The sequence below is a fragment of the Meles meles genome, chromosome 18 (assembly GCF_922984935.1).
Source record: "Meles meles chromosome 18, mMelMel3.1 paternal haplotype, whole genome shotgun sequence".
In the NCBI taxonomy this organism is placed as follows: domain Eukaryota; kingdom Metazoa; phylum Chordata; class Mammalia; order Carnivora; family Mustelidae; genus Meles; species Meles meles.
Window position 1 is genome coordinate 38,408,702 of NC_060083.1, and position 241,617 is coordinate 38,650,318.

Consider the following 241,617-nt stretch of genomic DNA (forward strand, 5'->3'; position numbering starts at 1 on the left):
TGTGTCCCCAGCTGCAAATGCACCACAGAAAGCTGTTGGGTGAGAACAGGAGACATCCTTGAAGTCCCAATGCACCAGAGGGAGGAGTAGGGTTCGGAATTCAGGTCAAGAGCACAAGGCCCGCACCCCCACCTGTCATTCCCTCCTTGCCCCCTCACCGTGGGCCATCTGTGCTCCCAGCGCCCACCCCCCACCCCCACCCCGGATGCAGGCTCAGCCATGTGGCATTTTGGCCAGTAGGATGCCAGCAGACAAGACAGGAGCAGGGAGCCTCGCCTTTCCTTCTGCTCGTGCCTCCGGCTGAGCGGGGCAAGCCTGCGGGATATGAGAGACCTGGGATCATGTGGGATAGAGCATTCTGGGCCAAGGGAACAGCCAATGCAAAGGTCCCCAAGGCAGGAGCTCACCCCATGTGTCTGAGAGAGCAAAGGCCAATGTGGCTGCAGCCCCGTGAGGAAGGGCACAGCTGCACGAGGTCGCGGGAGCCAGACCATGGAGCGCTTTGGAGACTCTCGGAAGACACAGGCTATTCCTCTGAGTGAGCTGAGAAGCCAAGCCAGTGTGATCTGACCTAGGGATCTGACTGGATTGCTTTAGTGCTGCTAGGAGGCAGGTTCAAGGTGACACAGAGCAGGGGAACCAGGGGCCCGGGGATGTCGCACAGAGACCAGGGTGTCTACCGTGGAGGTGGGGGGAAGAGACCGGATTCCAGGTGTGCTAGAAGCTCTGAGCTTAGAGGATTTGCAAAGGGACTGAAGGTGGAGGTGAGTCCGTGAGCGCGGCAGGAGTTCTGAGCTGAAGACAGCCGGGACACCCTGCCTTGCGGTTCCACCCAGAGGTTCTCCACTGGCCTTTTTTCCTTCTGCAAACACATTCAACTCTCCCCTGCCTCAGGACCTTGGCACTTACTGTTGCATCTTTCCCCTTGGTCTTTGCTTGGCTAAATCCCATCATGGGGTCAAAGCTTAAAAGCACTTCACAGAGACCTTCCTGGGAGCCCCATTCACCCCTTTTTATAGATTGTCTATCCTGTTACTCTTCCTCCCTTTCCGGTGCTCGTTGTAATAATATACATTAGCCCGTGCTTACTGGTTTGATGTCTGTCTCCACTGGACCACAGTGAGCATGGCCCCTTCCTAGCCAATCTCGAGAGACAGGCTGCCTGGATTCAAGTGTCTGTTTCTCCCATTTAAACCTGTGTGAATTTGCAAACGCTACTGAACCAACTGGCCTCAGTTTCCTCCTTGAAAACATGGCAACAACTTTAAGGGCGAGAACCAATGAGATCATTGACATAAAGCACTGAGCTCGGTGTCCAGGCCTTTGTTCCACAAATGTTAGTTATTCCGCTAGCCATGGAAAGGAGCCTAGTGTAAGAATTATCTAGAAGCACGCAGTCTTGTTTACATGATTTAACTGTATTTGGCAAGCTCTCTGCGTGGCATAAACAAACAGCACTCCAGGTACAGACTGCCTAGACGAGGCAGGTTTGAAACTGCCTCTTGGCAAATTCCCATTTGGGGAAATAAGAGAGGTGGATGTCTCTTGTTGTTTTCGGTTGCTTAGCATCCAAATGCCCATGTGGGGGGTGGGGCACGATCCCTAGAGGGGCGGGAGGCAGCGTTCCCCTACGGAAGCCCAGTGAGGCCAGACTCCCTCTCCCAGATTACTGCAGAGAGAGTGTGGGGCACTCAACCTGGGCTCATCCCACCCAGGACGTTGTCACTGACTGAGGGCCGTGGAGAAGCTCAGACCATTGAGATGTCACTCCTCTGGTGTCCGGGCACCAAGGGGCAGGGGGTGGCTGTCATTCTCATTAGTCCTTCCCTGTGCTTCTGCCTCCCAGCCTCCTGCGTTCCTGCCCAGATGATGAGCCTGGCTCTCCAGCCTGCCCTATGATTCGATGGGCCACCCATCATCCTTCCAGAGAATTCCTTTCAGGCCATCATTCACTTGAGTTGTTTTCTATTGTTGCAAGTAGGAACTCTGACTCGTCCCATCCACCCTCCCCAAAGGGGCTGAGCACCAACCCTCAGAAAATTTCCACCATCCCCCTGGACTCCACCCCATGCATTACCAGGAGCACAAGACTCCCCGGGAGGGCTCCAGGCCATGAGTCAGTCCGTACAGTACTCAGAGTCCCCAGAACACAGGGGAAGGGGTGTGGCAGGCTGATATTTGGAAATATGCATCAGACTTCTTTCCTGGTACATGAACCCACCCGGGCCGCTGCAGATGGTAGCAAGGATGTCTCCAGGGCAGGGCTGTTCCCAGGAGACGTAGAGAGAAGCGCAAGCAGCTAGGTCTTGAACCTCGAGCTTCAAAACCAAGGTCCTGGCCTCAGGAACAATAGCAACCCTGCAAGAGGGTTCTCTCCCCAACCTCACTCCATCCTGTCCTCCAGGCCAGAGTGGGGGCACACAGAACTCAGGCAGGAGAGGGGCCTGCTGCCTGGGTGAGGGCGTAGCCGTGTCACCCTCTTCGAATGCCCGACATGTATTTACAAGTAAAGCAGACGTGGTAGCATGGCTTGCCTGGGCAGAGAGGGCCCGAGGCGGCCCCCTCCCGTTTCCCACAGAAGTGGCTGAGAGAGGGTTCTGGGGCCAGAAGAGGCCGGAGTCTGCAGGATAGGATGACAAAGGAGGCTGAATGCAGCACGGGTCTTCTAGGTGAATGCTGGCAGCTGTGGGCACCAACGGGGGTGGACACCAGCCCGGACAGACGCCAGCTCGTACAGGCCAGTGGGGCCAAAGCCCAAGCGGTTAAACCATCCACTCTTGGTTTTGGCTCAGGTCGTGATATCAGGGTCCTGGGATGGAGCCTGGCTTGGGGTTCAGACCACCCACGATGATGGGGGGGGGGGTCTGCTGGAGATTTTCTCTCTTCCTCTGCCCCTCGCCCTCCTCGTGCATGCTCTCTTTCTCTCAAATAAATAACTAAAATCTTAAAAATAAATAAATAAAGTCAGTTATGGGAAATAAAAGTGTCCACACATCTGACTGCAAAGTCCCCCCACATGGAAACTCACCACAGTCACTGCCCACAAGAACAAAGGGAGGACAGATCTTTCCGTGGGCTATTTAAGGGGAGCTGTGGAGAGACATTCGAGGGACTTTGAAGCCTTGATATAAAGACCTTGCTTTTATTAAGCCCTTACTGTGTGCCAGGCACCATGCTAAGACTGTCCATGTTATTTCTGAACAAGGTGGGAAATCATTCCCATGCCACAGGTGAGAAAACCATTGGCACACAGGTATGGCATGAGAGAGCCAGGATGCAGCGGGCTCATCTCCCACAGGACGTTTTTCATCGTGGCAGCTGCAAAAATGGGCTCCGGGGGTAACCGGGAAAACTGCTCTGGGGCTTTAAACCCGAAGGTGTTGCTGGGAGATGGGAGGCCTGGGAGGGACGAGGTAAATCACAGCGCAGGTTCTTGGAAGGAACTCTGGCAGGAGCGGGGCGGCCCCTGGTGGACGTGATGAGAACAGCAGCCTGGTGGCTCTGACCGCGCCCAGGGCGCTGAGCGGGGGAGTAGAGGGGCGGCTTGGAAGTGGCCCGGAGACAGGCCACATGTTGGGTGCTTGTGGGGTCTGGACTTAGTGGCTACTCCAGGGGGGCCCGGTCTGGGGAAGGGCATTCTCTGAGGGCAGACAGGCGGAAGGAAAACCACCTTCACTGAGCACTGACCGAAGCCTTCCATACACAGGCACAAGCGAACCAGAGGAACACCAAGGTCACGACCTGAAGATCGAAGTTGAATTCAACTCAGAAAGAATTACATGCGACAAATCAGATCTCTTTACAATGCTGAGGGGTGGACAAGACCCCAGAGGATGCACTGTGCACCAAATAACATAACATAAAAACGTACGTCCATCAAGATAGCAAAAGCCAACCCACAGGATGGGAGAAAATATTTGCAAATCATATACCTGGATAAGGGACTTGTGTTCATGACGCATCCAGAAATCTCTCAAGATCCAACCATGGAAGGACAACCCAATTTAAAAATGAGCGAAGGATTTGGATGGCCATTTCTCCCAAGAAGATATACGATGGCCAAGAACGCGAAACGATGCTCAAAGTCATTCGTCATTAGAGAAAAGCCAAACCACAAAGAGGACAACCACTTCACACCCACTAGGATGGCTCAGACAGGTATGCACAGGTATGAGCGAGGATGTTGTTAGTAGCCGTGCAAGATGGAGCGGACACTGGGAGAACAGGCTGGAAGGTCCTCAAAATGTTAAACATACAGTGATCTAATGACTGGGCACTTCCACTGCTGTATATACACTCAAGAGAGATTTTTTTTTGACAGACAGAGATCAGAAGTAGGCAGAGAGGCAGGCTGTGGGGGGTGGGGTTTGCGGGAAGCAGGCTCCCTGCTGAGCAGAGAGCCCGATGCAGGGCTCCATCCCAGGAACCTGGAATCATGACCTGAGCCAAAGGCAGAGGCTTAATCCACTAAGAGAGATTTTTTTTTTTTCTTTTTCTGAGAGAGAGCGCATGCCCGTGAATGCACAGATGGAAGAGAGGGACAAGGAGAGAGAATCTCAAGCAGGCTCCATGCCCAGCGCAGGGCCCTGAGATCATGACCTGAGCCCAAATCAAGAGTTGGTGTTCAACGGACTGAGTCAGCAAGACGCCCTGTTTTTTGTTTTTTTTTTAATTAAAAAAATGTTGTGGGGGGTCACCTCAATGGCTCAGTCAGTTAGGCCTGCTAAGATTCTCTCCCTGACCCTCTGCCCCCCCCCCGCCCCATCTGCACGTGCACAAAGGCACTAAACAAACAAACAAATAAAACCTTTATTTATTTTTTTAATTAAAGATTTTATTTATTTATTTGACAGGCAGAGATCACAAGTAGGCAGAGAAGCAGGCAGAGAGGGAGAAGAGGAAGCAGGCTCCCTGCGGAGCAGAGAGCCCGATGCCAGGACCCTGGGATCATGACCTGAGCCGAAGGCAGAGGCTTTAACCCACGGAGCCACCCAGGCGCCCTAAAACCTTTTTTTAAAAATTAAAATAACACAAAATAAACACGTCCACCCAGAAGCTTGCGCAGGAACGTTCCCAGCAGCATTAATTCATAATAGCCGAAACCTCACAGACATCCGTGGTGCACTGGTGAGCACGACTGCCTTCTGCAACAGCCGAAAAGTGGCAACAACCCAAACGCCCATCAACTGATGAATAAAATGTGTCATCTCCACCCAATGCAGAATTACTCAGCAATAAAAAGGAAGGAAGGGCTGGTACATTCTATAATATGGATGAACTCTGAGAATGTTGTGCTAAGTGCAAGAGTCCAGACGCAAAACTCCACATATCTTGTGGCTCCACTGAAAAGAAATGTCCAGAACAGGTACAAACCTAGAGATAGATAGAAAGTAGCTTAGTGGTTGCTAGGGGTTGGGAGAGCGAGGAGCGACTGCCAATGGGTCCTGGGTCTCTTTTTGTAGGATGGAAATGCTCTGAAATAAGACTGTGGTGATCGCTGCACTACCTTGGGAATAAAAAAACACAAAAACAAAAACAAAACAAAACAAAAAACCCCCTGAATTATATACTTTGAAGTGGGTAAATATTATGGTGTGTGAATTATATTTTAATAAAGCTGTTACTAAAAAACATATGTGGGGCGCCTGGGTGGCTCAGTGGGTTAAAGCCTCTGCCTTCGGCTCAGGTCATGGTCTCAGGGTCTTGGGATCAAGCCTCGCATCGGGCTCTGCTCGGCGGGGAGCCTGCTTCTTTCTCTCCCTCTGTCTACTTGTGATCTCTCTCTCTCTCTGTCAAATAAATAAAATCTTTTTTAAAAATAGGCAAAGAAAAACTGTAGAAAAAGCATGGAAGAATTAACAAATGGAGACACCTCTCAGCCCTTGACAGATCGGGTATTTGAAAAACAAAGAAAAGAACCATGCTTCTCAGAAGTTATATGTTGCAAAACCCATCCACTCTTTTTTTTTTTTTAAGTTTATTTCTTAGTAATACAACCAACCAATTACTTAGTAATACAACCAATTACTAAGAAATACAACTAAGTTGTACAACTTAGTAATACAACCCAATGTGGGGCTCAAACTCACAACTCCGAGATCAAGGGTCGCCCATTCTTCCGACTGAGCTGGCCAGGCATCCCTCATCCAGTACTTTATTCAAAAAACTTATACTGAGCATCGATCAGGTACCAGGTACCATTCAAAGCCCTGGGGATACGGCTATGGGGGGCAGTGTGGGGGCGAGGAGGGGGGTCACTGCTCTGGCGTCGCTTACATTCCAGAGATATAATATTTATAAACATTTAGAAAAATTACTTGGGCTGCAAAGGAAATCTCAGTTGATTCCAGAAGAAATAGTAGAGACATGCCCCATTGTTTATCGCTGCAAGTGAGTACATGAGGAATAAATAATCACAGTAGAAATAAAATCCTTCAACTGCTTAGAAACGTTAATGCTCTCTTGTAAACAACCTTATGTTCAAAGAGAACATTAAGACCCCATTACAGAGCACTTGGAAAATGAGTTTATATAAAGAACATGCACATACATATCTGTGGCATAACAGTTTTTCTAAGGACACGGCCAACATCAGAGCCAAAAGGGAGCTCCTGGTGATCGCTGCTCTTAACATTTTCCTGGAAGGAACGAGCCATACGATTCTACAAGAGAATCAAATCAGAAGGGCTGTGGCTCACAAGCAGCATCAGACTGGCAAAGACTGGAAAGCTGAATCCCACTGCTGCCGAGCACAGAGTGAAGTGAGCTCCAGCTCTGGAAAGGGCACAGTTCCCTGCAAGCGTGCCCCGGCTTCAGCTCAGCAATCCCACTTCTGAAAAGCTTCCTGCAGAAACACTCAAGTTCAGGTGGGCCTCTTGCAAGGGACTGAAAACAACTCAGCAGTGCTGACAAATCAGCCAAAAAATTCCACAGCCCCACTCTAGAAGACTCCGAGATCCAGCCAAGAAAAGAAGTAGGTCTATAAATCTGCTGTTCTCTGGTGGCGGCAATTTTGCCCACCAGGGGACATCTGATAACACCTGGAAGCCTTTATTATTATCAGATAGTGGAAGGTGTGGTTCTCCCGTCTTGTGGGCGGAAACCAGGGATGCTGCTCTCCCTGGGGAGCACAGGACTGCCCTCCACAAGGACTTACTCGACCCTGAATATCCATAGGGCCAAAACTGAGAAAGCCTGATATAAAGTCACAGGGAGAAATACCCACAAGGAATTGTTTCAATTTTTTTTTTTAAAGGTCAGAACCACACTTCTACCATGATCCCATATTTTTTCTAAGTATATTATGCAGGTAAGCACATGGAAAGAATATTGGAAAATTCATCCCAAACTTCTCATTCATTCATAGTTCTGTCATTCATTCAACAAACATTGGGCACCGAGGGGGTCCCAGGCATGGGTCTGTCCTATGGCCTGGGCACGCATCAGGGAATAAGGCAGAGGAAATGTTTTCATGCAAACCCCGGGGTTTCTGGGAGGTGCCCGGGAGGACTGAATTTTCTACTTTCCAGGATTTTGAAGTTTTGACTTTTTTTTTTTAAACCAGGAGCATTATATTACTTTGTCAGTGAAAAAGAACAAATACTATAGCAACCAGCACACACACAGATGCATAGGGGAAGATGGGAGTCGGGCAGCGCGAGTCCTAAATTCAGAACAGCAGGTAGGCTGGGCAGGTGCGGGGATGCTCACCCCAGCTCTTCAGGCTGCCTATCCGAACCTCCTGGGGGGAGGAAGACACCCATGAGCCAAGAGAAATGCAGCTGGGGCCACGCCATGGGGAGAAGCCCGCAGAGGGTCTGGAGTTCTCTTCTGACCCGCTTAAAAGTTGTCTTGTGCTGGTGCTCATCGAAAATCCCGCCACCCCAATGAACTAAGCTCTTGGACTGGCCCTTGTTCCCTTCGCCCTAAAATCAAATCCCCATGTCCTGCAACCCCCCGCCCCCCAATGTCTCCACCTACCCTTGGGGTTCAAGCACTGCAAGGTAGTTAAATAGCCCGCGTGTCTGTCCCATATGAAGTCAGCTTCTTTCTCCACGAGGCTTCTTGCTGATTCCAAGACCAAAGAAAAAAACCTATACGGCCTCAACAGTGCCCCTTTTCCCCCAAGAAGACAAAACCAAAGAGCTGAGGGGAGGTGGGGCCTGCAGGTTAAGGGTTGTTGGAAACAAACGGGTCCCTGGACAAACGAAGGCCCCTGTGGCCTCCTGTCCGCTGGTGGGTACCCAAGGCCTTCACAGGAATTGGCTTAGGGCCACCAGGACTCCAGCCAGCGGTGACAATAGACAACGACAGGTATGGAAAGTATTTTTGCATATTCTATCCTTGAGTTGTCCCTACAAGCAAAAACAGATGGAACCATGATTGATGCCCATGGTATAAATGAAGAAACTGAGGCTCGGGGAGAAGTTAATCGTCTATGGCCCGCCCATTCCCAAGTAACGATGACTCCTCCTCCCACCGCCCCCTTGGCCCTCCCTTCCCAGTGCCCACGCCCTTTTTTAGAGAGCCCAAATGAATTTTTAGCTGGGTCTCCAATCCTACTATCCTGCATGGATTTTTCCTCGTTGATCTGACAGATGCTTATGAGGGCCTACTAAGGGCCAAGTGCTACTTAGTGGGGCCACAGTCTTATCTGCCGGGAGCAGGCATGTCCTGGAGCCAGCAGCCGAGGGCCAGCGGCCTGGGTCCTGGATCGGTGAGCACAGAACGGGGGCGCGCTTCCAGCCTCCCGCTGCCTTGCAGCCTCCGGTCTGTGCAGGTCCGGGGGTGACCTGGGTCTTCTGGGGGTCCCGGGAGCCCCCCACTGTCTTCTCCATGGCACACAGGTGTGTGGGGGGCGGGGAGAAGCCGCATGAGGCTGCCTTCTGCAATGACTACCTCCATACCTTCCTCAGCCATTAAATGTCTTTCTTTTTGTTTTTCAAAGTAATATCCACAAATATTAATAATAATAGAAACAGCTTACAAAGGAGGATCTCCAACCTCAGGAAACCAGAATTTTTTACAGTAGCCCTACCTGACCTCTGCCGCCAAAGGCGTCATTACCTTTATTATACTGGGCAGTAAAGAAACCCGCCCTTTGCTCTGGAGAGGCCCTGTGCCTGCCTTCCAAGATCCTTCCCTATACAAACAGCCTTGAAAGAGTCCAAAGGCAGCCCACATCTGTGCTCTACTCACAGCATGCAAGAGGGCTGTGAAGTCTCTCCAACAGTGAGAAAGGCCTAGAAAATGATAATGCCCAGACAATAGAAGAATGCAGGCTTGGCAGGGTAGGAAGCTCCCACACTCGGGGACACTCTCCACCTGCCCTAATCAACCCTGGGCTGGGGAGCAGATAATCAGGCCGCCCCACCCTCCACCCCGGAGCCCAGTGAAATACTAGCCAGTCCTAAACCTGTTAGCCTTTACTTCCCATGTAGTAAAGGCTCTTGTCTACATTTCCCGCTCACCACTCACCACCTCTGCCCCCCGACCCTGGTGCTCCTCTGTGTGGCTCCTTTGGCGCATCCTGCCCCTCCCCTTCCGCTTGGGAACTCTTAGTAACCCCGTCCTTCCGGTGTTAGTGGTCTCCTGATCTCTTGGCCACCCCTCAATAATCATAAAACCTACGTCCCAAGAGTTCATCTCTCACTGTCCGATTGGCAGAAGGTGCAAAGCTGGACAGCACCGTTTGGGAGGCCCTGGGGAAGCAAGTGCTCGTACAGGTGGCTGGGGGAATGCGAAAGGGTTAAGTATTAGTCGGGGAATATGTGGTCGTGTCTAACAAAAGTACGTGTGCATTTACTTTTTGACCCACCAATCCTGCTTCTGGGAATCTAATCAGAATATATACCTTCACCAATAAAACATACATAGGCAGATTACTAATTATGGCGTTGGTGGTAATTACAAAATATTGGACGTAAGCTAAATACCTGTATCTAGAGAATTTGCATTACAGACTACAGAATACCCACCCACAGAGGGGGATCTCTATGAGCTGATATCAAATGCTTTCTGGGGGCGCCAGTCCAGCTCAGTCAGAAGAGCACGTGACCCTTGGTCTCGGGGTTGAGTTCGGGCCCCATGTTGGGTGGGTGTAGATTACTTGAGAATGAAATATTTAAAAATAAACAGATGGGGGCGCCTGGGTGGTTCAATTGGTTAATCGTCTGCCTTCAGCTCAGGGTCCTGGGATTGAGCCCCGCATCGGGCTCCCTGTTCAGCAGGGAGCCTGCTTCTCCCTCTCCTTCCCCTTGTGCTCTCTCTCTCGCTCACTCTCTCTCTCTCACTCAAGTAAATAAATAAAATCTTAAAGAATAAAAATAAACAAATAAATAATTTCCAGATGGATTGTTTAGTGAATGAAAAGCAAAGTAAAATTAAAAACACAATAAAATAATTTTAAAAAATATTTTATTTATTTATTTGACAGAGAGATCACAAGTAGGCAGAGAGGCAGGCAGAGAGAGGGGGAATCGGGCTCCCTCCCGATGCGGGGCTTGATCCCAGGACCCCGAGATCATGACCTGAGCCGAAGGCAGAGGCTTTAACCCACTGAGCCACCCAGGCACCCCAATAAAATAATTTATTTAAAAAAGCAAAGTAGAAAAGAATATATGCGCTACCTTTTCTGCAAGAAAAAGAAATAGTAATAAAATAGACATCCATCTGGTTAATTCTGCAAAAAGAAACCGAGAAAGGATAGCTCAGAAACTAAGGAGATTCGTTTCCTACAGGAAATAGATGAGAGCAAAATGGAAGGAGTGTGGGACTGTTGGATGACACTTCTATGAATATAAATTTCTGCATAATTTTAACTCTTAGAGCCATGTCCATGGTGGGTTTTTTTTTTAAGCTTTTATTTATTTTATTTTAAAGAGAGGGAGGAAGAGCCGGAGTAAGGGCAGAGAGAGGGAGAATCCCAAGCAGATGCCCCACTAAATGCGGAATGCAACATGGGGCTCCATCTCACAACCCTGAGATCACGACCTGAGCCAAAACCAAGAGTCAGATGCTAAACCCACTGAGCCACCCAGGCGCCCTGAACTATGTTCAAATTTTACACACTCAAAAAGTCTAAATGAGGATTGGGAAGAACTCTTAAGACGCACACACAAACAATGAACCTGTGTTTCAAATGAGTGGTGCTGGGACCGTTTTCTGCGTACCATAGGATTAGCAGAGGAGTAAATATTTGTGAGGGGTCAGGAGCCAGATCTCCCACTGTTGAAGAGAGTTGTCATATGGAACTGAAGAAAGCTGAGAAAGCCCTGTGGTTGGGGTAGAGAGCTGGAAGTCTCAGTCATGAACTTGTGGTTTGTGATATACAGATGTCTGTGCATCTGCGTGTATGTGCGGTTCCAGTTCTGATCCCTCGAAGGGCTCTGAAGCATTCTTCTTGGCCTCCCCGTAGGAATGAGAACACCTCTTCCCGGGACTAGAAGGAACCTGGCTCCTCAGAGAAGTGGCGGATGTCAGGACTGGGATGGGGAAAGTGACGAGTTGAGCCCAGAACGTCTGGATGTGCCAAAAATTAAGAAAATGCCCATAAAAGAATGGAGATAAGTCACAGGCTATGGGAAACAGCAGGAAGCACATACTCTATGAAGTTGGATCATTTGAACATCAAAATAAATAATGAGAGGGTGCCTAGCCAGCTCAGTCAGTGGAGTGTGCAACGCTTGATCTCCGGTTGGGAGTTCAAACCCCACATTGGGTGTAGAAATTATTTAATAAAATCTCCACTCACTTGGATATATCAGTTGGTTAAGCATCTGATTCTTTCTTTTCTTTTTAAAGATTTTATTTACTTATTTGACAGAGAGAGAGACAGCAAGAGAGGGAATACAAACAGGGGGAGTGGGAGAGGGAGAAGCAGGCTTCCCACTGAGCAGGGAGCCCGATGCGGGGCTCGATCCCAGGGTCCTAGGATCATGACCTGAGCCAAAGGCAGCCGCTTAACGAATGAGCCACCCAGGCGTCCCTAAGCCTCTGATTCTTGATTTCAATTCAGGTCCTGATCTCAGGATCATGAGACCAATCACTGAGTCGGGTTCTACAACCAGCACTTAAGATTCTCTCTCTCGGGGCTCCTGGGTGGCTCTGTGTCTTTCTCTGTCAAATAAATAAATAAAATCTTTGAAAAATAAAATAAACTAGACCATGTAATACTTTGGTTTAAAAAAAAAAGGTTAAGGGGCGCCTGGGTTTCTCAGTGCGTTAAAGCCTCTGCCTTCGGCTCGGGTCATGATCCCGGGGTCCTGGGATGGAGCCCCACGTCGGGCTCTCTGCTCGGCAGGGAGCTTGCTTCCCTTCCTCTCTCTCTGCCTGCCTCTCTGCCTCCTTGTGATCTCTGTCTGCCAAACAAATGGATAAAATCTTTAAAAAAATTAATTAAAATAAAATAAAATAAAAATAAATAAAAGGTTAAAAAGTAAAAGGGGCGGGGCTTGCCCCACTGGTGAGCCCAGCCCAGTCAGTATCAGTCTCGCAGTTACAGATTTGAACTCCACATTGGATGCAGAGACAACTTAAAAAGTTAAAATCTTTTAAAATAAATTAATTAAATGAAAAGGGTGTGAAAAAAGAAGAGAGAGAGACCCCAAAATGAGAAGAAAACATGAGTGTCGTTGAGGGGCTCCGTGAATGAATGAATCCGTGAATGGGCGATGAGTGAGTGAATGGGCAGAGAGGTGAGTGAGTGGAAATGGACAGAGCCCTCTGTCCATCTCCGGTCCCGCCCATGCAGGTAAGGAGGGGCTTGTTGGCTCTTTCCATGGCTGACCACACCCGGGCCAAAGTGCATTTTCCTCCCCATTCGCAGGATCTGAGGCCAGGCGGAGTGTTTCGGCTTCCTCCTCTGCGACAGCACCACCTTCCTCCATTCCTGGCAGAAAGAGCACCAGGGAGGCAGCGGCAGGCTGGCGACCTGGGGGCCCCAGGTCTGCGGCAGCCCAGGAACCCATTGGTGAGCATTTCCCTTCCTTGGCTCAGTTCCGTTTACTCATCTGCCCTTAAGCAGTTTGGCCAAAATTGGTAGTTCTTAACTTGGGCCACACATTTGAATCAGGTGGGGACCTTTTAAAATTCCAGGGCCCAGACAGCACCCCAAACCAACTATGTGGTACCCAGGCACCCATGGCTTTTAGCGTTTCCCAAGTGGTTCCAATGCACTAAAGTTTGAGAACCTATGAGTATGACCTCCTGGGCCCCCTCCACTTTTCTGATGCTCTGTCCATTTGTCCTGTCTTCTGTCACTGGAGGGTTAAATGAAATGTGAGAGTCCTCCCCAGACCTGTGGGTTCCTAACCTCGACACCCCCTGGAGGCAGCGGCAGCCCTTTCCTGGGCTTTGCCCAGACCCATGCACTCTTCACCTAACCCCCTGTTCCAGCGCCCCCAACTCCCGCCGTCTCCGTTTTTATGTTTGAAATCAAGGGATCTGGGATCATGGGCAAGGCAGAGTCTCCCAGGTATGGGCTGGGGTCTTCCTGTTTTCTTGGCACTCACAGCTGTGAGAAAGGGCCTGGAGAAAAGGGAAAGAGAACTGGGGAGGACAGAGAGCCTGCTCCATCCAAGAACCTAAGTGTTTGGCTTTTCCTATTCCTACTAACCTTTTCTAAGGAAACGTCTATCTGGACACCAGTGGCTGAGCCTCCTGTGGGTGCGTTCCCTTGGGTAAGCATTCTTAGCCACCAGGGTCACCTGCTGGAAACAGCCTGAGAAGGGAGGAGGGAGCCCCAAGAGTCTTACTTTGCTCATCTATAAAATAGGCACCCCTGCCCCATCTCACAGGGCCAGTGACCACATCGTTGTTTCACTGCATGCAGATGCCACGGAGCTTTCAGAGGTGTTTCCTACGTGGTTGGAGCTTTGTGTCCATTTGAAAGGGAGTACTGATCTGACGAACAACAGAGCTGACCCATGGCTGAACCCCAACAGGACAGGAAGGAGGAGCCGGCAGGTGAGTCAGGGAGACCTGTTTTCCACATGGTCCTCAAGGATTTGGGTAGGTACCCGAGGAAGGTATGGGGGGATGCTCCCGTGGGTAGGGGCAGTGGCCCTTCCCAGCTCTGCCACCCGTGAAGTCAGGACAGAGCGAGTAGACCGAATGTCCTTGGGGGGAAGCAAGTATCAGCACCTGGGCTAACAGTAGTGGCCAGTCAGTACCAGTGCTCACTTTTTTTTTTTTTTAAAGATTTATTTTTTTGACAGATAGAGATTACAAGTAGGCAGAGAGGCAGGCAGAGAGAGAGAGAGAGAGAGGAGGAAGCAGGCAGGCTCCCAGCCAAGCAGAGAGCCCGATGCGGGGCTCGATCCCAGGACCCTGGGATCATGACCTGAGCCGAAGGCAGAGGCTTTAACCCGCTGAGCCACCCAGGCGCCCCCCAGTGCTCACTTCTTTGCTTCTTAATACCTTGCGAGGCAGAGATTATTAATCCCATTTTCCAGATCGGAAAACAAGCTCAGAGAGCTTAAGTAGCTTGTCTGCTACTGTGGCAGAGAACTTCAGACCCAAATCGGCCTGACTTCAAAGGGCGTGCTTTCTGACCTCTCCAAGACCTAGTCCACACACAGGGGATCTTAATCCAAAAGGTTCATCCAAGAAGAAAATGCTATTATCTGTGCCAGGCCAGAGGGGGGGAGGGTCCTGTGCTGTCTGTGTGGGGTGAATGGTGGAGGGGTGGGGAAGGCATCATTTCAGGTTGGGTACCAGAGACTCTGAGGGGCCTCCAGGGAGAGGGGCTTGCTCCGTGGCCCAGGGCGCAGGGCGAAGAGGGGACTGCAGATCCCGCCGCCTTGGGAGGGGCTAGGGAGGGACTGGGCAGTGTGGAGAGAGTACTCAAGCCAGAAGCAAGGCTGGCTTCTTGGGCCTGTCATCCCAGCAGCTGTGGAGAACCCCACATTCAGAAAAGGTCCCACACTTGGGATTAAATGCTCTGTGGTCGCTGGCTTGACTTTTAAATAATTTAAGATTTTATTTATTTGAAGTCAGTCAGAGAAAGACAATTATCACATGATCTCCCTGATATAAGAAAGTGGAGAGGCAACGTGGGGGGTTTGGGGGGTAGGAAAAGAATAAATGAAACAAGATGGGATCGGGAGGGAGATAAACCATAAGAGACTCTTAATCTCACAAAACAAACTGAGGGTTGCGGGGGGCGGGGGGAGAGGGTTGTGGGGGTTATGGACATTGGGGAGGGTATGTGCTATGGTGAGCGCTGTGAAGTGTGTAAACCTGGCGATTCACAGACCTGTACCCCTGGGGCTAATAATACATTGTATGTTAATAAAAAATTAAAAATATATTTTTTATTTATTTGAGAGAGAGAGAGCACACATGAGCAGGAGGGAGGGGCAGAAGGAGAGGGAGACGCAGACTCCCTGCTAAGCAGGGAGCCCAGTGAGGGGCTCGATCCCAGGACCCCAGGATAATGACCTGAGCCAAAGGCAGATGCCTAACTGACTGAGCCACCCAGGCGTCCCCATTTTAAGTAAATTTATCTTGGAGTCTGTTTTGTAAGTGAAGTCAGCCAGGACGATGGAGCATGTGCTGGGGAGAGCCTTGAGCCCCGTGTGTGCATGGCCCCACTCCCAGCCCACCGCCCCTTCCCCACCAGAGTTCCGCTGTCCCCTTCTGCCCCTGGCTGGGACTCAAGAAAGAGTTGGGAGTTGAGGGAGGCAAGGCAGGGGATGTTCCGAGGGCGACAGACAGGGAAGAGGCAGGAAGCTCTCCCTGCCCCCATCCAGGTACAGATGGATGCAGGTGGGAGGTTATGATTCCTGGGGGGGTCACCCATCTGCCGTGGGTTAGGGGTGCGGCTTGGGGAAGACCTTGTGCACACCCTCCTTTTGCTCTGGGCTCCACTGATGGAGCTGGCTCCCGTCCCATCCCAGTCCTGCCATTTACTCATGCGGCAAGCTCAAGCAAGTTACTTCACCTTTCAGCCTCAATTTTCTTGTCTGAAAATGGGAATGTCAACATCCCATGGATTTTTTGGAGAACAGTGAGGTTTCTTTTTTTTTTTCCCCCAAAATGCAAATCTGATTGTGACAGCCTGGGGCCAAGATCTGTCTAAGGCTTGGTGTTGTTCTAGAATAAAAACCAAAACCTTTCACCTGGGCCAGCCCTTTCCAATAAAAATACTGGATTTTTAAAACCACATATTTAAAAATTTCCTCAGGATGCCTGGGTGGCTCAGTCTGTTGGGCGTCTGCCTTCGGCTCAAGTCATGATACCAGAGTCCTGGGACTCAATCCCAGGACTCAATCACTGTTCAGTGGGGAAACTGCTTCTCCCTCTGCCTTCCGCTTTCCCTGCTTGTGTGTGCTCTCTGACAAATAAAATATTTTAAAAAATAAATAAATAAAAAATAAAAATGTCCCAGCCACATTTAAAAAAGACATGTGAAAATAATTTTAATATATTTACTTCGCTCAATATATCAAAATTATTCCAACGTACAACCAATATCAAAAAACTAAATTCAAACTTTTTTCCTGCCTTTGAAATTATATTTTATGTATTTTTATGAAATGAGTGTATCTCATTTCACATGACTGGTGGCTACCGAATTGGCCGTCAGAGGCTGCGCATGTCCCTAATCCCATCATCTGACGGCTGCCTGACCCACCTCATGCCATCCCTCCATGCTCTCTGCCCAGCAGCCATGTTGGATGGTTGCCTTTCCTTCCTCAGAAGCTCCGCTCCATCCATGTTGGATGGTTGCCTTTCCTTCCTCAGAAGCTCTGCTCCATCCACACACAGGTTCCTTTTGCTATTTCTAGCCCTGGGAACCTCATCTTCCTCTTTTCCCCCTGGATCGGGTTAAGCCTACTCAGCCTTGCCTTCAGAATTTGACCCCCATTATGTGTCTGGCCCTCGCCAGCCCCACGATTTAACTTCACATTTTCTTGAGGTCCTTTGGTTAGGATCTCTCGCTCCTCTAGCTTGCCAGCTCTAGGGCAGCGACCACTCTGGGTTTTAGTGGTGGTGGCTTGAACCGTGTCCCCAGGGCTTAGCAAGGTGCCTGGTGTAGAGCAGGGTCTCAGGGAACAGGGCCTGTGAGACTGGGAAGGGCCTGGCCCCCAGAAAGGACGCTAATACCTTCTCTCGTCTCCCTTCCCTCTGGTGGAGAAAATTCCTTATAAAGGACTCTCCTGGAGAATTGGGGACACGAAGCCCTCGGTGCCCAAAATATTGAAGTTGAAACTTGAGTTAAGCACGCAGATTATAAATATTTCTTCCCCAGATTACATACCGCTTAAAAATAGCGTCCTGGCTCCTTTTCATGATTTGGGCCGTGACGAGGGAAAATGACACTTCAAGTCTGAACATAAGTACTGCCCTTTTCGTGACTTGGCTTTTCCCTTGAGGAGGCGGAACTGGGGAGCAGGAAGTGGAGAGGGGGCATCATTGTCCCTGTTCAACCGGCAGATCTGGAAGAGAGACCAACGCTGAGGTGCTGCCATTTCTCCCTTTTTATGATTTGAGAAAGAGAGAGAGTGCGCTGAGAGAGCATGAGTGGGGAGGGGCAGAGGGAGAGAGAAGCAGACTCCCCACTGAGCAGGGAGCCTGATGCGGGGATCCATCCTAGGACCCTGGGATCATGACCTGAGCCAAAGGTAGATGCTTAACCCACTGAGCCACCCAGGCACCCCAATGCTTTCTAATTCTTTCCCAGGTGAATGTAAACAAGGCTCCAGTCCACAGATGCCAGCTGACCCAGGGGATGCCAAACCTGAGGACACCCGTGTAGGTGAGGACTCAGCCCCGAGGCCCAGTGGCAAAGCCAAACACACCACTTGGGTTCTTCTCCCTTCAGTCAATACCCCTCCTTCTCAGGACAGTGTGAAGACTCACTCCCCACCACTGCCCCCCTCCCCACCATGCAAAAGACAGTACAATTATCCTGATTCTCAGGGCCTATCACCTTGAAGTCCTGGGGAGGGATGCAGTAGGAATCACAGAATCATCTGCACGTCTACACAACAGTTTCCCGAGGACACAGAGCCCCAGGGCTCAACAGTTCCCTGAAGCTTTTCAAATAAGTTCCAACACCTACCAGGTACTGCTTGAGGGTGATATATTTAAATATTTATTTTTTCGATCCTAGTCCGGCTTCAAACTGCAAGCTTTTGGGTGAGTATAATGGGATTTACATCGCAGAGCGTACAAGCACCCCAAGAAAAGCCTCAGATAATTTGAAGTCCCTATACCCGTAACAACTGCTGCGTGTCTATTACATGGTTCTGTGCTGTGAGAATGGATGACGCCGATCGAAAGGCTTTAAATCGGGTACTGTCTCTTTTACAAATGAACTTGCAGGTGATCTAGAGCTGGTGCTTAAAGTCAGAATTAAAAGTCCCAGAGAAAATGACTTCATTGAGGTTGAACTGAACAGAGGAGAGCTGAGTTACCAGAATCTCCTGAAAGTCAGTTGCTGTGAACTGGGGATTGAGCCGGAGCAAGTGAGGGCGATCAGAAAGCTGCCAAACACACTGCTCAGAAAGGTAGGGTCTGCAAAGGGTCTAAATGCAGACGGGGTTCTAAGTGGGCAAAATTAATGTTCTATGAAGCTAATCATTTAGCCCTTGCATTTTTTTTTTAAGATTTTTATTTATTTATGACAGAGAGAGATCACAAGTAGGCAGAGAGGCAGGCAGAGAGAGTGAGAGGGAAGCAGGCTCCCTGCCGAGCAGAGAGCCCGATGCGGGACTCGATCCCAGGACCCTGAGATCATGACCCGAGCCGAAGGCAGCGGCCCAAACCACTGAGCCACCAAGACGCCCAGCCCTTGCATTTCTAAGGTGAAAACAAATTTAAGCCACTGGGAAACAGCCAGGGTAGCTAGGTAATTTTCAATCTGGTGCTTTTACTGACTTGCACACCTAAATTCATGAACCCTTTAAAACGGTCTGAAATACAACTAAGGGCCAGGTAGAAGACTCAGTTCAATGCATGTGGCCCCTTCCACCTCCGCAGACTGGCTGGTTCACAGGTGGCATGCTGCCCGGGGAAGGGAAAGACTCATTCACCTTCATTTGCTTGCCACAGCTCAGCCTTTGTTATCTCATGAAGCAAAACTGTTTTGCATTTGTATAGATATTCCAGATTCAAATACAGTTCTCTAATTTCAGAAGAAAAATCTCATTTCTTCGGATATTACTATTTTAAAAGCTTTCAAAACGCCTTTACCAATTCTCACTCGTGTCATGGCTAATATATTCTTTGTAAAGGAATGGCAGGATGATCGTTATTTTCTGGACTTATGCCCTTTTCTGGATTTGAAATAATGTATATACAATCATTGGTGCATGATAATTTCTTTTTTTTTTTTTTTTTTAAGATTTTATTTATTTATTTGACAGAGAGAAATCACAACTAGGCAGAGAGGCAGGCAGAGAGAGAGGAGGAAGCAGGCTCCCCGTGGAGCAGAGAGCCCGATGCGGGGCTCGATCCCAGGACCCTGAGATCATGACCCGAGCCGAAGGCAGAGGCTTTAACCCACTGAGCCACCCAGGCGCCCCGCATGATAATTTCTTTTTTTTTTTTTTTTTTAAAGATTTTATTTATTTATTTGACAGAGAGAGAGCACAAGTAGACAGAGAGGCAGGCAGAGAGAGAGAGGAAAGCAGGCTTGCCGCTGAGCAGAGAGCCCGATGCGGGACTCGATCCCAGGACCCCGAGATCATGACCTGAGCCGAAGGCAGCGGCCCAACCCACTGAGCCACCCAGGTGCTTAATGAGAGTTATAATTATTTTTTTTAAGATTTTATTTATTTATTTGACAGATAGAGATCACAAGTAGGGAGAGAGGCAGGCAGAGAGAGAGAGAGGAGGAAGCAGGCTCCCTGCCAAGCAGAGAGCCTAATGTGGGGCTCGATCCCAGGACCCTGGGATCATGACCTGAGCCGAAGGCAGAGGCTTTAACCCACTGAGCCACCCAGGCGCCCCAATTTATTACTTTTTTTTAAAAAAGCCCTTTTCTTCACTAGTATTGGTGTGGGACTATAGTCAGTCTCCTTAGGAACCTACAACAGAGACCAAAAAAAGAAAAAAAAAGTCTCAACTGCTACTTTAGCGTACCACGACAGAGAAACCAATACAGAAATACCCTGAATTTAGGCGAGAACCAAAGATGCTGGCCATTAAGATTTTTCATCTTAATAATCTCTCATGCTATCTATCAACCACCCTATAATTTCTTTTACATATTAAGGACAAAGACATTCAAAGACTACGGGACTTCCAGGAAGTAGAACTCATCTTGGTGAAAAACGGAAGCTCTGAATTCGTTGAACACACAACATCCCTGACAGAGAAGGCCTGCTACAACAGCAATGCTGCCAAACTGACCTATTAGAAAACTCCAGAAATGAAACCCCCAGCATCAATGTTTTGTAAATAACCAAGTCGGAATGCATGTACTGGTTTGCCGACTTCACGTGTGTACTTTGCAAAATTGTTCCCTCATCTCAAACTTCTCTGGGCAGGGAGAAATTGTCACATCATTTCCTATTTACACTTTGAAACTTGCCTATAAAATGGCATGACCTAATATGACTTGCGTTACTGTTGAGCCATTTTTAACAAACTACTTGCCGAATAGCCAAGGCACAGCCCACAGCACTCAGCTCTGCTAATCAGATGGAAACAACGACGAAGTTGACACTCTTACCAACAACTAGCTCAAAGCTAGACTCCTCCTATCCCACTACCTAAAACTCTTCTGGGTCAACTCACCCAAATTCTTAGGTAAGATCTTCTGGTACTTTGGAAGCACTCTGGGTGCTGGACCCCATTTACCCACTTAACTCTGTCCACGGTCACTTCTCTTCACAGCCATTACTCCTGGACTTGAATTCATGGAACTGAGCTCTGAAATACCGGTGCTCCTTCTGGCTAAGCAGGATCTTGTCTCCCCCAGCACATAACAGGGCCACCACGCTGCCTCTGCAAATGCTCAGCACCTCAGCTTTGATGAAGGGTGGGGGGACACGCAAACACTACACTAACATTTACCTAGCCCAACTGTCCAAAGAGCAAGGTTTTAAATAGTGTGGGTACAGATGTACAGACCATCCCACTCAAAAATGTGAAGGGTGAGGGGCGCCTGGGTGGCTCAGTGGGTTAAGCCGCTGCCTTCGGCTCAGGTCATGATCTCAGGGTCCTGGGATCGAGTCCCGCATCGGGCTCTCTGCTCAGCGGCGAGCCTGCTTCCCTCTCTCTCTGCCTGCCTCGCTGCCTACTTGTGATCTCTCTCTGTCAAATAAATAAATAAAATCTTAAAAAAAAAAAATGTGAAGGGTGAGTGGGTGACTCAGGCAACTCAACGTCTGACTTTTGGTTTCGGCTCAGGTCATCTCAGGGTCAAGGTGGAGGCCTGCGTCTGCTTGTCCTTCTCCCTCTGCTCCCTGCCACCTCCTCACTGGCCTCTGGCACATGCTCTCAAATAAATAAAATCTTTAAAAAAAAAATGGGATGAGTACATGAGACTTGAACCTGCAGTTTGCTTAGTAGCCATGGGCCTCTTTGGACGGAAGCACTCGTGCTGGAAATGTAAGCTCCGCATCCACATCACAGGTCCTTGAGAGACAGGACAGCCCGCTGGCAGGCCAGTTCCACGCAGTGCCGTTGCAGCGCCACAAGGGCCAATTCCCTAAGGTATTCTCAATTTTGTTTTGAATAAGGAAAACTTGGGGCAAGAGCTGAGGACGGGCTATTAATGGCCCCAAAGCACCCTTTGTGAGGAAGTGGAGTTTTAGGTGGTATTTTTAGGTGAATATGGTAGAATAAATTTGAAAAAAATGATGGGAGGAAACCTTACACTATGACAGTAATAGAACCTATAGTGTTGCCTCATGATCATTTACAGTAATTGAATGAGGGCAGCAATTTATCACCAGGCTGTTGAGCAAATTCTGTATCCGTTCAAATAAACATAGTATGCACCTTTGAAGTAATTATAAAAACATATTTCCTGTAACATGAATAGTCTTAAGGCTGAAGATTAAGATTAAAAATTGAAGCTTCGGGGGGCGCCTGGGTGGCTCAGTGGGTTAAAGCCTCTGCCTTTCGCTCAGGTCATGATCCCAGGGTCCTGGGATCGAGCCCCGCATCGGGCTCTCTGCTCCGCAGGGAGCCTGCTTCCTCCTCTCTCTCTGCCTGCCTCTCTGCCTAGTTGTGATTTCTCTCTGTCAAATAAATAAAATATTAAAAAAAAATAAAAAAAAATTGAAGCTTCAAGAGTAATTTTCATTGTAATTTATACTTCATGCAGACACTGTGGAAACTAATTTCTGAGGAAGGTGCAATTCCACTGACTTTTATGCTAACTTAATGTCATTTTAAGATTAAGTGGTTGAGGGATGCCTGGGTGGCTCAGTGGGTTAAGCCGCTGCCTTCAGCTCGGGTCATGATCCCAGGGTCCTGGGATCGAGTCCCGCATGGTCTCCTTGCTCGGCAGGGAGCCTGCTTCTCTCTCCACCTCTGCCTGCCTGTGTGCTCACTCTCTCTCCTTCTCTCTGATAAATAAAATATTAAAAAAAAAAAAAAGATTAAGTGGTTGAACTGAATCAGGTACTAGGACGCTAATCCCGAAAGGTTCCAGAACACATGTAGGTTAAAACAAAAAGGTGGAATGATCTAGAATTCTCAGTCATTCACAATCTAACATTCATTTAGAGGGAGGGGACTGGTAACAGCAGCAGGGCCCCTTCTACCCTCAGAGCGGAAGTCCTTCACCGCTCACAGGCCTGACAGACTCCACCAGGAGGCAGCGGCGTTCCGATTTTGCTCACTGACCTATCCCATGTTATCAGAACAGCAGCTGGCACACCAGCACTCAGGGCTGCAAGGAAAGCAGGCAGGGGGAAGCCCTAAGCTCCCACTGGGGGCCACACTTGGAGATAAGAGGTCCATTGCAGAGAGAGGTGAATTTTATGTACTTGCAGGCAGATTTCTACTTCCAATCACCTCCCTTTTAAAAAGAGTGAGTATCTAATGCTTCATGGTGTCCCTCATTAAGAGCAGAGCAAGACCAAAATGGAACAGCCCCTCTGATCTGACAACCTAATTTGAACAGAGGTAGGATGTGCTGACCACCCGCCAGGAGTAGTGCTCTTCTCATCCAGCAGTTCCCTTCCTGGAAGGGTGTGAATCTCCGAGAAACAGAGCAGAATAAAAGCAGCAGCTCCCTGGCTGACACCCAAATCCCAAATGAAAAGTATGTAAAGATAAAAATAAGTAATATCACAGGGCACCTGGGTGGCTCAGTGGGTTGAGCCGCTGCCTTCGGCTCAGGTCATGATCTCAGGGTCCTGGGATCGAGTCCCGCATCCGGCTCTCTGCTCAGCAAGGAGCCTGCTTCCCTCTCTCTCTCTGCCTGCCTCTCTGCCTACTTGTGATCTCTGTCAAATAAATAAATAAAATCTTTAAAAAAAAAGAAAGAAAGAAACCATACCGTTTACACCTGCCAGTCACTCTAAGAGGGTAAATTTTTTAAATACGGGTATGCTTATATTTCTATTAGTTACTACCTACACCAAGACCTTTTCCCATTTTTTAAATTTAAATTTTATTAAGAAATATCATACATACAAAAGCACATGAACATACAGTTTAAAAAAGAAACCGCCCATCCAGCTTTAGCAACAAAGCATCGTCAGCAGTTCCTCTGAAGGCTGTTCATGACCGCCACCGTCTCCTCTCCCTCCGTCCCTCCGATGCAAGAGGTAACACTGAATTTCATGTTATCATTCCCTTGCTTTTCTTTCATTTACCACAGATTTAACAGCTGGACTCTGACCTTCACAGAAATGGAACCACAGCGGATGTATTCTTCTGCAACTTGCTTTTCTGACCACCAAGATCCATCCATGTTCACACGTGCAGCTGCAGCTCAGTCTGACTTCCATGCAATTCCACTGTAGGAATGGGCCACGGAATCTATCCAGTGGACTGCTCAAGGACAGGCAGGGTCTTTCCAGTTTGTTTTTGTTTCCCTTTTCTTCCTATTACAAAGTGTTGTTATGACATTTTCACATCCACGTCCTGACACACACGTGTAAGAGTTTCGCTAGGGTATGTATCTAGGAGTGGAATAGCCACAGAGAGGTTAGGGCACAGCCACTTAAGCCAAACTACTTCCCAAAGCTGTTGTTCTAAAAGTTCTTCAATCTGCTGCTGTTGACAACTGAGCTACTTGGGAGGGCTGAGAAGAAACAGATCAACTATGACTCTCAAACTGCATTTTCAAAGTAGGAAATTTAAAAATCTGATACAACAATGAATAACACATTGACTTCTCTGCTTTGGTTTACTTGAAATGTATTTTTAAAAACTACATGTTAAAACTTAAAAGGGCGGTCTCCTAAATCTCAAATGTTTCTAAATATATGGAGTGAAAACAGCAAGATTCAGAACATATGGTGTACTTCATATATAAAAAAAGGTCTATACAATTATGCTTATATCCCCCACCACCCACCTCCCTCCAGGAAGAGTAACTGTTAACAGTAGCTTCTGGAGATAAAGAACAGAGGGACAGGAAAAAGAGATCACTTGACACTTCTACTGTTGTTTTTTGAACATGTACAAGCATTACAATTTTAACATAAAATTCTTTAAAAGTAGTCACCTGGGGTTCTTTCATAAACAACCAAAAATCAGTCTGAACTCACACGTGAAAATCAGCTCTGAACGAAGTCCCATCCCACAGAAAATATACACAATAAATTCTCAAGTGGTTTCCTTGTTTCATGCACTTTAATGTTTAAAAATATCCACACAGCCCATCTAAGATGCATTTTTAAAAGCATGGCATGAAGGCAAGCTCAAAAAACTCCGACCCTAAATTGTTCCGTCGTAACATCTCTAGAGGTGGCTAACAACCTGTATGTAGTCCAAGTTTTCTCAGACCTTGGAAACAGGGTGGTTTGTCCTCTGTGGACTAACTATATATATATATATATATATACACATATAGAGAGAGAAGAAACCAGACCGACTGCCTGCAAGCGTAATGTGTAAAGGAGAGGAGATAAATACCTAAGCTGAAATACTAGCTTATAACCTGAAGGCAAGAGATGGATTTTAATCCAAAATGAAAAATACAGCAGACCCCTGAACATGAATTTGAACTGCATAGGTCCATTTATATATGGATTTTCTACAGCCGAGTACTATAAATGTATTCTCTCTTCCTTACGGTTTTAACACTTTCTCTAGCTTACTTTACTGTAAGCATGCATTATGTAATACACATACAAAATACGTATTAGTCAACTATGTTATATAGGTAAGGCGTCTGGTCGACAGTATGCTATTCGTTTTGGGAAAGTCAAGTACATGTGGATTTGACTGAATGGGGTGGGGGAGGTGGCACTCCTAACCTCCCTCGTTCCAGGGTCAACTGTAAATATACTGTGATCTGTTTGAAGGAAAAATGTCTTAAAATGGGAGGCAATGCTACAGTCTTCCTATACTGCAGAGGGGAGGATGCCAGAGCAGCAGATGCATTACTTGGTCCCCTTGAAACATACAATGGCAAGTAAGCTACCAGACCAGTACTACAGTTGAGAACTCTGGCCAATTAGAAGTTTATCCCATTTATTTTTGTTAATGAGCTTGTTTAATTTCTTAACTTTTAAAAATACATGCTGAAATATTTACAGACTAAACAGTATGTCTGAGACTTGCTTGAAAATGACAGGAGGCAGGGGATACATACACACATGCACATACACATATAAAGTAAGACTGCCCATTGAGTCTTACTAGTGGTGAGTTTTAATAGAGGCTAATTATACTGTTCTACTTATATGTAAGTCTTAAGTTTTCCAAAATAAAAACTGAAAAAAAAAAAAACCTGATTGCTCGGATCCCATTCCACTCTAAGTGATCTTCTAAGTAACAGAATCTGGTGCCCCTGAAAGGCTTATCACAGAGAAAATACACAGACCATCTGACAACTGTTTGGCCCTCAAGGTAGAAATGTATACTTCTCATAGTAAATTCAATTAGCACATAGCCTCTATATTGGGTTCTTATGAATTAGGTAGGAATCATTTCCTCTTGAGCCTGAATGAATTCTGGGTGTTGATCCAACTTGATCTCCAACTAAAACCAGACCTTAGTCATGGCCACACTAAGAGCCAGGCCTCTCGCTCAAACCCTACAGAACTTCAATCATGAAATACATCTAAGTGTCCACAGAATCATGAAGATGATGACTTTACATGAACTCATTTACTTTACCTCAGTGAAATAAGTTAGCTACTGATTCTAGATGAGGCAGAACAAATCTGGCATTTTAATTCCTTAACAATTTAGTGCCTTAATAGTTTAGCAAATTGTTTTCTGTTCTTGATACTGAGTAACAGAATATAGTAAACTAGCACTTTAAATCCTTTACTCTTAAAACCACAAACTTGTCAAACTACACAAAGCCATGCCTGATCGTTTCGCATTTCATCTTAACCCTGACAAAGCGAGAATAACCCATTCCACTCCTGCTGCAATCTCCAGGACCAGCTAGTAAGCCAGGAGGGCTCTGTGCTCCAAGAATGATCACACAATAGAGCACCTCTGAGGTGGTGGTTTCATCACTTTCCAAAGCTTGGTGGAGGGTATTGTAGTAAATTCTGTGACAGTTCGCCATGCCCATTAGGATGAGTACAGTGGCATAGTCGTGAGGCACTGGACCAAGAGGCAGAGACCCAGGTTCCACGGGCTAGCTCTTTAGCAACATGAAGCCATGTGACCTTGCATAAATCATTTAACCCAATGAACTTGGTTTCGCTACCTACAAACAGACAGCAAGATTTGAAAACTATAAACCACAAAGAATTGCTATGATACATGTAGCTGGAGATAATACTTTTTTACACAGTCGCCAAAGCTAGCCATACAGAGAAACATGCTGCCAAATTAGCTGTGGGGGGGGTGGGGGCGGGGGGATATCACCTGCTTAAGGATCCGTTTTAAAAATAAATCCTTATTATATGTATTACATACCCCGCACACAAAAATGAACACATTTATAATCTGACAAGACCAGGTTAAAAGAAATCTTGATACAGGATTTAAAACAAAGACCAAAAACTAGTTAGAAGTTCCTGAATGTTCTTCTACATCATTATTTCATAGCTAGAGGAGAGTGTTCATCAGAAGGATATTTTGAATTTTCTACTAGTAAAGGAATCTCAGGGATGTAAAAATATATTCTAGTTCACTGTACATCTTTGCTATTAAAAGCAGAATCCAAATTTATTCATAACCACCCAAAATTGAAGCACCATTATTTAAAACATTTAAACTGCGAAAATTCTATAAAAATTAGTCTTAAACAGAACAATCAGATAAAACTGTACACCAACACCTCTAGTAACAGTGCACCTCATATTTAAAACAAGGGACTAGTTCAGAGTCAATAGCTTTATTAGAAAAAGATTAATACTAAAACTTTTCAATGACAGAGACAATCAAATTTGTAACAGAAAGTCAGAGATACTTTATTTTCACTTCTAAATCCAAAGGCTAGGTATAGCAGTTGTAAAAATGGAATCCCACTTAGTCTGATTCACACAAATACTAACGTTTAATCTGTTTTCAAAGTCCAAGAATGAAAACTTGCAATTAAACACTGAGCAAGCCACATGTTTAGGTAATATTTCTTAAAAAGTCTTAAAGAAAAAAATATGATACAGGACCTAAGTTTTCAGTGGCATATATATACTATCAACACATGTTTCTGAAATCTGGTAAGGTCACATCAGTCCTGAATTAATTTTTAATTAAAAAAAAACAAAAAAGAAAACAAAACAAAAAAACAACTAACTGAGCTTTATACTTTTTCTATGCCACTATAGTTTTCTTTCACCTCATTTTAATGTCGATCTTCACTTTATGCTGTTTTCAGTTTTCTTCCAAAAATCTTCGAACAGTAGTCCTACAATGCAAAATTTGGGGGAAAATGATAATTAGGCAACATGTAAAAGGCAAATTTTTATGACTAAGTGTTGGCCCAGTCACTAACTGCTAATTACTATATGTATATGGAATGTTTGTATTCTTTTTAATTCTCAAGGTATCAGTGTGAACTTAGAGCCTTTGCCTGTGTATGCTTGCCTATATGTGGATGGCTCACACACGGAACACTATATGGCTGTCCTAAAGGAAGAAAGCCATTGACAAACCAACTAATTGGTACTCCCTTTCATGTACTGATTTTATCCCAAGCCACTAGACTAGCCCAAAGAATGAATAGTTTATAGGTTTTAAGAACTCTTATAAAACCTGACTTTTAATCGTTCTTAAAAAACCCAAATTCACTCTATATGATTCATCAGTTCTTTGTGTTTCAGAGACTGAAGGTGTCTGTCTTTGCTACTCACTGCTGCTTTATATGTTATCAGCCAGTGACTACGCCTACGTACCTATGGCTGACTGCAAATGCTCCTACGCCGTAGGAAATATTAAACACATACCTCTTAAAGACTTGAGAATTGCATTGAATGTAACAAGGCGAATAATATGAAGTGTTTATTGTATTTAAAATTCTTTAAAGATATCTAATTCTGGGCACCACTGCATCCCTACATACAGTTGAAAAAAAATTCCATTCTGTTAACATTTGATTTATAAGTTTTCACGCAATACACAAAAAACCCCTCTGTGCTTCTTGTAAAGAACAAAAAAGATACACAACAGTTAAGCGTAAAGATCACAGGCAATAGCATTCAAACATGGATGTGGGTAGAGAAAGGAGTACCTGGCATGAGTACCTGCTTAGTTTGACTGAATCCTTGATTTTTAATTTGGCTTTTCATGGGCCGCTCACAACACCAACGCTGTGTGAGGTATGGTAGTCAGCTGCAATAATTCATAAACCCTACACTTCCATCAATCCAATGCTACTGGCTCTCGAGTTACAGAACAAACTGCATTAGAATGCAAGGCAATAAAGCAAAAAACTAGAAACATCCTTGACAAAGAAATACTAGCAGTTTAATTAAAACAAAGTCGTCCAACATGTGCCTCCGAAATATTTAAGTTTTTAAAGCATATGTCTCTGCCAATGTATCAACACAAGATGGACTTAATACCAAAAAGAAAAAAAAAACAGTTCAACCTTTTTATTAAAAAAAAGAAAAAAAAAAGAAATGACAGCAAAATCCCTAAAAAAAGGATAATTAACTTTTCAATGGAGACTATATTACAAACGTGGGCAATAATTTCCAAAGAGGCACACTAATGGGGGCACGAGTCTGCTACAAAATAGCTGAGACAAAACAATGTACCTCAAAATGTTTTGCAGGACTACACTGTCTTTTCCTTCAGAAGATGCTTTTGTATGTCTTCTTACTCGGCTTAGCTCCATCTTCATCTGTGCATACTTACGCTGCACTGTCAAACAGTAACAAAAAGCCCTAATCAAAGTGAGAAACAATACACTTACCTCTGTCTGATCTGAGGTCTTATCAGATCAGTTTTAATTGGACTGAGTGTCACCTTCAGATTTAATGTCTTCACTGGTCCCATTGACCTCATTCTTAGTATCACTTTCCTTTGATTCAGTGTTTGTGTCTTCACTCTGTTTTTCTCGACTACTGGACTTCACACTACTTTTTTTATCATCAGATCCCCTCTTTTCTGCCATAAAAGAAGACATTGATCGTCGATTTTAAAGTAAAATACAATACATACATGACATTTTGAAAAGTGAAACAACTGAGAGATGAAAAAACAATTATTTCCCACAGACTGCAAGTAACACAGTTTGGTGAAATCTACTAAAGGTATAAAATTTGTCATTTATGAGGGCGGGGGAGGGCCGTACTGGGAATCAGGAGAAAGCAAACAGTAAAACAGAAGCCAGTTCTCTCCAACTGCTGAGAAGCTACTAAGTATGGGCAACTCCAAATCCTGCAGGATCTAAGACTCAAATCTGATTTTGAGGAAGAAACATCAGAAAGCAATGGGTAAGGTAGGAAGGTAACTGTGTTCACATGAAGTAAATTATGCAGGTAAAAAGTAAAAACAGTAACTGCAAAAGGTGAAAAAAAGGTGAACACTTAACAGGCGTGTTTCTCCAGCTATAGCTTTTTTAATGCAAAAGCTTACTCACGCAGGTATGTATCTGAGTACCTACAAGGAACAAGCCCAGTGAAAGAAAGCAGATCTCGGATCTCAGATCTCAAACCAAGTACTGAACTTTGGTGCTTTGCTAAGAAAATATATATGTAATCTCAAGACCTGTTTCTCCAAAAGGAGAAAATTAAAATTCAACTCAACTATGCAGAAAAATGGAAAAAGTAAATCTCAACCTTTTCTCCTGTTTTCCCTGGAATGGTAAACCTCAGACTAGGGGCAGAAAGTGGTAAAGGGACCAAGTGTATTCCAGCTTTTTTAGTTCCAAGTATTGCCTAACAAAAAACTTCTACAGAAAATGTTAATACAAACTAAAAACTCTGTGGAAAAATTATTTTTCCCCATAAAACTATGTTAAGAATAACTCGTCTAGCAGAGTGGTTCATAAGACAGACATTTTAAGAGAAGCACAACCCTCTATAGATTCTGGACGAAGTTAAGACACAACAGCAAGTAAGTGGAAGAGGGATGGTAATGAAAACAAAATATGGCAGGGGCACTCATTCAAATGGAAGAACTGAAGACTGTATGTGAAGGAGCATATTCAGTCCATAAGACTTGCAAAATGCACACGAAGCAACGTCCAAGTAGCTGACTGCGGGCTTGCGCCAGGTCTGTCCGTCGACTTAAGAGAACTGGGCCAGTACAGTGCGCTCTAACTGACCTTGTGGGAAAGTCCTCCCTTTGTGCCTTATGGGCTTCGCCGGTGCACAGGTAGCTTCAATGAAGAAGAGTCGTCTTGTTGCCCCGCAGAGGACTAGTAGTCAGTCCAATAATCTTATCTTCTGCCCTATGTAAATATGGTAGATCTTAAATAGTCCTAAGGACATCCACAAAGTGTGGAGGATTTCAGGGCTATGGATTAAAAAAGGAAACTCTCTTGACAAAGAGAGAAACCTAAATGGGTTGGTGTTAAGAACTACAGGTCCTTCCACTGCGGAGCTGGATTATTTCCACGGTAGCATGTGGCGCAGTAAACTCCTTACTCGCGCCATTATCAAAAGCTATTCCTGCTCAGAGTTTAGGCCTTCAGTCATCTACATACCTAGGACTGCCTGAATGGCTACGTGGCATTTTCAAAAGCCATTTCACTTCTAAAAGAGATCCCTAAGCTTAAGAAAAATCTGTAATGCATTCTCCATCTTTCAAGACGGGACTGATGCAGAGCTTTATCCAAAAACGAATCTTCTCTCCTTCCTCCATCCATACTTCACTAGGAAAATCCTGTTTGTCCATAATCCAAACACAACGCAGCTTATTTACTTAAGCAAAAGCTTTATTAAATTCTATGATGTCATTATCACAACTAGGATTTTTTTTTTTTAATAGTTAAGCAATTCAGGGCATCTTTTTGCTCTACCCAGAAATTACACAAACGTGTTTTTATAGTCAGGCCATTGTTCAATTGATGCCAGACAGTTAGGAAGGCTAGCTAGCTTTTATCCCAAGAACCAATCCAACTGGGTGCCTGGGTGGCTCAGTGGGTTAAAGCCTCTGCCTTCGGCTCAGGTCATGGTCTGAGGGTCCTGGGATCGAGCCCCGTATCGGGCTCTGTGCTCAGCAGGGAGCCTGCTTCCTCCTTTCTGCCTGCCTCTCTGCCTCCTGTGATCTGTCAAATAAATAAATAAAATCTTAAAAAAAAAGAACCAATCCAACTATTTGAAGTGACATGAAGTATAATACAGGAAAGAGCTTTAATTCTTAAAGAGAAGTATTAATTTGATCTCTGACATCCATTATCTGGCTCTTAAGATTGGACCCATCCCCCAAAAGATACATTCCACAAAAAGTCTTACAAAAAATGCTGGGTGAAACTTTAAAACTAATGTAAAATCAGGTATAATACTTTGTAGCAACTGCCTGTTGAATCACAAAGTAATTTCTGAACTTAAAGCTTTGTGACAGTAAATTTAAAAAACTGTCCTTGTTTCCTACTTTTTAACATTTGCTCCATGTTGTAGGAAAAAAAACAATGTATGTAAATATTTTTTAGAAGAAAAGGTACACCTGTTTGAGGAAAAATGAAAGCATAAGGCTAAAAAAATATGTCCGCTGTTTGCGCTGCTAGTTCTCTAACTCAGTGTAACAAAAACCTGTGTCTGGCCCCCAGAAAACCCACAAAAAACAAATACCATAGAATAGTTCCAAAAAACAAATGAAGAAATGAATATCACACAGAAGTCCAGTTTAATAAACTCAAACACAACAGCACACATGTCAGGTGATCAAACATGGACACAGACAGGCAGAACAGGATGGAACAAGCAGAGCCAAGAAAATGAGAAACAGGCCCTTGCTCTCATTCCCAAAACCCATGCAAAGCAGAACAGCCCAGTCAATACAAAATGAAAGATGCTCAAAGAATCTAAAGAAAATACAGAAAGGAGACCCTGATGATTTAAAAGAATTATCTTTCGATGAAGACTAAGCTAAAAGATGAGAATATACACATGAAAACATGCCAAAGACAAAATGAAATTAAGTCCATTAATAGTGCAGTGAATAGTGCATTCCAGCCACTGGAATGCCACAGGAAATCAAAGGGAAAAGTACAAAGGAAAATGCATGTTGTTTCAACAGAAAACATGGTTAAGACTTAGGTAAGGTATTCAACTTCCACAAACTTAGAACTTCATTACACAGGTAAATGAAGGCTGCACATGAGGACCAATGCAGCAACACAACACACTGACTCTGCAAGACATACTATGGAACACGCAGCAGATTTAAAAAAAAAAAAAAAAAAAAAAAAAAGTGTTGCCAATAAATAAGCTAATAAATTCTCCAGCCTAATAACCCTGAAAGGTAATGCAATACTTGGAAGAATCGAGATGACAAACCTTTAGATGAACAACTGAAGGATGTGATTTTAACATGTTCTAAGAAAACACCAGGTCAACTGTCTTTCTCACAAACCAGACAAGGGGAAAACACTGCCCCCATCTCCTACTGAATGCTGCTGGAGGTAAGTAAAAAAAAGAACAGAGCTTAAAATGGAACTCTGTCTATGTCCAAAGAAATGTGAGTGGGGAGAAGAGACTGAAAATAGTCTTCTATTAATGAATTAAATTCTCACATAAACTAACCTTTCTCCCTGGATTTTCTATCTTGTTCTCTGTCCCGACTTTTGCTCCTGTGCTTATAGGACTTTCGATCCCGGCTTTTTGATCTTCTTCGATCCCGACTACGAGATCTATGCTTTCTTTCTGATCTATCATGGCTTCTGCTTCTTCGTCGATCTCTACTTCTTCACAGTGGGAAACAAAAGGAAAGCAACTTCAGCCGACATTACAATGAGAAAAAACCTTACACAGATTATACACTGTTCAATAATTAACAAGTTAAGCAAAACTTACCCTTAAAAGGCAAATGAGTAGAAGCCACTACTAATACATATCTACAGTAGAAAACTTAAGAATTGGAAATTATTGAACATCTAACTTTGGGGTGCCTGGATGGCTCAGTCATTAAGCGTCTGCCTTCAGCAGGTCATGATCTCAGAGTCCTGGGATCAAGCCTCCCATAAGGCTCCCTGCTCGGTGGGGAGCCTGCTTCTCCCTCTCCCAGTCTCCCTGCTTGTGTTCCCTATCTTGTTTGTCTGTCAAATGAATAAAAATCTTAAAAGAAGAAAAAAAATCTAACTTCAATTTTTCAAATAATGCTAAGATAATCACCATCATGCCTTTTTTTTTTTGAGAGAGGACGGGTGAGCAAAAACAGGGTTAGGGGGTGGCGGGTATTATGCAGGCTCCACACCCAGCATAGAACCCACTGCAGGGCTCAATCTCGTGCCCCTGAGCTCATGACCTGAGCTGAAATCAAGATTCAGATGCTTAACCGATTGAGCCATTCATGTGCCCCATCACCACATTCTTTAAGACTCTTCAATCCCAACTTTAAAACAGTAAAACGGGGGGGGCATTGAGGGCGTGGGCTGGGTGGCTTAGTGGGTTAAGCTCTGTCTTTGGCTCAGGTCATGATCTCAGGGTCCTGGATCAAGTCCTGCATCGGGCTCTCTGTTCAGCGGGAGCCTGCTTCCCCCTCTCCCTCTGCCTGCTGCTCTGCCTACTTGTGATCGCTGTCAAATAAATAAATAAACAAACAAACAAACAAACCGTAAAATGGATTTCATTTTTCGCATTTTTAAAGAATTGGTTATAAAGCACTTTAGTTCTTATATTCTGTGTGATGTCATCCAAAGCAAAAGTAGGTAATTTTACCAAAATAACTTATAATTTAAATGCCTTCTTAGATCAGTGAGAAGAGATGCGCTTAAAGAGACCATATGGTAACACGTACTTCCTAGAAGAGTGCATCAAACCTCCTTAGACTGGTGGAAAATAGCAGAGGTTGCCTTGAAGGTGGCCTGGCTCACTGATTCCTCTCTCATAATCCATCCTAGTGCCTGACAATACTTAAGGGCTTCCCAAGGACCAAGAAAAGAACACGTATGCTAGCAACCGCTACTGCATACTGCACACTCACTACGTGCAAGGCATCGCCTCGTCTGTTCCACGTACCTGCTTCGCCTTCTTTCTCTACTTCGTGATCTTTTGTGGTCCCGAGACCTGCTGCATCTTCGGTCTGAGGTTCGGCTTGAATGCCGACTCCGTGAACGACTTCTCTTTCTTCTTTCTCTGTCTCTAGCCCTTTCTTTCTCTCTTTCTTCCTCTTCTCTCCGTCTTTTCCTTTCTCTTTCTTCTCTTTCTCTCTCCCGTTCTTTTTCTCTTTCTTCCCGTTCTTGCTTCTCCTTTTTTAAACGCTCATCACGATCAGGTTCTTCAGTTCTTTTCCTTAACTTTTCCTAAAACAAATCAAGTTAGATTTTTATAGAACTACACTCAAAGACACTAGCAAACAATGATTACCAAATGCAAAGCATGTGTAGATCAATGTACGGAACTTGATGCCCTGAAAGAAAAATGCAGAAATTCCAAAACCATGTCTGTATGTAAGATAATGTTACTTGGCTAAGCCCTCAGGGATAGTGTTTCTCCCAAATTCCTGGCACAAAAAAAGTGAAGAAAATAAAGCCCTATGATAATCTGATGAACAGCAAAATTTTATAGGGATTATCATACTTTCAAATAACACAAACAAGCAAAGTATCAACAAGAGGCTTATGTGTCTATGTGATCAATTTCTGGCCATACTAAAATGAGAGTATTAGCCGTGGCTAAAGTGCATGCTTGCAAGCAGCTTACTTTTAATTCTTCTACAGTAGCTTTAATTTTGGCATAGCCCATGTGCTGCTTTCCCATCAAATGGTCATCTACGCGGGACTGGGCATCTCCTACTATCAAAAAGGCTCCACACACTTCACAAACTTCCATTTGTTTTTCTTGGGCAGCAAAACTTTCAATTGTCTGAAATGATAAATCAGTTATTATAAGAGTATTTGAGAAAAAAAGCAGAAACAAAATCCAACAAAGTACTTACAATCTAAAATAGTTTTCAAATTTTGTGAATTTCCCCAAAGCCCTAAGAAGCAACTGGTAAACTTTTAGAGCAGGGAAACAAAGGCAACAGCAACAAATTTTCCGTATCCCAAGGAAGGACTGAGATCCCATCACTCAACTATAATCAATGAAATGTACACACCACCTTGAAAAATGTTAACTACCTTTCAGAAAGCTACCTATTCTAGTCCCAATTCATTTCTTAGTTTCAACAGACTAAAAGTGTGGCCTCCACATTAAAAATATTTTTCAAGGCATGCCTAGCTAGCGAGTCAGTAGAGCATGTAACTCTTGATCTCGGTTTTAAGTTCAAGCCTAAAATGGGAACAGAACTTACTTTAAAAAAATTCTGTCTGGGGGACCTGGGTGGCTCAGTCAGTTAAGCGTCTGCCTTCGGCTCAGGCCATGATCCCAGGGTCCTGGGACTGAGTCCTGCATCAGGCTCCCTGCTCAGCGGGAAGCCTGCTTCTTCCTCTCTCACCCCCCAACCCCCGCTTGTGCTCCCTCTCTCAGTGTCTCTGTCAAATAAATAAATAAAATCTATAAAAAAAATTTTTTTTTGTTTAACCCTAAAATGCTTAGGGAACAGAACTTACTGAGCATAATCTGTATATATCCTATTCAATATCTGGGAACCAATGGCCAATTACATTCTACCATCAATATCCAAAACCTGAGTATTACATTCTCTAATTAATATAAAAAAGTCGAAGAGTATACCAATTTTGAGCTAAGGGCTTAAAATTAAGCTAATGGGCTAATTTATCATAATAAAAAGTTAAGGGGTACCTAGGTGGCTCAGTCAGTCGTGTCATTTCCATGATCTCAGGGTCATGGGATTGAGCCACAAACTGGGCTCCCCACTCCCAGGGTATCTGCTTCTCTCCCTCTTTCCCCACTTACACCCATGTTCTCTCTCTAAAAACAAATAAATCTAGGGGCGCCCGGGTGGCTCAGTCAGTTAAGTGTCTGTCTCCGGCTCAGGTCATGATCCCAGGGTCCTAGGAGAGCCACATGTTGAGCTCCCTGCTCAGCAGAGAATCTGCTTCTCCCTCTCCCTCTGCCCCTCTCTCCATTCATGTTCTCTCTCCCTCTCAAGTAATAAAAAATTTAAAAAATAAGAAAGGAAGAGAGAAAGGAGAAAGCGAGAGAGAGAGAGAGATGAACTGACCAACCCAGGCCCCAGTGAATACTCATGTTCTTAGGCATGGGTTGGCATGCAGCAGCTAGAAGCTTGTTTTTGTAAATAAAGTTTTATTGGAACACAGCCATATCCTTTTGTTTATGCATTATCGAAAGCTGCGGGGCGCCTGGGTGGCTCAGTGGGTTAAAGCCTCTGCCTTCCGCTCAGGTCATGATCCCAGGGTTCTGGGATCGAGCCCCGCATCGGGCTCTCTGCTCTGCGGGCAGCCTGCTTCCTCCTCTCTCTCTCTCTCTGCCTGCCTCTCTGCCTACTTGTGGTCTCTGTCTGTCAAATAAATAAATAAAATCTTTAAAAAAAAAAAAAAAAAAAAGCTGCTTTCGTAATATAAAGGCAGAGCTTGGAATCGGCCAGGGACCTTGTGGCCTACAAACCTTAAGTATTTACTGCGTATCCTTTAAGATAGTTTGCAAACTCTTGATTTAGGACATTAGAAAACTGTTCACTAGAACTCTCAACTAGGAATAGGTCCTAGTATTCACAGTGAACAGCCTGGATAAATCAAAATGAGGCTGCTACTCACCGAGGTTGTGGACCTAAGCAATTCCCTCTCTTCTTTTAGCTGTTCAACTAATTTCATCATCCCCTGGGCTTCTTCTACTTTTCCTTCAGATCCTAATTCTTCAATCTAAGGCAGATTAAAAAAAAAAAAGAAAAAAAAAAAAGGAGGCAAAGCAGTCAAGACTCCTTTTTAACCAAACCATTCTTCTGTTCTTCCCCAAGCTTCATTACCATTTCATGGTTGTTTTGGGTCTTTTGGTTTTGTTTATTGAAGCCTCTTTGTGTTAAATGTACCCTTTTGATTTTCTTAAAACATTAAGAAAGTAGATCTGACATGCAATGAACTGCATATTTTTAAGGTTTAAAATCTGAGGAAGTTTTGACAACCACGAAACTAACACCCTCATCCAGATAACACATCCATTACCCCAAATTTCCTTCGTAGTACCTCTGCCCAGATCATGGATCTGCTCTCCCTACAGATCAGTTTACATTTTCTAGGACTCTATATAAACGGCATTATGTACTTATTTTAGTCTGGCTTCTTTCATTCAGCCTAATTATCTTAAGATTCACCCACAGTGATCCATGTTGTTGATTCATTTTATTACTGAGCAGTACTCTACTGCACGGATACATCACAGCATTTATCCATTCACTTAACTGATAGATGTTTGAGCTGGTTCCAATTTAGGGATTTTGCCAACTACGAACAAAGCCGTTATGAACACTGGTAATACAACTCTGTAAACATATGCTTTTGTTTCTCTTGGGTCACTATCTAGGACTGCAGTGACTCTTGGTGGATCTTTTTTTAACTTTTTAAGAAACCTATGGTGCGCCTGGGTGGCTCAGTGCGTTAAAGCCTCTGCCTTTGGCTCAGGTCATGATAGCAAGATCTTGGAATCGAGCCCAGTGCCCCTCACTCGCATGGGCCTCTCTGCTCAGTAGGGAGCCTGCTTCCCCCTCCCCCTCTGCCTGCCTCTCTACCTACTTGTGATCGGTCAAATAAATAAATAAAATCTTAAAAAAAAAAAAAAAAAAAAGACACTTGTCTTTGTACTGGGGCACCTAGGTGGCTCAGTGGGTTAAGCCTCTGCCTTCAGCTTGGGTCATGATCTCTGGGGCCTGGGACCAAGCCCTGCATCAGGCTCCCTACAGGGAGCCTACTTCCACCTCTCCTACCCCCCACTTGTGATTTCTGTCAAATAAATAAATAAAATCTTAATTAAAAAAAAGAAAAAAGAAACCTACAATTTTCCAAAGTGGTTATACCATTTTATTTTCCACCAGCAGTGTAGGTTAGTTCCAGTTTGCCCACATCTTCATTAACACTTGGTATGTGGTCTTTTTAATTGTAGCCATTCTGACAGACATACATAAGTATCTCATTGTGGTTTTAACTTGTGTTTCCCTAAATGACTAATGATTGTGAGCACCTTTACATATACAAATTTACCACCTTTTATCTTTGGTTAAGTGTCCATGCCAAATATCTTGTTATTAATGTACACAACTCTTACCTGCTGTAGAAGTACATCAATTTTATCTGTCAGAACCTGAATTTTTTCTTCATTTTTGCCTGTTGGGCCAGCCGCCTATTAAGAGATAACAAAATGTATTATCAGTGGGGCGCCTGGGTGGCTGAGTGGGTGGGGCCTCTGCCTTCCACTCAGGTCATGACCCTGGGGTCCTGTCGTGCCCCCCATTGGGCTCTCTGCTCAGCGGGGGGCCTGCTTCCCCCTCCCCTTCTTCCAACCTCTCTGCCTACTTGTGATCTGTCAAATAAATTAAATTAATTAATTAAATAAAATGTATTATGAGTAAGTAAAAAATATTCAAGCTCTCACATACCATACATAAGATCTGTATTTAATAGTTAAAATATTGAGTCACAAGAATAATTACCTTCAATTTCTGCTACTCAATTACATATTTTGTCCATTATGGATAATGAGAAAAATCTTAACGAGTAGCAAAATGAATACTATTAATAAAGACTGAAAAAGGGACGCCTGGGTGGCTCAGTGGGTTAAAGCCTCTGCCTTCAGCTCAGGTCATGATCCCAGGGTCCTGGGATCGAACCCTGCATCTGGCTCTCTGCTCGGTGGGGAGCCTGCTTCCTCCTCTCTCTCCCTGCCTCTCTGCCTACTTGTGATCTCTGTCTGTCAAATAAATAAAATCTTAATTTAAAAAAAAAGGCTATAAATTAATGAACTTGACCACAAGTTTCAATACTAGGGAGGTCTGTGGGTGTCAAGAGTAAGGACACCTTACAAAGACTACAAATTAATTTCATACGCACCCCAGAGGACTGCTGGTTTTGAGATAATGCCAAACGAGCATGGCCTCGTCTAATTCTACGTTCTACTTCCGCAAGTAAGCTCTGTAGGTATCGCAGAAAATCTCTCTCATAGCCAACCTTCATAAAACGAGAACTCTTCTCATACCTGGTTAAGAATAAAAATTAATAAGCATTACTTTCTTTCCAAATCTTTAGCCATTATAAGTCACATATTCTGTCTTAACTAATCTTATAAACTGCTGCATTCACTCTGAAGAGTAAACCCATACGTAAGAAGTCAATTTCTAGGGGCACCTGGGTGGCTCAGTGGTTAAGCATCTACCTTTAGCTCAGGTCATGATCCCAGGGTCCGGGGATCAAGCCCCACACCAGGCTCTCTGCTCTGTGGAAAGCCTGCTTCTCCCCTTCCTGCTCCCCCTGCTTGTGCTCCCTCTCCTGCTGTGTTTCTATCAAATAAATAAATAAAATCTTAAAAAAAAAAAAAAAGAAAGAAAGAAAAAGTCAATTTCTAGTCTCTCATCCTGGTGAAGAGAAGACAAGTACTTAGCATTATGTCTGGTTAACAGCATGGACTTTACAATAAGGCAAAGCTAGGTGCTTCAACACCAGTTCTATCACAATACTGGATCTGTGATCCTGGCCCCAGGACAAGTCTCATTTATAAAATCAGGACTATGAGGAGAAAAAAAAATAAAACATGATACAGAAAAAAGCTTAGGATACAGTAGTACTTAAGCATAAAATATGCACTTATAAGGTAGCTAATCATATCATTTTTGAAGCTATGACTTTCTACCATCCCAACTAATGAACAGAACCTCGGCAAGACATTCATTTTATATTAATTTCAATACTTCTTCAATCCTTGTCCCCTAAACCAAAGAATGACAAAGAAGTTCAGGGAAATGACCAAAAAAGATAACTTACTGTTTTCGAAGATTTTCATCATGAATTTTTTCACATGGACCTGAAAAAAAAGATGAAAAATATGAATGTATAAATTACTGGTGATGTTAACCATCTTTTCTCTCGCCAAAACTAAAGGAAGTTCTTAAAAAAAAGGAAAACAAGACCCATTTCATCACAAAATAGTCTGTACACACCTAAACTGAGCCTAATGAATCACAAAGTAATGTGCCCAAGTAAACACATGAAAATTGTTCTCCTTAATCTTCAAGATCAGTATAACAGAGAGCAACTATATAGTAAGGAAAGAGAAGAAAAAAGAAGAGGAAGTTGAAAAAAGAGAAACTGTATCCTCTGCCACCCAATGAAACTGTGAGGAAGGTGAACCACTCATCTTTTACTAATCTGGGGTATCTGCAAATGAAGCCAAATAGTACAAGAATGCTCAAGGACCTACTCCTTCCTAACTCCAGAAGGCAACCAATTGTCACCTATGCCTTCTGGAATTTATTTTCATATTTCTAAACTAGTTTGCTTTTTCTTAATTTATCTTAGACATCAAAATTTCTTAGGTTAAATAAACACTTTACATTTTGACTATGCAAGTATTGTTACCCGCTGAGCCAAACAAAAGGGCCATTATGATGACTTAAGATATATTTCACATTTCTGTTGGAATTCTTTTCATTTGTTTAGATTTCTGTATTTCTGAACTCTTCTCCAACACTTTTAGTCAGCTACAGAAATTCTCTCAAGATTGCAAATCTATCAGATAGTCAGCTTCAGTTTTGCCCCTGAGCTTTCTTTCTGCTTCAATCTAGGCTACTGGTTTTCTAAGCTCACTAATAATGGTTGTCATTCTGAGAGGTCCCTTTTCTGGTCTGTATTGAATGCAGTTTACTGGATCTCTTGTTTTTCTCCTTGGTTTTATACCCATGTGTTGGTAGCATTTCCAGAGAAAAGAATCATGGGAGATAAATTTTTTGAGATCTTACATGTCTGAAAATGTCTTTTTTCACTCTCATACTTTGGAGTTTGGTTATAAAGCTAACCTAGGAAAATTATTTTTTCACTCAGAATCCTGAGGGTTTATCTCCCAAAGTCTTCAAGCTTCTGGTGGTGTTACTGACAAATCTGAGGCCATTCTGATTCATAATCCTGTGTGTCCCGACTCCACTCCCACCATTCTGAAACTTCGGTAGTTTTTTAATGGTGCCTTTGAACGGATCTTTTTTCATCCAGTGTGCTGTGAGCATTTGAAGGACCCACTCAATCTATGGACTACCACCCCTCAGTATTGCAAAATCTTTATTTTCCTCCCTTCTGCCTTCTCTAGAACTCCTAATTAATGTTGTACTGATGTAATTTTTTCAAATTTTAATCTTTTCTGTTTGATCACCCAACATTCCAGCAAATTTCCTTGATTTTATTCTCAAACCTTTACACCGATTTTTATTTCACATTTCTTCAGTCCTAATTTCCAAGAGCTCTTTTTGGTTTTTCGAAAGCTCCCTTTTTATACAGCATCCTATTCCTTATATCCGCTCTTATTTCTCTGAGGATACTAAATTTAGTTAAGACTTTTAGTATTTTAGGGCACCGGGCTGGCTCAGTCAATAAAACATGTAACTCCTGATCTCAGGGTTGTGAATTCCCCTATTGGGTATAAAGCTTACTTGAAACAACAACAACAAAGTATCTTTTCTTCTGCTTTTCCCATTATCTCTAATTCCACTAAACTCCCCCCATCCCAGTTGGTTTCCTTAATCTGTTGTGTTGAAGGTTTTCTTTGTGTCTAACTGGTATTCCTTGGCTGGCAAATACTTCCAAAATCTAACTGGAAGTTGGTATGCATAGGCAGGGTATGGCAACTAATGGGCTTCACCACAGGAAAATCAGGCAGCAAAATTCTTTTAGGAGATTCCCCAAGGGTCAGTACCTTAGATCATTTCTCTGGAACTGTTCACTTTCTCTAAAGAATCCTCTTCTCTTCTGCCTGGGGAAAAACATCTGGCTGTATCCTTCTAGGAACAGGGCAGAGGAAGGGAATGGGAAAACCCCACTATTAAGAATATAGACTTAACTCTCTTAATAAGTCTCATTTTTACTCATTACTGCCCTGTGCTGTGTCTGGAATCCCAACAGCTAGATTCGTCCAGCCCTAATGTGCTTCTAAGGCTCTAGGGCAAGCACTGTGCTTAAAATAATTAACTTCTCTTTTATGTTTCTAGAATGATACTAATTATGTACCATCCTTAGGAGAAGAAAGTCACTGGTTTTTGTTTTGTTTTGCATTCTGTGGTTCAGATCGAACTACAGTCTTACAGGTCCAATTTCTCCAGAAAAGAACCCCCTCGTGTCTTCTGGGGTGCGGGGGGCGGGAGGGACGACAGAAAATTACCAGATGCACAAGTTTTAAGAGTTCCTCCAGGGACACATGGCAATGTCTTTTTAGGTGAAGATGTTTTAGCTGTCACAGTTGAAGGGTGCCACTGGCATCTAGTGGGTAGAGGCCAGGAATACTACTAAACGTTCTACAATACAAAGGATAGCCCCCTAAAACAAAAATATCCAGCTCAAAATATCAAATGTCACAGGTGAGAGACCCTAACTAGACTAATCTTTCATTTTTAGCCCATGACTCAACTCTGCTATGATACCTGGTACCTCCAAATGCTGAACCTGTCCAGGGTTCTGCTGATCAAACATTTCCTTTTAATATCCCATTCTGCAGGCTTTTAGGGTAGAGGCTGTTCTGCTCTGTTGAGTTTGCTGCTACTCTTCCATCCACTTGTCATCTTCCAAAACTTCAGTTGATATCGCTAATTGTTATCTCCTCTTCTGTTTACACCTTTTTTGTTTTTAAATTTTCATTTTAGTGGAGCGTTTTCGGAGGGAGTAGAAATAGACATGTATGTTCACTTAAGCCACCATGTTTAACTACACTGGCATTTATTAAAATATGTTCAAAAATCTAAGCCAAGAAAGAAATTATTTTATCAACAAACCTTATTTAAGAGAAAACTTTTTGGAATTTATAAAGTACCAGTTTTTATTTTAAATCATAATTTGATAAAAGCTACAAAGAAAATTCACTTACCTAGATCAGAACGAGTGTTTGTGAATAATTCCGCAGGACAAAAACCACAGAGATAATATTTACAAACCTAGTGAAGAAAAACAAAGGTACTTAACTTTTAAAAATTGTTCAGCTTTAAAACTGTATTGGAAAAGGGTGCCAAACTACTATTTTTTCATTTCTTAACCTTCATCTTTCAACCAAATAAGAACAATTTTTTTTGTTAAACCACATTAGTTATATTAATGACCTTCCAACTCCCAGAGTTCAGTAAAAAATGCAGGACAGAGGCACCAGTATTTCCTAGTACTACTTTTAATCATCACTCTCCCCACTTAGCAAAGAGAACCAGAAGAACAAATTTTACTACTGTGCATCTTTTTTGTTTTTAACAGAATTTTTCATTTATCATCTTTTTTTTTTTTAAGATTTTATTTATTTATTTGACAGAGAGAGATATCACAAGTAGGCAGAGAGGCAGGCAGAGAGAGACAGGAGGAAGCAGGCTCCCTGCTGAGCAGAGAGCCCGATGCGGGTCTCAATCCCAGGACCCTGAGATCAGGACCTGAGCCGAAGGTAGAGGCCCAACCCACTGAGCCACCCAGGCGCCCCTCTATTTATCATCTTAACTAATAAAACATAAGACTACTATTCTTTGTTTAAACTGAGTCAATCTCTATGATCCTCAAAAAAGGCTCATCATTAAAACAAAGTAGGGGCGCCTGGCTGGCTCCGTCTGTAACTCCGTCATGCAACTCTTGATCTCGGGGTTTTGAGTTCCAATCCCATATTGGCTGCAGACGTTACTTAAAGAAAAATAAAATAAAATCTTTAAAAAAACAAGAGGGACGCCTGGGTGCCAGGCTCAGTTGTTAGGCATCTGCCTTTGGCTTAGGTCATGAGTCCAGGGTCCTGGGATCAAGCCCTACAGCGGGCTCTCTGCTCAGCAGGAGGCCTGTTTCTCCCCCCATACACTCTTCCTGCTTGTGGATAAAATCTTAAAAAGATAAAATATAAAAAATTTTAAAAATTAAATAAAATAACAAAAAGAGCAAACACCTCCATGGTCCCTCTCCTGACTCTAAAATATAAGCCAATACAAACTTTTTCTAGGAAGGAAATCATATAATTCTTTTGGAATTCATATAATTCTTAAAATTATCAGTATAGTACTTATTGAAGCTTGGTTTTAATAATATTTTTCACTGAAATCAAACTGACCAGATCTGAGTTTGCACTTTACCATATGTGTGGTTTTTCTCTAACACTTGTGATTACTACTAGCTACAAGATTTGTCATAAACTGGTATTTGTTTTCTTAAATTTAAAATTTTTAAATTTTAAAAACTAAAATACTTGTGATTTCCCACAGCTATGTAGTTTTACTATAAAACTTAAGCCTTATTCATACAAATAAGACTTTCTAAAAAAAAAACCCAGCAGATTCTGAGGGGCACCTGCCTGACTCAGTTGGTGGAGCATGGGACTCCTTATTTCAGGACCATGAGTTCAAGCCCCACGTTAAAAAATAGACAAACGTAGATTCTAACTGGTCAAAACTTCAAATGTACTGTCAGTTTTTAAATTAAATTTCAAAAAAAAAATAAAATGAACACACTCTCAAATCTAGTAAGTACCGCATATGATTTTAATTTAAAGTGGCCCTTAGGAGAGGCCTGGGTGGCTCAGTCAGTTAAGCATCTGCCTTGGACTCAGGTCATGATCTCAGGGTCCTGGGACGGAGTCCTGAATGGGGCTCCCTGCTCAGCGGGGAGTCGGCTTCTCCCTCTCCCTCTGCCCCTCCCCCTTGCTCATTCTCTCTCTAGTAAATAAAAAATATCTTAAGTAATAAATATAGAGAGAGAAAGAGTGGCACTTATGGGCACCTGGTTGGCTCAGTCCACGGAGCATGCAACTGTTTCTTGATCTTGCCGTGGTGAATTTGAGCCCCACACTGGGTGTAGTGATTAAATGAATTTTTAAAACAACCTTAAAAAATAAAGTGGCATTTAATTTTAAGTGACATTTTAATTTTAAAAGGTAGAAAATGGCACTTCAACAATCACTTAACACTATGTGCTAAGAACAGTGCAGGAAATCCAAGACTGAGAAAAATCAACTTCTCAAGAAGACCACAGTCTAACAGAAGTCAAGAACAAAAAACAAGAGTGTTAGAATACACATCCAGGGGCGCCTGGGTGGCTCATTGGGTTGGGGCCTCTGCCTTCGGCTCGGGTCATGATCCCAGGGTGCTGGGATCGAGCCCCACATCGGGCTCTCTGCTCCGCAGGGAGCCTGCTTCCTCCTCTCTCTCTCTGCCTACTTGTGATCTCTGTCTGTCAAATAAATAAATAAAATCTTGAAAAAAAAAAAAAAAAAAAGAATACACATCCAACACTAGATACAGAAGTGATTTTAGTCAGGAATGCCAGGTCATCACAGGTGATGAGGCTTGAACTGGTTCTTAAATTCAGAAGTAGAAAGACTGCAAAACATTCTAGGCATAAGGAAAACATGTGAAAAAGACCTAACCCAGTATGAAATGGCCAAGTGTAAAACAAGGTATGCTTGGAGAGACAACACAGCGCAGAGTTTGAATCTTGGCTGACACCCACTGTGAACTACAGACTTTAACTGCCTGGTTTTCCGTGTATAAAAAAAAAAAAAAAGATAGTATTTCACAGTGAGATTTTAACACTTAAATTATGTTTATTACACTGGGAGAGAGGGGAAAATTTGTCTGATTTTTACACCACTACTCAAGCTACTTTTTAAAAAATGGTTTTAGGTAGTATATACACCAAGTAAGACATGACTGCCCATGGGCAAAACATGTGCTTCTTAAAATTTGGTCCAATCACCCCATGTGAGATAAGGGAGAACAAATGACCTGCCCCAAGGATATCTAGCTATTTACGGAATCCAGATTAGAACCCCCCTTTCTCAATCTGGATCTATATCCCCTTTCCACTCTTCAACTCTCCTTAAAATACTACTGTAACACAATGGCACACCAAAATATTACTCTACCCATTAAACTCTAGCTACTTAGACTGCTTCTTTAACCCTCCCCAGGGACTAAGGATCTTTTAAACTGTCTTTTAGGGGCGCCTGGGTGGCTCTGCCCTCTGCCTACCTGTGATCTCTCTGTCAAAGAAATAAATAAAATCTTTAAAAAAAATAAACACTACTGTCTTACTCAGCAAGTCTTCACCAAATAGCCATCATGGAGTTAACAGTCTGATAACCAAAGGTGGGAGGGGCAGATACCTAGGGAGTGGGGTAGGGCCCGAATTCCTGAGATTTATCCTCTTGATAAATCTAAGGCAACACTACTGACAAGAGTTCCATCTCAATAGCATCCTTTAGTGAATCCACTACCAGAGAAGAGAAAGCAGAAATACAATCAATCTTAGAAATCTGACTCAAAATTTTAGCAGCAAATTACTACCATATTAAACAAAGCCAATTTGTCAAAAATTAAAACAATTATCTGGCCTGTGAAACAGTACCCGGAAAATGGCATTCTAAACAATACTAGAGGGCTGTGGGACAATTTGGCAGCATCATCAAAATGTAAAAAGTGCATTCACCTTAGCCATTACCCTTCTAGGAACCCATCCTACAAGTGACTCAGCTTTATGTACCAGAATGTTCACTGCAGCCTGGCTGGTAATGGAAAAAGAATGAAATATACTCTATATATCCCCTAGAGAACAAAATGTTTAAAAAACTAAAGTAGATTTATTATCTTTTATGTTTTTTTATTTTTTAGACTTTATTTACTTGAGAGAGCAAGCACAAGCACACAGGTTGGGGGAGGGGCAGGCAAAGGAGGAGAGAGAAGCAGCCTCCCTGCTGAGCAGGGAGCTTGATGCAGGGCTCCAACCTGGGACCCTGGGGTTATGACGCACCCGATGGCAGATGCTTAACAGACTGAGCCACCCAGACGCCCCCCATTTTAATTTTTTTATTGTTAGGGCCTGGATGGCCCAGTGGGTTAAGCCTCTGCCTTCAGTTCACGTCATGGTCTCAGGGTCCTGGGATCCAGCCCTGCATCCAGCTCTCTGCTTGGCAGGGAGCCTGCTCCCGCCCCCTTCTCTGCCTGTCTCTCTGCCTACTTGTGATCTGTCAAATAATAAATAAAATCTTCCAAAAAAATTTATTTTTAAGTAATCTCTATACCCAACGTGGAGCTCGAACTCACAACCCAAGATCAAGAGTCACATGCTCTACCAACTGAGGTCGATTTATATGCACCAACAAGGAAAGATGCCACAATAGGAAATGAAAGTTGTTAAATATACATTTATGTATATTATTACATTAAGCTACCTATAACTTTCACTTAACGTGTATATGCATAAGTTTTTAGGAACAGAGGAATTTGGCAATGAGGAGGGGAGGCAAGAACAGACTTACTGTTTTGTTTTGTTTTTAATTTTTTTTTTAAGATTCTATTTATTTGACAGACCGATCACAAGTAGGAAGAGAGGCAGGCAGAGAGAGAGGGCAGGCTCCCTGCTGAGCAGAGAGCCTGATGTGGGGCTCGATCCCAGGACCCTGAGATCATGACCCGAGCAGAGGGCAGAGGCTTAACCCCCTGAGCCACCCAGGTGCCCCTTACTGTTTATTTCTAAGTTAAATTTTAATTTTTTACAGCAAGCATGTCTCCTTTGGGAAAAAAATAATTTTAATGGTGTTAAACTCAGAGGGAAAACAAATCAATTTCCAATATATTAATGGAGTCAATCTTTAGTATATGTGCTGCCGAAGCGAGCACTGGAGTCAATCTTTAAAGGAAAGAACATTATTTAATGCAAAGAAGACTTAACACACAAGCTGGGAGACTTAAGCAAGTGTAAGTATTTTAACTCAAAATATGCTGAGACATCCACCTTAATAAAAACAATCCTTTTTTTTAGTATTTAACATTCACTTCTTCAAGGCACAATCAAATCAACTCTGTTCATCCATTTAGACCACTTCTGATCACAAAAGTACCTTAAGAATACCTGATTTTTTTTCTACACCCGCTTGAATCAAACAGTAAGAGAATTCTGGGGCGCCTGGGTGGCTCAGTGGATTAAGCCACTGCCTTCGGCTCAGGTCATGGTCTCAGGGTCCTGGGATCGAGCCCCGCATCGGGCTCTCTGCTCCGCAGGGAGCCTGCTTCCCTTCCTCTCTCTCTGCCTGCCTCTCTGCCTACTTGTGATCTCTGTCAAATGAATAAATAAAAATCTTTAAAAAAAAAAAAAAAACAGTAAGAGAATTCTTCCTTGAGCTAATCAAATATTTTCAAAGCCATCTGCATTATTTTTGAACTGCTTTTCCTAAGTCAGCTGAATTCCTAGTTGTTTCTCACCCCAACAGGCCAGCTAGTTATTATTTACAAATAAAGCCTTCAAGTTATTAATGGACATGTAAATGTCTTTATAGACAACTATGAGTTTCTTTGGTATTCTAAGTTACTAACAACCTTGGATACATTTTTTTGTTCCACAAGTAAGTCCATTTTATAAACAAATCATAAAAAGAATTTATTCAATTTCTATTTCTGGTCATCTAAATATTGGAATTTAAAATTCATCATGTTGGCAACAGTCCATCTGATACTCGATCTGCTTAGAAACCTTCAATTGTTTCCCAATGTAATTTTAGTCCCAATCTTTTTTTAAATTTTTTTTTAAAGATTCTATTTGTCAGAGAGCATGAGCAGGAGAGCACAAGCAGGGGGAGTGGCAGGTAGAGGGCAAAGCAGGCTCCCAACTGAGCAAGGAGCAAGTCATGGCACTGGATCCCAGGACCTGGAATCATGACCTGAGAGCCTAAGGTAGGCAATTAATGGACTGAGCCACCCAGGCGTCCCAAGTCCCAACTTTTAACAAGGCTTATAAAAACCATTCAAAACCAGATTCCTGCCCATTTATCAACATGTTCCCTTCCTCAACAAAAAATGAACATGAGGGTGCCTGGGTGGCTCAGTGGGTTAAAGCCTCTGCCTTCGGCTCAGGTCATGATCCCGGGGTCCTGGGATCGAGTCCCGCATCGGGCTCTCTGCTCCATGGGGAGCCTGCTTCCTCCTCTCTCTCTGCCTGCCTCTCTGCCTACTTGTGATCTCTGTCTGTCAAATAAATAAAATATTAAAAAAAAAAAAAAATGAACATGAGGGGCACCTGGGTGGCCCAGTGGGTTAAGCCCCTGTCTTCGGCTCAGGTCACGATCTCAGGGTCCTGGGATCGAGCCCCGCATCCGGCTCTCTGCTCAGCGAGGAGCCTGCTTCCCCCTCTCTCTCTGCCTGCCTCTCTGCCTACTTGTGATCTCTGTCAAATAAATAAAATCTTAAAACACACACACACAAAAAAAAACAAAAAATGAACACAGGCTCCAGCTATAATACTATTCACAATTTTTCAGGCCTAAGATTTTTTTCCAGCCCCTGGTAACTAACATCTGTCTTCTCTCCCACTCCCTGAGGCCAATTCCTATTAATCCTTCAGGTCCCAGTATTGAAGGGCCACTTTAAGAGGCCTTTCCCAAGTACCCCAGTCTAGCTTATTAGATGTCCCTCTCATGTGTTCTTTTCTAGACCCTACACATGTCCTACTATGGCATGTACCAAATTATGTTACAAAAGCATGTTTAGTCCTTTACATTTGCCACCAGACTAATGGTTCTCTCTGGCCAACTGCCATATCCATACTATTACATTGCTACATTTTTGTTGAATAAATGAATACATGAAATTCCCCCAAGTTACAAATAAGAAATGAGAAAACTGGGGCACCTGGATGATTACATCCAGTTACATAGCTGACTCTTGGTTTCCACTCAGGTGGTGATCTCAGGGTCATGAGATGGAGCCCAGTGCTGTGCTCAGCATGGGGTCTGCTTTAAGACTCTCTCCCTCTCCCCAAAATAAATAAATCCCTTTTTAAAAAGGAGAGAGAAAAGATGAGAAAATTAAGCATATTTCATAAAACAATGAAGCACTATTACTAATTTAAAATACTTTCTCCCCTTGTGAAGAAATCAACTCTAATGATACATCTTTCCTAAAGTGATCAAATAAATATTAAATAAATACCTTAATATTTTCAATGTGATGGTAATATTGTGGTTATGCTTTCTTGAAGTTCTTATATTTTAAAGATACATAATAATGTACCTAAAGCTTAAATGATAGAACTGCTTCAAAATAAAGGAAAGGATAGGGAATATAGAAATAATAACACTGGCAACGTTTTGGTAACGTTGCATTAGGTGTGAGTACATAGAGAATTCATTCTACTTCTGCATATATTTTGGGAAGAAAAAGGAAACAGCAGTTATGTACACATACAAACACACAGAATGCTGCTTGGAGAAGCCCAACACTTACCACGTACTGTGGAGTAGGACCAGAAATGCCTACATTCTGTCAGAAAGAACATTTGGGTGACTCTAAACTAAAACTATCCAATAAAATACCTAGATTAGTACTATAATTACTAATTTTTGTTTCCCAAGTTTACAAGTAAAAGTGTGGCCAGAGCTTTAACTTTTCTTTTCCAAAAAGCTTTCAGTGTCAGTGAAAATACCTGTTAACATTCTGAAGATTTTAGAAAAGAACATTTAGTTCAATTCCCTCCATAAATTATTAAACCTTCACTGAACAGGTGGCATACTTGAATTTGATAAATTATGAAAGAAATCCCATTTTGGATATTATTAGAATCAGTTAAATAATCTCATTTCTGGGTTCAGATCTACATGTAAAAACCTCAATCTGAACTATAAAATTCCTGTTATATAATATAAAAGATAATGAAAACTCTAGACCAAACTTTAAAATCTCCCACAAAGAAGTTTAAAGAACAGGGGGCACCTGCGTGGCTTAGTTAGTTAAGCATCAGGCTGCTGATGTTAGCACAGGCCATGCTCTTAGGGTTCTGAGATGGAGTTCTGCGCTGTGTTCAATGCCGGCCTCTGCGTGGGAGTGGAAAGTGTTTAAGATTTTCTCTGTTGGCCCCTCCCCCTCTCTTAACTAAATAAATTGGGGGAGGGGTATCCCTCACAATCTAAACTATTTAGATAAGGAGAGGCTATTCATGCCTTCTCTAGGAAATACTGAAATCTCCCCATGTGGACACTAACTGAAAGGTGCTCATGCTAGGAAGTTAAAAATCAGGTGCTTTCCTAGTTACTGTGGTTGTTTAGAATTAACAGCAGAGCAAACAAACTGCTTAATGCAAAATACTAACCTCAAGAAATTGTAAAATATTAATAGGCGAGGCAATAGGATGTATGAATGAATCCTTGAGATGGTATTAAAACTAATCTGACTTTAGCTGAAAACTACTCTCTCTCACATCAAGATAACAATCTACAAAAGTTGGAAATGCTGTAAAACCCCAGTGCAGCACTTTCCAAGATTCACCGGGGATAGTGATGACATAAAATCCACTACAAACAAAAGAAAGGTCAGTAATTTACATCACTGATGCATACTTCACTTAAAAATGAGCTTTAAGGGCTATGAGCTCACAATTAAAAATCCAAGACTAATCAGGTGGGTCAGGAAGCTACAGTACACAAGCTTTAGAATGTGTAAGAGGCCATTTAAAGAAAACCCAGATTTCCGGGGCCGTCCCTCAGGCCTACAGACTGGAAGCTCTTCAGGCAAAGAGGAGAAATCTGCATTTAAAACAAATCCCACAGGTTGGTCAAACACAGACAACCAAGAACTACCTTTACCACTAACGGTAAAGTTTCCATTTCAATTGTTAAACAAAAGGACCCCACCCAGCTGAAATAGCTTTTCCCATCCAGTGCGAAGGTAGCAAAGAAAAATTTCCAGATAGAACAGGAATGTAAAAATATTTGAAATATCAGGTTCAATGATCCTGAAACCTTTACAGTATATGTTGGGGTTGTCCATTTTTTCCCAGGATTTTACCACTACCAACCAACAGCCTAAGAATATGCAAATAACCCGGAAGTGATGTCACGAGCTTCCACAGCTTTATTTTACCCCGGAGTAATTCAGTCTTATTTAGAAGAGGCCATGTGCTTTGTTCCAGGTCAACATCAACCTTCTTCCCCGACCCCAGCAGATATGAATCTGAAATAGCAGTAATTTGACTTTTTCAAATCCCCGGATCAGGAATGAAGTAAATCTGTCATTCAGGCATAAAGAATCTTGGTGACAAGTGCCGAGAATTTAAAATCAATGAGAAACACCTTAAGCCAAAGATTAGGGCTGAGATGACAGAAGACTTAAGCTGCAATTCCCAGAGTCCCACTGCCAACTATAAACCCATGGTATAGAAAGCAATGTGGCAATATAATACTGTCAGGAAAACAAAGTTTCTTCACAACATATGTTCAAAACCAAGGAGGCACAGATTTTAGACTGTTCCAGTTGATAAGCAGGCAGCCAAAAGCAATTTTCTTTTTAACCCCAAACACATTATGTCCAAAATGTCCTATCTGCACATCAACTAAATCGTAATGTTCTTTGTTTTGCAAGACAAGATGGAAAGTTCCGTAAGTAGTAAAAGAAAAACGGACTTGGGGCGCCTGGGTGGCTCAGTGGATTAAGCCGCTGCCTTCGGCTCGGGTCGTGATCTCGGGGTCCGGGATCGAGCCCCGCATCGGGCTCTCTGCCCCGCAGGGAGCCTGCTTCCTCCTCTCTCTCTGCCTGCCTCTCTGCCTACTTACGATCTCTCTCTCTCACTGTCAAATAAATAAAATAAAATCTTTAAAAAGAAAAACGGACTTCACAGTGACAAATGCCTAGGAAAAAAAAAAGGATCAAAACAAGCAAGTTACTCAGCTTCCTATTTAACAAGCAGGGGAAAAACCCCAATGTCAGAAAAGAAAGAAGAGGGGGGAAGGCTTTCAAAAAGCTTCCCCTCTCTTGAAGTCAACAACAAACTTGTGAATTTGACCCCACACAATAAATTCTACCATTACCCTTCATACTACTTTGGAATCAAGCAACAACCCAATACAGCTTAGGCACTTATTTAAGATAATGAAAGGACTCATCTAGTACCGCTCATTTTCCTGAATTACAAAAGAGAAATTTTACTCTGACCAAAACCTACATTAAAAAAAAAAAAAACAACTTTTTTAGAAAACCTACTGTCCAACTATACCTATTTTGATTAGCAACTGCCTTTAAATTACCACGTTGTTTGACTGTAACTGCAAGCTACGTATAATTAGAATCTACATCTCTTCTTTAGGTTAAGACCTAACATAAACCTAACACTGCATGTTCAAAACACTTGAAATGCACGGGTATCTGCAGAGACCGTCAGTCTGACAGAATTGTGGTGAGTGAACAGGACTACAAAGATTAGGTTTAGTTTTGCCGCTTAACTTGCCAAGAGACCTTGGGTAGCCTCTCAAGTCTTATCTGTGAAACTGGGGTTATAGTTACCCTTTACTCATAAGGTAAAAAGGACCAAACGAGTTTTGTTTCATTCAAATATAATTGTCTTATTAGTTTCAGGTGTACAATATGATTCAACAATTCTACACGTTTCTCAGGGCTCACCAAGGTACCTGTACTCTTATCAAAGGAGTCTTGTAGTGAAAAACAAACAAACAAACATGACAACCATCTACAAGAGCTAGCTTAACTAAAACGTGCTGCTATCAAACGGTATCTGTAAATCATCACGGGAAACCCTACCAAGTTATGACCTCTTGAAATTTTATTTCCTCACGTAAGCGTCGAAATGGACCCTTTCTTGAAGTAATACAGTGCCACGATTTTTACCACTAACCCTCTCCAGAAATTTCGGTCTACGACGCTCAACCCAAATAACGGAAGAATTTGCCTTCTTCTCTATCTCATAATAAGGTTTAAAAACTCCAAAGCCGCTAGATATAATAAAATCTTTTTCCGCGTTTCCCTGCCTTTTTAAGGTGCTTTTCAATTCTGCCAAGGGCCCTCTCAGACTTCCTCGATACTAAAACAACAACAAAAACAAATCATTCCTCATCCCCGGACCCCGGCGGGCTCCTCCCTCCCGCCACAGGATCAGACACGCGACCCCGCACGGCCCGCGCCCCAAATCGCGCCGACAGCCGGACGGGCCCCAGCCTGCGCCGCTCCCCTCCCCCACGGCGCCCGGGCACAGACCCAAGGCCCGCGGGACTTACGCTCTCGTGGTCCCACCGCACGTTGCTGCGCTTCTCGTCCGGGGCGAGGTTTCGGTCCCGGCCCATTAACTCATCCAACAATTGCGCGGCCGAAATCATGGTGCTTTTCTCGGGCGGCTGCTCCCACCTGCCCTGGCACCCGCCAAAGAAAACGCCGGCGACAGAGTCGCCAAGCCCTTTGGCCCTCTCGCAGGCCGAAAAGCCGCCTCTAAAGAGGAGCCGATAAGACAAAATGGCCGCCGCGCGGGCGCCTTCCCAGCATGCCGTGCGCGCGCGTGCGCCCGCGGGGACACGCCCAGATCTGGGAGGTGAGGACGGGTCCGCTTCCGCCGCTCCGGGGGCGGGGCTTGCCGAGACCTGGCTGGGATTCCGCCCCTGCCGGTGGCACCGCCCTACTCCGCGCTCAGCGGAACGAAGGGCCACGCGGTTCCTTAGCGCTGCATGCGTGCCTCCCCAGGCGCGGGTCTTCCCGGAGCTCTTTCACTGGGAGCCTCCGTGTGGGAACCTTGGACTCTGCTCGGAAAATGAACCCTTCGCACCACGGGGTGCAGTCGGTACCATCTTCCAGTGGAGGAGGCTGAAGATCTGCCCTCCCAATTCCCTGTTCCTAGTCACTTGCGCTCGCCTCCTCCTCTACCCGGCTGTCCTCCCACCCCAGTTCCCCTGATTCACTGGGTGGGAAATCAGGCAGGAAGAGGGAGAGATAACACGGTTTCTACAAGGTCAGCCAGAGTGAGGCGATTTTTGTTTTTGTTTTTTTTTTTAATTATTCGAATTAGTCGAATTTTTTTTTAAACGCGTCTATTCAACAACTGAGTATTTACCGTGTGCCTGGTAAGCCCTTGAGGTTTGACGGTCACTAAAGAAATAAAATGAAATCTGTCAACATGAATTGTGTAAAGTTCTCCATCACAGTTAAGGGGATGGAGTCTAAAGCCAGATCAACCTGGTTTGGTAATCCTGGCTCTGCCACCCTGTGCCTTATTTTTCCCCATCCGAAAAATGGGATTTATGGTAACGGTCCTGTTAAAAAGAGTTAACAGGCCTCAAATTAGAGTCACTGTTGATAGATAAACCCCACTAAGACTTAATATGTGACCTAATTGCAGTTTTAGCCTCTAAAGTAATTAGAATTTAAACCAATAAATCTGAAATTTTCTGATCAGCTCTAGTGAGGTCATCTGCATGATGAGACCCCTGTCCTCCCCTATGGGAAGGTAACTTTGCCTGAAACGATCCACTCTTACCTTCCTTGTCCAGGGTCCTTCTACCTATAAAATCCTTCCATTCTGTACAGCTCTTCAGAGCTCCTGTCTACTTTCCGGATAGGATGCTGCCCATTCATGAATCCTTGTCATACAGCCAATTAGATCTTTAAATTTTTTAGTTAAATATTGGGGTTTTTTTTTATAGTCCCCTATACACAGGACATTATTGTGAACGTTAAATGGATTGATACAACGCAAGACATGTAGAACAGGCCCAACACATTTTAAGTTCCTTGAATCATTAGCTGTTATAATGATAAGGGGGAAAAGGAGGTATGGGTCAAGGAATGCTTTTTTAACATGGGAAGTTAGGATATGTTTAACATCAGAGTAAGAGGTGGGAGATAAAGTTGTAAGTTCTGTTTTGTTTGTTTGTTTTATTTTTATTTAAGGAATCTCTACACCCAGTGTGGGGCTTGAACACACAACCCTAAGATCAAGAGTCACATGTTTTTCCCACTGAGCCAGCCAGGGGCCTCAAAAGTTCGTAAGTTCTTATGAAGGTGGTAGTGGACTTCGTCTCTGTCAGCCAGATGGGATGCTGCCCAATTCATGAATCATTTAATACAGCCGATTAGATCTTCAAAATTAAAAAAGAAGGATGTGAGGGTGATCTGACAGTGACATCTGTCACCCCATTGAGTGCCAGGGTTGATTCAGCTGATCTGGCTGGCTAAGCGGATGTCCCCTACCACCCTTACCACTCCATGGGCACCCCCCTCCCCCAACCCTGAAGTTAGGTATTTGGTTCAAGATGACAACCTTCCCTGATAGAGAAGGACCTTCCTTTGGTTAAGGTTATACAAGTAGCTGTGCTCCCCTGTTAGAACCTCCAAACAAGCTCCCAAGGTCCATTTGCAGGAGAACATAGGGTAACCAAGCTTTAGTATTATAATTATTTAAGATTTTATTTATTTGAGAGCGAGAGGAAGAGAGTATGAGCAGACGATCGGGGGAGCAGCAGAGGGAGAGGGGGAAGCAGACTCCTTACAGAGCAGGGATCCCGATTTGGGGCGCGATCCCAGGACCCCGAGATCATGGGCTGAGCCGAAGGCAGACACTTAACCGACTGAGCCATCCAGGCGCCCCAAGCTTTATGTTTTAAAGAAGCAAAAATTTAAAAAGAAGAGGAAGAAGAAGATAATGGTAGTACAGGCTTCAGGACATAGTTGTAGCTATTGCCTTTGCTACAAGAAAGGACCTCTCTCCACTGAAAGGAGAAAGAGAAAAAGACATATCAGTTTGTTGATGGAGCAGCGAGATGGAGGAGTTCCCAGCTGATGGCTAGGCTACTCTTTGCTCAATGAAGCATTTTTTTAAAGGTTCACCAATGCCACTATACTACTAAAAAGGGAAAAAATTATAGGTCTTGAACCACCAAGCGTTGTAAAAGCTGAATGCAAAGTTACAGCTCCTACTCACTTAAACTTTTAAATCTAATTCCCTCATTCATTCCACAAACTTTACTGGTATCACGTGCTCCATGCCAGGCTCTGTGCTCTGGGCCAGAACTGGATTAGTGGCTGGGAATGCTCAGACAGTTGTGTAAGACCCTTTCCCAGGGAACTCCTGCTCAAGGGAAGACAGACAAAAGGGAACAGTGACTTGAAATGAAATGTAAATGAAAATACTAAATGCCTTTGGATCTTATCCAGTCACACCCTCAGTAAGTCTTAACATTACAACTCTCCTTTCCCTAGACTCTAAGAGCGGACACAATTCCATGTGTCTTACAAGTGCAGATAACGGATTCATTCATCTTTCCTACATTAATTCAGTGAGCACCAATATCATCTGTTTCGCACTCTGCTGGACATCAGAGACTCAAATAAAAGTAGTCTTTATTAACATCATAATATCCAATTAACTGTTAACACAGGTTATATGAATTTGTTGTTTCCCGATGATGAGAAGGGAAGCAACTTAATCTTATCAGGCAGTGGTCTCCAGACCCCATTCTTTAAATGTTACTAATGGAAAATATTAATGGACTGAATTGTGTCCCCTCCCCCTTCAAATTCCTATGTTGGAATTCTGATCCCCATATCTCAGAATGTGACTATATTTGGAGATAGGGCCTTTAAAAGAAGTGATTAATTACCTCTGTGTCTCAGTTGGTTAAGCATCCAATTCTTGGTTTCAGCTCAGATCTTGATCTCAAGTCTAATCTGGGTGTAGAGCCTACTTAAAAAAAAATCGGCTTCCTCCTCTCTTTCTCTGCCTGCTTCTCTGCCTACTTGTGATCTTTGCCTGTCAAATAAATAAATAAAATCTTTTAAAATAAATAAATAAATAAATAAAATCTTTAAAAATAAATAAATAGCGGCGCCTGGGTGGCTCAGTTGGTTGAGCATCTGCCTTTGGCTCAGGCCATGAGCCCAGCGTCCCGGGATCGAGTCCCATGTTGGGCTCCCTGCTTGGCTGGGAGCTTGCTTCTTGCTCTCCCTCTGTCCCTCCCACTGTTTGTTCTCTCTCTCTAATTAAAAAAATTTTTTTTAATAAATAAAATGAAAGTTCTTTTCCGTCATATGCCATTTCTTATTCATCCCTGTACTCCCAGATTCCCACACAGTATATTAATACACAGGAAGTGGTTCGTATTCTCTCCTAACCCCAGGACAGTCTGGCCGCCATCGCTATAGCTCCACAGCAACTTCCTTCTCCAAAGTCACCAGCACCACCACCTTGGGACTATATCCATTCTACACTTTTCAATCCTTTCTTGCCCTTTCTGCAGCATTTGACTCTGTGTGTCCTTCTCTTTTCTCCAAACTTTCCCATTCCTTTGCTTTTCCTCGTACTATTCCAGCGGCTCCCCTTCAATCTCATTTGTGGATTTCTCTTCTGTCCATCATTAAAACATTGGGTGTTTTGAGGGTTCCATATTTGGCTGTCTTCTCTCAACACTCAACACACTCGGTTGGGGCCATCCCTGCTATTCCCATGACTTCAGCTAGCACCTTTTACTGACGACTACCAAATCCCAGTCACCAGCTCAGAACTCCTTTCTAAATGCCACACCCATATACACAACTCTTTGCGGGCATCTCTTCTTCCATGAAAATCAGAAAAGAAAGCACGGGCTCGGGAGTCAAGCTGCCTGAGTTCAAAGCCTTTCTCTATCATTGACTAATCTATATGATGTTGGGCAAGTTACTTACCTCTCTGTGCCTCAGATAGTAATGACGGTTTTACCTTATGGGTTTGCTGTGAGAATCAAATGGGATCATCCAGGGACAGCACTCAGGGTAGTGCCTGGAAATGAATAAATGTTGGTAGAAGCAGTAATGAGAGTTCTTCTGAAGGCTCAACTCGGCAAATTCAGAAGTCAATCATCCCCATACCTGAAAACTTTTCTTTCTTCTTTGACTCGAATCCCAGTAAAGGGCACCACTTTTTTTCCCCAGCCGGAAACACCTGGGTGTTACCCTTTCCTGACCACCGCTGCCTTCCTGTCCTATCAGGGGCTCATCCTTGACTCGACTTTGCCGCCACGTACCTAGGATCTCCTGAGCCTTTCCAATGTCCAGACTTTAGACATTCATCCAGTCCGTAGAACAGTCCTGCAAAGTAGGTGCTATTATTACCCCCTCTGTTTCGCAGATGCAGAATTTGAGGCACAGAAAGGTTAAGTAACTCATCTAAGATAATACGAGTGGCAAAGGCTGGGACGCAAATCCATGCAGTCTGCTTTTAACCTTCATGCTCACAAACCGGGAGCCAGGTGCCCACCTGCTTCTATTGTAAGACTTACCACATTCCCTGGTTGGTCTCATCTCCCCTGCCAGACTCTGTTCTTTGAAATCAGGGTTTCTTGATTTGTTCGCAGCATCACCTTAGGTGACCAGAATAGCGCCTGGCAAACAATGCACGCTTAATCCACCCAGTGAGTTAGAGACAAAGTATAAACAGGGAGAAGTGAAGGAAGAGCCATAAGGTGGCATTTGGTTATGGCCAGAGGTTTTTGTTTGTGGACTAAGTTGTTTTTTCCTTCTCTCTCTCTCTCTCTTTTAATGTGAGGAGAACAAGGAGAATATTGAAGTCAAAGATGAGCAGAGGTTGATGTTAAGAAGATATTAATAGCCACGGATTTAACAGTTGTTGTAGGGCACGTGCTATAATCCTTTAAAGGAAGGATTCCCAGACTGTGGCACAGTCACTACCCATTTTTTAAAACTGCTTTAAAAAAAAAAAAAGAGGCCACTACCTACGCTCATGTCACTCAAATGATGTTTAAAGGACCCGATTTGGGGCGCTTGGGTGGCTCAGTGGGTTAAGCCTCCGCCTTGGGCTCAGGTCATGGTCTCAGGGTCCTGCGATTGAGCCCCCAGCATGGGAAGCCTGCTTCCTCCTCTCTCTCTCTGCCTGCTTCTATGCCTACTTGTGATCTCTCTCTGTCAAATAAATAAATATTTCTTAAAAGAACCTAATTCCAGTGCTGTGCACGTCAGCTTCAGATGGAGTATCATGCTGGATCTGAGAATTAAAATTTAAATTGGGGGACAAATAAAAAATGTAAGCTCAAGCTGGGCTCCAATTTGCTCAGGGGGTCAATTGAAGTGAGCAGTCAGTTTATAATCAGCAACGCCTGGTGTGCACTGAGTGCTGTGTGAATTACTGTGTCATAATAAGCAGACAGACATGGCTTTTCCTCAAACAGTAGCAAGAAAAATGCTTGCTGTGCAGACCCTGGGCAGCCCCAAGAGAGGGAAATGAAAACTCCGTGCCTACATTTGTCTCTTCCGGTTTCATCTCCTCTCTTTGTTCAGGCCTTTCTCCTTTCCACCCCAGGGTTATTTCCTTAATCTTCCTGACCCCATTTGCTCGGTTCGGACCCGTGCCGCTTTGGAAGATCTCTCCGAGGCACCTGGGCTTAGCAAAACCATGTTCTGTGTTTCTCCCACTGGGTAGTAAACCAGTGCCAACCCAGGCTCTGAGCCTCGTTGCATTGATCAGGCAGGAGTCAGGCAAAATGCTTCGCGGATACACACCCCAGCTCTCCCCAGAGATCCCCGCATCAGGGCCAGGATAAAAAAGAGAGCCTTCCTCGCTCTCATTTATCCTTACATGGCCTTCATGGAGAGTAATTAATCATGATTTATAAGCGGTAATAAATTACAGTTTAGAGACTCCGGGCACAATATAAATATTTTCCCTGCAAGCCAAGTTAGAACAAATCTCTGTCTAAAACAAGATGGAAAACAGCAGCGATTGAAAGAAATAGTCGAACCGGATGGTCCCAAGCACTGTCAGGAGAAGAAAGAAGAGCGTAATCTACGTCTGCAATTATGGGCCTATAATAGTAGGATCGTTTTCAGCCCGTTTCCACGTCCTGCTGGGCAGGCGTTGGCTCAGATAAGGAAAAAGAGCCAAACAGACCTGGGGGGTGGTGGCGAAGAAACACCAATTATTTTTGATGCCTGGTAAACAGCCTGCGCCAGAGGATAAGGCTTTTCTGGCTCTCAGCTATGCTCTCTTCCCTTTCCCTGTGTCTGTCCTCCTCCCCTGAAGCTGCGGGGCGGGGAGGTCTAAAAATAGTCCATGAATCACGGCGGGTAATGTTGTGCAGCGGTTACATAAACAGCCAGCCGGGCGCCCGGGCCGAGGGTAGGAACGGAAATTATCTGGGTCAGGGTTGTCACTCCGAATAGGGTCCCCCGCAGTCGGCCCGCGGGAGGTGCGGCCGGGGCGGAGGCTGGGGCCTGTGGCCGGCCGGGAGCAGCCCGGGGAGCGGCGGGCGGCGGCGGGCGGGAGCAGAACCCCCGGGCCGGGCGCGAGCAGAGCGGGCGAGCTCCGCGCTCTTCCCATGGCGGGGAGTGGGCCGCGGCGGCGGCGGCGCTGACGGGCCCGGGGCGGGGCGGGCGGGGGCCTGGGCCCGAGAGGGAAGATGAGCGCTCTCCTAGAGCAGAAGGAGCAGCAGGAGAGGCTGCGGGAGGCCGCGGCCTTGGGGGACATTCGGGAGGTGCAGAAACTGGTGGAGAGCGGGGTGGATGTGAACTCCCAAAATGAGGTCAACGGCTGGTAAGTGGGGAGCGGGGGAGGCCTAGGTCCGAGCAGCCGGCCGGGGCCCGGAGCGCTGGGCGGGCGACCGAGACCCGGCGCTGCCCGCGGATGCCCATCAAGGCGTGGCCCGGCGCCGGGGCCACTGAGGCCGGGCGCTCGCGAGGCCGGCCTGGGCCCCCCGACCTGCGCCGTCCGGTAGGGAGCGCGGCCTGCCCCAATCCACGCCCACGTGGTCCTCCCGGGGCAGCGCCCACCCGAGCCCTGTCCGCCCCCCCCCCCCCCGCCCCGCCGAGCCCCGCACCCCACCCGCGCTCCCCTGGCTCTCTGGGCTGGAACGCTGGCGGCCAGGATTCCAATGATTCATTCGCACGCTCCTATGGAGCTCACCCCGGTTCGAGTGTTGAATTATTTTGCCCTAGGAGTTTCTGGAGAACACACCTGTACAGAGCAAAACGCATAAGCAACCGAGCAAACATGAGTCTTATAAACTAGCACGATTTCTTTTCCCAAGACCGGAAAAAAACAAAAACAAAAACCCCAATCACTTGCATCACTATTCTGTGTCTCTGTTGTCTCACTGCACCAGTGGTTTGCTGCTGCCTGCGGCTGCCTGTTGAGGAAAGACCTACTCCTTTATCCCAGGGAGTGTTTAGCTTTATTTAATTACAATCTTAAATAGAGAATTTGAATCAAGACTCTAGATGGCTGCCTGTAGACTGAGTCCTTCCCAGTCTAAAAGGAGTGTCATTTTAGGATGTCCTGGTCAAATTTTTGCTGTTAAGTTCCCGAGTGTGGTGTCATTCTGTCCTCTTCACACTTAAATTTTAAATTTTTAATTGATCCAAGTATCACTTAACCAGCCTGTTTTGTTAGCTTAGAGTTAAAGTGAGCTTGGAAAGACTTTATTTTTTATATTATTTTTTTCTAAGATTTTATTTATTTATTTTGTATATGTCTGTGTGTATATATATATACACACACAGACAGATTACAAGCAGGCTGAGAGAGAGGTGGGAAAGCAGGCTCCCCGCTGAACGGAGAGCACGATGCTGGGGCTCCATCCCAGGACCCTGAGATCATGACCCCAGCCGGAGGCAGAGGCTTAACCCACTGAGCCACCCAGGCACCCCAAGGCTTTATTTTTTAAAGTGGAATCATACAGTTTGGAATTGAGAGGGACATTAGAGATGGGTGGTGAGTCCAACCGCAGAGAATCCCCTGCCCTAGTTCACACAGCTATTTATAAGATAGGGGGGACCACAACCATTGTCTCCTGACGCCCTCACAAAGTTACCTACCTCCTAAGGAGAACAGCCCGGATAGCCCACCAGAAGGCCAGGAAACAGTAGCTATTTTCATTGTGTTTTGTTTTCTTTAAAAGTGTTTGCAAACAAGCCTGCTGTTCTGTGTGTACCTTTTCTGTGGCTCTGTGGTTGGCAAGCTGTGACTCACTGTTTTGGCAGTGGGAGGCAGTGTTGTGTAGAAGAAGGAGCCTGGTCTTTCCCGCAGGTTCTTCTCCCTTTCCTGCTTTAGCTAATACAACCTTGCCTGAGTCACTTCATTTTCCAGCTGTCTGAGAAGAGTGTTGTGACCACTGAAGGGGAGGAAGCATCGTAGGAATCGCTAACATTTACTGAGTTTGTGACATAAACAAGGCTCTGAGAGCTTTGCCTCATTATCTCATTCACAACTACTCAAGAACATAGATGTTACTCTCTCCATTTTACAGATGAGGAAACTGAGGCCCAGCAAGATTAAGTAATTTCCCCCAAGGTCATAGAATTTACTGGAAAAGAAGCCAGCATCTGACTCCAGGCCCTACTTTCCTAATCATGATGCCTGCCCCATAGGAGGTGCTCAGTATATATAAGCTGAATCTGAAGACGCTCCTCATCCATCCCGGAAGATGTCTTTTAGACACCTCATGTTGGAGGTTCAAGGTTGCATTCCTGATCTCCCCTCTGCCCCCTACTACCCCAGGCCTCCTCCTCGAGTCCTACTCATCTTGGTGTCTGAGGTGCTCGGGCCAGAGCCCTCGGTGCCCTTCTTGCCTCCTGTCTTTCCCTCATATTCCACATCCGGCCAGTCGGCTGATTGTGCCAGCTTTACCTACGGCTGCGGTCAGAATTGACCGCTTCTCACTAGCTCTGCCTCTGCACCTCTGGTACACGGCCACTATCATCCTGTTGCCCGGATTCTCGCGGCCGCCCCCCAACTCCTTTCCTTGCTTCTACCCTTAATACCCTGCAGTCTTTTCTCAGCACAGCAGCCAGAGGGAGCCTGACGTAAAACCTAAGTTGTAAGTCGGATTGTTTCCCTCTGCTCAGAACCCTCTCATGGCTGCAGTCCTAGAGTTTCCACCTCCTGTCTGCACCGTCCTCCCTCCTTACCTCTATGCCTCATCTCTGGATTTGACCCTTGCTTCCCTCATTCTGCTCCCCTGCCCCCCCCCCCCCGCCCGGCTTTTACCAAAACACCAGGCATGGCCTTGATTCAAGGCTTTTGTGGTTTTTCTTCCCTCTAAGTCTAAAATGCTTTTGTTCCCTCATCTCCGGGTAGCAGCGTAGATGTCACCTTGGTGAGCCTCTCCTTGGCCCTTGATTTAAAATGGCACGGTCCCCCTCCCCTGCCTCTGGCACTCCCTAGTCCCTTCCTTTGTTTTATCATCGCTGTAAAGCTTGATCACCACCTAGGGTACGGTTCGGTTCCCTTATTTGCTGACTACCTCTGTTTCCTCTTCTGGAAAATGAGGGAAATGTTGGTAACAGCACTTAACTCAGAGGTTGTTCAGAGATCGAATGAGTTAATAGATGTAAAGCCTTTAGAACAGTGTCCTCCATGTAAAAAGCAGTATATCTGTGTTAGCTGTTTTCTTCTTATTTTTTTTTAAAGATTTTATTTATTTATTTGACAGACAGATCACAAGTAGGCAGAGAGGCAGGCAGAGAGAGAGAGAGAGGAGGAAGCAGGCTCCCCGCTGAGCAGAGAGCCAGACGTGGGGCTCGATCCCAGGACCCTGGGATCACGACCCGAGCCGAAGGCAGAGGTTTAACCCACTGAGCCACCCAGGTGCCCCTGTTTTCTTCTTATTAAGCAGTGTTCTGAGTAATGGGATATAAAGGTTACCCTCAAAAAACATAGCCTCTAGCATAGAAAAGCAGAATGGTAACTGCTTTCAATTTGTAGTTGCTCAATAACCACAATTTCAGCACCGATGAATGATGGCCAGTGCCTCTGGTCTGAAATACTTCCCCCGGACTGACCGGATAGTCTGACTGCAAATTTAAAGCCAAAAGAGTTGAAGTTCAGAGAGAGGGTTCCCACAGCAGTTGTAATTCAAGGGTGTGCATACCCCCTTGGCTTAAGGAACAAGTATAATGGCTCCTGAAAAAGTTGAAAGTGCTCCCTGGCTGAGTTATGGCTGCCCAGAGCCATGCAAGTCTGGGCTGTAAATGATGATCACTCAGGGCATGGGGTTGTGGGGAATCATGCCACATTGACTTAACCCCACTTTACATGGTGATGCTTTAGTTAGTTGGTTTTCCCAGAGGATCTTAGACCCACTGGCAGTAAATTAGCTTCTTCAGTCTCAAGCTTGTCATGGACAAGTGATTTACTACCAGCAAGTGAGTAGTTTATTTCCAAAAAGGAATGTATTTTTCTCATCATGCTCCATTCATTTTTGAATGGTCGCTTATTATCATTATTCACTCTTCAAGCCTGTGCCACAGATACACACGCACACACACACACACACACTCACTCAGCTGCAGTTTGCCCACAATCAAGGATGTATTGGCTCCTTCAACTCGGAGCAATGTCCACCTTGTTCTTGGTTCATGTGTTCAGTGGTGGCGTACCTGTATGAACAAGCAGACACTTTCTTGTCTTCATGAGCCCATATTTCAGAAGCTGAAATCAAGCCTCTTCCCTTATTTCTCCCAAATGGCAATCTTTTCTTCATAGAGTATATCTTAAAGGTACCCAGATAATCTAATTCTAACAAATAATAGTGCAGGATATTACTCTGAAATATCAGTGGAGTGGCTCGCTTTCTGTAAGAAATGTTTAGGAGGCCAGGGCAAATCAATGTCTCCCTGGAACCCAAGGAACTGTTTGGATAGTTAAACTTCCAGGTTAGTGACCTGCCCCTCACTACTGAACATATTGTTCTGTTCTTTACCATATTGGCTTATTTGGCTCTAAGCTCTGAAGATATTTACCTCTTCAATTAGAGAATTGGTGAGTGAGGACATTTCAGAACAGAGGGGAAAAATATTTTCCTTCTTTAATATCATTCAGCTTTTGGCAACTGGGGATGAATTTAGTAACTTTGAATCCTTTCATTTCTGTTAAGATGGAGTTTATAACTGGCATGCTAATTATATTTCTATGCAGTGTTAAAATAGCCCTTCAGAGTATGCATAATCCCTTCCTATGTGTACAATAGTAAATAATTAGTTTTATTTAAATGAGTCTAATATGTTAGAAGAGTTTGTTCTTTTTTCTTTTCTTTTTTTAAAATATTTTATTTATTTATTTGACAGACAGATCACAAGTAGGCAGAGAGGCAGGCAGAGAGAGAGGAGGAAGCGGCCTCCCCACTGAGCAGAGAGCCTGATGCAGGGCTCGACCCAGGACCCTGAGATCATGACCTGAGCTGAAGGCAGAGGCTTAATCCACTGAGCCACCCAGGTGCCCCAGAAGAGTTTGTTCTTCAAAATTTTGGTCGTTGATGTACATTTTTTAAATGCCGTAGGAAGTAAAGTCTGAGTGCAGTGCTGTACGTTTAAGCAGATGAGCCTTCTGGAGAGAACTAGAGAAGCCAACTTTTTCAGAAATGGAAATTTCAAAACGGGGTGTGTGTGTGTGTGTGTGTGTGTGTGTGTGTGTGTGTGTGTGAAGGAAAGAAAAGGAAAAGAGTGAGCAACTGAGATTCAGCCGGGAATATCTACGGCAGCAATAATAACTGTAGCAGCAGAGCAAGCTGTAGATGATTATTAGCCTGATAATTTTTTTTTTTAAAGATTTTATTTATTCATTTGACAGAGAGAGAGATCACAAGTAGGCAGAGAGGCAGGCAGAGAGAGAGGAGGAAGCAGGCTCCCTGCGGAGCAGAGAGCCCGATGCGGGGCTCGATCCCAGGACCCCGAGATCATGACCTGAGCTGAAGGCAGCGGCTTAATCCACTGAGCCACCCAGGCGCCCCTAGCCTGATAATATTTAATCTTCGTGTGTCATTTGGTGCATATGAAGCAAGTTGCCATTTTCCCTTAAAAGCAATGTGGCCCTGTAAAAACACTGTAAAGAGACTGGGACAGTTTAATGAGCGTCACTGATGGAAGACCACTCCGCAATACCATCAGAGTTCGCCGGCCAGCCAGCCTCGTGGAAGCCATTGACATGAAAGCTCCTAGGATAAATTGGATTTTCCCAAGGGCCCAGAATGAAATTTAGAAATAAATTTCAAGCACCTGCTTTCTGGAAAGAAAAGTTGAGGTTGCCAGCCTAGTTTCCTGGTTCTATCTGAACTCTTTCTTCGGCTTGCATATATTTCTTGACTAGCACATGGGATTTGAAATCCTGAATCACCTCTCGCCTTTTAACTCACTCTTTTTTCCCTTTCCTTGGGACAGGACCTGTTTACACTGGGCATGTAAGCGCAATCACGGTCAGGTGGTCTCTTACTTATTACAATCAGGAGCTGACAAAGAGATTCTTACGACAAAAGGAGAAATGCCAGTGCAATTGACATCAAGGAGAGAAATCAGGAAGATCATGGGAGGTGAGTCTGTGTTGGGGGCAACCTCTGATTTTGTCAAACTAATTTAAGACTCACAGTGTTGTTGGCTGCGATCCTGATGCCACTCAAACCACAAATCTGTTTTTAAAAGCAAAGGTAATATTACCGTGCCAAGATAGCAATTCCTTGTGGTTTCCAGACAAGTCGGCGCTACCAGGTTTTATTTTTTTAATCTGTAAAATTTAAGGTGATAAAAATGACGATCATAAACCTGATGAAACGCTTTTTTTCTCTTCTGATTTGAAGAGGCGGTAAACATTGAACAAAATATGTCACATACCACTAGCTTTCACAAGACACTCCTTCCCTGGTGATTTTTAAAGGGCTGTGTAAATGTTACGCATTTTCTTCTTTGTAAGTGGAAGAAGATGATGGTGCTGACAGCCTCCCCCAGCTGAAGAAGGAGTCAGAACTGCCCTTTGTTCCCAACTATTTGGCCAACCCAGCCTTCCCTTTCATCTACACCCCTGCGCCAGAGGATCCAGGCCAGCTACAAAACGGGGGTCCCTCCACACCGCCGGCATCGCCCGCTGCAGATGGCTCTCCTCCATTGCTCCCCACGGGGGAGCCTCCCCTGGCAGGGGCCTTTCCACGGGACCACACCTCTTTGGCACTGGTTCAGAACCGGGACGTGTCTGCCCCCTCTGCCATACTCAGAACACCAGAAAGCACAAAACCGGGTCCTGTCTGTCAGCCACCAGTGAGTCAGAGCCGCTCGCTGTTCTCTTCTGTCCCGTCCAAGCCACCAGTGTCTCTGGAGCCTCAAAATGGGACATATGCAGGCCCGACGCCAGCATTCCAGCCGTTCTTCTTCACGGGGGCATTTCCATTTAATATGCAAGGTAAGCCTGCGGTGGGAAACAGCCGTCGGCTACGGGCCAGCCTGTGTCCAGAGGTCTAGTGATGCACTTCTTGCTTGGGGGCAGGGGGGTGGAAGGGGCGGTAGGGGGTGAGATTTATGTAGGTATTGAGAATCTAATCGCAGAGTTACAGAAATTTTGCAAGACTAGTTTAAGGAGCTCTCTTACACAAATTGTTTATCTTGAAATAGTTGTATTGAAAAAGTATGTATTTTCCAAGAACAAGGGTAGTCTCTTACATAAGCACCGTCCAGTAATCGAGTTCAGGAAATGTAACCTTGCTACATTACCATTCTCTGATCCAGGCTGGATTCAGATGTTGTCAGTTATCTCCATGGTGCCCTCTGCGGCTCTGTGCTCTCTCTCCACCTCTGCCCCTGCCCCCTGCCCGGAGTCACCCGTTGCATTTAGTTATCCTGTTGCTCCATTTTCCTTTCACCTAGAAGCTTCCTCAGCCTTTCTCTGTCATTTTGGACCTCAGTATTTTTGACGAATCCAGGCCCAGTATTGTGTAATATGATCCCCTATCATCTTTCTCTACATACTAGTCGCTGTTCTACTGTAAAGAAGGACCTTCCTTTCACCTCCATATTTTATATCAGTGTGAACTCGTAGTTTCTTTACATTAGGTTATAATTCATTACTAGCATTATCTTGATGTTCAGAGGACACCAAATCTGTCCAGAGGGAGCCCCTTCAAGCCAGTTCTCGTGTCGCATGAACCTGTCCCATCATTCTTGGAGTGTATCCTTTCTGTGTGTGGCAGGAAGGTCCAGGCTTCCAGTGTAACTTTCCCCACCCCAGCCCCAGAGGCAGCCCTGGTTCCTTCTGGCGGAGAGTGGTGTTCAGACACAAGGCTGCGCGCTGGGTGCACTTGGACTCCAGCTGTGTCATGCCTTCTAGGTCTGCATGGAGGACAGAGCGAGGAAGGAAGTATATTCAGGTGCTGATAGCCGTGGCCTAGGGCTGCCATGAGGGATTCATACGTAAAGAGCAAAGCAGAACCCACAGACCCATGTTGGTGCTTGGCGTGGGCCATCTTGGCAGCTAGGCTCAGAATTTAGGGACAGATGGCTTAGATCCCAGACCCTTGAATAATAGTGCTTATTTACACCAAAGCCCAGATTCTTTCTATGCTGAGGTATACTGCAATCACATCACAGTTAGACTTTCTTATTAGTAGCTTATCTTTCCGCTATCTTACTGCGTTTGTTGCAAGGAATGTCATCATTCATAGATACCTTTATATTCACAGGTATTAAGTCCTTTTAGAGTCACTCCTCTGCCATACCCTGCGTGTGCCTTCCTTTCAGCTCTCTTCCCCTGCCCTGCTCCTGTGTGGTTTGATACCCACACATATCCTGTGTGGTTTGATACCCAAAGCCATCTCTACACCTTCACCTCCTATGCTCCAGCAGCAAAAGTAAATTGTCCTTCTGCACACTGGATGGTTGTCTCCCCCCGCAACCCTCCCCCCTTTTGCTCTGTGAACTGCAGTCTTCCGTGTAGGGCAGGCAGCGCAGGAGAGTGGCAGCGGAGCCGGAAGTGGGGCTGAGCCAACCCTGCCAGTGGGGCTGGCTTCTCTCATGGGGTGGTGCAGGCCTTTGGCACGGGACATGGTTATGGAGAGCCGTCTTCTGGGGAAGATCTTAAATTACATCGGCTGATGGTGCGGGCCCCATCCGCGAACATTTCTCTCTTTTTTTTAGAGCTGGTACTCAAGGTGAGGATTCAGAACCCATCTCTTCGAGAAAATGATTTCATTGAAATTGAACTGGACCGACAGGAGCTCACCTATCAAGAATTGCTCAGAGTGAGTTGCTGTGAGCTGGGTGTTAATCCAGATCAGGTGGAGAAGATCAGAAAGTTACCCAATACTCTGGTAAGAAAGGTAAGGAACGTCTGTTAAGCATGAGTGGTTGATGGCTTTTTGCATTTGGAAAATACCCAGCTTCCTCCTTGGCTGTGTGAATCATAGTTGAGAACTGAAGAGACTAGACAAGGAGCAAAGGGTGGTTTTCCGGCCGCTGTCATTGAGCTTGCTTTCCCTCTACTGTGTCTACAGGGACGTGACATTTTTGAAAGTTGTAGGATACCAGAGAGAATGTTCTGAATTACGATTCCCATGTACCTATTTTTGGTTGGTTGTGGAGTGATAGGTGAGGGTCACTCTACTGCGCTATCAGATACGGACTGTGTTAAGAACCAGGTTAGATGATAACGCAAACCCCTATGGACACATGTGTGGTCCTCCCAGCATCCATGGCATCTCAGGGCACCTGGGGAGAACAGATCTGAATGGCCTTTCGCTTCAGGGGGTGCTTATCCTGGAGCAGCTGCTGGTAAGGGCTTCCGCCTCCATGCCAACCCAGCTCATACCCCCAGGGACTCTCCTGCACTGTCACCCACAGCCTGCCACTGGGATCTTCCTCTTTTCCTTCCCCTCTTTCTCCTCCTCCCACTCCTCCTTGTCCTGATCCTCCTCCTCTTCTTCCTCCTCTTCTTTCTCTTCTTCCTCCTCCTCCCCCCCACTCCTCCTCTTCCCAAGCCTCCTCCTCCCCCTCTTCTCCTCCTTCTCCTGCTTCTCCGCCTCCTCCTTTTTTCCCCTGACTTTAAAATGAGCGGAGAGCCCGGCTAGCTCAGTCGGTAGAGCATGAGACTCTTTTTTTTTTTTTTTTTTTTTATTTATTTGACAGAGAGAAATCACAACTAGGCAGAGAGGCAGGCAGAGAGAGAGGAGGAAGCAGGCTCCCCGCGGAGCAGAGAGCCCGATGTGGGGCTCGATCCCAGGACCCTGAGATCATGACCTGAGCCGAAGGCAGAGGCTTTAACCCACTGAGCCACCCAGGCGCCCCGAGCATGAGACTCTTAAAATGAACTGAGATACTGGTATTGACACAACACACCAAACATATAGAGGCAAGTGACTGCTCTTAACATGCCCAACCTATTTTGTTTTAGGATAAAGACGTTGCTCGACTCCAAGACTTCCAGGAGCTGGAACTGGTTCTAATGATAAGTGAGAACAATTTTCTGTTCAGAAATGCTGCATCCACACTGACTGAAAGACCTTGCTACAACAGGAGAGCTTCCAAACTGACTTACTAATGCAGCAGGGACTTTCCCCGCTGAGTATTGTGACAGTGCGCATCCCCTCTGGGCCAAGGACCAGCCATGGATGGAAATGCCTTGGGCGCCACTGTGTAGCTTACACTAACATCGTTCTGCCAAGGTAGGAAGCCCTGACCCCCCAGCAGCGGTGCCACTCTTCCAAGCCTCTTGGTGCACAATAAACCTATTGCTTGAAGCTGTGAACAGCTGAGAAGTGGTCTGGAGAGGCAGCAGCCGGCAGCCCCGAGCCCACAGTTTCGTGTGCCCTGTGGCAGCGAGCTGTCCATGCAGATGCCGAGAGAGCGTGGAGCCTGTTCGCAGGGGCGCCTGCAGGGCGGACATGCTCTCTTGGTGTCGCCTGCTCTCGCCTCTCTGCAAGGAGGAGCTGGCCACAGAGGAAACTGGGGAAAGCACAGGTACTGGGCAAAAGAATTTTAGTGTGACTAGTGGCTGTGAGGTTTCACATACCCTACTTATAAATGCTACTCAGGTTCAAAGTCTTTAAGAATTCAGTTTCCTAGTTGTAAGTATGCTGTTAACCAAAAGAGCTGCCCCTCCCCCGCCCCTCTTTTGTGAGCCCTCAAGACTGCTTCCCCATTTCTAGACCGCCATTGCCTGGACCGCCCTCGCTGCATTAACTCTGCGGCCGCTAGAGGGCTCTCTGATGCTTTCCAAATCAGCGACCACTTTTTTTTTCTCCCCCTCTCATCCCTTTTCAACCTCTAAAGCGGTTCCTGTCCTCCCCGTGTTTAATTGCACCGTCAGAGAAGAGCACAAACATGGCCGGCCCGTGTTCTCCACTTCCATTTCCCACTAGAAATGAAAAAGCAATTTTTGAAACTGAATCTGTTGCTATTTTAAAAGGTTACTGTGGGAAACTGAGCTAAAGGAGTTAGCATCTTTATTTTTGTATCAAAGATAAAGGTTATTTTGAAATTATTAGGATTTTTACACAACTCTGAAACCTGTTGCTTTTTGTAAACAAATTGTTTGCTCTTAGGGCTCCCCCACTACCACCACCAGTCCACTTACAAAGCCAGTCGAGAGCTTCCTGGGCTTTGTTCTGGAAGGCACCTGATTAAACTCTGGAGCATGGCATACGAATGTTTTTTTAAACGAGCACACTCAAGAATTCTTTTCCTCTCCTTCAGTGTCATTAATGGTAAAAGAGCCACTGTCTTGTTGAGACAAACAGCTTAACTTTAGGAGCAAGAACGAGCACACTTGGACAAACAGGAGGGCAGGGGTTCGAAGCCAGCTGAAGAGCATCCCTGCTGTCTTAAGAAGCTTTTTCCCCATAGTGCCTATAGTTTCCAAAGAAACTGAACTTCCTAACTGTGTTAATTTCATTGGAACACTGCGACTAATTGAGCGAGAACATGCAGAAGATGTCAATGGAAGAGAATGTTGTGCTAAGCAAATGGCCTCCCGCTGCTGCCTCAGGGCCGAGCTGAGGCCGAGGTGTTTTCAAGGCCAGCTTCACGGAGTCACTGTGTCCGGTGACTTAGCCGTATTCTACTAGTTACTGGTGTGACTTAATCACCCTTGTACAGTGTTTGCATCACTGAGTAAAGGTTACTTATTATCCCTTCTCTGAAGTGCTTTAAAGAAGAAACCTCCCTTGTGTTTCAACCAATCAGAAGCTAGTTTACCTAGACCTACTAACCTTTTTTCCTTCCCGTTGGGAAAAGTTACAATTTACTGATAACAGGAAGGCTAGTTCTGTCTCAGAGGAAATAAGTCCAGTATTAATTTATGTCTAAATCACTGGGGCAAAAACTCTTCTAGCCATCTAGATCAGTTAGAGACTCAGAGGCAGTGGAGGTCCCTGGCCGGAGGTGGCCCCTACGGAGGAGTCTCTCCAGGGGCATTTCCCCTGAAACGGAGGTTAGAGACTGAGGAGAAGGTGAGGGAGGGGCTTGGCATCTCAGGGGAGGGCTGAGCTCTCCCCTGGCCTCCCTTCTCCTTTCTCAAGTGTTCTGTAGTCAGCTGACTCCTGCGTCTGGCGGTGGGATGAGACTGCACGGTTGATGGTAGGTGAGTTTAAAGTCTTAATCTATGCATTCAGAGAAATATTTTTATATGCTTTGTGTAATTTATAACAAGGACTTTTTTTTTTAGCTTTGTTAACTGTGAATTCACCCCTCCTCCACCGCATATTTAAAGCATGTGTTCACACTATGTGTAAACATTCACTGAAAACTTTTTTCTTTGTGCATTGCCGACTGTTCAAACATAACAAGTATTATTAAAATCAAATATTAATGGACTGAGCCCATCTTCTTTCATTTCGGCCTCCTAAACAGCACGGCACTTCTCAGCCCAGGGGGGTTCAAATTCCTGGACAGCCCCAGGGGCACGACGCTCTGGAGGAAAAATAGAGGGGAGTGGTCCCTCCACCTGAGCCGCCTCCCTCCCTCCCTCCCGCGGCTGGCTGCTGTGGTGCTCATGGCCTGTCAGTGGCAGCTGGAGACTGGTGTTTTGTGCAGCGCCCTTCCTCCCAGTTCACAGCAGTGAGCTCCATTTCCCTGGAGTGGCTGAGCTAGATAGATGGAGGTCATCCTCTGTTAACCACAGGTTTTGATTATGCTATTTACTTTATACAACTGAGCCTCTCCTCTGGGCTGTCAGCACCTGTCAGGACCTCCATGAGCTCAGAAGCAAACTCCCAAGGCAGGAGAGGAAATACAGCCTTATACCTTCAGAGCCTCAGCCGAGCCCGCTGCCCGAGTGAATCCGTGTTCCTGTTGGTTTAGGGCGGCTGGAGCCTCACAAAGCAGACGTCATGCCAAATTGGCCTAATAAATCTGGGAACACAGCAGAGACCTTTTCTTAGCACCAAGGAGAGGCGGAATAATTTGGGCATTTGTGCTTTCATACTCGCTTCATCACAAGGATGGAAGTCTTCTTCCGTACACTCATAAACATCCTGGGCAGAAACTGGCTGCCAAAAAAAATGTGATTAACCTTTAACAAATAGTCCCGCAGCACAGGCCGACCCGAAAGGTAGAGGAGAACCAGATCAAAGGAGCCATCTCTGCACCTACCGCAAACCATTTAGGGAAGAAAGATAAACCATCACCTCCAACCGGTCCGCCAGACAGCAGAAAGGTCAAAGGAGTGAGAGAGTCAGAGAAAACTCTGTAAGGTAACAAAGAAGAGAGATCCATTCCAAATAGAAGGCTTTATGCCAGATGGACTCTGACCTGCAGAAAATGAGTCCTCTGTTGGCTTGCTCGGACCAAATTTAATTTACCCCCTCAAGATGTATTTACCAGCCTGGGATTGGGGGGGGTGTGTGTGTGTGTGTGATGTGGCCCCCAGGCTGCTATTTGCTCCCATATTCAGCTTTGGCCAGACAGAGGAAGAGGAGTGGCTTGGAGGCCTCGCTGCTTATGGGGACCTGTCTGGAACATTTTAAAGGAGCAAGGAAATGAAGCCCCATACCCATCTCAGCCCCTAAGAGGAGCAGGCTTGGAGGTCTGAGGGATGACATAAACGTGAAGGTGTTCACGGCAGCCTTCCCAGGAGGCCTTGGGTCAGATTTCAGGGGCTTTATTTCTTGCCTTTTTACAGTATCTGCACAGCAGAGCAGGAATTCCTGGCAATTACCCCGTGAATTTTGGCTGTGAAGACGATATTTCTAGCCAAAAGCTCTCGAGTCTGAAGTTTTCAGATAATTCCAGCCATGTGAATGTGTGTAAAGTCTACCTCGACCGCCTCTCCCCGCTGCCTCCCCCAAAGGTCCTAAGTCCCAAACCTTGTGAACAGGCAGAGGAAGGCAATGTCAGGGCATACGTATTGTTGACCACGTAGCTTTATTTCATCAGTGCCCCGGTTTTAATGGATTCAGGCCAGCACCCCAGAGTACAGGACTCCATTCCTGAGGACGGCCTGACCCGGCAGTCTGGTGTTCCAGGAGGAAAAAGCTTTACTTAAAAAAAAAAACCAAAAAAAAAAAAAAAACAAAACTACTTCAGAGTAGAAAATATGAAAAATCATACAGAGCAGAGAGGTCATTCCATGAGATGATTGAGAACAGCACAGTGTGGAAATAATACCAGCTTGGGAATCAGGAGACCCGGGCACCCATCTGGGCTCTGCCTTCAGCCAGCTGTGACCTCAGGCACGTCAGTCACCTCCAGGGCCCTGCTTTCTGCATTTAAAGCATTTAAGCACAATTATTCTGGGAGGCACCCGACAGGGCAAAACTCCCAATGGATGCCCCCAGCCTCTGCTGTCAAGTCCATCCTGCAGACATATTTGGAAAACCAGGAATGGTCAGGAGGAGGTCCTGGGAATGTATTCTAAGCAAGTCCAGCATCTCTGGCCATCCCGTAGAAGATGCCTCTGGCTGCAATGAGGTTGGCCGGAGAGTCAAATTCTGCTATCATCCCTTTGTCCAGGACCAGGACCCTAGCCAAAGAGAAGAAGTGGTCAGAGCTCCATTAGCCTAGGCTTGGCCGTCGTGTCCACCCCACCCTATCTGGGGACCACCCAGGCCCTGCAGTGACAGGCCAAGCCTCCTGCTTTAGGCGACCCACACAACACAGCCACGAAGCCACACGTGCACGTTTGCAAGGCTGGTTATTTTAGCCGCTCCCTTTGCTCTCCTGGCAGATGAGGCGGTTTCTGGGATCAAACATGAGGTTGCTATTCATCTCTGCTAGTCGGGGCTCCGAAAAGCTTCCTTAATGAGCCCTTCCCTCACCGGGGTCGCAGGACCATGCTCAGGGAGCCACGGGCCTGTGTGCTGGGCCCTGCGCAGTTCCATCTGCTTTGTGCCAAGTCACAAAGGCACACGGCAGGGGACCAGGCTGTGCTGAGGCCTGACCCTGGAATCTGGGACTTTGGCTGCAAATCTGGTTGCTGCTGATGGGTGATCTATACATGCGCATGCGCGCGCGCGCACACACACACACACACACACACACACACACAGTGAGGCCTGGCCCTGGGATTCCAATCCCCTGCCAAGGAAGCACAGGGTGCACCTGGGGTGGGATCAGCAGTCTGGCTCCCAGGGAGAGGCAGGAGCAGAAAGGGCTCTCTTGAGCCCCAGGGAGATGCCCCTCGCTGGGAGGGGATGGCCATACTCTGCTTCCTTGCCTACAGGGCTCCCGGAAACTTGTTCTGGAAGGAGTGTGTCTGAGCACATCTCTGCCTGGCCACTGCCTGAGCTAGAGCCTGAAGACTGCCCCTCCTCCCTTCAGTGGTTTCTCACTGTTCTTAGGGTAAGGACAGATGGCTTTACCACAGTTCCCGAAGTGTGGCCTAGTGGGGCCTGTCCCTCTCACCTCCTCTGCTTGGTTCTAGTGCCCCCTTCACCCTGCACGCTCCAGCCTCATGTGCCTTCCTACCCCAGGGCCTTTGCATGTGTTGTATCCTTTGCCTGACATTTGTGTCCATACCCCATTTCACCCACTCCCCAACTCTTACTCATCCTTTGGGGCCTAGCGGACACTTCCTCTTCTTAGGAAAGTTAGTGTTCTGGCCGCCTTGCAGACTGGCTTCCTCCCATCTACACACATGGAACCCTACTTCCTTCCTCCGAGCTCTAGTTATACATTCAATAGCATGATTGTCGGATTCATTTCCATCGGTCCCAACAGAATGAACTCCCAACCTCCCAGGTTGGTTTGAGCTACCTACCCTCAAGGCTGCTGGTGAGCACCATTTTCAGTTAGGCCTGGGGACAGACTCTCTCAGCCCCTCCTGTCCCTTGTCTGGACCTAGGGCCTAGCACCTCCTATCTACCCTTTCCTCTCTGGGGTGCCGGACGAGAGTGGGGGAGGGATGGAACAGACGGATGGCAGCATCGGGCATTCTCAGCTTGGTTCTCAAGCCCCTGAGGGCTGTGTGGGGACACATCCGAGACAGGGACAAGGTCCGCCCCATCATCCAGTCTGTGGCGTTTCCCCGTGTCCCCCTGCTGTGGGGGTTTATGTTGTGAATGGACACCTGTGGCTGTGCTCCCCCACCACACTGCTTCAACAAAGAGCGGCTGCAGCTTCCTCCCCTTCATCCCTCGGAGCTCCCATGTCTCCGAGGTGGCCAGTCTGCCAGGCCAGCGCCAGGTCACTTCCCTGACACTTCTGACCCCTCAGCCCCTCATACTGTCCTCCAGCAGCGAACCTTAGCTCTGGACACAATGAGGGAATAGGTTTTCCTTTCCCAGGTTTTCCTTTTGGCTGAGCGGCTGCCTCCCCTGGGAAGGCGTAAGATCCAGAGGGCAAGGCCCCATCCCTAATCCTTAGATGCCCTGGTGCCAGGGAGGGTTAAAGAAAGGGGGAAAGGGGCTCATTGACTTCCTACAACAACCCCGAGACAGAGAGAGAGAAAGAGAGAGAGAGAGAGGTTGGTTTGGCCCCTTGGCCAAGGTCACAGGGGCCCAGCAGCTGCAGGGGCTGGAACTCAGTCCCCCGTCCCACCCCGCTCCCCGCGCTCTCAGCACAGAGCGTCTGCCTCTCACAGCGCTGTCGGGTCCAGCCCCTCAAGGCAGGGACCCGAGCATCGTGCACTTCTCTCAGTGGCTTCCTCATCTGTATGCCCAACTCAGACTGCGGGAGTGAGGTACGAGTGAGCGGGCCCTAAACCCTGGGGCCCAGGGAGTGAGAGTGTGGTCAGGAAGGAGCCAGCCCTGCCTCACGGCGTTCACAGAAGGCTGGAGGGAGGTGGCCTGGGCACAATTTGGAATGCCTAGGGAGCCCCAGTGTGCCCCTTCCTTGCACGCTGGGAAACTGAAAGTGTCCCGACTCAGAAAACGTCCCTGGGCCCCCAAGTGCCGATGACTCCACTCTGTCCTGCCCCTTACCCATAACTTCGGAAGCCCTGCCTTTCCCCTCTCCCTACTCCCGGGCCCTAGACAATCCCACGAGCTCTCCCGTGTCCAGACCACCTTCATCTGCCTTCCCAGTGGACCAGATGACTCCACCAGACTCCCCTCCGGCTGGGTTCTGGTGTCCCACCTGGTGTAGTCCATGATGGTGTTGAGCCGGTGGGCGATGGTCAGCACCGTGCAGCTCTCAAACTGGGTGCGGATGATGGCCTGGATGAAGTCGTCCGTCTCCAGGTCGATGGCTGCCGTGGCCTCGTCTAAAACCAGGATTCGGCTCTTGCGGAGCAGGGCTCGGGCCAGGCACACAAGCTGGCGCTGGCCCACGCTGGCAATGGAGAAGGCAGGCATCTTGAGCCCGACGCCCCCACCTGCCCCCACCCCACCCAGGCCTCGATCCCTGAACTGCTTCCGTCTCTCTTCCTTCCCAGTGGCCCGGGACCTGCTTTCTGTCTAACCCCTCCCATTTCTGCCTCAGCCCAGTCCTCCTGGAACATGGAGTCATCGGGGTCTGGACCCCACAGGGATGATGAGGGGTCTGGGGTAGAGCCAGTGCTCGACAACGTTGTGAACTCCAGTCTGTCTCCGGCACTCTTGGCTTCCTCTCTCTGTGCCTTTCTCCCCTGTCCTCACTCCTCAGCTAGTTCCAAGATTTTTCTTTGCTTTATTCTATCAGTCGTTCACACTCTAGACAGAATACACTGAAATGGCGCTTCCTGGATATGTGCACATCATGCCATCTTGCTGAGCTTAATGTCACACAATTTGGACCGTCATCTCCCGGCCCCATGGGGGAATGCAGGCCAGGGCTCTGTTGTGGGAACAGGAAGGGGCAGGGGAGGACATGGGGACTCCTGGGTCTGGTCACTGGGGAGATGGAGGAGAGGAGGGACGCATACCTTCCACCTCTTGCCTTGGAAGCCAGAGCCAGCGAACAAAGCAAGGCTGTGTTCCCAACCACAGAGGCGGCTGTGCCCCCATACCCAAGGACAAATACCTCAGCCTTTCCCAAAGGGGTGAGTCACCACAGCACAAGTGAAGGCCAGGCTCTCTCCCTGGCCCATTCCCGCAGCTAATGAAGGTTCTGGCAGCGGAGGGAGCCTCTAGCTAGAACTCAGGGCTGATTTATGGTAGGACTGGCATAGGATGCAGGTTATGCTTATTAAAGTGGCTCCAAGGGGTGCCTGGGTGGCTCAGTTATTAAGCATCTACCTTCGGCTAAGGTCATGATCCTGGGGTCCTGGGATCGAGCCCCACATCAGGCTCCCTGCTGAGCAGGGAGTCTGCTTCTCCCTCTCCCACTCCCCCTGCTTGTGTTCCCTCTTTCACTGTGTCTCTCTCTGTCAAATAAATAAATAAAATCTTTAAAAAAATTATTAAAGTGGCTCCCAGCTCAGGGAGGGAAGAGGGGACCGACCCGGCTCAGACCCTGGCCTCTATGGCAATGGAGGAAATGTTCTCCCAGAGGTGTGGCTAGCAAGCAGGGGTAGGAAAATGGAGCAAAACCGGCTATGGAGTGCGGGGTCTGGAAGCTCGTGCATGTCCACCAGCCACCCCCACTCAGCTGTGGAAGGGAAATCCAGTTGAAGGGCATACGCAGGACTGCCTAAGGTAGGGAGGGACGGTGGTGGTTTGGCAGGCGTCCCACCCAAGTCTGTGATGCAGCAATGAAGGGTTTAGGGCAAAATCCCCTGCTCCCCTGAGCCCCTGCCCCTCCCATTGCCAGCTGAGCAGCTTTGGACAATAATTTTATATTTTGGAGCCTCCTTTCTGGCCCACAGGACTGCAGGAAAGATTAAACAAGATCACGGATACCAAAGTGCTTTGAACACTATAAAGTGCTGAGCAAATGTAAAGGTTTTGTTTTTGTTTCTGAGGTCTGGAGAGAGTCCATGGGTGTGGACCGAGCAGAATAATACGAATATGAATAAGAATAGCTAAATACCGCAGGAGCCCAGTCCAGGCCTAGCGCTCTCTATTTCATCACAATGACCTAAAGACTGTCCTGTCCAAATGCTAGCCACTGGCCACATGTGGCTACTGAACACTTGAAATACGGCTAGTCTAAATCGGGAAGTACTGTAAATGTGAAAATACACACGGGACTTCAAATTTAGTATGAAAAAACTTGCAAAATATCTCTAATAATTTTTGTATCAACTACTTATAGAAATAATACTATCTCAGGTATATTGGGATAAATAAAATATACTATTCAAGTTGATTTCACTTGTTTTTCTTTTTTTAATGTGGCTCCTGGAAAAAACTTAAACTTTAATTATATACGTGTGGCTCCCGTTGTATTTTTAGTGGGCAGCATGGTGCAAAGAGGTAGAGGACTGTTATTGCTCCCATTTTAAAGTGAAGGCAGAGTAGAACAGAGAGGTTAAGCAACTTGCCCCAAGTCACACAGCTAACACAGGTAGCAGAATCTCAAGCACTTAGACTTAGTAAGAAGTGACTTCTGGGCCTCCCTGTTGCACAGCCGAGTGACTGGGGATATAACATGGGGGCTAGAAGAAAGCAAAGAAGGGCCTGGAGCAGGACTTGGGCCAGGCACATGAGCTGGAGTGCTTTGCTCAGTCCTAAGCTACAGGGGAGACTGCAGCACCATCTTGGGAAATACCTGTGATCTCCCTAATGCACAGTAGACTTCCTTTTACCTGATCCACAGGCTTAGTACTGATCCCCCACCCCAGGCCAAGCCCAGCACTGACAATCTCACAGGACAGGATGGAATCGGACTTTGGAATCTCCCCGATGGCTCAAATCCCAGGCATGCCTTCGCCCAGCTAGGTGACTTTGGCTCTGCCTCAGTTTTCTCATCTGCAAAGTAGGGCCATCACCACATCTGGGGCTTACGCGAGGAGTCACCGTGACAGTGCACCACGCCTGGCACACAGTGTATGTTCAGTATGAAACGACATGCCCTAAGCACACCCAGGCTGAGATGGGAGTTCGGAGGCCCGGAGGGCACTGGCCCAGACTCTCTGTCATCTGAGGCCAGATTGTCTGGCTCCTCAAGGTGCTGTTCCTGACCCACCTAATCCCAGCCATTACCTGAGGTTCTCCCCTCCCTCGGAGCACTGGAATTCCAGGCCTGCTGGCTGTGAGCTCACGAACGTGTGCAGGTGGGACAGCTCCAAGGCTCGCCATATATCTTCCTCGGAGTAGTGCCCAAAGGGGTCCAGGTTCGTACGCAGGGATGCGGAGAACAGGATGGGGTCCTGGGGACAGGACAAGGCCTCAGAGGAGGGCAACTCAGGCCCCATGAGGAGCCATGGGCCCCAGGGCCAGGGAAAAAGCTGGGGATTAGGTAGCAGCACTCCCATTTGTCCCTGGCCCTCCAGGCGGGAGGCCATGGGCTGACACATGCCTGTGGGGAAGTGATAAACCTCGGCTTTGCCAATCACAAAATCCTCCACCAAAGCAGAAAGCGGAGCTACTAATCTGACTCCAAAGGGCCCAGTCAGCAGGGGGGGAAAAAAAGCCTTCCAGAAGAGGCAGAAAGAGTGATATGTGATTCCCTGCCGTAGAACAGGGAGACCAGGGCAGCGCCTCTCAGAGGGTGGAGTGCTTGAAGGGTCCTGCGATCCTGGTCTCAACTGGAGGCCCAGGGGGTCAGAGGGCAGAGGCGGACCGGCCCAGAACGCGTTGGACACTTTCGGATCCATGACAGGGCCTCTCTGTGGCTCTGCACCTGCTGGGGGTCAGGGATCCCAGGCCTGGACCCCAAGCTACAGGCAGGGTGGGGCCTGTCCCCCCCACTCCTAGGAGTGTGGGCCAGCCTCGGTCCATAACAGGCTTGGACCTGGGGAATGATGGTCAGCTGAGAACGCAGGTCATGGAGGCCGATGTCTGCCACGTTGAGGCCGTCGATGCGGATTTCACCCTCCGCCGCCTCCAGGATGCGGAATAGGCACAGGGTCATGGATGATTTGCCGGCCCCCGTGCGGCCCACGATCCCCACCTGGAGGAAGTGAGGGGGCCCGTCAGGGGGTGGGGAGGAGTCTGCAGGGGCATCGCACCTGCTCTCCCATAGGTTCCGACCACGTGCCGTGCACACCCCCGGCCCACACGCACCTTCTCGCCGCCGCGCACGCGCAGACTCAGGTTCTTCAGCACCAGCTCCAGGCCGGGCCGGTAGCGCACGGAGTAATTGCAGAACTCCACCTCGCCCTTCGGGGGCCAGCCCGTGGGAGGACGGCTGCCGTCCACCACCCAAGGGGCCTGGTCGGGAGGGGAAAACAGGTCTGCATTAGGGTGGCCCCTTCTCCCCAGCCTGGCCCTCTCCCTCTTCAGTCTGCCTCTCTCATGAGGCCCCCTCCATCCTCCCCCATCAGGGTCCCTGGGGGAGAGTGCCCGGTGTCCCCTGGGGCCAACCATGTGGTCCAACGAATCCTTTATCTCTCTGCCTTTATTCTGTGCAGAGCTCCAAAACCTTCCCACTGAGTGGCTACTGGAATCACAGTGGTGAACGAGACAAAGTCTTTGCCTCCTTGTGAGGCTTACATTTAGTATTGGGAGGGTGTGTGCCTACCATCAACAAAAAAGCAAATGTACCTAATGTAGGAAAGTGATAAGTGCTGAGAAATGCTTGGTGGTGTAGCATTACAGGGTGGTCAGTGAAGGCTTCCTGGAGGAGGCAATACTTAAATAAAGACCGGAAGGCGGTGAGGCAACAAGCCAAGTAAATGCCTGGGGGGAACAGCATGCCAGGCAGAAGGAACAGAAACTGCAAATGCCCGCATAGGTGTGTTCTGGAGCATGGGGACAAAGGTGAGAGGCAGGAGAGAGATAGTGGGTGGCCCCATCACAAAGGGCTTTGCAGGCCATTTTAAGGACTATGGTTTTTTTACTCTAAGATGCGGAGCCCTCAGAGGGCCGTGCACAGAGCAATGATATGGTTTGGTGTGTTTTTAAAGGATTCCTCTGGCTGCTAAGAGAAGGGAGAGAGGATGGTGGGAAATAGGGAAGCTAGTGAGGAGGTTCTTATAATAAATTGGGCATAAGATGATGGTGGCTTTGAGACAGGACGAGCTACCATTTGGGAGGCCCTGTACAAGATGGAAAGGTGGGGATTCTTGTTCAGTAATTATGAAGAATGTCCAAGCAGTGACAGCAGAACATTAAACCAAATGTAAGGTCCTTCTAAGTACGGGGATCTATGTGACTGTGCGGTTCGGGGAAGGCAGCCCTGCTTTGTGACAGGGGAAGGCAGACTGCCAACAGTCAAAAAGCAAAACAGCCAGTATAGACCGTTCTCTCGAGAGGTGTCAAAAGAATGGGCAGGAGGGTTCGGGGCAGAACTTCTCAGGCTGTGGAGACAAGATCATGGGTATGGATGGGGGAAATGGGAATGCTAGATGCAAAGAGGGAGAATTTGAAGATCCCAGACAGTGGGGGATGAGGGGGGTGGTGACAGGAGATGCCTGGGGAAGGCCAGGGGAGGGAGGGGAGCTAGACTGGGAGGAACAGGCAGGCCAGGGGCTCAATGGAGACTGACAGAGCGAGAGCCCGGGTCACAGAAGCCAGGAAGGAGAGCCTTCCAAGAAGAAGGCAGGGGTCAGTGTGTCTGAATGTCGCTGAGAGGCTGAATCAGATGAGAACAGAAATGTGTCCCCTGGGTTTCGAACCAGGCAGGTCATCAGTGGAATGACAGGGCCAGAAACAAGACTGTGGGAGGCAGATGTGATAAAGGGTGATAGGGAAGCGGTGAGAGCGTGTGGGTTTTAAAACAAGCTTCATGACAAAGGAGAGCAGAGAAGCATAGGGGGAAGGGAGGTTGGTTTGTGTGTCTAGGATGGAAGCTACAAGAGCTTATGTTTGCCCGTGGATGGGAGTCATCTAACACAAGGAGCAGGCTGTAGGAGCAGGAGGGTGTAATTAGGGAGGCGAAGTCTGAAGGCGTGGATTTTGATCGGAGGAGGGACGCTTCCTGCTAAAAGAGGAAGGAAGAAGGTGAACAGGCCACAAGCATGATGTAAAGTCTGGGGGCAGGAAGGTTGAGGGAGTTCATATCTCATACTGTTTTCTCACTGGCAAGTCATGCAAGGTCCATGGCTAAGCAAAGGGGAGGAGATGGGGGGTTGGAGGAAAGAAGGTTCACAACAGATCTTTCTGGAAGTGGGAACACAGGCTTCTTGGGGAAGCAAAATGGGAATACACAGCAGTGGTGTCTGGTCATAAGCTTGAAGTAAAATCAGTGATTTTTCTCCAGGAATGTCTTAGCTGCTGAGTGCTAGCATGTAGAAGGCAGACAGAGGGGCCCAACCAGGGAGGGGTTTTGTAGGTGAGGACCCCTGAGAAAGGGGAGGACAAGGGAGGTACGGGCTGGTACCTATGGAGCAAGGAATCCAGGCTAGATGAGCTAGTGGACAGAGGGACAAAGGTAGGTCATAGGACTGGGAGTCCCAACAAGGACAAAGTTCTGAGTCAGCAGAGGGTTTGGGGCAAGAGAGCTAGGAGGGCTGGAAAGGGTGGTCTAAAAGCTTGACTTAAGATCTCAGAGATGGTGCAGCTTCTGAGCTTGAAGAGGTCTGGAGTGTGGCCATGGGAAGAAGTAAGTGGACAAAAGTCTGCACCCCCCAAGTAGGGGACACTCCCTTTCCCCAACAAAGGGCATGCTACTCCGCCCCTGCTCCTTCAACTAGACTGATCTCTGGCTGGGAATTCTCACCCTCCAGCTGACCACCTCCAGCTGAATGATTCTCCCATCTGCTTTCTTTGGGTGCATCACCCCAGAGCTCCTGTCTTCCAGGGCAGAGCCCTGTCCTACTTTGCCCATGACATCAGAATCTGCTTGAGGAAAGACCCTGTCTTGCTCAACTCTGGACCCTCCATACCTGCTGGGACCTCTGGCTGATGCTCAATAGGCCATGAGTGGATGAATGAATGAATGAATGAATGAATGAAGAGCCCCCCAATTGAAGAGCTGGCCTTGAAATGTAGGGATGATGGGTCACCGAGCACCCCTCCCCAGCTATTCCAGAATCCCCCTGCCCCAGGCTCATCCCAGTACCCACCTCGGTCTCCGTCTTGGAATACTCCTTGACTCTCTCTACGGCCACAATGTTAGCCTCCAAGTCGGACATCATTCGGATCATCCAATTCAGAGTCAATGTTATCTGGCCAAAGGGACTGGGTCATGGATACGGTAATCTTCCCTTCCCCCACAACAGCTGTGGGAGGAGTTCTGACTCCCTGATGATGCTCCTTGCCTTTACAAAGTAGGTAGGCCTGGGCAACCCCATAGGTGGGCCACCTGGGGCTCTAATCACAACTGTATCTCAGGCAGTGACCTTGCAGACTTGACCCAAGGTCCCCTAGCCCCCATGTGTCTCAAATGTTGGTATATTTAAGATAGACTTCCCAGGGAATCTTGTTAAAATGTGGCTTCTGATTCAGTAGGTCTGCAGTGGGACTTGAGATTCGGCATCATTTAATTTTTTTATTTTTATTTTTTTGATTCTGCAGCTTTTAAGACAGATTTTATTTGTCAGAGAGACAGAAAGAGAGAGAGTGTAAGCAGGGAGAATGGCAGGCAGAAGGAGAAGCAGGCTCTCCGCTAAGCAAGGACCCTGATGTGGGGCTCGATCCCAGGACCCTGGGATCATGACCGGAGCTGAAGGCAGATGCTTAACCGACAGAACCACCCAGATATCCTGGAGATTCTGCACTTTCAACAAACTTCCAGGTGATGTTGATGTAACCAGTCCCCAGACCACACTGTGTCCCAAGGGGTCTTGGTAGACATGCAGAACTCTGTGCCCCATCATAGCCCTGCCATATCAGAAACCACATTTTCACAAGATCTCCAGCTGACTCAACAGCATGGGAAAGTTTGAGAAGACTCATTTGTCTAGATTGTCTTTTGTTCCAAAGCATTCAAGGCTTGAGCTCTCTGTGGCCTTGAAAATGCGATCTGAGTCACAAAAATGCCATGTGTAGTTATTTAAGCCTCTGACAATATAGGCTGATATCGGGGTGACAGCCTGCCCTCCAGCCCTGTCTTCTTTCTCCACAGGCCTGAGAAATGGGGTATACTCCGGCCCTACACATCCCTGGCCCAGAACCACTGGTAGAGCGGACCCTCTCAATCCTGCGCACAGGCAGGACAAGTTCTGTTTGTCTTTTGGGGCCAAGGACCAAGATAATTTCTCCAGCACCAAAACCCAAGGTAGAAACTCTCTTCCGGGTTCTCACCATGTTTGGGTCCTTCTTCTGCAATGACCTATTCACCCTGCATTACAGTCCCCTGTTGCTGGGACTGTCGTCTCTGTGCTCCACTGAGCTCACAATCCTGGGGAGCAGAACCTGTGGCCGGTCCCCATACTGGGCAGAGCAAAGGCCCAGGAGATGCTTGCGACACCCGGGTGGCCTCTGCCTCAGTGTGGCCTTGCCTTGCGGCCCTGACCCTTGCGTACCTGTAGGGCGTAGGACACGGATAGGCCCACCAGCCCCGGACTCAGGCTGTTTCTGCCAATGACAGCAAAGAGTGCAGCAAAGAACACAACACAGTTGCCCACGAACTCCACTTGGACTCCCAGCCACCTGTGGGGACAAGATGAGCAGGAGGTAGGGCGGTGGAGGAAGGAGGCCATTTCCTGTATGGGGGAAGGCGGAAGTGGGACCCAGAACTTCAAGGTCTCTCCCGCAGGGATCCTGGTGGGGACTCCCGGAGGGGTAGGGGGTGAGGCAGGAGGCTTCTGACCTGTTGGAGGCAATGTGGGCATAGCAGCTCCTCTGGTTGGCGTCCACCTTAGCGTCATTGATAGCCTGGAAGTCCTGGCTGCGGCCATAGGCCCGAATGACGCTGGAGCCGGTCACCGTCTCCGAAAAGTGGGAGTAAATGGGCGAGCGGCTGATGGACTCCAGCCTCTTCAGCTGCCGCGACGTCGCCACATAGAAGCGCTGGCAGAGGATGGAGAAAGAGCTTGAGGTCAGCACCGTGAGGCCCCCTAACTTAGTCCTGCATGCCCTCTGAACCCATCTGGGCTTCCTCTCAGCCAGCCCCACTCCCCAATAAGACTCTGCTTCCTTTCTCTACCTGATGTGTCTCCACGAACTCATTCCACTCTTTCCCCCGGTCCCCTCCTGCTAGGTCTTTCAGGCCACTTCCTCCATGAAGCCCTTCCTGATTCCCTCTCAGCTCCTGACCCCCTTGCCCCGTGTAGGGGGCTTGATTACAGGACCCACTTTGCTTGGCCTCCTCAATCAGTGACTATGTCTGGCTCCTCTGAAGTGCCCCAGCAATGTGCCTACATAGTCAGAATATCACAAACTTTGCAAAAATAAGATAATTTAGTATTCTTTTTCTTAAAGAGTCTCTCCCCACCTTACCCTGTTTTTTTGAACTTCAGCCCCACAAAAACACAGTTCTGTATCCAGCTTCCATCCTCTAGCCTGTAGGCCCCAACATGGCCAGGGCCTTAAAGGATGGGTATCTGAGAGCCCCTGTCCCTGCACAGAGCACAGCCCACATCACCTGAGCTTCCAGACACCTTGTGGGTTACCTTTAGCAACTGATTAAACTCATGGCAGGACAGGGGCTCAGCAACACAAGCATGGGGAATGGCAGATGCCCCGCTGAGCCTCTGACCTGTATCTGAACATTACCAAGTTATCTGTGTTAAAAACATAAATGCACATATATGTTTAGATATGTATAAAGGAGGGGGAGGATAATGTGTCTCACACTGGTAACAGCATTTTAGTTAAAAATAGGCAGCAAAGGGTGCCAGGGTGGCTCAGTCGGTTAAGCGTCTGCTTTCCGATCAGGTCATGATCCCAGGGGCCTGGAATCAATCCCTGCATCAGGCTCCCTGCTCAGCAGGAAGCCTGCTTCTCCTTTTCCCTCTGCCATTCCCCTGGCTTGTGCTCTCTGGCTCTCTCTATCTTTCTTTCAAATAAATAAATAGATAAAATCTTAAAAAAAAAATAGCAGCAAGAAGGAGTTCCAGGGTCAGCCACAATTTACAAGGATTTTATTTTATCCTAGCAACAACCCTACGAAGTAGGTTCTATGATTCTCTTTTACAGGTGAGGAGAATGAGTTTCAAAGATGTGAAGTAACTACTGTCCCTAACTGAACCCAGCTACGAACCGCAGTCTGACCTCCCTAAGTCCCAACCCAGGTTGACTGTTAGTTAACAGGGGAGCCCAGCCGGCATTAGTGCCTCGTCTACGGGGAGCCCCGCCCACACGGGAGCCCCGCCCACACGGAGCCCCAGCCCACACCAGCACCTGGCCCACCCACTGGCTGCGGACCTGCATCAAGACATAGAAGACCCCCAGGGGCAGGGTGACCACAGTGAAGAGCGGCGTGCTGGCCACGATGACCACGAGGGTGGCGAGGGAGTTGTAGAAGGAATTCAGCAGCATGAGGATAGTGGGGGCCAGAACCTCATCGATGACGTAGATATCTTTGGAGAAGCGGTTGAGGATGCGGCCGGAGGGCGTCGTGTCGAAAAAGGACTGTGGTGAGCGCATCTTGTTGTGCAGCAGCGCCTGGTGAAGCGAGCGTGCCGCGTGGACGCTGCCCACCGTCAGCGTGACGGCTGCCAGCATCACTAGGATTCCTGGTGGAGGAGGAGGAGGAGTGTTCACTGGGGCTGGTGTGGGACATGTAGGGCGTGGGGCGGGCAGGTAAGGAGATACAGGATGGCTGCCGTGGCCAGCAGGATCAGAGAGGTAGTGCCGCCTGATGAGCTCAAGATGCCCAGAGGCAGGTGGGCTGCTAGGGAGGCACTAGGCCAGGGCAATGGCCGTGATGATTGAGGAAGAGGCAAGGGCATGGTTTGGGGGATCCAGCGGCCCAGATGTGAGGAAAATACCTTCCAGCGATCTCTGCCGCTCACCTTGCAGAACTCCCAAGGCAGCATAGACACCCAGCCTCATGGAGGTGTTATTCTGTCGGCTGTCCACCACAGCCTCATTGGTCCAGGCGCTGAGCCATACGTTGGCCCCGATGGCAGCCGCAGTTTGACACGGGTATAGGACACAGATAGCCACTGTGGTATAGAGCCCCATGGCCTTGGCATAATCCCAGAACACACTCAGCTTCACCTGCATGGCACGGCAGTCAAAGGGCAGAGGACTCTCGTGAGCCCCGGGATGGCTGGGGACCTGCCCACCCTCTCCAGCCTCCTCCCTCCCTTGTCTGTCCTACTCACAGTGCCCATCGCCGCCTTCTCCTCCTGGATCAGCGCCCCCCTCGCCTTCGCCTCTGCTGTCTGCACTGCCTTCTCTGCTGAACCCAGGCGTCTCCGGGGCACAGGCCGGCCCTGGCCCTCGCCTTCCGAGGACATGACACTCAGCTGTCTGTGGAGGCAGCTGGTCAGGCCCAGGGAGGTGGTCTCTAACACACCCACAGGCCAGAGCCCCAGGGGGTTCAGGCTGTAGCTGGAGGCCCAGGCTGTGAGCGGCAGGGAGATTGCCCACCGGTGTTGTACCTGGCGGGGCTTAGGGACAGCGCCGGGAGCTCGGGAGGCCTCACCTCATAAACTGCTTCTGGACCTCATACAGGACCGGCTCGTTGTCTGTCAGGTCTGTGTGATTGCTCAGCGTGTCTTCAATCAGCAGCAGCTCCTCATCCTCTGTGTTCTCCAAGGCTGCAGCAGGGTGGGAGAAAGGAGAAGTGCCCGGCTAGCTCGCCCTGCAAGCCGCCGGTGTTCTCCGGTCCCCAGGCCAGAGAAGACGCCCCAGTGGACACGCGGGAGAGAACACAAGAGGCATGAAAGAACAGCAAGGACAAGGACAAAAATAAATGACCAATTTTGAGCTGGGGAAAGAAAAAAAGAGGCAGCAAGAAAGACTTAGGTTAGACAAGGAGAAAAACTTCCCATCGGGGACTGTGGAGAAGGTCTCAAATATAAGGGTCAGGAGCTTGGGCTCTAGGGGCACACTGGCTGAGCTCAAATGCCACTTTCTCCCCGCATGACTTTAGGCGGGCATGTAAAGTGGGGATAATAATAGTACCCGCTTCATGGTGTCATTGTCATTGTGAGGATTAAAGGAAAGAATGTGTGTCAAATGCTTAGCAAGGGGCGCAGCCCTTGGCGCATGTTCAACACATGATAACCGTCCATGCAGCAGTAGCAAGAAGACTCAGGAAGAGGTCTGGGAGGTTGAGGAGTCAGGACTGGACAAAAAGTGGAGGGGGGGGCTCTTAGGGGTCCAGAGACTTCAAAACACTCCATGAGGACACAGAATTTTCCATTTGTTCGCTGCCATCTCTCAGTGCCAAGAGTAGTGCTAGGACGTAGTAATCACTCAGTCAATCTTTGTTGATAAAGAAATGACCCTTCCAACCACTTGTCATTTCCTGAATGACTTATCTGTGAAACAGTCTTGCCTACAGACTGGGCCTGGGCCCTTGTGCCCTTTGGACACACAGGAAGTGTGGGGCCCCGAGGTCTGAGCTGCCCCATAAGGTCACACTTTTAGGGGGGAGGAGGGGGAGGCACTTGGTGATGCTGGACTCTCACACAGATGGCCCAAGTTCCTCGGACCTCCCTTGTAGGACACTGGGCCCATCCAGAGACACTCAGAGACCCCCAAGATAGGGGAGATGGTGGGAGGGCATGGGAATGCGGAGGGTCAGGGATGGCGGATACCGGTCCTGCTGTCCTCCTTCAGGCTCTCCTTGTCTTCTTCAGGCGCGTAGTTGCAGAGAAAGTTGGCAAAGGAGCCATTGCGTTCCAGCAGGTCTGGGTAGGAGCCCACCTCAGACACCTGCCCATCAGCCAGCACTATGATGATGTCCATCTGGGGCAGGAAGCTGATGCTGTGTGTTACCAGCACCCGTGTCTGGGGAGAGGACAGCAGGCTACCATTTCCACCATCCTCAGCACACACCCCTGGCACAAGTACAGGGCCATGGAGAGGGTGTGAGGTGCTCATATGCCAGGGAGCAAGGACAAGCACATCAGTGGCTTACCCCATGGTCACTGCCATGGGCTCAGTGCCTCCAGCGTGAGTCCCCTGCCACCCAACAAACATTCCTGCTTCTCAGGCCTCCTGTTCTCCCAGGTCTCCTCCAAACCCCTGGGCCTCCCACCAGATCTCTCCTAGGGTCCTAGATCTCACCTTAGGGACCTCCCCCCACAACCTCCTGGAGGCCTCACCTTGCCTGCCAGCACACCTTCTGGCCCGATGACTTGGTCAAAGATATGCTTGGCCACATGAGAGTCCACGGCTGACAGTGGGTCATCCAGCAAAAAAAGATCAGCTTCACTGTAAACAGCTCGGGCCAGACTGACCCGCTGTCGCTGGCCCCCAGACAGGTTAATGCCCTGGATGGAGGAGAGAAGTGGGAGGTGTGTATCGGCTAGAAGGGAATCAGACAGGTGGAAGGGGACAAGGGCCTTGTCACTGTCATTCAACAAGGCAGACCTCAACATTCGCATTTGATATGCCTGGTCTTGTCTCCGGGAAGGTCTGAGGCCACAGAGGAAGAGGTGGTGGTTCTCAAAAGTCCTCCCGGGGCAGGTGAGGACAACCTGCTCCCTTTGCCCCACTACACTGCCCAGCTGGTTTTCCTGCCTGCTGCCTTTATATTCTGAAAGGCTGGAAATCCCCAGGGGATCCGTAATAGGCCTTTTAATCTCCAATCGCCCAACCAGTTTGCAGATGACTTTCATAACACGGATCCCATTTGATTCTCACGTCAGTCCTTTCAGGGAGGTACCATCAGCCCCACTTTCTAGGTGAAGGAATCAGAGCCCAAGATGGTATGGCTTTGTCCAAGGTCCTGAACTATTCAGGGCAGAAGCAAGAACGGAAAGCCAGCTCCAATCCCAAAATTTGACCCTGAGATGGTTCAAGAGCTAAAGGAGAGGTAAGATCTCTCCTTAAACCCATCATGGGGAAACTGAGGCACCTCGCAGCAGGGCTGGGCCCAGATAGCAGACCCCAGAGATAGAGCCTGCTTTCCTACCTCCAGCTTTCCTCATTCCCTCTGGAAGAGGGCCCAGCTTTTTCAGGTACCCTGAGCAACCGAGCCTAGCATGGGGTGGGTGGGGGTAGCGAGTGTGGGATGGGAGAGGAGCCATTGGGGAGAAGCAGGGGTGGGTGTGCGTCTGTAGTGACTGAGGCACGTGAGTGTGTCTTCATCCAACCAACCAGTCTTCAGTGCCTACTATGTGCTGAGCACTAAACTCTGTTCAAATTGAGAGATACTCTACAAAATAGCTGGCCTGTACTTTTCCAAAGTGTCAAGGTCTTGAAAGACAAAGACTGAGGAATTATCCAGATTGACAGAGAATAAAGAACCGTGACAAGTAACTGCAACTCATGATCCCGGATTGGATCCTCACCCAGGAAAGAAAATAACAAAAAAAAAAAAGACATTTACTGGAACAAACAATGACGTGTAAATGCAAACAGTGAAGTAAATAATATTGTATCGATGTTAAATTTCCTGATTTTAATAATCTGACTATAGTCACACTAGAGAATGTTGGTCTTTTTTAAAAAAATATTTTATTTATTTGACAGAGAAAAATCACAACTAGGCAGAGAGGCAGGCAGAGAGAGAGGAGGAAGCAGGCTCACTGCAGAGCAGAGAGCCCGATGCGGGGCTCGATCCCAGGACCCTGGGATCATGACCTGAGCCGAAGGCAGAGGCTTTAACCCACTGAGCCACCCAGGTGCGCTGAGAATGCTGATCTTGAGGGAATATGCACCAAAGTCATTAGTATTTTTTTTTACAAAATTTTTTTAAGATTTTTTATTTATTTGTTTGACAGACAGAGATCACAGGTAGGCAGAGAGGCAGGCAAAGAGAGAGAGAAGGGGAAGCAGGCTCCCTGCTGAGCAGAGAGCCTGATGGGGGGTCAATCCCAGGACCCTGGGATCATGACCTGAGCCAAAGGCAGTGACTTTAAACCACTGAGCCACTCAGGCACCCACCAAAGTCATTAGTATTAAAAAAAACCCCAAATAATCCAAAGAGCTAAAACTATAAAATTCTTAGAAGAAAACACAGGGGGAAACTTTTCATCAGATTTGGCAATGATTTTTCAGATATGACATTAAATGCACAGGCAACAAAAGTAAAAAATAAAAAGATATACTGGATTACATCAAAATTGAAAGTGTTTTTTTTTAAGATTTTATTTTTGGGGTGCTTGGGTGGCTCAGTCGTTAAGTGTCTGCCTTCGGCTCCGATCATAATCCCAGGATCCTGGGATCGAGCCCCATGTTGGGCTCCCTGTTCTACGGGAAGCCTACTTCTCCCTCTCCCACTCCCCATGCTTGTGTTCCCACTCTTGATGTCTCTGTCAAATCAATTAAAAAAAACCAAACCTTTAAAAAATAAAGATTTTATTTTTAAGTGATCTCTACACCCAATATGGGGTTTGAACTCAAAACCCCGAGATCAAGAGTCACATGCTCTTCTGACTGAGCCAGCCAGGTGCCCCAAATTTGAAAACTTTTGTGCATCAAAGGACACTATCAACAGAGTGAAAAGGCAACCTTCAGAAGAGGAGCAAATATTTGCAACTTGCATATTTGATAAGGGGTTAATATCTGGGATATATAAGGAACGCCTATAAATCAACAACAAAAAACCAAACAGATTAAAAAATGAGCAAAGACTTGGCTAGACATTTCTCCAAAGAAAATACATAAATTGCCAATAAACCTAAGAAAAGATGCTCAGCATCATTTCTCATCAGGGAAATGCAAACCAAACCCTCAATGAAATATCACCTGACACCCACCAGAATGGTTGCTATCAAAACCCAAAGCCCCCTCCCCAAGAAAAGAACCATGTTGGCGAGGATGTGTAGACGGTGGGAGCCTTGTGCACTGTCAGTGGGAACTTAAAATGGTGCAGCCATGGGGTGCCTGGGTGGCTCAGTGGGTTAAGCCTCTGCCTTTGGATCAGGTCATGATCTCAGGGTCCTGGGATCGAGCCCCGCATCGGGCTCTCTGCTTGGCAGGGAGTCTGCTTCCCCCTCTCCCTCTGCCTGCCTCTCTGCCTACTTGTGATCTCTCTCTCTCTCTGTCAAATAAACAAATAATATCTTTTAAAAATATATTTTTAAAAATGGTGCAGCCATTATGGAAAAGAGCATAGCATTTCATAGCATGGCATTTCCTCAAAAAATAAAAAAAATTAAAAAAAATAGAATTACCATGGGATTGAGAAATTCTGTTTCTGAATATATGCTCAAAAGATATGAAAGTAGAGTGTTTTAGAGATATTTGCCCACCCATGTTCACCGCAGTCTTTTTTTTAATCTTTTTTTAAATTTATTTTTTATTAACATAAAATGTATTATTAGCCCCGGGAGTACAGGCCTGTGAATTGTCAGGCTTACACACTTCACAGCACTCACTATGGCACATACCTTCCCTAATGTCCATAACCCCACCACCTTCTCCCAGCTCCCTCCCCGGGCAACCCTCAGCACAGCAGTCTTTTTTTTTTTTTTTAAGATTTTATTTATTTATTTGAGAGACAGAGATCACAAGTAGGCAGAGAGGCAGGCAGAGAGAGAGAGGGAGAAAGCAGGCTCCCCGCAGAGCGGAGAGCCCGATGTGGGGCTCGATCCCAGGACCCTGGGATCATGACCTGAGCCGAAGGCAGAGGCTTTAACCCACTGAGCCACCCAGGCGCCCTCAGCACAGCAGTCTTATTCACAATAGCTAACATGTTGGAAACAACCCAAGTGTCCCCTGACAGGTGAGTGGATAAACAAAATGGGATCTACACACATAATAAAATATTATTCAACTTTAAAAAGGAAATTCTGACACATGCGAGAACATGGATGAACCTTGAAGATACGATACTAAGTGAAATGAGCCAGTCTCAAAATAACCCAGATACTGTCTGACTCCATTTATATGATGTACCTGGAGTAGGTCAACTTCCTAGAGACAGAAAAGAGAGTGGCAGTTGCTAGGGGGAGCGAAGGGGGGAATGGGGAGTTGTTCCATTGGGTATAGGGTTTCAGTTTTGCAGGATGAAAAGAGTTCTGGAGATTGGCCACACGACACTGTGAATATTCTTAACACTAATGACCGGTACAATTACAAATGGTCAAGGTGGTAAATTTTATGGCATGTGCTTTTGGCAACAGTTAAAAATAAGTTAATTTAAAAACAAAAACTTTCACTGACGCCCCACGGTTTTTAGGGCAAAGGCCAAAACTTTTTTTTTTTTTTAAGATTTTATTTATTTATTTAACAGACAGAGATCACAGGTAGGCAGAGAAGCAGGCAGAGAGAGAGGAGGAAACAGGCTCCCTGCTGAGCAGAGAGCCAGATTCGGGGCTTGATCCCAGGACCCTGGGATCATGACCTGAGCCAAAAGGCAGAGGCTTTAACCCATCCAGGCGCCCCCAAAGGCCAAAACTTTAACCAAGGTCTTGAAGGATCTGCTTTGCCCTGTACCCACCTCTTCCTAATCTCCAGTTACACCAAATTACACCAGAATGCTGATCCACTCACCATTCCTTGGCTCACACCTTCAAAGACTTTCCATCACTGGATGGAAGCTGAGTGATTCACACGGATGTGGGAAGGCAGGAAGGGAGGGAGGGGGTAAGGGTGGGGGGAAGGGGAGAAAGGAAGGGGCGCACATATAGACCTGAGCTGGGCTGAGCTGGGCAGCTGTATGGGCTGACCCCCTAGAGGATGGGAGACAGCCCTGTACCTTTTCTCCGATCTCTGTCTGGTCCCCGCCAGGCAGCATCTCCAGGTCAGCTAGCAAGGCACAGGCTTCCAGAGTCCGATGGTACCTCTTGGGGTCCAGGGCTCGGCCAAATAGTACGTTTTCCTGAAGCGTGCAATTCTGGATCCATGCCTGCTGGGGCACGTAGGCCACGGAGCCCTGGCCAGAGGAGAAGTTATCTCGGAGTCCACACGAGGCCTGGCCTAGCAGCCCTTGCCAGGAGTTCTGCCCCCTCTCACCTTCACACACACCGTGCCTTCCAGTTTCTCCATCTCTCCCAGCAGGGCAGACAGCAGGGAAGACTTCCCACAGCCCACGGGCCCCACCACGGCCACCAGTGCCCCTTTTGGCACCTGGATGTTTAGGCTGAGGGCAAGGAGGCCAGGAGCCCAGTTAGAGGTAGGGATCAGGATTTTGGTCTCCTGATATTCCACCTGGAGACCCAAGCCCTCCTCCCTTTCAGACACTACCCTGACAAGCGGAGGGTCTCCTTGCTTTCCAGCCCACAGATGGGGGCTGGAGGGATGTGGCGGGGGGTTACTGGGTTCTGCTACTGATCTGAACTTCGGCTCACTTCAGGTAGCTGGGAAGGGACAGGAGACGCTGGTACCTGTGCAGTGTGGGGGGCAGGTCCTGGGCCCAGGTGAAGGTGCCATTGTGTATGGTGATAGCATATCCTGGGAGGACCAAGATGTACAGGGCGAGGGTCAGGGGGTGCAGGGCAAGGTGGGGTGGATCCCTGGGGGGAGGGACTCAAGGGGAAGGGCAGAAAGTCCAGGGGCTGGGGAAGGGAGCCCTAGGAAAGGAAGAAAAGTGGGGGAGGCCCGGGGGAGGGATGAGGTAGACTGAGGAAGAGCCCAGAAGAGGGAGAAAGTGGAGCTGGTGGGAAAAGGGGAAGAGGAAATGGCAGTCACAAGAAACAAGTCAGAAGCTTAGAACGAAAGAGTTTCTGGAGCAGGGGCTGGGGCAAGGGCAGCCCAGGGAAAGGGTGTCTGGACCTGGGGTGATGGTCTTTCTTTCCACACACTGGGGGTCAAGTTCATCTTGGCTCAGGAAATGCTGGATCCGTTTCAGAGACACACTGGTCTGCAGGAGAGTGAGTCAGCCTTGGAAGCTGGCTCCTCCCCCGCCCCCCACTTCCTGTAGCCTCCCCCACCCCTCCCCGACTTCCTGGGAGAGGCAGGGCGTCCTAAGGGCCCAGATGGGGTGAGGGGCCCCTCCCATGACTGAGACTTCTCTGGTTCCCACTGCCAAAGTCAGGGTCCATGTTGGTAAGAGGATGTTGTCTTCAGAGCTTCAGGTTTCTGGGGACCTCACCTGTCCCCCTCTGACTCCCAATGACCCTTGATTCTGATGGCCTCATGCCAAATACCCACCCCCTCAGTTCCAGGAGTACTCCTTGATTATCTCCTGACCCTAACAACCTGCCCAAACTCCAGCAGAATGCCCGGCCCTGCACCGGCTCACCTGGATCAGGCTGCTGATTAACTGAGGCAACATGTTGAGGGGAATCTTTAAAATATTGAACAGGGACACAGACACAAAGGCCTTCTCAGCGTCTAGCACGTTGTTTGGGGATACAGACACATACACCCCAAGTGTGGTCAGGGTCACCTGGGAAGGGGGTGGAAGGTGGGTATCAGAATGGAGTCTGTTGGGCCCAGAGGGCTGGGCTGGCCAGGTAGCAGGTGGGAGACCCGCCCCGGGGGGAGAGCCTCACCAGGACAGGGGTGCAGACCCAGGTGAAGGTGGAGATGGCTTGGAGGTAGGCGGACTTGCGCAGCAGCCGGAGCTCGTCCTCCCGGATGCCTTCTACCTTCTCCAAGAAACTCGGCTCCCAGGCATACAGCTTTAGCACCTTGATGCCAGCCAGGATCTCACTCATCAGCTTGATGCGTGAGTCCTTGAACTTCATTTGCTCTGCCTGGGGAAAGAGTGGCAGTGGGGTGCCCTGCTCCCCTTCCCAGACCTCCTGCACTCACAATGCACAGCGGCCATTTGGACGGCTCCCATGACTCCTCCCTCCTCCCGCAGGGCCAGGGCTGTCCCTCAGCCCCTGGGTGCCCAGCCTCCCCTTCTCCTCTATGCACAGAGCCCAGCTCCAGCCTCGGTACCTCCATCCCTGACCTTCCCCCCACTGCCACCTTTCCTGGGTTTCTAAGCCATGTTGTTCTTTCCTATCATTCCCGTGGAGGTCTTTGTGCATGCGTGACTCCACCATTAGACTGGGAGCCTGCTGAGGGCACAGATTACTTCCTTCATTCTGTTTCCCCCAACCCTCACCCAGGGCACAGCACACCGAACTGATGATTCATTCAACCCGACTTAGGGAACGCCTACTATGTGCCAGGCCGTTATTGGGACACCCAGAAGATCAAACATGGCCCCAGCCAGCATGAAGCTGACAGTCTGATGGGGGAGGCAGATAGATAGCAGTTATCTGAGTAAATGCTTAATAAATCAGTGTGTGTATTCCTTTTTTTTTTTTTTTTAAGATTTATTTATTTGAGAGACTGTGTGCACACGGCAGGGGTGGGTGGTGGAGACAGAGGGAGAGGGAGAAGGAGAATTTCCAGCAGACTTCCTGCTGAGTGAGCAAGGGGCCCTATGGGGGGGGGGGCTCCATCCATGACCCTGAGATTCTGACCTGAGCTGAAATCAAGAATCAGACTCTTAGCCATGAGCCACCCAGGTGCCCCAGTAGGCACATTCTGAAGGGAAACAACAAGATTCTGTGAGAGAGTAATGGGATGGGGACTGGGAAGCCAGAGTTCATGCTGGGGAAGAAAGGGGTGGAGTGAGCAGGGAAGGAAGGGATGAGGTGTATCCCAGGAAACAGTGGGTGGGGTGGCCCAGAGATACACAGAGCTTGGTGCTTTGGAGAAAAGACAGAAGGCCAGAGTGGCTGCCACTGGGCCATTCCCCAGGGGGCGAGGGCGAGGGCTGGCAGCAAGCTGGGGCCTGGTGGGTGGTCAGAGGGCATTTGTCATTTATTCTACATGCACTGGAGACTCTGATAAATATTTGCAAATAAAGGACTGGATGACTGGCTCTTCACAATGGCCACAGCGTGGGAGACAGAAGGCTCTCATTAGACCCAAAGACCCAGGTTTGAGTCTCCACGGCCCTGATTCTGAGTCTTCTCTCTGGACTTTGACCGCTCAGCTACAAACTGAGAATGTTGCTAAGACCTTCTCAGGGTGCTGTGAGGACAGAGGGAGCTGAGGCTTGTGGAAGTGGCTTAAGGTCATCCCCCACTCAGTAAACAAGGTGACCAAGACCGAGGGGCCCCAGGCTAGTGAGGGTCTCCCCCCAGGCAGCGACCAGGGGCTCCGGGCAGGAGCCGTGGACCCACCAGAGCCCTTACCTGAAAAGCACGCATCTTCATGGCCACGGCTCCATTGAGTGGGATCAGCAAGATCATGAGAGCGACCCCAGCCAGGATGGAGGGACCCAGGTTCTGAGGAGGCACGGGCGGGTGGATAAGACAGATAACTAAAGTATACGCACGGAATCCCACAGACAAAACCCTATTGATCAGAGACATGGGGCTGGGCAGGAAGCAAGAGATGGCAGTCAGCCAAATGGGTAGCGAAAAGCAGATATACAGAGAGAGCCCAAATGCTGAGAACATGGGCAGAAGCTGCCAGCCATCAGATAATGACAGCAGACGGGGACAAAGAGGCAAACATAGAAGGGTGTCCGGACACACAGGAAGGCAAGTACAGACTGACCGACAACGACGGCCAGACTCTCACGCACCCCGCCTCCAAGTCCCTGTTCCCTCCCCTGGGATCTGTGAGAAGGCTAACCGCAGAGGCTGGAAAGGCTCAGTTGCAGACACCAGCATCCTCACCATCCTGTCCCTGACCCAAATAGCTAGGGAAGTCCTTGTGTCCATTATGCAGCCCTCCACTGACCCAGACTTGCCCTCTCTTGTCCTTTCTCAGCAGGGTCAAGGTCAGAGGAAGGGGGCGGAGGCGGGAGCTCAAGAGTCACCTGCCAGAGGAAGTACATTGCCAGGATGATCTGCAGGGGTACGGACACCACCAGGTTGAGGAAGGGAGCGAGGTCCATGAAGCGCTGGGCGTCTGTAGACATGAGGTTGACAATTTCTCCCACTGGGGACTCCCGTTTGGCTGAATTGCTGATAACCAGAGCCTGCAGGTAGACAGCAGGGTGATGGACTGGGCCCCAGGCCTCTCCAATGCTCCCAAGCTGGCCCCTGGAGCCCCGCCCCCCCGCTGCCCTGTCCCAGCTGACCTTCCTATAGATGACACCAATGATCACCAAACGAAGTTTCAGCGCCTTCACAAAGACGAAGTGATAAAACTGCTGTAAAATCAGGGTCTGCATCATGGAGCACGCAAACATCAGCCCGGCCACCAGGAAGCCCCACCAGGTGGGGGCCGTGGGGTTGGAGATAAAACTGATCAGGATGCTGTAGGGATGGGAGTGAGGCATGAGTGTGGGAGGCTCCCCAGGCTGCTCGGTCTATGGCCACCCTTCCCTTCCGCCCTCGGCCTCCACTCAGGGCTGCCTCTGAAACCTCCCAGGGAGGGGGGGGTGCTGCTGGGCCCCCCACACCCCCATCCAAACCATCCCTACAGCCAGACTCAGCCCTGGGCTGCCTCAAGACCATGACCCTCCAACTTTTCTCCCTTCTGTCCTCCCCACTTTCCCTACCTGCCACAGCTCAGCCGCCCGCCTCTTCCACCACGCTCACTGCCAGCCTACCCACCTGCCTTTCTTGCCTCTTGGACCACAGGCAGGAAGAAATGCCCTATGTCCACAGATTAGACTTTCCTGCATCTTCTCCTTGGCTGCTGAGGGCCCGAGAGCCTACCACGTGACCCTACAGGCTCTCCCTTCCAAATCCAAAATCCACCCTCTCCAACATCAGTGCCCCCCCAGTGCTGCCTAGTGACCTTCCCCAGGGCTCCAAGCCACCTCTTGTCCCCCAGCTCCCTTCACATCTGATCTCTTACCTTCTCCCTGCCCCCAATCCCCACCCTGCTCAGTAGCTACCCATTTATGTCTTGTCTCTTAACCACCCAATGAGAACTCCCTGCCAACAGCAGCCTTCCCTCGGAGCACTGGCTCTCTTTCTCCTCTGCCTCAGGACAGCAGGTGTCCCTCTGGCTTTCTGAGCCCTGTCCCGCTGAGCCCTGACCACCTGCCCAGGACCATGTTCCACCATTGTTTTCCTTTCTCCTGATTGCTGATATAACCATCTCTGCTGGTGACTCTGTACCTTCACCTATTGGTATGACCAAGTCTCTCCCGTGTTGGGAGGAACCTTCTCTCCACCCCTGGAGCTACTCCCGTAGCCACATGCCTCTCCTCCTGCTGTGCGTTGATTGCAAAAACTGCTAACTTCTAGCACCTGTGAATGTGACCTTATTTGAAGACAGGCTCTTTGCAGATGTAATCAAGTTAAAATGTGGTTATCCTGAGGGGGCACCTGGGTGGTTCAGCCTCTGCCTTTGGTTCAGGTCATAGTCTCAGGGTCCTGGGATTGAGTCCTGCCTTGGGCTCTCTGCTCAGCAGGGAGCCTGCTTCCCCCTCTCTCTCTGCCTACTTGTGATCTCTCTCTCTCTGTCAAATAAATAAATAAAATCTTTTAAAAAATTAATTAAAAAAATGCAGTTATCCTGGAGTAGGGTGAGCTCTTATCCAGGGACTAGTATCTTTATGAGAGAAGAAAGGGATTTGCACACAGAGACACAGATGGGAGTGAGCACACACGCACACGCACATGGGAGAATGCTGGAGGCAGAGATTGGAGTGATCTGTCTATAGGCCTAGGAATGCCAAGGATTGCCAGCAACCACCAGGAACTAGGATGCCTGGTACAGATTCTCATTCAGAACCTTCAGAAGGAGCCAACCTGTCAACAACTTGATTTCAGACTTGTGGTGTTCAGAACTGTGAAGGAATAAATTCCTGTTGTTTTAAACCCCGTAGTTTCTGGCAATTTGTTCTGGCAGCCACAGAAAATGAATACGTGTTCTTTACAGGAAGTTTCTAGATCTCCATGGTCCCTGCTCTCCAAGGCAGACCCCCTGCTCTAGGTGCTTCCCCTCTGTCTCAGCCTCCATTCTTGGTGCACACTGACAAATCCAGGTTGCCTGCCTCGGGCTCTGTTTTTCTGGTCAATGTGCTGTCCTGAAGGCCATACCTTGTCCCAGAAGCATTCTCTGCGCTCTGCGCCACGATCTGCTCTTTCCCGAGCTCTGGCCCTTCCAAGCCAGTTTTTTGCTCAACCCTTAACTGTCACAATTCCCTAGGACTCTGTCTGGGGCCCCCTACATGAGCCCTCTGGGAGAGCCCAGCCACAGGGCCCTAGGCTTCTACCCAATGGCCCTGAAAACATGGTCTCCAGCCAGCTGGGACTGTCCCCTTGCAACCCCCCCCCAACGCCCCCCGCACCTCGGCCCCAACGTAATCCGGATTCAACTCACCACACTGCCTGGTGCCCCTTCCTTCCAGGACATTCATCATCCCAGTGAAAGAGATTCATCGCCCTCCACTTATCCACAGCCCAGGTGGCGTCTGACCCCTCCCTCACCCCAAGACACTCCCACTCCCCAGCTGCACCTGAGTCCTAGGTCATTCCAGGCCTGAACCGACCAGTCCTCCTCTGACCTGATCAGCCCCCTTCCATCCATCCATCCCCCACGACTGGCAGGGAGATTCTTCTGAAACGCACACCAGATGCCCCTCCTGGGCATCAACTCTTCCAAGGATTTCTTTGGCTCTCCCTCTCTACCCCCTGCCTCTGGTCACCCTTTCCTCCAGAATTCAGAAATACCTGGAGCTCTTGAGTCATGCCGGTGGAGACCTTGGTGATTGGGCATAGGGGCTTGCCCTCTCCCCTCCTTCCTCACCTAGTCAACTAACACCTGCCTGTCCTTCCAAGCTTGATGACCTCTCCGGCTGGCAGGGACGCCCCTACTCCTGCTCTTCCCCAGGCTGGCTTCCCCAGGCTGGCTTCCCCACCCCTCCCGGGAACTTCCAGACACCTGACTACACCTCGGCCTGCACTCCACTCTAATGGGTTTACACGTTGGTTTCTCCTGCAAGACTTTGAGATCCTGTCTTATTTATCTCTGTATCCCTCGTGGCTGGCACCGTTCAGCTACACTGGGGGCTCAATAAAGATTTTTTGAGTGAGAACGCAGACATGCAGGAATGGAGGGAAAAGGTGTTGGGGGCTCAGCTGCTAGGCGGCTCTCCTTCTTACCCCCTCATTTGAGATCTCCTCCCAGTCCAAGCCACCCACGCAACAGACGACTGAGCCTATCAATGGGAAACAGCACCGCAGCTGGAGTTCAGAGCCCCAGACTCCAGTCCATCCTGACCAGCTGTGTGCCCTGGGGCCGGTTCGCCTGATTTTCTGCTTCCTCATGTGTTCGTTTTGCTTTGAGTTTTCCTGCTTCCTCTCTTGCAAAATGGGAAGAGGGCCACCTGTCCGTAGGATCGTTGGGGGGATTTAAAGACAGGTTTTTTTTTTTGTTTTTTTTTTTATGTGAATCGGGAAACTGCACTTGCCAAAGGTCACCCAGGGAGTGGGGATAGACCCTTTGGTCCTGCTCTAGGACTCCCGTCACTTCGTGTGGTCCCTCTGGGCTCAGTCCTCAGGGACATCCAGCCAGCCCCCACTACCCAGGGGAGGGCGGCCACCAGAGCATGTGTTGGTCAGACCTGAGCAGCTGTGGATTGACGAAGGAGAGCAGGTCCTGGGCCACCTTGAGGCATATGCTGATGAGGAAGCTGGAACGGAAGGTGACCAGCAGGGCCCACAGGAAGGAGGGCTGCTGGGGCCTGTGCCGGCCCCCCAGCAGCATCTCATCCTCACCGGACACTCTCTTCCCGGATGATGCTGCAGTCTGCTGTCTGGTTTTGGGAGGAAGGAGCCGTGGGTAGAAACGGGCACATGTGCCCCAGGAGCCAAGCACAGCTGGGGCTGGCGAGCAAAGCTGCCAGTGGGAGCTCCCTTCAGCCAGAGGGTCCTCTCCTCTAGCCCCTGCCTCCAAACAGGGGGAGGCAGGATTGAGAGGAGAGGCTGGCCTCAACCTTCTTCCCCTGGCCCCTTCCCCCTCCCAAGGGAAGTCCCTGGAAACCAGCTTTCAGGCCCGGCAGGGTATGCCCGGACACCTGGGTGTGAGGGCAGCTCTGCCACCAGCCACTAGGGGGCATGGGGGGGGGCACTGTCCTATCTTCATTCCTGCCCTCCCCATCTGTAACCTGGAGACAGCAGAGCATCCCCTGCAGGGCTATTGGAGGTTGGGCTCACCTACATTGGGCCCTCTGGAGTCAGTAGAGCTGGGGAGAGCTGAGTGTCCCAGCTCAGGATCCCCCTGCACCTGCTCTTCTCCCCACCCCGACCCCTGTGATCACCTCAGTCCCCTGTAAGAGACTTGGGGCATGCGTAGTGGAGTGGGGTGGGGGGATGTGGGGACCCCAGGGAGGGCCTCACCGCGCAGCGGTCTTCTGAAGCTTCTTCCAGGCCTCCAGCAGCCCGTGCACCACGTTCTGCGAACAGTCCTCCTCCTTCAGGGACCAGAGGTCCTTCTCCTCCAGCGGTCGCCGGTAGCCAAGGATGGCCATCCTGGGGCGGGCAGCAACCCCACACAGGGGCAGAGCTGAGCAGCCTCAAGCTGGGTACCAGGGTCTCCAGAGCCCCTGGGCCTTCAGAGGAGGGTATCCCTAAGGTGCTACAGCCAAGGGTGGTGTGTCCTTTATTCCCCCAGGGAGCAGGCTGGAGGTCACTGCCTCCCATGTCAGGTTCTGACCTCGGCCCCTTCCTCCCCTCCTCCCTAGATGCTCCGTTGACCCTGGGAGTCTGGTAATGAACTTCACGCTGACTGAGGCCCCGGGAGAGGACAAGGCCAGGTGGATGGAGTCCCAGACCCAGGTGTCTCCTCAGTGCGGTGTGGCTAATGAGCTGTCACCCAGGTCACAGACACAATTATCCTGCTCAAGCTGCTCGGAGGGGCGGCCAAGGAAATGACAGGCTGCAAGCTTATCCTGGACCCAAGAGCTGGGAACTGATTACAGGTCCTTCCCAGGCCCCTGGGCCTGTTCCTGTGATGTGACAGATGCAGGGCTGGCCTACGGCCTGGGATCAGAGCTGGGCCAGCCCGGTCTCCGCACTCAGCCCCCAGGCCAGACAGACAGGTTTCCCCACCCTCAGCTGCCCGCAGGGCCCTCTGGAGTCAGGGTTTGGGGTAGAGGAAAGAGCCTCAACTTCTGGCCCACTTCCCTTCCTCCCCACCTCCTGTCTCCTCCTCCCTCTGGCCCAGGCTGGAAGAACAGCCAACTCACTTTGTGAACCACCAGAAACACAGGCGGGAGAGGAAGCCAGCACTGAGTTCTGGGCAGGGATTCTAGAAGATGAGAAGGTAGGATGGGAAGAATCCTCTCAAACCAGAGCAGAGGGAGCAGGAACCCTGGTTCCTTCCTGCCCCCAGCCTCAGGGGTGCAGATGACATGGGGATGGGAAGAACTAGAAGGCACAGGGGCTGCTGGTAATGGGCTGGGCTGAGACGTGGGCCATGGAACCCCCACTACCACCCAGCCTCCATGGAAAACTCACAGGGTTGACATTCCTCGGGGAGAAAAATGGTGGCTTCTCCCTGAAGCAGGACAGGATGAGAGCAAAGAGCACCAGGGCGAAGTAGATGTAGAAGGTGGTGAAGCGGAAGGGGTCCGAGATCTTGCCCTAGGGGGAGAGTGCAGGGGGACCTCAGAGGCACGGGGAGCTCTGGGTCTCCAGTCCTGCCCCGAGGGGTCCTCTAGGGCATCAGGTGCCTCGGGGGTAGGAGGCAGCTCCCAGGAGGCCCCTGGGTCTCCCACCCAGAGAGTTCTGAGAGATGGGGAAAGGTCATGGGGGGACCACTGTTCAGTGAGGGCTTGCCAAGCACCTCATCTCCATCACCTTGTCCAACCATCCCTACGAGGTATAAAAATCTTACAATATCCTGTTTGCAGTCGAGGAAATGAGCCTCCAAAAGGCTGAGCAACTTGCCCAGGGTCACACAGACAGTAAGCGGAGCAGCCCGAGCCTGCCCTTTGACTGCCACATTTGACTGCCTCCCCTTGACATGGAGAAAAAGCTCACCCCATCACCGCAGTGAAGGTCAAGATGAAGCCCAGACCACGGAGGCAGAACGGAAGAAAGGCGAGAGCAGGATAACAGGACTTCCAGGTAGGACGAAACTACTCATGCATGTCTGCCCCCATGTGCTCCTTACCCAGACACTGGCGGACACCGTATCCCACACCGCACTCGGTGGTGGCGGTCGTGGCTGAGAACGGCGCCTTGCACGCCCGTGAACATCCCACAAGGGCTGTGTCCGGCCCCATTCCCCCGTGCTACATGGATGGGCCTCACCCTCAGGCCCCCAGCCTGCTTCCTGGCAGAGATGCAGCAAGTAGGGGACAACATGAACAGAAGGGGAGGTCCTGGGAGCAGGGGAGGGGCAGCCCAGGACCCAGCAGTGACCTTGAGCCCTGAGGCCATCCCCCAGACAGGGTTGCCCCTGGCAGGCTCCCCTCCTTCCCCTTACCTTTGCCATGGCCAACAAGATCCTGGAGCGGAAGGGGATGATGGCACAGACCACACACAGAAACCAGAAGATGATGAGGACCCCCGAGGACTGTACCCCCCGCAGCCGGTCATACTGGATTAGCAGGGTGGCCAGCAGCTGTGTAGGGAGGGCGAGGAAGGCTGGGCCAGAGCACATCCAGACCTGCCTCCGTCCTCCCCACCCCACATGGCCAGATGTTTTTGTGGTCACCCCATCCTCTTCCCACTGCTACGGTGTCTAGCCCTCTCCTGAGAGCCCACCGTTTCCCCAGCACAGCCCCACAACCCACTGGAGACCCCCCTGCATCCCCTTCCTGGGCCCCACACTGACCATGGTGATCCCCACCACCAAGGGGGTGACAAAGAAGATTGGGGCAGGGGCCCCGCCGTGAACCAAGCCATGGAAGGAGTAGAAGAGGTCAGCCCAGGAGACACACCACAGCAGGATACCCAAGACCTACAAACAGGGCACACATTGGGGACTCCATCTTCAAAAGGAGGACAGTTCCCCCCAGAGAACGGCCTTTTATTCTGAAACGGCCAGACCTGCCCTGGGTCCGGCCCCCGAAGCTAGGCTGGGCACTGGCCAGAAGCTTCCCCAAGTGTGCAGAGAACGTTGTCAGAGAACTTTCCTGAACTTCTGCAAACACAGACTATCTCATTTGACTGCAGACCCAGCTGGCAGGCTGCCATGGCCCTGAGCAGCTGGCTGGGCAGGTGTCTCTAGGAAACCCTGTCCAGCCACCCATGGTTGTTTGGCAGGGCGGAGAGGAGAACCTTGAAATAGAGAAACTTCCAGGTGCCAGCCCCGCCTCCCAGAGATCCCTGGGCCCCTGACCGTCTTGAGCCTGGAGAGGCGGGAGAGGACGATGTAGCCTCCACAGTGGTGTTCCCGATAGAGCAGGTAGCCGGGCAGGGCGGCCCACAAGTAGAAGCAGGGCGCCCAGGCCAGCAGAGAGTTCTGGAAGCAGGGAGTGAGGTCCGGGCTGTCAGTGTGCACGGACAGATTGGAGTCCTGGGGACAGAGAGAACAGGCCAGCGCTGCAGCAGCTCCAGGTGCAGAATGGGGCCCCTCCCTCAAGGAAGGGGATGGGGTCTGGGAGGCACTCCCCGAGCTCTGGGGGTCAGAAGGCGGGGGACGGTGATAGATGGTCAGTGTGCAAACGAGCAGGAGCTGGCGGCGTGCACACTTGCCCACGAGGCCCCGGATGTCCCTGTGTCCCCATTTTCCTCCCTTTCTGGTTGAGGTATAATTTAAGTACAATAAACTGCACCCGTGCAAAGGGCACGATCCGAGGGCTTTGGCGTTGTACGCGCTGCAAAGTCGCTGCCACAGGTCAGATACAGAATATTTCCATCATCCCACGAGGTACCTTGTAGCCCTCTGCAGTCTGTCCCTCCCAGGCGACCACTGCTCTGCTTTCTGTCATTCTAGATTTCCACTCTTTTTTTTCTTTTAAGTCGGTGTTTTATTTTATCCACGTAATCAATTGGTGAATATGGTTGAAGGGCCCACTTCCCTAAGCCTTTCCCAGGAAGGGATAGGGAGCTTCTCTGAGCTTTATTTGCTTCTCCTTTAAATTCAGGAAGGTCATCCATCACCCCACCTACCTCACCGGCTAGGCTAGGCTAGGCGTGAGCTCAAAGGAGCAAAGGTTAAAGGGAGAGCTTTGCAAATCAAAAAACCCCAGGTGACCAACCAACCACCCCACCTTTGGCACTGTCCTGGATTGAGCACGAAAGTCTCTTGTGCTGGGGAGCCCCTAAGTCCCCATAAGACCCCCTCCCATCTCTGAATATAACTACACCTACTGAACCTTTCAGAAGATGGGGGAATGCATCAAACACGCATTTTAGGGGCGCCTGGGTGGCTCAGTGGGTTAAGCCTCTGCCTTCGGCTCAGATCATGATCCTGGGGTTCTGGAATCGAGCCCCGATTCAGGCTCTCTGCTCAACGGGAAGCCTGCTTCCCCCTCTCTCTCTGCTGCCTCTCTGCCTACTTGTGATTTCTCTCTCTGTCAAATAAATAAATAACATCTTAAAAAAAAGTGGGTTGAGGCCTCTGCCTTCGGCTCGGGTCACGATCCCAGGGTCCTGGGATCGAGCCCCGCATCGGACTCTCTGCTCCGCGGGGAGCCTGCTTCCTTCTCTCTCTCTGCCTACTTGTGATCTCTCTCTCTGTCAAATAAATAAATAAAATCTTAAAAAAAAAAAAAAGAACAATTAAAAAAACACGCATTTTAGTGAGATTGTTTCTTCCAAGGCCACAAACAAACTGATCTTTCATTCCCCTCTTGCAAAGCATTAGCTGTACTTTCCAGAAAGCTCAGAAAATATAAGTAACAAAAAAACCCACCCACAATCTCATCTACACGGGACAACAGTTAACATGGGAAAGTATAAAACTCCCTACTTCCTCACTGGCAATTTAAATAATCACCATGTTTATTTTTGTCCACACTATATCTTCACATAACTTAACAAGTCAAACCATAAAACAGAGAACAGTAGCCTGCCTCATCACTCCCCACCCCAAGTTCATTTTCCAGCAGCAAATACATCCAACTTGCCAACTTTGTCCTGGCATCTACTTCCATAATTTAAAGCAATTTATTCTTACCATTTTTGTTGGATTTACTAATTGTTTGATAATGAAGCTGCATCTGTCTTGTGCTTTCCGTTGGAGTGTCATCCTTCCAGCATAGAAACACCACAGGTTTTTGTTAAACAAATATTCAGAGCTGACACTTTTTTTTTTAATTTAGCAGTTGTTGTTTTTTTTTTTAAGGTTTTATTTATTTGACAGACAGAGATCACAAGTAGGCAGAGAGGCAGGCAGAGAGAGAGAGAGAGAGGAGGAAGTAGGCTCCCCGCTGAGCGGAGAGCCCGACGCGGGACTCGATCCCAGGACCCTGGGATCATGACCTGAGCTGAAGACAGAGGCTTTAACCCACTGAGCCACCCAGGCGCCCCAAGAGCTGACACTTTTTTTGGACTCTGTCAATGTTTGCTACAACAAGCTCTATGTCTTTCAAGCTGGGCAACATGCTTTACCTTGCCTCTCTGGGCCTCAGTTTCTTTGAGAGTAACCTTGGGATGAGACCATCTCCCCCTTGGTCTCTCCGATCCAGCCGGCACGCTAGCCCCAGCCCTCACTTCTTCCTGAGCACTTTCCATGAAGTTCTAATCCCTTCCCTTCTGTGTCCTAGGAGCCCAGATCCTTGTCCACGCAAGGAATCTTTCCCTTTTTCCTGGCTGATCTGCTCTTGGCGTGAGAGTGTGCCAGGGTTGTTCCTCCCCCTTTCCCCTCTTCCTCCCATCAGCCATCCCATCCAGTCCCTTCCACATGCCAGTGACTCTCCTTACCTTCTCTGCTCTTTCTTTTCTCTATAGCACCCGGCACCTCTAACATGTGACATGAGTCACCGGCCTATTATGTTTTCTCTCATCTCTTCCTGCTAGCATGTAATCTTTCCTTCATTTATTGATGTGTCTTAGTACTTAGAACAAAGCCCAGCACGTAGCAGGTGCTCAGAACAAATTATGGTTAAATAAGTTAAACGAAATATTTGTTGAATAAATGAATGAACAAAAGGATATTCTTGTATTTTCCCCTTTCAGTGGTGCCCTAAAGCCTAGAAGACAAAGTCCGACCCTGTTACTATGGCTCTCGAGGCTCCCAGCTGGCCTTGACTCATCTGTCCACGTGAACTACTGAACTAACTAGGGGCTTCAGTTCTCCCACCTTAAGAAACTGTTCACAGGGTGTTCTGCACACCCTGCCTTCCCTTTCTCAGCTCCCCTTCTACTCTTGGGTTCCACCTGGGTCAGCCCTCTGAGCTCTGATGCCCTTGCTTATAGCCGAGAGAGGACTTTTCCTGAAAGGCTGCTTTGTGCCCCTTGCTTCATGCCCACGAACCTGCACTGCTTCCCACTGCTCACGGAACCAAGTCTGAGCACCCCACGGGCTTTTCTTCCTGACCCCCCTTTCTCCTGCTGCCAGCTCACTTGACTCTCCATCTGCTCCAAGGGGCCCACAACCACACCTTGGTTCAACCCCCTTTTCTCTCTCTCCCACCTGTCAAAATCCCAATAACTACAGGGAAGGGGTGGGGGGCCAGGCTTAGAAGTCTAACGGGAACCCCCTTCTTCTGAAGTCAGCCCGCAGGGAGGGACCCATGTTTCTGGACCATCAGTTTTCCACTCGTCGAGGCTTTGTCGAGAGTATACTATGAGTCAGACGCAGGGCTGGGCATGCCTGTGCGGACTGGTTCCTGCTTTTGGAGAACGTGAGGTCCAGGGACACACTGCCTGGGGGTATGACATTCAAGCCCCGGCCGACAAGTTCATCCCACAGACATCTTGTACTCTAGAGCCCTGTATTCCATAGGCCCTCAGGCCCCGTGAGCTAAGGACCCGCACACTCTTCCTGAGCAGCAGGGGAGCTGGTCCAGGGCTGGGCCCCCCGTTAGGCCTGGTCAGGTACTCCAGGGGATGGGGAGTCAAACACATCTAATCCATCCCTTTTCTCCTCTTAAAACACTTATTGGGGTGCCTCAGTGGCTCAGTCGTTTAAGGGTCCGACTCTTGATTTTGGCCCAGGTCATGATCTCAGGGTCTGGAGATCCTGCCCTGCATTCAGGCTCTGTGCTCAGCAGGAAGTCTGCTTCTCTCCCTGCTTCTCTCCCTCTGCCCCCTCCCCTGCTTGTGTGCGCACATGCTCGCTCGCTCTCAAATAAATACATCTTTAGAGCACTTGTTCAGGGACGCCTGGGTGGCTCGGTCGGTTAGGCATCTGCCTTCGGCTCAGGTCATGATCCCAGAGTCCTGGGATCGGGTCCTGCATCGGGCTCTCTGCTCCGCGGGGAGCCTGCTTCTCCCTCTGCCTGCAGCGCTCTCTCTCCAACAAATAAGTAAATAAAATCTTAAAAAAAAAATACTTATTCAACTTACAGAACACTCATTACAAAATTACAGAAAAGTGCACGCATTTTAAGTATGTACTTCGATGGAGTTTCATACACGGAACACACCTGGGCAACCAGCACCCAAATCAAGGAACAAGACATCGCTGGCACCGAGCAGCCCCCTCCTTGGCCTCCCTTCCGGCCGCGGCTGTCGCCAGGGGAATGCTGTCCTGGCTTCTAACAACATGGACTGCTTTTGCCCACTTGGGGTCGTCCTGTACAGGAAATGATACAGTATGGACCTTTCACGTCTAGCTTCACTGTGAGTGTCAGTCTTGGGGAGGAGCGTGAGTTGGGGCTCTCCCTCCTCATCTCTGCCTGGTGGTCCGTTCATACGATGGATTTATCCATTTTGTGGCCCATGGGCAGCCCCACCCTGTTTTAAACTTAGCAAGTCCTTTAAACCCCTCCGATCAGTCATCATCCAGACAGCCTGCCCCTCGCTCAGGCCGATGGGTTTCCGGGCCTGGAGCGCGGTTCCCACCTGGCTGGGTCCAGCCTGAGCTTCCCCTCCTCCAGGAAGGCTTTCAGGGGCATGCCTGCCTCTGACAAGGTGTTCCCTTGCTGTCTTTTGCATGGGCTTAGCACCCAGGTGAGTGAGTATTACCTGAGAGAGACAAAGGCCCCTTATGTCCCAGCAGCTTTTTATTACAGCCCTTACACGGCCCTTATCTGATCGTTGTTTCAGAACAACTTCCAGAAGAGAGAGGAGGAACAATACTGGGGCCAGCTCACAAAAGAGAAAGCAGGCTTCACCTGTTCTTGCGACAGGTCCAAGGACCTGGCAATTGAGAGCTGGGACAGACATCCAGGTTTCATGACTCCCAGCCTGGGTTTCCCCTGACCTCAGTCATCTGCACTGTGAACACATCCCATCTTCTATTCTTCTCCTTGCTGGCCCCGGTCTCTCCGGCCCCCAGCACAAGGCTGGGTATCCAGGAGCAGCCAGGATCTGGGCTGGGTGGCGACTAACCAGGGAGTGTGTATGTAGCCAGGATGGAGCTCAAGTTCAAAGCCACGACAGGGAATCACCATAGGAATGTGCAAGTGGTGGGGCGCCTGGGTGGCTCAGTGGGTTAAGCCTCTGCCTTTGGCTCGGGTCATGATCTCACGGTCCTGGGATCGAGCCCCACGTCAGGCTCTCTGCTCAGCGGGGCGCCTGCTTCCCCCTCTCTTGTCTATGCCTGCCTCTCTGCCTACTTGTGATCTCTGTCTGTCAAAGAAATAAATAAAATCTTAAAAAAAAAATAGGAATGTGCAAGTGGGTGACCTGGCCTCCCAAGGCAGGAGGGGAGAGGCCGCCAACTCGGATGCAGAGGACCAGGTATGAGTTGCTTCTCCTGAGCCATGGAAGCGAGGACGGGCTCCTTCATCTCTCCGGAGCTCAGCCTCAGCGTGAGTGCTGGGAGTGACAACCGCGTCTCAGCCGGCTCCCCACAGAGGGGGAAGAAGGAACAGCTGATTGCCCTGTTCCTCACAGGTGCTGGAGGAAGAGGCTGTTGGGACCTTGTTTGGGCTTCACAGACAAGCGGCACCGTGGCGATGATAATGATGGAGAGATCTCGGGGGCGTGAAGCCCCAGAGGGCTGCTCTGACCCCCCAGGAGATCCAGCCTGAGCTCCTGCCCCTTTTTCCCACCTTGGCAGAGCCCTCTCCAGGGTCAGCAGGCATCTTTCATGCCCATGTCCCTAGACCATTCAACCCAGAGCCCTTTCCAGGACATCAAAGGGTCCAGAATTGAACTCCTGCCCGTCCCCTCCTTGGCAGCCTGCCAGCCCTGATGGATGGCCACTCCTTCCCTCTCCCAGGTCGAAACCCTTGGGGTCCTCCTTGATTCTTCTCTTCCCCTCACACCCCACACCCTTGAACAAATCCTGTCCACTCCGCCTTCAATCACTAGGCTGAACTAGATGGAAATGCTCTATTCAATTGTTCCTAGTTACAAAACGGCAGCTTCATTTGGCTCCCCCTAATAGGTCCAGAATCCAACCACTTGTCTCCACCCCACTCTCTCTCGTCTCGATTATTGTCTTAGCCCCTCTCTGGTCATCCTGCTCCCACCCCCGCCACCTGCCCCGGCAGAATTTTCCAGAAATCCAAGTCAGACCATGCTACCAAGTCACTCTCACAGTGCAACCCTGCCGAAGGCTCTCCATTTCCCTCAGAGTGAAAGCCAGAGTCCTACGTGGCCCTCAGGACCCTCTTGTCTGCTTCCCCATGTCTCTGACTTCCTGTCCCCCACTGCCCTCTGTCACTCTGCCCTCAAGGTGGCAGTCCAATGCCTCATGCTCTCAACACTGGTGAGCACTCCTTCTCATGGAGGTCCACCCTGACCTTCCCAAGGAGGGCTGGAACTCACCCCCATCCCTACACTGTCCCCACACCTCATCCCTCTTAGCCCATCCCACTTCCCCCGTAGCCCTGATCTCCGTCCAGCATACTCTAGAAGAGAGTGATCTATCGTGTCTATTGCTTCTCTGTCTTCTCCCCCTGGAACACGGACTCCACGAGGACCAGGGTGTCCCCACAGCCCGGAACAGTGCTTGGCACATAGAAGGCACTTGTACGCCTTTGGTGAACACGAGAATGAGCGAGCGGACAAAAGAATGAAGGGCGTCCTCTGAAGTCAGATGCTGCTGCTGAGTGCCCAGGAGGACTGTCCTCTCTCTCCCTGGCACCAAGGCCACAGCTCTTGGCACCCAAACAAAGTCAAGTGCAAAGGACAGGGTCGGGGGGGCCATTCCTGGACTCCATGGATGACCCCCTCTCGAACCACTACCACTTGGCCATTCCCTTTGGGAAGATGAGCACTGGCTGGGCTGGGCTGGGCTGGGCTGGGCTGGGCTGGGAGCACAGCCCCACCGCCCCTCCCTCACTGTCACCACACAGTTTCCACGGTGACAATAGCTTCCTTAATAATGCGATGCAACAGCTGGATGGGGCTGATAAGGTCTGACACCCGGAATGGACCGCACAGGGGAAGGCCTCTCCATGGGCACAGTGGCTGAAATCCCTAAAGACCCAAGCAGGGGACAGGTGGGAGGGAGGATGGCCTCAGCTGGGTCACAGCGCTGTCAGGGACTTTCCAGCACACCACCCTCCCGCCCCATCCCCCACACCCCCACCTCGGGGCCCCAGTCTTGCTGACAGTCTCCGTGGTGGGAAGAGTAATTACTTCCTTAATCCCGTGCAGGAGGGAGAAGTGGAGGAGAAGGGATCAACTGACAAGTTCATTTATCTCCGTGGAAATGGAGGTGCGGAAGGGGCAAGGGCCTGTTCTGATCCCGGTTCTCAATCACTGTCCTACTGCGGCTGCAAAGGAGGCTTTGCAAGGACCTCGGGGTGGGGGTGAAGCCCGCCACGGGGGGATGGGGGGGCCCAGGCCCTGCCGCTGCTGAAGGGGGGGGTCGTGGCTGTCACCGGCGACTTTGGTTATTTGAGCGCCCCTGTGCCCGGGGATTATGTTCACAACAGCTGTGGCCCACGGCTGGCGGGGGAGTGACCGCGCCGGTTCCCACGGGCTGGCCCCAGTGCTTGGACTCGGGCAGCCCAGCTCTAGAGTCCTTGTCCCAACTCTATGGTGGTTCATCTACACCCTCTAGGGCTCTGACATGACATCCCACAGGCATCCAGATCCGCTGGAACGTTAAAAATCTCCTTTCTGCTCGTGCAGCCCCAAGTCACCCCCAAGTCACCCCCCAAGTCACCTCCTTGCTGCGGTTCTTCTCACCAAGCTGAGGGGGAGGGGCTGCGGTTCTGGGAACCAGTGGGCTGGAAACCTGAACGCCCAGTGAGGAGAGGGATCCAATCCAAGGGTTGGGCCCTTCCTAGCACCCCCAGTACCACATCCTGGCTCTGGGAACATGAAGAGCTCCGGACAGGGCAGGGAGAGACCCAGCCCTCCAGCAGGGGCACACATAAGTGTCACCACCACCCCCTGAGGGATCCTGCTCCACCTGCTGTCCCAGGACAGCCCCAGCAGGGAGATAAGACCCAGGCACTCTGATGCTGTCTCCTGCGTGGGTTGGCTGGCAGCCCTTCTCTCCCTGGGGAGGCTAGCCCTGGGCCCTAAGGCCATTTCTCAGACTGACAGGCATCAGACAGAGGGGCAAAGTGCCCTCCCAAATGTTACCTCTGACTCAGTTCTTTCCCTAAATCTCTGGCCCTCAAGACCCAGGTCCAGGGGCTGTCGGGGAATAGCAGGGCTGGGAAGAGGCCAACCTAGGGTCACAAGGGACCACAGATCCTCCCACAGAAGCCAGGAGCTCAGGGGCTCAAAATGCTGCCCTGCAGCTGGGATGGAGGAAGGGGAGTCTAGAGGCCCTCACCTGGCAGGGAGGACTGGGTTCTTTTTTTTTTTTTTTTTAGATTTTATTTATTTATTTATTTGACAGACAGAGTTCCCAAGTAGGCAGAGAGGCAGGCAGAGAGAGAGGAGGAAACAGGCTCCCTGCTGAGTGGAGAGCCCCATGCAGGGCTCCATTCCAGGACCCTGGGATCATGACCTGAGGCTTTAACCCACTGAGGCTTTAACCCACTGAGCCACCCAGGCACTCTGACGACTGGGTTCTTAAGGGGAAATGCTGGTGCTCAGTAGGCTGGGGGCGGGGGGGGGGTGCCCACCCCCCACCCACCTGCCTGCCTCCCAGCTTTGCAAGTCACTACCTTCATTTGAGAGTCAAAGTACATTGAAACCAGAGTCCATTTCTCCTGTGCTCTGCTAATCACCTACTCTGCTAGGCAAAGACCCAAGAAGAAGCTGGAGATTCTAATACCCTAATGTTTGAAGGGCTCTAATCCTGGCCACGGCCCTGAGCCCAAGGGTCAGCCTCCCAGAATCAGCATTGGGAAACTGGACCTGAAGGGGCCCTGGATGGAGCTCAGATGGAGTCCAGAGAGGGCGAGCGACTTGCCAAAAGTCACAGAGCTAGTGAGCGGGAGAATGGGAGTAGCCGGACCAGCAGCTGGCAGGAGACACAGGGAGCTGAGCCTCCATAGGATGAACGCTTTGCCTCTTCCTCGGGTGGGCAGACAGCCAAGGGAGCAGTGAAGGTGCCGGTGCCTGACCAGTGGCAGACTCACAGGTCTTTGCCGAGAGCTGCTGCTATGCAAACTCCATGTCCGAAGCAGAGAGACAGCCAGAGAAAGAGACGTCAGGAAATCTCAGAGAAGGAACCCATGAATCCTCACCAGCCACATCGTCCCTCGTCCTAGTTGGTCACAGAAATTCAGGGTGGGACCCCAACTCCTTCCTTGGCTTGAATCCTCTCTCCAGCATCCCTACCAAAGTGGTCACTCACCATGTGCTTGTATACTTTCAGTGCTGGGGAGCTCACTACTTTTCAGACCATCAGTGCCACCTTTGGGCTGTTCTTATGGTCAGGACCTTCAGATTCCTGAGCCCACATCAGCCTCCCCAGAGCTTCCAGGGACATCAGATCAAGGCTAATTCTGCACACAGGTCAAGACCTCCCAAGGCACTTGTACTCTCTTTATCACTTAAGTGCCCCTCTGTATCCATTGCTCATCACAGAAGGTAATTCTCAATGGGCCAGCAAAGAAAGGGACACTACCCCCTCTTTATTCTAGAGGCATCTTTGCTTTGGCCTCATTAGCTCTGGGCTCTGTGGTTGTAGTTCATTCATATGGAATTTATTTCCACAAAAACTCCCAAGGCACGCTCAGAGATCTGATGCTCTACCCCAACGTGGCAGACGCGAGAGTGAAAGAGAGAGATCGTTCACCTAGTGAATTCGGTGTGTGAGCACCTGGGTCTCTGGGCACAAGTCCAGGGGCTCACGGACCCGCGGGGGGCCTCCTGCCCTCTGACTTAGCTGAGGGGCTGAGGCTGATGGATTTTGCCACAAGATCCCCAGCAAAGAGCTGAAACAGGACCCCTCACTCCTCAGCCCTGTCAGCCCCTCTTGTCCAGGCCTTCCCAGACCGAACTCCCACTTCGAACCTCCTTTCCCTTTGCTTCCCTCATTTCCAGGAATATCAGGACCTGTCAGTCACCCACAGAAAGTTTGGTCGTTCACCAAATTGTCTCACCTTCCCTACTTCTGTGACATCCACAGCATTCTTGGGAGGCGCTTAGGAGATGGGTTAGTCCCCCATTTCACAGGTGGAGTAACTGAGGCTGTGCGGGTAAACTCAGCAAACAAACAGCCCCTCGGGCCTGAACCATGCCGGGTCCCTCCACCTCCACCTCAGGGACTGCCCGGCTTCCCACAGGGTGGGTCACCCCCAGGCTCTTGAGAGAAAAGATTCAGGGACAAGTCTACCCAAATAATATACAATCGAAATGAGATGCAAACTGGCCCACCATGAATGATGGCATCTAGAACTCCGGGCCTCAGGCCCTCCCTCGTCTCAATGCTGCAAACTTCCCGCAGAGGGGCTGGGGGCCTTCCTGCCTTCTCCCTACCCCACCTTCTGACTCCAAGCACATTGGGTTGGGTGCAGCCTGGCACGACTTTCAGGAGCCAGAAGGTCATGTGGAAGATGGAAGCTGTTTAGATGGGGAGGAGGAAGAGGAGTGATTTCCTTGTCCTTTGAGGTATCCAAGCAGAGACCACAAGGGGTTCATCCCTTAGACCTAAAATAGATAAACTGACTCCCATGGACCCTGAGGTCCTCAGAAGAAGTTCATATGAGCCGTGAGGAATCTTGGGACAAGGGGCCTAGAAGCCCAAGGACATCCAGTCAGACAGTGGCCACGTTGGAACCATATCTCAGGGGTCCCGCTTCCCAGTCCAGCACTCGGCCGCTTCCTGTTGTGTGACCTTGACAAGTCCATTCCCTCCCTGGCTCTCAGCTTCCCAAGCTCTGCAGTAAGGGGCTGGGCTGGCTGCTTCAAGCCCCAAGTTCTGGGGAATCTCTTAGATTCTGCGATATCACAGAAAGGTAGAGCCAAAGGACCTCTAAGCGTGCAACAAGAAGGGAGTTAGGACTTCCTCACCCCCACTTCCTCAAAGCCTGCCCCTGGGCGGTCCTAGGCTCTGGGGATGTACTGTCCACCCAGGCACAGGGTGGCTTTGCACTTGAGGCTTGGGCCTATTGGCCCCTTTGACCTGCATGTACTCTGCCTGTCTCTAACTGAGACATCCCGACCTTGCTGTGGCCATGCCAGCCAGGCTCCAGTGAGTTATGAAACAAAGCAGACTCCCGAGCCACAGGCACAACCTCTGGACTTGGCAATCAGTGATGAGTCCAAGCTAGAGGACGGATGGGCATGTCCGTGCGGGTGGGTGAGGTGGTGCTACCATCTTTGACTAGTGACCCAAAGGGAGAAAGAGATCCTCAAAAATACTATTTTAGAGGGACTCCATTTTACACGTCCCCAGTTTCAAACAGCCCGAGAACGGGGTTCCTAGGGGCTACACACACTGTGTACACACACAGGCACGTGCACCCACCCAGAGCACACCCATGGATCATACCCACTGGGCACACAAACATGGGGCATATAGGTACAGATACTTGAAATGGAAAAAAGATTTAGAGATTGGAAAATCAGAGGCCCACAGGGCACCTGGGTGGCTCAGTTGGTTAAGTGTCTGCCTTCAGCTCAGGTTGTGATCCCTGGTGTCCTGGGATTGAGCCCCACATTGGGCTCCCTGCTCAGCTGGGAACCTGCTTCTTCCTCTCCCTCTGCCCCTCCCCCACCCGCCCACTCTCTTGTGTTCTCTCTCTGATAAACAAAATCTTAAAAAAAAAAAAAAAAAAAATCAGAGGCCCTGGATTTGAGGTCAGCCTAGGCTGGGCGTCCTTTGCTTGACCATGGACAAGCCCCTTGAATCTGAGACCATCTGTTTTCTGAGCTCAGTTTTCTTCTAACTGGGTGACTTTGAGCAAGTCTCTTCCTCTCTCTGGGCCTCCCTTTCCCCGTCTATAAAAGGAGAGCATTGGAGACCCAGGTGGCTCAGCAGGTTAGGCATCAGCTTTCCTGCTCAGGTCATGGTCCCAGGGTCCTGGGGTCCAGTCCTGCATGGGATTCCCAGCTCAGCGGGAAGTCTGCTCCTCCCTCTGCCCCCCCCCCCCCACTCTTTTACTTTCTCTCCCTCTCTTTCTCTCTCAAATAAATAACATCCTAAAAAAAAAAAAAAAAAAAAAAAAAAAAGGAGGGCTGGAGGGGGACTCCCTGATTCCTAGCAGCTCTCAACACCAGAGAAAAGAAGGTGGCAGGATTGCTTTCCAGAAGAGCAGAGCCAGCTTCCCAAACTACCGGCCTGGTTGAACTGGTTGAACCGGCAGGCACTCTGGCTGCTGGGGAGAGGAAGGGGACAGGTGTAAAGGTGGACAACAGAGCCCTAGTCCATGTGGGGGCATCTTCTGATTCGTGCCCGGCTTTTCCAGGCACTTTCTGTGTCGGGGAGGGCAGGACAGGTCCCGGAGGTCCCCAGGACCCCGGCTCAGGGCGACTATGGCCAGACCTCCTCCCGGCGTCGCGTGGCGTCGCCCCCTCCCCAGGGCCCTCGCAGGGGACTCGCCGGCGCGCGCGCTCAGTCCCGGGACACCTCCTTACCCAGAACTTAGAGCCGCACAGGGCGTCCATGGGGCCGAGGCGCGGCGGCCAGGAAGGCGAGTGTGGCAGCTTGCCCGCCCAGGCGGGAGCCACAGCGCCCGGAGCCGCCTCCGCCCCCAATCCCCCACAACACCGCCCCCCGCGCTCCGCCCCCCCCTCCGCCCCGCCCGCCGCGCCGGGCCCAGCTTCTGGCTCTTTGGGTGGAATCTTAAGTCTTGGCGAATTGCGACAGAGCCTCCCCGGACTGCGGCTCGCCGGGAGGGACTCTGGGTCAGGGGGGTGGCGAGCCATTGATACAGTGACAACTCCGTCGAGTGGCCAGTGGGCTGCGCCAGAGAGATGCCCCTCCAGATACTGAGGCCGATGAGGTTGGAGCAGGGTCTGTGTCCAAGGGGCATAACTCCGCTGGGCCGGTAAGTCATAGAGACGTTGAAAGTGACTTAGCAAGACGTCCTCCGTGAATATATCCCCGATGAGGTCAAGGTCATCTCTGGACCTCAGTCTTCTCATCCGTGAAATGGGAACGCTTACATGCCCAGCAGATCAGGAAGTCTACCTCTCTGCCCTCCAGTTACCTGGGAACTGGCAGAAACCAGCACAGAAGGAGCTGGTGTGTGCGGGGTGCCTTAAATTGCGGACTTCCCGAGGTTCTGTGGCTCCCTGATCTTCTTTCTGCCTGTGGCCACCGTGCTGCTCTGTGCCTCTACTTCTGCTTCTGAACGACAGTAATAATCCTAGGTCCTAGGCTTACTACTCTGAGGAGTAACCAGCATCAACCGTGTTGGCTGGCACACTTCGGAGGCACCCCCCAAGGGTAAATTTCCTCTGCTCTGGTCCCATGGGGTAAGGGATGGGCAGGCGAGGCCCCAGAAAGAGCCCCATATTAGCACGCTGCTAAGGCTGAGTCGTCATATGCTCCATCTGTAAAATGGATTTGGGGTCAGTGGTCTTCCCCTGCTTGGGCCAGCTTGGCCAGGTTGTGTTCCCTCCCTCCTTTTATCTCTCACTCCCCTAACAGGATCACAGAAGCCAATTCACCGCCCCTTCTTGGGGCTGAGGAGGAATCCCCCCCCCCACCGCCCTGACCCTACTCCGCCCACCCTCCACCCCTGCCCCATCTCTCTCCTGCCCTCCACCTCCCCAACCCTGTGGTCTTGGTTCTGTCTTTTGGGTCTGCCAGGTTCACCCCGGTGATCCCTTCCCTGGTACTTATTCTCAAGAGGTGTTTTCTTCCTCGACCGCTTAGCAGCAGGCATGGGTGGGCCAGTAAGATAACACAGACATAGCCAGCCACCGCCTGTCCCTCTGGCAGGAAGTGACCAGAAGGAAGTCTATGTCACGAGTTATCAGAACAGAGATCTGAGCTGCGCTGGACGGAGCAGTGTGGACAAGTCTCCCCCTTCCCAGGCAGAGGAATGGGAGGGGGGGCATCCACAACCCTTCCATGGGGCAAGCCCTCTCTGCCTTTTGTCTTTCCCCTCCCCTCTACTGACCCAGTCACCCTCCACCCCTGCCCCCATCTCTGAGCCCAAGACTTTCCAGAACTCTCACATCTTGTCACAGAGTGCCTTGAGTTATATTTAGTTGTGAAGAGTCTGTCTTCCTTGCCAGTCTGAGAGGTCCCCGAGGGCAGGGATTGACTGAGTCACCCCCAACCCCCTCCCCGCCTCGGGCAGTAACTTTTGTATACCCTGTGACCTCAACAAGGCCCTTGAGGTCTCTGGGATGAGGTTTCTTGAACAACTTGGACAAAAGGCCATCTAAGGGCTTTTCCAGCCCTGCTGACCCCGGCTTCTGTGGTGAGCAACTGGGGCTCCTCCTCCAGCCCTTCCTCTAGCTCAGGTCCAGGACCTTTGGGACTGAAGCACTGGCCCTTTGGCACCGTCCCATCCTGCCATTGGAGAGCCCTTTCCGGGCTCATGGCATTGGGTGGGAGCCTCTGGGACCATGGGAGGGGATTTAGCAATCCTCCACCTCTCCCATCTCTCTTGAGGTAATCACTGGGGTTTTGCCGTTTCTGGCCCCCTTGGAATGTGATCCGTTTCCTACAACCCTTGAATAAAAACCACCAAACTCCTAGGACATGATTGTTTTGGCTCCAGCAGAGCAAGAAAATGGAGGCCCTGAGACATCTTATCCTGGCAAAGGTGGGAGTCTTCCGAGTGCTGGGCTGTTTCCAGGCGGCTGCTTTGGGCGGGACACATTTCTGGCATCCTGAGCTGTTGCATTCGTGGCCCCCCCCCCCCCCCCCCCGCCTTTGAGGTTGCTCAGCACAGCCCCCTCCCTACACCTCACCTCCCTTTCTGCACCTGGCAAACTCTACCCATCCTTGAAGATTTTGCTCAAGCCCCACAGCACCCCCAAAATCTTCCGTGAAACTCCCTTGCCCCTATCCTGGGCTAGGGACCCTTCCCCTGCACTATCTCCCTCCCCCACGTTGTACTCACTGGTTGCCTTGCTCACCTCCCCCAGGAGACCGTGCACACCTTCAGAATAGGGACGAAGCACACCTGTTTATTGCTGTGTCCTAAGCACCCGGGACAGTGCCTGGCAAAGTCGAGCCTCAGGAAATGTTTGCTGACTGACTAAAAAAATATCTCAAGTTCTTAGAAGAGGTTATTACTAGTGAGGCTACTGTGGTCTCACCTACAGTCCCAGCAGTGGGCACTGTCCACTCCACTTTCACCTGTCCAGAACCAAGATGTTTCCAGCCAGAGGCTTCCGAGAGCCGCCGGGCTGCCGCAGACAGGGGCTGCACACCGCTCCCCCCCGACCCCCTGCGAGCTTTGTGGTCCCAACCCCATCCTTCCCTCCAACTGACTGCAGCTCCAGGAGGGGTGGACCGAGTGTGTGCTGCACCTCCCCCACCTGTGAGCATCCCAGGGGAACCCAGCGGAGATTTCCTGGCAGGGAGATGGAAAGATAAGATAATTGCAAGGTACTGCTCAAGTGGGAATGACAACAGAGAGAAGAAAGCAGAGTAAGATGGGGACAGGGAGACCCAGGGACAGGAAATGCTGCAAATGGGGAGAGTCAGGTGGAGACTAGGGCAGGGAGGGGTGTGGAATAGCAAAGGCTATTCTGGTTTTCCCTTCACTCTCTGCCTGAGCCTTTGGAGCCCCCTGTGGCTCCTGGAACGCCTGGAGCACCCCCAAAGCAGATCCAGCTCCTCAACTCTAGCCTTGCCCTTCTCTCTTCCCAAGCGGTGGGTGGAAGCTGTTTTGTCCAGATTCCAGCCTGGTGCGGGCCTCACAGGGCCCCCTCGTGGCCTCCGCACCCCACACTTGATCTGATTTGGCTGCTGTGCCTGATGCAGGAGTTTTCAAAGCAAGATTTAATTAGCTCCGTGGGCCACAGTCAGCATCTCCCACACCTGGGCTGGGGCTCAGGCAGAGTTCTGAAGTTCTTCAGATTTCCCTCCCGGCTGGAGGGAGGGAAATCTGGAGCTGCTACCTCCTTGACCTGCCTTGCTGTGTCCTCAGAGTAGGGAGCCAGCCCACAACTAAACTGGCTCCTGGCAGCCACTGTCCTGATTAGTCCTGGGTCCCCTGGCCTTAGTCGGGATCACTGGGGAACCGTGGACGCAGCACTCCCATGGCTGGGATTCCCTGGGCGCAGGGACTAGGCCTGTGAGCGTGTTTCCTCTTTTGGAGGGCTACGCAGAGTATCCATCTGTGGAAGGTGTCCGTCAGTGTGGTGTCCTCTCCCTGGCTAGATCCCTCTGCAGAAGGGGCATGTGGGGGTGGGGGGTGGGGCGGGCAGGTGAAGCTGCTCTGTGCTGCCACCTGGTGTCTGAAGTTCTCACTGCACTACAGCGCCCAGCCTCCAGGTCCGCAGGCTCAGCTGGCCCAGGAAAGGGGAGGAGAGGAGGCGGTGTGGCACCAGGTTATGCCTGGGTGGGGACTAGCGGTGACAATGGAAGGAAAAGCTATTTGGAAAGTGGGAGAGGCCTGGGTGGGGCACGGGGAGAGTACAGGAAGGGGGTGGGGGTGGGGAACGGTGCTCTGTGGTTCAAGGGCAGCATTGGGCCAGAGAAAGGTGATACCTGGGAAACTGGGTGATTTGCAGAGACGGGCTTGGCCAGCTCTAGAACACGCACCTGGAGCTGAGGAACGCCTTCTCTTGTGGTTAAACGTCTCTCTTCACACAAGGTGAAGGACTGTAGGTTTCTTTAAGCTTCTTGGTATGCCGATTGGGGAGCCCATTTCTATGAACACGAAGCCAGCCGTTTTGTAACCAGGATTCCTTGCCCCATTCCCTCCACAATAAGAGGCCGAGTTGTCTGAAACCAGTGGGCTAGAGGTTGGCCAGACCTAGGATGAAATCCCAACTCTGCCATTTCCTGCCTATGTGATCTTGGGCAGGTCTCTAAACCTCTCTGAACCTGGGGGAAAAATGCAAGCCACAGTATCCTCCTCCTCTTCGGGGTGTTGTGAGGAGTAAGTGAGACATTGCAGGGGAGCCTCCGCCTCGTTTTTATTTTTATCTATTTATTTTAAAGATTTTATTTATTTATTTGACAGAGATCACAAGTTGGCAGAGAGGCAGGCAGAGAGAGAGAGGGGAAGCAGGCTCCCTGCTGAGCAGAGATCTGATGCGGGGGCTTGATCCCAGGATGCTGAGATCCCAGGACGCTGAGATCCCAGGACCCTGAGACCATGACCTGAGCCGAAGGCAGAGGCTTAACCCACTGAGCCACCAAGGCGCCCCCTCATTTTCGTTTTAGCACCAGCTCAGCTCTGTTCTCTTCCTAGTCCCCACCCCCCACCCCCAGGCAGACCTTTTCCAGGAGTCTTGGGATGGAGGAAGCAGAAGCAGACAAGCCGGAGGTGGGGGCTGGCCACTGTTGACACAATTTCCTCTGAACCCCCAAGGAGAAGGCTGAGAGCAGAGAACAGAAGTGCTAGGGTAGGTTCTTACCTCCCAAGAGCCCCCACTCCCCTGAAGCTCCTGGCTACTTACAACTCTGCCCCCCCAACCCCACCCCAGGCCTTAAACCAAGACCTGCTTTGCAGCCACCAGCCCCTCCCCATCGCAGCCTCCTTTGGGCTACTGTTAATAAAAATCAGCAGTGTTAAGATTTCCACTTTATTTTTTAAGATTCTAATTATTTTTATTTCTTTGTATTTTTTATTTTTTAAGATTCAGTGGTGGGAGAGAGAGAGACTTTGTGCGAGTGGAGAGGAGGGGCAGAGGGAGAGAGACTCTCAAGCGGATTCCCCGCTGAGCACAGAGCCGACCTGGTGCTTGATCCCAGGACCTGAGCGGAAACCAAGAGTGGGACGCTTAACCAACTGAGCCACCCGGGTGCCGCTATTTCCACTTTTAATGAGACACAACAGTTTCCATCATTGATAAAGATTTTACATTGTTGGGGGAGAGGCCACGATTCTGTCCCCTAAATATCTACTTTGACTCTGGGGGTTTCTTGGGGGACAGGTGTAGGGGGGGAGCCTGGGTTAGAGGAGAGGGGGTTATAGTTCTACTCTCTGCCTTCGCCTTGACCTAGAATCTTCCAACTAGAAGAAATCCTTCAATTAGAAGAAAAAAGACACCAGAGCCCCCTCCCCACCTCTCATACCCTCATTAGAGAATAGACAGCTATGAATTCTACAAAAATACAAAAGCTTAATCTGCAGACCCAGGTGGACAAAACTCTAGGAATTTTGTACAGTTTTGCTTTTTTTTAAACACAAAGCGGCTCCTACAAGCACCCCCATCTCTCTACCCAAGGAGGCCAGAGGAAAGAGTTCCACGCTGTTACACACTCCAAGCGGATAAAGCCAGGTGTTTGCTTCAAGGAGAAGTATATTTCTGTCCAGAAGAGCAATTAGAAAAACTTTCACCAGCTTAGAAAACAGGATGGGACCAAGCCTCCAGGTCCTTCTGCCCGGCAGCCTGGCACCGCACACAGAACCCCTCCCCCCCCCACCCCACCCCAGGGGCATCCCAGGCTCATCCCAAGTTCAGAGAAGGGCTGGGGGGTTGGGGGGGTGGTCACCAGCCCACTGGAGCCGCCTTTGAGGTTTCAAGAGTCCCCCCCCCCCCCCCCCCCCCCGTTTGAAGGTGCTGGGAATGAGGGGGTAGGGATGTTCAAGGGAGTGGGGTTGGGGTGGATGTTTGGGATGGCTGGCAGGGGAGAGGCTGGCTGAACCTGTGGTTGGTGCCTGGGGCACTGCCTCTGGGCACCAGGGTTTCAGAAAAGAGAGTATTGCCAAGGTAGCACCAGAAAGGAGGTTCTGGGCCATACCAATAGCCCCTCCTCCTCTCCCCCTCCTCCTTCTCACCCCCCTTCCGCCTTCACCCCCCTCACTCCTCCCCGGGCTCCCACTGGGCAGGCAGCAGCAGACCATGTAAACACCTTGATGGAGCTCATTCATCACTCCCCAGGGGGCCAGCTCCGCAGTCCGCAGCCTGGCCGCCCGGCCAGACCGACTCCACCGGGAGGTCGCCTTTGGACTCACGGCCCCCTCGGTCTCGGACGGGAGCAGCCCGTTCTGTTTGTGCAGCTTAATCCCGTGGCCAGCTTGACGGAGCAGTGTCCACAGTGCAGGTCAGCAGGATCCCCAAGACGGGAGGCCAAAGCCCAGCCGTCGCAGGTCACGGGGGCCGAGGGCCGGGGATGGAAAACTCAGAAGCGCTGGCCCCTCCCCCACCAACCCGCAGATCCCGTCCGCCGCAGCTGAGGCCGCCTCCCCCAGTCTCCGTCGGCCCCATTAACCAAAACAGCTTCATTATGCCAATTTCCAGCTTTCAGTGTGCGGCTGATAGCTGTCAGCAGAAATAAGAGTTAATCTGGAATTACTCACATTCACAAGGCTGCCTGGCGTGGAGGAAGTGAGAAAGCTTCGGCAGAAGCAGTAGCCCCTGCTTGCCTAGCCTTCTGGCCAGCGCAGGGGCTGGGGGTGGGGGGCTTCCCTCCGCCCTTCCCCCGCCAAGGCAGGGTGGTGGTGGTGGTGGTGAGGCTGCAAGGTGGCAGCCCCCCGAGAGAGGGTCAGGTTGTCTCTCCCCCAGACAGACAGACAGACGCGCACAAGCACACACTGATGCACACAGAGGCAGCGCCCACCCCCTCCCTGCGAGCTGCCCCCTCCTCAGCTCGGCGGGCCTTTCTCCAGGGCCCCCTGGAAATGCCTGACTCTGTCCCTTGCGCTTTTACTTCGGACCGGGATTAACTTTTTATTTTGGAAAATTACTTTATTATAGATATAGATATAGATAGGTATGTATGTATATATATATAAAAAGGTTCCATTTCATTTGTAAAATCTTAGTTTTCTCTTTTTTTTTTTTTTCCTACAGAAAACGATGGCGAGGTTAAAGGAGAAAATAAGTTACATTACAGTTTCCAAAGTGGTTCTCGCTCTCTGCTGAAGATGGGCCACCGGCAGGGCTGAAATGCACTCTCGGTCCCAGGTCGTACTTTGCAAGAAGAGGGAATATAACTAGCCTGCTTATTTTTGGTTAAAATAGCCAAGAGACAGACGCCTTCGCCTCAAAAATATTCTGAGACACATACAAGTAGAAGGAAACAAGTCTCTTCAGTCACAAAATGTCGTACATCCCGCATATACTAGATTCAATTAATTTAATAAAATAGAATATACATAGAGATTCTGCACAAACGTATTGCTTTCTCCCAGTAGCTCCTGGTGTTGGGAACCGCAGCTGCACTGGGCCTCTCTCTTTCTGCCTGGCCCCAGGGTGGCCAGGGCTGCTGCTCCGAACGAACGCTCTGGAAATTCTGCTTGTCGGTTCCCAGCCCCACTGAGGCGGGGAGGAGCGCCCCCTTGGAGTCCCCAAGGAACATTTTTCGGGAACACAGCCCGGGAGGAGCTAGGATTTGGCACCCAGTGGAGAAAGGGGAGTGGGGGAGTGGGCCGGGACTCAGGGCGCCAGGTCTGTTGGGTCAGAGGCTAAACCGGAGAGACTCAGCAAGTCTTTCTTTGGGGGGGGCGAGGCAGCCATGCTGTCAGGGGGGCCGGAGGCCGAGGGATCCTTGGAGTCGCTGGACGGAGCCCTCCGCCGGAGGCAGACGCCAGGGCTGGGTGGGGGCCGAGGGCCTTGATTCTCTGGGGGGTCTATGGAGATACTAGGTGGGCTGAGTTTTTTCTTGGGCCGGCTTCCAGGCCCCCCCAGAGGCTGGCCCCCGAGGCTAGAGGGGTCAGGGCCCAGGCTGGGTTGGGAGCCGCCGCTGTCCAGGCAGCTGACCGCGATGGAGTGCCTCCTCTGCTCATCCAGCCAGGACGCAGGCCTGCGCCGGCAGCTCTGGGCCTCCACGCTGTAACACTTCTTCAGGTCCCGTGGGGATGGGGGCTCCTCCGGGCTGCCCACCGTCAGGAGGTCTCCTGAAATCCAGCTCAGCTCCGTGTCCAGCTCTAAGCTGCTTCTGGTCTCCGGGGGGCCTTTGCTCCAGGTGGGTTCTGAGCCTGGGCAGGGGGCCGGCGGGGGCATGTGCTTCGAGATCTTGCTCTGTCGGCGGGGGGGCTGCTGTACCCGGGAGCCCAAGTGGCCCCAGAAGGAGGAGGCCCGGACCAGAGGCAGGGAGGGCCCACTCCCCTCGGACAGCAGGTCGTCCCGGCTGCCCAGGCCCTGTACGTCCAGGGAGTCAGTCCTTATTGCTGCCTGTGGGAGGTGGGGGGAGAGCTCAGCCCACGGGCTTCTGCTCCCCCAGGACCTGTCCTCTGTCTGCGTTCCCCCACCCACCCCCATCCTCACCCCGTCCTCCCCCTGCAGGCCCACCCCAAGCAGGAATGTCAGTATTTGGTCTTGTTGGGAGAGGGGGGCTGTGGGCAGCCTGACTCCCCGCCACACCCCGTCCTTCCCCCCACCCCGGCAGGAATGGCTCCCTGAAGCGCCCAGCCCCTGGGGCACAAAAAAGCACTGGGCCAGCTCTGCTCCCAGCCCTTTGCATAAGCTATTTCTTTGGGCCTTCTCGAATGACACCCTTCTAATGACAAGCGCCCCTTGATTTTATGGGCTCAGGTTCTCTGTGACACTGTGCCTGCACCCTCTATCCACAGGTTAAAATGAAACCCTCCCTCCCCTTTGCTCCCGGCCACTCCCTGCGCACGCATATCCCAGCAGCTGGGCCCCATGGCCTCAAAGGTGTGACGGCATTTGTGTCTCTGGTTAGCCTGTGAGCTCCAGAGGGCAGGGGCTGCGTCCCCTGTGCCTGGCACACAGAAGCGGCTCTGGGAATCTTTGTAAAATGGACGAGGAGCAGGCCTGCGTCCTTGAGTGTGCGGTGCTGAGCTGATTCTCACATGGCCCCCATCACATATGAGGGCACAACAGGACATGGGCTGTGGCCTGGTCACCGTGGGGGCAGACAAGCCTCCCCTGGCTGCCTGAGCCTCACCTCTGTGCCCCGGAAAGGGCCTTGACCAAAGGCAGAGGCCCCTAAAACATGCCTTGTGTCCCTTAGCTAAGACTAGAAGTACAGAGAAAAATTGGGAGGCACCTCTGGGCCGGGGAAAGGGAGGTCAGAGACATGGGTTCTCCGGCCAAGTCGCCCTGTGTCCCTGAGCAACTGTGGCCTGGTCTCCAGGCCTCCTCAGTGAAAGAAGGGGAGGGGGATATAAACACCAAAAAGGGCCCAGACCACTTCTCCTTTGCCCGGTACTGTGTCTCCAGTACCTAGAACTGACTCTGCCACGTGGTCAGTGCCCAGTACACATGCTTGCTGGAAGAACGGGCAGCCATGGGCATCATCACCAAGAGCCTAGGGTTCCCAGCAGAGATGGCCAGCGCCGGGCCCCAGTCACCTCTCCACACCTGCTCACCTGACGCCTGAGGGGCCTCTGAGCCAAAGGGGAGCGGCCTGGTGGGGGCAGTTTGGGGACGGTGCCCCAGGTGGGAGCGCTGTGGGGCTGGAGCAGGTGGGGCGTGTCTTTGGGAAGCTGCAGCACGTAGCTGGCATCTGCTGGCTGGGAGTGGACGGACAAGACCGAGCCTGTGGGCGGAGTGGGGAGGAGGAGACAGAAGAGCTGGAAGGTCAGTGGTCTGGCCCTCGTCCCTCTCCTCCACCCACCTCCCCCCCAACCGTGGGGCCTCTACCCTCCCCACAGACCTCTCGTCTTGGATTGAAAGTCACTCTCCGTGGGCTGGAGGTCCCTTGGAGGTCGGAGAGACCTCTCTTGCTGCCTTGGTGACCCCCCCCCCAGGTCAGGACTGGGCTGAGGCAAGGATGGGGTCTCTCTGTGTGAGCCGAGCAGGCCTGCCTGAGCCCTGCTACCTGACTGAGCTTTGGGGAGCCCCCAGCTTCTGTGACCTAGGGACCCCTCAGCCGTTCTTCCATCCCGGCACATGTAGCTGTCATTGGGCAGAGAGTGCGTCCGGCTGACCCCAGACTTCCGCACGGTCAGCAGGTCTGGTCCCAGGGTGAGGGGCATCCCCTCAGGGTGGGGCTCCATCTGCAAAAGGAACAGTGGAGGGAGGTGGGAAAAGGGGGGGCATCCGGTTTGGCTAACTGAGGCAGAGCTGGACAACGGAAACCAGAAGCCCCACCCCCCACCCCACCCCCGCCCCCAGGCTCTGGTCCCATTCCCCTCCCCCGACAGAGCGGTAATGGGATGAGTTAGTCGATGGGGGAAAAGGGGGCAGACACATGGATGAGCCCTCCAGCACAGCAAGGAAGCAGGTGGGAGGAGTCCCTGCCCCAGTAAAGCTATCCAATACTGCGTCACCTCCCGGAGCCTCCTGGTGGGGATGGTGACAGAATGAGAAGGTGTCCAAAAAAGGGAGAGCAGCCCCCAGGCCCAGCCCAGCAGGTCATTCAAGAGATGGTTCCCGGGGCCCCATTAAGAGGCTCTGAATCAGGGAGGAGGAAAAGCTAAAAGCAACCCCCTATCCCTGTGCTGGGGCTGGGGGGGTGGGGTGGGGAATGGGGAGGACCCAGCCAGTGAGCAGGGCCTGCCTACAGAGCAGAGGCTCTCTCACTACCTAGCGCCTTAAGACAGCCCCAGGACCCAGCACTGGGCATGAGCTGGGCTACTCTGGGCTCAGTGACAGGTGACCACTGACTCCCCCCTGCCTTTTGATTCTCAGTGACTCTGGCAGGTGGCAAATGGGAGGTGGGGGGCAAGGTCTGAATGCTTCGAATGCCATGGACTCAGGGCCTCCCTTACGGGACAGATTGGGGGTGGGAGCGAGTTTTTTTAATTTGTTTCAAAGAAAAGCAGCAATCAGCCTTTGACCTCAGCTGGAGGGAGACAAGGTTTGCTCCCACAAGAGCTCTCCACCTCCCTGTGACCCCCCTCCTCCTTGGGAATTCCTGTACCCTCCATCCTAGTTCTCAGAGAGGCTGGAGGGTCTGTGTCCCTGCACAGGCCCAGCCTATTAAGCGGCCCCTGTAGGGGCTGTTGGAAGAGTAGAGCCTGTGCTCCCCAAGTTCCACTTCTGCCAGCCACCCCAAGACCCCTAGAGGCCCCCAGCCTGTGGTCAAGGCCTTAATCCCAGCTGAGCCTTGCTGTGAGGAAGGGGCCCCTGTCTCTTAAGTCTGCAGAGGAGGGGGAAGGCAAGGCGGAGAGGGCTGCTCTCAGACTGGTACTGGGCAAGGGTAGAGAAGCTGTCCCAAACACAAAGACCCCACCCCCACCCCCAGCACCAGGACATGGGGACACACAGGGACAGTGACGGAGGAGACAGGGACAGCCCCCCCCCCCCCCAGGCAGAAGGGCACAGTGGTAGCAGCAAAGAGAGAGCTTTCACCCGCTACGTGGTGGAGGAGGGGGGAATGGCTCATGTGGCGAGGAGGTGGGAAGGAGGGGTGTGGGGAGGGGAAGGGCTGGCTTGCACAGGCTCCAAAAACAGAGACTGACTCCGCATCCAGGCAGGCCCCTTGTCAGCTGCCTGATGCCACCTCTGTTTTGGGCTGTGTTACTCCTGGATGTCTGGATTAACTCTATCACAGCCGCGCCCCTTGGCCCTTGAGGCCCCAATTCAATCTTGTCTAATTTCTTTGTCCGCAGTGGGCCACTGGAAAGACCTAGAGAAGCCTGGGGCACTGAGTGGCTGCTGGTGGGTGCCTCTGGGTGGGGCGTGGGGGGGGGATCTGGAGCCCTGCAGCCAGCCCAGCCCCTGGGGAGGCTGGGGGAGCAGTAAGGGGCCAGGTGTAAGTACATTGCTCTCCAGGACACTAAGTAAGAGTGTGTGAGTATCATCAGGCAAAGAGTCATCCGTCAGAGCTAGAGAGCAGGACGGTTCAGACACAATCTCTGACGTCAGAGACAGAGCCTCCATCTCAGCTAGAGGGATCTAGACAGGGAGAGAGATGATCAGGCATAAGAAACCAGGACAGCGCGTGTCCGCACACATGCACGCGCACACACACGCGTGCACACACACGCAGCCCCCCCTTTCCCCCTTTCCACGAAGCACGGCGGGGTTGGGGGGGAGGCCTCTCTTCTCTCTCCCCACCCCTCTCCCAAGTCAACTGCCGGCACCGCCCCCACCCCCTCCAAGCCCCTCCTCTGATCAGAGAGGCTGCGGCAGGCGCAGAAGAGCCAGAGCGAACAGAACAGAACAGAACGCCACCACGGACAAAGCAGGAGGAGCAGAAACTTATTCTAAAGATACCCCAGGCACCTGAACGGCCCCCTCCCACACTAGAACCACCCAGGGAGGGAGCCGGGAGCAGGGAGGGCTTTCGACTCTCAGAAAGATGAGACCAGAAAAAAAAAAAAAAATGAAGAAAGGCCAGCAAAGCGCCTCTCCGCACAGACAGAGCAGCGTGGGGGGCGCTGGGGACAAAGCCGCCAATCTGATGACTGTTTTCTGCCTATTCTCTCTGCTTCCAAAAGCCTGGCAGGACTTGGCCTGCCCCCAGATTCTGGCTTCTCCCCTCCTGGGCCCTCCTCCGCCTGCCGGCAGCTTGCCCGCCCTCTTTAGCTTGGGTTTAGCTTGGGTTCTGGGAGACGCTCTCCTCCTGCCGCCATTCTGAATTGAGTCCCCTGGGCGGGGGGGGGGGGGCAGCCTAGCAAACTGGCTGGCTCACCAGGGATCTGCGGGGGGGATTTCAGTGCCTACAGCACCCCGGGGGAGGGGAGGGCCATCTGCGTGATTGCCTCATCATGTCCTCTTCTCTCCCTGCACCTGCCCCCCACCCCCACCAGCCTCCTTCAGGATGGGAGGCTTTGGGAAGGAATGTGCTCTCTCATGGATCATTCCAGGTCATTGCCAGGCTGAAGTCCCTACAGCCCTCTGAGACTGAATGCCAAGAGGTGATTCAAGAGGTCAGGAACCCTCGAGGCAGGGTACCTTCCTATGTGAGGGTCACTGTTCCTTTGGATCAGGCTACAGGTATCCCAGGTACTGGGAAGCTGCCTTCCCTTTCCTCCACCCAACAGGGACTTTCCTCTCTCCCACTAACACCTGTTTCCTTGCCTCCACTCCAGGCCTCCTGGGTGCTTCCCTGCAGCACCACGCCTAGGCAGGGGGCCCTGCCAAACCGAGGGGGTCAAGTGTAGCCAGACAGGTCACAAGGAGGGGAGAGGTGGATAGGAGAACCCCAGAAAGCTGAAGAGCCGCATTTAGATGGGACTGGGGGAGAAAAACATGCAGAGCTGTGGAAAGGGACTGGGCTTACAGGGGACACTCCGCCACAGCGAGGTTCCCAGAATCTGCTCTCAGCTGGAACCTTCCATTCCCTCTCAAGACCAGGTCGGAAAGCACTGACTACTGAGAGCCCACATCATGTCTGATGGGCTTCACGGCTAAAAAAGCCACCAAACAGAGGCTTCGGGGATGAGTGCTGGACAGAGGGAAGAAGCTGACTATGGCCTAAGACGTATCCTTCCAGGGAACCCCTGCCCACCTGCACTATCCCCAAAAGCCCTTCTCCCCTGGATTTGGCACCACACTTCTTCCATCCACTAAGGTCCCACTGCCAACTTGTCTTCTCCCCCATCCTGTTCTTGTCCAGGCTCTTTCTGGCAAAAGCCCTCTATCAACCCCCCCTCCATTCATCCTTCTGCACTAGAAATCCAATCTCAGTGTCCCTACCTTCCAAGTATGTGTTCCAAGGGCTGATCTCAGCTTATAGGAACCCCCAGCTGCCTCCTGCCAAGCCCGAAGCTCAACTTGAGGCCCTGAGGCTGTTCCTGCTCCAGCTACCCAGCGGGCAGGAAACACCCCCCCCCCCCCCAGAAGCACGGCACCACATGGCACAGCCCGGCACAGCACGGGGGCACAGTAACCTGTGGGTCGGAGCCGCCCGGGCTGCGGGCGGGAGGGAAGGCAGAGGGCTGGCCCCCGGGGCCTGCCAGCTCGTCCATCAGCTTCAGCTCCCCTTCCAGGGAGCCCTGGATCAGCAGGGATATGGTGTCAAACAGCTGTCTGTCCTGGGAGGACCAGCCCAGGAGGGGAGCCAGAGAATCAGGGGAGCGGGGTTTAGAGGGGCAAAGAGGGGAAGTGTCACGGTGGCAGGGGATTGACAAAGAGACACAGAGGGAGAAAGACGAGGAGGTCATACGCACACACATAAGCACACGCGTGTACACACGCACACACATGCACACCAGCAGCAAAGAGACAGGAGAAGAAGGAGGGGACAGGACAGAGGAGAGAGAGGTGTGGGAGGGAGGAGAACAGGAGCAGGAGATGAGAAGAGCTCACAGGGAGAGAGGGAGAGGGAAAACGCAGGGAAGGAAAGGATTGAGAGATGGAACCAGGCAGGTCGGAGGGTGGGAAGGAAAGAGGTTTGGTAATCGGGCAAGGGTAAGAAAGAAACAGGAAGGAAACAGAAAACTTAGCCTTGAACCTGAGAGACGAGAAGGGGAGGCCAACTGGGCTGGAGGTGCAAGGCGTGGACGAACCCGCACACATGCCCGTGGCTCACTGGGGTGGCCCTGGGCTGCGAGGGCGGGCAGCCATCTCTGGGGATGGGCGGGGGACCGCTCACCCCTCAGCATCCGGGCAGAAGGGGCGGAAGGATCCAGGCGGGGCCCTGGGGTCTGCCACACTGCCCGCTCCCTGTACACCACCCACTGAGGCACTGGCCCCCCAGTCCCATGCCCCTCTCGGCAGGGGTGGCCATCTGCTCACCGTGGGGTGCTCCAAGGAGAAGCGCGAGGCCTCTCCAGCGTGGGCCGTGGTATGCGGGGCCCCAGGCTTGGGGCTGTCGGGGCTGTCGGGGCCCTCGACCCCCGGCCAGAGGAAGGGGCTGCCCAGCGGCGAGTGGGGCTGCGGGCTAAGTGTCTTCATCTCCAGCTCCAGCTCGGCCTCCAGCTCGGCCTCCTCTTTGGCCTCCTTGTTGCTTTCCTCCAAGTGCTTCATCAGCACGGCGATCACCACGTTGACCAGCACGAACTGGGCCGTCAGCACGAAGGACACGAAGTAGATGGGGGAGATGACCGTATTATAGCAGGTGGACTCCTGGTCACAGTCCCGGAGGGTGTCCTGTGAGCGGCAAAAGCATTACACACTGTCCTGGGGAGAGGGAGTTCTGGAGAGTTCCTGCATGGAGGAATCCCACGCGTTTATTCACAGCCACTCATCTTGCCAAGGAATCTGGGCTCAAGGAGTGGACCTGCCTCCCTGGAGCCAGGCCCAGCCCTGGGAGGGCTCCCACGGCCGGGGGCGCTCACCTTCATGATGCCGTTCCAGTTGTCCCCTGTAGAGACTCGGAAGAGGGTCAGGAAGGCCATGCCAAAGTTCCGGAAGGTGGCATGCCGGCCCAGGCCCTCGCAGGGGTGCGTCTCGTCACACTCTAGAGGAGGAGGGCAGGAGAGAGAGGCTGGAGTTAGTACGGGAGCCCCTGGGCCTCTAGCCCTGGCTCCTCTGCCCTCCCCACCCCGACTCACCCAGGTCTCCAAAGAGCTCCACACCCAAAGCTGCAAAGATGAAAAACAACAACATGAAGAGAAGTCCCAGGTTCCCCACCTGGAAGAGAGGAAAAGAAATGGGAAAGGTGCCACTGGGTCTCCCAGACAGCTTCCCGGAGCTCCCCCACGGCTTGTCCCTTTGGAAAGCACCCCCTTCTCCCCGAGAGGACCCCTCCCACCCACCCCCGCCTCCAGCTACCTGGGGCAGGGCCTGCATGACTGTGTCCAGCAGCGCCCGCATGCCTACAGCCATCTTCAACAGCTTCAGCACTACGGAACAGGACAGCGCGGTGAGCACCCCCCCCCACTCGCCCAGCTCCACCCCTGCCCTCCGCCCGCCACCACCCCCAACCCTCCCCTTTGGCAGAGCCTGGGGCAGGGAGAGAGACCCATGGGAACACACATACATGAAGTCCCTGGCCAGCCACAGAGCCGCCCCCCCCACCCCGCCATGTCCCCCTGTGCAGGGGTAGGGTGGGGTAGGCAAGCAGCCAGGCACCAACCTCGGGCAATGCGTAGCACCCTCATGATGCGGATGATGGTGGGATTGATGGGCAGTGAGGCATTGACCTCGATCTCCTCCAGCGTGATGCCCATGATGGACAGCAGCACGATGGCTAGGTCCAGCTGGTTCCACCTGAAAAGCCCAGCACACAGCTCCCTGAGTGGGGGAGGGGCAGGGTGGAGGAGGGGGCAGTCGTGGCAGTGCAAGTGACTACAGAATGGAGGGTGGAGGTCAGCCAGTCCCCCCTCTCCTCCCTGCAAAGAAGGCATGGCTTGACTCCAGTCACCAAGGCCCAGGTCTTCCAAGGCCTCTACTTTTCATTTGTATTCACCCCATTTTTTTTCTTTAATGTGGCACTTATATGCTGTTTCCTGGATGCTGAGCACTGCTTTAGGGACTTTACAAACAGGAACTCACAACCTTCACAGTATTATTTCTCCTTTTATAGATAAGGAAACCAACACACAGAGAAGTTAAGTAACTTACCCAAGGTCATCAGCTTCTAAGTGGTGGAACCAGGATCTTAATCTGGTCTACGCAGTCTGGCTCCAGGCTCTGTGCTCTTAAGCCCTAGTCTGGACCACACTGATTTCCAGCTGCCTGTGTCCTCCAGGTTCTGGATGCCCCCCAACTCCCCCTTGCCATCAGCCCTCAGTGGGTCCTGGAGTGGAGGCTGAACCTCAGGGGTCCGGAAAGCTTTCCAGGTATTTCCCTGGGAGACACGTTCCCCCAAATCCCTGCTCAGCCCACCCCTCTCTGTTACCTGTCTTGGAAGAACCGACGGAAGCCAAAGGCCACGAGTTTAAAAACTGACTCCAAGACAAAGATGACGGTGAAGATATAGTTGCAGATCTTCAAGGCTTCGTCCAGGATCTGGCAGGGATGGGGGGGCATCTATGCAGGGTTTCCTAAGGCCCAGGGGGTGCCCCCCTCCCCCTTCATCACACCCCCAGATCTGGGAGACGGGTGAGTCTAAGGGGACCTTCCTTTTCTGTCCCTGCCATGATGGTCAACCACTGGCCGCCACACCAGGATAGAAGAGGGTCCTCACGTATGATCCAGGCTTTGTGTTAAAGGGTCTCTCTCCTTGAGGGACGGGGAGGAGACCACATGAGAATGTGCTGGAAGGCACAGAAGGCTAGAGCCTGGAAAAGGGCCTTGTGCATTACTAATTCAACATCCCCATTTTATAGATGGGGAGCCTGAGGGCTGGAGGACCACTGACGGTGGCCGATCTCAGGAGTGGCAAGATCGTTGGTGAGTTGGGAGCTGGACATTCACTAGAATTGAAACACTGAAAGGGTAGACACTGGTCTTCACTGGTCTGCCTTCTTTACCCTCAAAGGGAAAAGAAACCCCTGGCGGGCACTCAATAAATATTTGTTGGGGGAAGAAGTCAGCTCTTCCACTTCCTAGCTGTAGGACCTTGGTCCAGTCGTGGAAGCTCTCTGAGCCTCGGTGTCCTTATCCATAAAGCCAAGATGATACCCGCTTCTAAGGGTCGAGGTAAGGTGTACAAAAGGAACTCCTGTCGGGGGCCCAGGACTTGCTCGAGGCACCCCAGCGGAGGGCTTGGCCTCCCCCTGCAGTCCCACGACTGGACGCAGGGCCCGGAGGCCCAGTCACTCGCTCCTACCTGGGGCTGCTGGTAGTGCTCCATGGCCATGGTGACCACGTTCAGCCCAATGACACCCGTGATGAAGAGGTCCAGGTAATGGCTGGTGCACAAGTGGTGGACGAGGAGCCGGAAGCGGGAGTAGTCCGAGTAGTAGGGTTTGCACTGGGCCTCTGGGGGGCGGGGGGGGGCAGAGCAGCCGTCGGGCCCCTGCCCACGGCGCCCCCGCCACCCGAGTCCCTCACGGCCGCCAGCCTCTAACGCCACAGCTGCAGCATTCCAGTGTCCTCCGCATCCTCACCCTCCGCACACTGCCTTTCTCGGGGGGGCGGGACCGGGGGGGCTCCCTCGGCGTCTGCCCTCCAAGCATCTGGTCTACGGGCTATAGTGGGGTGCAGAAGGGCTCAGGGCATGCAGAGTTCCCTGCCCACATTAGACACCAGGTGAGCCCCGTCCCCAAGGCAGCCTCCAAAATCCATCAGCCCCTCAGAAAGCCCCTGACTTGGTGTCCCGCAGTAAGGCCAGATCAATAAGATGGAAAACAGCCGGTCTTAGCAGGCTCAGAGGCAGCTCCATCAACAGAGAGGCGAAGGCCCTTGCTCCTTCACCACGCTCAGCCCCTCGGGGGGAGCAGAGTGGATTACTCAGAGCCGGGATTTGGGGATAACACCGGAGACTGAAAATCGGACATCTTCTTGGCTGGCCGCATGGACCCACCCGGAGGGCCTGGGGGGGGGGTCCCTCATGGTGGGGGGGCGGGGTGCAGAGGGGCGGCCACAGGGCTCTGCGCTTCCCAGATTCATCTGGGGTGGGGGGCTCCACCTGAAGGACTCACCCAGTTTCTAATGAGGCCATGCCCCGCCTGCTCCTGGGGGTCAGGGCGGCGTCACACTACAGGCTGGGCTGGAAGCACTGTCTGAGATCTGTCAGAGGCGTATTTCCCTTGTAATTAGTGAACCACTTAGTTATAAGATCATGGTGCCAGAAGGTTGGCCGGCTAAGCAGGCAGAATGAATCTGGGGGCAGGAGATGGCAGGGGGCCCCTCCTCCAGGTGCTGAGCAAAGGCCAGGCCAAGTTGGGGAGGGATGTCAAGTGGAGGCGGTTGACAGATGGGTCAAAGAAAGAAGAGGCTCCCCATGGGGAGGCTTGGGGCAGCCTCAGGTCCCAGACAGCCCTTCCCCCTCTGAAACTCTAGGGCGGAAGCCAGCCAGCAAGAGCTGCCGCCTCTGAGGCCCGTGCCAGGCAGAGCTGGCTGGCTCAGGGGCAGCAGGAAGCTCGGGGTCCAGGCCAGCTCAGATATAAGTGTCCTTCCCCATGCAGAGGACGATGGAACAGAGAGGTAAACTGAGGCAAGGAGTGGCCTGGGGGGGGACCCCCCACCAAAGGCCGAAGGAAGAAGAGCGCCCGAGAGCTCCATGTGCCATCTCACCGGATGCCACTCTCCAGCATCGGCCTTGAGGTGTGGATAACCAAGAGGCAGAAAGTCCCGAATGTTCTGGTGCCCCATACAGTGTGTGAGGCAATCAATTTTGTTTTCAGAGATGGGCCAGCCAGCTCTGGCTTCGTTAGCTCAGATGGCCCTCTGCTCCCCAGGGCGGGGGCAGGTCTAGAGGCGCGGGATGGGGGACAACATGAGGCCACGGGTCATCCACACTGCGATTGTGGAGGTGGACCATGTGAGCCGGGCCTCTTCCTTCCTTCCTTCAGTACCCACGAGAACCAGAGGGCGCTAGCCGCCCTGCGTTGCCTTAGCAGCTGGAACACTGTCTCAGCATTAATCTCCGTAAGTGCCGGGAGCACCCGATCCCATTATGCTAAAATATGAATGGAGAATTAACTAAAATGTTGGAATACAATTAGGTTAGAAAAAGTGGCTCCTTATTAGCCCCGTTATTAGCTGAGATAATGCAGAGGAAGAGGTGGGGAGAGTCTCCCCGCCCCCTGTTCCCCTAGTCTGACAGCATAGACAGCCCCAGGCCAGACAGAGCTGAGGCAGGACCTCTTGCTCAGTGACAGGTGCCGGGCCCTTGAGGTCTGCCCCTCCAGGCCCGGCCCCCACCCCAGACCAGCAGGTGCCGAGGCTGCCCGAAATCCCCCTTCAGAGCACAGGTCCAGAGAGTCCCAGGGCCAGTCTGATCAGCATGCCCTTGACCAACCCCTGGGTTTTACAGAGGGAGGGAACAAGGCCCCGCACAGGGGAGCTGTCCATACACTGAGAGGCCATGACAGAGCCAGGACCCGAACTCCCAGCCCGCATCTCCCGCCAGGTGCCTGGTGGTTTTAGACACAAGCCCTTGTGGCCTTGCCCCAGAGGGGCCCTTTGGAGAATTCGCCCAAAGGCTCTCACTGTTAAAGTTTGGATGATGCCACCTGCCGTGGCTCCCCAGGCCTGGGTTCTACAAGCAAGCACCTGAGCTCAGAGAAATAGAGACCTCCCAGAGCAGCACTGTGTGCAGGTCTGCCGCTCTGAGGGCTCCGGCTGTAGCCCATCTCCCTGCCCACCACCCCGTATAAGCTGCCTTGGAGAACTGGCAGAGCTGGTCAGTAGCGGGGGAAGGGCATCCCCAGGACTGCCCAGCCCCCAGCCAGGGGCAGAAGCCAGGAGAGGATGGGGGCAGCACGGCTGTGAGTGAGGGCAGCAGGTGTGGGGGGTTAGTAGAGCCCAAGGCACAGCCAGGGCAGAGAGCTTGCAAAGAAGAGTGACAGGCAGGAGGCAGAAGGCAGGGGTCACTCCCAGGGACGCAGGCCCTGATGGCAGAGGCCACACCTTCAGCTGCCGTAGCCAGGCCTGATCACGGGGTCCCAGTGAGTGGAAATAGGTGCCACAGGTGGCCAACAGGAATGCCCCCGATTGGCTGGTGACCCTGGTCCCTCCCTTAGCCCAGAGGCTGGGCTGGACCCAGGTGTCCTATAAGGCCCATTCTCCTGATAATCGGTGAGTCTTTCCTTCTGCCTTTCCCCAGGGTCTGGCTGGCCCCCTCCTCTGGGAGCGGCAGAGAGTGGGAGTGGAGCTGGCTGGGAGGTGTGGTGCACGGGGTTGGGGTGGTTCTTTTTAGCTGCCCCAGATTAGGGTGTGTGACTTTGTACCCATCACACAGCTGGGTAGACCACGCATCGTCATCGCCATCCCCTGGCAACGGGTTGGAAATGCAGATGATCTGTCCTCCCCTAGAGCACCACCGTGGGAATTTCTAGGGCGGGGCCAAGGTCTCTGTGTTTTAATCTGTTCTTCAGGTGATGCTTATGTGCCCAGCAGTTTGGAAAGCTCTACTAGAGACCACACAATAGCAGGTTTGGGAAAGAGGGCTCTGGGCTGGTCCGAGACCCTGAGAGGCGTCTCTGAGTCTTCATCACCAGCTGGAAAGGTAATAAAGCACACCGTTGTCATCAGGCGACGGGCCTATAAGTGCCAATGGGAGCGTGGTGGAATGCACCCAGCATGGGGTGCAGTGTGAGGGTAACAGATGCGGGGCGTTGATTGGGTGTCTTGGGAGGAGACCTTGGGGCCAAGAGAGCCTGAGTGTGTTCATTCCCGGTGGAGAAGCCTCTGCGGGCCAGCCCTATGCCAGGGCGGTACTGGGGGAAATGTGTACTCGTGGGTGTTCACTCTGCAGACCAGGTGACCCCATAAGGGAAGAGCTGAAGCTACTTCCTCCTGCCCTCCCCTCCCCCCAACACATCAGGAATTGGCAGTACAGCCTGACACAGAGACGTGGGACCCAGGCAATCCAGACACGAACCTGCCAGAGCCTCCCGGACCCCCAGACGTGTACACAGTTGCTCAATGCCAAACACCAGAACCTGGCACCAAGGGGACGGGAGACATCAATCCTCAGGGATGGCCTCCCAAATTGAGGCTCAGGGGTTCCCTGAGCCCCCATAGATCAGGCAGCCCAACATCTAGAGGGCAGCATCTGCCAGAGTCTGGCTTCTGGGGGAACGCAGAATAGTGGGGAAAGGCGCAGCCCAGTGGTCCCCAGCCTGAAGTCCCAAGTCCTCCGCAGCCCAAGAAGGCAGTTGTACGGGGGTCCTTAGGTTCTTTTCAATATTTCTAAGAGCTTAAAAGAAATCAGATCTAGGCCTACGTTAAGACCCAACAGACGGATCTGATGACAGAAGGGTCCTTCTTTGCTATCGTTCCGGGCGAAACCTTCTGCAGCGTGGAGCTCTGGGTAGCAATTAGATGTGCCTTTGATTAGCAAAAGCAGTGAAAAAAGTCATTACGGAGATGCGCCTAACTTCAAAAGCAGGCTCTCAGAACGCGGGTTCTGCTGGAGGAGGTGAAAAACGGTGTCCTTGGGGATGAACAGATTGGGAACCACTGGGCGAAGACATCGGAGGGTGGAACGAGGCCCCACAGCCCTGTCACAGGCTCTCTGAGCCTCTGACCTCCTGCCTGGTGCCTGGGGGCCGTGTCGGGGCAGCATCGGGGCAGCAGCAGCCTAAGGACCGGGGAAGGACAAGCAGGACCAGAGCCTTCCCAGGGACACGGCTCTCAAAGACAAGGACCCAACTTACTCCTGACCAGATCTCTGGCTTTTTTGGGAGGTGAGAGGGAGACGCTGGCGGCTAACTCAGGCCACGATTCCCAATCCTGCTGTTTGTAGCGATGACGTGGTCACCGCGATTACTTGACTATTAACGAGTCTGTTCAATTATTCACTGTTACATTTTTAAAACAAATCCTTTTCCCTCTCTGCTCCTCTCCTCCCGCTTGCTTGGATCAAAGTCTCCCCTTCAGACAAAAGGAGACGGGAGAGATTTGCAGCTCTAATAATCAAACGGTGTGACTGGGGGGAAGGAGCAGGAGTGGGAACGGGCAGCAGGGGGTAGGGCAGCTGGGCCCTTGGAAGCCCTGCGGGGAGAAGGAGGGTCCCCTCCTGGGGGTGTGGGAGGAAGGAGTGTGCAAGACCCTCACCTCCCAGTCCGGCGTAGCACAGGCCTAGAGGATGACTGACGCAGAGCCCGGTGCCCCAGGGACCCTCCGTCCCTCACCCCAAGAGGACGGAATCAATGAGCCAAGGACGGGGGAGCAAAGAGGACCTCGCGGCACGCGTGAGGCGGGCCTGGGGGCAGGTAGGGCCTGACCGCCCCCGGGCCTCGCCCTGGAACCCACAACCCCAGACGCAGTACCTGGCGCCGCGCTGGAGTTGCTGCCGGAAGCAATTACATCGTCCAGCATTAGATCTAAAAGAACGAAACACGACATCGGTCACTGGCTGGACCAGGCGGCCTGGCCGGGGCCCCCTCTAATCAGCACGCTCCCCCTTGCCTCCAGCCCTCACTCGGCCTATGAACGGGGTGCCCCGAGCACTAGCATGGGTGGCTGGTCCTAAGCGTTTGCTGGGCCCCAAACTCTGGCCCCAGCGCATTTGAGGGAGGCGAGCCACTGGGCCGGCTCCTCAGGGTCACAGGGGCAGGGGAAACAGAGGTGTGGGGAGGGGCAGGCCGCCTGTCATCAGAACAAATGTCCACTCCTACCCGCGCCTCAGCCGGGGCAGCACCTGAGAGAGCTCCAGACCCCAGAAGGGGAGCCAGCTGGTCAGGCAGGGCCAGAAGCGCCTCCTGCCAAAAACGTTCCATCTGGAGAGGCCTCGCTGCTGAGAAGGCAGACGGCAAGGAGGGGCGGGGCGGAGCAGGGGTGGGAGCGTGGCTGCTGGGGGTGGTGCCCCTGCTCAGCTTCAGACATCCACGGGGAGAGCCCAGGTGGGGTCCCTATCCCAGAGTCGAGCAGGGGGCATGGGGCACAGGCGTTGAGGATGTGGGACGTGGAGAACTGCACCACCCACCCCTGCCCAGAGGCCAGTATCTCCTCGCCATTGCCATGGGTCCTCCCACCCAAAGGGAGCTCTGGCCTGGTCCCTCCACCTCCCAGCCCTACCCCCTTCCCACTCCCTCCCCACGCTCCAGGTGCTCTAGGTGCCCCCCACCGGTAGCAGAAAATAGGGCCAGGGGCAGAGCGGAGGGAGGGCCACAGCAGCCCCAACCCCTTTGTCGGTACTCACATTTCAACAAACCAAAGGGAAAACTCAGAGCACTGCACACATCTTATTGGCGTGAGGAAGAAGGTTTATGACAGGGTGGAGGGAAGGAACCCCACAGACCAAACAGAGACAGACACAGAAAGTCTTAGAGAAACCCACACAGAAAGATACTCAGTGAGACGTGGGTTGTGACTGAGACAGAGTCACAGAGATGACTGAGTACGAGACAGGGACCCTGAAGACAGGGAGACAGGGGCACACACCCCTGAGAAACAAAGGGGTCCCGCGCCTGTTCCTTCTCTCGCATCCTTCCTGGAATCTGTGTCTTTTCCCTTAGTGTCGGCCCACCCCCGGTGTAAAAGCGTGTGCAGGGATGGGCAAGGGCCTCCTCCAACCAACACTGAGAGATGCTGGAGATCCCAGGTGAGGGGGCTGAGGGTTCTAAGGCCAGAGAGTCATGAGCTCAGAGTTCCTAAAACCTCACACCTGCCCTGAGAGATTTCCATGCCCCCCAACCCCTGGCTTGGGGGGAAAAAAAAAAGGACTGCCAGGAAGCTAGGGGCTTTTGCTGGAGATAGGGAGAGAGAGTGGGTCTGGGGTTCTCTCATGCATCGTCCATTTGTAAGTTCTGCTGAGGTCTTGCTCAGCAACTACAGACCCTAGGCAGGCACGGGTTCAAGGTGCTTGCTCCCCAAACCTGGGGCAGGCGAGTCTGGCACCTAAGCCAGTCCCTGGGTGTCTGGACACCGGCAGGCCCCAAAGCAGCAGGATTCTCAATCCCATGAGGCTCCTCTGCGAGGCGAGCTGGGAGGGGTCGTGCATCACCTTCTGCGCGGCATCCTCCGAAAAGTGTGATGCTGAGACCCGGGGAGCCCCGCAGGGTGGGGGGCGCTCCCCCTCCCCCATGGGGCCAGACTGGTCTGCTTCATGCGTGCTCTAAAGGCTGACATGCTCTTGAGGGGAAAGGAGGTGAGGAGGGGGGTGGGAGTGCCTTCTCCCGGCCTCCCCCCCTCCCCAGCCCCTGGTCCCCGGCGGTCACAAGGCCAAGGTCAAGCACGACTCAGAGAGATGTGGAAAGACTACCGACCAGCCATCTGCTTCTCCTTACTCCTTCTCTTTTTCTCCAGTCTCCGGAGACGCTTCTCCTCCCGCCGCCGAGCCTCCTCCTCCTCCTGGTGCTGCCGGCACTTGTGGAAGTTCTCCACCACCACGCCCACAAACATGTTCAGGACAAAGAAGGCCACAATGAGCAGGAACGAGATGAAGTACAGCAGCATCCAAGGGTTGTGGTTCATGACGGGCTGGTGGGGATCAGGAAGGACAGGTGGAGGCATCAGCCCGAGGAGGCGTCAGACCCGGCTGCCTCGGGTGCTTCCCCACAGCCTGGGCTCATTAAGACGTGCTCTGCAGACTTGGTTAGCAGAGTGATGTGGCTTTGGTGTTAAGCAGGAGGGAGGGGTGGGGACTGTGGCAAAGGAGCGGTAAAGGTATTCTATCAAAAGGGGCAGCTGCTTCCTTGTTCCTGTAACTCCTGCCCTGAAGGAATGCAAGCCCCATGTTCCCAGATCCTTAGACTAACCCTGAGCGGGCCCAGTTTTGGATTTGCACGTGAAATCCACTAATGTTTAGATGTTTGCCGCTATTCAAAAAGTGTAAACATGTAGCAATCCAACAAAACATGCCAGGATTTGGCCTGCAGGCTACCAGTCAAAAAGCCTCTGCTGTAAAGGGTGATGCCTCCTTGATGGCATTCTGTCAATCAGCCTCCCTCTTTCTGTCCAGGGCCTGCACCCCATCATGTCTAGAGTGGCCTGAACCCAAAGGTGGATCCTGCCTACCGTGGCCCTACCTGCTGGTCCACACCCACGGCATCCAGCCCGTCGTACATGATGTCCACCCAGCCGTCCTTCGAGGCCAGCACAAACAGGGACATCAGGGCCTTGGGGGAGGGGAGGAGGAGAAACCATCTGAAACCTAGGCTGTGTGGCCAAGCCACCTACCACCTGTCCCCAGAGCATCTCCTGGCAGCAGCTCAGGGAACCCTCGCCTTTCAGAGGTCAGGCTTGAGTCACACTGTGGGCCCCTCGAGAGCTCTCTGTCCCAGAGCTTTGTGGCTGGTGTGAAACCAGAGGAGCCCCGGGAGATGATCAAGGCCTCTGACCTTGGCCAGGTGGAGGAAGGGACACCAGAGCCCTGGAAATCCAGGAAGCAAAACGAGGCCGGGTCTGGGAAGCAAACCAGCAAACGTGAATGAGCAATTTCGTTTTCTACATGGCTCTGTTTTTGCTAACGTGGACGAGGAGGGAGTGCCTCGGCCGTATACATGTGTCCTGCCCCAGGCTAAGCAGACGCATACATCGTCTCGTCGCGCCCTTCCCACGAGCCTCCATGGAAATGCCAGGATGACCCACACATCCGCCAACGAGGCGGGGGCCCTGGCAAGTCAGCTGTCCCGCGCATCGTGACGCGCGGACTCGGGTTGTCTCCGGACGCCTGCGACCGCCACCCCCACCCCCACCTCGGAGCATGGAGCTCACCTGGCCGAGGTTGTCAAAGTTGTACTTGTGCCGGACCCACCGGTAACTGGCCTCAGCACAGTCGGATTTGTTGGTGATGTTCCTGGTGTCCTCACCTTGGCATACGAAGAACTTCCCTTTGAAGAGCTAGACACACACACACCACAGACACACACACACAACACACACACACCACACACACCACAGACACACACACACACCATACACACCACAGACACACACACCACACACACCACAGACACACACACACCACACACACACCACACACACCACAGACACACACACACCATACACACCACAGACACACACACACACCACAGACACACACACCACACACACCACAGACACACACACACACCATACACACCACAGACACACACACACCATAGACACACACATACACACACACACCACAGACACACACACACCACACACACATACCAGGAGATAGAGCTGAGTGAGCTGTGGCCACACGAAGCCCTGAGCTCCCCAGCCCCACCCCTCCCACACAAGCCCTGGGGCCCGAGAGCTCCCGCACACCCTGACTGAGGACCCGGTGGGCGGGCGAGTCAGGGGAACACCGACAGGAACCCTCCTGCAAGCACCCTTTCCTCTGGGCTCCTGGGAGCCGAGACTCTAGAGGAGAGAAGGTCAGTGGGGGAGGTGCTGGAGAAGGACAGAGGGAGGAAGGGGAACTGTCACTGGTTTTCTGCGAAGGGTGAAGCCTGCGGCTCTCCGGGTGGGGGTCCCTGGACCAGCAGCATTGGCATCATCTGGGAACATGCTAGAAATGCAAACTCTTGGGCTCACCCCACCCCCCCACCCCCGCTCTGGGGGCGGGGCCAAATGACGTGGTTTAATGGTGTGGCAGGCTAGGGATTATCGACTCCACTTTACAGATGAGAAAAACGGAGGCTCGGGGAAGTAAATTCACACTTAACTAAGGGTGAATAACCAGTAGGTGGCAGAAAGGGGCCTTGAATTCAGGTACTTCTGACTGGAAAGCTCCCCCTCCTTTTCTAACACACCAGGCTATGACTGTGGGTGGGGAAGGGAGTAGGGGGCTGGGAGGACAGGGACTCTTCGGCAAACAGCTGAGGATGGACCTAAGTCTACTGGAAAAGCCCAGGGCTGGGCTCCCAATGGCTACCTCTGCTCACTCAAGCCATTTGGACGTGAGGAAGGGGAAGGGGCACTGGCTATGCCAAGAGGCTCCACACAGGTTTGGCAAATGTACCCCAGCCTGGTCCCTGGGGCTGGAGAATTCTAGCAAACCAGGAACAGCCCTCTGCCCTGGGCAAAGAGGACACTCCGGGAAGCCAACGGACAGGAACGGGAGGGGCAGTAGCCACCCAGGAGCTACCCTGCCGCCCAGACAGCGGGCTGTCTGCCCTGAAGCCAAAACAGCTGCAGCCAGGGGGTTCTGGAAGGCTGGGGTGGAGGGGCTCCCCGGCTCCCGGGGGGGTGCTTGCTGAGTCCTGCAGGCAGCTCCTGATCTTTTCTCCCTCCCAAACCAGTTTCCTCCCTGGGCCAGAGGCCCAGTTTCCCCAGCAGCCCCCACTTCCTGCCTTGTCTGGGGTCTGCACCCTACTGCCCGCCAGCTTGCCGCTAACCTGGCCCAGCTGTCTGGGCCCTGGATCCCCAGCTCTGGCCTGCAGCCTGCTCAGCTCGAGCAGGGAGGGAGGGGAAGGGATCCCCGGGCCGGGGCCACTTCTGTCCTCCAGGGCACGGGGTAGGAGGGGGGCAGGAAGAACCGTCTGCAGCTGCCACCGGTCAGCAGCCTCTCTGAGGCCCTCGACCCCTTTGGGGACCTCTTCTAAGCTCTGAGTTTTCTGCAAAACGCTCAGGAGGTAAGGGGCACTGAGGCCTAGGGCCTCAAGGGAAGTGTCCCTGCTTATTCCTTTCTGGAGTCAAGACAGCAGCAGCAGCTGGAGCCTCAGCATCCAACCCAAGAAGAAAGCCACAAGTCGGGCTTTCACTGCCCCCCCCACCCCCAGGCCCCCACAAACCTGCACCCCCAGGATGCCAAAAATGATGAAGAAGGCACAACAGATGACCACGATGTTGCCGATGGGTTTCAGGGAGGACATCAGTGTTTCCACTACCAACTTCAGACCCTGGGCCCGGCTGATGACCCTGGGGAGGGACAGAGGGGAAAAAGAGGGCTTCTCTCAGCTCCGAAGCTCCCTGGTCCCTTGCCCTGCTGCCCTTACCACCCATCTGGGCTGACTGGTCCCCATCCTGGACTCTGGCTTTCAGGGCTCCCCGTGCAGGGTACTCCTGCCCCAATCTCTCCAAATCTCACCCCTACCTCCCCGACTACCCCCCTTCCACTCCCAGATGTCAAAGTATGGAATGGTGGGCTGGGGTGGGAAATCAGCTTGAGAGAGGTGGGACCCAGGGATGCAGTGTGTTGTGGGACAGGGAGGCTGACCTATGGGGGCATAGAGGGCGCAGGCAAGGAGGGGGTGGTGGTAGGAGGCGGTTGGCCTAGTCAGTTGGTATTGTCCTCATCCGTGGAAAGTTCTGACATGGGAGTGGGGGGTGGTGTGGTGGAGGGTGATTGTGGGACAGCGGATTCCCCGCTAGCAGAGTTAGCTGGCGGGTGGTCCCTGAGAGGTATGTGAGGGCAGGGAGAGGAGTCTATCACCTCCCCAGGGAGGACGGTCATCCCCCACTCCCAACAGTGACACCCAAAGGAGAGCTTCAGCTAAAGGCTAGGAGGGCCCTGCCTGCGGCCTCTTATATCGGGGTCTGCCCAAGGCCGGGGCATGGCAGCCTTGAGCAGACTGTCCTGTGAGGATGGTGACGGCGGGGGCATGCTCAAGGAGGGAAACCCCTGGGGCCACGGTTCAAGCCAAGCGATGCCAAGGTTCCCTGTGGGGGTCGCAGTCAGGAAGCAGGGGCTCCCGGGGATCTTGCTCCACTGCGGGCTTGTTGGAGCTGTCCCTAAGGAGGGGGCTTGGCCGGGGACGCACCTGAGTGGGCGCAGGGTTCGCAGCAGCCGTAGGACCCTCAACATGCCCAGGATCTTGGTGCCGCTGTCGGAGACCATGGACACCAGGATGTCGATGATGGAGATGAGCACCAGCAGCCCGTCGAGAACGTTCCAGCTGCTACGCAGGTACGCCTGCTCCCCGAAGCACCAGCCCAGCGCTACCACCTGGGGACGCCCGCGGCATCACTGTCGCCGCCGCCTCCCTGAAGTCCCCAGCCCGGTCCTCCTATTGGGATCAATCTCTCCAACCCTCTTCACCCCAGGAACCAGAGAGCCCCAAAGTAACACCGACCCCCTATTACCTTCACGGTCATCTCTGCCAGAAAGACTGCGGTAAAGATGTAATTGGAAAGGGTCAGGAAGATGCGTTCCTGCAAGAGACAGCAGGCACGTGTCACCCACTAGGACCCCCCCTTCGTAAGCCAGGGCTGCCCTGCAGACAGAACCCAGGAACCGCCTCCAACATTTGACTCAGGAAAATGACCCCCACCTTCCCCAACAAGGCAGGCGACCTCCTCTCCCCAGACCTCTCTGTCTCTCTCTCACACGCACAGCCAATGCCAGGCCCCCTGACTCACTTGCAGCTCTGTGGAGAGTCTGAACAGCGCTGCCTCCTGCCCCCCAAATGGCCTGGAGGAAGAATCGTTCCCCCAACCAGTGCTGTCATCTGAGTCCTGTATCTCGGAAATCCTCCGAACTGGAGCAGGGTTTACCTGGATCTCCGACCGCCCCCCTCTTCTCCTCCCTTCTCCCCGCACTTGCTTTCCTGCTGTGTGGCCCAGAAATGGAGCCACAGGGCCAGCAAGGAGCTTGCCTACAGCCTGGGCCTCCGTTGGCACCGTATTTATGGAGGCATGGGTGGGGGCAGGGCAGGAAAGAAGGTGACCCGGTCCCCTGAAGTCTGCAGGCGGAGTCCATCCCTCCGTGGCCAGGAGAGGGGTGGAGAGGACTGGAGAGGCAGCAGGCAGAGTGTGAGTGTCAAAGAGAGAAATGGGGGAAGGGAAAGAGAGATGCGGGTACGTGGCAGAGCGAGAGATAGAGGGGCCGAGGGGGAGATGGGGGGTGAGATGTGGTGACAGAGGCAGAGGGCTCTGCAGCAAAGCCTGGGGCAGGTGGCAGACACAGGGGCTGTGTGACCAGCCACCCTTGCTCCAACCCACAAAAGCTCCAGCGGTAGGGGTCCCTTCTCCCACCTATTTCCAGGCTGGTCCTCCATTCAAAAAGGTTCCTCCATCCCCACCCTGACCCAGTTGGAGCCCACCCTCTGGAGACTAGAAGCCCAGGAACCCAGAAATCTGAGGGGCCGTGTGGGGGTGCAGTGAGGAGGGGTGACACTCTGGGCAAGTGGGGCAAGATGCCGTAAGGGGCAAACACTGTCTGGGGTAGGGGCCTATGATGCCCAGCTGGGGAGACACAGCGCCCAGAACCAGCTGCGCCTGAAAACCTACTTGTTTGTGACCTGGCAGGATCAAGAGGAGCAAGGCGCGTCTCCCTCTCCCCAACTCTCCCTGGCCTGTGGGGTAGGCCAGGCAGGACGTCTCCCCCCATCAGCACAGAGGTCAAAGGTGAAACCCAGACCCTCTGCAAGGGAGCAGGGGAAACAAGACCACTCAGCCCCAGTGGGGCCTCTCTTGCTGTTTGTATCACTCCAACACTCACTGACCCACACCTGGGCCCCCAGGTCTCTGGATCCTGAGCACATGCTGTCTGAAAATTGCCCGGAGGCAATGGGGCTCACTTTTCACCCAGGTAAAGAGAAGGGCGCACCCCGCCCTCCCCAAGCTGGGCTGCTGTGGAACAGAAGGGAAACAGAGGCAGAGGCAGAAGATGGACACGGTGGACACGGGAGACAGCCCAGGGTGCCAGGTGCCAGGGAGGCCTACAGGAGACTCCTGGCTCCCTCCCTCCACGTCTCTCTGGGCCTCCCGGCCCCCGCCCCGCTGGCTCTCTGAGCGCTAACCCAGGAGGGGGCCGGCACCAAGCAGGCACTCCACAGCCCCCAGCTTTAGTCTTTGGTGACTCACAGCACTGTGGGGGTCGATCTTGGGACGCTCCATGGCAATGGTGATGCAGTTGAGGAAGATGATGACAAGGACCACATGGTCGAACATCTTGTGGGTGATGATTCGGTGACATAGGAGGCGGAACCTGCTGGAAGACAGGCGAATGCTAGGCAGGAGGTGAGCAAGATGGCGCTAAGAGGCCTTGCCCCGCAGCCCTTCCCCCTCCTGGGCCCTCCCAGCCCGGGGCCCCTCTCTCACTTGCCCCTAGGTCTGAGAATACTTCTGGCATCCCCGAGACGGGGTCACGGGCTCACCCCCCAGGAGGAGAGGTCAGGGACCCCCTGCTCACCTTGACTGAGGAGGGAAGATGTATGCCGACCAGGAGTCTCGCTCACGGCAGCAGGCAGGCAGCCGGGCTCGGATCCAGACTCTTATCCGCTCCCCTCTGCTCTGTAGAAGGATCACGGGACTTGTGTGCATGGCCGGGCCCCCAAGCTCCCCAAGCTTGCCCTGCTCGTCAGCAGTTCCACGGCACTCGCTGGCTGTCCAGCCTCTGCCATACTTTTCTTCCTTTTTTCCTAAGACCCCATCTCCCTCTCAGCCCCCTCTGGTCCCCTGAGCAGCACTCACTTTGGTAATCTCCCCCCCTTCCCCTGCACCCCCTCTCCCAGGCTCTCTGCTCTTATCCTCTCTGTCTCAAGCCCGGCCCCACCTGCCTGGGGCTTGGAAGCTGTGTCAATTATCAAACATTGTCCCCATCACAGCTTTCTGTTCAAAGACACACCTGGGACCAGGAGATGCTGGCCCCTTCTCCTCACGGGCTAACCCTGAGGTCCTAGGTCCCTGTGTCCCATCCCTGGGGTTAGAGGTGGTGGTGAGGGGCCCGAGGAGGGGGTGAATGGGTAAGGGCGGGTGTGAAGTCAAGGCTGGTGATGAGGTCAAGATAGGAGAGGGGAATGGGGAGGGCATGGGTTTGGAGAGATGAGTGATGGGTATTTCTGAGTCACAGGGGGAGGGCCATGAAAGATTCATACGCATCTGCCCGAAACCATCCATATCCACCAGCCCCGCAGATGATGAGGATCTGGGGCTCGGCAGGGCGGGCGTTGGGAGGGAAGGGGTTGCTTGGGCACTCAGCTTCAGGGCTGGCCCCTTTGAGATCCCTGGGGCGTGAGGGGGTATGGCGACAACTCCCTGAATGCCACAGAACAGGGACAGGCTTGTCCAGCTCCCCTCGCTCAAGGTCAGGGGTGAGAAGTCACTGTGCCCACGGGGGCCTCACCAGGTTGCCCTCGTCATCGCCATCGTCCCCGTCCAGTGGGGGGTCGTCGGGCCGCAGGGCCCGGGCCAGGCGCCCCGAGGCCGACTTGCCATTGCAGTCCTGGTGCTCGGAGGCTGAGCTGCGGCCGCTGGCTGTGCGATGCAGCGCGGGCACCCGCAGTGTGTCAGGCAGGTCAAAGGAGTTCTTGGCCTCCCGCTCCAGGGACCCCCCATGGCGCCGGTCACTGCCCGCCGGGCTGGTCCTCTCCTCTTCAGAGCTCTCCTCTTCGTCCTGGCTCTCTCGGCCCTCTCCCGACAACAGGGACCTCCGCTCCCCACTCGGGCTCCTCCGTTTCAGGCTGGGGGCGCGGCCCAAGCTATTCCGACTGGAGCGCCTGCTGGTCCAGCTGCTGGCTGCGCTCCAGGGGCTGTGTGGAGAGCTGCGGGCACTCGGCTGGTGGGGGGGGAGTCAAGAAGAGGGTAGTCACCACCAAGACCTCCGAGCCCTGCACCCCCTCCCATGCACGCTGTCTCCTGTGAACCTCCCTGGCATCACACCAGGTATCAAAGTGTAAGGAGGAGCCCTGGGTTCATATTACTTACTCCAACCAGCTGTGTGACCTTTGGCAAGTTACTAAACCTCTCTGTGCCTCCATTTCTCATCTGTACATGAGATATGACACTGAGGCCTAGTCCTCATTTAGCTGACTGGCAGTATAAAAAGGCAGCAGGAGCATGGGCCCTGACATCCTCTCCTGGATGAAAGGGCTGGCTGTCACCTGCTCACAGGACCCAGGGCATCCCACCAATCAGTTTGGCCATCTGAGACTCAGATTGCGTTTCTAAAATGGGGATAATGAAGATGCCTCCCTCATAGGCTTGTAATGAGGATTCAATGCATTTAGAATGTTTATGAGTGGCGTCTTAGAACAGTGCCTGGTCCAGGGCGCCTGACTGGCTCAGTCGTTAAGCATCTGCCTTTGGCTTAGGTCATGACCCCAGGGTCTTGGGATCGGGCTCCCTGCTTAGTAGGAAGCCTGTTTTTCCCTCTCGCATTCCCCCTGCTTGTATTTCCTCTCTCGCTGTCTTTGTCTGTCAAATAAATAAATTAAATCTGAAAAAAAAAAAAAAAAAAAAAAAAAAGAACAGGGCCTGGTCCAGAGTCAGTGGGGTTTGCTATTCTTACGATGGGGTATTAAGAAGATAAGGACCACTCTCCCTTTCCAAAACGGGACTCAGAGGCTGAGTCTCATACAGTCACTGAGTTAAGGGACAGAAGGGTAGGATTAGAACATGGCTCTTCTGCCCCCGGGGGCCAGCCCTACTGACCTCCCTGGGGGTTGTCCAGCCTGGGGCTCAGAGGCCATGCCCTCGGGCCCATCTGCTTCCCTCCTCTGTTCCCTCCTGATGTCTGCGCATCTCCCACTTCCCGGCATTCACAGGCACCCCTTACCGGTGACTTCACCTCGTGGGCTGCCCCGGGCTCAGCAGACCCGCTGCTGCTGGTGCGGCGGGAGGCGGGGCCTGGCACCTCCGCCAGGCCGGTGCTCGAACTCTTGGGGAGTGACATGGGCGTGGCAGCCGTGTGGATGATAAGAGGGGGCAGCAGGTTCCTCCGCAGCTCTGGGGGCTCCCCTAGGGACACCACTGCTGGGGGAGAGAGAGTGAGACCTGAGACCACCCGAGGCCGGCCCAGGGCCGGGGACCGCTCCCCCAGGATAAATACTCACAGGCCAAGCGCTTCTTCCTGTCTCCATTGCCATCCAGGCTGGGTGAGAAGAAGTCAGGCTCTGACTCGGACTTGGTGGCATCTCCCTAGGGTGGGGGAGCAGTGGGCCGTTAGGGCCCCGGCCGGGCAGGACTTAGTGGGAGGGACTCAGGTCTCCCTGTCTCCACACGCACACACCACATATAGGCTACGGGAACCAGCAACCACGGCACGAGACATGCACTGGCACAGGCCAGACCACGCAGGTATGGGGCCCAGAGCTCCCCAGGGCCCCCGACCCCCCTGCCTCCCACCAGCCACACCTCAGAGAAGGCCACGGCTCACCCCAGAGCCCGCGACATAACCAGCCTGGCTGGGACTGGCTCCAGGAAGGGCTGAGGGGAGAAGGGAGAGTGAGCCGGCAGGTGGGTGGCAGAGGCCAGAGGGAGCTGGGGACCTAAGTGAAATGGTCACTAGAGCCTAAATTCCAACTTGAGCCTCTGCTTTCCTTCCATGGCTGCCCTACCCTGGGCCTCCGACCTGAGGACCCCAGAAGGCGATTGAAGGACCCCAGACAGAGCAACTCAGCCCAAGGAGGTCACTGCAGGGCCTCTGCTTCGTCCCCTTGTCTTCCCCAAGACCCCACCCCTTCCCCTTGGCCCCATTTGTACCTCCATCCCTGTCTCTGGGGCAGTTTTTCCTTCTTAGCAGGTCAGTAGGTTCCCTCATAATTACGCACTTCTCCTTAAGAAGTTATTAAGAAATACTTGATTGCTACTTTTGATAAGGACATAAATATTGTGTAATTGGCATCTCAGGGGATCATTTTCATTAACTCGGTTTACATCCCTAACGAGGCCTTTAATTATCGAGCGGGATCTCCGGGGGGCTGCTCGGGATACACAGCACTGTGGGGTCCCGCAGGGATCCTGGCTCCAGCCCGCAGTTCCCGCGCCCATGCAGGAAACGGCGGAGCAAAGGCTCGGCATGGGCGCCAGAACGTGTCCGGGAACACCTGCCGGGCCTTCTAGGCAGTCAGGGGACCAGAGACTAGGAAGCGGGTTTAAAATTCTGGAACCTTCAGGCAAGAAGCACCTCCACCCTCACATCCTCCAAAGACTTGTCCTAAGCTGAGGCAGCTTGTGGGGGTCTCCAATAGGGGCTCAGGTCAAGAGGGAGGGGAGAGAGATGGGGGAACACGGTCTGTGGCCACGGATCCCGAGTCCACAGAGGCCCAAGGACGTGGACTCCTCAGGGACCTCAGCGTAGGCACACACACGCGGTGTCCCCCACACGTGCACACAGACGATTCTAAGTCCCTTCCTTCTCCCGCCCCTCCACCGGTCCAGCAGGGGACGGGAACGGTGCCCTTTGCAGGTTGATGGGGGCAGAGGCAAAGAGACTCCTCCTCTCAATGTCCTCTCAGGGAGGGGTGCAGGGGGAAGGGACTTAAAATCGAAGCAAACCTCACGACACCAATGACCACCACAGCTACCACAGTTGCACAGCAGCTGAGCGTGAACACGACCACAGAGACGCGGAGGCAGAGTGGAGGGGGCACAGGGCACGGGGAAGAGGGGCATGCCGACTCGTGATCGCGTACCTACCCCCTGGGAGTCGACAGGCAGCTGAATACAGCTTAACTGTCCACTCGCATCTTCCCGTTTGCTGATTTCCTACAGGGAGACGGGGAGGCAGGGGACGGGCGCTGGTCACAGGCGCTCAGGCTTTCAGACATCAGCAGTGTCGAAAGAGGATGAAGAAAAGGGTGGTGCAAACCAGGCGGGGGTGGGAGGGGGACGAGACACCAGGGGTAGGGGAGGAGGAGAAAGGGGACAGAAGGGCCTTCCAGAATTCAACCACAGGCCCTCGGGCCAGAATGAATCTGAAGGGTGAGGGCAGAGGCCAGGAGGATGAGGAAAAGGGCAGGGAAGGAGACTGAGCGCCCGCCCCCCACCCCGCCCGATAATCCTAATAATGACAGCTACTGCTCACTGAGGGCGTATCAGCCCTCCCAAAACTGCCTTATTAATGCCACCAGCTCGCCTCTCGAAAGGTGGGAAGGGAGTACCATCAATGTCCCTTTAGGGGAAACACCTGAGGTTTGGAGAAGCTAAGACAACTGCCCCAAGGCACGCAGAGAGTAAGAGGTACATCTGGGCCTTGCACCTGAATCTCCAGCTCGCCTTTTACTGGCCCCCCACTGGCAGGGGGCTTGGAAGATGGGCAGACAGGGTGGGAGGGAGGAGGGGACGGAGGCAGAGGCTGGGAGCTGGAACGGGCTTCTCCACTCCCACAGGCCCAGCCTGCGTCCCTCCAAATCAGACCGGGTCCAGCTGCTCCCACTGGGATGGGATGTGACAAGAACACTGGGATGACAGCTATGATGTTGTTTAATATCAATTAATGGCCTCACACAGGGCCTGCCGCCTGTTCATTTAATTAAGTGTGTGGATGATGAATATACAGGCATTCAGGGCACTGCCCCCTGCAAGTCGGGAAATCAGCGGAGCCAGCCCAGCCCCCTGGGGCTCCACCCTCTTACCTATTAGCCAGGTGGCAAGGCCAACTGGGGGCAATTCTTGAGCCCTCCTGCTAGCGATGCCCCACAAAACGGGGGCGGCCACTTCCTCCACCGAGGTGGGTTGCCTCATTTGTAAAAAAGCCGACCATCACAATAGCAAAAAAGCAGCCTCTCCTGCCAGATTGCGGGGCTGCCTCAACGTGACACGTTCAACCCCCTGAAACTCATACACGAGAGGCCAGGTGTTTCTGGAGGCATCCAGGTCACTGGCATTGAGTGACTGGGCCTCCTCTTCCCCATCCAGGTGCTGGCCTGCTGCATGCAGGACAGTGGGCAGGTGGGCCAGCCCCTCCTGTGGATACCCCAGGGCCATGGAACTGCTTCCCCCGACCCTCATCCCCCAGAGGAGGGTGGATCCGGACCTCCTTTCTCCATCCCACTCCAGACCTGAAGCACCAAGCCCTGAGTGGGACCCTCCCCTACAGACATCTCTGCTTGGCTGGTTGAGGAGGCTGTGGCCCCAGGCCCAACCCTGCTCCCCTCAGGCTGGGACAGCCACAGGCTCCCAGCAGGGCCAGAATGACCTGCCTGCATCCCCAGCAGCACTTTCACTGCTGCCTAGCAACCAGGCTGGCCCCTGGCTCCTCAGCACTCCATTTAACAAGGTGTTTGCTGAAAGGGGTGGCGGTGGGGAGGGGGCTCTCTGCTCAGGGCACCTCCAGGCCAGCAGAGAAGTAGGCTCAGGGTGTTTTCCATGTCCCTCTATGGAGTTCCTTAGGAATTTTCCTGAGGACATCTCAGCCATAAGGATTGATGGGTTGGAAGGGGCTGCAGGACCCCTGTCCCCTCTCGGCTCCTCTTGCCACAGGCTGAGGGCTGTGGCTGAGAGCGGGGGGCGTCCACAGAGATCCTGGTTCTTAGGGGAGCACGGTGGCACCCCTTAACTTTCCAGGCCCCAGGGAACCCCCAAGTGCATGCCTTGGGCCTCCCCACAAAGAGGCCCAGACATCTCCACAAGCAGGCTGCGCCTCCCCCCAGCTGTCCTCACCGCCACCCTACGGGAGGAAATGCCATCCCGGATCACTACAGAACCCGCGTGGCTGGCAGCAGGAGAGGGCCGGCATGGACCAGATGCGCCCGCGCCCCCCCAGCCCAGCCGGCCTACGGGGAGCGGCCCGCCCTCGCCAGGCTGGGAAAGAGTCGGAAAATAGATTTTTGTTTTTCCACCGTGTGCCGAGTATTTATAGACCAGGCCGCAGCGGGAGTTTCCATCCGGGTCACCCGGAGAGAACTGGACCAAGAGCTTTTCTACGCCCAACCTGGAGCATTTCTAGGTTGGGTCAACCTGCCTGGGAGAGATGCCCGGAGGCTGGGCTGGGCTGGCCCGGAGCTCAGGGGAAAGGGGCAGAGCCGAGGGACAGGAATGGCACGCCGCCCTTTGGGCAGAAGCTGAGCCCGGGCACAGCAAGGGCAGGATCAATGCAAATCAATATTAATTGATGACGCCGCCTGTGACGAAGGTGACGGAGCCTGGGCTGGAAATAGGACGCTCATCTCTGCCATGCCTGCAGCTAATTGGGCTCATTTCTCACCCTGGGCAGCTTAGCCCCGCCCGGGCCCTGGTGGCATCTTCATCAGCTCAGCTGGAGCTCAGATGACTTGCACGCACACTTCCCCCCACCCCTCGGCTCAGACAGATCCCCTCCGGATGTCCCTGAGAGCATCCATGCTTGGTATCCAGCCGCACCCTCCCGCCCAACTTCTCCAGCTCCCCAGGGAAGGGTCTAGTCAACTTTGATACTGAAGCCCAGCCGAAGTCAGCCGCTGACCTGGGCCCAGGGGGTCCCCCACAACCACCCTGTCTCCCTGGGGCCAAGGGGCTGCCCGAGACCTTGAACCTTCCGCCCTAGCTCCCCACCCCCACCCCAACGCCCAGCCCGATGGGCCTTTTCTGAGAGACCTCCCAGGCTCCCACAGCTGACTGCCTCGGGCAGGGGGTTACCTCCGCCTGGAAGCCCTCCACCAGAATGGCGACGAGCAGATTGAAGAGCACGTAGTTGCCGAAGGTCATGAGGGCAATGAAATAAAGGGCAGCCCAGGACGACGTGGAGGCCATGCCGTTGTAGAGCACCTTGTTCCAGTCCTCCTGGGTCAGGATCTGCAGGCAGGGGCTGGGGCTCAGTGCCCTTGCCTGGGAGCACCGCCCTGCCCCCAAACCCTGTCCAGCCCTGCCTGGTTACCCTGGCACCTGAAAGACAGTGACGATGGCCCAGAGCAGGGAGTCGAAATTCTTCCGGTCCGGCAGCGTGTCCCCGTCCCTCTCAGATGCAAACTTGCAGCCGAAGAGATGCATGCCCAGGATGCTGAAGACACAGGAGCCACAAGACAGGGGTCAGGGCAGCAGCGCCCCCTCCCCCCCGCCCCTCAGGCCCTCCCCGCCGCCAGCACGGGCACCGCACCTGTCCTCACCTGAAGATGAAGATGAAGAGCATGAGCAGCATGCAGAAGGTGGCCACGTTGTCCATGGTCTTCATGAGCACCACGAGCTGCCGCTGCAGCGCCGGCAGGAAGCGCACCAGCTTCAGCACCCGCATCAGGCGGAAGGTCCGCAGCACCGACAGGCCACCCCCCTGCTGGCCCACGATCTCCCACACACTGCAAGGAGGGCAGGGAGCCTGAGCCCCTGCATGCTCTCCCTTCCCCCTGCCCCTCCCTCAGAGAGGGCCTGGCAGCATTGGAGGGCCAAGACAGGCCCACACGGCATGAGCACAGGGGGGCACAGGTGGGCCCCCGGGCCTCCAGACAGGAGCCCCTGAGAGGGACAGAGGGGACGGTTCCAGCCCTCTCCACCCTCAGGCCCGAGATCACACACCCGGGCTGCTGAGAGCCCTTTCCCAAATTCCAGCCAAGGCTGCGGCGTCTGGTTACGGAATGTTGCTTTGTTCTCTCCTAATGAAATCAAAAGCCGATTCCAGAAAGCAATAAGGCAGCTCTCCTGACCCTTGGACCAAGGGGGACAGAGCACTTTCCCAGGGTCTTAGAAACCCTAAAGCAAGTGGCAGGAGTCTGAGATGGTTTCTAAGCACTTTGCAAGCAGGGACGGCTGGTCTGGCCTTACACCTCCTTCAACTCCTCTGCAAAGCCAACTCCCCAGTCCTCACTCACACCGGGCCTGCATGGGGTCAAGGGCAAGAAGTGGAGAGAGGAGAGTGGAGACCAGACAGGGGTCTGGTCAAAGGAGACATGAGGCCAAGTTCAGCCTGAGCAAGGTAGGGCCGAGAGAGGCTGGAGGGGATCACCCTCCACCGGGGGAGCGGCAGGGCCTGTGGGTTAGTGCGGGGGCGGGGGCTGACTCCAGACTCCCAGAAGCCATGCAGAGGAACAGGTTGCCCCACGGGCATTCCTCTAGGTGAGCGACAGTGGAGGGGCGGTCCTACCTGATGACAACAATGACACCATCGAAGATGTTGTAGGGGTTCTTGATGTAGCCAAAGGGACCGTACACCAGCAGCTTCAGCAGCATCTCCAGGGCAAAGAGGCTGGTGAAGACGATGTTGCTGATTTCCAGAGCGTTGGTCAACTCCTCGGGCTGCAGGGCAGGGTGGGGAATGAAGCAGCCAGCGCTCATCCCCGAGCCCCTCATCCCTGTTCTCCCTAGCACCGGGCGACTGGGAGAGGAGACGTAGGAGTAGCAAGCTGGGGCTGTGTGGGTGAGCAGAGGGGCCAAGGTAGTGGGGGACACTCAGGCTCCAGGGGAGGACCCTCCCCCAAAGGGTCCATGATGAAATGCATTCACGGGTGGCTGCCACACAAAATCCCAGGTCTGGGTCTCAGATCCCGGAACCATAGGGCTGAGCTGTAAGTCGTGCCCACCTCCCGCTAGGACCCCCGAGACCTGTCTTGTCCCATGCTGCCATGCCAGCCTGGCAGGCCAGGACCAGCAGCACAGTGACGCTGGCCAATGTCAGAGGGTGATTGCCAAGGCCCCACACGCCTACACAAACACACAGCCACACGCAAAGTCACGTGTGCTCTACGATTACTCTGTGGACTTGGCAGCCTTCTCCTGGACAACTGTTGGCTACGCTGCTTCCTTCCAGACACATGCATACACTGCACAGCCCCACATGGTCCACACACAAATACACGTGTGCTCACAAGCACGTGAACATGCAGGCACATGCACAAAGACGCACGCATGTGTGTGCAAACATGCTGATGGGCAGAAGGGAGACTCACAGGAGGGTTGTCATAGACAAGGAGGCACCGGGAGCTGCTACCTGAGACCTGGACGTCTGGTTAATTCCCAGCCTGTACCCTGTCCACTCACTGTGTGACCCCCAGCAAGATTTTCCACCTCTCCGGCCAAATGTAAAACACTGGTGGTCATCCCTTCTATGCTTCTACCCACGGTCTGATCTTGGGACCAGAGATGCATCCTAGAGCGCTCAACAGAAACGACACATGTCTGCTATTCCAGCTCACTAGTTACCTCGCCCCCCTCCTTCTGTTAATATGAAGTGCCTACTGTATGCCTAGCAGTGCCTCAGATATTAAAGGAACTGCAGAAACACGCCCACTGTGCTTCCTGCCTCCCGGAGCCCAGAGTCTCGCTGGAAACAGGTTGTGCGCAAAATAGCCGAATAACTACAAGTGGCCTGAGATTCTTAGATGCCAAAATAAATTATCCAGACTGTGAATCCAAGAGCCTAGGGGAGAGACGGTGAGGGAGGAACACGCTGGGAAAGCCGTGGTCAGGAGGCAGCGCTTGAAAGGGACTCTGAAGGGTACGTGGGGTGTCTCCAGGGAGAGGGGCGCAGAAGGCACCACACGGTGGAGCACAAGGAAGGAGCCATGTTTGGGGACAAAGAGAGGGGCAGGGCTGGGCTGAGGGCTGGAGATGCGAGAGACCTGGTTGGCTCAGTGGAGCCCACTGTCTACCTTATGGGTTGTCTGGATCCCCCAAAAGCCCAAGTTTCAAATCAGCTTAAGAAGTTCGAATAAAGGGGCCTGGGTGTCTCAGTGGGTTAAAGCCTCTGCCTTCGGCTCAGGTCATGATCCCAGGGTCCTGGGATTGAGCCCCACATCGGGCTTTCTGCTCTGAAGGGAGACTGCTTCCTCCTCTCTCTCTGCCTGCCTCTCTGCCTAGTTGTGATTGATCCCAGGGTCCTGGGATCGAGCCCCGCGTCGGGCTCTCTGCTCAGCAGGAAGCCTGTTTCCTCCTCTCTCTCTCTCTGCCTGCTTGTGATCTCTATCTGTCAGATAAAGAAATAAAATCTTTAAAAAAAAAATAAATTAAATAAATAAATAAATAAATAAATAAATAAATGAACAGGTCCATCGGCCACCTCTCCCTGCTGACCCAGCTGTCTCACCTGGTGGGCTGCCCAGGGAGGTCACCCAAGCATGGAGCCAGGCCAGGGAGCCACCAAATGTATCCTAATGGCCTGACTTTAGGGGACCAGCCTGGGTAGGGGATACCTGGTAGGAAGGGCTTTCTGAATGGCAGGTGAGGAGTGTTTGGGGGTCAGTAGCTACTCCGAAGTAGAGACGTTCTCAGCCTGTGCTTGGATTCTTTCCAGAGGCAGCCCTGGAGGGCAGAACCAGGGTCAGCAGGCAGGGCTGAGAGCCAGCAGCGGGGGCCAAGTGTGGCAAGGAGCCCATGGGTCTGGCAGATCTCGAGCCAATCCTTGTTCCCCAGACTGCAAGCGGGGCCTGGAGAGGGCACTGTCCCTTGACCTAGTGCGTGGGGCGCAGAGAAATAGGACCTTGGTTCCCCCCAGCACAGCACAGCGCGGGTGATGGGGAAGGGTCACAGTCAGGACAGCGGGAGCTCAGGGCTCAGACCCCTCCTGATGAAGCGGATTTCTGCTCTAGGCTGTCAAGTGCCATCTGCCAGGGGGCCATGGTCATCGAGCCTGCCTCCCCATCACTGTGCCACCTGCCCAACTGTCCATCCTTGCATTAGATAAAGGTGATAAGCACAGACCACACAGGTGCGACGCCAGCACTGGGCATGTAGAGGGGGTATTTCTGGCCTTTCCTGATATCATCCAAGGGGGTCACAATTGTCTGTGCCTGATGACTCTTGGCCCAAGGACACCTGCACACCGAGCAGGAACCTCATCAGAAAGATTAGCACAGGACTCCCCCAAGGCCTGCGTCTTCGGTCCCAGTTAAAGGGGCGGCCACAAAGGTTGGAGTCCCCACCGCAACCCTCCAGGCAGCTTTGGGACTGGAACAGCAGGGGGAAAGGAGAACCAGGCGCTGTCCCTCAGCCTGCCCTCCATCTCCTGCGCACGCTCCCTGCGCACACCTTAGGGCCATGCCCATTTCCTCCCAGGGCTCCGGTATCCCCTCATAATCCATGGGAAAAGGCTCTCCTCCCCGAGACAGGTCTGCCCAAGTTACTAAATTGGAGGCTGGGAATGTTCTGCAGATGCAGGACCAGGACACAGAGACACAATCTTAGCAACACGGTTGCCCCAGGGACCAGAGCCATGATCACAACCACTGCAGCAGCAAAGGGGAGGGGAGGGAGCAAACTTCTGCTAGTCCACTCCCAGGGCTCTGCACTGGCTGATCCCTCCCTCTCAGGATTTCATTTCCTCCTGGCCTTGAAGACAGCCGGGTAAACTGAGGCTCCGAGAGGTATGGTGACCTGATGGAGCTGGCTTAGGAAGGTACAGAGCAAGGGATGCTGGCACGTTCCCCTGCATCTTCCCACAATACACCCCCCTCCCCCCCAGAACCTGTGCAACTGCACACAGGCCCATCAGCCGCCCCCTCCCGAACTCTCCCCTGCTGCCAGCAAGTCCCTTCTCAGGTCTGGACTGTATCCTCCCTTCTGTTCATGGACATCAAGGCCCCGTGGGGGCTTTAGGAAGATGAGGCCAGGCAGTCTGAGTTTCCCCCTACCCCCCCGCCCCAGGAGAACCCAAGCTCTTCTCTGTAATTGTAATTTACAATTACAAGCTAACTGTAAACCTCCCATCTCCCAACACTCCCTCTCCCCTCAGCCTGTCACCTTGGAACAAACGTAGCCCCCTATAAACTGCTCCAGATTTCCCAGCACCAGGACTCCCCTGAAATCCATCACACCTCCAACAACCAACCCCTAATGGGCCCACTGTCACATCACAGTGTGGGGTTAAACCAGAGTGTGGGTGGCCTGCCAACTCTGAGCCTTTCTACCTGTGTGACCTTGGGCAAGTCCCTTAACCTCTCTGATCCCCAGCGGCCTCTTCTGCTCAGCAGGGCAGCCTCACCTCATGGCCGGGCTGCTCTACAGGACACAGGAGTTAAAGACTGTGAAAATACCCAGCCCCGAGCCACGCTCAGCCAGCCCCATGGGCACTGACAGCAGAAGCGGGCCTCACACGTGGCAGGATGGGACACCTGCAAGGCTGCACCGAGCACCATGCTGGGGCAAACACCGAGAGCATCCCAGGAGCTCAAACCCAGCTGGGGTCAGCATCAGTGAGGAGTAGAACCCTGCGGAGGGCGTCCCCGGCGGAGGGGAGCATGAGCAGAGGTGTGGAGCAAGAAATGCACCGAGACAAGGATCCAGTGGTTCTCCCAGGTCAGAGGGTGGGAGGGGTCCATGGGGGACACAGCTGCAAGGCTAGCAGGGCCCAAGCAGGATGGCCTTGACTCTGCTCCACCGCCAGGGCTGGACTTGTCTCTGCCCACCACACTGCCACTGGGGCTTCTAGGGAGAGGGAAGGGAAGTGCAGAGCGCTGTATTAAGAAGATTAATCTGGCTGCAGTGGTAGCAGCATGCTGACGGCTCAGAGACACGGAGAGATGGAGACCAATTAGGGGGCTACTGCAGCGGTCCAGGCAGGAGGCCTGGGAGCTGGCTCCGGTACTCAGGGAAGGCGAGTGGGGCACACAAGCCGGGTGACCGCTGAGCAGAAGCCTGTACGGGTCACCCCAGCCCTGCCCAAGCACCCCCTGTATCCTCCTCTCCTCAGCTCCCACAGCTCTGCTGACCTGGAAATCTCTGCTCCCCAGTGCTGACTCCCTGGCTCACTTTCCCTCGGCTTTTGACAGTCCTGCCTGCTGCAGCCCCACACCCGGAAGGGGAGGTCCAGGCAGGGCCTCAGTGAGGGGGCAGGGGTCACTGGGACCTCTTCCTCCTTCCTCCTCCTCCTCCAGGGGAAGTCAGGAAACCCCTGGGTGGTGGGTGCTTTCCAGGAAAGTCCACAGGCACCCCCCTACAGATCACGGCTTGCTCTCCGGACATCCCAGGAGCTCTCCAGCGAGGAACTCTGTCTCTCTGGGCTGATCTCCTTCCAGGCCCTCATGTCCCCGGGGCCCCAGTGCCCCCTAACTAGGGGTGGCTTCAGCACCCCCCCACAATCTCCTGCCAGCTCCTCAAAGCCGCCCCAAGTAAATACACAAGCAGAGTAGGCCCAGGGCACCCCCAGTGCTCACTCAGTCTGGAGACGGCCAGCCCGAAGCCCCCGTGACCTCATCCCCTGGAGCTGGGACCCCCACCCCTCCCCTGTCAGAACCACGTCTGGGCAGAGCCCATGGTGCGTCACCGCGAGCTGCGGTGAGGCTGCCCTCATGCCCCAGACCTCAGGGGGGGCGTCAACCCCCCCCCCCCCACCTCCACTCCTGCGGCAGCTGAGGAATGGCTGAGCATTGCTCGGTCACGAGCCTGTGCCAGCTGGATGGGGCAAGGCCAGCTGGGGGTCTCACGGCAGCTAGCCACCTTCCCTCACCACCCTCTGCTGCTGCGGCTTGGCCTCTCCCCAGCTGGAGCTACTCCAGACCCTCCTCCTCTCTCTGCCGCCCCCCAACACTGACCCTATCCCCTCTCTCCGGGCCCTACTGCAGGGGGCTCCCCGGCCCTCCCCGCAAACACTTCTGCGACCTGCAGCCTCCTCTCTCCTCCCCTCCTCCGCCTGCACCTCCATCTCCCTCCACAATCACCCCACTCCCCTGGGCCCCCGGCCCCCGGGCCTGCCCATCACTTGTCCCTGTTTCCCTCACTCCTCTAATCTCCTTTCCTGGCCTCAGAGCAAAGACCACCTCCCACTGGGAGTGCAGGCTCAGGCCCCCCTGCCCAGCCCCAGGGCCCAGCACCCCAGCTCTCTCCAGACTTGCCCCAAGCCCCCCACCTACCAGTGCCCCTGATTTCCCCAACCCTGTGGGGGCACCACCTCCTGCCCATCTAGGGTTCCTCTCCTGCTGCCTTCCCCCCTGAGTTCAGTCAGACCCACTGTCTCCCCTTGCCCTGAAGCTCCCTGACCCCCACCCCTCAGCTGTCACTGGGGTGCAGATGACACAAAACAATGTCCCACCGAGCCCTTGGCTCCTCACCCAGAGAGCCAGCCTGCCTGATAGCATTCTCCGGATGGCCCGCGTCCAAACAAACCCTCTTACCCCCTCTTCCAAACCTGACCCTTCCCCAACGGCCAGCTCCGTCACCCTCCAGAATGCTGTCTTGGAACCTGGGCCTTATCTAGGATTCGTGTGGGCCCTCATCCCTCCACTGGCAGGTGCTGGGCCCACAGACCCCGCCAATGGAATTACTGCCCCCACTCCCGGTCCTTTCCACAGCACCATACTTGGGGCCCTCAAGCCTCTGATCTGAAGGACAGAAATAGCCCCTGGGCCCCTCCCTCACCCCAGCCCGCACCCACTGGAATCTCAGGCTTCCTTCGGCACAGCTGGACTCCCATCTCTCCTGCTCATACACCTCCAGTGGGGGTGGGGGAGGCAAGGACTGTCCTTCAGAGTGTCCCATGGCCCCTTGGGCCCTCCCAGGCCAGGCTGCCTGAATTCCCCTTCATCCTTCCACCGAGACGTCTCTGCCCCGTGCCCTAGGTGCCAGTCCCACCTATCTTTCAAGGGACCCCCCCCCCGAAAAAAGCTACCTCCTTTGCAAAGCCCTTTCAAGCCCCCACCTGGGTGTGAGCCTCTCTTCTCTATCCCCAGAAGCCTCCTTTAAGACATTTGGCATAATCGTCCATGAAGCAGAACTTTTCAGCTAGAACCAAAATTTCTCCGGTGCGTCTGGCTCCGTCCCCCGCCCCCTGCCATTCTGTTATTCTATTCTAGCGTGCTGTGCTCAGGAGGCGGTGTTTGCTGGACTGGGGGAGCCTAGAGCCAGGGGGTGCCTGAGGGAATGGAGCGCCCCCTTAGCCAGCCAGCTCCGAAGCAGCTCGCATTTCGTCCCCTACATCTGGAGAGACTTTGGAAATCTGGGGTCAGGACGGCTCTAGAAGGATCTTCCCCCAACGTCCAGCTTGGCCGCAGCCTTGGTGCCTGAGCCAGGGCTCCTCTGTCTGGAGGCCAAGAACTCCTGGAAGGCCCAAGGTTTAAGCTTGGGGTGGGAGGTGTCCATAAACCCTTGTCCTCAAGGGCCACATGTGAGATGTCCATGCCTCTGTGTGTTTTCTGGGGAGACAGTCCCCAGTTTTCAGCAGGGTCCCAAAGCAGTCTGTGAGGGCCCTCAAAGGTAAGACTGGCCACATCTGGATTCTCCCCCAACCCCCACCCCACTCCACCTCCAACTTCCCCTGCCTTGAACAGCTGACCTCACTCACTTAAAAATAGAAACCCTCCCTGGACATGTATCTAGAATGACAGGATGGGTCCAGAGTCTGCGCTATGAGCAGAATCGTCACCTGCCCAGTCCTCTGCTGGCCTGGGTGGCAGTCCACTTGGGACCCTCCCTCTCTCTCAGCCCAGGAGACCGCTGGGCCATGCGCCCTTCCTCCACCTCTCTCTGTTGTCCCTCTTCTAGGAGATGAAGTTAGCCTCTGCTCTCAGCACCCCAGAGCCAGGAAGGGGGTGATTAGGAAGCCCCTGTGTCCCCAGGACCCTCTCCCCATATCCACAATGTTCCTCCTGGAGCAACCTGGCCCCAGAGCAGACCCAGGCAGAGACATCCTCTCTTCTGAGCTCCAGCAACCTGCTAGTTATGGCCCGGGATACCCCACTGATGCCTCGTCTCAAACATCGTGCATCCCCAATCTTCTCAAGGCCCAGGGCTTCCACCCCGAGCAGGAACCTGGTCTCGTCATGGCTGCTTCCTTTCCCATCTCCAACTGGTGTGGAGTCCTGCAGATCCAGCCACCTGCCAGCTCTCCTGGCCCTCTTCCCTCTACTTCCAGAGACAGAGATGTAGGCGCTGTCTGGACCACTGCAGTAGCCTTCTCCTTGGACTCCCTGCCTACTGTCTCCCCTCCTTGGCTCCAGACGACTTTCAATAGAACACAATAGAACACAAACCTGCTTGTATCACTGACCTGCTTAGAACCTCTTTTGGGAACCTATCACCCTCAGGGAAAAGAATCCACATTCCTTCCTGTGCCTCTTAGGACCTGGCCCTGAATTTTTTTTCCAAATTGGTCTCGTGTTTCTTGTCCATCCCAGCCCCCATCCAAGCGCCTCCACTCATTTGGAAAGCCTTACAAATCTCTGTTTCGGTGTTCGGTGGGTGGTATCTCTGGCCCTTCCCCACATTGTGCCCTCCACCCCACCCTTCACTGGCCACGCCTCACAGACTCAACTCCCAGAACACATCCTGTGTGGGGATCTCCCGGAATCCCCCTCCCCCAGGCCAGATCCCGGACTACACCCACATCCCTCTTTGAGTGTCTGTGGCATCAAGTAAATGTGACTGTTCACTTGTTGGTGACCTCTCTGAAAGGAAGGACGCAATGTCCTAGGCCTGGTATAGGCACACTTCTCCTCCCCACCCCACATTCAGTGACATCAGGTTTCTGTCTTGATGACAACATTTACACCATGGTAATTGGCAAGTGCACTAAACACCACAAATCAGGACGTGTTCCCCCAACTCCGATGCGCAGGAAATGTGTGTGGGATGGATGGATGGATGGATGGATGGATGGAACGAAGGAAGGTGAGAGAGAGGGATGATTAAATCACAGAAAGTTCCTTGCTCCGTGTTCTGCTTCCTCACAGACGGGGGCATGCACATGCTGGCCCTCCATCGGATCACACCTCCATCCTCAAGTTTGCTCCCTCCTTGGTGTCCTGTCCTTGTCCTCCTCACTAGTCCTTCTGGGACAAACAGTCCTGCCAGTTCTCACAAGCCAATGGGTTAAGAGGTGGGGGAAGCAGGAGGGCAGGGACAGCATGGACCTCCCTGGGGTAGGGTGGGGTATAACAAGACGGGAGCTTCCTCTGCTAGTGGAGAGGGGCAGGAGGGGTGTCACCATCCTCGGCAGGGAAACTGAGGGGTAAGGTAGGTGACAGTGGGAGAGGACAGGCCTGGGGAGGGCAGCAGCAATGGGCAGGAGAGAGACCTGGGCTCCTTGCTGGGGAAGGACACAATACTAGGATGATGGACCTCTCCCGACCAATCCCAGGATTAATGGACAGCATCTCCTCCTCATTCTGGGTGCTGCAGGGACACCACCTTGCCTGTCAGCATGTGCTGCCACTCTCCCTCTGGTCTTCCCCCCAACCAACTCTCGTCCTACCCTGGCTCCCCCTCCCCTGTCTGACAGGCTCTATCCCAGCCTGAGCCCATGTCTCCAGCCCTGCCCAGCATGTCCTCGTCTGCATCTGGGTCTCATTCTCAGTCTTCAGCTCCCTCTCTGTTTCTCTCTGTCTCCGTCACCCCTGTGTCTCTGCCTCCATCTGTCTCCATCTCCTCCCCGAGTGTCCGTCTCCCCCTCCCTCTCTCTGTCCCTCCTGTCCCTGCAGCTCGGTCCCCCCTTCTTTATGGCTGCCTCTTTCAAGGTCTTCACATTGCCCTCTGGGACCCGGTCTCCTGGTTTCCATCTCCCTTCGCATTTCCATCTCCCCTTCTGTGTCTCTGTCTCTCGGCACCCGTGTCTCCCCACCCCCCAGCCGGCCCCCCTCAGCCTGTTCAGATCCCGAGGCGCAGATGGCGGGACGTTCACGCCGCAGTGCCTGCAAGCACAGGGCCACGGCTGCTTCTGGGACTTCTGAGCACCCCTGGCCCCTGAGCCTGCCAGGCAGCAGTCAGTCATCTGTCCCCAGGCTGCTGGGGACTCCCACTCAGCCCTGCGGGGCCTGCAGCAACCAGGGACTGGGGCGAACTGGCTCACTTGTCACGGAGTGGGGACTCCCTGCTGCTGAGGGCTTGGTGGGGGGTGTCCCCTGCCTTCCTCAGGAGCTTGGGCAAGGGGAAGCCGCAGGCACCACTGACCGATCGCTTCTACTTCCTCCCCAAGGGGGTGTCCCTCTTGACATCTAACTGAAAGGCTTCTTGTTGCCGCTTGGGTGGCCCTCAGTCTCTGTGACTCAGCGTCTTCCCAGTGCAGCCAAAGCTTCCACCAGCAGCCTCCACCAGGACAGGTTGCAAGGTGTAGCACCCCCCTCCCAGGGGAGGGGCATCTGACCTCGGCTGGAACTGGGCGGAGGAAGAGGAGGCTGAGGTTCAGGGTAATGGGAGGTTAGGCCTGCCACTGGCTGGGTCCCAGCGGCGGAGCAGGCTGCCCCCACCAGCCTGGCAGAGTGGAGCACCTCTCCCCAGGAGGCTGGCTGGGCAGGCGTGTGCACACACACCCACGCCCCAGGCGCCCAGACACAACACACCGCAGCGCCGTACTCCCCACCTGCCGGCACCCTAGCTGGTGTCCTCCCCCTCCCTGCACCTCACCTCCAAGAAGAGGGAATAGGGCAGAGCCACCTGGTGGGGGGAATGTTGAGGCGAGAGGAAGGGGTGCCAACATGCTGTGAGGGCGAGGGGGGAGGGGCTGGGCCTGGGGGTTTGCATCTGGCTGGACAGGGCAGCTGGGTGCCCACGACATGAAAGGCACAGAGGGTGGGGGAGGGGATTCCGATCGCCCTAAAAAATGAACATCTCACATCAGCTCCAGCCCTGGCTTGGACCTGTGCTCCCCAGCCTTGCCCCACACCCTCCCCTGCCCTCCCCCATGAGGACCACCTAAGCCTCTGTGGCCACCCCCACCCCCAGCTCCTCCACGTCACCGTCACCGCCACAGCAGGGGCAGGGGAAGTGTCTCATCTCAGCTCTCTACCAGAGAAGGTCAAGTTCTAGCAGCCCAGTCCCCTTCCTGAGCCTCAGGGAGGCTGGTACACCCAGGAAAGAGCACAGAAGCCTGTGGTGGCAGCCCCTCCCCCTGCCAGCTTTTCCAAGATTCAGCCAAGGGGTGACCTAGAAGACCAAACTGGGGCAAGGGGCTGCCTTCTGGAAGGAACTCTGTTGGGAGGCCCCATGGGGCTCGTGCAATCAGCGTGGGGAGGGCTGGGGGCAGTGGGGCCCCCAGGCCACCCTTCGTATTCTTTCACAGCTCTGGAAGTGAGAACAGCCTCCTTCTACTCGGCCCAGATCCCACGGCTTGCAGCCATCGGCCTCACAAAACAAGCCTGCTCCCTCTTCCACATGACAGCCCTTCAAATATTTGAAGACAGCTCGCCTGGCCCCGCTGAGCCTCCTCTTCTCCTGACTAAACATCCGGTTCTTAGAATGATTCCTCAAACGCGATGGTTTCAAGTCTCTTCACCACGCCGGGACTTCTCATCCACCAACCACCTCAATCACGGCAAGGCTCCCGGAACGGGAGGCCGGGACCAGATGGCCTCCCTCCCTACAGGACAGGCCTCCATTCCATCCGAGATGCAGCCACCAACCCTCTCCTCCTCGCCCCTACCCACCTCCAGTGAGTTACTCCCGCAATGACCAAGTCAGGTGAAGGCTGGGGGGGCCCAGTGCTGGGCCGGGGGATCCCCAACACTTTCTGCCCCCCCACCCCGTATCTTCTCCAAAGACCTGAATCTCTTCCAATGATTTGTCCCTACGGAGAGGCCCTACCCACATGTGATGCTCGCCACTCACTCATCCTTCAAAGAACACTTCCTCTGAGAAGACTTCCCAGATAGAACACACGCGGCTCAGATCCTGCCCCTGCCTCGGGCAACCTCCATACGCACAGACTGCGTGACATTCACTGTTTGTCACCCTCCAAATTCCCCACGCATTGGTGCATCTCCTTCCTGTCCTCCTCCCCGCCATCAGGCTAGCAGCATGCAGAAGAAACCGGGAAATGGGGGTGGGAGGGGAGGAAGGCAGAGGGTCCCCCGCCCCAGGGACCATGCCCTTGCACACGCCCCTACCTGTTCATGGTACTCGATGCCCATGCTCAGTGTGTTGACCAGGATAGCGATCATGATTCCCCGACCAAAATACTTGCTGTCCACGATCTTCCGGAAAGTGTCACAGATCAGCCTCCAGAAGGCCAGCACAGAGTTGGGCTCCACGTCCAGCCCCAGGCTCTGTCGGTGCCGGCTGTGAGGGTCCCGGACATCGCTGTGCTGGGCATCCTGCGTGAGCTCATACACCACCTCGCTGTCTGAGTCGGGCATCTCATGGCCAGCCAGCTCCATCGGCCCCGCCCCCGCCCGGGCACAGTAGGGGCAGCTGTCTGGCCCACAGGCTCCACTGTCTGCCTTCAAGCAAGGGCTGGAGATCTTGCAAGAGCTTTGGCAGGTGCCTAGGATGGGAAGGCAGAGGTTAGAGGCTCCAGAGCTTCTTACTTGGGGGTGGCCCTTCCCTCCCAGTATCTATAAAATGAGTTGGGTAGTGTGGGGTTCTTGAAATGACAGGGGAGCTGCTAGGCACTGAGCAAGCCAGGGACAGTGATTGCCAACAGCATTCCACTGACAGTCCCTGCTGGGGGTCCTGGGGTTTGGCAGGTGGAATTGATGTTTCCCGAGGTCCTGGGCAGCTCCCCTGTCTGCGGAGCCTTTAGCAAGGAGCCCAGACCAGCTCTCCTTCCCAGGAAAGCCAGCCCTGCACCCACACCATGCAGAGCTGCATTTCCCAAGGAATCCCTAAGACACACACACACACACACACACACAGATGTGCGCTCCTATAACTCCACCCCCAGACACACACACACACTTGCACGCACACATGCACTATGCCCATACATGTACCATTTGTGAACCACGCATACCTGCACAGCTGAAAACACGCATGCACACACACATGCATGTTATATAAGGCACCTGGGCTAGGCATGCCCATACCCGGGCACGCGCACGGACCAGAGCAGCACCCTGGCATGTGCACACACAAACTTCACACACCAGATACATGTGTGCACATACATACATGAACGCTAAACACGCCCGTGCGCAAGCACCCCTACACACAGCGGACCCCTTTGTGCATACATCCACAAATACACACACACCAGACGGCACACTCATGCACGCAGTGACCTGTCCCAAGACATCAGCGTCCACTGAAATCCAGCTTGGATCATGGAACCGAAGCACTGGAGGGAAGCTCAGCAAATGCCCCAGGAGAGTAGGTCCGGCGAGGCGCAGATGGCTCACCCAGGGCCCCGCCCCCAAGAAACATCCAACAACATGTCCCCTTCTCATTACAGGCGGGAGGGATCGCCGGCAATAACCATGGCCCCAGCCCTGCCTTCTACACAGGAGGGGACTGAAACACGCGTGTGTGGGACTGGCTTCCATCTCCCCGCAGGGCGGCAGGAAAGCTGGCTCAGGAGGCCTGCCCGTGGCGTTCTGGGACAGCTCCTTCCTGTCCCGGCCCATGTTCCCGCATGACATCCCACACGTACCCCACTGCTCCCACGTGCCACATCCTTCCCGAAACCCTGGGCTTCAGCAACAGAGAGTCTGTTTTCGGGGGAGGGTTCACCACCCCTGTCTGACGGGGTGGGGAAACGCCCAGAGGCGGTGAGTGTCTCACTTCCCCTGTGACACCGGGTGTCCCTCTCACCCGGCTAGCAGTCCCTGGAGGACTTGCTGCTCTAGGCCCCTGGTCTCCCCGTGGGGAGCCAACCAGACTGGTGTTTACAAGAGTCCCCTCAGCATGGGGCGCGAGGCAGACCACCGTCACACACCATCTCCCCTTGGGGCCTCGGAGGCACACGGCTCTGAGTTCATCCCTCACCAATGGCATAACCTTGGGCAGGCGAGTCGAGCCACCTCTCCAGGCCTCCTTTTTCTCATCGGTACAATGGGGATGATGAGAAAGTTTATCATCTAAACTGTTGAGAGGCTCCAGTGGGCTTCCGTCTGCAAAGCATGTGGCAGGCACAGACCAGTTGGCCAACAAGTGTTGGGTCTTCTTGCAAACAGTGTAGAGGAGGGCGCCTAGCCAGTGTTCATCCCACGATCATTCTTCTTTTCATGACAATGCAAGATTCAGATTCCCATTTGAAGGGATGAGAAACTCAGGCCTCAAAGAAGCGACGGGACTGATTGAAGGTCCCAAGGCCTCGAGTGGCAGAATGGGAATCGGGGCTGGACCTCCCAAAGCCAGGTCCCCAGGCCTCTCTGGGACACCATCCGGCCCCTAGACCAGGGCCCCAGCATGCCCCCACCCCTACCCTGGAGTCCTTACCTGTGCTCTGTGTCTCCAGGAGCTTATGCATGGAGCTGTAGGGCCCGGCTGGGATGTTGAGGCTGGTGAGCGTGGGCGGTCCAGAGGTGGGGGCCACCTCCACCAGCGCTCTCTCCTTCAGCGTCTCCGGGGGAGGGCTGGTGTGCACCGTGGGGTACACCTTCCCGCTGCCCACAGTCCTGCCTGACGCCTCAGATGGTGACCTGGGAGGGGGTGCCTGGCAGCGGATTGGCTCCAGGTGGCAGTCGGCATGGTAGAAGCTGTGCACAGACTCTGCGCCCCCAGGAGGGCCCCCGGAGAGGGCGGGCGTTGAGGGCGGAGGAAGCATGAGCCGGCGGGACCCACTGGCATCCCGGTCCTGAATCTCAGGGCTGGCCCGCGGGGCCCGCAGCGTCCCATTGCCCAGGTGGTAGTGGTGATGGTGATGGTGGTGATGGTGCACCAGGTGGACGGATGGACGGCGGTGAGAGCGAGAGCAGCTCCCGCCGGGCTGGGGCCCCTGGCCGCTGCGGGGCACTGGGCCGCTCAGCAGCCCAGCCCGCACGCCCGCCGCCCGGGAGACCTGGGCCAGCCTGCGCGCCGCTTTCCGGAGGATGTATACCAAGTACTTGAGCAGCTCCTCATAGCAGCTGCCTGGCTCAGAGAAGCTGGCCAGGGTGCTGGCATTGGACAGGAACCGCACGCGCTGCTCCCGCATCAGCTGGCTTTCCCGCTGCTTGGTCTCTGAGAACTGCGTGGCGATCACCACCAGGCACAGGTTGATCATGAAGAAGGAGCCCACCTGTTGGGGTGGGGACAGGAAGAGGAGATGTCCTGAAGAAAAGGGCACTGCCAGGCCGGTCGCTGCATCCCAAGCACTCCTACCCGCCAGGCGCTGGGCTCTGTTACTATCCCAGCATGATCTCATGCTCTTTATTCTCGTGACAGTTTCAAGAGGTGGCACTTTTATAATCTCCGTCTGACGGGTGAGGAAACAGGCTCAGAGAGGTCAAGGCATTTGCCCAAAATCAGAGAGCGCACAGCGAAGTGGAGACTTGAACCAAGCTCTATAGAATTCCAAGGCACAGTTATTGATCATAATGGTATCCTGCAAAGATTTCTCCCAAATTCCCTGCCCCTAAACACGGCCAGCCGTGGAGATTCTGAACACCCTTCCCCAGTTCCCATTAGAAACAGAGAAGGCTGTAGAGATGAATGCAATCTTGGGGACATGGGGTTCTCACATTGGATTGCGTCTTTGAGGTCTCGGCAGAAACACTGTTCCCAAGACTCCTGCCTCGAATCCCACATCTAGCTGCATAGGGCCCCACTACCCTCCTGACCGTTAGCCTTGCCTCTATCTTCTTTTCCTGTGCCTTTCCCCTCCCCCAGCCAGGTAATGGGCTGAGCCCTGATCCCTGCAGACTAGCCAAGCTGCCACCCCTGACTTGCCTACACTCCCTTGTCCCTGTCCCCATGCCTCAGTTTCTCCAGGACTCCGGGACAGCCATTGCTGGGACAATAATCCAGAGTGAAGGAAATGAATATTTATGGTGACAGAGCAGATTTTTTTTCTAGATTGTGTCCTAGTAATTATGATAATTAGCTTCACTAATATGATTCCAGAGAGCTGTTTGGAAGATTTTTCACGGGGGGTGTGTGTGGAAACTAGGCCCCTTACCACCCTGTCTGCATCCTTCCCCTCCCCCAGGCTCATGGAGAGAAGCATACTGAAAAGACCACGCTCCCTAGAGATGCTGGTCTCGATGCCCCCCAGGTGATGGTGGGGGATGGGAGCAGGAACCAAACCTGGCCCCTCGTCCACATGCAGGGGCAGGAGGGCATGGCCTGAATGACTGGTTCTTTCCCAGGACCCACACCCTCTGCCTTTCTCCCAGAGCTGTCTTAGTAGGTCTCCACCTCTCTTCAGAGTTTGCCCCAGGTCTTGAGTAGATCTTAATTTCTGTCTTAATCTCTCTTTCTCAGTATCTGTCCCTCACTCTGGCTCTGTCACTTGGTGACCTGTCACTCTGTCCTCTTGGCGACCTGGAGAAGGGCTGGGCTTGGAGCCTGGAGCCTGGGGTTGAATTCTTGGCCCTCTGAAGCTCAGAGTTCTCCTTTAGAAGATGGGCCCCCCTCCAACTTCCACCCCCAGCTTGCCCACCTCCCCTGCCCGTCCAGATCCATCCACCGCACACGTGGAGCCCATGATGGGGTCAGGCAAACGAGGAAACGTGGGTTTCCCCTCTGCAAAATGGAGATGATAATGGGATCGTGGTGAGGACTAAAGGCACCAGCACATAAAAAGTGTTGAGAGTGGGAGTGGCGCATAGTCGTGTCAAGACACTTACCGTCTCTCCCCAGCCCCCCAGCCAAATGCCAGTAGTGCTCCCCTATACCTCGTGAAAACAAGACCACCCTTTGCTATTTCCCAATACACTCCAGGTTGAGAATCACCCATTTTACTGATAAGGAAGCAGAGGCCTAGGGTGGGGCTGGGGGCTCACGGGGAAAGACTTGCCCAAGGTACTAAGTGATAGAACCAAGCCTTGACCTTGGAGTTACTCCTGACTCCTCATGACAGGTGCCCTCCCAGTCCTGAGACCAAGCTAGCCTTTCCCTCTCTGGACTCCCCCACCTGTTTCCCCAGGACCCCTCTTCCCACAGGGGCCCAAGGAATCACTCACGATGATGAGGAGGATGAAGTAGATGAAATTGTAGAACGAATGAGCATCCATGACAAAGTACATGATGTCGACCCAGCCCTCCAGCGTGATGACCTGGGGAGGGCACAGGGGGAGAGGCTGACTTGAGGGGGGAGGGCTAAATCCTCCAGTGATCTCCTCAGAGGCCCCAGCCCCCTCCCAGCCCTGAGGACCACCCGCTCCAAGGCAGGACTAAGTCCTGGTGCCTGCGTTCCAGGGAACGTCTTGGTGCCCAGGCAGTCCCACCTGGAAGATGGCAATCCAGGCGTAGCCGATGTTGTCGAAGTTGATGGCGCCCTTGAAGGGGTTGTGCTCCCCGGCGGAGCAGTTAGTGTAGTACTGGTTCCAGTTCACACAGGTGGTATTGCTGGAGCTGTTGTAGGCCTCATAGTCCAGGCCACAGGGGGGGCCGCCACCACCCTCCCCACGCAGCGTGGGCACACTCCTGCACGAGCGCATGCCATTCTCCCGCGGCTGAGAGCAGATGAAGGGGTTCTCGTCCTCGTTCTCCGTCTGGTAATAGCGTTCCAGGTCCACACTCAGGGGGCTGCAGGGGGGACAGGGAGGAGCTGAGAGCAGGGGTCTCCAGGGAGACACCCCAGGAAGGATGAGCTGCGTGGGTGTAGTGAGACCTGCAGAGTGAGCAGGGCGGGGACGAGAGCTGAGCGTGTAGCAGCCAGGGGCAGGGATTTCTGGGTGTGGGTGGGAGGGCACCGGGAGTGTGCAGACTGAGGGTGAAATTCCAAAGTCGGGATGGGGGGAAGGTTATGCCCTAGGGCAACAGTATTCTAACGTGGCTGCCCACCAGGCTCACAGAGGAGCTTGTAAGGATCGCCATGGCCGTGCTGAATCCCAGGCCAATGAAATCGGAGCCTGTAGGGGACCCGCGCCTCAGGAATTTTTTTTTCTAATTCCCCAGATGACTTCAATGTGTAGCCAAGTTTGAGAACCAGATGGGTCACCGATGTGCAGACAGCGATGTCAACGGCAGTGGGGACTGGGGTGGGTCCCAGCCCTGCAGCCATAGGTCTCCACCCCCCTCCCCATCCCGGGCGTCACTCACAGGCTGAAATTCTCCGGCAGGAAGCATCGGTTACGAAGCAGCCCTGCCCACAGCTGGACGCCAACGATGCCGAAGATGAAGAAGACGAAGAAGCAGAGCAGAAGGACATTGCCCAACATGGGCAGCGTGTCCAGCAGCAGCGTGACAAGGATGCGCATGCCTGTGGGGGCAGAAGCCACGCTGGGGGTGCCAGGCTGGCCGGACTAGGCCAGCTGCCACGGGTCTGGCAGCACACCCAGAGGGGGCCCATCGGGGTTTCCCGGGCAGAGACACCCAGTACAAGATGGAGGGGAGACCAACGGACACCTCTAACTCCACAGGCAGGCCTGGCAGCCCCAAGCCCCCGCCCACCGTTCCTCTTGCCCCGTCCATATGAATCAGCGCATAAGACCACCAAGGATGAGCCAGAGTGCTCGAGGGTTCCAAAGCTCCTCTCTCCTGCACCACATCCCTGCTAACTCCCCACACCTTCTCAGTTCACAGAGGAGGAGCTAGGAGGCTCAGAAAGCTGATAGGACTGATCCAGTACCACAGAGCTGCCTGGCGTTCTGCTTCCAGATCTCACCTCCCAGTGTACACACACACACACACACACACACACACACACACACACTTGCATCTCACCTGACACAGTCACCTGACCTTCCTAAGTCATCAGTTATCACTGCAGTCTTTGGGGAAACTGAGCCAGAGAACTCCAGGAGGAATGTCGGCAAGGAAGCAACCTCACTTTGAGGGCCAGACCCTCAGCAAGGGTCTAGACCCACTGAGCTTCGCTATGGTTCTGAGCCCCCTGCTGGGTCCATTCTCTGTTGATACAGAGCCCCACATCGGAGGTGAGGAGACACAAGGCCATCTTCTCCAGCGGCCATCAGTTAGCAGGCCACCAGAGCCCCTCCCCCTCCAGCCTTGTTGGAGATACTACCCTGGCTCCTCACTCCAGGTCCAGGATTCCATACCACTCCATACCCCACCTGCTCTGAACCACCCCTAGGCCACCAAACCCTTGTTATGCACACAGATCTCTAATGGCTGGTTTTGACCCCCCAAGTGCCCCTCCAGAAGAAGAAGCTTCTAGGCAGCAGCTGATTAACCCTCCCAGTGCCTGCGGCCATCCTGCCTGGCCTTTCAAGCCCGGCCTCCTCACTCAGTCCCTCACCCCCTCCTCCAGCCTCATCCTCCTTCAGCTCCTCTGGGCTCCAGCTGAGATCAATTCCTCAGGGTTTGCATTAAGGGAATTACACCGGTGGTTAGACAGAGGCCTATAAATCTGCCAGCCATCACCTGGGGTGGGAGAGGCGGCGAGAGCAGGCGTGCCCCTTGTCTGGGGCTCCTGTTAACACTAACGTCCCGAAGCCCGGAGGACACGGAGCAGCTCTGCCCACCCAAAGGCAGCCGCATCTCATACACACACACACACACACACACACACGCACGCACACACACACACACACAGCACAGGGGGCTGCCCCACATTGGGCACAGAGCCCCAGAAACATGCTCCAATCCCCCACCCCCCCCGACTCCTGGGACCAAGGTAGAGACCATTTGCAGCCTGTGTAGGTTGGGGACTTGCAAAGGGGGCCTGAGCAAGGGGTGGGGGGGCCAGGATGTAGGGGGAGCGAGAGCTGCCAAAGCTTGGCTGGCTCAGAAAACCAATGCGGTTTAATTTAGATAATGGTCCCGCAGTCAGTTGCGGCAGTGGGTTGGAAGGGGGTGGGAAGGAGGAATGGGACACAGGCGGAGGGTGAGACATGGAGTGGCCTTGTCTGGAGAGAAGTCATGCTCAGTGTGGCTAGTGTGGTCTCACTCGTGGGAGCCCGGGTGCGTGAAAGGCTGTTCTAGCTAGAAAACGCCATTACACGCTGTACCCACCCCTCCTGGCCTACCCGCCTCTCCTCCCCCTTCCCGCTCACCCCTGTTCCCCTGGAGGGAGCTGTCCTCTAGCTGAAGGGAAGGAGTCATTTGAGACAACTCTGAGATTCTGACCCCCAAATCAGGCTAAAATAAGGGGGACGGTCTTTTTAGGTAACTCTCACAGGGACACAGGCCGGTGTGGGGACTCCGTTGGCTCCGGTGGCCCCAGCCCCCCACTGAGCCCTTGTCATGAGATCTGCCTCGGAGTGCCAGGCCCTGATGAGGCTGGTGAGGGGTCAGGAGGTAGGGGTGGGATCTGGGGTTTCCAGATTTCCTCTTGGGGCTCTCCATCCAGGGGCTGAGGGCCAAGGGGTCACTCACTGGGCACCCGGTTAATGGCCCTGAGCGGTCGCAGCACGCGGACTGTCCTGACAGCTGAGAAGCTGACATTCTGCAGGTCCAGCGAATACTCCAGCATCCTGCAGGGAGGGGCCCAAAGGGAGGCCCTTTGAGTCTGAGGCCGCCATGGGGGTCAAAAGAGGTCAGTGAGGAATCTTGCTGCGGTGCGGCAGCAAACCTCCGACTCCTCCCTCTCCTCCACCAAGGGACCCCGACGAGCCAGCTCTCTGTCTGGGGGCAAGGCCACCCCCAAGCCAAGGACAGATCCCCATGGAAGAATAAACAGAGGAGGACGCGGAAGCAAGGGCTCGTGCTTTACAGGCAAGACCGCCTCGGACCCTGAGGGGACAGCCAGGAGAAAGCGCGGCTGGAAGTGGGCCGGGCAGGGGGTGGGGGGCAGTGCTGGGGCCTAGGACCCTGGCCCTGGGGCAGGGACTGATCTGCCCGTTGCTCTCCCACCTCCAGCCCGGGTCCTCACCCTGCAATGACGATGAAGAAGTCAAGCCGGTTCCAAGTGTCTCCCAGGTAACACTTTTTCCCGAAGATACCCAAGGCCACCATCTTCACCACCATCTCCACGGCGAAGAAGGCAAAGATGAAGTCGTCAAAGGCCTGGTGTGGGGACGAGAGGCTTTTGAAATTGGGGGGTGTGGGGGGGAGGACAACCCCCCCACTCCCTCCCCCACCAGCGGGGTCAGGGCCCCTCCCAGAGACATTTCAGCAGTTACTCAGCTCAGGAAATGCCCCCTCCCCCAATGCCCCCCAACTCACCTGCAGGATCCGGCAGCGCTGGGAGTCACAGGCGATGTCCTCACATGGCCGGAACATGCCCAGGGTCACACAGTTGAGAAGGATGACCAACATGCTGATACGCTCAAACCACGTATCCGGGGGGGTAGGTCAAGGAAACAGCTGACAGGGGCTAGAGCCGCTCCTGCGCTCCTGCTCCACCCCAGCCCACCCCAGCCCAGCCCGGCACCTCCTGCTTCTCATCCTCCCCCCAAACCCCCCACTCCCCCGCGCCGCCCTCTGCCATCTGCGACGTGGCCCACGTGTGGGCCCAAGCCCAGGCCCCAGGCCCACCTTGGCCATCACCTCTCCACACCCAGCTTCCTCGGCTGTAAAGTAGGAAAAGCCACAAATACCCTGACTATTTGCACAAGCCATTTGGGGGATAAAATCGATCGTGCCTGTGGAAATGCCAGACACCAAGAGTGTGCTGCTGAATCTGAATCCTCTTCTGTCCTACCTCCCGGGGAAGATGTGAGAAGCAAATGAGAGAATGCAGTGAATGTGTGACACAAACCTAAAGTCGGATTATGCCTGCCTTACAGTTTACCAAGCACTTTCGCGCCACGCCACATCTGATGCTCACAACAGCCCCGAGAACTATCCGGGGTGGATCACGTTCTTTCCCGGAACCCAAGTGCACAGAGGCCCAGGAGAGCCCAAGTCCTACGCTGAAGGTCACGGGAGAAGCCGCAATGGGACAGAGGCGTCCGAGCTTCCGATCTGGGACGGCAGCTGCCACAGTGGCTCCGGCACACAGGGGAGGGGCTGGCGGGAGCGTGCGGGCACCGGTCAGACGGGCAGGGGAGCGCAAGAGGGTCCATGGCAAGAGGGTCCGCGGCCGTAGCTGTTCTCCACCACAGCACTGGAGCCTGTCACCCCCTTTCCAAGTGCCCACCCTGCCCCTAGCCTCCCGGAGCCCTCAGGTGGCCTCCAAACACACTCCTGTGTTGACACAATGAGGACCCACCGCACACCAGGCCCCGGGCTGGACGGGAGTCCCCACCCCACGCAGAGCAGACAGCACTCTGCACACACAGACTGCAAGTCTTTCCACCGGGTGGATTTTAGTAAGGGCCTAACTTCCAGCCCATCAACGGGAGAACGTCAGAAGTGGGTTCTAGACCTTAGAAGGGTCTGGACGTGGGACCCACAGAGAAGTGATCCAGCATCCTCTTTTTCTCAAAGAAAATACGGGGTGGGGAGAACAAAGAAGATAGAAGGGAGCGGAGAGTGGAGACGGGGCAAAGGAGGGGCCTCGGGGCGGGGGGTGTTGTGGCAGCCCACCGCACTACCCACCAAGACACACTGGGGCACAGAGGGCCTAGGGCAGGGGAATCTTCCTGTCATAACCTCATTTCTGGAGTGCAAAAGCTCTGTCCAGGGACCCCAGGAATTTCCTCCCAGCTGGTCCCAGCCACCCCCCCATCTCTGTCCTGAACCTCAGGCCACCCTGCTCCGCGGCAGCTCAGGACACACTCAATCCCCTCCCAGGCCTCTCTGCCACCTAGGCCCTTTGCCCTCACATCTCTTCCCACCAACAGGCACCCAAACAGGCAAGACACTGCAGTTTCCCAAGCCTCCACCTCCTCCTCACCAGAATAAGAGTTTAAAAAAAAAAAATAGTTCTAGGTTTTGGGGGTAAGTAGATGGAAGGGGGAAATCAAGAGAGTGCTCTGTTTCCTTGGAGCTGTTTTCTCGAGTGGAACCTGAGCCAAATGGAATGGACGTCTCCCCAGAAGGGGGGTCAGCCAGGGGTCACCCTGGAAAAAGGAGGATGGGGAGGGAGCTGTCTTGGGGTGATTCTCTGGAAAGGGAAGGACACAATTACCCTCAAGAATTGGTCTGCATTCGCCAAGCTAGCCCCCTCTTCTCTGCAGGGAAGGGACCCACGTGAGCAGCTATCTCTACAAGGGGGGCTGTGGGCAGTTCTCTTGGGAAGAGGGGCTCCTGGAACACCTGTTTGGACCCCTTGAATGGCAGGGATGCCGCCACGCCCCATGCTGTCTGTGCACTGTCTCAGCCCCCTTGCTGAAGCAGGGACACTCGGATACACGCTCGTATCCCCTACGAAGGGGACAGTAGCTCCTGGCATGTGGCAGATGATACGTGGAGGAAACGAACGAACAAACGAAAGAATGAATGAATTGATCAATCGTTCAGTCTCCCTGCTTAGAAGCCCCTGGGTCTCCCTAGTCATGTTTTCCTGCCTTGTTTGCCTCAACAGGGATACACTGATAACAATGGGGGAGGAGGCAGAAGGGACACGGCAGAGGGGCTGGGACTCCTTCTGTCCCCACCTTCTACATGCTCACCCTGGGGCCTCTTATAGCTAGATTCTGCCTCCAAATAACCTCACCTCCAGCTCTGGACCATGGAAACCCCTTGTCAGGGGTCCCCTTGGGAATTTAGCACATCTCAGATTCATGCTCTTTGCTCTCTACCTTTCCCCATCCCTATAGGTAACCGTTAATGGACAGGGAAGATACTAAGGCACAGGGACCTGGGGGACAATCTGAACTGAGAAATAATTAATGAGGTTGGGGGTCTTTCACCCTTCTCAGGGTAAGCCTTGTTTCCTTGGGAACATGGCCTTATGTCACCGTGTGATGTTCCCTTGTTGCCATAACAACAGGAGGATGTGTCACCAGGTGGTGTGGATTTGTTGCTATGGCAATTAAAGGGACCCCCTCACACATGAACTCCCCTTCACCAGACTGCTGTCTTGTCCTCACGCAGGGAAGGGAAAGTAGGAGACCCACAGGTTATCAGGTTGGGGGGAAACCATGTGACAAATCCCCATGGCAACCAAGGGAACGGGAGACACTGGTTGCCATAGTGACTATGAGAGACCTGTGCAGTCACATGTCTACTGTTGCTATGGCAACTGTCCGGGCTGGAGTGGATCCCAAAGGGGGAGGTGGGTAGGAGAGGGGAGGCTCTTTCTTCTCCCCACAGCCCACCATCAAAAGCAGAGAAAAAGGAAATGGCAGGGTGAGGAAACCCACTTCCATCCCTCCTCCTCTTCTCCCTCCAGGAGAATTAGAGCATGTTATCTGTACAACTCAGTCCTCTCTGTGGGGCTTTATCTAGAGCCCTTGCCTAGCCTGGCAGCTATAAGGGAGAGGGAGGTGAGGACAGGAGGGAGGCGGACTGGGGCACCTTCAGGGGCACGGGGGCTTGGGCATGACTAAGAAGAGAAGCAGGCCCTCTGGCTGCCCCGCTCCCCAAACTGGAGCCTGGAAATCTGAGACAGAGGAGCACTGAGGAGGAAATGGGCCTGGACCCAGGAATCCTGGCCTCCTCGTATGAGTTGGGAAGGTGGGATCCTTGTCTCACCCTCCCCACAGAGCCACAGAGCAGCTGCCATCTATGGGGGGGGGGATTCTGCATTCCTGGGGGGTGGTGTGGACTATAGGGGCTCAGCAGTGTGGCCAGCACTGGGGAGGCAGAAAGGGGGATTCCCCCACCCAAGCCCCCACTCCCACAGCCTGTTTCCCCGTGGTCTCCTCCGCTCCAGCCTATGGGCGTGTGGGGAGAGAGGTTTCCAGCTGAACTGAAAACTAAAGCCCAAAGAAAGGCAGCCAGCCCCACCCAGAGACAGAGACGTGAGACCCAGAGACACAAGAGAGCCGGCCTATTGGAATCTTTGGAAGGGGAAATAGGCCAGAAATCTGATTCAAACGTCTGTGACTCTGTGTGTGTGTGTGTGTGTGTGTGTGTGTGAGCGTTCACACACACACACACATGTGAGCAGCTGTGTCTGTCGCCACCCTGGCTGAGGCAGGCAGGGTGGGGTGAGGGCAGTAGCGGGAGCGAGGAGGGGTGAGGGGGGGTTGAGTGGTAGGGGTAATCCCAGGAATGGCTCCAGCTGGCACTGTGGGTGATGGGGAGTCCCCCAACAGTTCCGTGGAGTCAAGTGGGTGTGTAACCCAGCAGGAAGGTGGGCCCGGGGCAGGAGTGCTCTGCTCCCCCAGTCCCGTTCAATTCCCTAGCCCTCTTCCTCAGAACCCTCTGGAGAGTCTTGGGTTTTAAAATGAGAGGAGGGAATTGGTGAGAGCACAGGAAGAACACCCCCTCCCATTTCCTCTGAGGACCCAAACGGAGATTTCTCCCTAGGTACGAGAAACAGGCAAACTTGGGGCACTGGGACGGTGGCAAGGAAAACTCCAGAAATTCCTGGTGCCCCCTCCCCTGCAGACGCACACACAGTGACGCAGTCATACACTCACCCTCACTTCTGGAAGCCATTAGGGCTCCTGCCTTTCGGGCCTCCCCCTTCTCCTCCCCCTACTCCTGGCAGGCTCCCTTCTCCCCCTCTGGCCCCCCTCTCACTCCCCCTCTCGGCATCCCAAATGCCAGCCTGTGATTTCCAAATGAGAAAAAGCTGTGCTGGGCTCTGAGCTTGGAGAAACTCCTACACAAACTTCCAGATGTGACACAACAGCCAGAGAGGGAATGCTCAGGATCTCCTTTCCGGGAGGGGCGATGCACTCCCTCACACTTCAAGAAACACATACTGGAAAGTCCGACTCGCTCCCCTATAACCAGGGAGGAGGGGGGCGCTACTGATGAGAGTGCCCCTGGTCTTCCCAGTACCAGCACAGGCACTTCTGAGCCTCTCTTCCTTTTGCTGCCCTCCCTTTCCCCATACACACACACACACACACACACACTCACACACTCACACCCATGCACACTACTTCCTACCTGGGTCTAGATCTCCTCTCTAGGAAACCTGGTGTGTTAGCGGCTACAGGAGGAGGGGCTGAGAAAAATGGCAACAAAAGTCTGACTAGCTTCAGTTAGTGAGGGAGGTGTCCCTACGTCCCTCAGACTCAGAGGTGCAGAGAACCTCGTGGAGCCAAGGGAAGCTTCACTGGTACCAAAAAGAGAGAAAGGGAAAGACTGAAGTCCAAGAGTCAGCTCAGAGCCCCTCCGGTGATGACAACACAGGTTCGCCTTGACACTCAGGTGTGATCGGATTTGTGGGACCCAGCACAGGCACCCCCTTGGCCAAAAAAATTGTTCTCAACCCATCCTCAGCCAACCCAGGCTTAATGACTTGTCTAGGCCTAGTGATGCCGCCGGCCCACATCCCAGACTCCCACTACCCCAGACATGAGCCTGCTCCTCCACCCCCAAGAAGAGCACTGGGGTCCCACCTCTCTTTCCTCATGCCAACCTTCTCCACTTGCTCCCTCTCAGAGCCCCTCAAGGAAGGAATCTGTCCCCAGACCATCCACTAGCCCCTAGAGCTAGGGCAGGTGGGAAGATGCTGGCCAAGAGATCTGGTTGTTTTAGAGGGTGAGGGAAGGGAGAGATCTCTCTACATTCCCTGGACTCCTGAGGAAGAGGAGAGGGGGATGGGCCTTTTACCATTCATGGAGAGGGTACGTGGTTAGGGGTAGAGAGGAGAGATAACCAGAACCCGTCTTCTCAGAGACATTTGCTCCCCATGTACATCTCTACATGGAGAAAGGGGCCTGGGGGGTAGGGGTGCAGACGTGGGGAAAGAATCAGACCCCTCTGAGACCCCCTACCTCTCTCTCTGCAGCTCAGAGAGAAAGGAAGAAGGGGTAAGGGATGGAGACAGGGTGTAACAAGGGGAGCTTCCCAAAAACCTGCGGGGTGTAGAGGGTGGGGGTTGGGGGGGGATACAAGCTCACATCCCTGCTTTGCGCACTAGAGGCAGCAGAGCTGCAGAGAGTGAGGGCGGCACCGAGCTCCCCCCACCTCCCCCAAAGCAGAGTCCCGGTTGGGCTCTTAGGCTTTACAAGGGAAACCTGAGTTCTCCCACCCGGGTCCAAAAGAGCCTCTGAGCTGGGAGGAAGGAGTCAGGAGAAGCTGTCAAGACCGGGGATGGCAGCGCACCCCCCCTCCTTTCCTTCCGGCAGTGATGGGACCCACCCCGGAGCCTGGGAAACCTGCATCAGTCAAGCTGGAGCTTTGTGCTAGGGACTGGGGTAGAGGCCAGGGGGCTCAGGGGGCTGGGGTCTCCCCTATCACTCCAGATCAGGCGGAGGATAGGGGGCAGTGCCAAATCTACCTCCCCAGAATGTGGGGCTTGCATGCCACAAACCCAGCCAAGGAGTAGACCCCGGGGGTGCTGGACCCGAGTCTTCCTTAGCCAACCAGCTTCCAGCCTCACTGTTCCCCCAATACTTTCTCCAAGGCTGCAGTCTCACATACCTGCCCCGCCATCAGGCGGGAGCACTCTATTTGTGACCGGGTAACTTGGACCGGCTTAATCCCATCCCCCCCTGGTCAAAGCTCTCGACACAGTCTTTCCCTCCACAAGGAAAAAGAAATCTAGCACAAAACTCCCTAACCCCAACACAAAGCACCGCGCGCTGAATGAAGAATTGGGGAGAAGGGAGGAACTCCGGGCAGTGGGCTCCAGCTGAAAGGGTCTCAAGTCCAGCCCTGGGGGCAGACAGCTTCCCCTTCACCACCACATCTTGTTCTCATTCTGCGCCCCTGACATCAGCTGCCGCCGGAATCTCCTTGTTGTGCCTCCAACCCGCGGGTGGGGGTGGGGGAGTTAGGACCTGGTCCCCGCCCCCCCCAACATTTCCCTCTGGGTCAGTAGAAACCCCGGCCTCGAGGACCAGGTTGGGGGCGGGGAGCAGACCCTAGAATCCACCTCAAACTTTGGAGCGGGGGCGGGAGGGAAACCCAGAAGATCGCAGTCCCCCCTCCCCCGTCCCCGCAGCTTCCTCCCCACCCCACCCCCCAAACTCGGAAACCCAACCCAGCTTGCTAACGGGCGGCGGGCGGAGTAGAGCTCCCAGGCTCCCGAAGCTTCCCACATCTGGAGGATGACGACCTTCCCCTGCCCACATCTGGAGAGCGTCCAGCTACAAACCAGCGGGGCACGTCTCCTCTCTTTTCCTGGCCTGGATCCCAGCCCCCCAAGGAGGACTGAGGTGTGTGTACCGAGGTGGGGCTCGTCTGGGGTATCAGCCAAAACTGCTCTCGTCTCCGCTCCCACTCTGAAGCCCCCTCCTTCCCTTAGCAGCCCCCCCACCCTTCTGCCCACCTTCCAGCTCACTTCTCCGACTCACCTGGCTTTCGGTCCCCTCCGGCGGCGCGGCCCGCCCCCCTGCGGACCCCCTAGCCCGGCCGTCGTGCCCTGGAGGATATGGATTACAGACCGTGCGGAGACACCAGCTCCGCGGGCGGCTGTCCTGGCTCAAGTAGAAGAAAACCACGGGGGCCAGCGCCGGGTACGGCAGCCCCTCCGCCTCGGAGTCCGCGCTGCCCGGGTCCTTTTCCGCCGACCCCGGCCCCGGCCGGCCCCCGGCCCCCGACAGGTCGTTGAGCCGCATGAAGCTCCGGGGCTGTCCTGACTCCTCGGTGCCCGCTCCATCCTCCTCCTCGTCCATCCTCTGGCCAGCCGGGGCCCCAGGCGGTCTTGAGAGGGGCGAGCGGCGCCCCTCGGAGGAGGTGTCCTCACGCCACCGGGGGGCCCCGGCGGGGGCGCATCTGGGGGGCTCTAGGGCGCAGGCTGAGCCCCCGGGAGGGCCAGTTCAGCCCAGCTCCCCCTGCCCGCAGGGGCATGCTGCCCGCGGGGCGCCGGGTCGCAGGGAAGCCCCGCCCGGCGCGAGTCCCGCTTCCCCAGGGCTCCTGGGGCCCCCTGGGCCAGCCGGCCGGCTCCCCCTCACTTTGTTCCGGCTTCTTCGCTTCGCGCCCAGGCTCCGGTCGCCCGATTCGGCGCTACCTTCGGCGAAGCGGCCGGGAGAGGGGGAGAGAGAAGGGGGTCGGAGAGCGGGGAATACGGGGGGGGCGCCCCCTCTTCCCGCGGCGCAGCTGGAGCAAGATCTAAGGGGTCAGCATCGTCCCGGCTCCGCGCCAGCGGCGGCGGGGGGAGGGGAGGAGGGATCTCTTTGGGGTGGGTTTGGAGGGGGTGGGGGGCGGCTCCTTCCTCCGCCCCGCGGCGGGCTCCCGGTCCGGGAGGGGCGGGGAGACGGTAGGGGGCCGTCCCGGGCGGGGGTGGAGGCGGAGATGCCGCCGCCGCAGCCGCCGCGGTGGCTGCCGCTGCCGTAGCTGTCGCCGGCGCCACTGCCTCCTCCTCCGGCCGAGACGCGGAGCGAGCAAGCGAAAGCGGCGGCGAGGAGCCCGGCTCACACCACAGCTGGATCCCTCACTCCAACTTCAAGCCTCGGCCCCGCCTCTCCCCAGCCAGCCTCGCAGCCAATCGCTGCGCGCCGCCGGACCCGAGCCGCGCGCCCATTGGCGGGCCGCCGTGGCAGTGAGGGCGGGGGCGCCGGGGGAGAGAACCACAGCTGGAATCCGGTTCCCACCCCGAAGCCCAGGACCGCCTCTCTCCCCTCCCCTTGCCCCTCGGTCCGCTCCCGAAGGCCAGAGCCAATTAGACGGCTACCCAGACCGAACCCACTTTCCTATTGGCCGCTGGGGTCTCTGGGACTCCCCTGGAGGGAGCCCCGGGGAATCAGAGTAATCCGCGCCGGGTCCTGGGATAGCGTTGCGCACCCCGGGGTATCCTTTGTCCACGACCCCTGAATTGGACCAAAGCCGGAGGGTGGGGCTCAGCCCTGGGCGGGCCTGAAGAAGAAGAGAGACTGGCGGCCGGGCTGTGGGGTGTGACCAGGACCCCAGAGCGAAATCCTGACACTCCACCTGATTAAATCGCCCACCCTGGAGTCGAACCTGGGAGCAGGACCGAAGAAGGGGAGGAGCGGAGCAGGACGTCCCAGGGGTAGGGCTTCGGTTTGGGGGGGCGGTCTTGCGGAAATGGGAGGAGCCAAGGGAACTCAGGGACCAGCAAGGTCTGGGCGTGGTTTCCAGCAACCTCTTGGCCTTGTAGACCCCTCTCCCAGGTCCACCAATGCGATTTTGACCCTGACCTTCTAACCCTGACCCGCTGAACCTGACCTCACGTCAGCACTCCTGAGCTTCATCCCGTCTGCCGCTAGAGATCCTTTGAAGGCTCTGGCTCTGTCGCTGGGGCTTCGCGCTTGAACACGTGGCCTCAGACAGGTCATGCGGGTCTCAGGGCCCAGGCCACCCAGAGCAGCTGAGGAGCAGAGAGAGGCTCCCGCGAAGGGACCTGCAGGGGCCTCGGGTGTGTGGGAGGGGGTGGAAGTATGGAGCTGGGATTTCTGAGTCTCAACCTGCAGAGTCTCACGAGCCCCCCCCCCCCCACACACACAACTCCGTGCCTCAATTTTACCTTTGGATTTCCAGCATGGCTGGGAGGCCGTGCGCACACCTCCCCTCTACCCGGCGCGGGTCCTGGAGGGTCTGCGGCTCTCCCGGCCTCACCCCGCCCCACCTCCCCGCGTCCCCGGGCTCAGTCAGCTCCAGCCCTCTCTCCCCGCCGCCCACAAGGCTGCAGGTGCCCGGGAGCAAAGCGCCGCGGGAGTGCTGGGCGCTGGAGTGAGGTGGGGCGCGGAGGGCATCTAACATTAAACGTCGGGGAGCACTTCCCACCTCTGGGAAGGTAGACACGGTGGCGAAACCAAGCAGGTCAGTCAGTTCTCTGCCCCGAGACTTCGGGGCGCTGACGCCACTGCGGAGAGGCAGAGGCAGGGACCGGGTGACCTCCCTCCCCCGCCGTCCACCCCTCCCCCACCGACTCCCAAGTCGGGGCTCCCCCCCCCGCGCAGCCCCCGAGCACCACCGGCCGCCTGGGGTGGGTGTCTCAGCTCCCTCGAGGGCGGGTTGCAGGGAGTGCAGTGGGTAGGGCCACGCCGCTGCAGCCTCCCGGGTTGCCCTTTCGCCGAATCGGGGCGCTGAGTTGTGCAAATGAGGCCGAGCTCATTTGCATTTCATGCTAATGAGCAGATCCCTTAAGTGCCTTTCCCTCCTGGCGGGAGTCTCTGCTCTCATTCCGCGTGTGCCCTGCCAGGCTCGAACTCTCAGCGGTCTTCTGGGAGAGGGGCCTATTTCTGGTTCACTCCAGGCGTCTGACACCTTGGTCCCTCCCGCAGGTCCGCAGTCTGCCTGGTCGGTCTGCCCTTCCCCGACAGGGTCAAGAAGCCCCAGGGCAGACACCTGGAGGTAGTGACTTGAATCATCCCATCTTTGCAGAGGGGACCGAGAGGACGAGGAGCTGAGAGACACACGCCCAGCCGGGTAGTCAGGTTTCCTGGTGGTCGGCAGGCCCCACACCTCCATCCATCACCCAGGCCGCCACTGTCTCTGGGCTGACCTTTGTTCTAGAACATACCCAGAGAGGAGCCAGGGTGTGGGGCCCACCGACACACATTTAGGACTTGGGATGACCTGCCACCTAAGGCATCCTGACCCCTGGGGGACTCAGGGGTCTCCGACATCCAGTCAGAGATGGTCTCTTCCCCTGAGGGGAGCAAGGGGAGGAGGGAGGCAGGACCTACAGAGAAGCAAAAGGAGGGATGAAACCATCTTTAATTCCTCCAAATCTCATCTCTGCCATCACCTCCTCAAAGCAGCCTTTTTCAGCAAGTACTGTGGTGCCTAGTAAGTGCCAATGTGCTGAGGACACAGTCCTGAGCCGGACAAGAATCTGGAAGCTCATGGCACTTGCTCATGTGTGTGGTCATGAAATGATGGTCTGTCCCTCTGGGCTCTCTGCTCCCTCAGACCAAGGGTCCATTTGCTCTCCAGAGCCTAGTCCGGTCCAGCTTGGCACGGACTCGGTACTTAATAAATCTTTGTTAGACAAGTGAGTAACCTCAGTCAGGGGGGATGATGAGGGACAGGAAGTTCCTTGGGCCCCGGTTTCCTCACAGAGTAGTCAGGCCTCTGTGTTCTCTATGATGATGTCTGGGTTTGAGGGACAGCCTTCGCATAGGGCCTGCTCTGCCAGCCCCCCTCCAGCCCCCTCCAGCCCTCTCCCCCTTACACCTCCCGCACAGCCTGGCTGGCTCCCTCGGGAACTGAAACACTCTTCCCATCTGTGAGGCGCTCTGCTCGACGAGGATACATTATCCCGGCGTCACCTCGCAGCCTTGGGAGTGGGGTGGTGGTTGTCCCATTTTTTAGATAAGACTGAGGCTCAGATAGATGAAATTAGTGAAGTGACTTCTCCAACCAGGAGGTCCCGTCTCCCCTGGCGGTGGCCCCCAGCTCCTCCGGGACAGCGCTGTGTAGAACAGAGAGCCTACACAAGAGGGACCCACCAAGGGAAGACAGGCAGCAGACCTACCAGCCTGTGTCTGAGCAAAACTGCTGTTCAGCCTTGCCCTTGTCAGAAAATGCTAGCTCTCCCAGAAGCCTGACCTGTTAAGGCCCTGACGCCTTCCTTTGAACTTGTTACAGAATCCCTTTGTCGAGCGCATGCCTGGTACCAGGGGAAGGGAAAGAGGACACAGAGCAGAGGGAAGACTGGCTCGAGAGGGGTAGGACACACCAAATGCAGCCCCTTTCACAGCCGTGCCTGTGCCTCCTGGGGGAAGAGGGAGGCTCAGCAGCATTTACCATTTCCTGAAGACCTCGGGAAGACCCAGGTGTGCTGTGGTCTCAGACCAGCCTCTGACCCTCTCTGGGCCTTGAGGGTCTATCCAGAGGAGGCCAGAGGCGCTTGCCTTGTCACCTTACTCGTGAGGGCCAGTGAGATGGAGACAGAGGGTTTTGCAAACTGCCTAGACTTTCCAGAGCCAGGGCTGGTGCTGCCAAAAAGGCCACCTGTGCTTCCAGCTCCCCCCTCCCATCTCACCACCCCCCAGACCCAGCTCCACTTGCCGGAGCCTCAGACTTCCTGCCCGAGGCTGAGCAGGCTCCAGCCAGAAAAGGGCCACCTGACCTCATTGGCCAGAGCTCTAATCCCCTCCAGATGGGCCGGTGGCTTGCACCGAGGGCCCAGCTGCCCAGTCAAAGCTGAGCCTAGTCCCACTGACTGTGTGTGGCTGTGTGTGACCGTGTGCAGACCCTGCAGTGACAATTTGGTCTCCCACTCCTCCCCACTGCTGACATCCCCACAAGCAGCAGCCCCATTCCCCATTCGAGTCTTATCTCTAGCAGCTTCTTCTGGCTGTCTATACTGCTTGGCTCTAGGGCAGCGAGGGTGCCCAGGCTCAGCAGACCCCTGAAGGGTGTGGGGAGGGAGACAACTCTTTCCCCATTCCCTGCCGGTCACCCCCATCCCGCTACACCCACCCTCTCTGAAGCACGCTTCCCGCTGACTTCCCCCAGGTGGAAGCTAGGTGGGGTTTCTGGGGTCTGCGAACACGACGCCAAGGGGAGGACTTGTGAGCATCTGAAGGCACAGGAGGCGGTCAGAGGAAAGCACCGGCGTTCCCTCCGGCAGGAAGGACTCAGATTTGGAGAAGCACTACCAACCCAGTAGATGTTCCAAATGACAGAGAACCCTCCTTGGACTGGTTTGTGTGAAAGGAGGGGCCCGGACAGTCTGACCTCCTGCAGGGAGGCTTTGCTTGGCTCCATCCTGGGATAAGGCTGGGAGCTGAATGGACACCCCGAGGTAAACATCCCTGGCCCCGAGAACAGCAGCTCCTGTGACGCACCAGAACATACGCCAATGTCACCACTCCCTGAAAAATGGACGCTCATTTAAAGCATCCCCCTACCCTTTCCCCAGCTTAAAACAAGAATCAGTGGGAAAGGCAGGGCAGGCCCCTTTCCGAACTCCGTAGAGGACCAGGATTGGCCTAGCCCCTCCAGTCCATACCCGAATCCCCCACCCAGTGGTCATTACGGGCCCCCCTGCCCTGAGTTTCATTTAAGCTGCAATGACCACAGACTGGGGAAGCATCATTGAGGAAGGCGGAGGGGTCAGCCGGTGGCCCCCTCTCACAAGCAAGGCGGAGACCCTGAGGTTCCCGCGGGACGCTGTTCGGTTTATTCCAGAGTGGGTGCCCATGGGGGGAGCGGTGAGGGTGGCCAAGGGCCCCAGGTGACAGGGTGCCCAGGGACGGCCGCAGCGTGCGCAGGGCCCTACCAGGCCAGAGTCTCCTGCCAGTGGGGCAGCTCGGCCTCCCACCCCCGCCTGAGGTGGCTGAGACAGTCACTGGTGTAACAGTTTCCGTAACTCGCAGGGCTCCGTGATGGGCATTGAGCAGGCTTGGTCCTCACACACGTAGGCCGTAGCCCGGTCTTCCAGCCGCCTCAGGGTACTGAGGAAGGGCAGCTGGCGGGATAGGAAGCTGGAGGGGTCCCCGTTGGCCAGGATCAGCACCTGTAGGAGCAGCAGAGGAGATGGTCCCCTGGGGGGGGCTCTGGGACACGGGTGGGGTCACGTGGCTTTCGGCTCCCAGGCCTCCATAGAAGGGGATGGTGGAGAGGTGCAGAGGGGTGGGGGCCCGGGCAGGGGAGTTGGAGGCCAGGGCTGGGCTCACAGACTCTAACCTTGTTAGGGATGTAGACGGAGTGGACACAGTGCAACAGAGCCTTGGTGTCCTTGGCCTGGGGGTCTCCGCAGATCACGATCTGGTCAGAACAGAAGGGTAACTCCAGGGTCAGGTGCAGGGAGCTGGCCCAGACCCCAGGAGTTCCCCCATCCTCCCACCACGCTGCACTGTAGCTCCAGGAAGGAACCCAGACCAAATGCCACGAGGCTGCCTGGAGGTGCACACACATACCCGGGAACACACAAAGTGACAGGGTCCTACATAGCGGCAGAGATATGAGCACAGGGAGATGCAGCCGGGGGCACAGACCCCAGCGCGCAACACGCACCCACATGCACAGAGATATGCAGCCACACACACACAAATATAAGCAGGCAAACCTGAACACGGGGCATGCGCGTGCAGACAGGCAAATGCAGACCGGTGAGCACTCACCGGCGCACGCTCAGCAGGCCTGCACACACACAGTCACATGCCCCCAGGGCCACAAGCATCTAGATGTGCACACGCAGCAATAAGGCAAATAGGGACCTGCACACAGATAAGCACACACCTGCACACACTCTGGCAGAGCCAACTACACAGACACACAGACCTACAGAGAAACACTTCGCCAGCCACAGGGACCTATACCTAGCCCCTGCACCCCCTCCCCGCGCCAAGAGCCCCAGTAACGGGCCATGCCAGAGCCCTGGCTCCCCAGATACGTGTGCACTCAGGTACCTCCGCTGTGTAGAGCGGGTCCTATGGATGTCCCCATGGAGACACCTGCACACACACTCCCAGACCTGAGCTCTGGGGTACAGTTCCAGGAGCCCCACCCTACGTCCCCATCCCCCACTGCAGCTCCAGAGCCCCCTCCCACCCAGGGTCCCCAGCACAAGTGTCCTCACCACCCCCACACACACACATACCTGCTTGAGGGTCTGCTGATGGGCCGAGAGGGCGCGGACCATCTCGGGCAATGCCACGGGGACACGGCGCATGCGCTCAGAGAAGGCGGTCAACAGGCACACACACTTGTCCATCCAGTCTTTGTGCCCCGTAAAGCCGTGTAACCGAAGCAGGTTGTGGGCCGACACGGAGTTGGCACTGGGCTCCGCACCGTCCTGGTCTGCAAGGGGGGACAGCAGGGTGGGGGCAGTGAGGGAGGGTCGCTGGGTCCCGGGACCCTGCCTCTGGGACTGTGGCCATGGTGGTGGGAGATGGGAAAGCCACCAGCAACACTTGCTGAGCTTTCACTCTCTCAGCCATTTGCTCCAGGGTGAACTTTTGGTCCCCCAGCTCCCCCATGTCACTGTGGACTCCTCAATCCAGCTGCTCGAGCCAGAGAGCCATTGTCCTCGCCCCTCCCCACCCCCCGCTTCTAATTCACCCAGAGTCCACTGGGTCTGCGGCCAGAAGGGACAAATATTCCACTGCTTCTCCCCATCTCATACTTCCAGCTTGTCCATGGCCAGCCCTGGCCGGGACTGAATGCCACTAACGGCCTCCTAACTGGTCACCCAGGTCCTCCTGCTCCCTTCTGAAGGTCCCTTGTGCACCATCAGTCAGAATGATATTCCTAGACCTAACTGGACCAGATCACAACCTACTTAAAACCCTTCAGAGATTTCCACTCTTTGCCACGCCTAAAAGACCCTGCAGGGATCCATCTTTGCCCACATGGATGCCTCCACTCTGCTGGCCTTGGCCCCATCCCCCAACCCCCATCCTCCAGGCTTCTCCTAACCCTTGGCTCATTGATGCCTGACCCAGGTTTGATCGGACCTCCCCCTAGCTGAGTTGGGCCCCACTGTCATTCTCTCCCCAGTTCCTTTCACTCCTTTGGCTACCATTTACGAAGCACCTGCCATGTGCCAAGCCGACACTAGACTTCGGGGCTGCAGAAAGAAAAGGAAAATTCTTGCTCCTGAGATGATTACATTGGAGCTTGGGGAGAGAGACCATGAACAGACCAGACACACCCGGTGATGGGGAGTCGTACTAAAGCAGAAGGGGCCCGGGCGCCTACTTCCCGATGTCACTCACGTTGTAACTACGCATCCATCCCCGCACTCTTGCGTTAGTCCTTACTATCATCTGTTACCGCATTTCCCCTGCTATGCTGTATTTCGTGAGGGTGAGCCTTGTGTGCTATGTGAATCCAGGCCCGCCAGTTACTGCTACCCAGTGTTTCTACCGATGGCTAAATCCATCTCTATGTCTGCCCTGTAAGATAGTACCGACGTGAGCTCTGTCTCACATATTAAGAAACTTGAGGGTCTGGAGTATAATGAGACCAACTGCATGTCAGCTGGTTAGTAAGTGGTGGTGGCGATGTGAACCCACGCCGGCTCTTGATCATTGCATTTCACTTACGCCTCCTCCCCCAGGGAAAACCAAGCCCTAATGGGGTTCACGCCAGCTCCACCCCCACCACTGACCGTCCTTCAGACGCAGAGGTAGACCGGCCCCCAGCTCGGCCTCACTGCAGAAGTAGCCGCCGCCTCGGGAGTCCCAGAAAAGCCTGTCTTGCGTGTCCTGCAGCCGCAAAGCCCACTCAAGCCAGGAGCTCTCCTGCGAGGCCTCGTACAGGTCCAGTAGGCCCCGCACTACGAAGGCGTAGTCCTCTAGGAAACCCCAGCAGGGAGGGTTGCTGGGGGGACAGGCGTTAGGGAAGGGGCTAGAGTCAGGCCCTGGGAGAGAGCATCTTTCCCAGAGGAGGCCGTTTGCCAGGACCCTCATAATCTACCTCCGCAGTGGGTGTCTTTAGCCCATTTCCCGGGTGAGTAACTGGGTCCAAGGAAATTAAGAACTCACAGCGAGCGGACGGCAGAGCTGGGATTGGAGCCTACCAAGGGGTAGGGAGACGGGCAGAGATAGGCCTGGGATGCCCAGGGAGACAAGCCTTCCCAGGCTGCCTCGCCTCTGACCTGTGCTCCACGGTTCCCCCGGAGCCCGCATAGCAAGTCCGCATCAGGCGGCCGCTGGCCACGTCAAACATATGCCTCTTCAGGAACTTGGCACCATTGATGGCATAGGTGATCAGCCTCTCCAGGCCCAGGACAGCCCCGGTCACAGCGTAGCCAGACACCATCAGTCCTGGAGGGCGGAGACACTGCTGGTCGTGAGAAGCTAGCCGGGCCCTTCCAGGTATGTCTGCCCCAACCCCCACCCCCAAAGACCTAACACCTTTCTGGAACAATGGGGTGAATGGGTAAGAGCTCTTGCCCCTTGTGCATGACCTGGGGTGGGTCACTTAAGCTCTTCAAGCCTCAGTTGGCTCATCTGTAAATTGGGGGTGATAAACCGGTTAAAGGGAGAATTGGTATCTAGCAGGTTCCTGACATTTACAAGGGGCTTCTCAAAGCGTAAATCTGTAAGCAGGGATAAGGCGTCAGGTCCGGCCACCCCACCGTTCCAGGCTGCCAGCATCTTGCTGTCCAGATGTGGCTTTGGCCGATGTTTCCGGGCCTGGAAGAGCTTCTCCAGCCCCGTGTTGAGCAAGGTCCGGACGGCATCCACGTCCAGGCCAAAGCGGGCAGCGGTCAGTTCCAGCGAATACCGGACAGTCAGCACATTCTGGCCCTGCAGCTCCCCCTTGGGGTCCTGAGGAAAACAGCTCCTGTGAGAGGGAGCCCCCTCCCCTGCCGGACCTCGGGACCCCTCCCCTATCCCCAAGCATCCTCACCTGACTCGGGCTGATATTGCCGGCCTCCGTGAGCCCGTAGTGCTTCATGAGCAGCTGGCCCGAGGTCAGAGGCTCGGTGGCCCCTAGCACAGGCTCAGGAAGGAGCTGCTGGACCTCTTTGACTGTCCACACATAGAAAGCACCCTCTTTGGGCCGCATGCCCCGCTCTGGGGGTGAGTCTGCGTCCTCTGCGCTGTAGAAACCTCCAGACTGGGGGAGAGGAGAGTTGGCCGGCCCCAGTGTTGAGGACGGTGGAGGCCCCAAGCCCTCCCGCAGCCAGGCCCACCTGCCTCAGTGGACACTCACCCGATGACTCAGGCTCCGAGCCACGTACTGCAGGATGCCTTTGGCGATATCGGAGTAGAACTCGTCACCGGAGATCTGAGGCGGGAGGAAGGAGACTGTAAACAGAGGTCTCTGGGGTGGCCTGGGTACAGACAGGGCAGTCAGCGTTCTCCCAGGAGGGTGGGGAGGGAGATTGGGCATATGGGAGGGAGTTAGGGTTGAGGTTAAGCAGGGGGCCACAAGTCCCCAAGAAAGCCCTGGAGAGGCAGCCAGAGGTAGGTGGACAGCCTAAGTCTCTGCCCTGGGCTGGGTTCAGGGGTCACCTGGAAGGCCTGCGTATAGGCCACCGCGAGCTGTGCCTGGTCATACAGCATCTTCTCAAAGTGGGGGATGTGCCACTGGCGGTCCGTGGAGTAGCGGTGGAAACCCTGTGCCAGGCAAGACGTGCGGTGGAGGCTGACCCCAGCCTCTGCCCCCCGCCCCTCTGCCTCTAGCTGCCCCCTTGAGGGAATGCCCAGTCCCTCTCACCTGTCCCACATGGTCTCGGATGCCCCCATTAGCCATCATTTTCAGGGTGTGCAAGGCCATTTGTTGGGCCCGAGAGCCATCCTGGGTTAGTCGATGGCTGAGCCAGTACGAGAACAGGAAGTTCAGGATCACTGTGGGTACCAAGAGTGCTTGGGTGAGAGCATGGGGGACACCGGGGGGCAGAGGAATGATCTGGCTGATCGGGAAGCCTTTGGCCAGGCTGGGCTTAGGGATTCACTCAACAAGCTGTCTCCCCAGGACACCGTGGAGGTTTGAAGGTCAATGGTCAACATGGAGGACGGAACTTCGTTACCCGGGTCAGTATCATGAGGTTGCCGCTCAGACCAGAAGTTAGGTTTCACTAGAGAGCTCCTGGCAGGTGGGGGGGCGGGGGCGGTGAGGAGCTCACTGGTCCGTCAGGAAAGTAGGTGGTTAATGACGCAGCCAGGGGTCAGAAGAGATGGGCCGGATGGGCATCAGAGGGCTGGGATGGGGGTGGGGCAGGCATGGAGAGGCACGGACCCGGCGTGGGGAACTTGGGGGCCTCTGCAAAGCCACCGTACTCCTCATCATAGCCCTCATCTAGCTGCTGGAAGCAGCGGCTGTTCATGGTGGCAGCGGAGGGGGGCACCTGCCGGTCACCCATGGTGATCTCCGAGCGGGCCAGCAGGGCTGTGGTGACACGCTGGCTGTTCTCCAGCAGAGTGTTCTTGTTCTGTTTCCACTGTGGAAGGCAGGGGTGGGCCTGGAGGTCAGCACACACACCCGCCCACAGTCCCCACCCCACCCCCCAGTTCCCCGGGAGCACACCCACCTGCTCCCGTATCCTCAGCAACACCGTGCGGAAGCCAACGCGGGTCAAGCCGTCCTCGGGGGGGAAATAGGTGCCCCCCACAAAGGGCTGGAGGTTGGGAGTCAACCACACATTCATGGGCCAGCCCCCGCCACTGCTGGTGGCCTGGCAGAGAGAGGGCGAGGGTGAAGGGAGCGGCCCTCTGTGCACGGAAAGCCCCCGGCCCAGTAAAGGGGAAGAGAGCTTACTTGCACGAAGGTCATATACACTTTGTCCACATCCGGCCGCTCCTCCCGGTCCACCTTGACACTGACAAAGTCCTCACTGAGCAGGCGGCCAATCTCCTCATTCTGGAAGGATTCCTCCTCCATCATGTGGCACCAGTGGCAAGTGGAGTACCCCACTGGAATGGGGCCATGGTGGGCAGGGAGGGGGTACCAGTGACTGGTTGGAGGTTTCCTAAGAGGCCCCAGGCCCAGAGGACCCTTCTGCTATCCACTACTGCTCCTTTCCTGCCATCCCAGGGAAGGTGGCTACCTTACCTGAAAGGAAGATTGGCTTGTTTTCTTTCCTGGCTTTGTCGAAGGCTTCCTGTCCCCAGGGGTACCTAGGCCCGGCAGGGTTGGGCATCACTCACTAGCCCCAGGATGGGAGGGTGTGGGGGGGGCAGGGGCTGAGAGCCCAGCTGCACCCCCCCAGGGGAAAGGGCATCAGGAGTGGTTCTCACCAGTCCACAGGGTTGTAAGCATGTTGCAGGAGGTACGGTGACTTCTCATTGATCAGGCGGTTGGGAACCTTCTGGAGTGTGGATGGGGAGCAGCTGGTCCGGCTTCCCTTCCCTCCAACAGGCATGGGCACTGTACTGCTGACCGTCACACTTCGGTCCTTGTCCCGGGAGGAGCTACCCCTGACATGGGCAGGTGGGTCAAGTGAGGGGTTTCTACCGACACCCCCACCCCAGGGCCTACCCCAGAGGCCCATACCACCCCACCCTGTCCTCTGTCCCCTCTCCCGGAACCTCCGGCTCCCCGCCCAACCCACCTTTCTGAACCACGGGGGAGACCGTGGCCTTTGTGCTCCCCCTTGTGTTTTTGGGGGGGTGAAGAAAGGTGACTCATTGGGGGCTCTCTGCCAGGTTAGTCTCCCCCAACCTCTCGGACCTGGCGGTGGGAAGGATGATGACTGTGAGGTCAGGGTGAGTCACAATGGGTAGAATGGTCCTTCAGTCTCCATTCTCCTCCCCCACCCCCCCAACCCCCCCCCCACTGCCAACAGGGCCCCCCAACCCCCCCAACTGCCAACAGGGCCCCTCTCCATGATAGCCGCTCTGGGTATTTCTCTGGCAGGCCTGGGTTGGTGATCTGGGCAGAAGGCTGCCTGGGGCTGGTGGCTAGACAGGGCAAGAAGTGGATCTGGGACTGGACAGGGTGAGGGGCAACAGGAGAAAAATCAACACTGGGGGCCTTCTTACTCATCATCCACCCTCTGGACAATTCTATGAGGCCAGACCCCCAGGTGGTCCAGGGAGTCAGAAACTGGCTCAGACCTCTGGGGGATCAATCAGCCTGGGAGCCTGGCGCCACAGGGCAGACCTAAATGACAGGCCCTGCAGCCATAAGGACTGTGACAGATCAGCCCAGGGTGACGTGGCTGAGGATCCTTGGCCCAGCACTGGGGTTCAAGGAAGGCTTCCTGGAGGTGGTGTCATTAGAGTCCCCAGAGAGCTAGCCCTGCAGCAGGAAGGGACCCGGAAAGGGGAGAAGGAGGGCCTTATTGCCTGGGCCGGGTCACTGGAGCAGACTGGTGTGGGGAGGAGGCAGGAGGGGTGGCTGGGCAGGCACCAGCGCAGTGAGGACCCATCCTGGGGCCCCTCAGGCGCAGGACCCGCCTCAGCAGCCCACTCACCCGCTGGTAACTGCGGCTCAAGGCGAGGCCCCACCCGGCGCGGGGCAGCAGGAAGCCGCGGCCCAGCCAGGCCCGTGGGCCCAGCATAGCTGCTAGCAGCCGGGGCCAGGACCTTTCGGACTGAGAGGAAGGCCAGCAAGCTGCGAGGGGCGGGCCACGGCACCCACCAAGCCCCGGGCGGGTCTTCGCCGAGACTCCGGCCGCCGCGTGGCTGGTCTCCGCGCGCCGCCCGGTGGCCGAGCGTGGGATGGCGGCCCGGGCAGCCCGCGCTCAGGAGGATGGGGGTCTGTGCACAAAACTGGTCAGACTCCGCTAGACCTAAACCAGCTGCTACCATGGAGGGTTGTGAGGTTGTCAGAGCCGTGGGATGCCAGAGCCTCAGGTCGTTTTGTCCAACCCTCGCCATTTACAAATGAGAAATGCGTGAGCAGAAGGCATGGCTTATCCAAACCCATCTGGCCAGTGAGCTTGGGCTCTGCGGCTCCATCCCAAGGTCCTGTGCAAATCCCGCCCACTCCAAGAAGGCTTCCCTGAATAATAAGGATGAGCCAACGTCGTGTCCTATCATGTACTTAACACACTTGTCTCATTTGCTACATTCAGCCAATATTTATTGAGTGCCTACTGCCTGCCAGGCACTCTGCTTAGGTACAGTGGTGGGTGGAGAGGGACCAGGCTCCTGCCCCTGTGTTGCTCAGTCTGTTGAAGGCGACAGAAGTGAATGACAGCCACACACATGAATGCACAACCACCCACTGTGAGAAGTGCCATGACTAAGTTTAACAAGGAGCCTGATCGGTGGGAGAGGCGAGGCAGGAGAGGCTTCCCTGAGGAAATCACACTTGCGTAGCCGCTGTGGAAGAACAAGAGGCTGGGGTCTGGAGAGGGCTGTGCTGGGGGGAGTGCTGTGGAAGCAGGAAGAATGGATGTGCAAAGGCCCTGTGGCATAGCAGTGAGTCAGGGCTGAGGAAATGGGGAAAGCAGGCATGGCTGCAGGGCAGAGAGCAAAGCAGAGAGAGATGGGAGAGATGATGTGTTCGGAGGAGGCCAAGCACCAGGTCCTGGAGGGATTCAAGAACTGTGAGTTAGGCATTTTGGTTGTTGATGAGAGAAGAAAGATAATGAAGGGCCCTGATCAGAGGAGTGACCCTGTACATTGGAAAGGTCCCTCTGGCTTCCTGGTGAAGAATGGACTGAAAAGGGGCACAAGAGGAAACAAGATTGATTAGGAGGCCCTGGCAGGACCCAGCAGAGGGGGTGGAGGTCTGCACGTGGAGGCAGAGGTTGTGAGAAGAGTCTTGAAGCCTGTAGAGGAGGAGACATCCTCAGGATTGGCAGTGAGGGAGAAGGAGGTGCCAAGACTGGTTTGCAGAGCAGGGCTGACCCTGAGGGGTGAGGTCATTTGCTGAGAAGGGGGCACAGAGAGGCTCAGGTGGGGGTTCGTAAGGTCAGTTTTGGGGAGGTTGGTTGGAGGTGCCCTTGAGATGCACATGTGGAGAGAACGAACGTAGTGAGGAGAGGTTGGTGGGAGGAATCGGAGGGTTCAGTGTGCAGACAGGGCAGGCATGGAAGGGCCCATCCAGGGAGCAGCACAAGGAGAGAAGCAGGCACAGGTCTGGGCTCAGGGAACTCAGGGGTGCACCCATGGAACACAGAACCACCAGAGGGTCCAGGGAACACCAGGAGAGGGTGGTGTCCCAAAGGCAACAGGACAGAGTTGCAAGGAGGAAGGGTCCTCATGGTTGGATTCTGGGATAGACGGCTGGGATGGGACAGAAAAAGGCCTACTGGCTTCAGCAACACGGGCTACTGGGTGGGCCTGACAGACTGTTCTAGTGAGGTGGGGCTGGCCGCAGAAGCCGACTGGAGTGGGTCAGGAGGAGGGGAAAGGAAGGGGACATAGATATGTCCCCTTGATATGACGGGAAAGATGGAAAGACTTTCAAGATGGATGAGGCTAAGTACAGCAAATGTCAAGGGGAAGGATTTGGTTGAGAGAAGGCAACTGACAAGAAGGAGAGCAGAGATCTCTGAGAAGGTTGTGGGTGGGAGGGAGAAAGTTTAGCAGGAAGAGGGTCTGGTGGGTGCTCCCTGGAAGGAATGAGATTAAGATCAGAGAAGAGGAAGCCTGTGAAAGAATTTAGGGTGATGCCAAGGCCAAAAGAGTGACCATGGGTAAGGGTAGCTGAGAGGTCAAGGTCATCCTCTTAAACAATGGAGTCACGCAGGGTTAAGCAAGATCTGGGTAAGATGGTGAGCCAAGACTGAAGCATGGTGAGAATGAGGTGGAGCCCAGCCCTGGGTGGAGGGCAGGTGGGACTGCCCAGTGCCTCCAGCCTCCAGGAAGGAAGACTCTTACAGGAAGCAAATGGTCCAGAAGTAGCTATAGCTACAGGGAGCAAGGCTACAAATCTTTTCTTTGTGGGGGTCAGGCAGCACCCCTTGGGAGTCCTCAGGAAAGTCCACAAGGGAGAGCCAGGGTAGAAGAGGAGATAGGGGAGGGGCAACGGGTTAAGTCAGGGACCAACAAGGATAGAGACCTCCCGGGTGTGTGTGGCAGAAGCCGGATGGGGGCACTGTCTGGCGAGACCAGGAATGAGGGGTATGACGGGCTCATTGCTCATGGGTAGTCTCTGAAGAAGGTGGGCCCTGGGCCAATGGACACTGGTCTGGGAGGAGCCACACAGCAACCTCATAAGGAAAGAACTCTTGTTCCCGTTTGACAAGTAAGGAAATGGAGGCACAGCGTCATAGAGAGTTTAAGTAATTTACTCAAGGTCAGGGAGCATAACCACTTATTACTAAGTGATTATTGTTAAGTGCAAATCTTGGAGCAGAGTTTTGAACTCTGCCTGTTTGACTCCTCTAAGCAGGTGCTCTTGTCTGTCCTGCCTGTAACAGTCACAGCCTCCATCCCTCCAAAGCAAAAAAAAAACAAACAAAAAGTAGCGCCTTTCCCCAGTCCCCCTTCCACTTAAGAAAGTGAGCAGCATTATAGCCCTCCGCCCTCCACTTCCGGTGTTTCTGGTCTATGGAAGGCTGTTTTACCTCAGTGACCCAAAAAGGTGGGGGCTGGTAGCAGGGCCAGACCCTGAGCGCTGAGGACAAATCAGTGTCAGGTGGTTCAGTAGTGGGAAAGCATTGAGGAGAAAGGGAATGAGGGTGACCATGGTGGCCTCCGGACGAGGTACCAGGCCCTGCCCCTTCTTCTCTTGGTTTCTCAGACCTTACATAAGCCCCTAGGAGGGGTCACGCGCTCTGGCAGGGCTGAGATTGAATTTCTTGCCCTAGTGAAGGACGGTGGCAGAGGGTAGAGCCAGATTTAAGGTGACTCAGTAAAACAAAGGATCACCAGGGCTCCAGTACCGGGGTTGTCTCCCCACTGAGTTCTGAGCTCCTGGAGGCCGCTGTGCAATTCTTGGATCTCTCCCAGGTGAGCCCGGCTTTGTTCACAACAGGTCAATATTTGCAAATGAAACCTGGGGCCCAGCCTGGGAGCTCAGGGCCCTGGAGCCAGACAAGTCTGAATCCCAGCCCCAAGTCCTTGCTAGCTTTGTGACTTTGAGCATGCCGCTTAACCTCTTTGAGCCTGTTTCCTCCTGTATAAAATGAGAGCAAGACCAAGGGCTATGCACTTGGTTTAATGCTCCGCGGCTCCCGTTTTGAAATTCTTAGTTTGGAACTAGGGTCCCGCCTCTTCATTTTTGCACCGGGCCCCACAAATGATGTAGCCAGTCTTGAGTGGGAATAGCATCACCTACCTCAGACGCCTGCTGTAAGGATTAAATTAAATAATCTGTCTAAAGTGCTTAGCACAGAATGAGTGCGTAAGGAATGGGAACACCTGCCTATTGTTCCCTGCCATGAGATCATCCCCAGTGCTGATCTGTGGTAAATGAATGAAACGAGAGCATGAGTGAGAGCCTGGGGAGCCTCTGGAAGCGAAGGTGCCAGGCTGTGGGGGTTGTACGGAAAGTGGGAGCATTTTTGCACCCCACACCGAGGAGCACTCGTTTCTACTGCAGCCGGAGATTCGCGCTGTGGTCCTGACCCAGCGGCCACGCCTCGCAAAAAGTCCACCGGGTGGGATTTGAGGAAGGGGCTCCAGTCTTCACGATGCGGGCGTGCTCTCAGTCCCGGGAAGTCTTCAGTCTCGGGCCCCCGGAGCGGCGGAGGGGCTGCGGAGGCCGGGACGAGCGCCTGCGCTGGCCGCAGGGCGGAGTCTCAGCCATTCCGGGCTTCCTGGGGCGGGTCCTGGGGCGAGAGCCCCGCCCCATCCCGCCCCGCCCCGCAGAGGGTGGGGAGCTCGCGCGCCTGCGCCGCGGAGGCGGGGGCGGGGCGGGGCTGCGCTCAGAGGAAGGGGTTGGTGCCGGCCTGCGGGGGCTCCTGCAGCGGCCCGGCGGAACCCGACGTAGGCAGCAGTGGCTGCGGCAGGCTCGCGGTTGGCGGCGTGAAGGCGCTCGCCTGCGGGAAGACGCTCACTGAGGCGGGGAGGGTCACGCCGGCCGGCACGCTGCTGAGCGGGAGGGGCAGGGAGGCGCTGTAGGTCATGGAGCCCAAGGGCGCCCCGACCGGCCCGCTGGCCGCCAAGCCCAGCGCCGGCGACCCGGAGCGCATCTGGTTCAGGGTCGGCCTCCCCTGCTCGCCCGCACCGAAGGGGTTGGTGGGGGATGGAGCGCTGAGACCTGCGGAATGAGAGTGGGTGGGCAGCTTGGGGCTCATGAGGGGACACAGCCCTAAATGCGGGTGTGGGTGGGGTGGGGGGAAGGCAAGATCTGGAATCTCAGAAATAGGGAAGAAGAGTAAGATTTTTAGGGCAGGGGCCGGCCTCTGAAAAGAGTGATGGAGAGAGCAGGGGGGCCCCAGTGTTGAGACCCAGCAGGGACAAGGGGTGTCCTACCTGTCAGGAAGGGGTTTCGGGTCTTTGCAGCCTGGGGCGCCTTGACTAATGAATCAAGGTTGACCAAAGAGGAGGCTGAAGGGCCCAGGAAAGACTCTGGAGTCCGGCATGCTCGGGCCTCCTGGCTGGGCTGGGTTAGCGTCTCCCCCAGCACACCCAGGTCAAAGGCATCTGGCTCCTTGGTGCCATTTTGCTTGGAACTGGGGATGGGATCTCCAAACAGGTCCAGCTCTGGAACAGAGATGATAGAACTCATTGGTAGGGAGAGGGAATGGTCACTCTGTGGAAGGAGAGGGCAGTGGTCACTTGTGGGTGGCCCCCTCATTCCCCAGAGCTGTATCATCCCCTGCCTCCTGCTTACCCACGGGACTGCTGGGCTTCCCAGAGGGCAGGGCCTGGGCACACTCTGGCCCCTCCTTGGTCTCTGTGGATACTGGAGGTTTGGCAAATGGGTCAAACGGTGAAGTACCACCTAGAGCTGGCCAAGGAGGAAGAGGGAGAGGAGGTGGGTTGGCAAAAAGGGCAGGCACTGGTCTGACCCCTTTCAGGTAAGCAGCCCTCTTAACACGGACAGGATGTGCTGCCCTTTGGCACTGGAGGGAGGGGACCCAGAAGTCCTCCAGCCCCTCACCCACACCCTCTGGCCCTCTGCTTACCAGGTGCACTGGAGATCTCCACTGAGGTCCCCCAAGGGTCAGCCCCAGTGTTGGGGAGTTTGTGTTGGGAGTTCTGTGCCCAGAGGTCTGTGGAAGGGGGTCTGGCGGGCAACACTGGGGTCCGGCCCCAGGGCTCAGAGGAGGAGAGCAGAGGGGGCAAGTCCCAGGGCTGGCTTCTGGACAGGGTGCTTCCTGAGGGACCAGGAGACCAGGGATCCGCAGAAGGCCCCCAGGAGGAGCCACTGGGCTCTGTGTTCGGCCTGAGACCTAAAATAGGAACAGCACAGACATGACCTCAGGCCCACCTTTATATCCAGTCCAGGGCCCTTCCCAGTTACCCAGACCAAGTTGGGAGGCTAAGGGTCCCATCTCACAAATGAGATGCTGACTCAGGACTGACCCAGCAAGCTGGAGTCCCTGTTGACCAAGTTATGCCAGGAGCCTGGACTCCCAGGGACGGACAGTTCAGGCCACCTTCCCAGTCAGGGATGGGCTGGGGCCGGAAGGCAGGGTGACATGAGAGAACATCTCTGAGTTTTCCATGAGGTGGGCTCTTCAGACGTGCTCTCCCATCCCTCACTACAACCCCACGTCCCAGAGGAAGCTGAGGTTCAGAGGGGTGAGTGACTTGCCAATGGTCCTCAGCTATGGGGAGGAGGTGCCAGCAAATGGCTGGAGAGGACGGGGCTTTCTGGGGCCAGCCTGGGAACATCTTGCAGCCCTGCATGCCCACCTGGGATGTCCCATGGGTCAGCGGAGCAGTGGGTTGAGGGCGGGGCCGGGGTGGGTGCGAAGATGTCTGCCAAGTCCAGGATGGAGGACTGTGGAGTGGGAGAGGCAGCCGTGGCTCAGAAGTGGGTGAGACCAGAGGAAGGGCGGTCCCTTGCCTGTCTCCCTCGGTCCAGCTCATTCTTTCCTTTATTCATTTCACAAACATCTACTAATGATCCCTCATCTCTGTACAGTGCTTTGCAGTTTATGAAATGTTTCCTCATCCATTTAGTGCCTGATTTTCATGACAAGCCTGTGCAGTAGGTTGTGTGAGTAGTGGTGTGCCCATTTTACAGATGTGCCAGCTGAGGCCCAGAGAGTGGAGATGCTTTGCATGAAGTCACACAGCTGGGGAGAGGCAGAGCTGGGATAAGCCCAGGCCTGCCTGACCCCTTCTTCAGTTGTCCTGATCCCCAGCCCATCGGTGCTAAAGACAGGTTTTATGACCAGTCTGCCTTCCTAGGTCAGAAACTAGCCACTGTGAACATGGGCAGAAAGGGGACAGACACACCCTAGGGTTAGCATCCACTGCTTTGGAGGGTGGCTTTGTTCCCAGCAGCTACCCACTCCCCTGTTCTTGGACAGTATGTGTATAAGCCCAAGATACTGTCAGTACCACGTGCCTGTGCCCCTGCCCCCGCCCCAGCTGCATCCACAGCATCACATAATCCTGGAACACCAGAGGTGGGGCTGTCCAACAAAAAGGGGGAAACTGAGGCTATAACAGTGATGTGCCCCAAGACAGAGTGGCAGCAAACCCAGAATCCAGGGGCCTCAGATCAGAATTCTTTGTATCCCACTTTGCTGTCTGCTCAGTCATCAGCCCGTGAGGTCTGGGACTGGGGACTACTACACCCCTCCACTCCCGTTTTCATTCAATAAATGCCTAAACAGCGCTTACCATATATGAAGTGTGGTTCTAAACTCTACAGATACCAACTCAGTTCATGTCGCAGGCTCAGCCCAGGCACGGCAGCCTCTCCCTACCTGGCTGGTTTTCAGCTTCTCCTCCTCCTTTCTCTCTTCTCTCTCCGGCTCTTTGTCTTGCCAACGGCGGACCCCAGCCCCAGCACCATTGGCCACAGGGGAGTCATCTCCCCGCCAGGACCTCACCTCCTGCAGAAGGCAAGAGGAGTGAGGACGGCATGAGCAGCCCAGGCTGGACTTGAGGGGACTGGAGCTGGAGTTGAGAAGAGTGCAGTGAGAGAGAGGTTAGGCATAGCAGGACCACTCGGTGAAGCAGGAGAAGCCTGGTTAGTGCCTGTGTAGCACCTGCACCAGCCCCTGCACCAGCACCTGGTTCTACACCAGCCCCTGCACGAGCACCTGGTTCTACACCAGCCCCTGCACCTGCACCTGCTCCTCCACCAGCCCCTGCACTTGCACTTGCTCCTACACCAGCCCCTGCACTTGCACCTGCTCCTACACCAACACCTGCACCTGCTCCTACACCAGCCCCTGCACTTGCACCTGCTCCTCCACCAGCCCCTGCACTTGCACCTGCTCCTCCACCAGCCCCTGCACTTGCACCTGCTCCTACACCAGCCCCTGCACTTGCTCCTACACCAACCCCTGCACTTGCACCTGCTCCTACACCAACACCTGCACCTGCTCCTACACCAGCCCCTGCACCAGCACAGGAGGCTTGGCCCGCTACCTTCTCATGCTCCTGCCGGCTCAGACGCAGAGCCAGCTGCAGCTGCAGATCCTCATCCCTGTGGGATGCTGGGGGGACCGGCTGTGAGGGAGGAAGAGAGGGGTGAACAGGGCCCAGTGCTCCCACTCCCGGGTGGGAGGGCAACATAGCCCGGCAGGGAGAAGAGGGATGGAGAGAGAAGTGCCCACCCGGGGTGGGGGTGAGAGGCCCATTCCCAGGCAGCAAGGTGTGTGTGGCCTTCTCCCTGCCTGGATCTGCAACCAGTTTCAAAATCCAGAAGACTGATCCTTTTCTTCTGGGTTCTCTGAGTGCCCCCCAAAAGCCCTGCCATGGGAGGTCCAGCTGCCGGCCCAGTCTACCTGGATTCACAGAGGTGATGGCAGAGAGGATGTCCCTGTCCCCTCAAAAGGACGGCCTGTGCCAGGGGTTGTGGGGTCACTTTATCTCTGCCCACTCACTGCTTCCCTTCCATGAGGCCACAGCAGGCCCGGGAGACACACAAGTACCCTCAACCAACTAGGCACTCATGGCCCATACTAGGCCCCGTCAGACGGGACGACGGGAGGCAGGGAGGAAGTCCCTGCCAGAACAGTCACGGGGACAAGGACAGGCCCCGTGCTGTTCTTGGGAGTCGGGCCGGGGTCTTGGGACCCAGAGTGGAGGAGCCTAGGAGTCAAGGGTGCGGGCCTTTGGGATACCCTTCCTTCCTCCCCCCTCACCCACCCTCCATGCCAACGTCAACCCAGCTGTGGGGCCTCCCAGGCTACCCCAGGAGCCTCACCTTCTCAGCCTCCTCCCGGCTCATGGCCAAGGCCAGCTGCAGCTGCAGCTCCTCTTCTCCTGACGTCTGGGGCCGGGCCTGCTCCAAGTCCGAGGTGTAGCGGGGGGATGAGGAGGAGGCTGCAACAACCACACGGGTGGCTTCTGTGACCACAGAGGTGCCTGTGCCCTCCCCCCCCACCAACCAGGAAGCTAAGGCTCAGAGAGAGAAACTAACAACTGGCCATTGAGGACTTCAGGGGGTCAGGCGGCGTGCCTGGCGCTTTGTGTAAGGTTTGCCAATCTATCCCATCAGAGACTCCCGTCCCTACTTTACAGATGTGCCAATAGCTCAGGGTGGCCTGGCTGGGGTCCTGAAGTAAGGCTCAAAGCCAGGTCCCCTCCTGCAGCTCCTGCACTCTTCCAGTAGGGGGGTCCCATCCTGCCTGGGGTCCAGTGAGGGGGGAGGCTTCAAGTTTCCGGTCAGTCAAGGCCATGCCGTCAAGAGTCCAGAATGGCTCGGCAGCCACCCCTGTTTTCAAGGACAGTGCCCTTGAGCAGGGGGTCACAAGGAATGCCCCTGATGGAGCGCCCGGTGCCATGTGTCTGGGCACAAGGCCAACGGCATTCCTGGGCTTGGTCTCACTTGATTCTCACATCCAACAACTGGAGAAGATAAGATTTTCCCTAATTCAGATGAGGAAGCAGAGATTGAGAGAGGCGGCCCTCTAGATCACTCAATCTGGAAAAGGGGCAGAAGACGGCATGTACCAGACCACAGAGCCTGGGCTGCGGCCACCACTCCCCCTCGGCAGCTCCCGGACCAGCAGTTAGGATACTGCTGTGCCAGGCGCCTGCCTTCCCTGGCTCCATTCCCCATCTCCCTGAATGCTGGTGACAGTCCTTGGAACCTGGGCCACCACCCCCCCAGCCCCAGCCCTGGGGCTCACTCACAATTGTAGGAGGATGGGGAACCGCGAGAGCGCCCGAGACCCAGCTGCCCGCTGCCGATACCCGTGCCCTCCAGCGCCATGCGCTCCTTGGTCTTGAGGGCGTGGGTTCGCTCCTGCCGGAGGCGCTCCTCGTCCTTGAGCAAGGCCATCACCTGCTTGACCTTCTCACGCACGTTGACGCCCTGGTCCTTGCCATCGCGGTCGATGTGCTGGAAGTCCTTGAGCGTCTGGATGGTGTAGAGGTTCTCGCGGCACTGGTGGGCCACCCGCTCAGAGCCCGTCTTGAGCAGGTAGTCCAGCAGCGTCAGCGCCTTGTACACGTGCCTCCAGTTCTTGCCGCTGTCGTTGAGCCGCCGCCACAGCATGCCCATGACCTCTGCGAAGGCCACTGTGTTGAAGGTCAGGTCGGCGATCTCGGACATGAGCGAGCTGGGCGGGCCCCACGGGTCATTGCTGGTGGCCTCGCGCACCTTGATCTCTGCCTCCGAGTAGTTGTGCACGATGTTCTTGACCTGGCGCCGCAGTGCAGAGGTCGTCATGGCTGGGGACTTGGAGATGGGCGGCCCCCGCCCCAGCCGGAGGTGGAGGGCCAAGGGCCACCGTCTCGAGGTCACGGTCTCCAGAGATGGGCCGCTGTGCTCTCAGCAGGGCGGCTGCATCCTTGGGTTCCACATGGGTCTGAGCAAGAGAGAGACAGAACTCAGGGGTGATGGCTCCCCGCGACAGCCACCCAGCCACGGACCGAAGGACTGGCCAGGGGTCCCTGCGGCCAGGAGTCCCCCTCTGGCAGGCATTTATTTTTATATTTCTTATTTTACATATTATTCAGCAGGCACTTCTAGTTTCGTGTGCTCATTGCTGGTCACAGTCACACTACAAAGATGAGATTATTACCTCCATTCACAGACGGGGAAGTGAGGTTCACAGAGCTACCCCGGGCAACACACGTTTCTCCCTCACCCAGCCCTTGCCCTTTGCAAGAGACATGAAAGTCACCCCTAGGAATGCCTGCCCACCCTGCTCCTGCTGGGCTCTGGCTCCCATGTCTGCCAGGAGCTAGCTTAGGACCTATCCTTTCCAGCTCCGTCGCCTCCACTCTCCTCATTTCTCACAGCATAAGTCTGTGCACCTTAATTCTTTCAACACCTAGTTCCTGGGGCCTTCTCTGAGCCTGACACTGAGCCAGGCCCAGAGCACAAGTCCTGGCCCCCACACATCAAGCTGCGGGGGCACAGACAACTCAGTGGAGCATGGGCATGCCCAGGAGTACCCAAGCTAGGAAAATCAGGGGGGGACTTCCCAGTGGAGGTGACAGCTGGAGGTCTGAAGGGAAGGGGAAGCGGCAGGGTGAGGAAGGGTAGCTCCCAGAGAAATACTTGAGCTGGGCCAGAAGCCCAGAGAGGAGTCTGGGGCAGGAAGTGGGCCCTGGCCTCTCAAAGAGACCTAGTCACTGCCACCCCTGTAGTACACAGGAGAGCACTGAGGTCAGGGAGGGGACATGGCCTGCCTTCAGCGGTGTATAAGCTGGGCAGAGCTGGGACCAACACCTAGGTCTCTAGAGACAAATATGATACTTAATTGACAGGGTTACTGGTTTTGTAATTAATTCATCTGATTACTTTATTGTCTCAATTCCATCTCAGCCAGAATGTGAGCTCCCTGAAGGCAAGGCTTGGTCTGAGCACCCCAAACCTGAGTCCTAGGTGCGTGGCAGACCCCTGATTCCCCAGCCGAGTGGTAAGCAGGGTCAGCCTGCTACCTTCCCACCCCCCAATTTCAGGACCAGGCCATCCGGGGAAACCAAACTCAGGCTCAAGACAGAAAAAAGCTTTCCCAGGGCCCTACCAGAAACCCAAACCAGAATCCTCATGCCACAGCTGTTTCTCTCGTATGGGTATACAAACACACACACACACACACACACACACACACACACACACACACACACACACACATCCGCACACAGGCTGGACCCACAGAGTGTCTACACCAGCTATGACCCCCCACCAATATCACCACCCATGGAGACTGCACCTCTCGGGTCTACCCTGGGAGTCAGAGGCTGCCTGTCCTGCCCCCCTCCCCCCCCCCCCCCCCCCCCCCCCGCCCCAACCCCAATCCGGACTTCCCCTCCACCCAGCCTGGCTAGCCCTGGGCTCAGTTCAAACCAGCCAGCAGGCCTTGGCCGGCTTCTTCAGGGCCCAAGTGCCTGGGAGAGCTTGGGCCCGGAGGAGGAGATCCCGTGGGACACCAGGCGGATGGAATGCCGGCTAGAAGCCTGCCTACCTTCTGTCTGCTGTCTGTCCGTCCAGCCTGGCAGGCCTTCTGTGGGGATGCCACAGCCAACGCTTGTTTAAGTCCTGCCCTCCCCCTCACTAGTGACTCAGACCCATCTTTCCCTCCCCAACCCGGTGGGCTGGAGGGTGGCAAGAGGCAAGATGAGAAATAATTGTGCCCCACAGCCCGCCCTGAGTGCACACCCCTCCCAGGGCTGGCCACAGAAACCAGCAAAACCAGTCTGACATCCTGACTCCACCAGCGGCCCTATCAGAGCCTGGCTTCCCCAGCCCTTCAGCCCAGCCTGAGGTACTGGGAGGGGCCCTCAGCATGGACCCTGCAGCCCAGCCTGGACTCTCCTTCTAGAAGCGGGGGATGGTGGAGCCTTCTCGAAACACCTTTGCTGGAGCTGGGGGAAGGGAGGGATCAGAAGCCCCAGGAAGGTGCCTGGGCTTCCCTCCCCTAAAGTTAAAAGGGACAAGGTGGGGAGGAAGAGGGGGGCAGGGTGAGGCCCAGGGAGCATGGAAAGGAGGGGGGAGGGAGGGAAGGAACACGGGAGGAGCATCTGGGAGCCTTGCCAGCGGTGTTACAAGCCCAGGGTTTTATCGAACACAATATGCCCAGAAATAAAAGGGAGTGAAACAGAAAACCAGCAGCCAGTGGCGGCAGCGGCAGGCCTGGGCAAGCGGATATGGAATTACTGCAGTGACCTTGAGCCAGACCCTGTCAGGTGGAGGGAAGGACACTGAGAAGGCAGAGCCTGAGAGGCTCATTCAGACATGGGGTGGGTGGCCTCCCCTCCCCCGAGGCAGGAGGGTAGCGGGCAGAGTGGGGAGGTGGGGGTGTGGGGACAGGTCACCAGGTACAAGTCTCTGCTCTCTGCTTTATAGAGGGTGCCAAGGAGAACTTTACAGAGAGGGTTTTTTTTTTTCTAGGACTGGGGAAAATGTCAGGGCTAAGGAAATAAAGGGCATCCCCGGAGGGGGGTGGTTCAGGGAGAAGGAAAGAGCTTAGATATGTTGAGTCACGTGCAAGAGTTTGGCCAAAGTGTGAGTGTGCCCCACCAGCCCGGAGTGCCTCCCATCCTCCATCCTCCACTAGGGCAGCTCCAGCCCCTGCCCCGCATCAGGTCAAAGGGAGCCATGGGTGGGGGGGGCACGAGGGGATGGAAGTGAGTAACTCATGCCAGTGGACGGACAGGTGTGTGAGCTAGAGCTCTAAGCTTAAGTGGCTGTGTCCTAGAACCCTGGAATGGGGTGGGGGCTTCCCTGGGGCTGAGGAGGAGGGGCGGGCAGAGGGGAATGGGAGTACACCAGGGAATGCTGCCAAAGATGCTGGCCCCAGGGTAGGGAGCCAGCCCTTGAGTCCTGCTTCCAGGGGGCTGCAGGGAGGGAGGGAGGGGCAGCAGGCAGGAAGCCTCCAGGATCCTCTGTGGCCCTGTCCTCCTCACCCCTCTCCCTGGGACCTGGGAGGGAGACTAAGCCCCAAGCCTTCCATGAGAGGCACCGCGGCTGCCAGGGAGGGGCCGTCTTACCTCTGGTGCAGGCTCCCTTGGCCCCAGCCCCGGGACCGTGAGCAGCCTCTGCAATGACCTTCCGACCCGCTCAGCAGGGAGATAGCACAGCCTCGGGAGCGTCCCCAGAGCCATCCACCGTGGACCGGGGTCCTGGAGATGCCCTCTCTCTCCCAGGAGGCGCAGACCCCTTGGAAGGGTGGTGGCAGGGTCCCCAGAACGGGCTGCGGCTCTGCCTCTTGCCTGGTGGTGTTTTAGCCGCCCGGCCGGCAGGCAGCACTCGGAGGAAAGTTGCTCAGCTGGCCGGGCAGGTCTGCCTCAGCAGTAACAGGACACAGGAGGAAGCGCTGGGCTTGTTAACCCCTTCCTGCTGGCTGGGCAGGCGGCACCTTCGGGGGTGGGAGGACTGCCAGCTGGCTGTCCCTGGGAGGCACAGATCCAGAGTAGGGGCTGGTGGCCCACTCCCACCCTGCAGCAAGTTAACCCTTCCCCTGCCTCAACAGGAAATTGGGTGGGGGGGTGTGGGGCTCCGACACCCGCCCCACTCCTACCCATCTCCCCTGGACCAGGAAGACCACTGGGGGGAGGGCTGACCTTTTGGTGCATTTGTTTTTTGTGCGCTCCCCCTGGCCCCCTCAGCCACCCTGAAGGAGGCATCCAGGCTCCAGGCATAGCCCCTCTCTGCCTCTGAGAAATGGAGTGACCTGCTCTCTCCAAAGCTCCTCCCACTTTCAACTAGAGGATGCTGAAGCCTGTGAGGTTTTTATCAGAGGCGCCAAACGCAAAATCCAGCCAAATGCAAAACCAGGCTGGTGGGAGGCTGCCGCCACCTCTCCACCTCCCGCCCACATCTCTGCCCCGCATTAGCCAAGTTGCTCTCCCAACTCTGGGAGCCTGGAGCCCACTCAGCTGAAAGCCACTTGGGAACTGAGTCTGAGCTGAAAGCCGCCTTTCCTTTCCAGGAACCACCTCTTGTCCTCTTCCCATTTCTCTGAACAAGGGGGTAAGCATGTCAGAGGCTGTTTTTCAGGCAAAAAGTGGTTCCAGGGGGGCCAACTGGCCTGCCATGAGGAGGGGATGAGACAGGCTGCTGAGGACATGGGGATCTGGCCTCTAGGGTCCTACAGTGTGGTGAGCATGGTCCCCAGGGACAGGGACCTGGCCCTTGACCCAGTGGAAGTGGGAGGATCTCAGGGAGCCAGGCCCCATGGGGTCCAGTTCTCCTGGTCTCACACTTGGTCATGCTGGGTGATAACACTTGGGGAAGACCTGGTTCCAGGAAGCGTGACCCCAAAAGTGTGAGCCAAGTGAGGTCAGAGGCAAGGATTTCGAGGGCTGATGCTGTCTGTCCTGTCACCTGATTCATTCCTTATCCTGGTGCCAGCCTACTCTTCTGCTCATTATCCCACACATCACCTTCCAGGTGTGTCTCTCCTTCCTCTTGTTGGATGGCTCCGGGAACTAGGAGGAGGGGAATCTGAGGCAGGTGGGACACAGGGGACCCAGGCCATGAGCTGCCCTCATCGAGATCTAACGTCCAAGACGTGAAGGCCTAAAGAAAGTGGTGGGAACGTGAAGGTTCTTTATTGATTTGTTTGTGAACCAGTTTCCCAGAAGGTCCCTGGGCCACATGAGTCAGGTGCAAAGACGCAAAGTCTCCTCGACATCCTTTACGGGTCTGAGCTCGTCAGCCAGGACCATCAGGTCAGTCACTAGGGTGTCCAGCAGCCCGTAGACCTGGAAGAACGGGGTGAAATCACAGGCAGAGGTTCGCTTTGTGGAAGGCACCCCACAAGCCAGCACCCAGCACATGATGTGGGCAGAGGGGTCTATACCAGGACATCGAGCCGCAAAAGGGGTAAAACCACACCGCAGAGTTTCTACAGAACTTTTGTTTTGGCAGATAATTTTTATTTTTCAAACCATCTGGGGAAGTAATCTGCACCAGGCCCTTGAGACATATGGGGACACAAGAGCCTGGAGTGTTGAAAGGGGTAATTCCAGGGAGCGGTACCCATTTACCCCCCTGGTGGGGGCCAGCTCCACCTCGGCCACCCAGAGGCCAGCTTTCCTTCTGGTAAGATCACAGACCCTCAGACTGAAATGTCTCCAGGACGGTGCCCTCCCGTGGGGCTAGAGCACATGAGCCTGGGCAGGCGGATTCTTCATTGCAGAGAGCCCTCAGACTCCTATCTAAACCCCATCAACCTTCAGACGTCGCCGTGATGTCACCAGCAGCAAATGGGACTTCTGCTCAGATGTGATCCAGAGCGTTACCCCTGTGTATGTGACACAGTCCCAACTATCTAGTTGTCCACACCGGAGGCAGGCAAAGCGCCGCCATCAGACACGGTGACAATCGAGTGTGGCTTTGTGGACCTCTCCTCCGAAACAGTAACAAAGAATGGAACACATACTCGAGTGAACTTCTAAGGATTTGTGGCTTAAGAATAAACTAGTATTGGGGCGCCTGGGTGGCTCAGCGGGTTAAAGTCTCTGCCTTCGGCTCAGGTCCTGATCCCAGGGTTCTGGGATCGAGCCCCGCATCAGGCTCTCTGCTCAGTGGGGAGCCTGCTTGCCCCTCTCTCTCTTTGCCTGCCGCTCTGCGTACTTTTGATTTCTATCAAATAAATAAATAAAATATTGAAAAAAAAAACCAGCATGAAGGCTCTCCAGCATGTCACAACCCTTACACTTGCTGGAAAGTCAGTCTGTGTGCTGCTCCCTGCAGGGCCTCCTCTGCCAAGAGGCACCTCACACAGACAGGAAGTGGGAGCCGCAGATAGGGAGGGGCTTCTGGTCCATCCCTCTGGTCTTCCAAGTCAGACTGTGTCACTCCTCCAGTCAAACCTCTGTGGACTCTTCATCTCACTCAGAAAAACCCCAAGTCCACACGGTGACCTACAGAGCCCCACCTGGCCTGTGACTTGCTCCCTCTTGGTGGCTCTGCCCTCTGTCCTCCCGGCCCACTCCCTCCCCTGGGTTAGCTGCCCCCCCCTGCCCAGGGTGCTCTTCTTTGATGGCCATAGGGCCACCCCACAGCTCCCTTGGAGTCTGCTCGATGTCACCTTTTCAGTGAAGCTCCCCCACCCGCACCCAGGGAGCTTCCCTACCGCCTCAGCCCGGGCCTGGGTTATCTCTCGCTCTTCCAGAATGCTTGCCACCTAACACACGGGGCGTGTCGCTTATGCACGAGGCCTGTCTTGCACACTGGGATGCCCTTCACGAGGGCAGCTCTGCTCTGTCCTTCCAGCAGGACACACTAGGGCTGACCGTTCGTGGAATAAGTGGGATGGATGAGGGAGGGGAGGGAGGTCCGCAGAGTGGGTGTGAGCGAGGGGAGGTCTGGGCGCAGGGCTCTGGCCCTCACCTCCGTGTGCAGCCTCTTGGTGTATTTCTCCAGGACCAGGGGATCTATAGGTTCCTGGGAGGGGGTCGTGCTGTCAGGGGTAGCGTCTTCCAAGGAAAGCCTGTCCCGACTTGACGATTTCATCAGTTTCTTGTCATCCTTCGCCTTGTGCTTCCTGCTGTTTGCACGGTCCTGCTTGGAGAGACAGAGACACACACGGCCTTCAGGAGTCCCCAGGGGAGGCCCAGGGCATCATGCTAGACTGAGTGCCTGCCTGCCGCAGCTCCTCTGACCGCTCCAGCCACACCGGGGGCCCACCCTGTGTCCTGGCCTGCCTCTTTCCCTGGCAACTTGGCTGCTTTTCTGTCCTCTTTGATTCCCAGCTGCTTCTTCTCCTGGGCTGCGCCTTTACGGTCCTCCTTCCCAAATTTCGTGGTAGTCATTTTCCCTTCTGGGCCAGGAGACTTTCGATCTAAAGGAGGGTGATTGGAAGACAGTGTGACCTGGCCTCACAGACCCCACAGGCAGGGTTGGAAAAGTCAAGGATCCTCAGCCCTTGTGCCCCCAGGGAGGAGCAGAGCCCCCAGTCCAGGTGCGTGAGCTGCGCGGCGGGGGTGGGAGGCCTGGTTCCAGTCCCAGCTCCCCCACCGCTCCATCTATGGCACGGGCAAGTCATTCGACCTCTCTGGAACTCCACCTGTAAAACCAGGGGACTGGACAAAGCTGGTCACTCAGGTCACTTCTGGGTCCCAAATCCTGGCAGTGGACAGGAGGGTTTAATGGGGCCAACTCCAAGGATTAACCTGACGGAGATCCCACGAGATGGGCGTGCAAGGGGGCGAGGCTACGCAGTGCATGGCTGCAGTCTGACCTTGCTCTTCTGGGATGTCCAAATAGATGGTCTCCTTCTCAGGCAGGCCCAGCAGAGCCCTCAGCCACAGGGAATGGCTCACCAGGCCATCGATCACATCCCGCCACAGCTGCAAACTAGAGAGCAAGGCATGCTGGACCAAGCCATCACCCATGTGCCCTTGAACGTGCAGAGGCGTGGGTCCTTCCCTTCTGAGACGGGGGGCTGGGGGCTGCCGTGGAGGGGCTGGCAGCCTCGCCAGCACCTGTGCCAGCGCTCAGGTAGGGATCCGGCTTCCTTCAGGCGGCAGCCAGGGAAGAGTGGCCCAGGAGACAGTTAGGTCAGTCTAGGCTCTAGCTTGAGACCCTGGCTATGCTTGGGCCCAGCCCGACGGGAGCGGGGGAACTTGCGTGAGATTTCCGGAGGGTCCCCGCCGAAGGCACCCATCCATAGCCAAGCAAGTTCCAGAGGAGAAGCGAGGCTTTCTGTGCCCTTGCTGTGCCCCTCTCCTCGCTGCCCTCTGGTTCCTCCTTGGCCCATTCCTCTGCTCACTGAGAGGGAACTGGGCGAGAGCATGGGGGAGAGACTAGGCACTTGCTCTCTGTAACTGCTCCGGAGGGGGCAGGCGGCTGGGGGGCTGCTGTGGCAGGTGGCAGAGCGGGGGAGCATCTGCAGCACCTTTCTGCACCTGGGCTCGAGGGGCGTGCCCAGAACCACAGGCTAGATGGGGCTAGAGGCCACAGTGGGGAGGCAGGGCCGGCTGGGTCGGGGGGGACACTTACCACACCTGGTGCAGGAAGTCAGACTGCAGAGGCCTCTGTTCCTGGCACAGCTCCAGGACTGCTTTGTTGAGCCTGATGAGGCCGTCTTCCTTCTGGGTCTCCTCTGGGAGTGCCATCACTGCCTGGCAGGGTCATAGGTACCATGGGCAACTGTCCTACACGAGACACCAGGGTCCCTGCGTCCTCTAGTGACAGGGCTGGTGCTGTGAGGACAGATGGCCAGGAGCAGGTGCAGCCGTGGAGAGGGGACTCCCCTGGGACTATGTACATGAAACTTCTTCTCCAAGGTGTGTTTGGGTCAGAGGGGGACCACCCCCTCACTGCACCACGGTGGCCTAGGCACCCGAGACCAAAAGAGATGACCCAAGAGACTGCCTCCCCTGGGCCCTCAGAAGGGTCTCTTTGCCCGTGGGGGCCTGGGGGCCTGCTGGGGTCCTCCCTCCGTGCCCTGGCACCCAGCCCGGGACCGCAACCCCATCCATCCCTGCAGAGTCAGGCAAGCACCTTTCTGAAATCCTCCAGGCAGAGGTTCCACTCAGGCGGGGGAAAGCCATCCGGCTGGCAGGGGCTCTTTGTGTTCCTCAGGCCCGGGCTCTCCCCGACCAGTATCTCCTCCATAATGCTCTTCCGTTGAGCAGCCCGGGCCCTGGCTCCAGGCTTCTGGGAGCCGAAAGCATCCCGGGAGTCCCTCCGGGCCTCATTCTCCTGCCGAGACGGCTGGGATTCGGAGACTGGGCCCTTCAAGTGTGCCGCAGGCTCCCTGTTCAGGGGGAGCTTCTCCAAGGCGGCTGGCGGGGGCACGGCCGGCTGGGCCCTGGGGCTGAGGTGCTCCTCCTCACCGGGCTGGGTCTCCTCGGCCTTGGGGGCCACGACCCAGTACTGGCGCCACAGGCTGTGCAGGCTTCGCACCACTTGGTGCTGGTAATGCAGCTGCAGTGAAGGAAGTGAAGCCACGTGATGGGGAGGTGGGGGGAGGGGTCCCCAGAGTCCTGGGGAGCCTCCCCCTTCCTCCCCGCCTAGAGTACGGATGGAGACTACAGGGAAGAAGCCTGCAGGAGCCTCTGTGGCCAGAGAAGCTCCTCACTTCCCTTTTCAACTGAGTATCTCCGACTTAGAGCTTTTCTCGTATTTGCATTTCCAAGCAAGATGGGGTTTGAATGAAGGAGTCTGGGAAGCTCTATTCTGGCCAAGCATCCACTAACCTGCTAAGTAATCTTGGACAAATGACTTAATACCGCCCTGGGCCTCAGTTTCCTCATTGTAAAGCGAGGATCTAAATAGATTCCCCCACCACCACCCCCACCACCCCCCCATCCCCCCCGCGCAAGCTGCTGTGAGGAGAAAGTGAGTTATTCATGGCAGACGCTCAGAACAGGTCCGGGGTGGGGAGGGGGGGTGTGAGGGCACAGGGGCCAGTACTGGGCCTGTACCCGAGGATTCCTATGGTGGAACAAGTCCTCCTCCGTGAGATAGGCATCCACAGGGGACTGTGCGCGCTCCGGGGTCAGGATCCCACTCAGCAGCTCCTGCAGCACGCTCTCCACGATGGTGACTGCTTCATGGGCAGCCAGCTTGTGCTGGGGGCAGGAAGGGGAGACAAGATGGCAGCTCAGCCTTTCGAAACCCATGTTGCCTCCTTGCGGGGAGCCAGAGCCCTTAGGACTTTGTGCCTTCCTAGGGGTTGAGCTCCTGCCACCATCTGTCTGTCTGTCTGTCTCTCTCACACACACACGCTCCTGTTCCCAGACTCAAAATCCCTGGATATCTCCAGATATCTGACAGGATGTAGGGGGGAAGCAGTCCAGGAGATGTCGCTCCCTCATGGGGCCAGAGGTCACCGAGTCAGCATTTTCCCCAGGTTAGGAAGAAGGGCAAGGGGCGGGGCCACATGGTTTGGGCCCTGTTGGGAACGTGGCTTGACCACCCTACTGGGTGCCACAGGAACAGTAGAGGGGCAGCTCCTGTGAGAGGTGGGGCCTACTGTCAGCAAATAAAGCAGACGTGGCACCTGTCCATCTCACCTGTGCTCCCGGTGGGCTGAGCCCCAGCTACCGGAGTCGGCTCGTATCCAGTGGCCACTGTAGGAACCAGGCTGCTTTCTACAGAGCGCCTGGAAGCACTGTCCCAGATGGCCAGCTCTGGAGAGGATGTGGGGCCCAGTGCCCACCCCACGCTCTCTCTGGGGGTCAGCCCCAAGAGTTAGGAGGTTCTCTCTAGTTTTAACGGTTTGCCAGTTAAATCTGACCCCAGGGGATAGACAGCGTCAGACAATGTGAACAAATGTATTTCTAGCAGTTCTGGGGCCTCCAGGCAGGGTGGGGCAGAAAGCTGTTCCTCCTCTCCGTGCCCACCTGCCTTTTACATCACAAAGCCCTGGCGAGTGTGTGTTGAGCAAAACCAGCTCCCTGTCTGTGAAACATTCACCTCTGGGACTGGGAGAAAGGGGATTCAAAGGCAGCACCAAAAAGTCCAGGGGAACCTCTTTGGTGTCCATGGGGCCAAGGTCCTGGGTCTCTTACCTTTAGTAACTTCCTTTCTTCCCTAAAAATGTCCTGGGTCAGGGAGACTGCATAGAGATTGACCTGCAGGGTAGCCCCTCCTAGTAGTGTGGGGTGGGTTCCAAACTCCCAATATTCCCTGTAGATCCCAGAATACAAAGACTTGAAGAAGAAGGTAAAGGTTTTCGTTTCTCCAGGCAGAATCACACCTGAGAGGGAGGGAGACAGAGGTTTTCACCACAGAGGAGCTAGCTGGGCCCCAAGCCTGCATGTATACAGTTAATTGAGCCCTAAGCCTATGCGTATATAGTTAACTGAGCCCTGAGCCTATGCATATACAGTTAACTGAGCCCTAAGCCTATGCATATACACTTAACTGAACCCTATGCCTATGTATATACAGTTAACTGAGCCCCAGGCAGGGTGACAGACCATCCTGGTTTGCCCAGAAATGAGGGTTCTCCTGGGATGTGGGACTTTGGACTTTCTGTGTGAAAACTGGGAGGTCCCAGGCAAACAGGGATGGTGGGGGAGATGGCCCTAGCCTCAGGCCCGAGCAATCAGGTAACTGAACCCCTAGAAAATTTTTGCTCCCTGGTGACTCACTGCTCTGTGTTCTCAAGAGTTCGACCATCCCCCCTACAGACATGAACAGCTGGGAGAGGACATAATTCACAGAAGAAATGGGAGGGAATAGGCAGGGGACAGCGGCTCAACCTTGCAGGAGCATTAGCCCAACCGTGGCTTCTTAGATGGAGGACAGGAGGCAGGGAGCGAGGCAGCCAGGTACCTTCTCGATTGTTAAAGTAAAACCGCTGCGTCCTGTTTCTCTTCAGGCCTTGGAAAGAGTCAGGCTGGGACCGCCGCCGCCAGTCATACCAAATGGCCACTGTGCCATTATTGACCACGGTCAGCTCGGAAAATGTCTTCTCTCCTTCTAGAGTTTCAAAGGTCAAGCGGACGGCAATTCCAACATGCTTCTAGGGAAGGAGGAGGTAAGAGAAATGACTCTCAGGAAGGCTCTGGCCTCCGGTGACCAATTCAGCCTGGTTTGAAAGCGACTTTTCTGGGTTTGGCACTGAAAGTCCCGTGTCCCAGTCCTCCAGGGCCTGGGTGCTCTGAGTGCTAGCATTGTCCTCCAATAGCGGTTGCCTCTGGGGCTGCCATCCACAGCAAGAAGGGAAGAGAAAACAGACTGTGTATCTGATGAGCAGTTCTGCTCCTTAGATCTGAAGTCTTTTTTTTTTTTTTTTTTAGGAGAGAAAGCAAGAGAGAGCTGGGCATGCCTGTAAGCAGAGGTGGGGGGGTGGGCTGGTGGGGGGTGGGCTGAGGTGGTGGGGGGAGGGCAGAGGAAGAAGGAGAGAGAGAATCCCTTTTTAGTTTTCTGTTTTCTGTTTTTTTTAAGACTTTATTTAGGGGCACCTGGGTGGCTCAGTTGGTTAAGCATCTGCCTTGAGGGCGCCTGGGTGGCTCAGTGGATTAAGCCGCTGCCTTCGGCTCAGGTCATGATCTCAGGGTCCTGGGATCAAGCCCCGCATCGGGCTCTCTGCTCCGCAGGGAGCCTGCTTCCTCCTCTCTCTCTGCCTGCCTCTCTGCCTACTTGTGATCTCTCTCTCTGGCAAATAAATAAAATAAAATCTTAAAAAAAAGCATCTGCCTTGAGCTCAGGCCATGATCCCAGGGTTCTGGGATAGAGCCCATGTCAGGCTCCCCGCTCAGTGGGAAGCCTGCTTCTTCTTCTCCCACTCCTCCTGCCTGTGTTCCCTCTTCTCGCTGTCTCTCTCTCTCTCTCTCTCAAATAAATAAAATCTTAAAAAAAAAAAAGACTTTATTTATTTGAGAGAGAGAGAGACAGAGGGCATGAGCAGGGGGGAAGAACAGAGGAAGAAGGAGAAGCAGACTCCCCGCTGAGCAGTGAGCCCAATGGGGGACTCAATCCCAGAACCCCGGGATCATGACCTGAGCCCAAGGCAGACGCTTAATTGACTGAGCCACCCAGGCACCCAGGAGAGACAGAATCTTAAGTAGGTTTCACACCCAGCATGGAAGCCGATATGGGGCTCAATCTCACAACCCTGAGATCATGACCTGAGCTGAAAACAAGAGTTGGATACTTAACCAAATGAGCCACTCAGGTGCCCCTGAAGAATATTTTAGAACCTTCTTGAAGCCATACCTGTTTGGTTTTTTAAAAAAAGTTTTTATTTATTCATTTGAGAGAGAGAGAGCGAGCACAAGATGGACAGAGGGAGAGGCAGAGGGAGAAGCAGACTCCCCACTGAGCTGGGAGCCTGTTGTGGGGCTCGATCCCAGGACCTGGATATCATGACCTGAGCTGAAGGCAGACACTTAACCATCTGAGCCACCCAGGTGCCCCAAAGCCATACCTGTTTGAGAAGTTTCACTTATTTACGTGCTTGGGGGCTGGGTACAAACTGGGTGGCTTGTGACAGTCTCTTTTCAGCCTTGTGATTTTATTCTGGTGCAAGTTAGCACGCTGTTACCATTCTCAGACATGCTAAATGTATGACCAGATAAATGCAAAGAGGTGACTGACCAGGCTGCTTGTGACTGCCACAATCACCCTGGGACTGCACCCGAGGGAGGCCCTTCCAGCAGGTGGACGAGGGTAGAGTCCGTTTTACCTTGTCCTGGGGGTTACTGCCTCTGATCCAGCAAGCTGGCTTCCCACAAAACAGCAGAGAAGGGCCAAGAATAGGCATGGGGACCACATCAGGGTAACTGGCCAAGTCTCTGTAAGAAAGACCAAGGACTTACTTCCCCCGAGGCTACCCCAGTCTTGCCCCATGGCGCCCAGGGAAATGGCCTGGACAGGTGCCGGGCTCTGCCCTCTGATCGAGTACTCTCAGCTCTCAGCCTCGTCCCGCTCTATTCCTACAGGCCGGTGCTGCTGGGACACACAGAGACTCTTCGCGCACAGCATTTACCAGCAAAGGAAGGGCAGGGAAATCCCCCTTGGGGGCTGGTTGCTGGGAGGGAGCAGATGGTCACAGAAAAAGCTGGTGCAGGTGTTGGGAGTGGCCCAGAGAGAGGCGGGGATGGAGGCACCTGGATTTCGGAGTGGGGAGTCTGCCCTTTATACTGCGGGTGCCGGGGGAAGCCACTCTCCCTGACCCCTCTCCCTGGGGCCCCGGGGCCGACTCACAAGGGCACCATGTCTTCAGAGGAGCTTTCCTGGTTCCTCTCAAATGCCGTGAAGTCTTCCACCTTCACAGTCGTGAACGGCTGCCCTTGGCCCACCACCTCCAGGCCATCAATGTCCTCAGAGAGACCGAAAGAGGGAAGATTAGCTGACCGAAGACAGGCACATCACGAGGGGCTTGGGACTGCCCAGAGGCGTACCTGCTGGCTGAAATCCAGCTCTGCCATGAGCTTCCGCAGCTCTGTGCGTCGGTAGATCAGAAACAGACTCCGATCCCAGGTGTAGCGGTACCCAGCCTCCTTCCAGGCCGGCAATCCTAGAGCGGCGGGGCCGGAGGCCCTCAGCACAGTGGGCTGCGGGGGCCTCTTCCTTACCCACTCTCAGGGGCGCCGCGAGCACCCACCCCAGCACTTCCCCAGCTTCTGGGGAAGGGGAAAGTATGGCTTCCCTGTGCAGCTCGACTCCGGTCCTCCCGCCCCATCCCTACCGCCTCAGCAGCCCTGTGCAGGACTCCTGCGTGACCACCTCGGAACCCTGCAAACCTTTGGATTATAATCACAACAGCAGCTACATCTGACTGAGTGTTTAACAGCCAGCCAAAACCCCCTAGTGCACATCCTGTCCCACTGAACACTCCCACAGTACTTTACAGGTGGGGAAACTGAGGACCAGAGAGCTTAAGAAACCCCAACACAGCTGGGGCCAAACCCAACAGAGAACTAGCATGCAAACCACAAAAGCAAGCCACTGATGTCATGGAAAATTTCCGAGATGCCACATTGGAAAAGGCGAAAAGAAACAGGTGAAATTCACTTCATTAATAGAGTTTAACCCAACAGATCAAGAATAGTATCATTTCTACATGTAATCCATATAAAATGATTAATAAGGCATATTTTTTAGTACTAACCTTTGAAACCCAGTGTGCGGTTCACACTTACAGCACACCTGAGTCCACGCTAGCCACGTTCCAGGGGCTTGATGACCATGAGCCATGGTGGCCACGTGGACAGAGCAGCCCCACAGCTCCTGCTCCCACTTGCCCCCCTCCCCCTTCCAGCACTGTCTTACTGCAGGGGGGCTGGTCCTTCAGGGGTTATGGGCCTCCATCCCAGGCCATTCTCATCCGGAGCCATGCTGTTCCCCCTCCTAGGCCAGCCATAAGCTGCCGTCGCGTCTCCAGCCCGCTCCTCACCCATCTCTGCCTGGATGCACTGCGGCTTCCTGACGTGAGTGATCGGTTCCAGGAGGCCACGCTGAGCTTTTGTCTTTGTCATCACCAGACCCGTCAACTCATCTCCCAAGTATTCCAAGCGACTCCAGAACCCACTGGTCTCCTCACAGGTCTGGCGAGGAAGGGCAGGCGAGTCATAGCACCTGGGCACTTTGGAGAGAGGCCGGGGGAGGCGGGGGGCCCAGCGGGACGAGAGTGCCACAGACCTCGATGCTCTCCCTAGGGGGGATTCCCTGCTGCTGAGAGCAGGATAGAAGCACCCACTGTATGCTTCTGTAGCCCCAGACGGACGGCACAGGCCCATAGAGGCACTGTACTGAAAAACCACGGCACATGACGGTGCCCTGGGTCCCCTGAAAGCTGGAGCCTCGGCTTTTAGGAGAACAGTAAGACTATTCTAATATCCCAATACCATGATATCTTTCCCCTCAAACTGACTACCTCGGACCACCACAGGGTGAGTAACCTAGCTAGTCAGGCCCCTGAAAGCCTGGTAACAGTAAAGGCCTTAAGGGCTTCAAAATGCCTTGCAGTGAGCATATTTTCTTATCCTTTTTTTTTTTTTAAAGATTTTATTTATTTATTTGGCAGAGAGAGACACCGCGAGAGAGGGAACATAAGCAGGGGGAGTGGGAGAGGGAGAAGCAGGCTTCCTGCCATGCAGGGAGCCCGATGCAGGGCTCAATCCCAGGACCCTGAGATCATGAGCTGAGCTGAAGTCAGATGCTTAATGACTGAGCCACCCAGGTGCCCCAATTTTCTTGTTCCTAACTATGCAACCTGAGGCAGCCATCCTTGGATCGAGAACCCCCTTCCTTACAGAGCACCTGGGAGCTCTGTCCTTACCTTCCCATCATGCTGTGTTGGAAGTATTCGGTCAATGAGCTCCCGTTCCTCCTGGATCCGTCTGTAGGTCTCCCCAGTGTGCATCAGCAGCTCACTCACTGGCTTCTTCAGGTGTTCTAGAAAGGTGAGAGCCAAGAATGCAGCCCCTCCCTCAGGTCAGACCAGGAGCCTAGCCCTGCGCCTGGTCAGCCCCACCGCTGGGCTGATTTCGGGACCCACTAAAGAGCAAGAAGCACTTGGGGGTGGAGGGCACTACATGACCGGCCTGCATCCAGGCTTCGGCCAAGTGGAGCCACAGGAAAACGCAGCAGGGGAGCCTGAGTGGTGGCCGAGGCCCGGCGGGAACCCCGTCCACTGTGCTCACCGCTGAGGGCTTCCTGCTGCTTCTTCCGCAAGGCGATGTGGCGCTGCCAGTTTCTGAGAAAGTTGTGCTGAAGAGGTGGGGCCCAGGGATGTGCCTTCTTTTCTCTGGGGGCTTTCTCCTTTGGCTCTTCTTTCGCCGACATGAGGGTCACCAGAGCCGGCGGGGTGGGGATCAGCTCAGCCAGCTGAAAAGTACAGGGAGAGCGTGCGGAGGGTAAGAAGTAGGTGTTGTGGGGGTGGGGGTGGGGGCGCTGAGCAGAGACTTCTCCAGGCCTCACCCCCCGCCGTCCACCCCATCTGCTCAGAGTCCCTCCTCTTCTGGACCCTGACATAGCAACTCTCAGTCTCTCTGTCCCCTCACAACTGATGCTAACTGACACCTTCACCGGCAGGGCAACAGAGCCATTTTTATATGACCCCAGGCCTCTTAGCACCTGACCCGGCAGAGGCGTTTTGCCTGGAGCCAAGGAAGCAAAGGAGCAGAAAGCCAGCAAAGCTCAGGTCAGACAGACAGACAGACTGACGCGCAGTCACAGGAGCTACGAGAAGCTGCCCTCCTACACCGTGTGCACCAAAGAGGCGAGCAGGTCAGGCTTTGGCGAAGGGCTAATGAAGCCGGTGGTGTGCGGAGGAACAGGAGCCCCGAGCCCCGATGCCTCTCTGGGTTCTAACTGGAGCCCGGCATGCTCTGGCTTTGGGGTTCCTTGAGGCACCTCTGTATCCTTACGGTGAATTGCTGACTTCAGCTGAAGCCAGTCTAAGGGGGCTTCACTCTTTCGGGGGGAGGGTCACGAGCTCTTCAGATTCCAGGTCCCAGGAGGGAACTGTCTACCCCAGTCCCCCAGTAGTGCTTGGTTCCGCCAGGTGGGTACCTCCGGAATGGCTCCAGTGACTGCTCCCCTCCCCACAGCGCTGCACAAACCAACCTGGGTGTTCCCTCGAGCAATGGCAATTCTCTTAAAGTCCTGGAGACTCCCCAGGATGTGGTGAGGCAGGATCTGGTCACAGCCACGGAAGCTGTCGCCTGGGCCTGGGGGGATGGCAGGGAGGGACTAGCTCATGTCAATGTTTCAAGGCAGTTACTTTCTGCTGGTGACCCAGCTTCCTCCCAAGGCTGGGCCCATGAACTCAGAGGCCAAGGCCGCCAGGGTCAAGCCTGGGCCATACCGGAGTAGTCCAGGGGCTTCGTGGCTGCATCTGGGGTGGCAGGATGTGCCACTAAGTGGCAGACCTTCCTCTTCGGATCCTTGGGCTTGAGTTTCCGAATAATAAATTTCTGGGTAACAGCAGGTCGGTCTTGTGTCTCAATGAAGCGAGGAATGTGTTGCTTAAAAAAAAAAAAACAACCAAAATAAAACAAAACAGGAGAATTCCACTTGAGATCAGGAGGAAGAAAAATGCCACCCATCTCCTCGGTCCTAATTTTTGGTGGAATTCCTGAAGGCTGACAAATCTGTTGTTCCAGCTCTGTCTGTATGCTCTGTCGAGGAAATGTCTATGCCACACACTAAAGTCTCAGTGATGTCCGGGGGTAACATTTAAACCCTCCAGACAGTGCAGGCGAGAAGTGGCCGACTCTTCCGGGTAAAGCATGGGGTTGGGGTTCAGCAGCTGTATCCACACCTGCAATGTACTCCTCAGACTCATTTTCCCTTCTATGAAATGGGGATGACGGGCACTTGCCTCTGTGGGAAGCAGGACACCCGAACATGCTATTTCCCTATGGTTCTCTAGGACTCTCAGCAATGTGAAAATAAACCGCATAGTAAATTCCTTCAGATGGGGGTGCCTGGGTAGCTCAGTCATTAAGCGTCTGCCTTCAGCTCAGGCCATGATCCGGAGTCCTGGGATCGAGCCTCACTTCGGGCTCCTTGCTCCGCAGGAAGCCTGCTTCTCCCTCTCCTAGTCCCCCTGCCTGTGTTCCCTCTCTCTGTGTGTCTTTCTCTGTCAAACAAATAAATAAAATCTTAAAAAAAAATTCCTTTAGATGCAAAAGTGCAAAGAATCCATGTTCGATTTTTCCATGGAATTAGACACTCCCTCTGGGTGGGGAGGTGGTGGAGAGACAGTGGGCACAGTTGACGTTCCTGACCATGCAGACTGACCCAGAAATGCTCCTGCAATAAGGGATCCTGGACTTCATCCTTACCTTCTTCAGATCTTCCTTCTTAATGGCTAAGGCAAGAATGTCATCCCCTTGTAGGACATTGCTAACAGGCTCAGGTTCTTCCTGAATGGGGGGTGTGGGCTGTTCAGCTACCTTTGTCCTCTTCTTTTCTAAAGAGAAGCAGAATGGTACCACTGCTGAAATATATATATATATATATATATATATATATATATATATATATAGTATATTCTAATAGAGATATGTAATATATATTCTAATATATAAAAGCTAATATCTATCTACATTAGAGTTCATGGTAGAAGGCAGAGTTCAACAACTAGACAGAGGCTACCAAGGTGGCCTGGAGTTCTCTCTCGAAGGTCCCCCTACCTGTCCCCCTTGGCCTGCTACAGTGACTGGAACTTTTGGAGCTGGAGTTGCGATCGAAAGATAGTCCGTTCCAGGCTGTGCCATTTATAAGCTATACAACCTTGGGTGTATCACCTAGCCTCTCCTGGTCTCTGTTTTCCTTTTTGTAAAAAGAGAAAGCCCGACTAAATCAATGTTTTCCAAATATTTGTCAAATGTCTGCCTGAGGGTCTTCTGAAGAGTTTTACTAATAGAGCTTCCTGACTACTTCCTGGGGCCAGGGCCAAGGGAACTGTATTTTGTAAAAACTCCCTCGGTGGTTCTGAAGCATAGGAGTTTGGGACAACGGGACTAGATGCTTTCTCGGCTCTCCGCATTAGCGGCATTGACGCATTGTCCTAGGTGAAGACGTCAGGTTTCTTAGGACACTGGCTAAAAATGCGGATGCTCTGGGTGAACCAGAACCTTCACCCCGAGCATTTATTTCACATTCTTTCATTTAATAAATACTGTTTAAGCATCTCGCTAGGCATTGTGCTAGGTTCTGGGGATATAAGGCAGAGTCTCGGGCCTCCAAGAGCACAAGCCCAAACAAGACTGTCAAACAGGTTCCCTGAACTAGGGTCACTATGGGGGTGTCCTGGGGGGTACCCCAGCCCCGTGTGTGGAGAGGTCGGGGGGGCTTCCTGAGGAGGTGATGTTTACACTGTGAGCCGAAGATGATGGAACTTAGACACGGGAAAGGCACTGGGGAATAGGCATTCCAAAGGGAAGAGCACGAAGAGGCCTAGAGGCAACAGAAGAGAGTGGGCATCTGGAACTCCAAGCACATTTTTTAAATAGCTGGAGAGCAGCGAGGTGGGGGTAGGAAGCTGTGCCTGGGGAGGGAAGTAGGTGCCACATGGCTCAGAGCTTTGTGAGCTGTGTAAAGGACTTTAGTCTTTACCCCGAGGGTCATAACATGGCAAGGAATGGATAAGGGGTGCAAGATGGAATGGGGGGGAGTCTTTAGGAGTATTTAGGAGTCTAGGGGGGAATGAAGGGCTTGATAAAAGCAGCTCATGGGACTGGAGGAAAGTGGAGAGATCTGAGCCTCTTGCACAGGCTGGCGGGAGCGCAGCACTGAGAACTCTGGACAGAGCAAGTCACTCCCCAGCCAGGACGCCCTCCCTGCCTGCCTTCTGGCTGCTGTCCCCTGGTTTAGAATGTTCTTAGGTAAGGCCTGACACAGAATACGCAAAAGAAAGCCCAAGTTCAGCCTTCAGGGACTTTAAACCAAAACTTGGTTTTGTCCACTGCTACTCAGAGTGCTCTAATGTTCAAGGGGCCATTATCACTCAAACATCAAAGTGGGGGTTTTGATGACCCAAATCAAATGTTTTGTAGGAAGTGGCCACATGGTGGCCAAAACACCCAAGCCAGAATCATCCCAACAGCGTAACTCTAAATGGGGCCTATCGGTCAGAGTCCTCTCCTTGGTGACGGGGCCAGCAGACACCCAGGAGTATCTGTCAGTGAAACCGCAGGGCTTGGCATGCGCGCGCGCGCGCGCACACACACGCAAACAGGGCGGATGGGCTTAACCCCATGTTCTGGTCCCATCTGCTGCCCCACGGGGAGGTGCACCCTTAGGCTTGAATTTCTACTTCCTCTCTCCCTTTTCCCCAGTCGCCTGTGTTGGTGGTCATCCAAGAAACAACGGGGAGCAGTTGCAGGTCGGCTTTAATATACATTTTGGAACCTGGGGGCGCCTGGCTGGCTCAGTTGGAGGAACGTGTGATTCTCCACCTCGGGGGTCATGAGTTCGAGCCCCACACTGGGCATAGGGCTTAAGTAAATAAATAAATAGACTTCACATAAATAACTATTTTGGAATTATTTATGTTTTCCAGGACATTTGCTTCCTCCGTCTGTCACCTCGGCTGGGTCTACAGCTTCCCAAGGGATTACACATCTCCAGATGTGTGCTTGTCACTGGTGGGTGTCTAATCACCATGTGTAAATTTATAAACCTTCAACATTGCTAAAGGTTTCCAAAATCGTGAAACTCTGCTCTGAGGTTTTTCTGAGGTTATCTTGGATGCAGTTCAAAGCTCTGGTATAACATACAGTCAGGGAGCAGTGTGTTCTAGTTAAGGAAGTCTTCGGAAAAATGATATATACATTTTAAACTTCAACTCACCCTACAGAATATTTACCAAGCAATTTCTCTGTGCTATGAACTGCAGAGAAGGTGGTATAAAAGGTGAAGATAGGGCTCCTTCCCTTCAGGAGCTGAAAACAGCAACAGACATTAACACACACCAGCATCACATAAGGCCCTGAGTTAGTGGCAAAGACCAGGTGTTTGGTTACACATCAAAGAAGGAACAAATGGATGTGGATCCTACAGGTTAGGCTGTAAAGAAAGGTTCAGAAGAGCAGGTGCAGGGGTCAGAGGCTGAGTTAGGTCCCAAAGGACCAGAAACCTTGGGACAGGCAGAGCAGCAAACAGAGCTGTTCCAGGTGAGGTCACAGAGCAAAGGGGGAGGCAGGGCTGAGCATGGCATATGTGGGGGCATGGTGACACGGACGGCTTGTTGGGGGAGGTGGGGGTGCCATTAAGGATGACAGAAAAATCAGGGTATGTCAGCTTGGTAAAGTAAGGCTGAAGCATTTGTCTTCTCACTGTCAGGAAGGAGGTTTGGTCCAGGAGAGTGCCTTGGTAAAAGCAGCATTTCAGGAGTGATTCATCCAATGAGGGTAAGCCAGGTGGACTGGGGGCTGGGCGGGGGAGCGAGGTAGTATGGAGATGCAAGTGGGGGAGAGCAGGGAGGAAGGACTATTATGTGGGGGTCATTTCAAGACCTGGGGGAGGGGGCTCGGCAGGTCAGGGTGTGTCTCACTACTAAACCTACGGAGGCTCAGCTATTTCCTGTTCTTTGGTCTGGAAAGTCAAGCTGAGTGGGGCTTCTGGTGAGCCCCATAGGTGGCATTTCTCCCTTGATCCTGGCAGCCGTGAGGGGGTCAAAGACCAGCCCTCTTGCACGGGGCAGTTGGGGGACATTTTGGCCAGAGGTAGGTCAGGCAGCTGGAAGCAAGGTGCTCAGGTGGTGTAGGAATAGAGGAAAGCGGAGGGAGCCTTGGAGAAGAAACCTGGCCTTGAGTTTTCTGTTTCTTGTGTTATCTAGATGTTATCCTTTTTCCGTGTTGATCAAGGTCTTAGAGAACTTCCCCCAGATTGCACTGGGGGAACCAAGGGAGATGCTGTCCCTACCAGGGCTGAGCTTTACTTGATCAGGGAGGGGCATCTGGGACCGCTGGGAACCTTCCCAGTTTCCTAACAAAAGCAGGGACAAACTTGGAAGGCAAAAGGGCTCGCATCCCTAAACAGATTTATAGCCACAATATTTGCTTGCCTTTTTGCTTATAATTACAGCAATACAGCATAAGATTATATTTGTGGATTAACTGTATTATATCGGGGGTGGGGGGAATAAAAGTATTGTCCTACTATATTACTGATGTCCCCTGAGACATTCAGGGGGAAAAAAAGGTATCTTGCATGCTAAACTAAACAGGTTTTTCCCCCTCCTCACCCTGGTGCATGTTCTCAACTCAAATGGCTATTTAACAAATTACATTTCCCGTTCTTAAAAATAACTATGTAGTGATAAATCGTTCCTTGATTTGTTTACAGCAGAAAGTTCAAATCTGATAAGATCCAGAAACTGGGTGTGCAGGAGGCAGTAGCTAAGAAAGACCTTGACTGCCCTTGGGAAAAGGTCCCAGCTCTTTTTCTATCTCTGTCCACTATTAAGAATTAGTTCATGAGGGGTGCCTGGGTGGCTCAGCCAGTTACGTGTCAGCCTTTGGCTCAGGTCATGATCTTGGGGTTCTGGGATCAAGCCCCATCTCGTCAGAGGGTCCTTGCTTAGTGGGGGGTCTGCTTCTCTCCCTATGCCCCTCCCCCACCCGCTCGTGTTGTCTCTCTCTAAATCTTAAGTTATATCATGAAACAGAATATCAACTCAGCCTAAATTGGACTTTTATACTATAAAGAGGGATTGAAGCCAGCCATACTGGCTAAGCAGGCCTCCCAGGGGTCCCAGGGCAGACCTGCCCCTCTCCTCCCACTGAGCTTTTCACCACTGCTCTGAGGCTGGCTTTGGGTCTCCCCAGCGCCTGCAAGAGCACGTCCAGACTCTCTGACTTAGCAAGTGAAGCCCTTGCTTGGTCTGGCCCCTGCCTCCCTGTGCAGCCCTGTCTGGCTCCCTCCCTCTCCTCCACACCCACCACCTCTGCCCTGGCTACCAGTGTCCTAGTTCCATGCTTTAGCTCACGCCGCTGCGGGCTCCCTAAACCTGGAGAAGCAAACTGCCTTTTGTGGGGGGAGGGGAGGAAAGAGGCCAGCCACAGATGCCACCTTCTTCAGAAAAACTTGCCCTCAGAATCTAGCATCTAAGGCCTGGGTCAGGTACTCTGAGCCCCCATAACCACTTAGGGATCCCAATATTGCAGCACTCATATTTGTCTGGTTCCTCCTCCCACAGGTCACTAGACTCTGCGTTTCTTGTGGGCCAGGGTCACTCAGTGGATACTGACACCACTGCTGCCCAGCACGGTGCCCACACACAGCAGACCCTCAGTAAATGAAACAGGGAGGGGGCTGCAAACGGGAGCATGTCCATGGGGGTCGGTGTGCAGTTAGACACCCCGGGACCCTGCCACCTGCAACCAGAGGGTAGCTGAGGCGGCCAGGAAGTAGTCATGTCTGCAATGAGCTTCAGGTTAAACAACTGGGCTAGGTGTCATCCATCCCGAAAGGACGGTTATACATGGTGGGAAACAGAACTGGCCGAGTTAGGCATTTCTTCTGGGTTTTTCCAGCAGGTCTCTTCGGTGAACATCCTCAAGAATCTGCCCAAGGTGTTGGTTTCACCACCTCCACATGCTCCTTGCATTCTTTCCTGAACTTCTTTTCCCAAGGACTCCAGTTCCTGGCCCTTCTGAAACTCTTTCTGACTCTTCTGCACCCCACCCAGTGGAGAGCTCCTGCCTTCTGAGTCCCACCTTAAGATAAGGTTAGACTTAGAGCTCTCCTTTGCCTTCCTGCCCCAAGCCATCTCCCCAGCAGTTGGCCCCTGAAGCCTCTGTTACTGTTCCTATGTCCCCATCCCCAAGGCCCAGGGCACTGGACCCCCTCCCTTCGCGGGTCGCTGCCTTGTACATCATCCCTGAGGTATGGGGTACGCCTTATTCCGTACCCTATTCCCCCGTGATCTTTACCTCCATCCTGCTGTCACCCCTGTCCTCCAGGCCCCGTGTTTTGAATCCCATCCAAGAACCCCAGCCCCTGTCGGGTTCTCCTGAGCTCCCAAGGCAGCCAGCGCCAACCTTTAATGGCTTCTGCAGCCTCCAAGAATCTGTTTGCAGGTATTCTTAGGCGGGACTCCTTCTTCAGAGACTTCATGGTGTCGCCCGCGCTCTGAGCACGGCCCTGCGCCACGGGGACCTGGGATAACGAGGCTGTGCGGCACCCCAGCGACCCCGCTCCCGCGCGCCCTCCCGCCAGCGGCCGCCGACGCGTCCATAGCAACCAGCGTCCCGCGCGGGGGCGCGCACCCACCGATCAACTTGGGCGGAGACTGCTTGGCAGCCATCTTTTTCATCCGGCCACGCCCACGCGCCCGCCGCGGGCCACTCCTCCCGCGCGCGGATGCGGAGCACAGCGCCCGGCTAGGGGCGTGACGTCACAGGGGCGCCGGAGAACGCCGTGACGTCAGCGGCCAGCAGGAGCGGGGCGAGGCCCCCAGAACTGGGGTGGAGGGCGGGACGGCAGGGTAGGGGCGGCCCAGGCTCTGGCTTTCCCTCTGCGTCTCCAGGCGGCTGCCGCTGGGTCGTTCCTTTCATGCCAGGCTGCAACCCCCTGCGTGGCTTCTCCTGGGCTTCAGGGACTCGGTGGCCCCTGCCTCCTTTCCGGGCGCCTGTGTCCTACACCCCCCCGCGCTCGCTACAGGCCCTCCATCACCTCCCAAATAATTCAGGCTTTTACCCCGACTGGGGCCCTTCTCACACTGCTGGTTTCAGTCCTTGGAGTGAAGGTGAAGTCCCTTGACTCCCTAATTTTTTTTTTTTTAAGATTTTATTTATTTATTTGACAGACAGTGTTCACAAGTAATCAGAGGCAGGTAGAGAGAGAGGAAGGGAAGCAGGCTCCCCGCTGAGCAGAGAGCTCCATGTAGGGGCTCCATCCCAGGACTCTGGGATCATGACGCAAGCCGAAGGCGGAGGCTTTAACCCACTGAGCCACCCAGGCGCACCTGACTCCCTAATTTAAAGTAGCCCCTCTGTGGTCTCAACTTCATAATTGCACCCGGTGTATTTTTTTCCTAGAGCCCTAACGTGTTCTCGAGTTATCCTGTTTGTTGAGGGGGTTGGCGGTTGTTGATTGAGTTCGTTGTGAGAATGTAAGCTCCGTAAGATCACGGCAGGCCTGTCACTTGTCCCCACCCCAACCCAAGTTTAGCACATAGCAGTCACTCAGTGTGGAGTAATAAAGGGGCTTTAGAGGCAGACCGCCTACTTGCTAGCTCTGTGTTCTTGGACCAGCCACTTGATGTCCCTGACCCACACTTTCCTCACTTATAAGTGAAGATCGTAAGGCCTCTCCCACCGGCCACTGTAAGGTTTAACTGAGTATGCATTTAAACTACTCACTATAGGGCCCTCTGTGAGGTGTAGAATCTTCCCAGTCAGTTGTCAAAATCATGCTGGGCCTGGGGGAGATACACTCTGTACCCATTTTACAGATGAAAAAACTGAGGTCTACACAAGAGGAGGATATAAAGTCACCTGACTACCAAGAAGTACAATTTAAACCTGGTTCTCCCAAATCCAAGGCCAGGACTCCTGTGCCCTGTCTTCTGGGCCATGTCCGAGCTTGGCTGTAGTTTGCCCTAGACAGGGGAGGAACTAGGGAAGATGCCTGTGGGGGTGATTATTCTCCCGGCTCCCTGCCTGTCCCAGGGGGCACAGCCTCTTCATGCCCCTTCTACATGGTCACTCCTTATGATTGAAATATCCTCCCTGGGCAGCCTCTCTTTTGCTCTCAGGGGCCCAAACACCAGCTTCCTTCCACTCTCCCTAACCCCCTCTCAGAGAGTCCCCAGTTCAGTCCACTCCATGAACATTTATGGAGCACTTATAATACCAAGCTAATCACTGTGTCTTCTGGGCTCATGAGGAAGCAGGTACTGAGATGGGGTTAGGACTGCAAGGTGTTTATTGCCTGGAGGAGCGGGGTGTGGTAGGGCCTAGGAAAGATGAAGCGGGAGGAAGAGGGACTGGGCTGGGAGAGCCTCAGACTGTGTTGCATGTCCCACAGAGTGGTAGACCTCTGGGGCAAAAAGCATTCATTAGAGGCTGTCTGCTAACTCTGCTCCTTGCAGGTGAACAGGGAGTTCTTTCTCGAAGAAAGCAACCTGGAGCTTTGTGACATATGGAGGAAAATAAGAAACATTCTCTCTTGCCCTCTGGGTGCTCAGAGTCCACTCTAGAGCTAAAGACAAACACTCATGAAACTCAAGCCAAGAGCCCAACTTCTGGAAAGCCTTTTAGCTTCAGGAGATTGCATGGCTTGTGAGTAGAGTAGGCAGGTTGGGAGTAAGACAGAAGCCTGAAGGCCATTCAGGGAGGGTTCTACAAAGACTAAAGGACGATGGAAGGAAGGGGGTGGGAGAGGTGCTTGGTTAGGCGAGTACACAGCCTGGCTGGGCTCTGCTGCCATCCCCCGAGTGACCTTGGACAGGTCCCATCCATTTTCTGGGCTTCTGTCTCACCATCTGCTTCATGAAGGTATCAGACCAGATCAGAGCTGCTTAAGCTTTGGAAAAATCTAAGCAAAGCTAGGAAGTTTCTCCCCTGATATGTGCATTTAGATTTTTTTAAAAATTATTATGGTAAAATACATGTAACATTCACCATTTTAATAAATGTAATTCAGAGGTGTTTAGTGCACTCACAAGGCTGTACAACCATCACGACTATCTAGTTCTGGAACTTTTTCATCATTGTACCCGCCAAGCAGTCACTCCCCATTCCCATCTCACCTGGGCTGCAGGCAACCACTGATCTCCTTTCTTTACTGATTTGCCTGTACTCTGGATGTTTCCTGTAAGTGGAATCACATACCGTCGGGCCTCTTGTGTCCGCCTGCTTTCACTCAGCTTGTGTCCAGCCTCATGCATGTCATGGCACCTGTCGGTGCTCTAGTCCTTTCTACAGCCGTATAATATTCCCCAGTGGGGTTCTACCACATTCTGTTTATCCACCATTTGGTTTTGTGCATGATTTTGCCTTCAATTCCAGGGACTCCCTCGAGTTCAGTCCTGTATCTCTGGGGGGAGCTAAGGTCAGTCTGCCTACGATACAGAGCTGGGTCATCTCAAAATGGATTTCCAACTTTAACATATGTGCTCAGGGGGTAGTGATTAATCACAACCTGGGAACGGCAGAATGTGTATCAGGGGAGCCTTCCTGGGGGAGATTTCATTGGAGGTGGGCTACTGAAGGTAAGAAGGCAATAGGTCAGGCAGCAGGCCCTCCTTGTGTCCCAACAGCAGGAGCTGAGGCCCCAATAGGAGAAAACTCTGGGGGTGGAGGGCAGGTCAGGGACCAGGATCATTTAGCTGGAGCAGTGTCCCTACCCCACCCCACCCCACCGCCTCCCACCTCCAGCAACCTTCTGGAGCCCAGGGAAGAAGCGGTGGCTGGGTCAACAGAGGCCACAACCTCAATTACTGCCTTATGTCTCAGTTTATTTCCACCCAGCCAGGTGCCGGGCATGTCTCAGCCACTCTTTGCAGAGGCTAAATAGCCTCCCGAAATAGAAACTGTGTTTCCTTCACAGGATGCACCTTCCCCTCCCAGGGACAGCCAACCTCCCAAGGCCCAAGGCTGGAGCAGCCTGTTCTCCAGCCCCTCCCATCTTGCTGCCTGCCCTCACCTCAGGCTGTCTCCCCCAGGTCAGGCCACTGCTTCCACCTCGCCTCCACGGACACACCTGGCTCACTCTCCACATCTGGCTCACTCTACTGGCCCTCTGAAACGACAAATCACACTCCCGTCCTCCTCACCAGAACGTGGCTCAGCCAGCACTCGGTGGCCATCTTAGATTCGTCTGTGCCCTGAAGAAGGCCCCAGCTGGACTCTCTCCCCAGAAGGGACTAACTTCAGTCTCAGGGATGATGTGAAGGCTCCAGACACCGCCCCCAGGCTCGAACTGCCCTTCCTCTCCCTGGAGAAGGACTCAAGGGGAGACTTTTAGGCTACACAGAGTAGGGGTGAGGAGCAAAGGGAGCTCTGGAGTAAACCGCAGATTAGCATCTCAACATCGCCCTTCCTAAACCACCTCTCTCCTCTCTGGAGTGGGGACAGCACGGGCCCCCGAGTCGCTGTCACCCTCTGTCGTCTCATCCTGTTTCACTGTCCTCAAAATCCTTACCCCATCCTTCTGTTGGCCAGCTCCCACCGAAGCGTGAGGGCCTGGGGAGTGGGCCGCTTGCCAGTCAGACTCGCGGCTGGATCCCGGTTCCTGGAATAGTGTCTGGCACTTGGAAGCCATCGACGATGGGTGGGGGTGGGGAGAAGCCTGGAGAAGCCCCAGTAGGTTCCTGGTAACTGCCTTCCAGTATCTGTGGGGCAGGGAGGGAACCTGGTCCCCTGGGAAGCAGCACTCAAAGGCAAAACCATAAACCACAGTGACATTCCCAGGAGGTTTGCTGTAAGACTTTTCTAAGAACCAGAGCTTGCCTCTGGTGTGGAAATCGCTGGGACCATCTGTCTGGACCGCTATCAAGGACATCCCTGAGGTGAGTGGACATCAAGGTCTGGGGCTCTGTGCTGAGGTTGGAGGTTCTCTGCCAGTTCCTTCCCTCTCTCGTGCCCTCCCTCCTTGTTCTGGTCAGGAGAAGGCTGATTGCTGAGGGGAGGATGAGGGCTGAGGGAGCAGCTCCACTAGACTCGGGGAGGGGAGGCGGCTACCTGAGGAATTGCCTCAGGCCACCAGTGAGAACACTGTTCTAGTGGCACATGGCCTGGATCCAGGAGAGAAGATGCTGATGAAAGGCTCTGGGCCCAACTCTCTCTCTGGCTGTGTGACTCAGGCCCTGGGTCTCCCCTCCTCGGCTTCCCTTACAGAATGGGCTCCTGCCTTCCTCTACTTCCCAGGACCAGTGCAAAGCAAAAACCAAAAGTCCACTGTGTGTCAGTCTCTGAAAACTGCAGAGGAAAGGGATTGTAGTCAAGGCCCAGAGCACTCCATTCCACTAATTTCTCTCGTAGACTGTGCGGTAGGCAGAGGGATAACTCCCCAAAGATTTCCACATCCTCATCGCCAGAAGCTGTGAGTTGGTTACCTCAACACAGCAAAAAAGGGCTTCACAGATGTGATCTGCAGAGGGGGGAGAGAAGGGGAGTTTCCCCTGAATTATCCCACGGGCCCAATCACTGGGTCCTTGTAAGAGAGAGAGGCAGGGGGGTCAGAGTCAGAGA

At 53.5% G+C, this 241,617-nt stretch overlaps 8 protein-coding genes across 52 annotated transcripts; 2 read left to right on the forward strand and 6 right to left on the reverse strand.

Moving 5' to 3' along the window:
- Positions 1-12,826: 12,826 nt before the first annotated feature.
- Positions 12,827-27,616, forward strand: ANKRD40CL (ANKRD40 C-terminal like). 4 transcript variants are annotated; one of them, XM_045984212.1, is made up of 6 exons: positions 12,835-12,970; positions 13,626-13,679; positions 13,832-13,965; positions 17,687-17,761; positions 18,331-18,515; positions 20,225-20,472. In XM_045984212.1, exons 3-6 carry the CDS (start codon positions 13,926-13,928, stop codon positions 20,366-20,368), a joined length of 444 nt encoding a protein of 147 aa, XP_045840168.1. In that variant the 5' UTR covers positions 12,835-12,970; positions 13,626-13,679; positions 13,832-13,925; the 3' UTR covers positions 20,369-20,472. The 4 variants fall into 4 exon arrangements, 3 of the variants coding, with proteins under 3 accessions (XP_045840167.1, XP_045840168.1, XP_045840169.1); XM_045984211.1 differs by lacking the exon at positions 13,626-13,679 and having other exon boundaries at positions 12,827-12,970; XR_006815875.1 differs by lacking the exons at positions 13,626-13,679; positions 20,225-20,472 and adding an exon at positions 23,792-27,616 and having other exon boundaries at positions 12,836-12,970.
- LUC7L3 (LUC7 like 3 pre-mRNA splicing factor) lies at positions 27,583-55,003 on the reverse strand. 8 transcript variants are annotated; one of them, XR_006815874.1, is made up of 12 exons: positions 54,765-55,001; positions 43,629-43,695; positions 40,550-40,589; positions 39,623-39,767; positions 38,841-38,915; positions 37,340-37,444; positions 35,361-35,522; positions 34,677-34,960; positions 33,243-33,403; positions 30,821-30,946; positions 29,307-29,412; positions 27,583-27,955 (listed from the first exon to the last, which is right to left on the reverse strand). XR_006815874.1 is itself a non-coding variant. In XM_045984204.1 (12 exons), the coding sequence occupies exons 1-12, from the start codon at positions 54,861-54,863 to the stop codon at positions 27,922-27,924; spliced, it is 1,419 nt and encodes a 472-aa protein (XP_045840160.1). In that variant the 5' UTR covers positions 54,864-55,001; the 3' UTR covers positions 27,583-27,921. The 8 variants fall into 8 exon arrangements, 7 of the variants coding, with proteins under 7 accessions (XP_045840160.1, XP_045840164.1, XP_045840159.1 ...); XM_045984204.1 differs by lacking the exon at positions 30,821-30,946 and adding an exon at positions 29,518-29,658; XM_045984208.1 differs by lacking the exon at positions 30,821-30,946 and having other exon boundaries at positions 54,765-55,002.
- A 6,719-nt stretch (positions 55,004-61,722) lies between these two features.
- On the forward strand, positions 61,723-74,078 carry ANKRD40 (ankyrin repeat domain 40). 3 transcript variants are annotated; one of them, XR_006815972.1, is made up of 6 exons: positions 61,725-62,053; positions 67,672-67,820; positions 68,198-68,680; positions 70,408-70,589; positions 71,660-71,930; positions 72,810-74,078. XR_006815972.1 is itself a non-coding variant. In XM_045985879.1 (5 exons), the coding sequence occupies exons 1-5, from the start codon at positions 61,920-61,922 to the stop codon at positions 71,804-71,806; spliced, it is 1,086 nt and encodes a 361-aa protein (XP_045841835.1). In that variant the 5' UTR covers positions 61,723-61,919; the 3' UTR covers positions 71,807-74,078. The 3 variants fall into 3 exon arrangements, 2 of the variants coding, with proteins under 2 accessions (XP_045841835.1, XP_045841833.1); XM_045985879.1 differs by having other exon boundaries at positions 61,723-62,053; positions 70,408-70,580; positions 71,660-74,078; XM_045985877.1 differs by having other exon boundaries at positions 71,660-74,078.
- A 1,536-nt stretch (positions 74,079-75,614) lies between these two features.
- ABCC3 (ATP binding cassette subfamily C member 3) lies at positions 75,615-120,508 on the reverse strand. Of its 5 annotated transcripts, XM_045984783.1 has the most exons (32): positions 120,422-120,508; positions 107,766-107,942; positions 107,259-107,384; positions 106,908-107,045; positions 106,593-106,754; positions 105,935-106,060; positions 105,664-105,725; positions 104,816-104,947; positions 104,041-104,232; positions 100,597-100,774; positions 100,333-100,494; positions 99,701-99,793; positions 98,054-98,257; positions 97,801-97,947; positions 97,332-97,419; positions 96,944-97,010; positions 96,573-96,699; positions 96,316-96,492; positions 91,772-91,939; positions 91,262-91,454; positions 90,142-90,256; positions 89,819-89,966; positions 89,504-89,711; positions 88,914-89,224; positions 87,358-87,557; positions 87,071-87,197; positions 85,670-85,771; positions 82,728-82,874; positions 82,456-82,614; positions 81,705-81,871; positions 78,778-78,972; positions 75,615-76,225 (listed from the first exon to the last, which is right to left on the reverse strand). In XM_045984783.1, the coding sequence occupies exons 1-32, from the start codon at positions 120,449-120,451 to the stop codon at positions 76,117-76,119; spliced, it is 4,737 nt and encodes a 1,578-aa protein (XP_045840739.1). In that variant the 5' UTR covers positions 120,452-120,508; the 3' UTR covers positions 75,615-76,116. The 5 variants fall into 5 exon arrangements, with proteins under 5 accessions (XP_045840739.1, XP_045840740.1, XP_045840743.1 ...); XM_045984784.1 differs by lacking the exon at positions 106,593-106,754; XM_045984787.1 differs by lacking the exon at positions 104,041-104,232.
- Positions 120,509-127,681: 7,173 nt separating this feature from the next.
- On the reverse strand, positions 127,682-189,655 carry CACNA1G (calcium voltage-gated channel subunit alpha1 G). Of its 27 annotated transcripts, none has more exons than XM_045985212.1 (38): positions 188,684-189,655; positions 181,520-181,631; positions 181,227-181,360; positions 180,731-180,828; positions 178,493-178,652; positions 177,676-177,976; positions 177,412-177,504; positions 174,746-175,526; positions 172,477-172,853; positions 160,818-160,969; positions 159,850-160,035; positions 159,629-159,743; positions 159,383-159,538; positions 156,464-156,532; positions 154,879-154,963; positions 154,602-154,795; positions 153,171-153,602; positions 152,238-152,338; positions 151,910-152,033; positions 150,188-150,256; positions 149,866-150,050; positions 148,897-149,023; positions 146,888-147,013; positions 146,200-146,289; positions 145,459-145,651; positions 143,500-143,553; positions 138,387-138,538; positions 137,514-137,623; positions 136,749-136,882; positions 136,445-136,515; positions 136,225-136,303; positions 136,009-136,130; positions 135,467-135,820; positions 134,620-134,763; positions 132,545-132,679; positions 130,659-130,836; positions 130,207-130,376; positions 127,682-129,046 (listed from the first exon to the last, which is right to left on the reverse strand). In XM_045985212.1, the coding sequence occupies exons 1-38, from the start codon at positions 188,923-188,925 to the stop codon at positions 128,309-128,311; spliced, it is 7,143 nt and encodes a 2,380-aa protein (XP_045841168.1). In that variant the 5' UTR covers positions 188,926-189,655; the 3' UTR covers positions 127,682-128,308. The 27 variants fall into 27 exon arrangements, with proteins under 27 accessions (XP_045841168.1, XP_045841167.1, XP_045841175.1 ...); XM_045985211.1 differs by having other exon boundaries at positions 154,602-154,798; XM_045985219.1 differs by lacking the exon at positions 156,464-156,532.
- A 4,749-nt stretch (positions 189,656-194,404) lies between these two features.
- On the reverse strand, positions 194,405-202,121 carry SPATA20 (spermatogenesis associated 20). Of its 2 annotated transcripts, none has more exons than XM_045985881.1 (16): positions 202,048-202,121; positions 200,857-201,039; positions 200,672-200,736; positions 200,378-200,532; positions 200,151-200,294; positions 199,859-200,060; positions 199,337-199,467; positions 199,132-199,236; positions 198,830-198,904; positions 198,524-198,733; positions 198,249-198,441; positions 197,766-197,934; positions 197,277-197,488; positions 195,765-195,964; positions 194,849-194,929; positions 194,405-194,678 (listed from the first exon to the last, which is right to left on the reverse strand). In XM_045985881.1, the coding sequence occupies exons 1-16, from the start codon at positions 202,119-202,121 to the stop codon at positions 194,508-194,510; spliced, it is 2,370 nt and encodes a 789-aa protein (XP_045841837.1). In that variant the 3' UTR covers positions 194,405-194,507. The 2 variants fall into 2 exon arrangements, with proteins under 2 accessions (XP_045841837.1, XP_045841836.1); XM_045985880.1 differs by lacking the exon at positions 202,048-202,121 and adding an exon at positions 201,171-201,276 and having other exon boundaries at positions 200,857-201,036.
- A 4,127-nt stretch (positions 202,122-206,248) lies between these two features.
- Positions 206,249-215,785, reverse strand: EPN3 (epsin 3). 2 transcript variants are annotated; one of them, XM_045986502.1, is made up of 10 exons: positions 215,542-215,785; positions 211,792-212,408; positions 210,800-210,918; positions 210,019-210,099; positions 209,349-209,477; positions 208,324-208,411; positions 207,591-207,857; positions 207,296-207,412; positions 206,935-207,165; positions 206,249-206,719 (listed from the first exon to the last, which is right to left on the reverse strand). In XM_045986502.1, exons 2-10 carry the CDS (start codon positions 212,267-212,269, stop codon positions 206,385-206,387), a joined length of 1,845 nt encoding a protein of 614 aa, XP_045842458.1. In that variant the 5' UTR covers positions 212,270-212,408; positions 215,542-215,785; the 3' UTR covers positions 206,249-206,384. The 2 variants fall into 2 exon arrangements, with proteins under 2 accessions (XP_045842458.1, XP_045842457.1); XM_045986501.1 differs by having other exon boundaries at positions 211,732-212,408.
- A 1,356-nt stretch (positions 215,786-217,141) lies between these two features.
- LOC123929642 (MYCBP associated protein) lies at positions 217,142-236,591 on the reverse strand. The gene is made up of 19 exons (XM_045985544.1): positions 236,461-236,591; positions 230,755-230,882; positions 229,773-229,932; positions 229,532-229,635; positions 228,607-228,790; positions 228,243-228,358; positions 227,358-227,508; positions 226,363-226,478; positions 226,166-226,281; positions 225,645-225,753; positions 223,790-223,979; positions 223,021-223,208; positions 221,932-222,078; positions 221,006-221,431; positions 220,502-220,623; positions 219,741-219,856; positions 219,205-219,341; positions 218,891-219,061; positions 217,142-217,257 (listed from the first exon to the last, which is right to left on the reverse strand). The coding sequence occupies exons 1-19, from the start codon at positions 236,534-236,536 to the stop codon at positions 217,156-217,158; spliced, it is 2,859 nt and encodes a 952-aa protein (XP_045841500.1). The 5' UTR covers positions 236,537-236,591; the 3' UTR covers positions 217,142-217,155.
- Positions 236,592-241,617: the final 5,026 nt, after the last annotated feature.

Coding starts and splice junctions, on each gene's coding strand:
- ANKRD40CL (XM_045984211.1), top strand. CDS start 13,926: ATGGCTGAACCCCAACAGGACAGGAAGGAGGAGCCGGCAG. Junction 13,966..17,686: donor CAGGAAGGAGGAGCCGGCAG/GTGAGTCAGGGA, acceptor ATTCTTTCCCAG/GTGAATGTAAACAAGGCTCC. Junction 18,516..20,224: donor CAAACACACTGCTCAGAAAG/GTAGGGTCTGCA, acceptor TTACATATTAAG/GACAAAGACATTCAAAGACT.
- LUC7L3 (XM_045984203.1), bottom strand. CDS start 54,863: ATGATTTCGGCCGCGCAATTGTTGGATGAGTTAATGGGCCGGGACCGA. Junction 40,590..43,628: donor AAACACTCGTTCTGATCTAG/GTAAGTGAATTT, acceptor CTTTTTTTTCAG/GTCCATGTGAAAAAATTCAT. Junction 38,916..39,622: donor AAAACCAGCAGTCCTCTGGG/GTGCGTATGAAA, acceptor ATCTCTTAATAG/GCGGCTGGCCCAACAGGCAA.
- ANKRD40 (XM_045985877.1), top strand. CDS start 61,920: ATGAGCGCTCTCCTAGAGCAGAAGGAGCAGCAGGAGAGGCTGCGGGAG. Junction 67,821..68,197: donor AATCAGGAAGATCATGGGAG/GTGAGTCTGTGT, acceptor CTTCTTTGTAAG/TGGAAGAAGATGATGGTGCT. Junction 70,590..71,659: donor CCAATACTCTGGTAAGAAAG/GTAAGGAACGTC, acceptor ATTTTGTTTTAG/GATAAAGACGTTGCTCGACT.
- ABCC3 (XM_045984783.1), bottom strand. CDS start 120,451: ATGGACGCCCTGTGCGGCTCTAAGTTCTGG. Junction 105,726..105,934: donor CCCCGAGGAATGTCAACCCT/GTGAGTTTTCCA, acceptor CTCATCTTCTAG/AATCCCTGCCCAGAACTCAG. Junction 104,948..105,663: donor TGTTTCTGGTGGTTCACAAA/GTGAGTTGGCTG, acceptor TGCCCGCCCCAG/GATGGCCATCCTTGGCTACC.
- CACNA1G (XM_045985211.1), bottom strand. CDS start 188,925: ATGGACGAGGAGGAGGATGGAGCGGGCACCGAGGAGTCAGGACAGCCC. Junction 136,883..137,513: donor CGTCGGTTCTTCCAAGACAG/GTAACAGAGAGG, acceptor TGGGCTTTTCAG/GTGGAACCAGCTGGACCTAG. Junction 130,837..132,544: donor TTAGTGTCCTGGAGAGCAAT/GTACTTACACCT, acceptor TTCCTTTTGCAG/ATGGAGCCCCACCCTGAGGG.
- SPATA20 (XM_045985881.1), bottom strand. CDS start 202,121: ATGCTGGGCCCACGGGCCTGGCTGGGCCGCGGCTTCCTGCTGCCCCGC. Junction 200,295..200,377: donor TGTATATGACCTTCGTGCAA/GTAAGCTCTCTT, acceptor TCTCTCTGCCAG/GCCACCAGCAGTGGCGGGGG. Junction 194,679..194,848: donor CCGTCTACATCCCTAACAAG/GTTAGAGTCTGT, acceptor CTGCTCCTACAG/GTGCTGATCCTGGCCAACGG.
- EPN3 (XM_045986501.1), bottom strand. CDS start 212,269: ATGACGACCTCTGCACTGCGGCGCCAGGTCAAGAACATCGTGCACAAC. Junction 208,412..209,348: donor AGAAGCTGAAAACCAGCCAG/GTAGGGAGAGGC, acceptor CCCACTCCACAG/TCCTCCATCCTGGACTTGGC. Junction 207,166..207,295: donor GAAGCCCAGCAGTCCCGTGG/GTAAGCAGGAGG, acceptor TCTCTGTTCCAG/AGCTGGACCTGTTTGGAGAT.
- LOC123929642 (XM_045985544.1), bottom strand. CDS start 236,536: ATGAAGTCTCTGAAGAAGGAGTCCCGCCTAAGAATACCTGCAAACAGA. Junction 221,432..221,931: donor TCCACCATAGGAATCCTCGG/GTACAGGCCCAG, acceptor CCTTCACTGCAG/CTGCATTACCAGCACCAAGT. Junction 219,062..219,204: donor CCAAGTTGCCAGGGAAAGAG/GCAGGCCAGGAC, acceptor CTCTCCAAGCAG/GACCGTGCAAACAGCAGGAA.